The 276,585-nt window shown below is 45.2% G+C and overlaps 1 protein-coding gene across 1 annotated transcript; it reads left to right on the forward strand.

Annotated features, from left to right (window-relative positions):
• Window positions 1–90,106: 90,106 nt before the first annotated feature.
• Window positions 90,107–215,892, forward strand: EZR (ezrin). Its single transcript, XM_073575688.1, has 14 exons — window positions 90,107–90,216; window positions 91,834–91,908; window positions 144,750–144,833; window positions 157,602–157,697; window positions 179,592–179,866; window positions 180,290–180,373; window positions 190,845–190,991; window positions 194,374–194,470; window positions 194,796–194,959; window positions 209,079–209,209; window positions 209,983–210,143; window positions 212,454–212,546; window positions 213,483–213,731; window positions 215,115–215,892. Exons 2-14 carry the CDS (start codon window positions 91,897–91,899, stop codon window positions 215,277–215,279), a joined length of 1,758 nt encoding a protein of 585 aa, XP_073431789.1. The 5' UTR covers window positions 90,107–90,216; window positions 91,834–91,896; the 3' UTR covers window positions 215,280–215,892.
• The last annotated feature ends 60,693 nt before the right edge of the window (window positions 215,893–276,585 follow it).

Genomic DNA, 276,585 nt, shown 5'->3' on the forward strand with positions numbered 1-276,585 from the left:
CTTAGCCTGGTATGACGGCAAAGGAAAAAGACACCGCCCCCAGGGGGTGGAGAGAAGCTCCACGGCGGGAAAAGGAGCAAGGAAGAAGACACAGTACAAGGAGGCCATGATGGAGAGCAGCAGGAGGCCTGTGGAGCGTGGTGGAGAGATGTCAGCTTCTCCCGGCTCCATGGAATCAGATTCCAGCTCCTCAGCAGACCTCACCCTGTCGCAGCTGGAGAAGGAGGTGGAAGAGCTGCGCAGGTGATTTCAGCAGAAACAGGCTTTGCTGGAGCAAAAATGACAGGCTGCCCAGGAGGAGTCCGCCATCTTGGAATCCCCACCATCGGTACCTCCAGTCAGCCCTCAGGTACCCTCATCGGCGGTCCCCCCCTGCCTATCCCCAGTACCATCGTCATCAGTACCAGCTGTTCCACCAGTCTCCCGGTCACGGAGGCTGAAGATGAGGATCACAGCGGCCCTAAAGGAGCAGGTATGTCCGCCGCCCCTGGGACATGGGAGGCCCTGCTAGGCCCCATCGGAATGCCACCAACCCCGAATTCCGGTCAGGTCGTCCTAGATGTAGCCTGGGCTGGAAGATGGCGCCCAGGGAGGGTATCCTGGAACCTGCTCCCTTACCAAAGCCACCAACCACTGCGTGCAGCAGGCCGGCATTCCTCAGGGAACAAGTGGGGGAGTTGCGTCATCAATTCCAGGACGCTAAGCTGACTGCAATGGAGGAGTGGAAAATGTCCCTGCTGAAAGGAGTGAAGTTAGTGGAGCCGCGTCCCATCCGGCAAGCCCTGATCTCAGTGGAGGAGAAGGATGATAACAAGATGACACCACTGGCAGGTATGGCTGCAGCACCGACAGCCTGTTCATTAACCCCTTCGGTACTCACTACATTATCTACGGCTGCAGTTCAATGCAGACCCGAAGTGCGTGATCAAACCTTGGTAGCAGCGCCTGAGCAGCTGGTGGTTGCAGGTGTTACCATGCATCATGGATTTCCCCTGCCAGGGATTCACCAGCCCCACATGCCACCCTGGAAGCGACAAAAGCCAGATGCTTCCAGTCCATATTAAGCTATAGTAATCAGGAAAATTAAACAGAACTTGCACTAATGTACATAGTTTACCCAGGAGGGTATTTAATCACATTTTCCAGTTTTCAGTTTTCTAAATTAGGCACAAACTGCAGAGATCATGAACTCTCAGTGATCTGGACACTCTCATTGTAAATAGTTCAGCGCCTGTTTAGGTTCTTTCTCTTGGTTTTACTTGTGCCTTTTAGGAACATTAAGTCATTATCAATTCTCATCATTTCATCACAACAGTAGACCTGAAGAAAAACCCGTTGGGTGTCGCCGAAGGCAAGGTCTAGGGAGACCAGGGATGTCCTGCAGCCCACCCAAGACCACCGTTGGAGGTTTTGAGTGGGTCCTCCACAAAGTACAGGACACTTGAAGATACCCCAGCTGGGATAGTCATGTAGCATTGATTATTACAGTTTTTGTACTTAATAAAAATGTTAGTATGATTGTAATGTATGTTAAGTATAGAATGTTTTATACTAGTACACGCATATTGAATATTGATACATTTTGGTAACAGGTACCTTTTAATGTGTAATGTAACAGAGCAGTGAAGATCTTAAGGCACTTTTTGATAAATGGAATAGAAATGGTTAATTAGGGACCAAGAATGTTATAGCAGGTGACGAACCTTATATTGGCGGTTGTCACTAAAGAGTTTTGATACTGTGAAAATAAAAAAAAATATGAAGGAGAATAGCACTTTGACTGGTAATGAACCTTAGCAACGTTTACTATCAAAAACACTTAATAGGATAGTGAATGCATAGTTATTAGGTAAAATATTAGTTTAAAATAAAATTATGTTAAGCAACGTTCAAGTGATGAGTGCCTCCCAGATTGGGAAGTTGTATTTCTTGTTGTTTATCAGTTATCATGCATCAAAAATTTGTATGTTCTATTAATACCTTTGTCTTTCTCATTTGTTTACAGCCCGCAGACGTGCTGTGGTTAACGGGGGGTATGTGGCGCACTTGAGGGTTCAGTCGCCACAGAGGTACTGCACCTCATCCTGAGGTGTAGTGCCCCACTCCTCAGGTAATATGGGAACACCTGACCAGAATCCAGCACCTACACCCAGCACGGAAACCTTAGAACAGCAGAGCACCCTCTATGGCCCCTGCTTGGTTCATGAATGGTGCTGGGAGGTGGGTAAAGCTTAGATTGCACTAAAGAGTGGGAGAGCAGATAGGAAGTAGGTCAGATCCCCAGAGAGGGATGAAGTGAAAGGACGTTTATGCAGCAGCCTCCTGTGAGCTGGAGCTGCTGGCAAGGAAGGGAAAAGAAAGATTAGTTCTCAGAAGAAAGATAGAAAAGAACGGAATGTGAGGAGGAGATAACTGGGATTGGAGCTACAGCAAAGCCCTTTCCTAAGTTTAATGCGCCAAAGGCCGGGTGCCAGTATCCGAGGCTGTGTGTGATACTAATGATCCTACAGCAGAAACCGAAGGAATAGAAGTTGTGACCACTTTATTCCCACCTAAGACTCGACGACACAGCAGCCACGTGTGTGAGCCGGGACATGATTGCATGGAGTCCCCGAAGTAGGCTACAGCTGCCTGTCATGCGAGTGGAGTTCTGAGTAACAGCATGAAAGAGGAACTTGAGTGTAATTCATAACTACAAGTAATTCAGATTAGCCCTAGTAAGGAGACGTTCAGAAAAGGCAGAGGAAAGGGAGTGCTGGAAGGGTGTATTCCATCTGCCTGGGAGTTGTCTGAGCCCCTGACCAAGAGGACACAGCACTGAAGCGAGCACCTGTCTATGCCACAAAAACGTGAGTAACGCATTGGAACTGCATTCAGCTGTGTCATTGCCTTCTTCCTGCGTCAACCCCTTCAGCACTGTTACCTCTCTGTGCCTAACACTACACCATATACCTCAACATCTATTCTCATCTGCCCTGGGACTACAGCTCTGCCTGTGGAGAGCTAATACACCTCTGCTGCATCACACCATCTGTCCCAAAGGATCTGCACTGCAGCGCTGGTCCCTCTTCTGACCAGATACCACAGGTGGCGTCACGATTTTATTCATACATAAACTTTATTTATTTTTATCCACCTATTTTACATGGACACTCAGGGCCACAGACCGAGTCACTGCCACCGCGACACATCCCCTTAAGTCACCGGCCCGGTACCAAGTAAGTGAACACCCCACTTGCCCTGGGGGTGCTCCAGATGCAACTTACAGTTGTGGCCAAAAGTATTGACACCCCTGCAATTCTGTCAGATAATACTCAGTTTCTTCCTGAAAATGATTGCAAACACAAATTCTTTGGTATTATTATCTTCAATTAAATTGTCTTAAATGAAAAAACACAAAAGAGAATGACGCAAAAAGCAAAACATTGATCATTTCACACAAAACTCCAAAAATGGGCCAGACAAAAGTATTGGCACCCTCAGCCTAATGCTTGGTTGCACAACCTTTAGCCAAAATAACTGCAACCAACCGCTTCCAGTAACCATCAATGAGTTTCTTACAATGCTCTGCTGGAATTTTAGACCATTCTTCTTTGGCAAACTGCTCCAGGTCCCTGATATTAGAAGGGTGTTTCCTCCAAACTTCCATTTTTAGATCTCTCCACAGGTGTTCTATGGGATTCAGGTCTGGACTCATTGCTGGCCACCTTAGAAGTCTCCAGTGCTTTCTCTCAAACCATTTTCTAGTGCTTTTTGAAGTGTGTTTTGGGTCATTGTCCTGCTGGAAGACCCATGACCTTAGAGGGAGACCCAGCTTTCTCACACTGGGCCCTACATTATGCTGCAAAATTTGTTGGTAGTCTTCAGACTTCATAATGCCATGTACACGGTGAAGCAGTCCAGTACCAGAGGCAGCAAAGCAACCCCAAAGCATCAGGGAACCTCCGCTATGTTTGACTGTAGGGACCGTGTTCTTTTCTTTGAATGCCTCTTTTTTCTCCTGTAAACTCTATGTTGATGCCTTTGCTCAAAAAGCTCTACTTTTGTCTCATCTGACCAGAGAACATTCTTCCAAAACATTTTAGGCTTTTTCAGGTAAGTTTTGGTAAACTCGAGCCTGGCTTTTTTAAGTTTCGGTGTAAGAAGTGGGGTCTTCCTGGGTCTCCTACCATACAGTCTCTTTTCATTCAGATGCCGACGGATAGTACGGGTTGACACTGTTGCACCCTCGGACTGCAGGGCAGCTTGAACTTGTTTGGATGTTAGTCGAGGTTCTTTAGCCAATATCTGCACAATCTTGCGTTGAAATCTCTTGTCAATTTTTCTTTTCCGTCCACATCTAGGGAGGTTAGCCACAGTGCCATGGGCTTTAAACTTCTTGATGACACTGCGCACGGTAGACACAGGAACATTCTGGTCTTTGGAGATGGACTTGTAGCCTTGAGATTGCTCATGATTCCTCACAATTTGGTTTCTCAAGTCCTCAGACAGTTCTTTGGTCTTCTTTCTTTTCTCCATGCTCAATGTGGTACACACAAGGACACAGGACAGAGGTTGAGTCAACTTTAATCCATGTCAACTGGCTGCAAGTGTGATTTAGTTATAGCCAACACCTGTTAGGTGCCACAGGTAAGCTACAGGTGCTGTTAATTACACAAATTAGAGAAGCATCACATGATTTTTCAAACAGTGCCAATACTTTTGTCCACCCTCTTTTTTATGTTTGGTGTGGAATTATATCCAATTTGGCTTTAGGACAATTCTTTTTGTGTTTTTTCATTTAAGACAAATTAAATGAAGATAATAATACCAAAGAATTTGTGTTTGCAATCATTTTCAGGAAGAAACAGAGTATTATCTGACAGAATTGCAGGGGTGTCAATACTTTTGGCCACAACTGTAAATAATTCAACTTATAGCTAAATTATGAACTTTTTATCATTCAGGGAGGGGAGCATTACAAATGATGATGTGATGGAATTTATTTTACAATCTTTGCAGTGTTTCAAAATCTTTTAGATCTCACACTAATATCGGATGAAGTGACTATTTAGACTCTTACAATGTGAAATTTTAGCGACATATTGGTTTTAAGAAGTGTACAAAAGCAATCTCAAGAAGGATATTAAATACACTTCATTATTTAGTGAAGCCATGTTTGAACAAAAGGTGTGACCTATCACCAGGCAAAAATTGTTCTATTCCTTGAATATGAAAATGAGTCATGCAGGATCGTTTCCAAGTTCTGCAGAAGCACCTTCTGGCTTTTACCTCTAATTTTGCAATAAGCTCCAAGAATGACTGTGTACAACTCTAGACTGTAGTATGAAATAAAAGCATAAATGTTCAGATGACTAATTAGTCGAAACAAAGGAGGTATTACAGGTTAAATGAAATTTGTCTGTACCTGCCGACTTTCCTGGGACCATACGACCATTTGATGTGCATAGTGGCCTCCTCACTCTCCCTGATAGATGAAGGGGTAAAGAATGATCGGGCAGTTGAAATTGTATAAATAATAATTGAGTTTATTAGCACATTTTATTAATTCTGTCTTGGTTGCATTGACATTTGCTGGTTACTCTGTAGGATTTGCTACTAGAGTTGAGCGAAACGGGTCGAACAATTTCAAAAGTCGCCGACTTTTGGCAAAGTCGGGTTTCATGAAACGAAACCCGACCCTAGGATGAGGTCGGCCACGAGGTCGGTGACTTACACGCCAAAGTCGCGTTTCAAAAGTTTGTTTAGCGCTCTTTTTCAGCCAATCAGGATCCACGGACACTGTGGGACAGGTTGCTGATTCTGTAGGGAGAGCGTTAGGCAGGGAAGAAGACAAAAAAACTGCTTCTGCTGCTAGCGATTTTGCCTGTACAACACACCAGTCACTGTGTGTGCAGTGCAAGGGGAGGCTATATTGTGGTGGATCAGCGGTGTTGGTTGTTAGGCTGCCTTCTAAGGCTTCCTGACAGCTGCATTGCTGTTTCCCCACTGCTCTGCAAACTGCTTTTTTAAAAGCAATCCCAATTTTTTTTGTCCTGCTAAGGTACTGAGCGTGCATTTATTCACACCATACAGCGGTGTACGCTCCTCACACAGTACCGTGTAACGGCTGTTATCACAGCCACAGTGAAGCTATCTGTGTGCCACTGTGGAAGGATAAGTGGAGGACTTGTTCCGTTCTTACAGACCTACACTCTAGGGAGATTCCTATTCTGCCCAATTCTACAATTCACTTTTTTCACACCTGTGCCATCGAGCCTGTGACATAGCGCTCTGATATTCAGTGGGCCTCACACAATCCAAAAGTGTCCAGTGTCCACAAGTGTCTGCAGAAATTCAAAATCTCCCTTATCCTGTAGTCACTTTTTTCACACCTGCTGCATCGAGCCTGTGATATAGCGCTCTGATATTCATTGGGCCTCACACAATCCAAAAGTGTCCAGTGTCTGCAGAAATTCAAAATCTCCCTTATCCTGTAGTCACTTTTTTCACACCTGCTGCATCGAGCCTGTGACATAGCGCTCTGATATTCATTGGGCCTCACACAATCCAAAAGTGTCCAGTGTCCACAAGTGTCTGCAGAAATTCAAAATCTCCCTTATCCTGTAGTCACTTTTTTCACACCTGTGCCATCGAGCCTGTGACATAGCGCTGTGATATTCAGTGGGCCTCACACAATCCAAGTGTCCAGTGTCCACAAGTGTCTGCAGAAAATCTAAATCTCCCCTGTCCTATAGACACCTTGTACCTTGTTTTACATTACTATACAGTTTGTAGGATTTTGTCTACATTTCTACCAAAAATGAGGAAGGCTGGTAGAAGAGGCCATGGAATTGGGCGGGGGTTGGCAGCTGGTAATGATGGTGTTGGTGGTGGATCTGATGGTAGTGGCAAAAGCAAAATAGGACCGAATGCAGGAGGTGTTGAGCCTGCGTCATCGTCTGGCTCCATAAGGCTTCGAAGGCTTAGTTTTCTAGGAGTTGGCAAACCGCTTTTAACGCCAGAGCATCAGGAAAAAGTTTTGTCTTACATTGCTGACTCAGCCTCCAGCTCTATCGCCTCCTCTTCTGAAGTTGTAAAAAGTAAAAGCACTGAGTCGTCATTGGAGACTCATGTTCATGAACCACACCTTTCCTTGTGTCCTTCACCACAACCAAGATTGAAGGATGACGCAGGCCATACTACTGATTACTCCATGGAGCTGTTTTCACATACCATGCCTGGATTATCAAGTGAAATGGTGAATTACCCAGGCCAAGATGAATCTGACATGGAGTGCACTGATGCACAGCCGCTGATAGATGATTCTGCTGGTACATTCACTCAGAGCACTACATTGTCCTCGCAGTGTACAGAGCCAGATTCTGACCCTGATGAGACTCAGGTGCCCCTTCCCGCACACTATACCACCATACACGGTGACACAGAGGAAGGTGCACATGACATTGAAGAGGAGGTGATGGATGACCCAGTTGTTAACCCAGATTGGCATCCATTGGGGGAAGAGGGTGCTGCTTCCAATAGCTCAGATGAGGAGCATCCACAGCAGACATCAACATCGCAACAGCTGTTATCTGGCAGGTCCGGAGCACTCCAAAGACAGGTTCCAAAAATCAAAAGAGTTGCTGGACAGCTTGTCCAGAGGGTAAAAACATCACAGCCTGCTAGGCCGCAAAATGTCTGCCAAAGTAGGAAGAGTGCAGTGTGGCACTTTTTTGAACAAAATCCTCATGATCAGGCCAAGGTTATCTGTAAGAAGTGCGCAAAGACCTTTAGCTGAGAGAAAAATCTGAAAAATTTGAATACCAGTTGCATGCTTAGACATTTAACCAGCATGCACTTGCAAGCGTGGACACAACACCAAATCTCAAGTGCCACATGTGCAACTGATCACAAAGAAGGTAGTCAGCAACGCTACATTGTTTCCCCCACTGTAAGCCCACCGGTTAGCACAGCAGCAAATGTTGAGGTGTCGTTGCAAGGCCACAGCAGTCAGGGAATCCCACTGTTATATCAACGAAATACTGAATCTAGGCCATCAGAAAGAACACCAACTCCATCACCATCATCAACCCTCTCTCAGTCCGCCCTGTCCACCGCTACTTCCACCATATGCAGCTCTCAAGTCCAGCTCACCCTCCCAGACACTATGAGTAGGTCAAGAAAGTACTCAGTCTCTCATCCGCGTACACTGGGTTTGAACGCCCACATTGCCAAACTAATCTCGTTTGAGATGATGCCCTATCGGTTGGTGGAAAGTGCAGCTTTCCACGAACTCATGGCCTATGCAGTACCACGCTATGACCTACCCAGTCGCCACTTCTTCTCTCGCAAAGCCATCCCAGCCCTCCACCATCATGTGAAAGACCGCATTGTCCATGCACTCAAGCAGTCAGTGAGTGGAAAGGTGCACCTCACAACTGATGCATGGTCCAGTCGGCATGGCCAGGGCCGTTACGTGTCCATCACTGCGCACTGGGTTAATGTGGTGGATGCAGGGTCCACAGGGGACAGCGGTGGTGGGACAGTGCTGCCTAGCCCACGGCATAGGAAACAGTTGGCTGTAGGCGTTCCACCCTCCTCCTCCTCCAGAAGCGAAAGCTCGTCCACAGAGCGCAGTCGTACGAGCACTCCATCTGCAGCTGCCACTGTTGCACACGAGGTGTCCCCCTATCGAGCAGCTAGTGGAAAGCGTCAGCAGGCTGTGTTGCAGATGATGTGTTTGGGCGACAGACACACCGCCGAGGTGCTGGCCGAGTACTTGAAGCGACAAACTGAGTCATAGCTGGGCAGTGTACATCTTGAGGCAGGCAAGGTAGTTAGTGATAACGGCCGTAATTTTGTGGCAGCCATAGCCCTTTCAAAACTCAGCCACATACCTTGCTTGGCTCACACCTTGAACCTGGTGGTGCAGTGCTTCCTCAAAAATTATCCGGAGTTAACAGCCCTGCTCCATAAGGTGCGAAGACTGTGCGCGCACATCCGCCGGTCGCCTGTACACTCCGTTCATATGCAGAAGCTGCAGCGATTGCTCCACCTTCCCAACCACCGCCTCATTATCGACATTGCAACAAGGTGGAACTCCACCCTGCACATGGTGGAGCGGCTGTGCGAGCAGAGGCAGGCCATAATGCATTTGTGGGAGGATACACAGCCAGGCACTTTGAGAGCAGACATGGAGTTGACAGGTGTGCAGTGGTCGAAGCTGAAAGACCTCTGTAAAGTCCTTCAGTGTTTTGAGGAATGCACACGGCTGGTAAGCGCAGACGATGCCATCCTAAGCATGAGCATCCCACTTATGCGTCTGCTCATGCAAACTTTGACGCACCTTAAGGAGCAGGCGTCTGCAGCCAATGTTGACGAGGAGGAAGAGGTGGAGGGAATCCTTGATGACATTCAGCCATTGTCTGCTCAGGGACCTCTCCTGGACGAGTTGGAGGAAGAAGAGGAGGAGGAGGATGATGATGGGGATGATTACTTAGGGGAGGAGGATGCATCTCGTGGGGCAAGTGAAAATGTTGGCGTGGCAAGGTCTGGTACAGGGTTTGTGCGTGACTGGAGGGATGTGGATTTGCCAGAAAGTGCTCCTCCAACCAGCACTCGCAGTGCATCATTGACACCGGGAACATTGGCCCACATGTCAGATTATGCCTTGCGGATCCTAAAAAGGGACCCCCGCAATGCCAAAATGATGAACGATGACGACTACTGGTTGGCCAGCATCTTGGATCCACGCTATAAAGGCAAATTGCAAAACAGCATGCCACAGGAGAACCTTGACCTAATATTGGCTAATAAACAAGCAACTCTGGTAAATCGGTTGCTTGAGGCATTCCCAGCACACAGCAGCGGTGATGGTTCTCACACGAGCCGTACGGGCCGGGGGCAGCTTGGCAGAGGTGTTCATGGTGCACACAGCAGAAGTGGCGTTGGAGACAGGGGTTTCATGACAATGTTGTGGACTGATTATTCAAGTACCGCTCACACAACTGGTAATACAGCATCGATGGAAAGTGACAGGAGACAGCAGTTGTCAACTATGGTTACAAACTACTTTTCCTCCCATATCGATGTTCTCCCACACAGGTCATTCCCCTTTGACTATTGGGCTGCTAAACTGGACACCTGGCCTGAATTGGCACAATATGCCTTACAGGAGCTCGCTTGCCCAGCTGCAAGTGTGCTATCGGAAAGAGTCTTCAGTGCAGCTGGATCAATCCTGACAGAAAAAAGGACCCGTCTGTCAACCCAAAATGTGGATGATCTAACCTTCATTAAAATGAACCATGCATGGGTTTCCAAGGATTTTGTCCCACCTTCCCCTGATGACACATAGGGTGACAGAAAAATGGCTTGCTTTGGTCCACCTCTTCCTGGGACTTGACCTATTTCGCCTTTTGCATCAGCTGAATGTCCAACATCAACATATGCCACTTTCTAAAACTCCCTAACTGTGCTGCCTCCCCCCCCCCATGGCCGGGGTCACCACCTAGCGCACGACACCGTGCGAGTGTCGTTGCCCTGGACAGGTGGGTAGGCCGACTCTTGGGCGTGGGCACTGGCACAGGGTCCCTCATAGTGCAATCAAGTGTCTCTGACGGTGGTGGTGCACACCCGCCGTCAGACACACCGCCGTACTATGAGGGGCCCAGTGCCAGTACCGACGCCCACGAGTGGGCCCCCCTTGCTTGGGCAGGGCCCCAGCATTTGCAATCTTTACCACTCCCTGCTCCTCCGCTGTGTAGTCTGGGCCGTCAAATCCATACTGTGCCTGACACCGTCTGAGCCTGCCTCCTGATGTATAGACATATCTTTTGAATGTGTACGCTATCCATACATGTTATCCGGAGATACGGTACCCTTTCTCACCTTTGTGCAATCACTTGCAAGCCATACTGGGCCTAACACCGTCTGAGCCTGCCTCCTGATGTATAGACATATCTTTTGAATGTGTACGCTATCCATACATGTTATCCGGGGATACGGTACCCTTTCTCACCTTTGTGCAATCACTTGCAAGCCATACTGGGCCTTACACGTCTGAGCCTGCCTCCTGATGTATAGACATATCTTTTGAATGTGTACGCTATCCATACATGTTATCCGGGGATACGGTACAGTTTCTCACCTTTGTGCAATCACGTGTAACCCATACTGGGCGTGAGAACGGCTGGCGAGCTGTTAAGCAAGCTACAGCACCTGTGGTTTGCACACGTAAGTTTTTCATTTTTTTCAGGAATGACGGTTAGGCCTAATTCCGGAACTGCGGTTGACCTGCACTTACTGGGAAATCATCGTTCGCGAGTAATAATTGTAATCAGTGATCCCCATCACTAACGTTGTTCAGCGGGTTATCTGCACCTGTAAGCGACAAACGCTGGCCTTTTCAGTGTAGCGCACATGCAGCCACGGACATGTAAGGGCATGACACACCAGTTATTGGCCAATCTCATGTGCCAGAGCCTCACATGTCCCTCTAGTAAGCCGGACTCGGACCGCGGGGCATGACAGAGTCTCGTTCGTTAACGGAATTAAGCTTGCAATGTGTGCATCTGTTCTGTAGCTGGCATGGTTGAGGTTGCCCGTGTTGAGTCAAATTACGCCGTAGGCTCCACTCCTGGTGGTGCCCTTCTGGACATTCCTTTAAGGTTCAGCTTTGCAACCATACTGCCCACGTAAAACACTTTGCCTTCATGAACTCTGTTTGGAGGGTCATGACTCGTGGGAATAACGCCGCCCAATCAGTTAACCTGCTAGAGAGATCCTTCGTTGCTCCCAAGCATGACATCACACTCCCTAGGAGGAAGGTAATGCCACTGTGGCGACCGTACTCCTGGGGGCGACACAAGTGCACTGATGTCCAGCCACTGCTCGATGAATCTGCTGGTACATTGACCCAGACCACTACATTCCCCTCGCACGCTACACGGCCTGAATCTGACCCTGATGAAACTCAGGTTACCCTTCCCATATACAGTTCCATCTTACACGGTGACAAAGAGGAAGCTGCAGATGAAAGTGCAGGTTCGGCCCACCCGCCATCAGACACACCACCGTACTATCAGGGGCCCTGTGCCAGTGCCGTCGCCAACGAGTGGGCCCCCCCTGCTTGCTCAGGATCACAGCACTTGCAAGGTTGAAATACTGTGCAGTGAGATGGAAGATGGGGACGACGAGGAGTCCAGACTAGTACAGGGATTCCCTAGCGAGGAGACTTATTTGATTGTTTTCAATGTTGGGACAGCAATTTTTGGGGAGCACTATACTCTGGAGAATGATAGATGGGGCCCACCATACACTGGAACATTCCAAAGGTGGACATCAGACACTGGAGCAGCATTTACAGGGCCCATTATACACTAGAGCATTAGAAATGGGGCCCATTATGTTTGGAGCATTATTTGGGCCCATAAGACAGTGGAGCTTCATCCATGGGGACCAACATATACTGTAGCATTATGTGGAGCTCATCATATAGTGTTTCAAACATTATATGGGACCAATGATTCTGTATGGAGAAATAGATGGGCCTCGTCATGAGATGTAAAAAGTGAAGTATTTTTCATTGTACTATACCGCTATTTCTCTGCCGTATCGGAGCATGATGAGTTGTGGTATTATGTGTTAAAGGGGCGCTCTGTCGCCCAGGGCACATGAAAACCTGGAGCCAGCACTACCCCCCCCCACAACTTTAGCCAAATAACCCCCATTTTTCAGTGCGTAACTTGTATTATGAAGTTAATTAAGGTTGACCAGCTTAAGTAAGAAGAATTGATGCTTTTGGCATTCAAATGAGCACTGTAGGTGTGTTTCCTGTCCTCCTCTCACTGCCGACTTTTATTCCCCATTGACTTACATTGGGTTTCGTGTTTCGGGACGACGCCGACTTTTCCCTATAATCGGCCGATCTTGCTCGACCCGACTTTTGGAAAAGTCGGGTTTCACGAAACGAAACTCGACCATAAAAAAACAAAAGTCGCTCAACTCTGTTTGCTACCTTTCAGAATGACTGTTTGTCATGACTCTGTTGCCGGGTGTCCAGGGACCAGGGGCTCATGGCTCTAATGCTAGGGGTGCCTAGCTCAACCTGTTCCCCAGATTACTTCTGATGGTGAAGATGTTGGGGCAAAGTACCTTGCCTTAGCATAATCTGGGTGCCCACCCTTGCAAGTAGGGTGCTGAAGCAGTGTCTTTGACAATGCTCACTCCACTTTACTATCTCCCAAATCTGCCAATCTACCAAAGGTTTGTGCACAGTGAGCCAAAGAATTCCAAGAACCACAGGAGAGGGAAGACCCTCTAGCATATAACAGTCAATACCTTCTGAGTGCATGGCCCCTACCTGTAGACATAACCCTTGGACAGCTTGAATAAAATACCCCTATCTCAAGGGTACGATGGCAATTATGGGTATAGGTCTGGACAGTGTATGGATTTTGAGGCCCAGGACCTGGACAAATCTAGCATTGATCAAGTTAAACCCTGCCCCACTGTCCAGAAAGGCAGAAATAACAAACTTATTTTTGCCCATATGGATTTCAGCAGGCTTAAAAAACTGTAACCTACCCACGGAGGAGATATACACCCAGGTTGCTAACTTCCTCACAACCCGGGCTCCTTAGTTTTCTGGTGGCTGTTTACAGTGAGATAGGGAAGGACACATGCCCACGAAATGGCCCTTTCTACCGCAGTAAAAATATATTACCTCTTTGTGCCGAACAACAGACTGCATTCCAGAACGAATTGCCCCACCCAACTGCATGGGTTCGTCGGATGACTTAAACCAGGTTTCCCTTGTCCTCGGACCTCCTTCACATTGGGATATCTCTTTATGTCTCTGGCAAAGATGACGATCCAACCGGATAGCCAGAGACATGGCAGCCCCAAGGGAAACTGAAGTCTCACATAGGTCTAAGGCATCCTTCACCCTGACTGATAGCCCTTCACAGAACTGGCTAAGGAGTACGGGGTCATTCCACTTAGTGTCAGTGGACAGCTCCGAAATTCTGAGCAATACTCCACTGGCCGGTCTCCTTGCTGAAGCTCACGTAGTGTGGACTCAGCCAGGGAAATGCAGTCCGGGTTGTCGTATGTATGACCCAATGCCAGAAAAAATTCCTCCACTGTCTGGAGCGACTGCGAGTGAGATGGGAGAGAGAATGCCTATGTTTAGGGGTCACCCTGAAGGAGAGAGATTATTATCCCCTTCCATTGCTCCTCGGTTCCTCAGGAACAAGGACAAAACCTGAAGTATAGATTACAAGCCTCCCTGAAAACAACAAACTTGTCACACTCCCCAGACAACTTGTCAGGCAAAGCGTTCTTGGGTTCCACTAAATGTTGCCTGGGAGTCAAGGTCCCCAAACCTGATGTGTTAGGGTGCTGCAAAATGACAGTGCATAGATCTGACACCTCCAGGCTGAGCTGCTGCAGTTGTCCTGCCAGAGCAGTGATAGGATCCATAATGGCTTAAAAAAATGGATTTGGTCAGAGCTAATGTCATGACTCTGTTGCCAGCGCCCTGGCTCACCTTGTTCCTCGGATTACTTCTGATGGTGAAGACGCTGGGGCTTGCCTTAGCTCCTGAATCCATCCTCAGCCTGTATTCATTTGTGTACATATATTCCCTTAAAAAACTTTTATTGATAATTTGAATAAAAAACACCAATTCCCGTGTAATCCACAAAGACAAAACAGCCCTAATCAAAGACTACAATAACCTAACTGGACACCTTCCTAGCCGTGGAGGTTGGCACCCTAGAAGAAATCGATTGTTTGGCGCCCCCACTCGGACGTCGTCTGTCCCTATCTCCCCTAACTCACCCTGGATGCAAAGGTGAGAAAACAATCAATGAAAGGAATGAGATGAAGGAAGGGAAAAAAGGTCATATGTAGAATGAATATTGATGGGCAAGAAACATATTATATCATATTAGGAGTGACCCTAAAAAAGGTACTAATCTCTAAAAGAGACCAACAATAAACCACATACAGCAATGTTATTGCACCCTAAATACAGGTGCTGATAAAGCAAAATATGGATATAAAATCCAAAGATACATCACAATGCGGTTCCTAAACAATAGAAAAAAGTCAAAACACATGGCCCACATATATAATGCTCATATGAGATAACATATGGATATAATTTATCCCAAAAAAATGAAAAAAGCATGCATGACCATGCAGTTACTTATCAGAGAGAGTAGAAAATCGCCTCGACGCGTTTCCCCGTTGTTGCGGTTCCTCAGGAGGCCTACAACTTTAGTACCATCGATGCTGGATATGTTTCATGATGCCCCAGATACCATGATGAAAAAGGCCTTTATATCCAGGGTGAGTTAGGGACAGACGAGGTCCGAGTGGGGGCGCCAAACAATCGATTTCTTCTAGGGTGCCAACCTCCACGGCTAGGAAGGTGTCCAGTTAGGTTATTGTAGTCTTTGATTAGGGCTGTTTTGTCTTTGTGGATTACACGGGATTTGGTGTTTTTTATTCAAATTATCAATAAAAGTTTTTTAAGGGAATATATGTAGACAAATGAATATGGATTTATTCCTTTGCTCATCCAATAAGTTTGTTATCCTCAGCCTGTACCCTTTCCTCACCCAGGGGAGTAGTAGAACAGTAGTACAGATGTCATGGTCTGAATGTGAATTCTGGTTTAGTGCTGCAGGGGTTAAAGCTTTTGGCCTCTCTCTGGTTCTGGGAGGGCTTTAAATAGCCTCATTTGGGCTCTGTCCATTGTCAGTGATACTTTTAACCTTGGCTTAGTTCCTGACCCCTGTGTATCTGTGGATACTGTCTGCCTGTGTATGTTTGCTCATGTATGACCTGGTCCGTTCCTGTTTCTGATATTGCTGTCTGCCTCAGTACTTGCTTTGCCTCTTTGTTATGACCTTTGCCTGTCCCTGACCTTCTGTTCCATTGCTCCTGCCTGTACCTCGCTGCTATGTCAGGTTTCCAGACTCTGTTTTCTGACTGACCACGTCCCTGTTTTGCCCCTTCTGTACTGTGCCAACTCCTGGCTTAGACCCACACCTGCCTGACTACTCTCTAGGCATCTCTAGCCCAAGCGCCGGTCTCAGAGTGCTGGGGGTTGTTTCCACCCCCAGACAGTACCCCAGCAGTCACATGCTTCAGGTCCTGTTTACCTGAAGCACGCATCTCCATCGCTGCCACCCCTCTCCAAAGGTATCTTTGAGCATAGTTTGTTCAACTCAGAACACATGCACTGGCTCATTGAGCAAGTGCAGTGCGGTGTTCCTGACAACAGGGTGGGCCATTTATATGGATAAACTAATGTGCCACAAACAGGAAGTTGATATCACCAACCATTCCCAGGTGTATCCACATAAATGGTCCACCTTGTATACTGTAGTACACCAACCAGACAAACAAGGTAATACGAGCAGGGGTAACGCAAAATACCAAACATACAAATATGCTCATACATATAACAGAGGAATGCACCTGGAAGTGGAGGATGGAGTTAAACCAAAGTAGGAGAAGAAAGGGAATTATCACACACTCAAAACCTAGCAACAGTCTCAGATAAATCCACCAACTGCTTTCTCCTATAATAACCAACAACAACCTCCAGCCATGTAGCATAAGCTAACTCTGTCAATGAGTGATAGCCAGGGCCTAGTTTATGTAGGAGATGGGAGTGGCTAACAGTGTAACAGAGCAAATTAACCCCTGCACTGTTAAAAGAAATTTTCATGGTTTAATAAGAAGGTGAAGTGTTTCTAATCAGTGCAGGAGTAGTAGAACTCAGATGCTGCAGTCTTCTACCTCCTCTCCGTCGCAGAAAACCTGTGACACCATTCATGTGAAATGCCACTGCAGGGAAAATTCCTTTCCTCCCCAAGTAGGTAACCACTCTATGTGAAACTGTCAGCAGGTGTAATATGAGGATGGCATGATGCAGGGGTTAAGACACTGAATTTAGCGATGTGTCACTTATCAAGCTGTGTGCTGTTTACTTACAATGAACATTTTATCACCAGGTGATTATTATTGCTGTGTCTCACACGCTTGATAGACGTACCTCGCCCCTCCTTTGATAAACAATGTTCCCATTGTCAATAGACAATGTACATAGAGAGTCTGGTGTGGGCGGAGTTATATTTCTCAAGAGTTCTTAGATGCGGTACACAGCAGAGCTGCGTCACAACTGTTGCACCCAGTACACCTGGAATTAGGGTCTCTTTTCCTACATTATGCTGCTCTCAGATGAGGTAACAAAAACCTGATGACAGATTCCCTTTAAGTACAAACAGTACATGCTTAGAGGGCCTCATTAAATTATACATAGACATAAAGCTGCAAATTATTGAGGATAATCCCATAAATTCCATCTAAAACTATAATCACTAACATAATATCATAGACCCATCTATCAGGGTGTCCTACAGTGGGAGACACAGTATACTGGAGCTGATATCCAAATATTTTGTCAGAATTCTTAAAATCACAGTTGTAATGCAAAGAAACGATGAAAGAAAAAATTATTGAACATATACAGTAGATGTCACTTATTTTGCTTTTAAGAAGAAAGTTTAATTTGATATGCAAATGAGGACTCCTTAGTAGAGATGAGCGAATTTGTTCAGATTTTGTCACCGAATCTGATTTTGACATATTCGGGCCGTATTCACACAATATTTGTGCCGAATTTATGTCTTATGATCGGTTACGAACATATTCGGTAATTGTTACTCCAATTGACTCTAATGATGTTCGGCTGTGTTTGATGGATATTGAAAGAACAATATTTTTCGTATTCGGAACCAAATCCAAACAAATTCGCTCATCTTTACTCCTAAGCAGAGGCGTAGCTAGGGTTTTGGTTCAGGTGGGTCGAAACTTCTGAGTGGGCCCCTAACTAGGTAACTTTGATTACAACTTGGTGACGCCCCCTAATAGTGGATGTAGGAGATGACTGCGCTGTTACTGAAAATAATCCCTATATAAAGACCAATATTGATATTACCGCCATATGGTCAGTGGTAAATACCAGTCCTACAGAACATATGTGATTACTGCACAGTTATAGTTGGTGAATTACCGCTGATGTTCTTTCTGATGGAATCGTTCACTTTTCGCGTCTTTACCATCCGACCCAGACCGACATGACAACTACTCCAGCCACGACTCTGCTACAGAGAATACAGCAACAACACATTTCACTTCTCATATTCCCGCCCCATCACCATGTATCCCCAACCTGCACAAACCTCTCATCCTGCTGATACCCCAATGCTGAGCCACTGCTGCCATGTGTGTCCCTATTCCTGCACTTAATACCCCAATGCTGAGCCACTGCTGCCGTATGTGTCCCTAATACTGCACCTGATACCCCAGTGCTGAGCCGCTGCTGCCATATGTATCTCTATTACTGCACCTGATACCCCAATGCTGAGCCACTGCTGCCGTATGTGTCCTTATTACTGCACCTGATACCCCAATGCTGAGCTGCTGCTGCCGTATGTGCCCCTATTACTGCACCTGATATCCCAATGCTGAGCCTCTGCTGCCGTATGTGTCCCTATTACTACACCTGATATCCCAATGCTGATCCACTGCTGCCATATGTGTCCCTATTACTGCACCTGATACCCCAATGCTGAGCCACTGCAGCCGTATGTGTCCCTATTACTGCACCTGATACCCCCTATACATACACAGCTCTGCTCCGCACCCCCTATACACACACGGCACCGCTCCGTAGACATTGTACACACGCGGCTCTGATCCGTACACCTTGTACACATGTGCCTCTGCTATGTACACCTCGAACATGCGTGGCTCCGCTCCGTACACCTTGTACATGGGTCGCTTTCCCAGGGCTGTGGGGTACTCGGCAACTCAGGGATTCTCTCAGCAGATGGGCTGTGCAGTCTCCTTCCTAGCACTTATTTGAGGGAAGTACTCCTAGTACTGAGTTACAATGAAGTTCCTCCTGACAGATGTTCCCAAGAACTCTAATTGTACGGCAGACAGCTGTAGCCTGTTTCGGGGACTCCCTTCTCCTAAGTCCCGGCTCACTATCAATGTTGCTTTTGTGCCCTCAAGTCTTAGATGGGAGTAGTGCATTTACAGCCTCCTACTCCTCTGGTGTCTGTTGCAGGACCATTAGTATCCATACAACCGTGGAGACCAGGCTCCAGTTCATTAGCTCTCACTGGAGATGAGCCTTTCCTCTCTGCTCGATCTCCGCGCTTCTCCACGTCTGCACACTTCACCGTCCGCAGACTAACTGACCACTCCTTCCTCTTGGCCCTCAGAGAGCACTCCTCCCCTTAATTCCAGTTCAGAGTCCCCCCAGCTGGCCTGGAGTGGAACTGTGTTGCATGTATAGGTTAACTGCGAGAGAGACCAGTCATTGCTCCCAAGCCTGGCATTACCCTCCCTGGGGAAGGCAAAGCCACTGTGGCGGCCATACTCCTGTGGGCGCCACATACACACCTGGCTCTGCTCCGTGCACTTGTACACATGCGGCTCTGCTCCGTACACCCCGTACACACGCGGCTCTGCTCCGTACACGCTGTACACACACGGCTCGGCTCCATACACCTTGTACACACCTGGCTCCGCTCTGTACACCTTGTACACACGCAGCTCTGCTCCTCTGTACACCTCATACATGCATATCTCTGCTCCCTACACCTTCTACACACACGTCTCCGCTCTGTACACCTCATACACACACAGCTCTGCTACATCCACCCTGTAAACTCCTCCTGACCACACACAGAAACTTACTTCACCTCATCCAGCACCATGACAACCAGCACAGCAGAGTCCTGACCTGCAGCCACTGAAGCCCCTGATCATGTGACCACTGACTCCGCCCCTCCTGTGACCTCATCACAGGTCCTGTGCACACAGTATATCCCAGGACGACATTGCTGGCTGTGAGGTGGGGGGCCCACTGCTGGCACCGGGGCCCCCCACCGCCTTCTCAGGGGCCCATAGCGGCTGGGCGGCAGAGTAGGGAGATCGATTCTCCCTGCTCTGCCGCAGAATGTAACTATATTGGCGCGCTGTGCACGCCGATACAGTTACAGTAGCGAAGCTCGGTGGGCCCCCTCAGAGCACGGGGCCCGGGGCCACCGCCCCCTCTGCCCCCCTCCGGTAGCTACGCAACTGCTCCTCAGTACACCCTTGGTGTGTTCAAGGGCTCAGTTCATGGTTTCACAATCCTCAATCACAATGCTACATTCCTCCCCTTAAAGGAGTTCTCCAAAAAAAGTAATAAAATAAATAAAACAAAAGACATTTAAATATTAAAGATTTTTCTAAATGTCTTTATTTAGCAAAAATATATGCTTTATCTATTGCATGCTGTCAGGATTTCAGAGATGGCAACTGACATATATCATTGTGCAGCCCCATTCCAGGTTTCACAGGACACTCAATAGGAAGGGCTGCTTTAAGAACATATGTGAGACAGAGCAGCATCTGGTCAGTCACCATGAACGCACATTCCTCTGTTCAGTCAACCTGTCAGAACACTGAATGTGGTTGGAGTAAAGGAGAAGATAGACTCCTTTCTTTAGGTGACTGAGCATGAACTTTCATCTCAGTCAGCCAGACAGTTTTAGTGTATCTGTCTGGTGCTTCACACAGCCTGTCTTACTGTGTGTCTTCTAAAATCAAGAATGGGCTGCACAATCACATATAGTAGTTGCTGTCTTTGAAATCCTGACAGAGTGCAATAGATAAACCATATCATTTTATAGGCTTTCAGCAAAGGAGAGGCATGTTAGGTTAGGGCCCATCCAAGACGCACTCCCCTTGGCACTCCCCTTGAGAAAGCACATCCGCGAAACGCACATCGGGGTGTATGTGGTACTGTGGATGGGCATTTATACTACATTATTGGTAAGCCTTAACTTACATATTTCATGGTTGTCTTGAACGGCTATTAAGATTTTCACTACAGTATAAAATTGTTGCTACCCCTCATTTAATGACAGAACAACCCACAATGGTCACAGAAATAACTTGAATCTGACAAAAGTAATACTAAATCAAAAGTCTCTGAAAATGAACAAATGAAAGTCAGACATTGTTTTTCAACCATGCTTCCACAGAATTTTTAAAAAAATAAAACTCATGAAATAGGACTGGACAGAAATTATGGTACCCCTGAAAATAATGTGACAAAAGGGACATGTTAAATCAAGGTGTGTCCACTAATTAGCATCACAGGTGTCTACAATCTTGGAATCAGTGAGTGGCCCTGAGGGCTACAGATACTCACTGTGTTGTTTGGTGTCAGGGTGTGTATTACACTCAACATGGACCAGAAGAGGCGAAGGAAAGAGTTGTCTCAGGAGATTAGAAAGAAAATTACAGAAAAACATGTTAAAGGTAAAAGTTATAAGACCATCTCCAAGCAGCTTGATGTTCCTGTGACTACAGTTGCACTTATTATTCAGAAATTTAAGCTCCATGGGACTGTAGCCAACCTCCCTGGACATGGCCGCAGGAAGAAAATAGATGACAAATCAAAGAGACGGATAATATGAATGGTAACAAAAGAGCCCAGAATAACTTCTAAACAGATTAAAGGTGAATTTCAAGCTCAAGGAACATCAGTGTCCAACTGTCCATCAGTGACCAACCGTCATTGTGTGAGCCAAAGTGAACTTCATGGGAGACGACCAAGGAGGACACCATTGTTGAAAAAATATAAAAAAAGCCAGACTTGAATTTGCCAAACTACAGTTAGGTCCATATATATTTGGACAGAGGCAACATTATTCTAATTTTGGTTCTAGACATTACCACAATGAATTTTAAACAAAACAATTCAGATGCAGTTGAACTTCAGACTTTCAGCTTTCATTTGAGGGTATCCACATTAAAATTGGATGAAGGGTTTAGGAGTTTCAGCTCCTTAACATGTGCCACCCTGTTTTTAAAGGGACCAAAAGTAATTGGACAATTGACACCAAGGCTATTTCATGGACAGGTGTGGGCAATCCCTTCATTATGTCATTCTCAATTAAGCAGATAAAAGGCCTGGAGTTAATTTGAGGTGTGGTGCTTGCATTTGGAAGGTTTTGCTGTGAAGGAAACATGCGGTCAAAGGAGCTCTCCATGCAGGTCAAACAAGCCATCCTTAAGCAGCAAAAACAGAAAAAACCCATCTGAGAAATTGCTACAACATTAGGAGTGGCAAAATCTACAGTTTGGTACATCCTGAGAAAGAAAGCACTGGTGAACTCATCAATGCAAAAAGACCTGGGCGCCCATGGAAGACAACAGTGGTGGATAGAGATGAGCAAAACGGGTCGAAAAATTTCGCGCCAAAGTCGCGTTTCAAAAGTTTGTTTTGCGCTCTTTTTCAGCCAATCAGGATCCACGGACACTGTGGGCAATGTGATGACATAGGCAGGGGTCACCACCATCTTTCAGAAGGGCATGCAAGTGATTGGCTTGCTTTGGTGGGCGTCACAGGGGTTATAAAAGGGCGTGCACGCCGACCGCCATCTTACTTCTGCCGATCTTAGCATAGGGAGAGGTTGCTGATTCTGTAGGGAGAGCGTTAGGCAGGGAAGAATAAAAAAAACTGCTTCTGCTGCTAGCGATTTTGCCTGTACAACACACCAGTTACTGTGTGTGCAGTGCAAGGGGAGGCTATATTGTGGTGGATCAGCGGTGTTGGTTTTTAGGCTGCCTTCTAAGGCTTCCTGACAGCTGCATTGCTGTTTACCCACTGCTCTGCAAACTGTTTTTTTAAAAGCAATCCCAATTTTTTTTTTGTCCTGCTGAGGTACTGAGCGTGCATTTTTTCACACCATACAGCGTCAGTGGGCCTCACACAATCCAAAAGTGTCCAGTGTCCACTAGTGTCTGCAGAAATTCAAAATCTCCCTTATCCTGTAGTCACTTTTTTCACACCTGTGCCATCGAGCCTGTGACATAGCGCTCTGATATTCAGTGGGCCTCACACAATCCAAAAGTGTCCAGTGTCCACTAGTGTGTGCAGAAATTCAAAATCTCCCTTATCCTGTAGTCACTTTTTTCACACCTGTGCCATCGAGCCTGTGACATAGCGCTCTGATATTCAGTGGGCCTCACACAATCCAAAAGTGTCCACTAGTGTCTGCAGAAATTCAAAATCTCCCTTATCCTGTAGTCACTTTTTTCACACCTGTGCCATCGAGCCTGTGACATAGCGCTCTGATATTCAGTGGGCCTCACACAATCCAAAAGTGTCCAGTGTCCACTAGTGTGTGCAGAAATTCAAAATCTCCCTTATCCTGTAGTCACTTTTTTCACACCTGTGCCATCGAGCCTGTGACATAGCGCTCTGATATTCAGTGGGCCTCACACAATCCAAAAGTGTCCAGTGTCCACTAGTGTCTGCAGAAATTCAAAATCTCCCTTATCCTGTAGTCACTTTTTTCACACCTGTGCCATCGAGCCTGTGACATAGCGTTCTGATATTCAGTGGGCCTCACACAATCCAAAAGTGTCCAGTGTCCACTAGTGTCTGCAGAAATTCAAAATCTCCCTTATCCTGTAGTCACTTTTTTCACACCTGTGCCATCGAGCCTGTGACATAGCGCTCTGATATTCAGTGGGCCTCACACAATCCAAAAGTGTCCAGTGTCCACTAGTGTCTGCAGAAATTCAAAATCTCCCTTATCCTGTAGTCACTTTTTTCACACCTGTGCCATCGAGCCTGTGACATAGCGCTTTGATATTCAGTGGGCCTCACACAATCCAAAAGTGTCCACTAGTGTCTGCAGAAATTCAAAATCTCCCTTATCCTGTAGTCACTTTTTTCACACCTGTGCCATCGAGCCTGTGACATAGCGCTCTGATATTCAGTGGGCCTCACACAATCCAAAAGTGTCCAGTGTCCACTAGTGTGTGCAGAAATTCAAAATCTCCCTTATCCTGTAGTCACTTTTTTCACACCTGTGCCATCGAGCCTGTGACATAGCGCTCTGATATTCAGTGGGCCTCACACAATCCAAAAGTGTCCAGTGTCCACTAGTGTCTGCAGAAATTCAAAATCTCCCTTATCCTGTAGTCACTTTTTTCACACCTGTGCCATCGAGCCTGTGACATAGCGTTCTGATATTCAGTGGGCCTCACACAATCCAAAAGTGTCCAGTGTCCACTAGTGTCTGCAGAAATTCAAAATCTCCCTTATCCTGTAGTCACTTTTTTCACACCTGTGCCATCGAGCCTGTGACATAGCGCTCTGATATTCAGTGGGCCTCACACAATCCAAAAGTGTCCAGTGTCCACTAGTGTCTGCAGAAATTCAAAATCTCCCTTATCCTGTAGTCACTTTTTTCACACCTGTGCCATCGAGCCTGTGACATAGCGCTCTGATATTCAGTGGGCCTCACACAATCCAAAAGTGTCCAGTGTCCACTAGTGTCTGCAGAAATTCAAAATCTCCCTTATCCTGTAGTCACTTTTTTGACACCTGTGCCATCGAGCCTGTGACATAGCGCTCTGATATTCAGTGGGCCTCACACAATCCAAAAGTGTCCAGTGTCCACTAGTGTCTGCAGAAATTCAAAATCTCCCTTATCCTGTAGTCACTTTTTTCACACCTGTGCCATCGAGCCTGTGACATAGCGCTCTGATATTCAGTGGGCCTCACACAATCCAAAAGTGTCCAGTGTCCACTAGTGTCTGCAGAAATTCAAAATCTCCCTTATCCTGTAGTCACTTTTTTCACACCTGTGCCATCGAGCCTGTGACATAGCGCTCTGATATTCAGTGGGCCTCACACAATCCAAAAGTGTCCAGTGTCCACTAGTGTCTGAAGAAATTCAAAATCTCCCTTATCCTGTAGTCACTTTTTTCACACCTGTGCCATCGAGCCTGTGACATAGCGCTCTGATATTCAGTGAGCCTCACACAATCCAAAAGTGTCCAGTGTTCACTAGTGTCTGCAGAAATTCAAAATCTCCCTTATCCTGTAGTCACTTTTTTCACACCTGTGCCATCGAGCCTGTGACAAAGCGCTCTGATATTCAGTGGGCCTCACACAATCCAAAAGTGTCCAGTGTCCACTAGTGTCTGCAGAAATTCAAAATCTCCCTTATCCTGTAGTCACTTTTTTCACACCTGTGCCATCGAGCCTGTGACATAGTGCTCTGATATTCAGTGGGCCTCACACAATCCAAAAGTGTCCAGTGTCCACAAGTGTCTGCAGAAATTCAAAATCTCCCCTGTCCTATAGACACCTTGTACCTTGTTTTACATTACTATATAGTTTGTTGGATTTTGTCTACATTTCTACCAAAAATGAGGAAGGCTGGTAGAAGAGGCCGTGGAATTGGGCGGGGGTTGGCAGCTGGTAATGATGGTGTTGGTGGTGGATCTGATGGTAGTGGCAAAAGCAAAATAGGACCGAATGCAGGAGGTGTTGAGCCTGCGTCATCGTCTGGCTCCACAAGGCCTCGAAGGCTTAGTTTTCTAGGAGTTGGCAAACCGCTTTTAAAGCCAGAGCTTCAGGAAAAAGTTTTGTCTTACATTGCTGACTCAGCCTCCAGCTCTATCGCCTCCTCTTCTGAAGTTGTAAAAAATAAAAGCACTGAGTCGTCATTGGAGGCTCATGTTCATGAACCACACCTTTCCTTGTGTCCTTCACCCCAACCAAGATTGAAGGATGACGCAGGCCATACTACTGATTACTCCATGGAGCTGTTTTCACATACCATGCCTGGATTATCAAGTGAAATGGTGAATTACCCAGGCCAAGATGAATCTGACATGGAGTGCACTGATGCACAGCCGCTGATAGATGATTCTGCTGGTACATTCACTCAGAGCACTACATTGTCCTCGCAGTGTACAGAGCCAGATTCTGACCCTGATGAGACTCAGGTGCCCCTTCCCGCACACTATACCACCATACACGGTGACACAGAGGAAGGTGCACATGACATTGAAGAGGAGGTGATGGATGACCCAGTTGTTGACCCAGATTGGCATCCATTGGGGGAAGAGGGTGCTGCTTCCAATAGCTCAGATGAGGAGGCGCATCCACAGCAGACATCGACATCGCAACAGCTGTTATCTGGCAGGCCCGGAGCACTCCAAAGACAGGTTCCAAAAATCAAAAGAGTTGCTGGACAGCTTGTCCAGACGGTCAAAAGATCACAGCGTGCTAGGCCGCAAAATGTCTGCCAAAGCAGGAAGAGTGCAGTGTGGCACTTTTTTGAACAAAATCCTCATGATCAGGCCAAGGTTATCTGTAAGAAGTGCGCAAAGACCTTTAGCTGAGAGAAAAATCTGAAAAATTTGAATACCAGTTGCATGCTTAGACATTTAACCAGCATGCACTTGCAAGCGTGGACACAACACCAAACCTCAAGTGCCACATGTGCAACTGATCACAAAGAAGGTAGTCAACAACACTACATTGTTTCCCCCACTGTAAGCCCACCGGTTAGCACAGCAGCAAATGTTGAGGTGTCGTTGCAAGGCCACAGCAGTCAGGGAATCCCACTGTTATATCAACGAAATACTGAATCTAGGCCATCAGAAAGAACACCAACTCCATCACCATCATCAACCCTCTCTCAGTCCGCCCTGTCCACCGCTACTTCCACCATATGCAGCTCTCAAGTCCAGCTCACCCTCCCAGACACTATGAGTAGGTCAAGAAAGTACTCAGTCTCTCATCCGCGTACACTGGGTTTGAACGCCCACATTGCCAAACTAATCTCGTTTGAGATGATGCCCGATCGGTTGGTGGAAAGCGCAGCTTTCCGCGAACTCATGGCCTATGCAGTACCACGCTATGACCTACCCAGTCGCCACTTCTTCTCTCGCAAAGCCATCCCAGCCCTCCACCATCATGTAAAAGACCGCATTGTCCATGCACTCAAGCAGTCAGTGAGTGGAAAGGTGCACCTCACAACTGATGCATGGTCCAGTCGGCATGGCCAGGGCCGTTACATGTCCATCACTGCGCACTGGGTTAATGTGGTGGATGCAGGGTCCACAGGGGACAGCGGTGGTGGGACAGTGCTGCCTAGCCCACGGTATAGGAAACAGTTGGCTGTAGGCGTTCGACCCTCCTCCTCCTCCAGAAGTGAAAGCTCGTCCACAGAGCGCAGTCGTACGAGCACTCCATCTGCAGCTGCCACTGTGGCACACGAGGTGTCCCCCTATCGAGCAGCTAGTGGAAAGCGTCAGCAGGCTGTGTTGCAGATGATGTGTTTGGGCGACAGACACACCGCCGAGGTGCTGGCCGAGTACTTGAAGCGACAAACTGAGTCATGGCTGGGCAGTGTACATCTTGAGGCAGGCAAGGTAGTTAGTGATAACGGCCGTAATTTTGTGGCAGCCATAGCCCTTTCAAAACTCAGCCACATACCTTGCTTGGCTCACACCTTGAACCTGGTGGTGCAGTGCTTCCTCAAAAATTATCCGGAGTTAACAGCCCTGCTCCAGAAGGCGCGAAGACTGTGCACGCACATCCGCCGGTCGCCTGTACACTCCGTATGCAGAAGCTGCAGCGATTGGTCCACCTTCCCAACCACCGCCTCATTATCGACATTGCAACAAGGTGGAACTCCACCCTGCACATGGTGGAGCGGCTGTGCGAGCAGAGGCAGGCCATAATGCATTTGTGGGAGGATACACGGCCAGGCACTTTGAGAGCAGACATGGAGTTGACAGGTGTGCAGTGGTCGAAGCTGAAAGACCTCTGTAAAGTCCTTCAGTGTTTTGAGGAATGCACACGGCTGGTAAGCGCAGACGACGCCATCCTAAGCATGAGCATCCCACTTATGCGTCTGCTCATGCAAACTTTGACGCACCTTAAGGTGCAGGCGTCTGCAGCCAATGTTGATGAGGAGGAGGGAATCCTTGATGACATTCAGCCATTGTCTGCTCAGGGACCTCTCCTGGACGTGGTGGAGGAAGAAGAGGAGGAGGAGGATGATGATGGGGATGATTACTTAGGGGAGGAGGATGCATCTCGTGGGGCAAGTGAAAATGTTGGCGTGGCAAGGTCTGGTACAGGGTTTGTGCGTGACTGGAGGGATGTGGATTTGCCAGAAAGTGCTCCTCCACCCAGCACTCGCAGTGCATCATTGACACCGGGAACATTGGCCCACATGTCAGATTATGCCTTGCAGATCCTAAAAAGGGACCCCCGCATTGCCAAAATGATGAACGATGACGACTACTGGTTGGCCATCATCCTGGATCCACGCTATAAAGGCAAATTACAAAACATCATGCCACAGGAGAACCTTGACCTAATATTGGCTAATAAACAAGCAACTCTGGTAAATCGGTTGCTTGAGGCATTCCCAGCACACAGCAGCGGTGATGGTTCTCACACGAGCCGTACGGGCCGGGGGCAGCTTGGCAGAGGTGTTCATGGTGCACACAGCAGAAGTGGCGTTGGAGACAGGGGTTTCATGACAATGTTGTGGACTGATTTTTCAAGTACCGCTCACACAACTGGTAATACTGCATCGATGGAAAGTGACAGGAGACAGCAGTTGTCAACTATGGTTACAAACTACTTTTCCTCCCATATCGATGTTCTCCCACACGGGTCATTCCCCTTTGACTATTGGGCCGCTAAACTGGACACCTGGCCTGAATTGGCACAATATGCCTTACAGGAGCTCGCTTGCCCAGCTGCAAGTGTGCTATCGGAAAGAGTCTTCAGTGCAGCTGGATCAATCCTGACAGAAAAAAGGACCCGTCTGTCAACCCAAAATGTGGATGATCTAACCTTCATTAAAATGAACCATGCATGGGTTTCCAAGGATTTTGTCCCACCTTCCCCTGATGACACATAGGGTGACAGAAAAATGGCTTGCTTTGGTCCACCTCTTCCTGGGACTTGACCGATTTCGCCTTTTGCATCAGCTGAATGTCCAACATCAACGTATGCCACTTTCTAAAACTCCCTAACTGTGCTGCCTCCCCCCCCCCCATGGCCGGGGTCACCAGCTAGCGCACGACACCGTGCGAGTGCCGTTGCCCTGGACAGGTGGGTAGGCCGACTCTTGGGCGCGGGCACTGGCACAGGGTCCCTCATAGTGCAATCAAGTGTCTCTGACGGTGGTGGTGCACACCCGCCATCAGACACACCGCCGTACTATGAGGGGCCCAGTGCCAGTACCGACGCCCACGAGTGGGCCCCCCTTGCTTGGGCAGGGCCCCAGCATTTGCAATCTTTACCTCTCCCTGCTCCTCCGCTGTGTAGTCTGGGCCGTCAAAGCCATACTGTGCCTGACACCGTCTGAGCCTGCCTCCTGATGTATAGACATATATTTTGAATGTGTACGCTATCCATACATGTTATCCGGGGATACGGTACCCTTTCTCACCTTTGTGCAATCACGTGCAATCCATACTGGGCCTAACACCGTCTGAGCCTGCCTCCTGATGTATAGACACATATTTTGAATGTGTACGCTATCCATACATGTTATCCGGGGATACGGTACCCTTTCTCACCTTTGTGCAATCACGTGCAAGCCATACTGGGCCTAACACCGTCTGAGCCTGCCTCCTGATGTATTGACATATATTTTGAATGTGTACGCTATCCATACATGTTATCCGGGGATACGGTACCCTTTCTCACCTTTGTGCAATCACGTGTAATCCATACTGGGCGTGAGAACGGCTGGCGAGCTGTTAAGCAAGCTACAGCACCTGTGGTTTGCACACGTAAGTTTTTCATTTTTTCAGGAATGACGGTTAGGCTTAATTCCGGAACTGAGGTTGACCTGCACTTACTGGGAAATCATCGTTCGCGGGTAATAATTGTAATCAGTGATCCCCATCACTAACGTTGTTCAGCGGGTTATCTGCACCTGTAAGCGACAAACGCTGGCCTTTTCAGTGTAGCGCACATGCAGCCACGGACATGTAAGGGCATGACACACCAGTTATTGGCCAATCTCATGTGCCAGAGCCTCACGTGTCCCTCTAGTAAGCCGAAATCGGACCGCGGGGCATGACGGAGTCTCGTCGTTAACGGAATTAAGCTTGCAATGTGTGCATCTGTTCTGTAGCTGGCATGGTTGAAGTTTCCCAGGTGGAGTCGAATTTAACCGTAGGCTCCACTCCTGGTGGTGCCCTTCTGGACATTCCTTTAAGGTTCAGCTTTGCAACCATACTGCCCACGTAAAACAAACACTTTGCCTTCATGAACGCTGTTTGGAGGGTCATGACTCGTGGGAATAACGCCGCCCAATCAGTTAACCTGCTAGAGAGATCCTTCGTTGCTCCCAAGCATGACATCACACTCCCTAGGAGGAAGGTAATGCCACTGTGGCGACCGTACTTCTGGGGGCGACACAAGTGCACTGATGCCCAGCCACTGCTCGATGAATCTGCTGGTACATTGACCCAGACCACTACATTCCCCTCGCACGCTACACGGCCTGAATCTGACCCTGATGAAACTCAGGTTACCCTTCCCATATACAGTTCCATCTTACACGGTGACAAAGAGGAAGCTGCAGATGAAAGTGCAGGTTCGGCCCACCCGCCATCAGACACACCACCGTACTATCAGGGGCCCTGTGCCAGTGCCGTCGCCAACGAGTGGGCCCCCCCTGCTTGCTCAGGATCACAGCACTTGCAAGGTTGAAATACTGTGCAGTGAGATGGAAGATGGGGACGACGAGGAGTCCAGACTAGTACAGGGATTCCCTAGCGAGGAGACTTATTTGATTGTTTTCAATGTTGGGACAGCAATTTTTGGGGAGCACTATACTCTGGAGAATGATAGATGGGACCCACCATACACTGGAACATTCCAAAGGTGGACATCAGACACTGGAGCAGCATTTACAGGGCCCATTATACACTAGAGCATTAGAAATGGGGCCCATTATGTTTGGAGCATTATTTGGGCCCATAAGACAGTGGAGCTTCATCCATGGGGACCAACATATACTGTAGCATTATGTGGAGCTCATCATGTACTGTTTCAAACATTATATGGGACCAATGATTCTGTATGGAGAAATAGATGGGCCTCGTCATGAGATGTAAAAAGTGAAGTATTTTTCATTGTACTATACCGCTATTTCTCTGCCGTATCGGAGCATGATGAGTTGTGGTATGTGTTAAAGGGGCGCTCTGTCGCCCAGGGCACATGAAAACCTGGAGCCAGCCCTACCCCCCCACAACTTTAGCCAAATAACCCCCATTTTTCAGTGCGTAACTTGTATTATGAAGTTAATTAAGGTTGACAAGCTTAAGTAAGAAGAATTGATGCTTTTGGCATTCAAATGGGCACTGTAGGTGTGTTTCCTGTCCTCCTCTCACTGCCGACTTTTATTCCCCATTGACTTACATTGGGTTTCGTGTTTCGGGACGACCCCGACTTTTCCCTATAATCGGCCGATCTTGCTTGACCCGACTTTTGGAAAAGTCGGGTTTCACGAAACGAAACTCGACCGTAAAAAAACAAAAGTCGCTCAACTCTAGTGGTGGATGATCGCAGAATAATAATAATAATAATAATCTTTATTTTTATATAGCGCTAACATATTCCGCAGCGCTTTACAGTTTGCACACATTTTCATCACTGTCCCCGATGGGGCTCACAATCTAAATTCCCTATCAGTATGTCTTTGGAGTGTGGGAGGAAACCGGAGGAAACCCACGCAAACACGGGGAGAACATACAAACTCCTTGCAGATGTTGTCCTTGGTGGGATTCGAACCCAGGACCCCAGGCTAACCACTGAGCCACCGTGCTGGTAATCTTCATGGTGAAGAGAAACCCCTTCACAACAGCCAACCAAGTGAACTGTTAGGCGTCGGACTCCTGTAGCTACACAACAGGAGTCCAGAGCCTCACATACTGCATTGCAGCAAGTCACTCCTGAGGCTAAGTCCCGCTGCATGCTCATGAGATGATCTCCCATTGGAGCTCGGGAGTCCCGTGCTCAGGTCCTTCCCCTGATCTGGTTGGTCCATCTCAGAGATCTGGAAGGTCCCGGCAGCGCACGGCTTTAAAAGGACCGCATGGCCCTTTGGCCATGCGCTAGTATAGATGGGTCACCCTCCCAGGGCTGTGGGGTACTCGGTACCGGGCCGGTGTCAGGGGGATGTGTCACAGCGGCGGTGAATGGTTTGTGACGCCACCTGTGGTGTTCAGCAAGTGAGGTGTTAAGCCGACGCTGCAAACAGATCCTCCGGGCAGATGGTGTGGTGCAGCAATGATGGTATAGCCCTCCACAGGCAGGGCTGTTGTCCCAGGGCAGTGTAGATGGGGGGGACACTTAGGTGGTGTAGTGTCCGGCGCAGGGGATGCAGCAGTGTCAGGCAGACGGACGCAGGAAGGAATGGAGGACACCAGGTCATGTAGTTCCAACGCTTTACTCACAGTCAGTAGTGCCCGCTTCTGTGCCGTGTCCTCCGGGTCAGGGACTCAGTCAACCTCCAGGCAAGATGGAAAGCTCCCCTCTAACACTCCGCCAACTTATGTGCCTTTCCTGAATGTCTCCTCTATAGCGCCTTTAAGTGTGAATATCTCCAGTACCGTGGTACGCTGAAGTTCCTCCTGAAAGATGTTCCCAAGAACCCTACTTGTACGGCAGACAGCTGTAGCCTGCTTCGGGGACTCCCTTCTCCTGAGTCCCGGCTCTCTATCCAATTGCTGTTGTGTCCCAAGTTTTAGATGGGAGTAGTTCATTTACAGCCAACTACTCCACCAGTGTCTGCTGCAGAACCATAAGTGTCCATACAACCTTGGGGACCGGGCCCCGGCCTTGCGCTGAGAACCTATAGGCAGGGTTCCTCTTCTAACCCACGTCCTCTCTGTTCTCTCTACTCCTTCGTTCCGTACTTGTCTTTCTTTCTTATGGAAGCTTAGGTTTCAGTTCTACGTCTTTCTTCTTTTCCTTTCCTGTGCCAGCTGGCTCAGATCACTGAGGCAGCTGCAGCACTCCTTCCTCCATCCCTTCTTCCAGGGATCCTCACTCCTGTCTGAGTGACTTCCTACCCGGCTGACCTTCTGTCAGACTGAACCTGTCATCCTACACTTTCCCACTCTTTTATGTATCTTAACTCCACCCACCTCCCAGCACATCCAGTGTTCCAAGCAGGGAACCACCAAAGGTGCTCTGCTACTCTCTAAGCACTGAGCCGCAATGTGGTTGTGCACAACTACCCTGTTGTGTGGGGTGCGAGTGTTGGAGTGTGGAAAGGGGTTCCCACCTTACCTGGATGGTGGGGCACTACACCTTAGGAGAAGGTGCAGTACCTCTGTGACGACCGAGCCTCAGGGGTGCCACATACCCCCCCATTAAACACAGCACGTCCGTGGGCTGCAAGGCAAACAAAGTTGACAGTACAGGAACATACAAAATTTTGTAATGCTGCATAAACATTTCTTATACTAAAACTTCCTAATATAAGAGGCATTGTTTCTTGAACGTTGCAAACAATTCTTAACTAACTATCTAAACTTCAAGTCAAAAGTGCAGTTTTTCATACTCTATGTAATTCTAAGTGCTATCATCTGTGACTCACTATCACTTCAGTATTCTTCATCTTTCCTTCTCTAGTACACATTTATTCTTCTCTTTCTAGTGCACATTTTCTGCTTTCTTTCAAGTGACAACTGTGATACCTGGTTCACCATTTACATTTTAACTCTTTTTTCAAATCTCTCATTCCTGTATCAAAACATTTCTCATTCTATATAAAAGCCATTTCCTAGTTACTAATATTCTCATAAGATACATCATTATCAAAATACTTTGCATTAAAACTTTCAACAATTATTCTTGTAAGTGCTGGACACCGCTCCCAGCCGGGATCTCTTGCAGTGTCCTTTGAGGTAAACATCATCTTCGAAAACTGTCCTTATATAAAACCAAGAGAGGGCACCTAAAGAGGTGCAACTATTTACAGGTAAAAGTTTTTGGATCACTCCAAGTTCATGATCGCTAGTTCAAATTGGAAGGCTACCAATAAACAGGGCAACTCTGGGAAAAAAACAAATTAACCATGATGGTCAAAAATAAACAAAAGGCACAATGGTGCAAACAAACCCTCCTGGGTAACGAGAGTTACTGTAAATCACTAGTGTCAGTCCCCTCCTAGGGTTCTGGAAGGTGATTGGGAACTGCTACCAGATGTGGTATCTTCATCTTGATTCTGGTGCTGGTTGCCCGTTATAGGGCACTGAAGCTGTGGTAAAGGGAACCCATGATGCATCTCAATGCCCATCAACTGCTCCTCCTCAATAGGTGATTCCACTGCTCTGGTACGAGGCCTAGCACCGAGGGATTCCACAGCTTGTCGGCGCTGATAAGCAAGTATACGAGGGTTCGGCCTCCAAGGGATCCCGAGGTCACTATCCCAAAGCGACACTGAGACTCATCCAATCCCCGAAGATGTCGAATTGTGCGTGACTGTTCCAGCCGTACCCTTCTCATTAGGGACCTCCTCCACTGCCCTATCTCTGACTGACTAGCGCCCCCAGCAGACTCTTCCAACTGCCCCATTTTGAGTTGTCGCAAACCCGCCTCAGACAACGTGAATTCGGAGGTCAACCCATTAGGAGGGCCGGGGTATATACCTGGCGCCTCCTGGCGGTGTGGCCTCCGCTCCGGTACAGGCATGGTGGCAACTGGCGCTGCCCGGTGAGACACCGGGGATGGCGGTGGAGCCAATGGCTGCTCCGGCTCCGCGAGGGGTCGCTGGCGGGACCTGCGCAGCCGCGTCAGGTCCGGGCAGGGGCTTGTCTTCCTCCGCTTCAGCTCCCTGGGCTGTGTATAACTCCTCCAATAGAAGCGGCAGAGAGGGAACAGGGCCCGCTGCTGCTGACATGGCAACGGTCGCAGGCTCCACAGGGTCTGCCGGGAAAAGGTCCGGTGCAGCAGCGGCTGGTACCGGTATCGCGGGTACCGCAGGTGTAGACCCCTCCTGGGCGCGCTGCAGATTTAAAGTCCATAGTGCCTCCTGCCTCAGTTGCAGGCGGCGCGTCAGCTGGGCAATTTCGTCCTCCTGTTGCTGGCGGTTCATCTCAGAGACGGGGTCGGAGCCTTCAGCCATGGCGCTGGGGAGATCCAACTTAACCTCCGCGCGCTCTACAGGCCTCCTTCCCTCTCTCTCCAAAATGGCGTTCTGGCGTTCTTCTCCCCGCCTCGGCCCCTTTCCCGCCACTGGCTTCTTCTGCCCCTCCTTCCAGGGGCAGCGTCTTCTTCCAGTGCCTCCATACCAAGCCAGTATACAAACCCCTCTAGGGTTGGGCCATGTTGCTGTTACATAGTAATTCAGGCAGGGGAGGCCCAAGACTCTTCGTGGTCTTTTACTAGGACCTCCTATCTCTTCACGCCCTTCTTCTCCGCGCCAGCGGCCATCTTTAATATTCATGTCACAGTCTATTAAATTGGGTCTTCTGCACATTTTCAAAGGTTCAATGTCCAACAAATCTTAGGCACACAGAACCCGATGGCATGGGGTCTAGTCATCCTGTTCGTGATGCCAAATTGGGGTATTCGGTACCGGGCCGGTGTCAGGGGGATGTGTCACAGTGGCGGTGACCCGGTCCGTGGCCCTGGGTGCCCAAGTAATCAAAGGGAGTTTGTAATGTAGTTTAAGTGGAATGGTTCGTGACGCCATCTGTGGTGTTCGGCAAGGGAGGTGTTAAGCCAACGCTGCAAAGAGATCCTCCGGGACAGATGGTGTGGTGCAGCAATGATGGTATAGCCTTCCACAGGCAGTGCTGTTGTCCCAGGGCAGTGTAGATGGGGGGGACACTTAGGTGGTGTAGTGTCCGGCGCAGGGGATGTAGCAGTGTCAGGCAGACGGATGCAGGAAGGAATGGAGGACACCAGGACATGTAATTCCAATGCTTTACTCACAGTCAGCAGTGCCCGGTTCTGTGCCGTGTCCTCCGGGTCAGGGACCCAGTCAACCTCCAGGCAAGATGGAAAGCTCCCCTCCAACGCTCCGCCAACTTATGTGCCTTTCCTGAACGTCTCCTCTATAGCGCCTTTAAGTGTGAAGATCTCCAGTACCGTGGTACGCTGAAGTTCCTCCTGAAAGATGTTCCCAAGAACCCTACTTGTACGGCAGACAGCTGTAGCTTGCTTCGGGGACTCCCTTCTCCTGAGTCCCGGCGCTCTATCCAATTGCTGTTGTGCCCCAAGTCTTAGATGGGAGTAGTGCATTTACAGCCAACTACTCCACCGGTGTCTGCTGCAGAACCATAAGTGTCCATACAACCTCGGGGACCGGTCCCCGACCTTGCGCTGAGAACCTATAGGCAGGGTTCCTCTTCTAACCCACGTCCTCTCTGTTCTCTCTACTCCTTCGTTCCGTACTTGTCTTTCTTTCTTATGAAAGCTTAGGTTTCAGTTCTACGTCTTTCTTCTTTTCCTTTCCTGTGCCAGCTGGCTCAGATCACTGAGGCAGCTGCAGCACTCCTTCCTCCATCCCTTCTTTCAGGGATCCTCACTCCTGTCTGAGTGACTTCCTACCCGGCTGACCTTCTGTCAGGCTGAACCTGTCATCCTACACTTTCCCACTCTTTTATGTATCTTAACTCCACCCACCTCCCAGCACATCCAGTGTTCCAAGCAGGGAACCACCAAAGGTGCTCTGCTACTCTCTAAGCACTGAGCCGCAATGTAGTTGTGCAGAACTACCCTGTTGTGTGGGGTGCGAGTGTTGGAGTGTGGAAAGGGGTTCACACCTTACCTGGATGGAGGGGCACTACACCTTAGGAGAAGGTGCAGTACCTCTGTGGCGACCGAGCCTCAGGGGCACCACATAGACATTACTTGCTAGATGTGTGAATGGTGACGGATGTATGATTCTGGTGACTGACTCATTTGAAATCCCTTCCCTATGATATTACGCATGTGGATAGGGAATTAGTTTAGCAGTCAGCGCCAGTCAGTGGCAAGCCTTAGGCCACTGTGCACACCGCGCCTCTACACTAGCATCCGATCGTGCTACTCCACATGGCACTATCGTCTCGCGGCAGTGTCCTACGCGGCGCTGCAGTTGCAGCTCTCTTTTGCGTCCGCAGTAGCGATGCCGCACACACGGTATCTCTGTGATTAAACAGTGATTGCTCTGCGCACCTGGGTGACGGTTAACCCCGTGCGCATTATGCCACCATATAGCACGTCTGCCATTACTCAGCAGCAGTTATAACACCCTCTGCACGGTGGACCCCGAGCAGCGAACGCACTTTATTATTTATTTTATTTAGTGCGTTCCGTCGTTCCTAACATTATACTAACGCCAGGGTCTGGCTGGTAATGGCAGAACATTAATTACTACAGTACATTCAGCAGCTGGAGGGCCGGTTGGCTACTCTTGAGAGTGCTATCTCTGCTGCAAAGTCCACTGAGACTGCTGTTCAGGCAATTGCAGAGGCGGTTTCACATGTGTCCACGTCCTCCCCTGCACCGACAGTTTCCCTCCTCCCGTTGCCCGATAAATTTTCTGGCGATAGCACCTCCTGTAGGGGTTTCGTGAGCCAGTGCTCTATCCAGCTCTATCCAGCTGGAGTTACTGGCTGCGCGATTCCCTACGGAACGGGCTAAGGTGGGGTTTATTGTTTCCCTTCTGTTGGGCAGGGCGTTGGAGTTGGCCACACCGCTTTGGGAGCGTGGCAACCCAGAGGTTCGGACCGCTGCTCAGTTCCTAAGAGCTATCAAGCAGGTCTTCCTGGGACCACGAGTCACGCACAACACGTCTCTTCAGCTATTGGCATTAACTCAAGGGTGGCTCTCAGACAGTATGCCGTACGTTTTAGGACTCTGGCTTCCGAGCTGGAGTGGTCTGATAGAGCTCTCATCCCTGTGTTTTGGAGAGGTCCTAACATGAACAACACTCTCCAGGAGGTAGGCATATCAATATCCAAATCTACCATAAAGAGAAGACTGCATGAAAGTAAATACAGAGGGTTCACTGCACGGTGCAAGCCACTCTCATAAGCATCAAGAATCAAAAGGCTAGACTGGACTTTGCTAAAAAAACATCTAAAAAAGCCAGCACAGTTCTGGAAGAACATTCTTTGGACAGATGAAACCAAGATCATCCTCTACCAGAATGATGGAAAGAGAAATGTATGGTGAAGTCGTGGTACAGCTCATGATCCAAAGCATACCACATCATCTGTAAAACACGGCAGAGGCAGTGTGATGGCTTGGGAATGCATGGCTGCCAGTGGCACTGGGTCACTAGTGTTTATTGATGATGTGACGCAGGACAGAAGCAGCCGAATGAATTCTGAGGTATTCAGAGCCATACTGTGTGCTCAGATCCAGCCAAATGCAGCCAAACTGATTGGTCATTGTTTCATACTACAGATGGACAATGGCCCAAAACATAAAGCCAAAGCAACCCAAGAGTTTATTAAAGCAAAGAAGTGGAATATTCTTGAATGGCCAAGTCAGTCACCTGATCTCAGCCCAATTGAGAATGCATTTCACTTGTTAAAGACTAAACTTCAGACAGAAAGGCCCACAAGTAGTGTTGAGCGATACCACCCGATACTGAAAAATATCGTATCGGAATGGATCGGCCGATCTAAAAAAGTATCAGGTATCGCCGATTCCGATCCCGGAAGTCCCATTCAAGTCAATGGAACAGAAATATCGGAATTAAAAAAACCCTTTCTTTCCCTGTTGGTTAATTCTACATGGAGAAAAACAACTAATAATAATGTAGAATGTATTGTGGGAGGTGTAGGAGACATTAAAGCCAAAGAGCTTTAGCCCAATCAAATGGAATAGCAGGATTCTTTTTTTAAAGACGTTCGTAGTTACAAAGATATTGACTATGTTAAAGTCTTTAATTTTTTGTCAGATATGTATGTTTCACTACTTCCATGCTCTTCACCTTCTTTTTTACTTCTCCCACACTTTCTCCTTCATCATCTTCAGCAGCAGCAGTATCTTCTTATTATTATTATTCTTATTCTTCTTCTTTTATTCTTCTTCTTTTCTTCTTCTTCATATTCTACTTCTTCATCTTCTTCCTATTCTTCTTCATCATATTCTTATTTGTGTCAGGCATTCCTGTAGTTGTTATCTATAAAAGTTTGAAGATTACACCTTCCGTTCAACCTGTCACAAAAGATTTACAACAGGATTTGTCCGCGTTCAGTTTGGTCTGCAGCAGCAGGCCTTTTCCAGGGGCACCACGAGGAGGAACGGACTCACCCCCATACACTGCTTAGTCTTCTTCTGCTTATAAATTAGATAATATCATTTGCTCTGATTTTTAGTCTTATGCTTCATGTTCTTCAGCTTTTGTTTTTTATGCTTCTTGGTCTTCTGTCTCTTGTTGTTCTGCATCTTGATGGTTGTCTTCCTGTTCTTTGTCCTCTTGGTCATCTTCTTCAGGGTCATTTTTAGGTATTCTTTTGTGTGGTCTTCAGGGTCGTCATCTTCAGGGTCATTGTCAGGGAGATCCAGAGTGAGAATCAAAAACCATTTCCACAAGCTTGAACTTGGAAAAGTAGCAGAAGGTACAAGAAGGCGGAGGAACTGACGAGAACCAGCTGGCGGTACTGGAATCCGGAGGGGCAGCAGAATGAACAAGAGCCAATGGCACAACCGTGGACCAGCTGACGTTGCTGGAACACGGTTACTAAGCAGGAGGTACCTGTGCTCCAAAGCACTACCAAGGACCAGCTGGAACTCGGATACCAAGAAGGAGGCACCTAGACCAAAGGCACTGCCGAGAACCAGCTGACGGTGCTGGAACCCAGATGGGTAGCAGAAGCTGCAAGAGCAAATGACACTAGCGAGGACCAGCTGACGGTGCTGGAACCCGGTGGGGCAGCAGAAGGAACAAGAGCCAATGGGAGAACCGTGGACCAGCTGACGGTGCTGTAACACGGTTTCTAAGCAGGAGGTACCTGTGCTACAAAGCACTACCAAGGACCAGGAGACGTTGCTGGAACTCGGATACCAAGAAGGAGGCACCTAGGCCAAAGGCTCTGCCGAGAAACAGCTGACGGTGCTGGAACCCGGATGGGTAGCAGAAGGTACCCAGGAAAAAAACAAAGTTGCAAGGCCGTGAGCCGGCCGCAGTTACCGAAACCCACAGTCCTACAGGGGGTGCTTGTTGCTTGTCCTATTGGCACTACGGAACCAGCCTTTATTACCAGAACCCGCAGCCCACATAGGAAGCACCGAAACTGCAGGCACCATAGACTCGGTTAACCCAACCGCAACACGACAGGACAACGTATTGGTGGCAAAGTGACATTGACACTACCCGGAAACAGCAGGCATGCTGGAACCAGGCTGGGCAGGAGGGAGTGCCCGTGCCAAAGACACTTCCGAGAACCAGCTGACGGTACTGGAACCCGGAGGGGCAGCAGAATGAACAAGAGCCAATGGCACAACCGTGGACCAGCTGAAGTTGCTGGAACACGGTTACTAAGCAGGAGGTACCTGTGCTCCAAAGCACTACCAAGGACCAGCAGACATTGCTGGAACTCGGATACCAAGAAGGAGGCACCTAGGCCAAAGGCACTGCCGAGAACCAGCTGACGGTGCTGGAACCTGGATGCGTAGCAGAAGCTGCAAGAGCAAATGACACTAACTAGGACCAGCTGACGGTGCTGGAACCCGGTGGGGCAGCAGAAGGAACAAGAGCCAATGGGAGAACCGTGGACCAGCTGACGGTGCTGTAACACGGTTTCTAAGCAGGAGGTACCTGTGCTACAAAGCACTACCAAGGACCAGGAGACGTTGCTGGAACTCGGATACCAAGAAGGAGGCACCTAGGCCAAAGGCTCTGCCGAGAAACAGCTGACGGTGCTGGAACCCGGATGGGTAGCAGAAGGTACCCATGAAAAACAAAGTTGCAAGGCCGCAAACCTGCCGCTGTTACCGAAACCCACAGTCCTACAGGGATTGCTTGTCCTATTGGCACTATGGAACCAGCCTTTGTTACCAGAACCCGCAGCCCACATAGGAAGCACTGAAACTGCAGGCACCATAGACTGGACATGGACCAGCTAATGGTGCTGGAATACGGTTTCTAAGCAGGAGGTACCTGTGCTAAAAAGCACTACCAAGGACCAGCAGACGTTGCTGGAACTCGGATACCAAGAAGGAGGCACCTAGGCCAAAGGCTCTGCCGAGAAACAGCTGACGGTGCTGGAACCCAGCTGGGCAGGAGGGAGTACCCGTGGCAAACACACTTCTGAGCAGCAACATGTGATGTTGAAGCCCAGGGGTCAATCATGCAGCAGGCTGAGGCCAACTTGGAGCGAGTTTTATATTGGTTGTACACAACTACTGATTGTAACCGTGCTCCACTTTGGCCTCTGGCTCTACTGTCTCTAGTATTTCCCCTGGCCTCCAACCATGGCAGTTGCTGCTCTGCAGAGTTGTCTGCACAATCCACACTTGTTCCTGAGTTACTGGGGCTCAGTCACGTCAGTTGATCCCCTGATGTGTGTCCGGCAAGGTGTCCTGTTCTGTCCACATTCCCACAACTATTAATGGGAATGGGGACAGAGCAGGAGACATTGCCGGACACACATCAGGGGATCAACTGACGTGTCTGAGCCCCAGTAACACAGGAACAAGTGTGGATTGTGCAGACGGCACATCAGAGCAGCGACTGGCGGGGTTGGAGGCCAGGGGAAATACTAGAGACAGTACAGCCAGAGGCCTAAGTGGACCACGGTTTAAAGTCAGTAGTAGTGTGATATTGGAGGCAGCAGGAGACTTTGCCATCCGCACAGCAGGGGAACAGCTGGCGTTAGTGAACCCCACAGACACAGGAGCGAGTGTTTCTATCTGTGCGGACGGCACTTCCAAGCTACAACTGGCTGTGTTGAAGCCCAGGATCAATGCTCCGAGCAGGCTGAAGCCTACTTGGAGCAAGTGGAAAATAACATGTAATGTGATGTTGGAGGCAGCAGGAGACTTTGCCATCCGCACAGCAGGGGAACAGCTGGCGTTACTGAACCCCACAGACACAGGAGCGCGTGTTTCTATCTGTGCGGACGGCACTTCCAAGCTATAACTGGCTGTGTTGAAGCCCAGGATCAATGCTCCGAGCAGGCTGAGGCCTACTTGGAGCAAGTGGAAAATAACATGTAGTGTGATGTTGGAGGCAGCAGGAGACTTTGCCATCCGCACAGCAGGGGAACAACTGGCGTTAGTGAACCCCACAGACACAGGAGTGAGTGTTTCTATCTGTGCGGACGGCACTTCCAAGCTACAACTGGCTGTGTTGAAGCCCAGGATCAATGCTCCGAGCAGGCTGAAGCCTACTTGGAGCAAGTGGAAAATAACATGTAGTGTGATGTTGGAGGCAGCAGGAGACTTTGCCATCCGCACAGCAGGGGAACAGCTGGCGTTACTGAACCCCACAGACACAGGAGCGCGTGTTTCTATCTGTGCGGACGGCACTTCCAAGCTATAACTGGCTGTGTTGAAGCCCAGGATCAATGCTCCGAGCAGGCTGAGGCCTACTTGGAGCAAGTGGAAAATAACATGTAGTGTGATGTTGGAGGCAGCAGGAGACTTTGCCATCCGCACAGCAGGGGAACAGCTGGCATTACTGAACCCCACTAACACAGGAGCTAGTGTGTGTTTCTCTGTTAAGACGGCACTTCTGAACACCAACTGGCATTGTTGGAGCCCAGGATGAGGCATGGAGTTGGCTGATGCCAACTTGCAGCATGTTTTATAGAGGTTGTAGACTACTACTGATTGTAACTTAGGCCTCTGGCTCCACTGTCTCTAGTATTTCCCCTGACCTCCAACCCCGCCAGTGACAGCTCTGAAGTGGCATCAGCACAATCCACACTTGTTCCTGTGTTACTTGGCCTTAGTCCCGTCAGTTGATCCCCCGATGTGTGTCCGGCAAGGTCTCCTGCTCTGTCCTCATTCACACTACTAATGTGGACAGAGCAGGAGACCTTTACGGACACACATCAGGGGATCAACTGATGTGACTGAGGCCAAGTAACACAGGAACAAGTGTGGATTGTGCAGACGCCACTTCAGAGCTGTCACTGGTGGGGTTGGAGGCCAGGGGAAATACTAGAGACAGTGGAGCCAGAGTCCTAAGTGGAGCAGGGCTAAAAATCATTAGTAGTTTGAATGTGGATGGAGCAGGAGACTTTGCCGTCCACACAGCAGGGGAGCAGCTGGCATTACTGAACCCCACTAACACAGGAGCGAGTGTTTATATCTGTGCGGATGGCACTTCCAGGCTACAACTGGCTGTGTTGTAGCCCAGGATCAATGCTCCGAGCAGGCTGAGGCCTACTTGGAGCGAGGAGAAAAAGCGTTGTAGTGTGAGTTTGGAGGCAGCAGGAGACTTTGCCGTCCACACAGCAGGGGAACAGCTGGCGTTACTGAACCCCACAGACACAGGAGCGAATGTTTATATCTGTGCGGACGGCACTTCCAGGCTCCAACTGGCTGTGTTGTAGCCCAGGATGAAGCATGCAGCAGGCGGAGGACAACTTGCAGCTGGTTTTATAGAGGTTGTAGACTACTACTGATAGTCACTGTGCTCCACTATGGCCTCCGGCTCCACTGTCTCTAGTATTTCCCCTGGCCAACAACCCCGCCAGTTACAGCTCTGAAGTGGCGTCTGCACAATCCACACTTGTTCCTGTGTAACTGTGGCTCAGTCCCGTCTGTTGATCCCCTGATGTGTGTCTGGCAAGCTCTCCTGCTCAGTCCTCATTCACACTACTAGTAATGTGAATGTGGACAGAGCAGGAGACCTTGCCGGACACACATCAGGGGATCAACTGACGGGACTGAGCCACAGTAACTCAGGAACAAGTGTGGATTGTGCAGACGCCACTTCACAGCTGTAACTGGCATGGTTGTTGGCCAGGGGAAATACTAGAGACAGTGGAGCCAGAGGCATAAGTTGACCAAAGTTACAAATCTGTAGTAGTTTGCATGTGGATGGAGCAGGAGACATTGCCGTCTACACAGCAGGGGAACAGCTGGCATTACTGAACCCCACAGACACAGTAGCGAGTGTGTTTTTCTCTGTGAAGACGGCACTTCTGAACACCAACTGGCATTGTTGGAGCTCAGGATGAGGCATGGAGCAGGCTGAGGCCTGATGGTGTTGGCATGTGGAGGCAGCAGAAGACTTTGCCGTCTACACAGCAGGGGAACAGCTGGCATTACTGAACTCCACAGACACAGTAGCGAGTGTGTTTTTCTCTGTGAAGACGGCACTTCTGAACACCAACTGGCGTTGTTGGAGCCCAGGATGAGGCATGGAGCAGGCTGAGGCCTGATGGTGTTGGCATGTGGAGGCAGCAGGAGACTTTGCCGTCTACACAGCAGGGGAACAGCTGGCATTACTGAACCCCACTGACACAGGAGCTAGTGTATTTTTCTCTGTGAAGACGGCTCTTCTGAACACCAACTGGCGTTGTTGGAGCCCAGGATGAGGCATGGAGCAGGCTGAGGCCTGATGGTGTTGGCATGTGGAGGCAGCAGGAGACTTTGCCGTCTACTCAGCAGGGGAACAGCTGGCATTACTGAACCCCACAGACACAGTAGCAAGTGTGTTTTTCTCTGTGAAGACGGCACTTCTGAACACCAACTGGCGTTGTTGGAGCCCAGGATGAGGCATGGAGCAGGCTGAGGCCTGATGGTGTTGGCATGTGGAGGCAGCACTAGACTTTGCCGTCTACACAGCAGGGGAACAGCTGGCAATACTGAACCCCACTAACACAGTAGCTAGTGTGTGTTTCTCTGCGAAGACGGCACTTCTGAACACCAACTGACGTTGTTGGAGCCCAGGATGAGGCATGGAGCTGGCTGAGGCCAACTTGCAGCACGTTTTATAGAGGTAGTAGACTACAACTGATTGTAACCATGCTCCACTATGGCCTCCGGCTCCACTGTCTCTAGTATTTCCCCTGGCCTCCAACCCCGCCAGTGACAGCTCTGAAGTGGCGTCAGCACAATCCACACTTGTTCCTGTGTTACTTGGGCTCAGTCCCATCAGTTGATCCCCTGATGTGTGTCCGGCAAGGTCTCCTGCTCTGTCCTCATTCACACTACTAGTAATGGGAATGTGGACAGAGCAGGAGACCTTGCCGGACACACATCAGGGGATCAACTGACGTGACTGAGGCCAAGTAACACTGGAACAAGTGTGGATTATGCAGGCGCCAGTTTAGAGCTGTCGCTGGCGGGGTTGGAGGCCAGGGGAAATACTAGAGACAGTGGAGCCAGAGGCCTAAGTGGAGCAGGGTTAAAAATCATTAGTAGTTTGAATGTGGATGGAGCAGGAGACTTTGCCGTCCACACAGCAGGGGAGCAGCTGGCGTTACTGAACCCCACTAACACAGGAGCTAGTGTTTTTCTCTGTGCAGACGACACATCTGAGCGACAACTGGCTGTGTTGAAGCCCAGGGATTATAGTTCAGGTGGTAGAAACATGAACACAACAGGAGACCTGGATAGAGTTGCCAACCAATTATTTAGTCGGGAAGAGGACTGGCAAAATCTGGGGAGATCCAGGCCTTGTTCATTTTCAGAAAAGTAAGCCGGTCGATGTTATCGGAAGAAAGTCGCGTGCGACGGTCTTTTAGTACACCACCTGCGGCACTAAAGACGCGTTCCGGTAATACACTGGCAGCAGGGCAAGCCAGCACCTCCAATGCATACTGGCTAAGCTCTGGCCATGTATCCAGCTTAGAGACCCAAAACTTGAAGGGGGAAGAGCCATGTGGGAGTACACTCACAGGGCAAGACATGTAGTCTGTCACCATCTGACGGAAACGTTGCCTCCTGCTGACTGGATCCGTCAGTGATGGTGTAGACAATTGTGGCGGACACACAAAACTTTGCCACATTTGGGCCATAGTGGTCTTGCCTTGTGCTGAGGCGCTGCCTCTGCTCCCTCTTTGTGCCGAGTTTCCTCCACTGGCTCGACGCACAGAGGTGCTTTGTAAAGCACTAGCACCACTGCTGTCGGGTGGAATGGAAAACATGATGGACTGCACCAGTGTGTCTTGGTACTCCCGCAGTTTACGCTCCCGGTTCAACGTTGGTATGAGGGTTTGCCAGTTGTCCTGGTAGCGAGGATCTAGGAGGGTGTACACCCAATAATCAGCCATGTAGAGAATGTGGGCGATGCAGCGGTCGTTTCTCAGGCACTGCAGCATGAAGTCAACCATGTGCTGCAGACTCCCAACTGCCAAAAAACTGCTGTCCCCTGCTTGAGGCATGATCTCTGCCTGCTGTGCATCACCCCACCCTCGCTGTATATACTGACTACAGCTTTGTGTACCTCCCTCCTGTGGAGAGATGTCTTCCTCCTCCATCGACTCCTCCTCATCCTCCTCACAAAGTGTCCCCTGCCTAGGCCTTTGTGAGGAAGCACGTAGCGCAGACTGTCCAGAAGCAGATGGCATTTGGGACTCCTCATCCTCCACCTCTTCCAAAACCTCATCCCTTAGTGCTTGCAGTGTTTTTTGAAGCATGCAGATAAGGGGGACAGTCATGCTGACTAGTGCATCATCTGCACTCGCCATCCACGTGGAATCATCGAAGGCACGCAAAACGAAGCAGATGTCCTTCATAGAGGCCCACTCAGTGGTGCTGAAGTGTGACCGGCGCACATTGCGACTTGTTTGCGCCTGATGCAGCTGGTACTCCAGGACTGCTGCCTGCTGCTCACACAACCGCTCCAACATATGTAACGTTGAATTCCACCTGGTGGGTAGGTCACATATGATGCGATGTTCCGGAAGGCGTAATCGGCGCTGCAGAGCAGCAAGGCGCGATCTTGCCGTGCTGGAACGACTCAAGTGAGCGCACTCTATGCGGACCTTGTGCAGCAGTGCATCAAGATCCGGATAGTCCCTCAGAAAGCTCTGCACGACCAAGTTGAGCACATGTGCCAGACATGGGATGTGAGTGAGGTTGCCTAGGCCAAGAGCTGCCACCAGTTTTCGGCCATTGTCACACACTACCAAGCCCGGCTGGAGATTCGCTGGCACAAACCACACGTCGCTCTCCTGCTTGATGGCATTCCAGAGCTCCTGCGCTGTGTGGCTTTGATTCCCCAATGAAATTAATTTCAGTACGGCCTGTTGACGTTTGGCCACGGCTGTGCTCATATCGGTCATAACAGGCTCCTGCTGTGCTGTTTCAGAGGAACTTGAGTAGGAGGCGGAGTCAATATGTACAGACTGGATTCCTGCAATCCGTGGAGTTGGCAGAACACGTAGAGCGCCACTCTCCAGATCTGTACCCGGCTCCACAACATTGACCCAATGGGCAGTGAGGGAAAGGTATCGTCCCTGTCCATGGTTACTGGTCCACGCATCAGTGGTCAGGTGGACCTTGCTACTGACAGCGTTTAGTAGCGCACGTTTTATGTTTGCCTCGACATGTTTCTCAGGGCAGGGACGGCTTGCCTGCTGAAATAAAAGCGGCTGGGCACGGTGTATTGTGGGACTGCCAATGCCATGAAGTCCCGGAAGGTGTCAGTCTCCACCAGCCTGAATGACAGCATTTCAAGGGCCAGTAGTTTGGCAATGCCAGCATTCAGAGCCTGTGCTCGGGGATGGTTTGCCGAGTATGGCCGCCTTTTCTCCCATGTCTGTGCTACCGATGGCTGCCGAGTGGCCTGGGAGTGTGAGGATGACTTGGAACGTGGTGCTGAGGGTGGAATGTGACAGGGTCTCCGGGCAACAGTGCCAGAGGTTCTTCCTTGGCGATCCTGTGAGGAAGCCGAACCAGCTGTGTGTGAGCTGGAGGAAGAGACCCCAACACAATCTGAAGAGGTGGTAGGTGGTGCTGTACGTTGGCCTACGTCTTCAGTGTGTCTGTGTAACTCCACCTCGTGCTTGGTCCGCACATGTTTCCACATATTAGTGGTATTGAGGTTGCTGACATTTTTCCCTCTTTTTACTCTCTGATGACACAGCTTGCATTTGACAAAGCAAATGTCATCAGCAACTGTGTCAAAAAAGGACCACGCACTGCAAGTCTTGGGAGCGCCCGTTTTGCCTTTTGAAAGTAGAATGTTCCTAACAGGTGCCGAAGTGGAGGCTACAGGCAACCAAGTCTGCCCCCTCCCTCTCCCTCCGGTTTTGGCTGTTCGGGGAATCTCTTCCTCAGAGCTGCTCCCACCACCTTCCTGTTCCTCACGCCATGATGGGTCAAGGACCTCATCATCTACACTCCCCTCTTCAAACACCTGCTTCTCCTGGGTTGTCTCGCCAGCACCGTACGCACCAGAAAGTGGTAACTGAGTCTCGTCATCATCTGATGCGTACTGAGGTGTGCTGACCATAGGCACTGGCCCACCCGCCTCTTCAGATTCAGAGGGACAAAGAAGTTGCGCATCACTGCATACTCCCTCTTCTTCACATTCTGGAATGCTGCTTGGCTGGCCCCCTCTTTCCAAACCAACAGATTCCGAGAACAGAAGTAGAGACTGTGCAGGGCTCTCTGACTGCCTGGGCACTTTGGCAGGTGGTGAAGAGACAGATGGTTGCTCTTCGGTGCTCTGGCCCTGAGAGGATGTGGAAGTAATTGAAGTCGATGTGTTAGCTGCCATCCATCCGACAACGGCTTCAATTTGTTCCTCCAGCAGCAGTGGGGTAGGGTGAGGTCCTACAAAGCTGTGCATAAAGGACTGTTGCCTGCTAAAACTGGGGGATGCTGACTCACTGGTGCCAACAGCAGGCACAGAATCCCCATGTCCTCTCCCTGCAGAATCCCCACGTCCTCTCCCTGCAGAATCCCCACGTCCTCTCCCTGCTGAAACTCCACGCCCACGGCCACGTGCCTTACTCCCTGCCTTCTTCATCTTGCTAGACTGAGAAAGATAGGCAGAAAAGTACAAAGGGGGGCCTTAGTGTGCTTATTCCTGAACAGCTGGTTACAGGTATAAGAAACACTAATTTTATGACAACACTTTAATGGGAGCTAATGTGGCCTACACAACTTTCAAATGTAGTGTTTGGTGAACTTTGTTGTTTTTTTGGGGGGGGGAAAAACTAAAAGGATTTGACCAAAGATTTGAAAGTCAGAGTATCACCAACTTTCTGGAGCTATTACAATGCAGGCAGGTAACCTACAATGCAAAAGATGAGGCTCCAAAAAAATTGGGTAATACTAATCTGGCTGCAGCTGAAGGGCATAAGCCAGAAAAAAGGCTCCTCTATCTACTCCTATATAATGTTTGCAACCAACCAATGTAGATGGATATGGATGGATGCACACTAATAGGAGAAAAAATGAGCTGCAATAAAATAAAAATGTGTGAGGCAGTGACATGCTGAGCGGCCTACAACCAGACGTAGCTGCAGGACACACTACTCAGCGCGAGCTGCACTCACACAGTCAGAGACCTCTCAGACAGCCGTGAACAGTGCAGCTAAGTGGGCACTAGCACTAAAAGGCTGCAGAAAGGCTCCGCTGTCTACTACTAGTGTTTGCAACCAACGTATATGGATATGGATGGAAGCACACTAGATAGAATTTAAGAAAAATAAGCAGCTCAAAAAGAAAAATATGTATGAGGCAGCAGTGATGCACGCTGGGCGTCCTACAACCAGACGTGGCTGAAGGACCCACTCCACAGCGTGAGCTGCACTCACACAGCCCTTGCAGACAGCTGTGAACACTGCTGCTAGGGAAAAGCAAGCTATAGTGGTGGTTTATGTAGCCTGGGTTAAGCACTATATGTTTTGTGGAATCGCTAATTCTAACTGTCCCTCACAGTCTTCAACAGCAGCCTGTCCCTATCTGAATTCACAGCAGAGTGACCAGAAATGGCGGCAGCGGTGGCTTTTATAGTGCATTATGACATCATTTCAGCAGCCAATCACAGCCATGCCAATAGTTAACATGCCTACATGCCTAACAGGATGTGCCCACACTTCTGAGGATTCCCATTGGCTGAATCAAAGCGAGCGGACTGATAGCATTATGGGAACTTTCGATTCCGGTATCCGATATGAAAAAAGTATCGGAAGTGAGTATCTAAATTCTGATACAGCTAATATCGGCCGATACCTGATACTTGCGGTATCGGAAAGCTCAACACTAGTGATAACATTGTGAACCAATAATTTTAAAAAGATTTTTGAGGGTATTTAAAAAGACCATTCCAATCTACATCCTGAAGGTTATGTTTGGCATTCAACAAGCACATTCAAAAGTCTAGTGACTATGATACTGATAAGGGCTTACAAATGACATGCTATTTTGATGGCATAATAACTGAATCACTAACACATCAGCACTGTTAGCACTATTCGAAATATGAATTAAGTACAGTTTGTTATGACATAGGAACATCCATGGGTGCACTCACCATACTTCGCTTGCTTGGATGGGGAATATGTTGACCAACCACTTTGTGCAAACAATGCTGCTGCTACTGCATGCCATCCACGCTCTATATTCAGCCAGTCGTGGTATCCCTCCATACGAGTGTCCCAAAATTCTGGGTGTTGTTCTGTAAGGGTTGGCCAGGACCGTAGTCGTGGCCGAGGACTCTGGGGCAACAGTGTCCTGGCCTCCCCTCACATAGACATGACAGCTTTCTGTCAGCATACCTGCTGCTCCATTTTTCTCCCCCAGGCTTTCTCCAGGTGGCAGTATATTTTTTTCAGGCGATGTGGTACAAACAGAGTCACAGTCCCTCTCAACTTTAACAATAACAGCTTTACTCCTTTTTGTACACAGGACATCCATTTTATTTACAGCGGTTACCTCAGATTCCGCAGTACACAATTTTGTCATGTTCCCTAGTTTCTTACTGTCTTCTTCCAGAACATTCCTGGAACGTCCCATCCCGTTCAGCATCACAGCATCCTCCCTGTCCAGCTCTACCATTTTTGGGATTTCCCCTGTCTGTTTTGTCCCAGACAAAAGGGCGTCTGCCCACGTAGCAAGCTGCCTCATAATGAGCAATCTGTGCTGCCGTACCGCTGTCAACTGTCTCACTACCGTGTTCATCCGTGTGCACGTGTGCTGTCCCTATTGCGGTACGTGCTGCTGGAAGAAAACGGACATGTCTACGTGTTTTGCACATGAACACACAGTCCATGTGAAAACATGCACATGTGCACAGACACATAGATTATAATGGGTGTACGTGTGTACATGTCACCGGTATGTGTGAAAACTGTCACCACACGTACCGGAGACACGGACATGTGAAAGAGGCCTTAAAGGGAAAATGTCCAGAAAATAAATGTCCAGAAAATCCTTTCCTAAAATAAGCACCACTAGATCTGCACAGCCACTGGATCTGATACATACAAATGTATGTGGTCCAATGAGTGTTCAAACTCCTAGCAAGAAGAGATATTTTCTCACATTTATTGATGACACCAGATATACAGTCGCCTATCTGCTTCACAGTAAGGATGAAGATCCACAAAAAAATTGAAGAATATCTTGATGCAATGTTTAACAAATTTAGAAGAATGCCAAAAGCCCTGCGTGCAGATAATGGAACCGAATATACAAGTGGTAAGGTGCAAACCATTTTGAAAGAGGATGGAATTATGTTCCAGACTACCATTCCATACAACCCAGAACAAAATGGCATTACCTACCTATCTACAACGTATTGGGGAAAAGCCATCATGACAGCTTGCTATCTTCAAAACTGAGCGCCAGGTAAAGCCACAATCAAAACTCCATATGCGCTATGGAACTGCGAGAAGCCTAACCTGAAGCACCTCAGGATATTTTGAAGCAAAACATTTGTGTATGTTCACAAAGAAAAACATTCCAAGTTGGAATCTGTGGTGTAGTGACCACTGTGTCCACTAGGGGGCGCTGTATGGATGTCCCAGGAGAGTGGATGAATGGCAAGATACTGAATGACCGTCATGTATCTCAAGGTGGGTGGCCTTGAGATGGAGATTTATGTGTGTGTTAATCAGCAGTGATACTGCTGAGGTGCTGGTTTAATGTGTCCAGGGACTAGTTACCTACAAACCCACCCAGGGGATGTGTTTAATAACGCTATTGTAAAGTGTATATGTGGGGTGTGAAGGACCTGTGATGAGGTCATAGTCATGTGACCCAGTGGGCGTGGCTATGGACCATATAATGTGGCCAGGGTAGGTCACATATGGTGAATGCTGGGACCTGGTTGGTCCAGTGTGGAAGGCACTGTCTGAGAGAGAGATGGGGGCTGCCTTCTGACAGCAAGTGAATGCTGTGTTAATGGCTGCAGGTGCCTGGTAATTCCCTGGAGGGAATGGACGTCTGCCGCATGATGGTGAAGGAACCATGAGTGACCATGACGAGGGTGAGATAACGCTGAGGCTGAAGAGCCTGTGTAATGGACATGTGCTTGACCTGTGTGATATAAGGTTAACTAGAGCGAATCTATAATGGACGCTATGCTGTATATGAACTTTATGTTGCTTCTATGAGTTTATGCTGCTGAATAAACCGCATGTACTATGTTATGTTGTATGGAAAACACGGTGCCGAATGTGTTTTGTTCGCTGCCTAGCGAGGATCCTCTAACTGAATGACAGCGCTTCCTCACAAATCACATGCAAAACAAGGAGTCATTGTGGGCTATAGCAAAACTCAAAAGGGATACAGAATCCTGCACTGAATGATCAACACAGTAACAATCAGCAGAGATGTAGTGATTGATGAAAACTCTGTATCGCTCAAATTCCATGAAGTTACACCAGTTATTCAACCTAAGAGGCAAGAACAAGAATCTCAATCACCAAACCCAGCTGCCGAAAAGGAAAACACTGAAGTGTGGATAAGCTCTGAAGCCACTAAGGAAGACACAGAAGAACCAAGTCAACCTCCAGTCAGGAGATCAGAAAGGCCAAACAAAGATATCCCAGCTAGACGCCTTTCTTATATGGAAAAGGGAGGGACGAATCCAAAAACAACAACCAATGGTCATAGTATAAAATTGCTTTATTACGTGGTAGGGCAAAGAACAAAATACAATACATGCTACAGTGCTGATTAGTCATTACCAAAAATAGGGACACGGTAGACCATGTTGCCAGTAGTATAGAAATATTGCCATAAGTCACACGAGAAAAATCTCTGATCAGGATCCAATCAGCAAGAAAGTAACACAATGCAAGTACCTATAGGGCCATCTCTATCCACAAGCTGAAAGATATAAAATCCAATAGAGATCAAATAGATTAGCACATATATTGTATATTACCTGAGAAATGCAAGTGCAGGCAAACAGAGGGTCCCCATGCCCGCCCCAATGCGCGTTTCGGAACACACCTTCGTTAGGGAGCGCACTATTTAGCACAGTTTAAAAAGGGCACGAAATCGGAAGGACCGCAATTGACGCGACCGGAAGAGGTCATCCGTTCCCATGGCAATACCCACGCCATCAGTCACAGCAATTGCGCAAAGAGCGTGAGCAGATGTGATCATCTGTTACCTGGGTGATGCCCAAGCCGTCCCAACACAGCAAGCGAGGAGGTGTGACGCCCATTGTATGCCTTTCTTATATGGTCAGAATACTTCCTGAACCAGAGCCATAGTCATGGCAAGAAATGCAAAAACTGCTTGTTCACAAGAAGCAGAAGTGGGTAAATGCCACTAATGAAGAGATGGAGTCCCTTCTCCAACTCCAAACATGGGAGCTTACTGAGCTACCACAAGGAAAAAGAGCTATCGGATGTACAGTAAGTGGGTCTTCAAAAACAAATATGACTCAGAAGGTAAAGTTCACAGGTTTAAGGCAAGCTTGGTCGCAAAAGGATAAAAAGGATACTCGCAAAAGTATGGTGAAGATTATGATGTTACATTTTCTACAGTTGCGAAGCAAACCACATTCAGAACTTTAATGTCCATAGCTGCAGTTCAACAGATGACAGTGAGACATTTTGACAAAGCCATTATCAAGAGCCAAGTTTGTGGACTTCAGACCCGCAATGGGACTAACAGGATAAGTAGTTGTTGAGTGGGGGTGTTGTAATATGTTTGGTGCTGCCCTCCTGCTTGTTTCATCGCTCCCCGGCATCGCGCTCCTGTGCAGGTGTACTTTTCTGCCCTGTTGAAGGCAGAGCAAAGTACTGCAGTGCTCAGGCGCCGTTAAAGGTCAGAGAGGCCCAGCACCTGCGCACTGCTGGAATTTGCTCTGCCCTCAACAGAGCAAATTCAAAACAGGTGACAGGTTCCCTTTAAGGTCTAGTGTGAAGTTTCCACAATCAGTGATGGTTTGGGGAGCTATGTCATCTGCTTTTATAGGTACACTGTTTTTTCAAGACCAAAATCAGCGCGGCCGTCTACCAGGAAATTTTAGAGCACTTCATGCTTCCCTCTGCTGACAAGCTTTTTGGACATGGAAATTTCATTCTCCAGCTGGACTTGGCACCTGTCCACACTGACAAAAGAACCAATACCTGGCTTAAAAACAACAGTATCACTGTGCTTGATTGGCCAGCAAACTCGCCTGACCTTAACCCCAGAGAGAATCTATGGAGCATTGTAAAGTGGAAGATGAGAGATACCAAATCCAACAATGCAGAAGAGCTGAAGGCTGCTATGAAAGCAACCTGGGTTTCCATAACACCTCACCAGTGCCACAGACTGATTGCCTCCATGCCATGCCGCATTGATGCCGTAACTGATGCCAAAGGAGCCCCAACCAAGTATTGAGTGCATTTACTGAATATACATTTCAGTAGGCCAACATTTCAGATTTTAAAATCATTTTTTCTTTTCAAATAATTTTATTGGTTTTCAGTAATTAAACAAGATAAGGGAAGGAAGGTAGGAAGGGAGGAAAGGGAATGGGAAGTAAAGAACCTTGTACAGGTACGGAAAAAAATTTAAACTAGAGAACCCACAAATAGGCATTAAATAGCATATAGCAAATAACAACATAAAAAGAAAAGAAAATCGCCAATCCTTATTATGGGGTAACATTCTTGGAAGGAGATACAACATCCCGGTACTACAACGGCCATGTTTAGGCCTCAAAATATAATACTTCTTAATAGTTCTATTTGATATGGAATTTGTTGTTCCAAGTCTTCCATTTTTTTGCATATTTGTGGATGTGATTGTTGTTAATCGCAAATCTGAGTTCTATATCACTATGTTGACCTGTCTTATCAAGTATGTCCGAAAACTTAGGAACCTCGACTTTCTTCCACCATTGTGCTAACATGGTCTTAGTCACTAAGAGGATGTGGATGATAATATGTCTTACCGAATCATCAAATTGTTCCATGTCTAATGAAAGAAGTGCTCTTTCGGGCGTAATTGTGAAGTCCTTGGCAATGAGGTTAATGTGCTGTGTGACCTGGAACCAGAGGTTTTTGATCTTTGAACAACCCCAAAAAATATTGTAGAGGTTCCCTTGATGTCCACAGCCTCTCCAGGACAAGGAAGATAATTCTGTGTTAAAATGTGATAACCTTGTCGGGGTATAGTACCACCTATTTAACAGTTTAAAATAACCCTCGTGAAGACCCATTGATATGTTGGAATTGTAAGTGAATTTGATGGCATCGTTCCAATTCTCGAGACGGATATCAGCACCTAAATCGGACTCCCATCTCTTCATGTATATGTTTTTGTGGCTCGTTAGGTCCTTGACGACAGATCTATACAAATTACGCAGACTCCAGAGGTTTTTATTTTTAAGGTTGCACAACAGTGAAGTTAGCATTTCATAATTTAAAGTCTTCCCTTTTATGATTTTCAAAATTCTGTCTTTCAACATGGTGTAAAAGACCAGCTCAGATGATGGTAGATTATATTTAGCCTTGATCATACTGAATTTCAAGAACTCCACTCCACTAAAAACATCCCCCACCTTTTCGATTCCAGATTTCCCCCCATACCTCCGGCATCGGGAGATCATCCATCAGTGCAAATGAAGATAGGGGTAGTTTTAAGATTTGCTCTGCTTTTTTGATATTTTTAGTTGGCTTAATGAGTTCCCTCCAGGCTGAGATTATCGACCGAAATATAGGATGCGATGAGTTTGCACTGTGCTTTTGCAGAAGTAACTAAAAGAAAAGCTTTCGCGTGGAACCTCTATCACTAGCATCTCTCTCCAAGCCATACCAAGCCGGATGTGTCATGTTTTCCATAAACCAGTGCCAGCTCTGTTTAATAAGTGAGGCCTGATAATAAGAGTATATGTTGGGCAGTCCTGCGCCCCCATGTTTTTTATTTTTATAAAGTAAGTCTGCAGATATTCTTGCTTTCTTACCTTTCCAAATAAATAGTCGGATGAGCTCTTGAATTTTATCAATGGATTGGCGTGGAAAGCTAACTGGCAAAGTCCTAAATATGTATAAAATTTTGAGAAGGATAAAGGCTTTGACTGCCAGTATCTTCCCAAAAATGGAAGTCTCTAACTGAGCCAAAAAGGATAGATTGCCTGTAATAGTCTTTATAATGCTGTCTAAATTGGCCCTAACTGTGGCTTGGATTGATCCTGCTATTCTAATCCCTAGATAGACAATCTCTTTCTCCTCCCAAATGAACTGGGTTTGAGTCTTTATTTAGTTAATTTCGGATTGTTTCATGTTTAGAGTTATAAATTTGGATTTGTGTGGGTTTATCTTAAAATAGGATGCTCTAGAGAATTTTTCTAGTTCATCTGAAAGGGCTTTAAATGGAATTTGCGGGATCAAGAAATGTCAGGAAGAGATCATCTGCGAATAACCCGATTTTAAAATTTCGTGATGGCAGTTCAAAGCCTTTAATATCATTGTTTAATCTAATTTTTTCGGCTAGGAGCTCTATGGCAAGCACAAATAGAAGGGGAGACAGGGGGCACCCCTGTCTTGTGCCATTAGTAATGTCGAACGAGTCAGAAAGGAAGTTGTTTGCATAGATCCTGGCACTAGGACCCGAGTATAGGGTGAAGACTGTAGATAGAAACTTTTCGTCAAAGCCAAATCTAGCGAGAGTTGTTTTTAAATATAGCCAGATTAGTCTATCGAACGCCTTCTCGGCGTCCAGTGTCAAAAAAGCAGTTTCGGTTTTCGAATTGTTAGCTAAATTTATCAGGTTCAACACCCTTCTAGTCCCATCTGAGGCCTGCCGGCCCTCTGTGAACCCTATTTAAACATCCACCAACAGACGTGGAAGGATGTTTTTTAGTCGGTTTGCGATTATCTTTGAGTAGATTTTAACATCGCTATTTATGAGCGAGATTGGCCTATAGTTCTGTATCCTCTCTGGGTCTCCCCCCCCCTTTGGAATAATGCCAATTGTTGCCTCTAATATCTCCTTTGGGAAGGAACCCCGAGAGGATGCCAGACCAAAAACGGAAGCCAACTGTGAAGCCAGAATTTTTTAAAAGGATTTATAGTATTCCCCAGAGAAGCCATCCGGCCCTGGTGATTTTTGGGACTGCAGTTTCTTGATAACGTCAACTATTTCACTCTCTGTAAAAGGGATATTGACATAATTCAAGTCCAGCTCATCAACTCTTGGTAAATCGATACTCTGTAGAAAAGAATCCACAAAATTCGAGTTAACCACCGGTGTTTGGGGGTCATCTTTCAGGCTATAAAGATTTTTAAAGAAATCTGCAAACGAGTTGACAATGTCCCTAGGGTGAATTTTGGGATCACCCGAGGGAGATACAATCTTAATTATCCTTTTTTCAGTCTTTCTCTTTTTACTTTCCTCATCATAAACTTGGTAGGCTTGTTGAGAGATGTATACGATTTATACCTAGATGCTTTGATGGCTGCATCGTATTCCTGGTAGATTTCAGATCCCAGACTCTGTCTGAGTCTCAAAATCTCAGCCTGGATGGTTTGGGAAGGAACTTTCAAGTTGGCTTGTTTTTTTTCTAGATCATTAATTTGGGCTTGTAGGTTTGTAATTTTTTCCCTATTTCTCTTCTTATGTTTAGAGAGGATCTGCATAAGGCATCCCCTCAGAACCGCCTTATGGCCATTCCAGACCGTGAACTGATCTACTTCACCAGATACATTTTCCTTGAAGTAGTTTAAGAGAACATTTTTGTGACGAGTGTCAGTTAACGCTGAGTCTTTTTTCTTGAATGCGTGGACCCTCTGGACCATGGCACCCACCCACCTAGGGCGAGCTGACCTAGTGAAGAGCCACCCCCTATACAGGGAGTGTCAGGGGCAAGACCAAGGGGGTGAGCCACCACGGCAGCTGGACCAGACAGCCGGCTCAGGGAAACAAGACAAGACGTTAATTCAAAGTAACATCATTAAGGAACACTTCAGGGTAATAACAGGTGCGAAACGTAAATACACAGGGAACACATAGCAAAGTGCGTGTAAGGGCACGCCAAGGTCCAAAGCATGGTAAGTGCAAGATGGTAGGCAGGGGCACGATGACAATGGACTCAGGACAGCAGGCAACGATCAACCAGGACATCAGATTCTGTAGCTCTATAGGCAATTGGCAGGATCCGGACATCCGGTAAGCAAACCAGTGTTCCATGCAAGGAGACAAGACAAAGTTAGCAACAGGTTGCGTGTCAAGGAACACGCTGGAGTCCAAGACAGAGTGCGTGCCCGAAGACACGCCAGGATCCAAGATAGGGTACGGTGGCATCGGAATCCGGGGGGCTGGCATCGACCGACAGGATCCAGGAATCAGACTGCGGAAATCAGCTCCGGACATCAGGCCGCAGTCATCAGGGTCCGGACCTCTGGTAGCGGTCGGCAGGTTACGGAATCTGGCAGGCAAGACAGGGTAAAAAGCAGAGCAAAGTAAGCAAAAGACTCTGTGCAAGAGTAGCACGAAAACGCACAGTGTAAGAACCAGCGTGAGTGCAAGGGAGCACGGAAACCTTGGCTGGGGCACCGGCAGACGGTACCGACGGTAGCACAGGCAGGCGGGCATGACTAGAGGCGGCACAGCTGAGGCACACACAGGCGATAACCACTATAGCACTGGACGGCGTGCACGGCTGAGGCACACAGGCGAGCACGACTAGAGGCGGCACGACTGAGGCACAACAGGCAGGCACAGGGTGACCAGGCACATGCACGAGGGCACGGAGCCACAGGGCAGGGTTAGGCAAAGGTACAGGACAGAGACGTGTGCGAAACAGCATGGAAATACGAAAAGTGCAAGGGCGCACGAAACATCAAAGACAAGGCATAGGGTCAGATACAGAGTCCTGCGCATGCAGAGGGCATGCCAGGGGCAAAGTACAAGACAAGGCCTGCGCGTGTGGAGAGACACGCCAGGGACAGAGTCTAGCAGCGGAGCATAGGCCGAATTCCAGAGCCGGGCCAAGGGAGAGCCTTGGGACTAGACAGAGTACAGAGCGGAGGCCTGCACGTGTAGAGAGGCACGCCAGGGACAAGGTACAGAACGGAGGCCTGCACGTGTAGAGAGACACGTCAGGGACAGGGTACAGAGCGGAGGCCTGCACGTGTAGAGAGACACGTCAGGGACAGTGTACCGAACGGTGGCCTGCACGTGTAGAGAGACATGTCAGGGACAGGGTACAAAGGGGAGGCCTGCACGTGTAGAGAGACACGTCAGGGACAGGGTATAGAGCATAGCATAACAAGGAAGCATAGTGAGGACCAACAAAGCACGAAGGACAGCACGAGACAAGAGACGGAATACGAGCACGGAGCGTGTGCAGACACACGACAGAGCAAAGTGCAAGGGCACAGAATAGAGGGAGCGACCCAGCAGACCAAGCAGCCAGGCAGGGAAGCAACACAATACTCTCGCCCCTCCCTATGGTCGGGGCGGTCTGATATAGGGCATAGGCACCTCCACTTCCGGGTCAGGACCAGGGCAGAACTTCCGGTTCAGTCCTCAGGATAACAGAGAGCAGTCACATGATCAGGATTCCAAACATGCAGAGATGATTGCAGAACCAGTGCTGAAACCTAGGCAGGTCACATGATCAGAGTTCCAAACATGCAGAGATGATTGTAGAACCAGTGCTGAAACCTAGGCAGGTCACATGATCAGAGTTCCAGACATGCAGAGATGATTGCAGAACCAGTGCTGAAACCTAGGCAGGTCACATGATCAGAGTTCCAGACATGCAGAGATGAATACAGAACCAGCCTCTGCTCGAACATAGGAAGGACACATGATCAGGGGTTCTAGACATGACGAGATGATCACAGAAGGCAGAGCAGAAACGCAGGCATCCCGCAGCTCAACAGTCATGAGGTGAGTGTGCACACTGCTCTAGGGAACATGCAGGATAGCAGACACGAGATGCGCGTGCACACCGCTCCTAGGGACATAAGGCAAAACAGACATGGCGGACATGACAGACATGGCTGACATGACAGTTTTCTATCTCTTGCTTGTACTCTGGTATATATAACAAGGCTGGGTTAAGTCTCAAGCGGAATGGCTTATCAGAGGGAGGACCCACGAGGAACTCAGCAAGAACAGGGGTATGATCCGAGATGGTCTTTTGCATGAACCGTATATCTTTAATTTTGGTTAAAGTAAATATATTAGTAAGTAGTAGATCGATTCTAGATGTTGTCTTATGTACATCTGAAAAGTGAGAATACTCACGAGACAATGTGTTCAAGCAACGAAAAGCATCATAAAGCTCATTTTGAATTAACCAGTTTTTCAAAGCTGGAACCTTATGGCTAACTAATGAGGATGAATCCATGCTACTATCTGGGACAATATTAAAATCGCCTAGTAAGATCAGATCACCTGTTTTGACTTTGTCTATTTTTTGATTAGCTTGTTCAAGAAACGAATGTGTCCCTTGTTAGGTGCGTATACATTCACTATTGTGCATGGCTTTTCATGGAGTAAGCATATGAGTATATGAAACCTGCCCAACGAGTCTGGTATCTTTTTGATGAGCTGAAAAGGAATGGTGCCACCTACCAGTGTAATGACCCCAGCTTTTTTCTTTGTGGACAGTGACTTGTACATGTGTGGAAAGTTCTTGTGCTGGAAGATCGGGTGTTGATCGGAGGCCAGTTTAACCTCCTGCAGGCATACCAATTCGGCACGGGTTCGGTTGATCTCCTTCAATACCGCATACCTCTTATTCGGACTGTTGAGCCCCCTAACATTGTATGGTAAGATTTTCATCGTTAGAGTGCAATATCAAAACAGAAAGATGGAAACAAGCAAAACAGGGAAATACAGAAAAAAAAAATTAGGAACTTGAGCGTTCTCCTGGAGGACTCCAAACCGGTTGGTGTCTCACCTTAGTGTGGGGGAAAAAGTGAGAAAAAATTAAGTGGCAAGTTCCCACAGTGACATCAATAAACCGTAAATACGGGTCATAAGATATTCATATTCATGAAAAGGAAATTAATAGTATACACCATGTAAATTCGAACATAAGATAAAAATCAGTCCTAATCCCTATCCCTAAATGCTGGGTCATCCATCAGAAATTTAAGGAACTTCTGACCCCCATGTGGAGTGTAGATGGGGTAGTTTTTGTAATTATACCAGACAAATAGCTTGGTAGGGAAACCCCATCTATATGACACTCTGAGCTCTCTAAGTTTAGAGGTCAAATCTCTGAAGGACCTTCTTGCGTCCATTGTCTCTTTGGAGAAGTCTTGGAAAATCTTTAAATTTTTATATGGCTCTGGAGGTGAACCTCTCTCTCTCAGAGATTTTAGAACCTTCTCCTTTGTTTCAAAAAAATGGACTCTGAGGATAGTGTCCCTATGCTTTTCCTGTGGGACCCCTTTTGGACGTGGGAGGTGGTGTATACGATCAATATTTACTGCTAATTCTGTCAATTTTGGCGATAATTTTTTTAATAAATTTTTAGTGTAATCTGCAAGATCTGCCTGGGAGACCGACTCAGGAATACCTCGTATTTTTAAGTTGTTTCTCCTGCTTCGGTCCTCCAGATCAGTTAATTTGTTTTTAAGGGAAATAACCTCAGTTTTGAGGACAGAATTTTCCTTTGAGAGGTAGACTATGTTCCTCTCCGCCTGTACCATCTTTACCTCATATTTCTTAACCTTTTGGCTAAGCTTCCTGCAAATTTCCTGTAGGGCCTTAGCCTGAGTCTCAAACCCTATTTTTAGGGCATCACTGAAGGACAGGAAGAGATCCGCCATGAATCCTTCAGTGGCTTGTTTATTGGACCCCTTGTATTCCCCCAGGTTGATGGATGGAGGAGGAACCTCAAACGAAGGAAATGGACCTCCAGTGTCCCTTCTAGGCTTCTGCCTTTCAGGGCTTGTGTTTGGGGTAAAGTCAGCTGAGACACTGTCGGAGTTCTCAGAAGAAAGACTCACGGTGTTTTCCTGATCATCTCGGCCCTTCCTTTTGTTTGATTTGGAAGTGTCCATTTCCTCCATGAGGAGCTGATTTGGAGGAGGAGTTTTAATGTGTCCCCCCAAATTTTTCTTTTTTTGAAGTGTTTCAAGTTGTGTTTTAGGCAGTGCTTTGGTCAATGGGCTATTGATACCTGATCCCCCTTTTGCAGCTTTGACAGGTGCAGGGTTATGGGATTGTTTTATATAAGGCGTTTTGGGCTCACCTCTTTTCAAAGGTGACCTAGATTTTGTGGGGCTTAACACATTAGGGATATCCTCATAAAATTTTGAATATGCCCCCAAATTGTGCCTCGTCACCCTGTGTGAGCTATTATTAATTCTGAACCTGCCTGACTGCATCTTAATTTGCCACGCAGCCTTCCCTGGCCTCAGATCTATGACCCTTTTAGCTTGATCAATCAGACAAGTTAAGTAAAATGGTCTAAAAACAAGTTTCAGAAAAGGAGTCAACTGAGAAACCCTCAGTAAGAGCGCCAAAAGTCACACAATTCCTCAATAATAATGCAAGCAGTCCACTGTAGCTCTGATCCTTGCTTGAAGAGTGGATAATCCTCTATTATGGTGCACTGCACAGATGAGTATAGGGCACCGGGGCCACCAGCCAGAAACTGCGGTCACTATTGTGTTTGCGCTGCTGGTAAGTGCAGAATAGTCAGTATTCCTTTATTGTGTGGGGATAGTGAGGGCCCTCCCCGCAATCTATATCCTTCTCCTCAGTACTCTTGGGGATGACTACCTGCTGCGCCGCACAGTTCTGGGGTATAGCTGAGCCTGTAGTACCGGGAGCCACTTGCTGTGTGCTGCGGGGCCTGTGATGTCAGGTTTCTGCAATGCTGACAGGCTGGACACAGCTGGAACTATTTCCTATTGAGTTCTACATTATTGCGGCTGTGATCAGTGTGCAGCGTCCGGTTCTAGTGACCGGATTTCAGTTGTGCCTCACCTCAGCTGTTTTTAGTGGCTCCCCCGGTGCTAGTCGCCTCTGATCCGGTCCTTTATGAGGCTGTATAGTGCTGTTCTTGGCCGATTCCGGGATCTGGTCCTAAAAGTCCTGTGGTATCCCTCCGCCCTTCAGCTCCTTGGCAAAGAAAGAGTCCCCGCCAGTGTCTTTGCTTTCCTCTTCAGCGTGCCACGCTAGAATATGTCCAGGGAAGCTCCTCTGTACCCGCTGACCTCACCCCGATGTTACAGCAGTCAGAATTCAGCGGCACTCAGGTGTAATCAGCAAGGATGAAGATGCAGGAGTCTGTATCCCTCCGCCACAGCCACACTGTTATCCTCCACACACCACAGACAGAAAGCCGTGCAGACAGCTGGATTTATGTTGTACCTTACTGGGGGGGGTCCAAATAAAGTCCTCAGTACCAATAATGATCCTCCAGATCAATCCTGGCTTCAGTAAAGCCTGCGCTGGCACTCCGGTCTCTTCACAGGAGGGCAGATGATGTGGGGTGATGTCCCTCAGCTTCTGCTGCACCGCAGCCATCCAGACTTGTAAAAGCTTATTTCTTCAGTCCTCTTTGGACCAGAGTCCTGCTTTTTGTCTCAAAATGGGCACCCAAACTTCATAAATAAAATAGGGTCCAACAAGGTTATTTTGGTTAACCCTATGCACGCTTATTTTGTAGCTTTAGAATGTGACTGTGGGAGCTTAGAGCTCTTGCTGCCTACATGCTCAGAGCCCAGGCCACGCCCCCTAAAATCATTTTTTCAAGCTGGTGTTATAAAGTATTCTAATTTACTGAGATAATGACTTTTGGGTTTTCATTGGCTGTAAGCCATAATCATCAACATTAACAGAAATAAACACTTGAAATGCATCACTCTGTTCACTTTGTTTGTAGTAACGCTATATAATATAAGAGGTTCACTTTTTGTATTGAAGAACTGAAATATATTAACTTTTTGATCATATTCTAATTTTGTGAGATGCACCTGTATATTGTAATCACTTATATGCTCCATAGGACTGGTATCTACCACTGACCATAATGCGATAATAGCAAACTTGGGCTTTGTATAGAGATTATTTTCAGCAAAAGCTCGGTCGTTGGTTGAAGTTCTCCTATATCCACTATAAGGGTATGTGCACAATAGTAGAGATAGGGAGGGCACCACCAACAATAAACACGGGGATACACCAATAGTCAGTATAAGAAACTGGAAAAATAGAAATAAGAGAGAGCTACTGACCAAAAACTGGGATCACCACAATAGATCACAAAACATCAAACATTTTTATTTAATGTCAAATTAGACCAAAGCACAATTAAAAACTTAATTAAAGATCCACTTAGACTCTCGTTTCAATAACTCTAAGGACATATTTCCTCCACGGATATCTGATGAAATAGATTCAAGACCCATAACTCGTATAACAGAACTACAACTGTTATGCTCACGTAAAAAATGTAAAGTCACTGAGCTTAGGGTTTTACCTTTCTCTTTGTCGGACCTGGCCGTGTTGATGTTAGAGAGATGTTGCTGAATTCTTTTACGAAGTTCCTGCGTGGTTTGGCCGATGTAAATCTTAGGACAGCGACAGACCAAAGCATATACCAAATTCCTAGACCTGCAGTTAAAGTATGTTTTAGAAAAAATTGGCGATGTTAAAGTAGGGAGGACAACCCCCTCTCTGCCTACCATCAGGTGACAGATATTGCACCCACCACAAGCAAAAGTGCCCTCCAGGCGAGTGCCCCTATTAAGTCTGTGTGTGGGCCTCCTAAAATGACTATGGCAGAGGGAGTCCTTAAGGGAAGATGCCCTCCTAGCTATCAACGTAGGCCTTGATTCAATATGGGGTGCTAATCTAGGATCATTCGTTAACATATCCCAATATTTGGACAGAATACCACGAATATTGCGCCATTGGTTGTTATAAGTGGTAACTAACCCTATGGGTTTAGTAGCATTCCTCGTTCTGGGTTGCAATAATTGTCTCCGATCGCTATTCATGGCCGACTGAAAAGCTCTAGAGATTACTTTCTTGGGGTAACCCCTGTTCCTAAAGCGGTCTGTCAAATCCCGTGCCTGCATGGAAAAGTCATGTTGTTCAGAGCAGTTTCTCCTTACCCTGTAAAATTGGCCTTTCGGGATGCCATTTCTCAAATGGTCAGGGTGAAAACTCGAGTAGTGTAAGATCCTGTTAGTGGAAGTGGGTTTCCGCTATAGAGAGGTCTTCACAGTGCCATCTTCGATCTTCAAATTGAGATCAAGAAATTCTGCCACTGAATCCACAAAATTTGCTGTAAGATGGATGTTAAAAAGATTGTCATTAAGCAGAAGGATAAATTTTTGGCACTCCTCCATTGAACCAGTCCAGAGAAGTAGCACATCATCTATGTACCGGAACCATTTAAAAACATGATTTTTGAAATCCACCAAGTTGTACACAAAATTAACCTCCCACCACCCCAAAAATAAATTGGCACACGACGGCGCACACCGTGCCCCCATCGCAGTCCCTGATACCTGCCTGTAGAAGGAGCGATCAAAGACAAAATAATTTTTGTCCAGAATGAAGTGCAGTAAATCGATGATAAAGGAATCATGTTGTCGGTCTCCAGTGGTATGTTGCTCCAAAAAGAAAGATACCGCCCGGTTTCCCAAGTCATGCTGTATGTTGGTATATAATGCTTCGACATCAAGAGTTACGATCAAGGTATTTGGGGGGATTTGTAAGTCACTGAGTACAACCAAGAGATGTGATGTATCCTTAATAAAGGAAACAAGAGTGGTTACTAATGGTTGCAAGAAAAAATCAACATAGATACACGGTTTCTCGAAGATCCCCCCTATCCCAGAGACAATCGGCCTACCTGGTGGCTCTTGGATAGATTTGTGCACCTTAGGCAGCATATAAAAGGTAGGGACCCTCGGGTGGTGGGTGGTAAGAAAATCTTTTTCTTTTTGATTGATAACATTATGTGCCATTGCCATAGAGAGTAGTTTGTCTAATTTTGAGTTAAACACCACAGTGGGATCAGATGGAAGTAGCTGGTAAAACAAGGAATTATTAAGTTGTCTTTTTGCTTCCTTTACATATAATTCAACAGGCCAGATAACAATATTACCCCCTTTATCTGCCTCCCTGATTATAAGATCTTTATTATTGCCAAGTTCACGTATGGCCTTCCTTTCAGATTGGTTAACGTTATTCAAATAGTTAGGTCTATCATCAAGTAACCGTATGTCTCTACTCACCGCATCAAAAAAGATCTGTATCACCGGGAAAAGTGAGAAACTGGGGGTGGCCTGAGACAGTAGTCGTCCCTTAAAATGATTACTCATCACTGGATGCTCATGTTTCTCCAATAGTGAGATAAGGTCCCTCAGGGCTTGTCTCTCCTCCATCGGCAAGCCGTCAATGATGGATGGTTGGTGGTACATTAATTTAAAGGTCAATTTCAGTCTCAGATAGTTCATAAGATGACAAATTAATAATTGACAGCTTACCCTGATTAAATTCGGATCCTGTTGAGGGGGGGAAAGTGAGAGACATTGGGGTGCTCAATACTTCCGCCTCTGCCTGGTTTCCTTCCGATATTTGGGGGACCATTGTCTGTACCCTCTGGTTTTCTTTCTTTGATCTTTTACCATGTCTACCCCTCCTGCAGCGACTTCTGTATCGCTCTGCTCTGAAGATAAAAAATCACTTGACTGGGTTTCCACCGCTGTAGAGTTATCCTTATTAAGCGTATTCTCGGGGAACGTCTTTTGTTTCCCTTATGTACCCACTTGTAGGCTTTCCCATTATTGAAATCCTTTTGGTCACGTTTAAATTTACGTTTTTTTCCACTGATTATGTCCTTCTCATACTGTTCAATGGTGTTCTTTAAACGCGTCTGAAAAGGTTCCACCATAGTTTTTACATCATACCCAGACAATTTGGACTCACAAGTTTTAATTTGTTCCTTTATATTAGAAAGTGATGATCGATCATGTTCTATAAGTAGATTCATAAGAATAGTGGAGCATTGAAACAACCCACTTTCCCACGTTTTTTGAAATGTTCACTCTGCCTCCCAGGCTGGAAAGATCTGAACCCTCAAGCCTCGAGGAACAAGACCATATCTTTTGTATTCCTCGAGACTCTTTATGTTCCACCATGTTTTGGTTAAAGATTTGTGTAAATTGACCAGATCTCTGGAGATGCTGTTAAAATCAGAATGATTAGAGCCATGAATAAGGGGAGAGGGTGTCATGGTAACATCCTCAAAAATCCCCTGAACCTGATTACTCCATGCCGACTCTCTAGCAGCCAAATCTATATTAACAATAGGAACCAACGTATGCCAACACTCCCTCAAAGAAACATGGCTTATAAGGCCATACAAAATTCAACCACAATAGTAGAGATAGGGAGGGCACCACCAACAATAAACACGGGGATACACCAATAGTCAGTATAAGAAACTGGAAAAATAGAAATGAGAGCTACTGACCAAAAACTGGGATCACCACAATAGATCACAAAATATCAACATTTTTTGTTTAATGTCAAATTAGACCAAAACACAATTAAAAACATTAAAAAGTCACTAAATGACAATATACCTATAAGGTTAATGAAATAACCCTAAGAAGGTTCCCCTATGACTTAAGGTACAGATATAATGCAGACAAATAATTGGTCCATGGAATCAAAAATCACATAATATTATGCCACACAACATGTGATACAGATGAATAAATAGAGTCCAAATGGACACAATTGAAAACCAATGACAATAGACTGCTAAATAGTATAAGATGAAACCTTAATCTACCCGCTCCTTAGTGTGAGCAAAGGATATAATCTAGAGGAGGAAAAAATGTTTTTTTTCTCTCAATGTTGCAGCTGAGCCCTGCAGGAATATATTCAGAGCCAGATGACCATCCTCCAGAGTAGCGCATAACCTGTGCGCTTAAAAATAAAGCAGCGGTACCATACCAAAGTTAGGGGGAGCCTGTGGATGCCCAACGCGTGTCGCTACCACACAGGCAGCTTCATCAGGGGCTGAGAGACTGGTCTGACCGACATACAATATATATGATCCTAATAATACATGATAAGCGATAAGCCACAGCTGCGGTATGTACCTGCATGGTAGCGTGTAGAGAGGCGGAGCCTAGTAATCAATCATACACAGGTCTGCACCTGGATATCACATCCGACGGAAGAGGGTCACCCAGGCCAACACGTCACAAATAGATTAGTGCGCTTGCGCATCAGACACACCAGGCGTCCCTTCCGGCGGAAGAAGGTCACTCTGGCCGCCGTGTCCAAAATTGAATAATGCGCTTGCGCAAAAGACACTCCATCCTGGGATCCCCACCAGGCGTCCCTTCCGGCGGAAGGTCACTCTTGCCACCGTGTCCAAAATTGAATAATGCGCTTGCGCAACAGACACTCCATACTAGGATCCCCAGTACTAGCAAAACGGAGAAATCATTATAAAAAAGATCTGCGCACACGACCAAATCATAGCGTGTGCGTGTTGCTCCTATAAAGTGTCTAAGGGAAAAAGGCATTTCTCACCCTATATATAAACATGGAAAAAGGCTTAGTATATAATTCAAAAAGCCGCATATTGTGTCAGTTGAAACAGTGTATATGGTTTGCATAGATAAATAAATAACCCCGGACCACATATATTACATTGCCGCATCTGGACCCAAATAGGAGGTAAAAAATTTCACATGCCAAATAATTATAGAAAGATCCGCGCACCCGACCAAATTATAGCGTACGCGTCTTGCTCATATAAAGTGTCTTAGAGAAAAAGGCATTTCTCACATTATATATACATGGAAAAAAAGAGGGTGGTATATACTTCAAGAAGCCGCATATTGCATCAGTTGGAACAGTGTATATAATTTGTATAAAATAACTACAGACCGCATATAGCAGGTACCGGTGTTAAATCCATGTACATATACTTAATAAATTATAGCGCATGCAAATATGCTGGAATTTTAATAACTCTTGGTAAGACCATGGGCTACACTTATGTGGAAGTAATATAAAACATAAGAAGCACTGAGTAATCCAGGCTGTAATTTTTGAATTTACATGGACAAAGATCTAGGGCAAAATAATGGTCAGTCCAGAAAAATAATCACTATGGCCTACCATAAATATCCAGCAATAAATATAAAAGATAAATACTAGTAAATTTGAATAAATCCCTACACTACACCAAGATGAATAGAAGTTACTGCCAGAGTGATCCCGGACACCGTAAGGTTCCAGGTCATTATCATAATTCTGGACAGTGGACACCATAAGGTTCCAGGTTATTGTCATGATCCACAGACTCCTCCAAAGATGTTGTATTAGGAGACAGTGGGCATGATAGATGTCCACTGAAACCCCCACCTGGTACAGAAATGGGAAAAAAGAGGGGGGGGAAGGGGGGGAGTGTGCTGAGAAAATCAATGGTCGGAGTCAACAAAACCAGACCCCCCACACAAAGATGTGGGAGAGACCAAATTTCACCGACACCGACGATAAGGTCCCACCAACGGGGTGTGTTCCGATACATCAGGCTGCATCGTCCGATGCAATCCAATGCATTCAGACACCACCCAAATGGTGAAAGTATCCAGACTGAATTAGAAAAGTAGCATATCTGCCCCACCATGGTGTCAGGATTCGTACCGGGGTCTAGTCTGGGTTCCACAGCAAGTTTTGCTGCCTTACTGGCTGTGCCACACAGCCAGTCGGAATATTCAGTTTCTGATCAACTAGTTCTTTTTCGTTCATCATTCTTCCCCGTTCTGGTGATTGGCTGCTTCACTGTTTCCTGTTCGTATGTCCCGCCTTCTTCCTATTTAGCACTCCTCAGGGCTTTCACTCCTTGCTGGTGATTCTTTTGTGGTACGGATTCCTGCCTTCTCCACTGCGCTGCCCGGTACAACCTCTGACAGCCTCCCGGTCTCTCTTTCGTCTGAGTACCTCTGGACTCTAGCTTTCCGCTTTGTCTTTGCTGAAAGTTTAGTACTGTTTGGTGTGTTAGTTTTGGGTTTCGTGGATTAACCCTTCAGGTTCGTTCTCTCTTTAGTATCACTCTTGTAGTCCTCCTTGCTGCTGCTTGTCTCCCTTAGGTTGTCCAGCATTAATTCCACCCTCGGTTTACCCTCACTGTAGCTCCCTGCATTTACGCCGAGGAAGGGACCGCCGCCCAGTTGTCGCCCACCGGCTAGGGTGGGACCGGCAAGTAGGTAGGGTCAGCGGGGGGGTGGAGCTCAGTGGCACCTTCTTTCCCCGCCGTGTGGTGGAATCATAACATATGGGGAAAGATCAATCTACTTCCCAACATGGGGAGAGAAAAAACTCCAAGCTATCTCAGACCCACGAAATTCCGTGGACGGAGATAAAAATCTATAAGGGTATGTGCACACGTAGTTTTTAGGTGCTGAGGATTTCTCCCTGCGGATTTTGTAAAATCCGCTGGTAAATTTCAGGTCAAAAGACCTGCAGTTTACCTGCGGATTAGGCTGCGGTTTTGCCCTGAGGTTTATCACCTCTACAATGGATGAGATGGTAAACCGCAGCAGAATCTGCATAAAAGAAGTGACATGTCATTTCTTTTTGTGGATTTGAAACCGCAGCAAAACCATGCGGAAATTTCCGCAGCATGTGCTGTTATGATTGAGTCACCGTAGGAGGCAAAAACAGAAATGCTAGCTAAGTCCAGAAAACCAGAGAGGTTGGCAGCTATCGGATTGCAGACCCCTGATCCTATCCACAACAACTAACAGTAGCCGTGGGGGGTTCCTACGATGCCCTAGACCCCTCGATCTCAGCCGGAGAATTAAATAGGCCTAAAGAAAGAAAGGGGAAATCTAAACTGCCCCAGAGCAGACCCCAAAGCAATAGGCAGCCCCCAACATATAATGACGGTGAAGCAAGATGGAAACACTAACACAGACAGAAAGATAGACTGAGCAAAGACGGGGCCCAAGCTAACTAGATAGGAAAGGACAGGAAGGCTGCTGTCTGCAATCCGTGAAAAACCCTATGAAAATAAGAGCCAACAGACTGACAGTGAAAAAGGCCCTGAAGACGCTAGGCTTCAAAAAAGCTTTGTCAGTACTCAGGAATATTCTGAAGACAGAGCAACCGGCAAAAGGAGATTCAGCTCACCCAGCAGGGAATGGCAGAATCCAGAAAAGCAAGGAAAACAAAAACAAAACACAAATGCTAACAGGCAAAGCAGAAAACTTAGCTTTAGAGGAGCAGGAATCAGACTGGTGTCCTAGAAGTCCACAGAGAAATCACCCGCAGGGCAGAAGGGCGTCGGCAGCCTTATATCCAGTCCGTGACTCCACTCAGCCAGTCATCCTCATTAGGCTCAGGTGCCTGATAATCAGACTCATTACCTTCCTTTACCAGAATAGGGAGTTCACCAGACCTCAGTGACGAAGGGGAAAATGAACTCACAACAATGTGCACAGCGGTTTCCATTTTACATAGAGTAAAATGGTACTGTACAACACAGCAGATTCTGCTGCGGACCTGCAGGGCCAGAAACGCTGCGAATCCGCAGCAAAATCCGCAGCGTGTGCACAAACCCTTAGGGTGCATCACTCAGTTGTATTCAAGGTTACCTGGTTAGGGGCCCACTCAGAAATTTTGTCCCCCTGAGCCAAAACCCTAGCTACACCTCTGCCTTATGGGGTGTAGTTTCCAAGATGGGGTCATTTGTGGGTGTTTCCTTCTGTTTATGCACATCAGGGGCTCTCCAAACGCAACATGGTGCCCGCTCTTGATTCAATCCAATTTTGTGGTCAAAAAGTGAAACGGTGCTCCTTCCCTTCCCAACCCTGCTGTAAGCCCAAACAGTATTTTTCCCCCACATATGGTGTATCGGCATGCTCAGGAGAAATTGCACTACATATTTTGGGGTCTATTTTTTCCTGTTACCCTTGTGAAAATAAAAAAAATTGGATCTAAAGTAAAATTTTTGTGAAAAAAATTCACATTTTCATTTTTTCCTTTCACATTCCATTAATTCCTGTGAAGCATCTGAAGGGTTAATAAACTTCTAGAGTGTGGTTTTGACCACTTTTTGAGGTACAGTTTTTATAATGGTATCACTTTTGGGTATTTTCTGTCATATAGAACCCTCAAAGTCACTTCAAATGTAATGTGATACATAAAAAAATGGTTTTGTGAATTTTACTGGAAAAATTATAAATTGCTGATTAATTTTTGGCCCTTCTAACTTCCTAATGAAAGAAAATATGTTTCAAAAATTGTGCTTATGAAAGTAGACACGTGGGAAATGTTATTTATTAACTATTTTGTATGAAATAACTTGGGTTTAAGCAGGTGTGGGATTCAAATTTTTAGCAACGGGTTCTGTTTTTATGTGTAGGAAAACCACACCCATTTAAGCCACACCCATTTACACACACCTTTTTCTCAAACATATACAAGTAGGGGCGCAGTCAAACAGTTGAAAAAAAATAAATTGGAATTAGATCAGAACAGTGCAGATTCTGGCCAGTGGCTCTCCTGACCCGAGTGTGACAGCTGCATATATTTCTGTGCAGCTGTCTCACTTGACTGACCGGCTGGCCAGGTTGTGCACTACATTCTAATATTAACAGTTCCCATCAAACACCAGATCACACATATAACCAGCAGCTTTTGTTCTGGCCAAAATAATTTTTAAGCTGATACCACGACACTGGAGACTCTTTCAGGTGGGCCCTACTCTACTCTAAACTATTAAAAATAAATATATATTTATGCATTTTTCTTTAAGGGAATGCGTCACATACATTTACTTTTTTTTTAAACAACCATTAATACCACATACAAGGGACAAATATCGTCAGACCATGACCAGACCACATATTACCACCACATAGTCACCGAATAATACCACATACAAGGAACAAATACCGCCACACCATGACCAGACCACATATTACCACCACAGAGTGACTGAATACTACAATACTGATCATTAATTAAAAGCACAATACTAAGTGCAATTGTATACAAGAACTCTGTATTTACTGTCAGTGTACAGGTAACACACTGACTCACCAGTGACATCTCTAGCTAAAGTCCTTCATCTTTGCTTTTCTTTTTCATCCAGCACAAACTGCCATCAATTCTTCCAGCCAGGACTCGTCTCTGCATGAAATAACTCAGTTACCTAGAGCACGGCTTCCAGAGCACATTCCCCACTTTTTCCCCTTTCTTCTGCACTACACATCTGAATACAGACATTCACCCACCATTAATATATACTTGGTTATTATGCAACCCACCATTCCAAATATAGATTATAATCCACCACTGTGCACCCACTAACTATAAATGCCACTTTCCCCATTTAACATATAAATTAGCACCTGTACTCTTTCCCCCAATTCATTACCAGGCACTTCAACCTCAACAACCCCCCCACTATGTACCTCCCACTCTAAAGGGGGTTTTACACATAGCGATATTGCTAGCAATATCGCTAAAACGTCACTGGTTTTGTGACGTTATAGCGATATTGCTAGCGATATCGCTATGTGTGATACTTACCTATGACCGGCTCCCCTGCTGTCCATCGCTGATCGCGCGAGATTGGGCGGCTCCATTTCTCGTCGTCTGCTTCCTGCTGTGTGAGACGAGCGACGCTGGAGGCGGGCGGGAGGACGCCAGGATCGCTGTGTGTGAAAGGTGAGTATCGTGCGCTGCGTCGCTGCTGCATCGCTGTGAGATCTTTCTGTGTGAAAGCTCACTAGCGATCATTTAGCGATGCACCAGCGATCCTGACCGGGTCAGATCGCCGGTGCATCGCTAAATGTAAAAGGGCCTTAACCCTAACCCGATTCATTATATTTACATGCCCCTCCAGCCTCAATTCATTGTCATGTCTTTCTCTCCCACCCTCTATTAATTATCAACTGCTCTACCCCACATTCAATACATCACTTACTCCCCCACACTCAAAATTCTTTATTTGTTCTCCAGATAGATCATTTGCTCTCCTCGCCCCCCACCTTCAATTCATCATTTGCTCTCCTCAACCCCCACCTTGAATTAAATTGCTGTGCCCCATCACTCACACTGAATTCATCATTTGCAGTCCCCTGTCCTCTCCCCCACATCATAATTTGCAGTCCCCCCACCTTAATTTGAAGTCCCCTTACTTCATCCGTTGCAGTTCCCTATCACCCCTCACTTCATCTGCAGTGCCCCTTCATCATTTGCAGCCCCCTATCCCCCTTCGAATTTCATCATGTGCAGTCCCCCTTACCCCCCATTTCATCATGTGCAGTCTCCCTTACCCCCAATTCATCATGTGCCGCCCCACTCCCCCATCATCATGTGCAGTCACTCTTACCCCCACATCATGTGCAGTCCCCTTTACCCAATTCATGTGCAGTCCGCCTTACCCCCCACTTCATCCTGTGCAGTCCCCCTTACCCCCACTTCATCATGTGCAGTCCACCTTACCCCCACTTCATCATGTGCAGTCCCCCTTCATCATGTGCAATCCCCCTTACCCCCCATTATCAAGTGTAGCCGCACTCCATCATGTACAGCCCCACTCACCCTTCATCATGTGCAGCCCCACTCCATCATGTACAGCCCCACTCCCCCTTCATCATGTGCAGCCCCACTAACCCAATTCCATCATGTACAGCCCCACTCGCCCTACTCCCCCTTCATCATGTGCAGCCCCACTCCCCCCACTCCATCATGTACAGCCCCACTCCATCATGTACAGCCCCACTCCCCCTTCATCATGTGCAGCTCCACTCCCCCCACTCCATCATGTACAGCCCCATTCACCCCCCCTCCATCATGTGCAGCTTCATTCACTAACCTCCATCATGTGCAGCCCCATTCTCCCTCCTCCATCATGTGCAGCCCCATTCATCCCCTCCATCATGTACAGCCCCATTCACCCCCCTCCATCATGTACAGCTCCATTCACCCCCCTCCATCATGTGCAGCCCCATTCACCCCCCTCCATCATGTACAGCCCCCGCACCCCCCTCCATCATATGCAGCCCCATTCACCCCCCCTCCATCATGTGCAGCCATATTCACCCTCTCTATCATGTACAGCCCCAATCACCCCCTCCATCATGTGCAGCTCCATTAACCCTCTTCCATCATGTACAGCCCCCACACCCCCCTCCATCATGTGCAGCTCCATTCACCCTCTTCGATCATGTACAGCCCCCACACCCCCTCCATCATGTGCAGCCCCATTCACCCTCCTCCATCATGTACAGCCCCCGCACCCCCCTCCATCATGTGCATCCCCATTCACCCTCCTCATGTACAGCCCCCGCACCCCCCTCCATCATATGCAGCCCCATTCACCCCCCTCCATCATATACAGCCCCCGCACCCCCCTCCATCATGTGCAGCCCCTTTCACCCTCCTCCATCATGTACAGGCTCAGCTCCCGCACCCCCTCCATCATATGCAGCCCCATTCACCCCCCTCCATCATATGCAGCCCCATTCACCCCCCTCCATCATGTACAGCCCCCGCACCCCCTCCATCATGTGCAGCCCCTTTCACCCTCCTCCATCATGTACAGGCTCAGCTCCCGCACCCCCTCCATCATATGCAGCCCCATTCACCCCCCTCCATCATGTACAGCCCCCGCACCCCCTCCATCATGTGCAGCCCCATTCACCCTCCTCCATCATGTACAGCCCCCGCACCCCCCTCCATCATATGCAGCCCCATTCACCCCCCCTCCATCATATACAGCCCCCGCACCCCCCTCCATCATGTGCAGCCCCATTCACTCTCCTCCATCATGTACAGGCTCAGTCCCCGCACCCCCTCCATCATATGCAGACCCTTTCCCCCCTCCATTATGTGCAGCCCCATTCACCCTCCTCCATCATGTACAGCCCCTGCACCCCCCTGCATCATATGCAGCCCCATTCACCCCCTCCATCATGTGCAGCCCCATTCACCCTCCTCCATCATGTGCAGCCCCATTCACCCTCCTCCATCATGTACAGCCCCCGCACCCCCCTCCATCATATGCAGCCCCGTTCACCCCCCCTCCATCATATGCAGCCCCGTTCACCCCCCCTCCATCATATGCAGCCCCGTTCACCCCCCCTCCATCATATGCAGCCCCCGCACCCCCCTCCATCATGTGCAGCCCCATTCACCCTCCTCCATCATGTACAGGCTCAGTCCCCGCACCCCCTCCATCATATGCAGACCCTTTCCCCCCTCCATTATGTACAGCCCCCGCACCCCCTCCATCATGTGCAGCCCCATTCACCCTCCTCCATCATGTACAGCCCCTGCACCCCCCTGCATCATATGCAGCCCCATTCACCCCCTCCATCATATGCAGCCCCATTCACCCCCCCTCCATCATGTACAGCCCCCGCACCCCCCTCCATCATGTGCAGCCCCATTCACCCTCCTCCATCATGTACAGCCCCCGCACCCCCCCTCCATCATATGCAGCCCCGTTCACCCCCCCTCCATCATATGCAGCCCCGTTCACCCCCCCTCCATCATATGCAGCCCCGTTCACCCCCCCTCCATCATATGCAGCCCCCGCACCCCCCTCCATCATGTGCAGCCCCATTCACCCTCCTCCATCATGTACAGGCTCAGTTCCCGCACCCCCTCCATCATATGCAGACCCTTTCCCCCGTCCATTATGTACAGCCCCCGCACCCCCTCCATCATGTGCAGCCCCATTCACCCTCCTCCATCATGTACAGCCCCTGCACCTCCCTGCATCATATGCAGCCCCATTCACCCCCCTCCATCATTTGCAGCCATACTCACCCCCTCCATCATGTACAGCTGCCCCATTCACCCTCCTCCATCATGTGCTGCTCCCTCACCCACTGAATTCATTTAAAAAAAAAAAAGTTTCCATACTTACCTCACAGCCGCTCCCCAGCAGAGCCTCTCTGCAGCCAGCGTCCAGGTACATGTCGGCGTGTGCGCGATGATGTCATCGCGCAGGCCCGACACCTGACCCGGAAGTAGTGAGGGGGCTGGGCAGCTGTCAAGGTGATGGCCGTGCACAGCTCCCTGCCCGATACACTGTGACGCGGGCGGCTGTGTCTGCTGCCGGCTGCGTCACAGAACAGAGGGCACGGCCGCACACAGTACCGGATTGTGGTTGTGAATCTCCCTGGTTCGGGGAACCGGCTGCTTTTTTAGCAACCGATTCCACCGAACCGGGGAGAACTGGCTGAATCCCCCCCTGGGTTTAAGGGCATAAAAATTAAAAGTTTGAAAATTGTGAAATTTTCGCCAAATTTCTGATTATTTACACAAACAAATGCAAGACATGTCAAACAAATGTTACCATTATCACGAAGTACAATATGTTACAAAACAACAGTCTCAGAATCAGTGGGATCCGTTGAAGCGTGTCGAGAGTTATTGCCATGTAAAGTGACACTGTTCAGAATTGTAAAATTTGGCTTGGTCATTAAGATCATTAAGATCAAAATTGGATCCGTTACTATTGTAATAATCAGTAAATTGCAAAATTGCTTGTATTTACAAGCACAATCCAACAATATGAAGATGGGAATATCACTCTAAGGAAATTAAAGGGAACGTGACGGGAGATTCACACTGCCAAAACCAGGGGCAGCATGAATTAGTGACAGGCTACTTTATTTCACAACCTATTGCACAAGTTCTTACTTTTCCATATGCCTTCGAGGCTACTGTAATAACGCCCTCAGCCCATATGTCCACCTTGACCTTCGACTTTGAGAATCTGCCGCACCAGGAGAGCCTAACAGGTTCCTCTTAAAGGATCTAGTGCAAACGTCTTTGTGCCAGTTACCACAGGACACCTTCAAAGTTCTTTTGTAGTTCTTGGGTAGCCGGTGCTTTGATGGGTATGCACACCTGTTCTGGAGGCATAAAGTAGACTTTCACAATATTTTTTTTAATGTTCTGGCTAATTGGGGTGCATACTTGCAAATTGAAACCATTTTAGTCATCAGATACTATTTTACGCATTTTTGTGCAGTTGATGCAAAAGATAAGAAGAACCTAAAAGTCAACATGTATCAGCTTGTTAAATGAAATTGGGGGTTTCATCCTTCTACAATATTTTAGAATGTCAGTGAGCCTTGCAATAAGTGAAGAGCTGCGTAGGAACAAGTCTGCTCTTATTGACACACCCTGATTTCTAAATCCAATAACTAGTACTCTAAGTTATGACAACACCTCTTTGATGTGTCCTACACTGCTCTGCGGATTTCTTCCATTATGCCACCTCTGATGTTGTAGATTATAATTTGATCTGTGTTAGTCCGTACAGTGAATTGCAAATTCCTTCAATTTATTTTTTTTATTTTCAGTATAAACAGTTTATGTGTATGTGCCCACGTCATATGCAATGTCATTTGCAGCAGGCAGATGTTACGCTAGTCTCCGCAAGAGAAATTACACATCAATAAAAATGTATTGAATACGGAAAATCCGCATGGTTCAGTGAACACACACAGATTCAATAGACGGCAGCGCTTTTGACACAGCAAACATATGCTGCATCCAAAGTGCTGCTACTTTTTGTCACTTGAAATAAAGCTAATTGAAAGTTGGCTTCTGGGATGGGAAAAACGTGATTTCCTGTTTGCACATATATGAAATAAAGCTAATTGAAAGTTGGCTTCTGGGAAGGGAAAAAAGTGATTTCCTGTTTGCAGATATATAGGGGTATGTTCCCATGGTCAGTAAACGCTGCGGCTTGGATGCTGCGTACATCCGCAATGTCAAACCTGCAGCTTCCAGCTGTTAGAGCATAGTGGATGGCATTTCAAGAAATCCCATGCCCACTAAGAGTGCACCGATGCCCGTGGCTCACCCGCAAAGGTGGACATGAGGTGCGTCTTTCCAGACCGCAGCATGTCAATTTACAGTATGTAGCTGTGTAAATTACCCATTCGCTATCATTAGATGCGAAAAAAACGCATTATCTTCCTAATCACATGCGTATTAAGTGCGGGAACGTAGCTTACTACTCATGTGTGCTAATTTAAATAATGGTGACTCTTGTGACACAGACAGTAGTACACGACACAGGAAGTGGAGGAAAGCACAGAGAGGTCCCCTCCTTTTTAATAAATAATAATTTTAAAAAATTGAGTAGGGTCCCCCTATATTTGTTAACCAGCCAGAGTACAGCAGACTACTGCAACTGGTATTTCAGGCTGGTAAGGATCCAATATCCATGAACCTTACCAGCCTGATAATACCAGGCCATAGCAGTCTGCTTACCTTGGATGGTTAGCAAAAATAGTGGGATCCCCTCTATAAAAAAAAATGTGGGACCCCCCTATTTTTGTTAACCAGCTAAGGAAAAAGTAGACAGCTGTGGCCTGGTATTCTCAGACTGGCGAGGCCCATGGATTTTGGCCCTCACCAGCCTAAAAGTAGTAGCCCGCAACCACCCCATAATTGATGAATCCAAAGATGCGCCAATTGTGGCACTTTACCCGGCTCTTTCCACTTTACCTATAGTGGTGGCAAGTGGGTTAACATTTGTGGGGTTGATGTCACTTTTGTATTGTCAGGTGACATCAAGCCCACAGGTTAATAATAGAGAAGCGTCTATAAGGGTATGTTTCCATGGTCAGTATTGGCAGCGCTTTGGATGCAGCTCTGTCCAAAGCGCTGCAGGCTTTTGTACGCGTGGTGATTCCGCATGTATTCCTTGAACCATGCGGAATCACGGTATCCTATACATAGACTGTGATATTTGTTTTGCGGAGACTGAGCATCTCCGTAAGATAAATAGACATACTGTGGTCTAGAAAAATGCGCCGCATATCCGGATAAGCAGGGAAGCCGGAGGTGTCCTTGCACGCATAGTGGAGATGGGATTTCATAATATCCCCTCCACTATGCTGTAACATCTGTGCTGCAGTTGTACGCAGTGTCCAATCCGCAGCGTTTACTGACAGTGGAAACATACAGTTAGACACCTATCCATTACTAATCCAATAGTTATATGGTAAATAAAGATACAGCCAGAATAAAGTCCTTTATTTGAAATAATGACACAGACTCCTTTAATAGATCTTAATTAAACCATACTTACTGCATCGCCTATTCCACTGATGCCCTCGTTCTTCTGTAAGAAAATTAAAATAAAAAATCAACAATATACCATACCTGTCCACCGTGAAGCTATAGATACTGTCCCACGACGAGTCACTGACAGACGCTAGTGTATGGTATGGTAGCTTAGTGGCGCATAGCTAGCCACTACCTGGCGCTGACTAAACCAACACTCTGTCACCATTCATAATATCCGAGGGTAGGGGGTATCAAATAAGTCAGTCACCAGACACATGCATCCATCACCATTCACACATAGCATAATAAGTATACACTAGCGCATGGTCGAGCCGCCAAGCGGGCTTTTTATAGCCATGCGCTTCCAGCACCTTCCAGTACTTTGGGAAGGACCAATCAGATCCAACGCAGGACCTGAGCATGTGACCCCTGCTCTCCACTGAGAGGTCATCTTGCGGGCATGCCCAGTAGCACGGCGAGAGGACTTAGCCTCTGGAGCGGTTCCCTGCAAAGCAGGTTGCGATACCTTTGCTGCACCAGAGGTGGCAGCAACATCCACACTCACAGAGCGGATCTGAGCAGGATGCCTGGATCACCGAGATTGCTGAGCAGAACCCTGAGTGGTTGGAGGGGAATGGGAGACCGCTGGGTGTATGGCTCTGGATTCCTGCTGTGCAGAGTCAAGAATCCGATGCTTAACAGGAGCTTTAAGCTGACGATCGCTGATGATTGGAGATAACTTGGTCCCTGGCAGTCACGTGCACTGCAGTTCTCACTGTCAGCTAATCGTGAGAACTTGACACATGCATGGCAGTTCTTGCTATCAGCTCATCGCAAAAACTGCAGTGTATGCAAACTTCTGGCTGAAACAAAGTAAGACATTATTTAAATTAGTACACATGCATAGTAAGCTGCGTTCCCACACTTAATACCCGTGTGACTAAGAAGATAATGTGATTTTGCAGCATCTAATGATAGTGAATTGGTAATTTATGTAGCGGAGGTGGAGCATCTCCGCTACATAAATTGATATGCTGCGGTCTGGAAAGACGCCTCGCATGTCCGTCTCCGCAGGGAAGCCGGAGGCATCTCAGGACACATAGTGGAGATGGGATTTCATGAAATCCCATCCACTATGCTGTAACATCTGACCGCTTCGTCCAACCCACAGCGTTTACTGACCGTGGGAACATACCCTAAGAGACTCCTGCACTGAGCAGTGGGGTTGGACATGATGACCCTGAAGGTCCCTTCCAACTCTAAAGGCCCCGTCTCACATAACGAGATCACTGGCGAGATCGCTGTAACGTCACCGATTTTGTGACGCAACAGCGATCTCGCCTGGGATCTCGACACATAGTGGCGACCGCCGCCCCCCCCCCTGCTGGATATCGTTGATCGTGCCTGAATGTCCCAGGCCATTTAATTAGCGTCCTGCTGGCCAGCATACATCGCTGTGTTTGACACCGACGAGCGACCTAGTTGGCGACGCAGAACTCAGGGACGTAGGCGTGAGTCGTCAGAATAGCTGCTGTGTGATAAGGTGCCGAGGTCGTTATATGGATCGCCAGATCATTGCTGCATCATTGAGTAGATCTGTCTGTTTGACAGCTTACTAGCGACCATTTAGCGACGCACCAGCGATCCTTACCAGGTCGCATCGTTGTCGGGATCGTTGGTGCGTCGCTTAGTGTAATGTTACCCTTACATTCTGTGATCAGTGTCCCCTAATTGGCTGCAACTGTCACGTGATGTGACACTTTGTTTATGTCACAGGCTGGAGGATGGGGGACTTATGGCTCAGAACAGACGAGCTACGTCAGTCCAGGCGTTCAAGGGGTTGCCTGGTGAAAGCAAGTTATTATTTATACATGGGATAGGAGATAATGTAAGGAGGGTAAGATATGATGTTTTTCATGATCCCCTTCCCTCTGATTGTCTTCCAGTTCTAAATGTTTACAGATGTGTTTTATGATAATTGCCTGCGGTACTGCTACTTGTATAATTATGTATTACCACTCACTGCTTATGGTATTGCCACTTGAATGTGTTACCATTGTATAGAAAACTGTATATATTCCCTTGCATTCCTGTTTTATAATATTGCCTATGTATTATGTGTTCTTTGTATATGTACAGTTACGGAAAGTTAGTGTATCCTCCTTCGGACATTAGAGGAGGGCACTCTTAGTGTATAGTTTCCCCATAGGCTGGGTAGTTGTAATTATGTTGCGGGGCACTAGGTGGGGGTATACTAGTGGGGCCTGGTAGTAGGTTCTTAGAGGGTTAATTGTAGGAGGGGCTGCCGAGAATAAGGTGAGTGAGGAAAAGTGGTTTAGTCAGACGGGGCCAGGGAGCCCAAGTGTCCATATGGGCTATAGGCCTGGACAGCTTGGCAGTCATGTAACATTAAGTCATTATTGCCCAGGTTACCCGGGGCCACTGCATGCTTTAGCAGTGGGTCAGAACAGGAAAATGAAGATGTGGCATCTTACCGCCTGGGTCAATGCTTTTAGGGCAGAAGTTGGCTGGACTAGAGAGATGAAAGGAGTTGGAGCTTTGACGAAACCAGTACAGACAGGCCGGATACTTCACCAGGGGGCATCACCAAACGTAGTGATTGATGAATTCATGTCTGGGGTGAAACAGGCTGAAGGAAATGTCATTATAGTGAGGTCAAGCCTGGAAGGAACTGGGAAGCAGTCTAGTGCGGTACGGTCCGGGCGTGTACTGCACAGATGTGACAATTAGCAAGGGAAAGATCAGGAAGCAAGCAAATGTTATAATGTATCAACTGTGGATGTAACATGCGAAATCCTAAGTAAAGAAAGTGTTAAAGTTGTTCTCGGACTGTGTCTCCATTGATGGGGGTCGCCTAGAAGAGGGACCGTTATGGCCTGGGAAGTGCCCGGGTGAAGATGACTCTAGAGATGCAGGTATGCCAAGGAGCATAGTATTGTTTCATGCAGAGGAAGGACTGGACACAGCTGCCACCTGAATACAGGTCACAACTACGGTCTTGTTCCTCCCCTACAGGGCCGCCATCAGAGAATTACTGGCCTGACCTGCGTATGGGGGGCCCGCATCGGGCCCTGTCTCATCTGCTCACCGGGACCCTACCGGCATGTAAACCAGGCCCTTAGCGGCGCTGCGGCAGCTGAACGCAAATTTGTGACAATTTATTTTGTCCCATAGACTTTAATTGTCGCCGCATTGTGCCAGATTGTTATGCGTCGCATCCGGTTTCTGCCGGACAGGGCAATAAATAGCCGTCCGGAGTCTGCAGAAAACGGTCCCTGCAACGTGTTTTTCCCAGCACCGGACCGGCTTTTGGTACAGCGCATACCCGGAGACTGTGAATTTAACCCTACAAGTGGCGAATGAAAGGAAAATAATTCTCTCTCTCTCGGGGGCAGAAGGCAGACACGGGGGCAGAATGCAAGACATGGGGCAGAATGCAGACATGGGGCAGATTGCAGACATGGGGGCAGATTGCAGACATGGGGCAGATTGCAGACATGGGGCAGATTGCAGACATGGGGCAGAATGCTGGACATGATGGGGGCAGAATGCTGGACATGATGGGGGCAGAATGCTGGACATGATGGGGGCAGAATGCTGGACATGATGGGGGCAGAATGCTGGACATAATGGGGGCAGAATGCAAGACATGATGGGGGCAGAATGCAGTCATGGGGGCAGAATGCAGTCATGGGGGCAGATTGCAGACATGGGGGCAGATTGCAGACATGGGGGCAGATTGCTGGACATGGGGGCAGAATGCTGGATATGATGGGGGCAGAATGCGAGACATGATGGGGGCAGAATGCGAGACATGATGGGGGCAGAATGCGAGACATAATGGGGGCAGAATGCGAGACATTATGGGGGCAGAATGCGAGACATAATGGGGCAGAATGCGAGACATGGGGCAGAATGTGACAGTGAGACACAGAAGGGGGCAGAATGTGAGACACGGGGGCGGAATGTGACAGTGAGACACAGGAGGTGGCAGAATGTGAGACACAGGAAGGGGGCAGGATGGGAGACACATGGTGCAGGATCATGGGGCAGGATCATGGGGCAGGATGGATACGATGGAGACAGATGGGGAGATCATATGGGGCATAATGGATACTCATGATGGCGGGATGGGAGAATATATAGCTGAAGCCAGAAATGAGACACACGGGGGCCAGGATGAGGGATATTATTACCATAGGGGCTAATTAAGGGATATTATTACTGCAGTGATATATTTATTTTATTTCTTGAGTATATGGTTTTACTGTAAATGGGGGGGCGGTCCTGTTACTGTGCAGAGTGATACTACGTTGCCTTTTTTCTTCATGTGATGTAATGTAGAAATTGGGAAAAAATAAGTAATGTGTTCTGTAAGTGGAGTTCTAGATAACTGTGTTATTTCCTGCAGAGACGAGCCCTGGCTGGAAGAACTGTTGGCGGTCTGTGCTGGATGAAAGATGAAAAGCAAGGATGAAGGACTTCACCTAGAGACGTCACTGGTGAGTTAGTGTGTTTCCTATACACTGACACTATACACTTTATACTATATATAGAGGTCCTGTGTATAATATCACCAGTGATCACTGTATTACCTGTACACTATATACAGAGCTCCTGTGTATATTGTCATTGATCACTGTATTACCTGTACACAGACACTGCATACTAAGTACAGATCTCCTGTGTATAATGGCACTTATGGTGATAGTATTGTGTTTTTTTTTATTACTGATCAGTATTGTAGTATTCAGCCACTATGTGGTGGTAATATGTGGTCTGGACATAGTGTTGCGGTATTTGTCCCTTGTATGTGCTATTATTTGGTCAGTTTGTGGCGGTAATATGTGGTCTGGTCATGGTGCGGTGGTATTTGTTCCTTGTATGGGATATTATTCGGTCACTGTGGTAGTAATATGTGGTCTGGTAATGGTGTGGCAGTATTTGTTCCTTGTATGTGGTATTATATGTCACTATGTGGTGGTAATATGTGGTCTGGACATGGTGCGGTGGTATTTGTCCCTTGTATGTGATATTATTGGTCATTTTAAAAATTGAAAAATAAATAAAAATATACTGTACCTAAATTGTATTGTATATTTTAACAAATATTTAATAGGTTAGCGTAGAGTAGAGCTTGGCCAAAAGTGTCTACAGTGTTGTGATGGCGGTTTAAAAAATCTTTTGGCCAAAACAAAAGCTGCCGGCTATATGTGTGATCTGGTGATGGGGACTGTTAATGTGTGATTGGTGAGAAGGCGGTGGGACTGTGGACAATTTGAGGGGTGGAGCCTGGGCGGAGTCTAAGGGGGGCTCTGAAAATTTTGCCAGTATGGGTCCCCGAAATTCCTAGTGGCAGCCCTGCTCCCCTACACTAACATACTGATCAGTGTGGGTCTTACTGCTTGGACCTGCAAAGTTTGTCAGAACTGTGAGTTATTATCCCAAATGGGGGACATTTGTCATCATTACAATATGGAGCAATAGATAGGATGATCAAACACCTTTCCATTCATTCACTATGGTGTTCACGTTAGAAGTCAAGCACAGCGCTCTACCGCCTCATAGGGAATGAATGGTTGGGTGGTCTAGCATGGTCACTGCTGCTCCATTGTAACAGGGATAAAGGTGATCCGTACTGCTAATCAGTGACTATCACAGGATTCGGACCCTCACTGAGCTATACATTATCATCTATCCTGTGGCTGGGTGATAAGGGGATTTTGTGGTGAAAACAAGTTAAGAATACATTTTTTTAACTTTATACAGCACTCTAGGATCATTCATAAGGGTTCTACAGCAGTAGACAACCCCTTTAAATATTATATTAGGGAATTGTGCTATGCAAAAGATAAACTTCCCTATAGGCCACGTTCACACGTTCAGTATTTGGTCAGTATTTTTTTTACATTAGTGTTTGTAAGTCAAAACCAGGAGTGGTGACGTGATGTGTTTCTATTCTAGCTGTCAGTGCCAGGCGCTGCCAGGTGCTGCAGATCAGCTCTTAGTCCTTGCAGCACCTGGCAGCGGCCACGCAATGGTGCACAGCGCCGCGGTGTTGCATTCTGTGCTCGGCTTAGGCTATGTGCACACGGTGTGGATTCACCCGTGGAATTTTCTGTGTGGATCTTGCAAAATCCGCAGGTAAATCCGCAGGTCAAAAGACCTGCGGTTTACCTGCGGATTAGCCTGCGGTTTGTCACCTCCACAATGGAGGAGATGGCAAACCTCAGCGGAATCCGCAGAAGAGAATGACATGTCAATTCTTTCTGCGGATTTGAAACCGCAGCAAAAACCGCACAGAAAAATCTGCACCATCTGCACAGCGGTTTCAATTTTCCATAGGCTAGAATGGTACTGTACATCACCTGCAGTTCTGCTGCGGATCCGCAGGGCCAAATCCGCTGCGGATTCGCAGCAGAATCCGCACCGTGTGCACATAGCCTTACATCTGGCCACAACTGGAGATTCCCGGAAAAGGTGTTATCCGAGTGACTTACGTTTGAGTCCCAGCGGATGTCGACAGCCGCATGATATGCAGGGATGGCCTGTTTGTTAGGCACTAGAGGTGATGATGGGGGTACTTGGTGGCACTAGAGGTGATGATGGGGGTACTTGGTGGCACTAGAGGTGATGATGGGGTACTTGGTGGCACTAGAGGTGATGATGGGGGTACTTGGTGGCACTAGAGGTGATGATGGGGTACTTGGTGGCACTAGAGGTGATGATGGGGTACTTGGTGGCACTAGAGGTGATGATGGGGGTACTTGGTGGCACTAGAGGTGATGATGGGGGTACTTGGTGGCACTAGAGGTGATGATGGGGTACTTGGTGGCAGTAGAGGTGATGATGGGGGTACTTGGTGGCACTAGAGGTGATGATGGGGTACTTGGTGGCACTAGAGGTGATGATGGGGTACTTGGTGGCACTAGAGGTGATGATGGGCGTACTTGGTGGCACTAGAGGTGATGATGGGGGTACTTGGTGGCACTAGAGGTGATGATGGGGTACTTGGTGGCACTAGAGGTGATGATGGGGGTACTTGGTGGCACTAGAGGTGATGATGGGGTACTTGGTGGCACTAGAGGTGATGATGGGGTACTTGGTGGCACTAGAGGTGATGATGGGGGTACTTGGTGGCACTAGAGGTGATGATGGGGTACTTGGTGGCACTAGAGGTGATGATGGGGGTACTTGGTGGCACTAGAGGTGATAATGGGGTACTTCGTGGCACTAGAGGTGATGATGGGGGTACTTGGTGGCACTAGAGGTGATGATGGGGTACTTGGTGGCAGTAGAGGTGATGATGGGGGTACTTGGTGGCACTAGAGGTGATGATGGGGTACTTGGTGGCAGTAGAGGTGATGATGGGGGTACTTGATGGCACTAGAGGTGATGATGGGGTACTTGGTGGCAGTAGAGGTGATGATGGGGGTACTTGGTGGCACTAGAGGTGATGATGGGGGTACTTGGTGGCAATAGAGGTGATGATGGGGGTACTTGGTGGCACTAGAGGTGATGATGGGGGTACTTGGTGGCACTAGAGGTGATGATGGGGTACTTGGTGGCAGTAGAGGTGATGATGGGGGTACTTGGTGGCACTAGAGGTGATGATGGGGTACTTGGTGGCAGTAGAGGTGATGATGGGGTACTTGGTGGCACTAGAGGTGATGATGGGGGTACTTAGTGGCACTAGAGGTGATGATGGGGTACTTGGTGGCACTAGAGGTGATGATGGGGGTACTTGGTGGCACTAGAGGTGATGATGCGGGTACTTGGTGGCACTAGAGGTGATGATGGGGTACTTGGTGGCACTAGAGGTGATGATGGGGTACTTGGTGGCACTAGAGGTGATGATGGGGTACTTGGTGGCACTAGAGGTGATGATGGGGGTACTTGGTGGCACTAGAGGTGATGATGGGGTACTTGGTGGCACTAGAGGTGATGATGGGGGTACTTGGTGGCACTAGAGGTGATGATGGGGGTACTTGGTGGCACTAGAGGTGATGATGGGGTACTTGGTGGCACTAGAGGTGATGATGGGGGTACTTGGTGGCACTAGAGGTGATGATGGGGTACTTGGTGGCACTAGAGGTGATGATGGGGTACTTGGTGGCACTAGAGGTGATGATGGGGGTACTTGGTGGCACTAGAGATGATGATGGGGGTACTTGGTGGCACTAGAGGTGATGATGGGGTACTTGGTGGCACTAGAGGTGATGATGGGGGTACTTGGTGGCACTAGAGGTGATGATGGGGTACTTGGTGGCACTAGAGATGATGATGGGGGTACTTGGTCGCACTAGAGGTGATGATGGGGTACTTGGTGGCACTAGAGGTGATGATGGGGTACTTGGTGACACTAGAGGTGATGATGGGGTACTTGGTGACACTAGAGGTGATGATGGGGTACTTGGTGGCACTAGAGGAGATGATGGGGTACTTGGCACTAGAGGAGATGATGGGGTACTTGGTGGCACTAGAGGTGATGATGGGGTACTTGGTGACACTAGAGGTGATGATGGGGTACTTGGTGGCACTAGAGGAGATGATGGGGGTACTTGGTGTTGGACAGCCCCCTATGGATAGGTTATCAATATGTGTGGCATGCGTACAGCTACGGACGTGTACACATTAACCGTGCTGTCTGTGAACTGTGTGATTACTCGCAATCATCTTCACAAGTTTCTTCAGCTTCAACATATTTTTACAGATGCTAGAAAAATGAAAAAAAAAAAAAAATTGTGCCCTATTTTTGCGGACTGTCCCGGAATCCCTGGTTCTTAGCTGCGTCTAAGGCTATGTGCACACGTTGCGGATTCTGCTGCGGATCCACAGTGGATTTGGCCCTGCGGACCCGCAGCGGTGTACAGTACCATGTTAGCCTATGCAAAACAAAAACCGCTGTGCAGATGCTGTGGATTTTTCAGCGCGGTTTTGCCACCGGTTACAATCCGCAGCATGTCAATTGGTGCTGAATCCGCTGCGTTTTCACACCTTATCCTTATGAGGTGTGAAACCGCAGAGCAAAACCGCAGGCTAATCCACAGATAATCTGCAGGACTTTACCTGCGGATTTCACCAAATCCGCACGGAAAAATCCGCAGATCAATCCGCAGCGTGTGCACATAGCGTTAGGCTGTGTGCACACGCTGCAGATTAGGTGCGGATTCATCCGTGCGGATTTTGTAAAATCTGCAGGTGAAACCGCAGGTCAAAATACCTGCGGTTTTATCTGCGGATTGCTCTGCGGTCTTGCCCTGCGGTTTTTCATCTCCTCAATGGAGGAGATGGCAAACCGCAGCAGAATCCGCAGAAAGAATTGACTTGTCAATTCTTTCTGCGGATTGAAAACCGCAGATAATCCGCGCAGAAAATTCCGCACCGTCTGCACTGCGGTTTTTGATTCCCATAGGGAATCATGGTACTGTACACCGCAGCAAAATCCGCAGCGTGTGCACACAGCCTTACTGTGGCAGTGTGCCAGTCCTATAAGAGCATGGCTCAGGCTGGTACAGTGCCAGTCTCCTGGGTCATAATGGTGGGTTACGTGGCAGCATTGTGCAGAAGGTCCTGCCCGCAGTAGGGTATGGGTGTCACACCTGGGTCTGTGCCCCGTCACCCACCTGTGGCAGAGCCACTGGGTGCTACGCCATAGGGATACACTGCCGGCCACTTCTGACGGCAGGTTTCCTCGGCGCTTCTCCTATGGTGACGTGCGGCTCTGGAGGGAGAGGCAGCCAGGTAGTGACACCAGGTCGCAGCCGAGGGAGTGGCGGCCCGGAGGGCGGAGGGAGGGACCTGCCGCACTAAGTTTGCCACTCAGCAGCCATATTGCAGTAGGAGCACCCGGGGAGAGCAGGGCACCTCGGGCAGTGACTGGCATTGGGGTGAGTGTCTGTGCTGCAATATTTCTCCCGTGTACCCTCAGTAAGGAGAACCCGGTGGCGGCGGGTGGCACCAGGATGGCGGACCTTTAGTGCCAGCAGCCTCAGGGGCACAGTTCTCCTTATGCGCTGGAGCTGGTAGGGGACGCACCTGTTGTGGTGAGCCCACCAGCATGAGGACCCCTGAGAATAGTCACCCTGTATGGAGTCACTCTGTGGGGGGAATATGACCCTGTGTGGGGGAAGTATGACCCTGTGTGGAGCCTACTGACCCCGTGCGGAGGGCACAGACGCTATGTGGAGGGTACTGACCCCGTTCGGAGGGTACTGACCCTGAGTGGAGGGCACTGATCTTGTAGGGAGGGTACTAACTCTAACCATGTGTGGGGAATACTACTGATCCTGTATGGATGGTAATGCTCCATATGGAGGACTGACCCTGTGCCAGGAATACTGACGCTCTGTGGGGAGCACTGACCCTATGTGAACAGTACTGACCCAGCGTGAGGAATACTGAATCTCTGTGGTACTGACGCTGTATGAGGACCACTGACCCTCTGTGGGGTACTGATGCTGTGTGGGAAGTGCTGACCCTGTGTGAGGAGTACTGATTCTGTATGGAGAGTACTGACCCTGTGGTAGGTAACACCCTTGTGGTGGGTAGAACTGACTGTGTGAATAATACTGACCCTGTGGTGGGTAGCACTGACCCTCTGTGGGGTACTGACCCTGTGTGAGGAGTACTGTGCATGGCAGTGTGACTCCTGTAACTGGCGTGTGTGCCGAGGTGCCATGCTTGTCTGGCATAGTGCATAACCCAGGTAGCACGTCCTCTGTGTGCGCAGAGCATGGCAAGCGTCTGAGCCCATTTTATCCACTGCACAGGTAGAAAGTGGCAGAACAAGTTACTTGTCAGACAGGTAGAGGTGGGGCTGCCGAGTGCCTCCGAGTGCCTGCTTCACTTCTACCACAGAGCATTGCCTCCCGCTGAACTCTGCCTAAATAAGGGGTCATTCACCTGGTAGCCACAGTGTATTTGTGAGAAACACATGGCAGTCAGTAAGGCCAAGTGCCCGCACATGGCATCCACCTAGAAGGTTGTTATATGATAGACTGAGAAAATGGGGAGTTCTTCCTTCCCACATGTCCCCATATCTAGTACTGCTACTGTGGAAACATTTGGGTGTCAGATAAGTGGAGAGTGGCGATTAGGGCGGTATCTTGCTGTTGATACGAGGCAGGTTGGCACCAATGTGACCTGGAGCTCTGCCTCCCCTATGTGCCAGGGGTCCGCTGGGTGCTAATTAATAAGGAGCATAGTAAGATTCCTAACTGAAGAGCTCGCCCTCAGCACATGCTCAATGGGTATGTGGAAAGCGGCCACCCTGAGTATGTTCAGCATTATGGGTGTGGTGGAAATGACCTTTTAAAGGTTGTAATTGGACTTTCTGCCGCTGGGTGAGGCACGCTCCTTCATAGTGACTTGTCCAACTTATGATTCATAGACCTTACCTCAAAACCTTAAATGAGCTGCTTCCCATAATAATCCTCACATCCTGTAAACGCGTGTCATAAAGACACTTACAAATCTAAGTTTAGTCCCTTTGTTTTTGTTTCCAGGTGAAATATTGGTCCAGGAATCTAGAATTTTCGAATTGGCAAGACTTTGAGAAAGAACCAACCATGCCAAAACCGGTAAGTGTGCAGGATGCCATCTCATTTCTTGTTTGGTATTATGTTTTGTTATGTCGGACACTTATACCGTATCAAAGGCGTTCTCCAAGTGGTCAGCTGCTTCCATTGCTTGACTGTAGGTAAACTACACAGCCTACATTAGGGCTGCAGAGATTGCATTGGTTTCTTTGTAAATGAAGGAGGGTCTCCGTCATCTGCTATCTCTTATTTTTGTTCTATTTTTTAGTCCGTGCTAATTTTCGGGCGGATATGGAATACTTAGTATTGCAGTGGTGCTTAGCTCTGCCTCAAGCCACAGTCGTTCTGTGTTGCAAATTGACGCTGTCAAAAACAAATTAGGAAGATTAAAACAATCGGATCGTCATGAAATCAATTTTTGTATGGAATGATCCTTTTAACTTTTATGACACCTGGAAGAATGTGGAAGTGAGGGCGACTCGTGATTGGCTGCGATGGGCTCAGGTGCCACCTTCACTTCCTCATTCTCTATGTCATTGATGGACGGACAGCTCTTCACCAGGATGACAGCTGGATTTACCATTCCTTTATGCTGTAGAAAAGCTTTTGGACTTGGTATAATATTACATATACTGTTTTTAAAGCTTCATTTACATTACCTTCCTTGGAGTGACATACACAATACACAATTGTGCGCGAGATCGGTGTGAAGCTTTTCAGGGAGGCTAGTTGTCACCGAAAGGGTTGTCATTCTCATCAGACTTTGGTCACAGTTTGATCAGAGTGATATCAGTTTTGATGTGGAGAGAAAAAAAAAAGTTTCTCCATTCTGGCAGTCCGTGAAAATTGTACCACACTTGGGTCTGATTTTTATCACAAACACTCGGATCAATATCGGACACGTCTCCGATTTTGTTCCACAGACCACTCAGTCCTAGGAAAAATTGGACAAGTGCTTAGCCCTGTAAAATATCATGGGTATGAGTGCTATTGACGAAAACCACGGACAGCACCCATCACAGACAATCGGTTATGTGCATGAGCCCAGAGTGACTTATCTCCAGTTTCTGGTGACTCTCACATACTCTCTGTATTTGCAACATGTTCGGCCTGTACGTCGGAAGGTATAAATAGGCATTATTCCCCAACATGTCCAATGTATCCTATATGTGCCACCCAATAGCTTTCAATTAGCAAACATTTTTGCACTGACCCTTTTTCCCCGACTAGCTTCCTATACAGTAAAAAAATAGGTGTGTCAATGCAAGGAAGGTGGCAAAAAGGACTCTTCTGCCCTTCGCTGGGTAAATGGGAGCTACTATGTTCAAAATTAGTGTTTGGCTTGATTTTTCGCTAATGTATATAGCCACCTCACAGTTAGACTGAAAGATAATTGTGAATAAGCGTTTTTAAGAATGCCCATTTCAGAATTCTCTTGCCATGTAAACAGGCTACTAATCACCCGATGAGCAACCAAAATGCTCGTTCATCAGGTGAAATGATCTCTCTAGCTCACATTTTCGTCCATTAGAAATGTATAGTGAAAAACTGCTGTTCACTTTTGATGATTTTTCTTTTAGTCCCTTTAGTATGTGCTCATAATGTTCCTTCAGAGGGCATCACCTACACACAATGAGTGCTGAGATATAATTCATTTTCTCAACAATAGATGTAACTGGTGGCCTGAATGTTATCAGGATTTGGAAGCTCACACAATGCACCTGTCATCAAAATAAGAGTTACGATTGCCTGCTGACCAATGTAGAATTTGTGTTTGTGTGGGTAACTAAAGGCTTTTAGACAATGACAGATCTGCAATTACATTTGGTCACAAGACTTAGCAATAAAAAGTCATGTTCCAGTACTGGCTCTGAATCTAGTAACAACAGAACCGAGGACGTTGTGCCAAGTGGCCCATTGTCTGATGGCCACACTCTAAGCAAGACTTAATATTAAAGTATATATATATGTATACACACACGCTAATAATAAAACTACACTGGGCAGAGCTGTGAAGTGCATGGGAACTGATCTGCAGTACCTGAGAGCGGCCACTGCACATTTGTGGTACCCCGGCTCCAAACTTCGATCTGCTGCAAGACCTGCAAGCAGCTATTAGCATTACCGGTTTCTGGATCACCACTGAACTAATAGGTCAAAAATATCTAAAAAATAGGTTATCAATATCAAAGTCCTGGACAACTGATTTAAGGATTTATTGCGTGATCACTTGAAAGATTGATCGCAGGAACGTTTTGTCCCGATTAGTGATGAGCGAGTATGCTCGTTGCTCTGGTTTTCCCGAGCATGCTCGGGTGTCCTCCGAGTATTTTGGCATGCTCGGTGATTTAGTTTTCATTGTCTCAGCTGCATGATTTACGACTGCTAGACAGCCTGAATACGTGTGGAATGCCTGTTTGTTAGGGAATTCCCACATGTATTCAGCCTGAAACGAGCAAAACTAAATCTCCGAGCACCCCAAAATACTCCGAGATCACCCGAGCAACGATGCTACTCACCCATCACTAGTCCCGATCATTGCCCAGTGATTAAGGCCTGGGCCACTCTGATTTTAACTATTAAGTAACAGCTGCAGCCCTCCCAATTGCATACAACTCAATGTATTGCTGCCAACAGTGGTTCAAACTGTAAGAAGAACCTCACTATTGATTGTTCGTACTAAACCCTCACGATGGTTGCAACATGTAAAGATTTGAGGTGAGCAAATTTGTTCGGATTCGCTTCTGAATATGATCGGCATCAACTATCGTTTTTGCAGTATTCGTCGAAAACAGTGAACATCATTAGAGTCAATGGGAGTGGAAATTAACGAATATGTTCGGAACCGATCATAAGAAATATATTCGGCACGAATATTGTTCGAATATGGCCCGAGTATGTAAAAATCAGATTCAGGGACAAAATCTGAACAACTTCGCTCATCTCTAGTAAAGATATTAAACAGGTGCCTAGAGACTTGCTATAGCCTCCATCAGCATCAATGACAATTTATTTATCAAGTTCCGACTTCCAGTTTTCATTTTTTTTTTCTGAATGAATAGGTGCGGCTCGGAGTTCACAATTTGCCAAAATTCTCTCTTTTCATTTTGTTTCTTTTTTAAGGTATTCGTTTTGTGTCTCTGGATCGCTTGTCATGAATGTGTAAGGCCGGTTTCACATTTGCGCTTCAGGGCGCAGCGACGGCCTGTGCACGGCCTCCGCTAAGCCCCGCCCCTGCCGCGCCTCCATCGGTAGCTCCGCCTCCGGGCGCATGACACTGCATGCATCCCCTATCTTTATCACTGAGGACGGAGGCCGTGCGCAGTATGCGTTTGGCGGCGCCTGCGTCCTTTTGACGGTGCGCCAAGCACAACCTAAATGCACCATTCTGTATATCATTTGTTGCTATGTTGATGTCTTTACCTCTTTTTAAGCACAGTTGCCTTTTTGCAAACTTAGCAGAGAGGGGGAATAAGAAATCTAGAGATGCATTTTCTGGTGAGACCAAAGAAGATATTTAGAAACTTTCAAAAGCTAGCAGGTCGCTTTATGTAGAAATGAGAGGCTGCATTTTCTAATGTCAGATTTTCCAGGCTACATCCTAACAAAACAGCTTACTGCTAACAAAGGGATACATGTTTTGATCTTAGGAGAGACAGTTGTTAATAGGATTAAGCATGGTTGCTAGGGGCTTGACAGAATGCAGTCAAAGGCTGGTCTCTGTCTGAGTGGTGTTTTAATACCCGTGTTGTCAGGTCTGATCAGCAGTAGTGATGAGCGAACATAACAATAATCTTTATTTATATAGCACCAACATATTCCGCAGCGCTTTTCAGTATAACAGTTTCATTTCAAACACAACAGTTGTAAGTAACGTTAACAATAATACAATAATTAAAGCAAAATAAAACAACCCTGCTCGTGAGAGCTTACAATCTACAATGAGGTGGGGGAGATGCAAAGTACAGGTGTGTATTTACAATGATGTATTTACAGTGATGGTCGAGACATCTTGAGGGAGTGAGGGATAGATGGAGCTGGTGAATGGGCTACACACGCACACTTACACATAAAATGACTTTGATTAGTGAACGTGATAGGCTGCTCTGAACAAATGAGTTTTGAGGGAGCGCCTGAAGCTATGCAAATTGTGGCTGCTCATAATTTCTTGGGGTAGAGCATTCCGGAGGATTGGCGCAGCACAGGAGAAGTCTTGGAGTCAGGAGTGGGAGGTGCGGATTAGTGCAGAGGTTAGTCGAAAGTCTTTTGCAGAGCACAGCGGTCGGTTAGGCCGATAGACAGAAATGAGGGAGGAGATGTAGGGGGTGCTGCACTGTGGAGAGCTTTGTGGGTGAGAACAAGTACTTTGAATTGGATCCTATAATGAATGGGCAGCCAATGTAAGGACTGGCGAAGAGCGGACGCATCCGAGTACCGATTAGCCAGATGGATAAGGTGTTATCCATGCATGCTTGTGTGCTAACCGAGTGTCTTTAGTGTGCTAGAATAATATGTTCAAGTCCCTGCAGCTGTATGTCTCGCAGCTGTTAGACAGCCACAACTCAGGCGAGGATTGCCTAACAAACAGGCAACCCCCACATGTGTGTTCGGCTGTCAAACAGCAGAGAGACATACAGACGCTGCGACTCAAAACATATTTTTCGAACACGTCGAAGATACTCGGTTAGCACACGAGCGTGATCGCATAATGCTTGCTGTGAAGATGTTCATTCATCACTAATCAGCAGGACATAGAAGTCTAATTAATGCACTGGGTTGAGGCTGGTATATTTACCGTACTTTACAACTTAAAACTGTGTACTCCTGAAGCAAGAGCTGAAGGCAGGGAACTGTTCAAAAAGAATCACACTGCCATTGAGATATGATTTTCAAAGTAAGAACACTGGTCTCATCAGGTTTATGAGATCTTTTTAATAATGTACCATATTCCTTTTTTATTGTGAAGTCCGGTGACTTATCCGCTTTAAGGATCATTTGTTATTCTAATTTTTAATATGGTAATTGCATTCTTGATTCAAACTTTTGTATCCTGTGTTTTGTTTTTTTTTTTGTTTGTTTTTTTTAAGGCTAGGCAATGAAATCTTTCATAGAAATAAATAGATAACGACCTTAGAAGTCTGATGTAAAAAAAAAAAAAAAATTCAAGTTACATTGGATTCCTGGCTTGTGGGATATGTCAAGCCCTTCGCTAGTCATAGATATAACAGCAAATGTGGCCAAAGTTTATTTTGCATAACAACCGCTAATAATGGCTCATGTATAGTACGTATAATAATTGCCTTACCACAAATAGTGTTGTTCCAGTGTGTAAGAATATCTGCATTCAATAACTATCATAATAAGCGAAGGGATGATGTTACCCACTCATGTACCTGTACGGGGCAGAAGGAAGCAAGAATGGCCCATCCTTATGGATCACAGTAGTAAACATCGGAATCATTTAAAAAATTAATTTAACAATGATGAAACCAGTAAATTATAAACGGCATCTAGATTGAAGCATATTATATAGTTGTTTACAGCACCTCATGTAAAAGATCTAACAAACAAGAAAAGGTTTAGCAGCAAATACAAGTAAAGACTGGAATGAGATGTGACATTGTGCTGGTCAGTGTGTGTCTGTATTGAAATGGCGGCTTTCCCATCTGTTATATAGACAACCCTAAACATCTGTATATACAGTAGGTTGTGGTCATCCTAAAAGACATCTTACTACCAATATGGGAATTCTGTCTCCTTTGTTACAGGAACATACTGTATGTGGAAGAAGAAAGATGAATGGGAGTCAACAATAGTTTTATACTTGTAGCTGACTGCATATGTACTTTTAGTTGTCTTTATTGTATTAATATATACATGATGCCATTTGTATTACGTATATACATGCTGATATTGTATATATTACGTAAAGCTAGGGTTAGGCTTGTAGTGATGAGTGAGTATACTCTCGGGTGGTCTCCGAGTATTTTGGCGTGCTCGGAGATTTAGTTTTCCTCCTCTCAGCTACATGATTTGCGACTGCTAGACATCTTGAATACATGTGTGGAGTGCCTGTTTGTTAGGCAATTCCCACATGTATTCAGGCTGCCTACAAGTCGCAAATCATGCAGATGAGACAAGGAAAACTAAATCTCCGAGCATGCCAAAATATTCGGAGGACACCCGAGCATGCTCGGGAAAACTCGGGCAATGAGTATACTCGCTCATCACTATAGGCTTGTATTCCACCAAATGTACTTTTGTTAAATAATGGTTAAGTATTATTTGGTAAAAAATAACCCAGACTTAACATTTTTGTCTCTTTGAAGACAAAGTGCTATTTTCATGTAAGTATGTAAATAAGCACAATATTATAAACTAGGCCTACTAAGTCTTTGGGGTAGCCACTGATTGCTGCCGATTCTTAATTGTGCTGCTCTGAGTTTTCATAATGTTCTTGTAATTTAATTTCTACCGGGACTGTAGTCTCTTACAACAGAGGATTAGGTTCTACTTAAAAAAAAAAATTACTAGAGGGACATAATTCTGTAAGCATGACACTTCAATTATTTATATAACAACCCATTTTCCAAAGTATGATACTCTCACCCAGGAACAGAAGAGATGTATAGATTAATATAAAATACAATAAGTTTATTAATCAAAATATTAAAAAAATAAATAAAAATAAGTGTATAATAGGGGGTGCCTCAGAAAAGGGCCGCACAATACACCTGGCATAAAATCTGAAGGGATCCAATAGGTGCATGGCATAATGTGAAATTAATAGATGAAATCATTCCAAATCCACCGTCTACTAATAAAGTACTATGATTCCCCTTCTAAGACACCTGCCAGGACCTTAGATCACTCTCCACATCCGTTCCCAAAGACGTCCCCGGTAGAAGCGAAGCAAAACGCGCCTCGGGGTGAAGGGACTCAACACCCTGTATTTCTTGGCTCTGGTGACCATTGCACTATTAGGTAATTATGCCAATTTGTATATGTTTGACACTTAGGGAACGGCTGTGGAGGGTGATCTAAGGTCCTGGCAGGTGTCTTAGAAGGGGAATCCTAGTGCTTTTCTAATAAACACTGGATTTGGATTTATGTCATCTATTAATTTGCCGTTAATCTACAGTATGTACCTACTGGATCACTTCGTATTTTATGCAGGGTGTGTGTCCTTTTCTGAGGCATTCCATAGTATCTACTTATTTTTATTCAATGGTTTTTTAATATTTTTATAATAAACTTATTGTATTTTATATTAATTTATGGATCTCATCTGTTCCAAGAAGAGATCCATAAATTGAGAGTATCCGTATGAGCGTTTCACACATTGGAAAATTAAATTAATTGAAGTGCCATGTTTTGACACTCATACGGGCATTTTTGGTTACTAATTCTGCAAGTGTGAACTCCATAAAAAAGGACTCAATTTTGAGAGAATCATTGCTCATCTATCAGGTCCCCTTGAGTTTGTATACTCTGATTTACTGGCCATGATAAACCGACATGGAACTCTAGTGCCCAAGATTTAACTGCAATTAGTGATGAGCGAGTATACTCGTTGCTCTTCCCGAGCATGCTCGTGTGATCTCCGAGTATTTTGGCGTGCTCGGAGATTTAGGTTTCGTCGTCTCAGCTGCATGATTTGTGGCTGCTGGACAGGCTGAATACATATGGGAATTCCCAAGCAAACAGGCATTCCACACATGTATGCAGCCTGTCTAGAAGTCGCCAATCATGTAGCTGAGGCGACGATATCTACATTTCCGAGCATGCCAAAATACTCGGAGACCACCCGAGCATGCTCGGGAAAACCAGAGCAACGACTATACTCGCTATCATTAGCTGCAACGCTATTCTAGTTTTCGTTTCACTTTTCACTGTAAATGTGTCCCTGTAAAACATAGATTTCAATAGAATAGAAGCTCTGAGATGAAAATAGCAGCTGCAATAATCCAGGGATACAGCGATTATAACAGTAACCAACACACCGATGTCACACTGCATTTCATCACCGAGGTCCCATAAATACCTTCCATATCTTTCCAAACATCACGGTCTCATCAGGTGTTGTAGTAGTGGACAGGATTCCAAGACGGGGCTTGTTGCTTGGTAGCAAATCAGTTTCTGATTGGGGAAGAATGACGCAGATAAACATGAAAGTGACTACATTTATGGATTGTACTTAGTGCATGATTCAGTGGGAGTATCGGGATGTGTCCAGCTATGTGTATTGTACTGCATTGATCTCACGCCCTAGGTACACAGGAACCAAGTTACCGAAGAATGTGAGGGCAATGTTCAGGGAATGCCAATGGTAAAGTTAATCATAGACTATTTCTGCTTGCGGTATGTGTATATGTAGCTATGTGCGCATAATATATATTGCTGCAGACTTTAAGAGTTTTTTAGACCATATGTATAAGCCAATATATTACTTGAAATCACAAATAAATATTTGAAGTACCCAATGATCAATAACCTACGGTATACATTTGTTTAGACTTAACAAAGCCCCTAATAGGCTGCGTTTCCAAAATTATGCTCTTCGTATTTATAGAGTATTGCAATACTGTTAGATTTAGTAGTGCATTGCCACACTGTGTCAATGTCCAGCTGCCTGTCATCATGTCAGCCTACATCAAGATAGCTAGAGGGGCATAAAGAGAATTGCAAAACTCCAAATCTCTTTGCTAAAAAGAGCACATTTATTCTGATGTCTACTTTTGATAGAACGGATCGATATTTACATGAAACAGTTAGAGAATTTTTTTTTTGTATGGACCATTTATGTAAAGGTTATTCATATTCCTCTCCATAGACGTGGTTGTTTAATAGCCCGATTATACGAGCTGAATGCATTTCCCATGCACACAGAATGATCGGTAGTAGATCAATGTTCTCGGCAGCACATCTTGCTTACACAGGATGATGTGCTGCCCGAGAACAATTTAAGATGATACATACCGTATTTTTCGCTTTATAAGACGCACTTTTGTTCCCCCAAATTTTGGGGGAAAGTAGGGGGTGCGTCTTATAATCCGAATATACGGGGGAGGGGGTGTATATATATATGTACTGCAGGGTCCAGGGGAGGTGGGGGCAGCTTTGGAGCGGTGCTGTGAGCTGGTAAAAGCTGCCGAAGGGAGCCTTTGATCTCCTGCTCCCGCTCATATAATATGCACTGCCGCTGTCCATCACCATGGTGCTGAAACCGCACCACGGTGACTGGCTGGGGGAGCGGTGCATATTCTAGCTGCCTTCGCCCTCCTTTGATCGCACATGATCCCCTGTGTTAGATATCGCCCCCATGCTGCTTCCCATAGTAAAATAAAAAACTCTTTCCTTACCTCCTCCAGCGCTGATCTCCCGGTGTCTCTGCTGCTGCTGTCATCAGCACTCTGCTGTGCTAATCACATGACCGGCTCTGAGAACCAGGAAGTGGAGGAGGAGCTCAACCACACTGAGGGAGACATGAGGAGGGACAGCGCTGAGAAGGTAAGGAAAGAGTTTATTTTACTAAAAGCAGCAGCATGGAGGCGATATCTAACACAGGGTGATGTGTGCCAGCCACAGGGGCCAGTGTGCCAGCCACAGGGTGATGTGTGCCAGCCACAGGGGGCCCGTGTGCCAGCACAAGGGGGCTATATTCAATATAAGGTGGCCATATCCAGATTAAGGGGGCTAATTTTAGGGTGGGGGGGCTATGAGGGACATATACCCTATATGATTTGTTAGACGGACACTGGCATTATAAGACAGACCCCATTTATTAAAAAATTCTCTATTCCTTCACCACATTTGGGGGTGCGTCTTATAATCAGGTGCGTCTTATAAAGCAAAAAATACGGTATATAGTTTTGGCATTCTCTATTACACACATATCTACAGTGGGGAAAAAAAGTATTTAGTCAGTCAGCAATAGTGCAAGTTCCACCACTTAAAAAGATGAGAGGCGTCTGTAATTTACATCATAGGTAGACCTCAACTATGGGAGACAAACTGAGAAAAAAAAATCCAGAAAATCACATTGTCTGTTTTTTTTTTCATTTTATTTGCATATTATGGTGGAAAATAAGTATTTGGTCAGAAACAAAATTTCATCTCAATACTTTGTGATATATCCTTTGTTGGCAATGACAGAGGTCAAACGTTTTCTGTAAGTCTTCACAAGGTTGCCACACACTGTTGTTGGTATGTTGGCCCATTCCTCCATGCAGATCTCCTCTAGAGCAGTGATGTTTTTGGCTTTTCGCTTGGCAACACGGACTTTCAACTCCCTCCAAAGGTTTTCTATAGGGTTGAGATCTGGAGACTGGCTAGGCCACTCCAGGACCTTGAAATGCTTCTTACGAAGCCACTCCTTCGTTGCCCTGGCGGTGTGCTTTGGATCATTGTCATGTTGAAAGACCCAGCCACGTTTCATCTTCAATGCCCTTGCTGATGGAAGGAGGTTTGCACTCAAATTCTCACGATACATGGCCCCATTCATTCTTTCATGTACCCGGATCAGTCGTCCTGGCCCCTTTGCAGAGAAACAGCCCCAAAGCATGATGTTTCCACCACCATGCTTTACAGTAGGTATGGTGTTTGATGGATGCAACTCAGTATTCTTTTTCCTCCAAACACGACAAGTTGTGTTTCTACCAAACAGTTCCAGTTTGGTTTCATCAGACCATAGGACATTCTCCCAAAACTCCTCTGGATCATCCAAATGCTCTCTAGCAAACTTCAGACGGGCCCGGACATGTACAGGCTTAAGCAGTGGGACACGTCTGGCACTGCAGGATCTGAGTCCATGGTGGCGTAGTGTGTTACTTATGGTAGGCCTTGTTACATTGGTCCCAGCTCTCTGCAGTTCATTCACTAGGTCCCCCCGCGTGGTTCTGGGATTTTTGCTCACCGTTCTTGTGATCATTCTGACCCCACGGGGTGGGATTTTGCGTGCAGCACCAGATCGAGGGAGATTATCAGTGGTCTTGTATGTCTTCCATTTTCTAATTATTGCTCCCACAGTTGATTTCTTCACTCCAAGCTGGTTGGCTATTGCAGATTCAGTCTTCCCAGCCTGGTGCAGGGCTACAATTTTGTTTCTGGTGTCCTTTGACAGCTCTTTGGTCTTCACCATAGTGGAGTTTGGAGTCAGACTGTTTGAGGGTGTGCACAGGTGTCTTTTTATACTGATAACAAGTTTAAACAGGTGCCATTACTACAGGTAATGAGTGGAGCAAAGAGGAGACTCTTAAAGAAGAAGTTACAGGTCTGTGAGAGCCAGAAATCTTGATTGCTTGTTTCTGACCAAATACTTATTTTCCACCATAATATGCAAATAAAATGAAAAAAAAACAGACAATGTGATTTTCTGGATTTTTTTTTCTCAGTTTGTCTCCCATAGTTGAGGTCTACCTATGATGTAAATTACAGACGCCTCTCATCTTTTTAAGTGGTGGAACTTGCACTATTGCTGACTGACGAAATACTTTTTTTCCCCACTGTATATAAACAAGGCTACCCACTGAACTGGACAGACACAGGAATGTTATAGTTTAAGAATATATATTTTATTATTTTTACACAAAATATTTTTTGATATGTTGACAAAACCAATTATAATGATGCCTCTAGCCAAACAGTTCCCATTTGATTCCATCTCTCTATATAGGTATAAATCAAAGCTACACAATGTATTAAGGTTCATATACGGGCTAATCCATATAGATATAACAAAGTGTTAATACAGACATCCAATAAAGCAGTAATTAATACATATTTTGATATTGGTATTTGATTTTGATATTAAAAGTGCTATAGTGCCTAAATAAATTATTAGTATATAGCAGCAACAAAACTACCAACTGAATTAAATTAAGGTGCTAATGCTACAACATATTATCAAAATGCCACAGCATAATCAGATCATGATTTTATATAAATCAAAATAAAAAGCCTAGTGCCACATGTTCTATGAATCTTGTCTGCATAATAACTTTTAGTTTTTACATTTTTCTGTTTCAAAGGACCAAACCCAATACCCAAAATGCATGTGACTACTGTTAGCCTTTGCAATCAACTAAATGCCTATATAAAGATTCATTACCTGATTAGGGGAATCACCTGGATCTGCCACCCACCCCAACGTACGTTTCGATATATTCTTTGTTGTGAGTTCATTTTCCCCTTCATTACTGAGGCCCGAGGAACTCCCTCTTCTGGTAAAGAAAGGTAGTGAGCCTGATTATCAAACACCTGAGGCTGATGATGATGACTGTCTGAGTGGAGTTACGGACTGGATATAAGGCTGCCGACGCCCTTCTGCCCTGCGGGTGATTTCTCTGTGGGATCCTTGGAGACCAGTCTGAATTCCTGCTCCTCTAAAGCTAAGTTTGCTGCTCGGCCTTTTGCTTTTGTGCTTTGACTTTGTTTTTCTGGATTTCTGCCATTCCCTGCTGGGGTGTACTGAATTCATTTAGCTCTGTCTTCTGAAAATACCTGAGTGCTGATTTAGTTTTTGAAGCCTAGCTGCTTCAGGGCCTTTTTCATATCAGCTTGTTGGCTTATGTCTTTGATAGGGTTTTGGCAGATTGCAGACAGCAGCCTTCCTGTCCTTTCCTATCTAGATAGTTGCGGGCCCCGTCTTTGCTCAGTCTATCTTTCTGTCTGTGTTAGTATTTTCATCTTGCTTCACCGTCATTATATGTTGGGGGCTGCCTATTGCTTTGGGGTCTGCTCTGGGGCAGTTTAGATTTCCCCTTTCTTTCTTTAGGCCTATGTAATTCTCCGGCTGTGATCGAGGGGTCTAGGGCTTTGTAGGAACCCCCCACGGCTACTGCTAGTTGTGTTGATAGGTTCAGGGGTCTGCAATCTGATAGTTGCCAACTTCTCTGGTTTTCTGGACTTAGCTTGTATTTCTGCTTTTGCCTCCTACGGTGACTCATTCATAACAGAATCACCCGCCATACCGCAGATTCTAGGGTACTCAATAGCAGGAAAGAATTGTAAAAAAAAAAAAAAAAAAGTGTATATTTTTTCCTCTATATCTCTGAGGCCGTAGGGGGAATTTTTTTTTCTCTCAATGGAGATAAAGCAATTGTCCGTGTGGAGCAGCTCGCTGCGGAAGTGCGGGGAATTTCCGCCTACCTTGCTCATTCACATGCTGCTGAACCAAAGATTCCTACACCTGATGTATTTTTTGGGGATCGGTCTAAATTTTTGAATTTCAAAAATAATTGTAAATTATTTTTTGCCTTGAAGCCTAACTCGTCAGGGAGCTCCGCGCAGCAGGTTAAAATTGTCATCTCTTTGCTGCGTGGCAATCCCCAGGATTGGGCGTTTTCTTTGAAACCAGATGATCCTATTCTGACTAATGTGAACGCATTCTTTCAAGCTTTGGGGTTGTTGTATGACGAACCTAATGCCATTGATCAGGCTGAAAAGACCCTGCTGGCATTGAGCCAGGGTCGTGATTCTGCAGAATTGTACTGTCAAAAATTCCGAAAGTGGGCAGTACTTACTACCTGGAATGATAATGCCTTGGCTGCTCTCTTTCGGAAGGGGTTGTCAGAAGCCGTAAAAGATACTATGGTGGGATTTCCTGTTCCCTCTGGTCTGGACGATTCTATGTCACTAGCCATTCAGGTTGATTGGCGTTTGCGCGAACGCAAAGCTGCACGAAAGGTGTTGCCACCTGTTGAACAAATGTCTGAACCTATGCAATGTGATAGAGTTTTTTCCAGAGAGCAGCGTCAGGAGTTCAGAAGGCGTAATAAGTTGTGTTTTTTCTGTGGAGATGCCTCGCATATTATTTCTGTCTGTCCTAAACGAGAGAAACGCTTTGCACACACGCTTTCTGTTGGGGGTGTTCAACCTAAGTTTCTTCTGGCTATTACTCTGATCTGCTCCCTGTCCACATTTTCCGCCAAGGCTTTTGTGGATTCAGGAGCAGCCCTAAACCTAATGGACTTGGATTTTGCTAAACGTTGTGGATTTCCGATGACACCTCTGCAGACGCCTATCCCTTTGAGGGGGATTGATGCTACTCCTTTGGCTAAAAATACACCCCAGTTTTGGACCCAGGTGGTAATGCAGGTCGCCCCAGACCATCAAGAAAATTGCAGATTTTTGGTGTTGCATAATCTGCATGATACTATTGTTCTGGGGTTTCCCTGGTTACAGATTCATAATCCAGTTTTGGATTGGAAATCTGTGTCTGTGGTGAGTTGGGGTTGTCGGTGTGCCTTTAGTGAGGCTCCGGTGTTTTCCACCTCTCCTCAGTCGCATGATGTTCCTGATTATTTGGCGGACTTTTATGATGTATTTAGTGAGAATGAGTCTGCGTCCCTGCCTCCTCATAGGAGTTATGACTGTGCAATTGAACTGAGCCCTGGGTGTAAATTTCCCAAGGGTCGGCTCTTCAATTTATCTGTACCCGAACACGAGGCTATGCGATCCTATATTAAGGAGGCGTTGGAGAAGGGTCATATTAGACCATCCTCGTCACCCTTAGGTGCCGTTTTTTTTTTTGTAGCCAAAAAGGATGGATCATTAAGACCTTGTATTGATTATCGTGCCCTCAACAAAATTACTGTTAAATATCAGTATCCGTTACCCCTGATTTCTGATCTATTCTCCAGAGTTAAAGGTGCTTGCTGGTTTACCAAGCTTGACCTCAGGGGGGCGTATAATCTTATTCGCATTAAGCATGGGGATGAATGGAAGACGGCGTTTAATACTCCGGAGGGACATTTTGAGTACCTGGTGATGCCTTTTGGGCTCACTAGTGCCCCTTCTGTCTTCCAGTGCTTCATGAACGATATTTTCCGAGATTTTGTCGATAAATTTTTGATTATCTATCTGGATGATATTTTGATCTTCTCCAAGGATTGGGATTCTCATGTGGAACATATTCGGACTGTGTTCCGGATCTTGAGGGAGAATTCCCTGTATGTCAAAGGATCTAAATGCCTTTTTGGAGTACAGAGGATTTCTTTTTTGGGATTTATTTTGTCCCCGTCAACTATTCAAAGGGACCCGGCCAAGGTACAGGCCATTCACGATTGGGTTCAGCCCACTTCTTTGAAGGCCCTCCAGAAGTTTTTGGGTTTTGCTAATTTTTATCGGAAATTTATAGCAAAATTTTCTAGTATTGCCAAGCCATTGACTGATTTGACTAAAAAGGGTGCTGATGTGTTAAATTGGTCTCCGGAGGCTGTTTCTTCCTTTCAGGAGCTGAAGCGAAGATTCACCTCCGCCCCGGTTTTGCGGCAACCTGATGTCTCACTTCCATTCCAGGTAGAGGTGGATGCTTCTGAGATTGGTGCAGGAGCTGTTTTGTCCCAAAAGGATCCTGTAACATCTAAAATGAATCCCTGTGCTTTCTTTTCCCGAAAGTTCTCTCCATCTGAACGTAACTATGATGTGGGGAATAGGGAACTGTTGGCCATGAAATGGGCATTTGAGGAGTGGAGACATTGGTTGGAGGGAGCTAAGCATCAAGTCGTGGTCCTCACTGACCACAAGAATTTGATTTACCTAGAGTCGGCTAAGCGCTTGAACCCTAGACAGGCTAGGTGGGCCTTGTTTTTTACACGTTTTGATTTTGTGGTTTCTTTTCTTCCTGGAACAAAGAATGTCAAGGCAGATGCCCTCTCTAGGAGCTTCTTTGCTGATTCTCCTGTGGTGACCAAGCCTGCTACCATCTAAGGCGAAGGGGTAGTTCTTTCTGCCATCTCGCCCGATTTGAGACGTGCTCTGGAAGAGTTCCAGGAGGACAAACCTGAGCGATGTCCCAGTGGAAAGTTGTATGTTCCTGACCAGTGGAAGAAGAGAGTGATGTCTGAAGTTCATTGCTCTGCTTTGGCTGGTCATCCAGGTATTTTTGGTACTAGAGATCTGGTGAGTCGGTTTTTTTGGTGGCCCTCCTTGTCTCGTGATGTCAGGAATTTTGTGCAGTCCTGTGGAACGTGCTCCCGGTCTAAATCGTGTTCTCGCTCTAGTGGGTTGTTGATGCCTTTGCCTGTCCCCAAGAGGCCATGGACCCATATTTCAATGGATTTCATCTCTGATATGCCTGTCTCTCAGAGGATGACTGTTATTTGGGTGATTTGTGATAGGTTCTCTAAGATGGTTCATCTTGTACCACTCCCTAAGTTGCCATCTTCCTCTGAGTTGGTGCCCCTGTTTTTTACAACAGGTGGTTCGTTTGCACGGGATTCCTGAGAACATTGTATCTGACAGAGGAGTCCAGTTTGTGTCTAGATTTTGGAGAACTTTCTGTTCCAGGCTGGGAATTCAGTTGTCCTTCTCCTCTGCTTTTCACCCTCAGACCAATGGGCAGACAGAGAGAACAAACCAGACCTTGGAGTCATATTTGAGATGTTTTATTTCTGCTGATCAGGATGATTGGGTTTCATTTTTGCCCTTGGCCGAATTTGCTTTAAATAATAGAGCTAGTTCTGCCACTTTGATGTCACCTTTTTTTGTAACTTTGGGTTTTATCCTCGATTTTCTTCAGGGCAGGTGGAGCCCTCTGCCTGCCCAGGTGTTGACACTGTGGTGGAGAGAATGCACCAGATCTGGGACCAAGTGGTGGATAAGTTATCTCTCTCCCAGGAAAAGGCCCAGCGGTTTTCCAACCGACATAGGACCATTGGTCCCCAGTTTAAGGTTGGTGATATGGTGTGGTTATCATCAAAAAATATTGCTATGAAGGTGGCTTCTCCTAAGTTTAAGCCTAGATTTATTGGACCTTACAAGATTGTGGAGATTATTAATCCGGTCTCTTTTCGTTTGGCTCTTCCTGTCACATTTAAAATCCATAATGTGTTCCATAAATCTTTGTTGAAGAGGTTTGTTGAACCTGTTGTTCCGGGGGTGGCACCTCCAGACCCTGTATTGGTTGAAGGTAACATGGAATATGAGGTAGAGAAAGTACTGGATTCCCATCTGGCTAGACGGAGACTCCAGTATTTGGTTAAGTGGAAGGGTTATGGTCAGGAGGATAATTCCTGGGTCTCTGCCTCTGATATTCATGCCAAAAGATTGGTGCGTGCCTTTCATCGGGCTCACCCTGATCACCCTGGTGGCGTAGTTGAGGGTTCGGTGACCCCTCCTCAAGGGAGAGGTACTGTTGTGAGTTCATTTTCCCCTTCATTACTGAGGCCCGAGGAACTCCCTCTTCTGGTAAAGAAAGGTAGTGAGCCTGATTATCAAACACCTGAGGCTGATGATGATGACTGGCTGAGTGGAGTTACGGACTGGATATAAGGCTGCCGACGCCCTTCTGCCCTGCGGGTGATTTCTCTGTGGGATCCTTGGAGACCAGTCTGAATTCCTGCTCCTCTAAAGCTAAGTTTGCTGCTCGGCCTTTTGCTTTTGTGCTTTGACTTTGTTTTGCTTTGTTTTTCTGGATTTCTGCCATTCCCTGCTGGGGTTGCTGAATTCATTTAGCTCTGTCTTCTGAAAATACCTGAGTGCTGATTTAGTTTTTGAAGCCTAGCTGCTTCAGGGCCTTTTTCATATCAGCTTGTTGGCTTATGTCTTTGATAGGGTTTTGGCAGATTGCAGACAGCAGCCTTCCTGTCCTTTCCTATCTAGATAGTTGCGGGCCCCGTCTTTGCTCAGTCTATCTTTCTGTCTGTGTTAGTATTTTCATCTTGCTTCACCGTCATTATATGTTGGGGGCTGCCTATTGCTTTGGGGTCTGCTCTGGGGCAGTTTAGATTTCCCCTTTCTTTCTTTAGGCCTATGTAATTCTCCGGCTGTGATCGAGGGGTCTAGGGCTTCGTAGGAACCCCCCACGGCTACTGCTAGTTGTGTTGATAGGTTCAGGGGTCTGCAATCTGATAGTTGCCAACTTCTCTGGTTTTCTGGACTTAGCTTGTATTTCTGCTTTTGCCTCCTACGGTGACTCATTCATAACAATTCTTTCGCCCCCGTGAAATACATGCAAATACTTATCCATAATGCAATACTATCAGGGAGGCATCAGATTCCCTCAAAATTTATTCTACAGCAAGGCAATAACCCCAAACATACAGCCAAGGTTACTAAGAACTATTACAATTGGAAAAAATGAAAAAGGTTGCCAATTTATCAAAACTGTCTAAAAGACAAAATGTCCATGTTGCTCATTGCAACCAATCACAGATCAGCTTTGATTGTACCAGACCTGTTTAAGAAACTAAAGTTGAGCGTTGATTGTTTTTTATGGGCAGCAAAGACAGTTTTTCCTTTAGACAGTTTTGATAATTGAGGCCCCAAGGAGTTCTGGAAGTTATGATCTGGCCCCTACAGAGCCCTGATGTCAACATCACCAAGTCTATTTGGATTTACATGAAAAGACAGAAGGATTTGCACAAGACTATATCTACAGACGATGATGCTTCATTTGAGAATCCCAGTGCATCTTGTAATACTCAAATGAAGCGTCATCAGGGAGACAGAGGCTGTGGTCACCGTCACAGCCTCTGCCCACTCCCTGAAGAAAAGCATCATCAGTGATGCTCGTTTCAGGGGCCGGGCTAGTCTCTGCGCGATTTTATTGTGCAATGTGTGTTGCCAGTTCGATACAAGCAGGCAACACAGAGGAGAGCTTACTGTCAGTGTGCACGGTCAAAATATCTGGTGGTGTGCAGAGAACAGCGCCACCTCTGCAAGTGATGTCACTTACAGGGGCGGCGCTGGTCTCTGAACACTGGGTATCTTGACAAAGCGCACTAAGGGTGTGTGCACACGCTGCGGATTCTGCTGCGGTTCCGCAGCGGATTTGGCCGCTGCGGGTCCGCAGCAGTTTTTGCTGCGGTGTACAGTACCATTATTCCCAAGGGGAATAAAAAAACGCTGTGCAGACGGTGCGGATTTTTCCGCGCGGTTTTCCTGCGGTTTTGAAACCACAGGAAGAATTGACATGTCAATTCTTTCTGCGGATTCCGCAGCGGTTTGCCATCTCCTCCATTGAGGAGATGAAAAACCACAGGGCAAAACCGCAGAGCAATCCACAGGTAAAACCACAGGTCTTTTGACCTGCAGATTTACCTGCGGATTTTACAAAATCCGCGCGGCCAAATCCGCACTACAATCCGTAGCGTGTGCACATACCCTAACAGTGAGCTCTCTTCTGTGTTGCCAGCTCATTATTGAGTTGAGTTGTTTGAATATTCCAAGATGCACCGCGATTGTCAAAGGAAGCGTCAACATACAGGAAGTAGAGAAAAAACACAATTGCAATTAGCTAGTGTAGTTCGGGAACAGCAGTGAATTTTTAATGCAAGCATATTAGAAATTAGTTTAGATTACAGCACTAAATAGATAGGGATTTAGATTAAAATTTCTTTGACCTTCAAACCATCCCTTTCACTCCTATTTTTGACAGCATTCTTCCTGTCTAATACTTTTGCACCCATAGTTACATATGTTCATGAGAATGCTAGACTAGTACGTGAATTATGTGTTTATTCTTACATGTTGGTGTACTCAGTGCAGTTAATAGGAAGGAAAGTCCCATAAGACTTTTTTGGATTGGTTTGAGTGATTACAGTTTTGGTGAGAAAATGAATGTCCTAGTTAATCTAATCTGTTCTCACTGAAGCTGTTTGCATCTGGCTGACGCTTCTGTCTTTTGCATAGATTGGTGTCCATGCTACCCAGTGAGCCACCCACTCTATAGCGCATCGACATCAGGTTATAAAGCTACTGTAGCAATAAAAACATGGTGGAGGTTGGGGGCCCTGGAAAAACTGGTAGATTTCTACCGAACAGGGGAGAATAATGACAGCTGCGTTCAGCACCTGCCAGCGTGGAAAACACTGCTTACAGTAGCAATACTTCCCCGGTGGCTGTCCATGCACACGGAGGACAGTGTGCACTGTTCTCTGTTTGCACGTGTGCGACACGTTTTGCGACCCTAGTGTCTGGGTGAAAACGGACATGTCTGCGTGTTTTGCACACGGACAAACGGACGGTGAGAACATGCTGACATGTGCATAGACCCATTCTTTTGAATGGGTCTACGAATGTCAGGGTCTCCGGTACGTGAGAAAACTGTCGCCACACGTATTGGAGACACTGACGTGTGAAACTGGCTTAAAATAGAGAAAAAAACCTGTTTGGTATGTCTGTAATTGGACATTTTGTTCCCATTTCTCTGAACCTGATATGATAAAATGAATGTTGTTAATTAAAATTACAACTTAAAAAAATAAATAAATAATTAAACCCTCATCCAAAATTGGCCAAGGCAGTAAGGGTTAAAGAATAACAACTTTTTTTCCTTTTTAAACTAGATATGTGTTAGGGTATGTTCACGCGTATGCGTTTTTTGTGCGTTTTTTATTCTAATTTTAGCTGCGTTTTGCAGTACCAGCTATGTTTATGAGATTTCAGAAATCACGTGCATACAGCTTGTTTTTTTTGTCTTCAGTATTTTGTGCAAAACCTTGAGTTTTGCAGAATAGAGCATGTCACTTTTTTCAGTGTTTTTTCAGTGTTTTTCACACATAGAAATTAATGGGTGGTGAAGAAAAAAAAACGCTGAAAAACTCATGTAATCAGGTTTTGCTGTGTTTTTGTAGCAAAACCCTGATGACTGGAATCAGATTTGTTTTTGCCAATAAACTTTATCAACATGCACAAGAGACAAATGTACCAAGCAAAAACGCAGGAAAAAAATGCAGCAAAAAACAAGCAAAACCTGCTTTTTTGCAGCAGGTTTTGCTGGAGAAAACCACAGCAAAAACTCAACGTGTGAACATGGCTTATACAGTAAGTGTGATTTTCCAACTGTTCACGATACATTCTCCCTCTCTCTATGACCGCTGTATAGGAGAAAATAATAGCCTTTGTCCCAAGGGTCACAGACGGCCTGTCTGCTTTCCCCACAAGGGCTCTGGATCTGTGCATTTGTTAACCACTTTATCACCAGTTTTCTCCATGAAAGCAGCAATGTAGTGTAATAACCCTATTAATAACAGTTTTCAAATTACCAGTACATTTCGATATTAAAATTGAGAGGGAAAAAAAAAGTTTAGTTATTTTTTCACCCCTTTCCCATTGAAGCCTGTTTCAACCTTCCTGGACAGGCCAATTTTTTTTATATCTGACGTGTCACTTTACGTGGTAACAATGCTTTTTCCGTTCCTAGTGTTTCTGACACAGTGTTTCCATGATAAGTATTTGGGGAGTTTTTAATGTTGTGTAAGGGAGGACCATGACCTTAGTCGTGACCTGTACTCTGGTGGCAGCTGCGCCCAGCCCTTCCTGTACATGAAACAATACTATGCTCCTTGGCATACCTGCATCTCTAGTCATCTTCACCCGGGCACTTCCCAGGCCATAACGGTTCCTCTTCTAGGCGACCCCCATCAATGGAGACACAGTCCGAGACAACTTTAACGCTTTCTTTACTTAGGATTTCGCATGTTACATCCACAGTTGGTACATTATAACATTTGCTTGCTTCCTGATCTTTCCCTTGCTTGTCACTTCTGTGCAGTACACGTCCAGACCGTACCGCACTAGACTGCTTCCCAGTTCCTTCCAGGCCTGACCTCACTATAATGACATTTCCTTCAGCCTGTTTCGCCCCAGACGTGAATTCATCAATCACTACGTTTGGTGACCCCCAGTGAAGCATCCGGCCCGTCTGTACTGATCTCGTCGAAGCTCCAACTCCTTTCATCTCTTTAATACAGCCAACTTCTGCCCTGAAAGTATTGGACCAGGCGGTAAGATGCGGCATCTTCCTTTTCCTGTTCAGACCCACTGCTAAGACTCACAGTGACCATGGGCAATAACGACTTAAAGTTACGTGACTGCCAAGCTGTCCGGGCCTATAGCCCATGTGGACACTCTGGCGCCCATCTGACTAAACTACTCTTCATCACTAACCTTAACTCTCTGCAGCCCCTCCTACAATTAACCCTCTAAGAACCTACTACCAGGCCCCACTTGTATACCCCCACCTAGTGGCCCACAACATAATTACAACTACCCAGCCTATGGGGAAACTATATACAGTACTAAGAGTGCCCTCCTCTAATGTTCCAATAAAGGATGCATTAGCTTTCCCTACCTATACATATACAAATGACTCATAATATACACACACTATTATCATAGAAGAACATGAGGCAATATATACACTTATCCATACAATAGTAACACATTCAAGTGGCAATACCATAAATAATGAGCAGTAATACATAATTATACATGTAGCAGTACCGCAGGCAATTACCGTATCATAAAAACATGTTTGTAAACATAAAGGACTGGAAAACAATCAGTGGGAAGGGAGGCGTAAGAGACATCATATCCCACCCCCTTACATTTGCAACTTTTCTGCACCTATTAGATCAATTAGTTTAATTGCATATTAATTCATTGCAGTTTTAGTGCGTTTTTTATTGGGTATTTGTCTCTTTTTGGTGTGTTATGTTTTAAATAAAGTGGCTTTGATTTAGATTTTTCCTGCTATTTGGCTTTGACAAAACATTTGTTACAGTCATGCAAGAATTACATGCACTTTTAGTGTATTTTCGCTACGTGCATTAGATTTGTCAGTGTTACGGGATGTACACACATTAAAGAAGTTATTCACTACTTTTTCCTTAGAATAGATCATCAATGTCTGATCTGTCAGGGTCTGACACCTCACACCCCCGCTAATCAGCTGTTCAAGGCGTCCACGGCAGCTGCCACTGGCTTGGACTACTCGATTGTAGAGCTGCTCCGTCTTCTGGTAGTGGCCGCGGTAGGGTACTGCACATCTGCCCCCTATTGAAATCAATTGGGGCTTATGTGCAAGAGCTGCTGATCGGCAGATGTGTCGGACCCCGACCGATCAGGCATTGATGACCTATCCTAATACACCATCAATGGAAAAGTAGTGGACAATCTCTAAGTACTTGCGGTAGACATTTCTGAATCAAAAAGTGTCTCTTGGCAAAAAAAACGCAACATAAAAAATGTGCATTTTGCAATGCCTTTAGTACATTGTTTATCCATTTTATTAACGTACTTTTTCCCAGTCATTAGAATGGGTGAAAAACGCTGCAAAATCCTTGAAAGAATTAATATGCTACAGATATGAAACTGCTTCAAATCTGTAAGGATTTACTGTAAACTGCTATGTTTATTGCAGCAAAAATGCCCAGGAAATCTGACATGTGAACACACCCTTACCCTGTCAGGAGGCCTGATTTTTACATGCAAGTGGCAATGCCCTGTAATGGGAAGCTAGTCCGGCGACAGGTTCACCATGACAAGAATAGTGAGGATATGTGCACACGTTGCGGATTCTGCTGCGGATCTGCAGCGTTTCTGGCCCTGCGGGTCCGCAGCAGTTTCTGCTGCGTTGTACAGTACCATTGTTTTCAATGGTAATACCAAATACGCTGTGCACATGCTGCGGATTTTTCTGCGCGGATTTGCTGCGGGTTACAATCCGCAGCATGTCAATTCTTTGTTTGAATTCCGCTGCGGTTTCACACCTTCACCATTGTGAGGTGTGAAACCGCAGGGCTAATCCGCAGGTAAACCGCAGGTATTTTGACCTGCGGATTTTTCAAATTCCATGTGGAAAAATACGCAGGACTAAAATCTGCGTGTGCACATAGCCTTAAAATGTGACCAGTGCTATTCCAAAAACTACATGTAGTGTATATATATAAAAAATGGAACAATATAACATGAAGGGAAGAAGCAGCTGCTTAATGTGCTGTAATAAATACCAGTACTTGTCATGTGTTGGTGATAATGAGTGTATACATGTATGCTGCTTGCCACAGCAGAGTTTAGGCTGGAGTCACACACAACCATTAAAAAATGGTCCCATTTTAACGGTCCGAAATCGCACAAAGGTATCTTAACCATTGATCCGTTTTTGATGCGATTTTTCTTAATTGATGCGATTTTAATCACATGTAAGGATCCTTTTGACATCCGTCTGGCGAGATTTTCTCGCAGGGTAGCTAAATGGACATATAATGGAGCCCAATGACAGGTTTCCCCACACAAAGAATGAATAGATCTAGACACACATATATATATATATTTTTTATACATGTCATAGAGACACATTAATAAGTATATTACAAATTCATACAGTTCATCATAGCAGAATAGCCGCAGAAACATTTGCCGGCTTTTGTATAATTATTCTCCTGCCCGACATGAAATGACACATGGTTTACATATAGTTAACCATTTCATTTCATGTTTTTTTTGTTATGTCTATCACTATTAATTAGATGAGGGTTTGTGGGTAAAATTTTGGACTTGTAGGGGTTAATTTAAGGGGTTAATTCATTGTATGAAATTGCAGGGACTCCTGCTGACGTCACTGAGGCTGCAGGGAGTCCCCGTAATTTCATACAACAAATTAACCCCTTAAATTAACCCCTACATGTCCAAAATTTTAACCACAAGCCCTCATCTAATTAATAGTGATAGACATAACAAAAAAACATGAAATGAAATGGTTAACTATATGTAAACCATGTGTCATTTCATGTCGGGCAGGAGAATAATTATACAAAAGCCGGCAAATGTTTCTGCAGCTATTCTGCTATGATGAACTGTATGAATTTGTAATATATATATATTAATGTGTCTCTATCACATGTATAAAATATATATATGTGTCTAGATCTATTCATTCTTTATTTAACCGCTCTCTGTGATTTTACTGTATTGGAATAAAGAATTGCCGGCTTTTGCTAAAGGACACCTGGTGCGATTTTATCGCAAGTCACACTTGTGGTCCGTTTTTAGTCCCATTTTTTCTCGCCCCCATAGACTTGTATTGTCGAATCCGATCCAAAAATCGGTGACAATCGCATGCTGCGATTGTCTCGGTCCGAGGATCGGATCCGATCAAAAATCGCATGATGGGAGCTGCCCCATAGAATAACATTGGGACGAATGAAATGCGATTTTTTTATCGCATTGCATTCGTCCAATTTAATCGCCAGTGTGACCCCGACCTTAGAATGAAATTCTACTTACCATAACTTCTTACCAACCTTCGTCCAGCTATGAACTCACAAGCTGCTGTACAGGTAATGATTAGTGAGACATGCAAATATCAATGGCTGAAACATATCCTGTGAGCATATAGCTAAGGCCCTGCTGCTGTAGTCCAGAGACATACCCATGAGACAATCAGCAGTCAGACTGGGAGAAAAAAATGACATTGTAATCTCACCCTATTGATCCATTGACATTTTACTCGCCATGCAAATGTATCATACAGGACACCAATTAGATGGACTTTCCGGTTTCTGAAAAGCTCTGTCCCCAAGGGCATTTTGTCTTGCCATCCTCAGGTGTGGCGAAGAGTCTTCTCTTGCTCCTTTTTTCTGTAGTAGTCAATCTGTGAGCTTAGCAGCTCTGCTTGAGTAGTTGGCATCATGTCAGAACTCGCTGACGTGACACCTGGAGCAGCGGCAGAGACTGAGCCGTGGACATTAGTGATAGTAAGTAAAGTACGGTCTCAGCTGTGTTCTTACTCACCCTTCCGAGTCTCCGCCGCTGCTCCCACTATCACCTCTTGAGTTGAGACGCTCCTGCCAACAGCTCAAGCAGAGCTGCTGAGCTGGCGGATTGGGTGCAGTGATGTCAGCACTGCAGGCAATAACTCCCGGGAGCAGCAGTAGAGACAGCACTGGGGACAGGGGTTTTCTGAAACCTGACAACCTTCGTAAAGGGACTCTGCCATCAATCACGGAATAACTATTCAAACCAAGTACAGGCCTTTAGTGCATCATGACGTTACCAAACATTTATGTGCATCTTCCCACCTACTTGTTTTCCCTCTATCTCCACCACCACCTCTTCTTTGATTGACAGCTCTGGCTTCATAAAGATTATTTTCCATCTATCAGGTGGGAAGGTGCCCTGTTTGGCCACATCTTGGTGCGCATAGCGATTTTGCTGGATCTGACAGAGTCCCTTTAAGCCGGCATAGCTGAGACACTGGTTACAGCCGTGAATGCTGACTGCTACTGCAATGCCCACGTGACTGGCAGATAGTGACATGCTGTACTGTTATTTCATTTTGTCTCTGCCGATCAAACTGCTGATTTGGGGTATGATAAAAAAATGTTTTTTGTTACAGACTCTACCATCTAGGCATTACTTGAAGGCTATGTTCATACGACCATACTTTCGCTCCAAGTTCTGTTTTTTTACATGGACAGAATGTCTAAGTGAAAATAATTGTACTATGCACTATTCTCTTCCGTGTTTTGGATAAGTCTTAACCATACATGTGGACGAGGGCAGAAAAATGATCAGATCTCATATAACTCATCCGTATAGCATCTGTCTTTGGCCAGGATCACACATGCAAGAAACATGGCTGAGTCTCGCATGTTAATACCCGGTACTGCCGCCGACACTCGGGAGCGGACCGTGCGGCTCCATGTATTCCTATGCACACTCCGATCCGAGTGCCGGCGGCAGTGCCGGGTATTAACATGCGAGACTCGGCCATGTTTCTTGCATGTGTGATCCCAGCCTTTTACACATACATTGCAGTTCTTTAGTAGGATTATCCAAAGACAGCAGGGTGGCTCAGTGGTTAGCTCAGTGGTTAGCACTGTTACTTGCAATGCTGGGGACCCCCAAGGACCTCACCTCCCTCTCATTTACAGTAATCTCTGGAGGCAGATTCTCATACAGATCTGTGTCCGCCTCATAGCCGGAAGCAGCTCATTTACATAGAAGAGAAAAGTGGATTTACCTGAAATAAGACGTCAGATCGGAGATATCAAGGTATCACTTTATTCAGCTTCCTCTGACCTACATGTCCATACACAGTAGACGGTTTAGGAGGGTTAATCCTACTGACAAGATTCCCTTTAACCTTGGGAACTGTACTGTCTTCTAACACTTATTACCTTCTGATCTATAACAACAAAGGCCATAAGGATGTAAAAAAAATGACATACGGATTGCAGAAAAATGAAAAATTGTTCTGTTTTCTTGAGATAAAAATCAAATGTTTTTTTATATGCTCGTGTGAACTTACCAAGAAGTAAGAACTTTATAATTCGGCATACAGCTAATATGACAATTACATAATACATTAGCGTGGATAAAAATACATAAAAGTAATATCAGTGCTGTTTATGAAATGCTAGCTTGGGAAAATACACTGGGGCCGGTAAATGAAACCATCCTTACTGGTCGCTGACAACATCGGATGTATAGGGTTTCTGTGATGTTTATGAAATAATATATCTAAATGATGAGAAGTTGACAAAAAAGCATGAAAGTACAGTGTTGACTTGCAGCACCCTGATTTATAGTAGGGGATACAATATTCCTGAATCCACATCTTGGCTTCTGCAAAGCCTTCTCTCCCCACTATATGTCAGTAAGTGGATGACGCGGGAGAAGGAGTGTTCAGCTTAAAGGAGTTATCTAGACATATGTGATGACCTATGTACAGGATAGGTCATCAATAGCACATCTGTGAGGATCCACCAAGATCCATCTCTGCCACTGATTAGCTGTTTTCTTCCTCTGTTCTAATTGCAGCAGGCGCCGCTGTCCACTGCTGGGTTCTGCAGCACCGCTCCTATTGTTTTGCATAGAACCTGTGTTGCAGTAACCGGCTTTGGCCGCTACACTTTGCATGGAGATGTGCTCAAAGTTTTTATATTAAGCTGCCGATAGAGGTGTCTGCCGTTGGACCTCCACCGATCTGCCGTTGGTTACCTATACTGTAGATAGGCCATCGAATACCTATGGCCAGGAAGCCCCCTTCAAGCAACCATTCCCATAATATTTCTGCATCAGCATATGAGTTGAGCCTGATGCAATGAACGTGATGCATTGCCGGAGATTCCAGTGGACGTTGCATGGTATTTCTGACTGTCAGCAGCTTACACATCAGGGAGCACATGCGTTTATGTTTTTCAACTCCATAGCAATCTTACCATTTAATATATCATATATTTAAAATGCATCAATTAACTAATATGGTTATGGGTAAATAATACGTTTTTGGAACTTTGACACTCAATGTGTTGTCCGCGTGTGCAACAGACAGCAGACACTTATCACACTGACCATTGTTAGTCTATGTGCAAGTGGACACGAGGCTGTCATTGAGGAAAACATCACAACATAGACTCATCTTATTCTTATATTGGACTTCACCAGTGCGTGTAATAGGCCCCTCAACCTGTGTGCTGTGCGGACACGCATACGTCTGGGTATGTCTGAGCCATGCACAGCTCATTGTAAACTTACGCTTTCAATATTTTTTTTATTTCGGCTACTGGACCAGTCATGTGCATGAATGCTGGTAACCATTCCATGTACATTAGGGGTTGAATTCTGACATCAGCAGAAAGAGAAAAATCAATGGTTTTCTAGATGTAAGGGAGGTCTTAACTGAACACTTTTTTTAAAGTCCCCCATACACACAGTTGCCTAGCTTAGCCAAGAGTGCATTCAGTATTTGGTCAGTATTTTACCTCAGTATCTGTAAGCCAAAACCAGGAGTGGGACAGTCAGAGGAAAAGTAGAATAGAAACCCGTCACCACTTCTGTATTATCACCGCTCCTGGTTTTGGGCTTACAAATACTGAGGTAAAAAACTGGCCAAATGCTCAACATGTGAACACGGCCTAAAGGCACCACTCTAGCGGTAGAGTAAAAAGCCTGCTGGAGTGGTACTTTATATAACAACTACGCTTTACATTTTTTCAGAAATCAATAGTGCAAGTGAAGATAAGAAACATTGTTTTTTATCCTCTTAAAGAAATGTGCTCCTTTCCCTTCTTATCAGTCACTTCTTATCGTTCACCATTCACTCTCAAAAACTGTCTTCTACAAATCTGTTTTCAGGCTATAAATGTATGGAGAGAAGAGGAAAAGCTGGAGTAAGACAAAAGCAGACAGGCATAAGGAGAAGCTGCTCAGGCCGCTACTGGAGAGGAAAATTCTAATAAATATTTGGAATACAAATCCTGTCATGGCCAAAAATACTGTTATTCCTCATAAACACGGGCACTGATGTGACCACTTATTAACAAAAATCCCCTGAAAGTGCAGTAGTTACACTTTAAAGGGAATCTGTCACCCCATTTTAGCCCTATCAGCTGCGGCCACCGCCATCAGGGGCTTATCTACAGCATTCTGTAATGCTGAAGATAAGCCCCTGATGTAACCTGAAGGAGAAGAAAAGTGAGTTAGATTATACTCACCCGGGGGTCCGGTCCGATGGGTGTCGTGGTCCGGTCTGGTGCCTCCCATCTTCTAGCGATGACGTCCTCCTCCTTACTTCTGCCATGGCTCCTGGGCAGGCATACTATATCTGCCCTATTGAGAGTAGAGCAGAGTACTGCAGTGTGCAGGCGCCGGGAAAGGTCAGAGAGGTCCGGCGCCTGCGCACTGCAGTACTTTACTCTGCCCTCAATAGGCTGAAACACAGAGAAACACAGTACAACAAACGTGAAATAATACTCTGTTGTAAAAAAATATCTAACAATAAACAGCAAGTGCTAGTAAAAAGATGATATCAAAACAGGGTATTTAGTTTATGTTTTTTTGCAAAAAATGTATACTAAGCCGCTCTACCAAACGCCAAGGTATACCCATCAGAACAGTCCTAACCAATGTATTTAAAACCTGACCATGTGAACAGTACCTATATGAGCAGGATTCAGAAAGGTAATGTCTGATGTGAACACGCTGTGTAAGATGGCTTTATATGTGCATGGCCCACAAGAGAGGGGTGGAGACCTCCCAAAAACTTTGCAAAAGCAAGAAGCCAATTGAATACAAACGCATGGGCCATGCACAAACTGTGTGTGCATGGCCCATGCGTTTGTATTCTGCTCTCAATAGGGCAGAGAAAGTACGCCTGTGCAGGAGCCATGGCAGAAGTAAGGAGGATGTCATCACTAGAAGATGGGAGGCACCGGACCACGACACCCACCAGACCGCACCCCCCCAGGTGAGTATAATCTAACGTGTTTTTCTTATCTTTCAGATTTCATCGGGGGCTTATCTACAGCATTACAGAATGCGGTAGATAAGCCCCTGATGGTGGTGGCCACATCTCATAGGCCAAAAATGTGGTGACAGATTACCTTTAAGCAGGGCTGGCCCGAGAGATTACAGCGCCCTAGGCGAAACTATTTTGTTGCGCCCCTACTATTCTTGGCAGTAGATGAAAACTTGGGATATAAATTTAGGAGCAAAATAAACCACAACAACAATGATTAATTAACTCTCTCCTAACTCTTTAATCTTCTGAGAAGTTGTATAGGACAAATATATACAAAGTAATCAATAACACAAAACAAAAACGACCATAGGTAATTAAAATTTTTGTTTCCTTGCCTTTTTTTTTTAAAAGGATGACACTAAGTCACCGAGATTAATTTGTTTAGCAACTTCAGATTCTATCGAAATTGTTGCCAACCCAACCAACCTCTCTTGCGCCATATTTGCCCTTAAATATGTTATAATTAGCTTTAGTTTTGAGAAGCTTCTCTCTCCTGAGGCTTCGGACACAGGCAGAGTCAAAAGAATTCTTAGAGCCACCACCAGGTTGGGGACACTTTCTTTCAAGTCAGATTTAAGCAAAAGTTCAAGAACGTCTTTTGGTGATGAATCTTCTGGAACACGTCTTGACATTGCCTGCAGTTCACCACATAGCTCTTTGGCATCGATGTCTTTTACTTCGTTGTGTATAAGAGACTTTTCCAGAGCTTTACACTTATCCAGAACAAATTTGCTTGGTTTTCCCTCAAGTGAACGGATGTGGTACAAAAATCCAAATTTCAATTCCATTTCTTTCAGCTGAGTGAACCGCTCATCAACTGAATTTATAGCAGTATCTAAGATCGCAACGTAAAAGTTAATTTTGAAACTCTGTTTCTCATCTCTTATGGGCTCATCTTTCCCTTCATAAGAGAACGGTCTTGTTTTTTTCTTTAAACATTTTGGCGCAGAACTTGACTCAAAATTAGCTGGTATGCCAAGCTCTTCTGCGATTTCCCAACGGTTTTTCTTTTAAATTTATGGTAAAAATTTATGTACACTTTTCTTTCCATCCCTAAAACTTTTTACCTTTTGAAAAGATTTTTTATAATTTTTTCTATTTTTTTCTATTTTTTTCTCTGGCGCGCCCTAGGTGGCCGCCTAGTTCGCCTATACGTTCGGGCCGGCCCTGCCTTTAAGGCTATGGTCGGACTGCCATCAATTCTGATAACACTAATGACTCTAGGCTGAAACTCTTTCGGAGTCTGATCTGAGTGTCATCTGAGTGTGATCCTGTTCTTTAGCATGAGAGAATGACGGCACTGGTGAGGAGAAAATGGAGAACTTAATTTCTTCATTGCCTGAGTCCTGGGATGTCGGACATCCGAGTGCAGTAGACTTCTATGTGTGCGCATGGTCTGATTATCGGATGCACTCGCAGCATGCTGCGATTTGTTTATTTTTTCTCATGCCGAATTGGCATGAGAAAAAAAGCGCTAGTAGGCATTACCCCATAGTATAACAATGGGCCCGAGTGCTATCAGATAAAACATCAGAGAGCACTCGGCCATGTTATATGCTCCAGTGAGCGAGCCCTTACTCCTATGAGAACAAAGATTAAACACGTTGAAACTCGAGATGCTGAACCTTCTTTTCCCCAAAATCTGCCATTTACAAAACTACAGTAGATGTTGATTTTCTACCGCTGCTTCTTGTCAGCAATGTTCTTTCTACGGCTTTTGTTCCAAGCCTTCCCTCCATATTATAATATGCCTGCTCTTGGATGTTGCAAGCACTGATTGTGTGACAATAGAAAAGAAGGGCTGCGAGACATTCCCTAAGTGCAGGTCTTGAATTTCCTTAAACATTGGCATTTATTTGTATAACCTCACTTTTGACTCCCACCTGTCCCAAGCCTGACTTCATTCCTAGTAATAATTTTTATTACCTAAGTTAATAATTTTCTTGTTCTTCTAATCCAAAAAGTATGCAACAGCAGAAATTATAGCCCTCGCTCCTCAGTAGTATTTTAAGGGCATGCCTAAACTAATGTCTATACACGGTAGGTGCACTATATGCTGGAAAAAGACATAGAAGGCACATATCACATTGCATATACTATAGGCCAGGGGTCCTCAAACTTTTTAAACAGGGCCAGTTCACGGTCCCTCGGTCCATTGGAGGGCTGGAATATAGTTTAAAAAAAGCGATCAACAAATTCCTGTGCGCACTGCACATATCTTATTTTGAAGTAAAAAAACAAAACAGGAACAAATACAATATTTAAAATAAAGAACAAGTAAAGTTAAATCAACAAACTTACCGGTATTTCAATGGGAACTATTGGCCTGCTTTTGGCTAATGAGATGGTTAATATTCGGTTCCATATTTGTCACTGTTAGTCGTAACAAGTGCAGCAATTTTTCTCTTTTTTGATATCATTGTTTCCTAGGAATTCCAAATTGCTATTAGTAAAATACCGATATATATATATATATATATATATATATATATATATATATACAGCGCTACAAAAACAATATACCAGAAATAAAATTGCCCACACAGAGACATACAGACTGCACTGCCCATCAATGCAGTCTGATCAGTGCCCATTAATGCAGCCTTGCCAGTGCATATCATTTCGGCTTCACCAGTGCCCATATTGGTGGAACTCTGCTTTTACCTCAGGCTCAGACTGGTGTGGTGCAAGAGTCACCAGTAAGCAGGTAAATGTCCCCAATAGGCAGCATAGGTCCCCAATAGGCAGGTAAATGTCCCAATAGGCAGCATTGGTCCCAAATGGGGAAGGAAAATGTCCCAATAGGCAGCATTGGTTCCTAATAGGCAGTTAAATGTCCCACTAGGCAGCAAAGGTCCTCAATAGGCAGCATAGGTCCCCAATAGGCAGCATTGCAGGTATATATCCTAGTAGGCAGTATTGGTCCCCAATAGGCAGGTAAATGTCCCAATGGGCAACATAGGTCCCCAATAGGCAAAATAGGTCCCCAATAGTCAGCATTCGTCCCCAATAAGCAGGTAAATATCCTAATAGACAGCATTGGTCCCCAATAGGCAGCTTAGGTCCCCAATAGACAGGTAAATGTCCCCAATAGGCAACACAGGTCCCCAATAGGCAGGTAAATGTCTCCAATAGGCAGCACGGGTCCCCAATAGGCAGGTAAATGTCTCCAATAGGCAGCACGGGTCCCCAATAGGCAGGTAAATGTCCCCAAAAGGCAGGTAAATGTCCCTAATAGGCAGCACAAGTAAATGTCCCCAATGAGACCCGGCGTTAAAAAAAGACAACAAAAAATAAACAGTACTCACCATGTCCCCCGTGGCTCTGAAAAGGCGCCCGCTCGTCTCCGTCTTATGGCACAGGCGGCGTATTGTCATCAGGCCGCGCAGGCGGTGTGATCACGTCATCTGTGTGTGCTGCATACAGAGGGCTGCGCAATGCCTTTCCTCGGCGCCTCGTTGTTCCGCCCGCGATTACAGGGCCCGCCGGCATTGAACTGCCGTGATGTTCAATGTTGGCCGGGGCTGGATAAAAGTCCTCGGCGGGCCGTAGTTTGAGGAGCCCTGCTGTAGGTGAAGTAGGTTTTATTTTTAGACCCTTCAATCAAATAATTTTTTGAGCTAAAAGCCCAGTTAGGGATCAATGAACAATCCTAAAACAGCCGAGAAATGTTAACCCTTGGGGTGCACATGCTCTACTCAGAAGTTAACCCCAAACTGCATATTTACATCTCGCGTCACATGTTTTGGTGAAGCGCTGTCCTAACCTGGATCACAAATTACTTGGAGGCCTATAGTGAGATGCCAGTCATCTGGAGCAGCGCGGGTGAAGCTGGCCGGGACTGCATTGGACTAGTCAGGTCTCTCGCGGTCCCCAGCCGGCTTTTCAAACAATGTTTTCTCTGAAACACCGCACGATTTCAGAGTAAAACCCTGCCCAAATATCACAGCCAGGCATGACTAGTTCCAAAATCCACTTAAAAACATCTCTTAAAATAAAAAAGCAATACACAACACTCTTTGAAAATCTCTTTACTGTATTCAATGGGAAATCACACCTATAGTGCACGTTACTGTTTCTTAACCCCTCAAGGACCTTAGGGCACAGCTTTTTTTATTGTCACATTTCAGGAGCCATAGTATCTTTATTTTTTTCTGGGTAAGTTGTATTTGTCAGTGGCAGCATTGTGGAGCACATATTACTTATTACTAGAGGTGAGCGACTTTGCCTTTTTTAGGGTCGAGTCGGATTTCATGAAACCCGATTTTCTCAAAAGTCGAGTTGAACGAAATTTGGCCGACTATCGGGAAAAGTCGAAGGTCCGACTGAAACACGAAACCCAATGCAAGTCAATGGGGAAGCAAAGTCAGCAGGGAGTGGAGGACAGTAAGCACACTTACATGCCGGACCGCTTTTTTAAAGTGCGCGAAATCTCTCTCTCTCCCCGGACGCTGCACATGTCTCTCCCTCTCTCTCGACGCTGCGCATGTCATCTCGTTGCCCACAGTGTACGTCCTTGCTCAGTGGCTGAAAAAAGTCACGTGCAAGCATTCTGGGAAATCCGACTTTGGCGCTCGTTTTGCCGACCGCATGGCCGACTTCACGCTGTGGTCGGGTTTCGGCGACTTGATATAAGTCGGCGACTTATGAATCTGGCCAACCTGTTTTGCTCAACTCTACTTATTACCTAAAATTTTAAATTTTAAATTAATTTTAAACACTTTACGGGAAGAAATACGGTAGAAAAAACAGCAGTTCTGTTGCTGTTTTCTGATGTTTTAAATTTTCCCTATTCATGTGCTGCACAAAATAAAGTGTTACAATTATGCACGTGATGTGCCCAGAACAAGCGGTGGATACCGCGTTCACCACACTGCCTTCTATCCTGACCTTTTCCAGTAAGCAGGAATACTTACTCTGCGGGGCACTGTCCACTTTTTCTGTCCCCTTACCTGTGCAGTCGGTACACTGATGAAGGTTGTTTGAGACCAAAACGTTTGTACTCATTTATGGACTGCTATTAAAATCACGAAATTTGTTACAAAATTCCTTTGAATGCCAAGTTTTTGGTATATCTAGTTTTATGGACTGTTCAGACATTTCTGGACAGTGGGACAACCTGCCTCCAGTAAGGCTAAATAAGGATGTAAAAAGGGCAATAAGTAACAAGAACAAGGCATTTAAGTAGCTAAAACAAGAAGCCAATGAAGAAGCATTAAAAAGTTATAGAGAAAAAAATAAAATGTGTAAAAAAACAAATACATTTAGCAAAAGTGGAAACTGAGAGACTCATTGCTAAGGAAAGTAAAACAAACCGCAAACTATTCTTTAATTATATAAACTGTAAAATGATTAAAATTGATGGCCCTTTAAAGAACAATGAGGGTGAAATCATAGAGAGCGATGTGGGAAAAGCAAATGTTTTAAGTACTTTTTTCTCAACAGTGTTCACACAGGAAAATGATTTGCCAGGGGAAATGCAGAGTGATAATGTAAACTCCCCATTAAGTATTACCTGCCTAACCCAGGAAGAAGTGCAGAACCGCCTTAGTTAAATTAAAATTAACAAATCACGAAGCCCTGATGGCATTCACCCTCGGGTATTAAGGGAGTTAAGTAGTGTGATAGACAGGCCTCTATTCATTATATTTAAAGACTCTATAGAAACAGGGTCTGTTCCTTTTGATTGGCGGCAAGCAAATGTGGTACGAATATTCAAAAAGGGGTGTAAAAGGGAACCTGGAAACTATAGGCCGCTAAGCTTAACATCTGTTGTGGGTAAGATTTTTGAAGGGTTTCTAAGGGATACCATTATGGAATATCTCAATGTTAATAAATGTTTAACTCCATATCAACATGGATTTATGAAGGATCGCTCCTGTCAAACTAACCTGATCAGCTTCCATAAGGATATAAGCTCTCAAATGGACCAAGGAGAATCATTGGATGTTATTTATCTCAACTTCTCTAAAGCATTTGACACTGTCCCACATAAAAGATTGGTAAGTAAGATGAGAAAGCTTGGGCTAGGGGAAAATGTGTGTAGATGGGTAGGTAGCTGGCTTAGTGATAGAAAACAAAGAGTGGTTATTAACCCTCCGTCAGGAACAATATTCGCACTAACTCGTAATGGAACAATGTGCCTGTCAAGCGCAGGCTAGAAAAATGCCTAGAATATCTAATTTTCTCAATTTCAGTGATCTAAAAGTGATCAGAGACCTTCATAGGGATGTAATAAAAGAGACTACACATTATCAGGTGCAAAACAAACCCATTTACTCAACATAAAAGTAATAACTTTGATATACACAAATTTCAAAACTCCTGAGAAGTACACTTTCATTTGTAAGAAAATCTGCCTTATTTATATGAAATATCCACAAACCTTTCTCTGTCCATTCATAAAACAAGCTAAATAAACAATAGTAATGACTAAAAACATTACATACCAACCTTATAAAGTGTGATGTGTTCGGGACCAATGAGCCTGAGAAGCTAGCACAGCTATATCTTCCTTCCTGAAGCTCTGCAGACCAACTGTGGTATCAGGTTTCACACAGCAGCTAGAGCCAGGAGACTATCTAGAGGGAGGGGGTTTCCTGAAAATCTGGTGAGAAGGGAGAAATGAAAGTAGAAGAGCTGCGCCTGTCATCCATTGTTCCTGACGGAGGGTTAATGGTGCATACTCAGATTGGGCCAGGGTTACTAGTGGGGTACCACAGTGTTCTGTATTGGGCCCCCTACTATTTAATATATTTATTAATGATCTAGTGGATGGCTTACACAGTAAAATATCAGTATTTGCAGATGATACAAAACTATGTAAGGTAGTTAACACAAAGGAGGACAGTTTGCAACTACAGACAGATTTGAGTAAATTGGAGAATTGGGCTGAAAAATGGCAAATGAGGTTTAACACAGATAAGTGTAAGGTTATGCACATGGGAAGGAGAAACAGATGCTACAATTACTTACTAAATGGGAAACTGCTGGGGAAATCAGACATGGAAAAAGACTTAGGCATCTTAGTCAATAAGAAGCTAAATTGGAGTGCCCAGTGTCAGGCAGCTGCCACCAAAGCAAATAGGGTCATGGGATGCATTAGAAGAGGTCTGGGGACATGAGATGAAAACATAATTCTCCTTCTGTACAAATCACTCGTCAGACCATACTTGGAGTATTGTGTGCAATTTTGGACGCCGGTGCTCAAGAAAGACATTACTGAACTTGAAAGGGTTCAAAGGCGGGCTACTAAAATGATAAATGGAGTTGGTTCACTACAATACCCAGAAAGGTTATCAAAATTAGGTCTATTTACTCTAGAAAAGAGAAGACTTAGGGGAGACTTAATATATATGTACAAGTATATCAGAGGGCAATACAGAGATCTCTCCAATGAACTGTTTGTACGAAGGACTGTGACAAGAACAAGGGGGCATTCTCTTAGTTTGGAGGAAAGACAATTTCTGCACCAGCATAGAAGAGGGTTCTTCACGGTAAGAGCAGTGAGGCTCTGGAATTCTCTTCCTGAGGAAGTGGTGATGGCCAACTCACTGAATGAATTTAAGAAAGGAATGGATGTTTTTCTTGTAACAGTATAGAAGGTTACTAATAACAGAATATTATAGGTAGATGGTTGACCCAGCTTAGGGGAAGGAATTTTTTTCCCTATGGAGAAAATTGGCTTCTACTCTGTGGGTTTTTTGCCTTCCCCAGGATCAACAATGCAGAACAGCTGCACTAAAAATAGGCTGAACTAGATGGACATAAGGTCTTCCTTCAGCCTTCAAAACTATGTTACTATGTTACAATTGGTGCTGCTCAACTGATTTTGGAAAGGTTTCTTTTTCTTCTATTGCAAAGTTAAGCCCCCTCCACCTCAAGTAATAATGGTGTAAATTTTCCCTTCAACCAACTGGGCATATGCTGAAGTACCGTACTCCTTTGTGGGCTCGGCCATGTCTTGAGAAGCAGAAGAAAAATCAAGTGCCCTTATAGAAGTTCTGTTGTATATGGTCAGTTGTTGTAAGACAATTTATTTCCAATGTTCATAACTGTGGAATGGAGGGGCATGGGAAAAAAAACCTTCCAGACTCTGTGGCACAGTGGCAATTGGAGGAGGTACTCTGTTTTTAATTAAAAAGGAAAGATCACCCGTCACTGGATTTCTTAAGATATTTATTTGTAGTCAGTGTATAGAAAAACATTTTAGTTTACATCTCAAGGCTACATAAACAAATCTAGTCCTGGTACTACAACATTCGCCTTGTCCACCGCTTTCATAGAGAATGAATGGAGCAACAGTCAAGCATGTGCTATGCATACACTCAGTGTCGGACTGGGGTTCCATGGACCTGCCAATAACCAACTCCAGGGCCCCAGTTTTCAGCTATATGCAAATGAGACATTATCGTCAATCACAAAATCTTATAATGAACTGGGTAGATTGTTAAATGAATAGATGCTGCTTTTGTACATAGTGATTCAAGTATGTTGTGGCTAGAACTGCTCATATAAGAGGATGGTGACCTATTATTGCATAGGGGCCCACCGGAGCAGGGCTGTGGAGTCGGTAAGCCAAACCTGCGACTCCGACTCCTCAATTTCCCTTACACCGACTCCAACTCCGACTCCACGACTCCGACTCCGACTCCCACACATATTGCTTATATTTAAGTGAAAAATTTATTGTAGTACAATGTGAACCTCAGACATTTAATCATTTTTATGATCCAATAATCAAGATATTTAGATAGAACAGAATATATATTGGTGTACTACCCGGTTTTCATTCTTTTTGGTACAGATACGATATGGATAGACAGATATGGATAAATGGATAGATAGAGCAGATTTCTAATCTGCTTTTGCTATTGAAAACATTATCTATGAGCTCAAAAACCTTTCAGGTGATGCAGTTTTTTAAAAAGATGATCAGCTTTTGCAGCTGAAAAACGTATCCTCAAAAAACACAGGAAAAACGCTGTGTGTGAATGTAGCCTTAGATCAGGAATATAACAGCCATTTATAGGACATTTCATAACTTTCCCAAACTCCTATGAAAAAATATTCAGCACATCCTGCATTGAATTACTGTACCCAATTTATTATATTTTTTAGGAGTCGGAGTCGGTCCATTTTATACCGACTCCAACTCCGACTCCGACTCCACCAAAATGAGCACCGACTCCACGACTCCGACTCCGACTCCACAGCCCGGAGGATTCTCCGCTTCTCCTGTTGGCCAGTCCAAGTCGGCATACACTGCATTTTCCCAGTGGCGGTGTTTTTCCACTTTACTTGTAGGTATTCTATTCTTTAGGGCTTACCTACACAAACGTATAACTAGGACGAGTACAATCCACTGTTTTATCTGATAGCACTCAGAACAATGTTATATAATGGAGTAGCGCAGATCTGCATTTTTTCCATTGACTGGCCCTGTCTGTAGAAAAAAATGCAGCATACTGCAAGTGGCTCCGCAAATCGGATGACACGCACTCATTCAGGTGCGGATGCATGTAAAACATTTGGACTGCCCTCAGATTACACCCCATCTTCTCACCTGTGCTCACGGATCAGACTCTGACAGAGTGTCATTAGCATAATCGGCCCGATTCTATGGTCCTGTGAGCGAGCCCTCAGGCAGTTTATGGCATTTTTCTTTTTTTTTGTTGCCCTTTTTATATTGCTTTTTTCACATTACAAGCCATGTGACACAAACAAAGAAGAATCTATGATTCATATGACCTATGAATCTCGTGACTTGTAATGTTGAAAATGGAACCAAAAAGAACCATAAAACATATTTAAATACTTCTGCCAGACGATTTCTCTTTTCCTGGTAATCCTAAAACTGCAACTTTAACATGACAAACAAGAAAAATCCAAAAGTTAAAATTGGTGCTTGGGACATTTTTTCAGCTTTGTAGAATAAAAGCCAGCCTGTCCCAGCCTAGTAAAGGATATCCTGCACCCAGGATGTGGTCGCACACGGCACAATGGAAGCTTTGTTTGCGCTCCTTTTCTACGAATCCGTATTTGATGTAAATAGATCTTATGCAATCAGGGTAGTGATAACCGCCATTTATACATATGGACGCTGTACAGTGTCTGGGCCAGACCTCAAATACGTTTATACTACAAATAAGTAGGCAGGGAAATGTTTCACCCAAAACAAACTCTACAATACACAACTTGTACATATTCTATACAGTCCGGTGCTTAAAGGGGAACTTTCACTTGATTTTTAAATTTAATCTGAGCACCTACTCCATTGCCGCTGCTCCACTGATTCTGGAACAGCTTTTCTTTTTTTGTGCCCCTCTATCCGAAGTTATGCCTCCCTTCCTGGTAATAAAAATGACAATTTTCCTTTCCTTTATGAAATGTAAAGTGCTGCGGAATCTGAAATGTATAGTGCTGCGGAATATGTCGGCACTATAGAAATAAAATGTATTATTTCATACAAAAGGACGTATATACTATATACTGGGCTCTCTGTGGGCATTTGGTTTTTCCCCTTTATGACACAAATGCTGTGGTATGTGACACTTTGTTAAAGACAGAAATGTGTCATACCCATTGCAAAAGAAACTTTAGAATTAAAGTCCACTTAAAAGGCTTGTATGTTATGAGGAAAATTTGGTGGACAGCACAGGCGTAGCTATTATGGTTGCTGGGGATGCAGTTGTACTTGGATCCTGGGGCCTAAAGGAAACCAAAAGGTTGTTTTGGCCCATATGAGAAGACCAATACTATTAACGTCTTGTCATAGCCAGGATCCCTGGGTGATATTTTGCTTTGAGGCCAAGGAGCTTCTTTAAAATAAAAAGCAAAGCAATACTTTGTTCTGTTTATAGGGCTGTGATGTCTTGTCTACATCAGGAAGTGCTGAGGTTGGTGGCATGAAACCACTGACGCCATAGAAGCAGCAGCGGCCAGGTGTAGTGGACAGGATGCAGCCCTGTAAGCAAAGACTGATGGGGAGTAGTGGAGGGTTCCCACTGGAGTGGCAGGGGCTTCCACAGATATGTAATGCTTCTATGGTTATTTTAAAGCATTACATGACTGTCCAAAACGTTTCTGTTCTGCCTTCATACACGTTGACACGATGTGCAATCTAGCATACAGCACAAACCACCTTCTATCTTCCAAAATAAGCAGACCGTTCTCTGTAGTCTAACTTGTTTATTGGTGAAGAGTATAGAACATGCGGTAAAACTATAAAGAATACAAACGACATGGGTAAGTATTGGTCAGATGATCACACAGCTTACACAATTACAGGAAGTATACAGTGTGATGCAAACTTTACATGGAATACACAGGTGTCTAATTACATCTACTGAGCACTGCTGCTATAAAGTTAATAGCATCTCTGTACATCACTGCATTGCAACAAAAGATATCAATCTTATTGGATATGCTTTACCAGGATAGCGACTCAAGTAGGGGAGTTACTGGAGTACAAATAAGCAACATGTGTCCTATGAAATACACAGAAGAAAATGGCATCTCCCTCATCCCAGAATACATTGCTTCAATCCCACATGCAACACTCTCTGCTATTAAAGGCACAGGCTATAAATGCTATTAAAGACAGCTATAAATTCAGCTACCACTAGATGGTGCTATAGCTAAACCAGCTCATAATACAAACATATTTGCCCTATATTCAGAGGGCAGAACACTCCCCGCTTGGCATCAACTGATGCCACTCCATTTTCCAGGTTTGGAGCAGTAAAGGCGTGCTTGCAGTGGTGCCAACCTTTACAAGACTTCTGACTGGTGGGTGATGTTGACTTGTAAGACTGAGCCACATTAATTAAACAAGCAATAGCATGAACAAGCGAGTTCCAGGTTGAAAAACTGCTGAAATGGTGGGATTTGAGGCGATTGTCTGAAGTCACCATACTTAGAGCAGATACCTGAGGGTGGATTTCTTCCTCTGCATCTGGATCTACCAGTTCATAGGTGGCTGATTCGTCACTGTAAGGCTTGAATGGTGTGAGAATGCAGGGCCCGTAAACCAGGTTGTGTCCTTAAAGTATCTAGATCATTCAACAGATCTAGTTGCGTGGTCCGCAGGATTGTGGTATGTGGACACATAGCTCCACTGTTTAGGGCAAGTGGACCTCCTGATCCTTAGCACCCGATTGCTGATGTAAACATAAAAGCGTCGAGTTTCATTGCAAATGTACCCAAGCACTACTTTGCTGTCTGAGTAGAACTCAACATCCTTGATTTCCAGGTCAATTTCTGTCGAGATAAGTTCAGCTAACTCTACTTCTAGCACAGCCACACAGAGTTCCATTCTGTTTATTGTGTGTTCCTGGACTAGCTCTAGTTTTGTCCGGCTCATAACAAGCCTTACATGGCTTTGTTCCTTGATGTCAGTAGTTTTCAGATATGCTACTGCTGCAATCGCCTTGGTTGAGGCATCGCAGAAGATACAGAGCCTTTGCGTCTTGACTTCTGTTGATGGCACATAAGCGTATGGTTGTGCCACGTAAAAATCTGACAAGGCTTCTAAAGATTTCTTCCATCTTACCCACAAATCTCTCTTCTCCATGGGAAGCTGATCATCCCATTCAGACATCTCTTGGGTGAAGTCTCTCAACATCATTTTACCTTGGATAGTTACAGGGGTTACAAATCCTAGAGGATCGTACAGGCTGTTTATCATTGACAGGACGCCTCTACGTGTGAATGGTTTTTCTTCTTCGTTGATCTGAAAGGTAAATGCATCTCTCTTCAAATCCTAGAGCAAACCAAGGCTCCGTTGGATGGGATGGGAGTCTGTGTCTAAATCCAAGTCTTTTAGATCAGTTGAGTAATCTTGAGAGGGAAAAGCTGCCATCATTTTTTGGCTGTTGGAAGCAATTTTGTGCAGCCTCAAATTGGACAAAGCGAGCATTTCTTGTGTCCTCTTTAGCAGACTGACTGCCGATTCATTTGTGGGTGTGGATTTCAAGCAGTCGTCCACGTTGAAATCCTCCAAAACGATCTAACATCCGACCCGTACTTTTCTTCGCCCTCTCTGGCTGAATGTCTAAGGCTACTTTCACACTTGCGTTTTTTTTTTGCTGCGCGTTTTTTGTGCACACAAACGCATGAAAAAAAGCATCATGCGTTTGTGTGCGTTTTTTTGCGGGTTTTGGTGCGTTTTTAAAAAAACGCATGCTTTTTTTGCGCATACGTGCTCATTACAATGCGCAAGTATGCGCACCCATAGACTATAATGGGTGTTTTGCTGTAAAAAAAAGCATTGCGTGCGCATGCGTTTTTTGGGGGCAAGTCAGATGCACAAAAAATGCAACAGGATGCATTTTGTGCGCCCGAGCGCACATTACAAAAAACGCATGCGCATACAAACGCTTACATACGCATGTGTATGCACACCCATGTTAAAGTATAGGGGAAAAACGCATGCTTTTTTTGCTCTAAAAAACAGCGCAAAAAAACGCAAATGTGAAACCAGCCTAAGACCATAGATGTCGAGAGCAAGGGAAGGGCCGTTCCCGAAGGTGTGTACTTTCATGCGATACTCCACGATGTCTTTGTAGGGGTCATTATCACGGTACCAGAAAAACCTCAAATAGTTTCTATGTTCTTTTTTGACAAGGAAGCAATGAAACATTGTTGTATGTCAGCCATGAATGCCAATGCATCTTTGCGGAATCGAAGAAGTTCTCCTAGAAGTCTGTTGTTGAGGCCTGGGCAGGGCAAAAAGACATCCTTTAGCGAGACACCTTCATATCTGGCGTTTGAGTCAAATACTACTCTTATCTGACCAGGTTTCTTAGGATGATACATGCCAAAAATGGGTTGATACCAACATTCAAATACTCTTGAAGTACAGGTGCAATTTCTGCATGGCCATTCTGAAGTATTTTCTCCATGAAGGCAAAGAAGTGCTCTCTCATTTCAGCTGCCTTCTGAAATTTGCGTTTGAGGGAGACAAATCGACCGTAGACAGGTTCTCTTGTTGGGTAAGCATTGCCTCTGGGGTTTAAATGGTAGAGGGGCCATCCAACTCTTTGACTCATCTCTTACCATCTCTCGATCCATGAATGTCCAAAAACAGTCTGTCTTCTATGGATATTGCTACCTTGTTGTCCTCTCTTGTTCTGTGGAAAACTGCACCCTATGTGATCTTGGTCGCCGTCACATATGTGGTCTTCACAGGAAGGATCAGCTAATGGACAAGGTAGAGGAGCATTGTGTGGCAACTCTTTTACCAGGAAGCTACTCTTATATGGCTGGAAGAGAGACGGATGTCCATTTTCAAGTTTATTGGTAAGCATGCTGTTGACTAAGGCCGGCTTTTGTGCTCCTCCTAGGTAGACGTCTCTTATGATGACCCATCCAAGGTCGAGCCTCTGTGCGTACGGAGCATTCCTGGAGCCGTTTATACATTCTCTAGCCTTGTGGACCCGTAGTATATCTCTTCCCAGAAGTAGAGCTATTGGGGTTCCTGGATCCATCTCAGGTATCAGGTGGGCTATACGCTTTAGATGGGGGTGATGTGTCACCACCTCCCGTGAAGGTATTTCTGACCTGTTGTCAGGAATCTGGTTGCACTCCAGGATGGTCGGTAGCGATAGGCAGGTTTGGCCATCTATGGACTCCACCTTGTATCCGGTTGCTTTTCTCCCCGCCATCTCAACGGTGCCTGAACACGTCCTCAGGGTGTAGTGAGAACCAGGGCCTACAATGCTGAAGTTGTCAAAGAAGATGGACCTGGCTAGAGACATGTTACTTTGGTCATCCAGGATTGCGTATATCTTGAGGGCTTTGTCCTTGCGGCCTGCAGGATAGACTCGGACAAGGCAGATTTTTGAAAAGAACCTTCCTCCTGTGAGTCCTTTACAGATCTCCGTACATTTAGAGCTGACCTCAGGGGTATCTTCCTCGGTGTCTTTCTGCTTCTCATCGTGCTCCTCTGCTTGTGACAACACTCGTGGGGTTGATTCAGGGTGCATGGCTGTATTGTGATCCGTGCTAATGCATTATGCACATTTCATGCTTGCTTCACATTTCCTGGCGAAGTGAGAGGTTGTGGCATAACATTTGAAGCAGATGTTGTTCTCCTTGAGGAAACCTTTGCGATCCTCTAAAGACTTCTCCCTGAAGGCTCTGCATTTTAGTAGAGGATGTGGTTTCTTGTGTAGAGGACGTTTACTGACATTCTGAGGCTTGCTGTCGTCTGGAGGAGGTTTATTCACATTGTGAGGAGGGCGTGTGGAAACAATGTTAGTTTTGTGGACTGCACGGGTGTCCTACTGGGTTTGATTTCAGGGGCAGTGGAACATGACAGAGTAAAGTCAAAACTAGGATCATTTCTAATCCTAGATTGCTGGGTGACAAAATCAACAAGTACAATGAAAGGAGGGAATGATACATTATGATTTTGTTTATACCGTGAAACACATGTAATCCACTTTTCTTGTAGGTTGTAAAGAAGTTTCTGTACTATTGGATTGACACCCTTAGCGGTGTCTAAGTATGCCAATCCGGGAAAATCTCCTTCCTCCTCGGCAACCTGTAACTCTATCAATAAATCACTCAAATCTCTAAGCTTTTGATAACCTTTAGGGCCTATCTTAGGAAAATCATCAATTCTTTTATATAAAGCATTCTCTATGACTTCTACTGTCCCATAGCATTCATCAAGTCTTTCCCACACTTTACGTAGACCTGTGCGGGGATGCTTTACATTAATGTCTCTCAGTCTTTTGACTTGTTCGACCGACTCACTTTCGAGCCACTTTACTAAGAGATCTAACTCGCTACAAGAAAGGTCCAGACCATGAATGGCGTTCCGGAACGAGGTTCGCCATTACCTATAGTTCTCGGGTTTGTCAGTGAACTTTACAAGTCCTTTTGTAACCAGTTCTCGGCGGGCAAAGAACTTTGCAAAGTCCATGTTGGCTCCGTCAGTGCTGGCATGAGCCGGTGTGTTTTAGTCATGTTTAGTGTGTGGTGTATCCCCATACCTGTAAGACGCTTCTGACTCCGGATAGTGAGTGCAGTACCTTCTCGGTGAAGAAGGTGTCTCTTTAAGGCTTGATGGGAGCTGTACCTTCTTCTCAGTGGAACGGTAGCTTTGGTCGACATCTCTCTGCTGGACCTCTCCTCGCCTATGGTAGTGAGGTTCGGATTTGGATCACTGGTAATCGGCATGGGCTGATCGATATGATGCATCAGGGCTGTCATCCACGAGTGTTGAAGGACGTACTCTGCGACGCTCTGCGCTTGATCTTGCTGCTCTAGACATGGTCCGGGAATGCTGCTGCATCTCTCATAATCAGGATTCTTCACAGCTTCCAAATACTCAGCCTTAGCTATTGCAGCTGCTGTCTCTTTGTCTGCCGCAAGTCTTTCTAGCTCTGCCTGCAAACGTGCAGTTTCGGCCTCTCTCTCTGCCTGTAAACGTGCCGTTTCGGCTTGCAGGCATGAAGTTTCTGTCTCTCTCTCTGCCTGCAAACATGCGGTTTCGGCTTGCAGGCGTGCAGTTTCTGCATCTTGATCTGCTTGTCTCAGCTTTACATGCATCTCTCGTTCGGCGAAGGAGGATCTTGCTTTGACTGCTTCGGCCTTGGCACGAGCGACAGCAGCGAGCTCTGCTATTGATGACCTGCCCGAACTTGCTCGTGACCTTGTTTTGAGTGAGGATGTGCTGTTTCGAGACATTGTGTGCTTAGCTGCGTACTGCTGAGTATACTGGTGGGAAACAGCCTGTGCGTGGCGGCTTTCGCATGGTGGGAGTGATGAAGCGCTTGATGGCGAGCTGTACTCTCGGTACTTGTGACTGTATGGCGGCCACTGCAGTATCCGCACACAGTGCGATGTGGGTACAAGCGGCTCCTTAAGTCGTATTCGCTATCGCAGGCGTCTAGCATCTGTTTTACTGTTCTGCCTTCATACCCGTTGACACAGTGTGCTCTCTAGCATACAGCATAAACCACCTTCTATCTTCCAAAATAAGCAGACTGTTCTCTGTAGTCTAACTTGTTTATTGGTGAAGAGTATAGAACATGCGGTGAAACTATAAAGAATACAAACAACATGGGTAAGTATTGGGCAGATGATCACACAGTTAACACAATTACAGGAAGTATACACTGTGATGCAAACTTTACATGGAATACAAAGGTGTTTAATTACATCTGCTTTGCACTGCTGCCATACAGTTAATAACATCTCTGTACATCACTTCATTGCAAGAAAAGATATCAATCTTACCATATATGCTTTACCAGGATAGCGACTCAAGTAGGGGAGTTACAGGAGGACAAATAAACAACATGTGTCCTATGAAATACACAGAAGAAAATGGCATCTCCATCATCCCAGAATACATTGCTTCAATCCCACAATGCAACACTCTGCTATTAAAGGCACAGGCTATAAATGCTATTAAAGGCACAGCTATAAATTCAGCCATCACTAAATGGTGCTATAAGTAAGCCAGCACATAATACAAACATATTTGCCCTATATTCAGAGGGCAGAACAGTTTCCCTCAAACTAAACAACTCCTGTAGCCCACACACATACGTAAGAGCAAAGTCAGCTGGACCTGACGATTTTAGTGTGGTGGGTGTTTGGGATTCTCCTGATTCCCCCTCACGGATGATGGCCTTAGTATAGCAGTATGGCAGAGAAAGTGAATTTTGAATTTGGCCAAGACCACATTTGTTTTTGGGCATTCCCTAATGTCCACTCCTCTTGACTTGTGATGCTTTTTACACGTGTATGGCCACATCGACGTGTATGGTGGCTGAATTATGGATCCTTAGCATCACTGGTGGTTTTCTAGTATTTTTACGGCAACTATAAATAAAAGAAACAACAATTGTGTAAAGGTTTGTGCTCACAGAATTTTTTTGGCCGAGTCTTTTCATACATGTCTGCTCCAAAAGGGTTCAGAAAAATCACTAAAAAAAAAAACTTGAAAGACATTTCCATTTTATTTTTATTGTTAAACCACTTTGCTGTTCATATGTTCAGCTATCTGAGTGTTTTTCCTCCTTTTCAAGTTTTGAAAACCCTTATAGGGGAGAAAAGAAAGTGCATGTGACTTTTTTCCAAAGCGGCTCCTGATGGAAAATGCTCCAAACTAAGCACCATCCAATTAAATGGAAAATGCTTATGTTATATTAAAACAACGGTTATCAAGCAATTTCTAGTGAAATGCAAGTCACACTCAGTAGATGACTGTGGGCAGCAATCGGTGTTCGACGTCCAACAATAACACAGATAAACAGTATGCGATAAGTAACATCCAAACTGTTCAAATGATATTTCCTGTGAGAGCCCCATAGGCACCAGATTGTCAGTACCCCCTACTCCTATTACCAGGTTTTGCCCATTTAGATCTCGTCACCATCTCCTGACACATAGCTATAATGATCCAGCGCACAATACTTGCAATGTACAGGTGCTGATTACTAAGGCCAAGTTTCTTTTGTTTTGCAGCTTCATCTGTCAGTCTGCTCAGGGCTTCAATTTACCAGGTTTTAAAAGATTGCTTAGTGCGTAGGTGTTTTTAATCCCATCTGCTTTTTAATCCCACTTACCGTACCTTCAGCTTTAACTATAGTCACCACTGCAGCCAGCTCAATGCTTAGGCCAATTACAGTAACTCTTAGGATATGACTTTGTTTTATTTCAATATAAAACTGGAATTTTCTTCAGGTAATGTAATAGTTATTTATGTGTGCACTAAGTTTGACCTTATATTTTACACGGGGTCAAAATTGTTGGTACCCCTCGTTTAATGACAGAAAAACTCACAATGGTGACAGAAACGTGAATCTGACAAAAGTAATAATAAATCAAAAATCTATGAAAATGAACAGGTGAAAGTCAGACATTGCTTTTCACAGAATTTTAAAAAAAATGCATGTTAAAAAAACGCACACAAACGTTATAAAAAAAAGTAACTTAATTTCAATGATAGGTGTAGAAATTCTGCAACATCAAAAGCTCATCGTGGGAGCCTAGCCTAACATGTCAAGCAAGATGTGCCAAAATTGCAAAATGGCCCTAAGTTTTAAAGGGAATCTGTCACCGGAAGTTGGCGGGCTATTCAAGTGACCTGTGTCCGGTCCGATGGGCGGTGTTTCTTCTTTTTTTCTCTCCCCCATCCGTGGCCCCCGTCCACGATCTCTTCCGGAATTAGAGTTGTTCTCCTCTATAGTTTGCGCGTACACAAAGCAATCTTGCCTAGCGCACGCTGAAAATGATTACTGCACATGCGCTGTGTCCCGGAAGTATTTCGCTGTGTTCTGGCACATAGTGCACCGGCGCATGCGCAGTAATGATTTTTGGCTTTGCCCGCGAGGCAAGATTGCTTTGCGCACGCGCGAACCATGGAGGCGAACAACTCTAATTCCGGAAAAGATAGCGGACGGGGGCCACGGATGGAATGGAGAAAAAAAAGAAGAAACACCGCCCATAGGAGTCGTCGGGTAACGATAAGGTCAGCGTGGCGGCGGTCAGCCATATTCCAGAGCGGCTCCCTTTCTCTGAAGAGATCGATGAGGTGGTCCACATCGAGTCCTCCATCCTCACCGTCAGAGTCGGGAGCACGCTGTGAAGGCTGTTAAAGAAAAAGACAAAAATAACATAATTAGCCTCCACAAAAGAAATGAAATAAAAAGTGCAAAAAAACAAAGCAAAAATATTTATACTTACACGCTGGTGACCGCCGCGTTGCTGTCGCCGACGACCCTGGGAGGCACTGCGAGGACCTCTTGGCCGAGCACCAGATTGGGAAGTCTAGAGAAGAAAACAAAAAATGTTATGTCTTTGGATGTAGGCATTTGTTTGCTGTGTGTGGTCTGCAGAACATTGTTTTCTATGTGTTGTGTGTAGTGTGATGTTGTGTTTCTGCGTTTGATGCAAAAAACTTACCAATTGTGAGCCCACTCCAGGTGTCTGTCCACCCCTTCCTTCTTCTTCTAGGAGCTCCTCTTCATCTTGTGAATCCTGTTTTGAAATAAAAGGCAATGAATAGACATATATTACAGAGATGATGGATTTTGGAAATAAAAACTTACCGTCAAACGCTGACGATGCGAGGGAGGGCTCCCAGAAGATGATGTGCTGTCTTCCTGGTGGCCACACTCCATGCCTGTGGGTGGTGTTCCAGCTGCTGCCATTGCTGCTGCTGCTGCTGCTGCATCTATTGGGCGGCTGTTGAATAAAGAGAAACAAAGGGCCAATGAATATCTTGATATTCAATAGCCCTAGTTTGGAGGAATGGGGGATTTGATAATTACCGTCTCTCATCTGCTGCTGGCCTCCCCTCCTCAGCATGTTCCATTTGCTGCTCCATTTGGCGTGGTGGTGGTGGTGCTGATGGTGCTGCAGTGGTCTCCTGCCTTCTCCTGCTGCGCTTGGTTGCTTTCTTGGGTGGCATGTTGGGTGTGGCTGTGGGTCCCACTGTCTTGCTTTTATATATGTCTTGTGGGCAGAGCTACTGAGCATGCTCAGACCAAAAAAAACGGATCCGGCCACCGGATCCGGCTTTCGCCGGATCAGGCGCATTGCGGCGCTCATAGGCTTTCATTGTGTGAAAAAGACGGACGCGCCGGATCCGGCGTGTCCGGCTTTTTCGCCGGAGACAAAAAACGTTACAGTAGCCGTTTTTTCCAGACGCCGGATCGCGACACATTGCCGGATCCGGCGAAAACCGGATGAAACGCATGGCCATCTGGCGCGATCCGGCGCAAATGCAAGTCAATGGGGGGGGAAACCGGATCCGGCATTGCATTTCGCCGGATCCGGTTTCTGTCAAAAGCGCCGGATCGCGCCTGACGGCGAAAACCTGATGTGTGAAAGAGGCCTTAGGGTACCGTTACACTTAGCGATGCACCAGCGATCCCGACAACGATATGGATCGCTGGTGCATCGCTAAGTGGTCGCTAGTGAGCTGCCACACAGGCAGATCTCACCAGCGACATAGCAGCGGTCGGGGGTCGCTACTTACCTGTCAGACGCGGCGATCCTGACGTCCTCCCGCACTCGTCGCTCGTCGGCGCCACAGGAAGCCCAGCAGGAAGCGCCCGACGAGAAATGGTCCAGGACGTTCTCGCGCGACCAGCGATGAGCAGCGGGGGAGCCGGTCGGAGGTAAGTATCAGACATAGCGATATCGCTAGCAATATCACTGCTACGTCACAAAATCGGTGACGTTACAGCGATATTGCTAGCGATATCGCTATGTGTAATGGGGGCTTTAGACTATGTTCACATTACCTTTTATCTTATGTTTGAGACTTCAGAAGGGGTTTCCATCTGAAGCCCAGAAAAACGAGACTGGGAGCTTTTCAGTATAATAAGACAGATGTATTCTCCATTTGGCCTTCACTCTGGCAATGTCTACCCAGAGATTGCATAAGAAGGAGAAGAGTGTCTAACATGTCAAGAAATATATGCCAAAATTGCAAAATGGGCCTACATTTTGCCGAGATGCACCTAATCTGTCACACGGCGTGCACTGCAGTCATAAACTTGGTGTCTGCATGTGCTACTTTTAGGCTGTGTGCCCACGTTGCGTTTTTTGAAGAGTTTTTGAAGCGTTTGTGCCGGATCAGACGCTTCAGAAACGCTTAAAAGAAGCATCCCATTCATTTTAATGCATTTTGGCCTTTTTGTGCCAATTGATGAGTTTCTTTTCCGCATAGGAAACGCTTAGCGGCTAAAAACGCAGCATGTTCATTATTTTCCACATTAGTCCGCGTTTTTAGCTGTTTCCTATGAGTCCAGAAGACGCGCAGAAAAAACGCATCAAAAACGCGCGGTTTTTGTGCAAAAAACGCGCAAAAAAACACACGGAAAAAAGCGCACGTTTTCTGGGAAGGAGAAGCGTTTTGTATCAGGTTTAAACCGCTAACGTGGGCACATAGCCTTAAGCTCTTTACATTTTCACACATTAATACTAAATGTCATTTATTTTCTCCAGAATATTTTTATTTTTTTTCCACTGGGATGACAATCTGTACAATAACTTTTTAAGTAGAAAAATAAAATAGTAGACCAACAATACCGAGACAGAGGCCATGCAAAGCTCCGTCCGAATCCTTATATTTTTTTATAGATTTAGATGGTGCCCCTACCGAAGCCTCGTATGTGGTTTTAGACGTCATGTGAACCCAGTCTTAAATTAAGGCCGGGGTCACACTTTCGAGTGCAATGAGAGAAACTCGCACGAGAGTCTCGCTTCAATACCCAGCACTGCCGCCGGCACTCAGACCGGAGTGTGTGGCTGCATGTATTTCTACGCATCTGAGCACTCCGGTCCGAGTGGCGGCGGCAGTGCCGGATATTGAAGTGATAGACGCGCAAGTTTCTCCAATTGCACTCGCAACTGTGACCTCGGCCTAATAAAGGAAAAGGCGAAGAAAAGGAAAATGTTCATATAAATGTCAGACTAGTCTCTAAGCTGCATAAAGCATTCCTGGCAAAAAAATTTATAAAAATGCAAATCTAAGTGCTCACAAATTTGGTGACGATTACTTGGTATGACATGTTTCTAAATTTTAATTGCCACCAGTTCCAGGCTAGTATGAGAATCCATGATAATAAGATCAATAGTGTATTTGTCTAGTATGTATTCTGTATGAATGCATTGGTAAGACATTACAGTTTGCTAGAATTAGCTTTAAATGTAATATAATTCAGTGGATTTTTTTTTTGCCAAATGCTTTTTTCTAATTTGCCTTTTTCTTTTAGTTTTATTATTGTCTGTTGCAAATAATTAAAAGTGTAAAAATAACATGCTTCTGGTCGTATGTATGTACTCATGATATTTTACAATTTTTTTTTTATTTCAGGTAAATGTTCGGGTGACCACTATGGATGCGGAGCTGGAATTTGCCATACAGCCCAACACTACTGGCAAACAGCTTTTTGATCAGGTAAGCCTTGTGACCACCCAACGACATTGATCCAAGCTACATATTACTCTATGGTGATTTCTCAGAACATCATTACAGCAGCTACAAGACGATCGGGCAGCTACAAGACCAGGGAACCAGCTGTCAGAGATGGCCGGACCTGACATAGATAAGGCAGAGATTAATTATTACTATCTCTTCCTCCCTGTTCACTGTACGGACACTGAAGTGATTTTCCCTGTAATTGGCACTAATATGCCAGGGGAAATCAGAAAGAATACAAATATATTCATTCAAAGGTTGAAATGAACCCCCAAAAGGTGTTTTAAAGGGAATCTGTCACCCCATTTTAGCGCTATAAGCTGTGGCCACCGCCATCAGGGGCTTATCTACAGCATTCTGCAATGCTGTAGACAAGCCCCCAATGTAACCTGAAAGATAAGAAAAACATGTTAGATTATACTCAGCCGCAGGCGGGGTCAGGTGTGGTGGGTGTCGCGGTCCGGTGTCTCCCATCTTCATACGATGATGTCCTCCTCCTTGCTTCGCCAGGAAAGGTCAGAGAGGTTCGGCGCCTGCGCACTGCAGTACTCTGCTCTGCCCTCAACAGGGCAGATAAAGTACGCGTGCGCAGGAGCTGAGGGAGAAGCAAGTAGGAGGACATCATCTTATGAAGATGGGAGGCGCCGGACGGGACGGCGACACCGATCGGACCGGACTGAACGCCGGGGTGAGTATAATCTAACTCTTTTTTCTTATCTTTCAGGTTACATCAGGGGCTTATCTACAGCATTACAGAATGCTGCAGATAAGCCCCTGATGGCGGTGCCGGCAGCTGATAGGGCTAAAATGGGGTGACAGATCCCCTTTAATGACCTTAGAGAAAGAAAAATCTAGAAATAAAAATGGAATAAAAGAAAGCCACTGTCAGTCCAAATTATGTTTCTAGCCCTGTTTTCAACAAGAAACCACGCAAATTACACATTTATAAAAATTGTTATAGAACAGGGAACACAAAATATAAAATGTATTTCAGTGATCTTTTGTGACTGTGAAAAAAGCAAATATTATTATTATTATTTATTTATATAGCACCATTGGTTCTATGGTGCTGTACATGAGAAGGGGTTACATACAAATTACAGATATCACTTACAGTAAACGAGCTAACAATGACAGACTGATTCAGGGGAAAGATGACCCTGCCCTTTCGGGCTTACATTTTACAGGATGGTGGGGAAGGAGAAAGTAGGTTGGGGGGTTGCAGCAGTTCAGTTGTTGGTTGAGGCGATATCTCCAGTAGTGGTGAGGAGGTAGCGGGGTCATTGAAGGCTGTAAGCTTTCCTGAAGAGGTGGGTTTTCAGGTTCCGTCTGAAGGGTCCGAATGTGGTTGATAGTCGGACATGTTGGGGCAAAGAATTCCAGAGGATGGGGTCCTGGGTTCAAATCCCACCAAGGACAACATCTGCAAGGAGTTTGTATGTTCTCCCCGTGTTTGCGTGGGTTTCCTCTGGGCACTCCGGTTTCCTCCCACATTCCAAAGATATACTGATAGGGAATATAGATTGTGAGCCTTCAGGGACAGCGATGCTAATGTGTGCAAAACTGTAAAGCGCTGCGGAATTTGTTAGCGCTATATAAAAATAAAGGTTATTATATTCGGGAGAAGTCTTGGAGGTGGTTGGATGAGGAACAAATAAGTGTGGGGTAGAGAAGGAGGTCTTGGGAGGACCGGACATAACGTGAGGGAAGATATCGGGAGATTAGTTCAGAGACATATGGGGGAGACAGTTTATAGATGAGAAACAGGCACATGTTTCATTTTCTTCTTACCATTTCCATTTTTGCCCAGTATTTTATATACAAAACAATTAGGCCCCACATATATCAAAAAAAGAGGCAAAAGTGATATGAATGAACCGAGCAAGAATGCAATGTGGAGCTCTTAAAACTGCATTATGCGGAAAAAATGTGTCTAGTCATGTATAGGAAAAAATGCTACGGTCTTGAACAAGTTAAGCATTGCAGAGAAGTACTGTAGATGTGGATAATGCATAAAGAACAGTTTAGCCCAAGCCTCAAGGTATTGTGAGTGTAGTACAGGAGGTACCGTACCCTGTGTCAGAGGCAAAGCTCTAACCGCTGGTAACATATTCAAGGACACAGACTGCCTGGAATCTAAATCAGCTCTAACCAAGGGGAATAAATGAAGACAATTATTAATGTTTTATCACACATATTGGCATATATACATAATGTATATATGTACGTATGAGTGTGCTTGTGAAAGTTAATTTTTAAACTAGAAATTTAATTTTGATACCTTGTAATAGGGTTAATTACATTGTACAGTTCTCCACAAGTGCTCTTGGATCCTGACACCTGAGCAGCGCTGTCCCTATGACTGCAGCATGTTGTTCTCAATATACCCTTGTGTAGAAGACAACATACTACTGTCTTACTAGTCATCGGGGCCACAAACTGCCTGTCTACTGCCCCCACAAACGCTCTGGTATCCTCGCTCCTGCACATTGCTCTAGCAGTACATATGTTATACAGCAGGTGAAATAAGTATTGAACACATCACCGATTTTCCAAGTAAATATATTTCTAAAGGTGCTATTCGTATGAAATTCTAACCAGATGCCGTTCACAACCCATCCAATCCACACAGGCAAAGAAATCAAACCATAGGTGTCCATAAATTAAGTGTAATAAGGATAAATAATGCAGGGAAGAAGTGTGATTTTTTTTATTTTAAATACTGTGTACAAAACCTTTGTGGATGATGACAGCTTCAAGACGCCTCCTGGATGGAGAAACTAGTTGCATACATTGCTCAGGTGTGATTTCTTACACATAAGCACTCTTCAAATCCTGAAGGATCCATACATTTTCAATTGGATTCAGGTCCAGTGATTGGCTGGGCCATGCTAGCAGTTTTTTTTCTGACATCAATTGAGAGTGTCCTTAGCTGTGTGTTTGGGATCATTGTCTTGCTGAAACGCCCACCCTCATTTCTTCTTTCATCATCTTGGTAGATGGCGGCAGATTTTTAACAAGAATGTCTCGGTACATTTGTCCATTCATCCTTACTTCAATTATATGAAGGTTGCCAGTGCCATATGCTGAAAAATAGTCACACACCATGATGTTCCCACCTCCAAACTTCACTGTTGGTATGGTGTTTTTGGGGTGTTATTCAGTGCCTTCTGGCCTCCAAACATGATGTGTATTATGGCATCCAAAAGAGTTCAATTTTGGTCTCATTTGAGCAGACTATATTCTCCCAGTATTTCACAACCTTGTCTAAATGTTGAGCAAACTTTAAACACGCTTGAACATGATTTTTATTCAGCAATGATGTCTTGCATGGTTAGCATGCATACAGTCCATGGAGGTTCAGTTCATTACTTATAGTTTTATTTGAAACAATTGTACCTGCTGATTCCAGGTCTTTCTGTAGCTCTCCACTGATGGCCCTTGGCTGTTGGACAACTCTTTTGATAATTCTTTTCACTCGTCTGTTTTAAATCTTGCAGGGAGCACTTGATCGTGGCTGGTTTATGGTGAAATGGTGTTCTATCCACTTCCTGATTATGGCTATAGCCGTACTCACTGGAGCCTTCAGTAGTTTATAAATGCTTCTGTATCCAATGCCATCAGTATATTCTTTAACAATAAGGTTGCTAAAGTGTTGCGACAGCTTAATGGTTTTACCCATCATGAGATTTCTCTAGTGTGGCACCTTGGTAATGAGACACCTTTTTATAGGCCATCAGTTGAACCAGCTGATATTATTTTTCACTAAGTGGCATTATTGCTTTCCAATTACTGATAGAGTGCAGCTGGTATCTTGACTCTCCATGATGCGTTCAATACTTTTTGCCTCATTATTACACATAACCTAATTTAAAGAATTATAGAAAATTGGTGACGTGTTCAATACTTATTTCACCGACTATATATGTGTGTATATATATATATATATATATATATATATATATATATATATATATATATATATATATATATATATAGTGTGTGTATATATATATATATATATATATATATATATATATATATATATATATATATACACTGCTCAAAAAATGAAGGGAACACTTAAACAACAGAATATAAAACTTCTGTCAAATCAAACTGTCCACTTAGGAAGCAACACTGATTGACAGTCAATTTCACATGCTGTTGTGCAAATGGAATAGACAACATATGGAAATTATTGGCAATTATGAAGACACCCTCAATAAAGGAGTGGTTCTGCAGGTGGGGACCACAGACCACATCTCAGTACCAATGCTTTCTGGCTGATGATTTGGTCACGTTTGAATGTTGGTTGTGTTTTCACACTCGTGGTAGCATGAGACGGACTCTGCAACCCACACAAGTGGCTCAGGTAGTGCAGCTCATCCAGGATGGCACATCAGTGCGAGCTGTGGCAAGAAGGTTTGCTGTGTCTGTCAGTGTAGTGTCCAGAGCCTGGAGACGCCACCAGGAGACAGGCCAGTACACCAGGAGATGTATAGGGGGTCATAGAGGGCAACAACCCAGCAGTAGGACCGCTACATCAGCCTTTGTGCAAGGAGAAACAGGAGGAGCACTGCCAGAGCCCTGCAAAATAACCTCCAGCAGGCCACAAATGTGCATGTGTCTGCTCACAGCCCATCACCGTGCAGCCCTCTAAAGAAATGCCACCCCACACCATTACTGACCCACTGCTAAACCAGTCATGCTGAAGAATGTTGCAGGTAGCAGATCGCTCTCCACGGCATCTCCAGACTCTGTCACGTTTGTCACATGTGCTCAGTGTGAACCTGCTTTCATCTCTGAAGAGCACAGGGCGCCAGTGGCAAATTTGCCAATCCTGGTGTTCTGTGGCAAATACCAATAATTTCCATCTGTTGTCTCTATTGCATTTGCACAACAGCATGTGAAATTGATTGTCAAACAGTGTTGCTTCCTAAGTGGACAGTTTGATTTCACAGTTTGACTTACTTGGAGTTATATTCTGTTGTTTAAGTGTTCCCTTATTTTTTTGAGCAGTGTGCTTCCGAGCCCAATATAGCTAGGGAATCTGCTGAGAACTCTTGTAAATGGCCAGTATTAGGGCTGAAGGATTTGGGCTGTAATATGGATACTTTAATTAACCCAAAAGCATGGGCAGTGTGTAAACCTGAACTCGGGTCAGCCTATGATCTTCTGTGGAGAACATGTGAATATGTCATTAAAAATCCCTGCTCATTTCTTCTTTCATCACCCTCTGGTGCTTTTCATGAAATAACTACGTATTGTGTATGGCTAATGAGCCTCGCACCAGAAACAATAGCCTGCTGAGTGCTCATTTGCAAGGAATCTCTGTGCTCCAGAAGTAATTGTTTTAAGTTTTTGGCTTGACTTTCTTCATAGACCTTACTTTAATTTATGCCTGTTTGCAATTCCAGCCTCCAATAATTCAGCTGTCCTAATTTTACCAAACCCTGGAAAGCTTTTGGCAAATTGAGTAAATTATTTTTTAACAAATATAAATAGTTCCTTTCTGGCTATATAGTATGCATAAGGTTATTTTCCGTTGCCATGATGACAATGATAACATCTGACTGAAGAATCATGTATAGCAATCACATTTTCCTGTTGAAAGCATTGCTAATAATATTGAAGGGCTAAAAGGGCATATTTCTGTTCAATGTGAAATATTTTAGTTTGCCCTGGGATCCTGGTTGTTGCAGACTGCTCCATTTGACAGTCAATGACCTGTCATTCTAGTGGACACCAGTAGCAGGTTAATCAAGGTCATATTGTTCAGTTTAATACTTTTTTGATTAATTTTACTTAACTATTCTAAAAAGGTTTCCTAAAATGATAATAAATGCATGTTACAGCAAGGTTAGGTTATTTGCCTTGGGTCATATTGAAGTTTTGCATGGTACGGTATGATTGAGAGTGCTAGTGTTAGGAACAGCGGAACGCACTAAATAAAAATGATAATAAAGTGCGTTCGCCGCTCGGGGTCCACCGTGCAGTAGGTGTTACAACCGCTGCTGAGTGATGGCAGGAGCAATATGGCGGTATAATGCGCACAGGTTCAACTTCACCCATAGTGCGCAGAGCGAGCTCTGTTCACACACAGAGACGCCGCAACACAAAAACACAAAGAACACTGAACCTGTTAGTGTCACAGAGTTCAGTTAAAATGCACACACGGTATCTGGTCACAGGAGCAGGCCCTAAGACAGAGGGCTACTGTGAGCGCCAAGGGGGGGCTGCAACTGCAGCACGGCGTAGGACACTGCCGCTCGACGACAAGGCTGGAAGGCAAGCGCGGTGTCGGACGCTAGCGTAGCGGTGCGGTGAGCACAGTGGCTTAAGGCTTGCCACTGACTGGCGCTGACTACTAAACTAATTCCCTATCTCCATGCGTAATATCAGAGGGAAGGGGTTTCAAATGAGTCAGTCACCAGAGTCATACATCCATCACCATTCACACATAGCAGTATAGTCTATACTATCGCATGGCGGAACGGCCATGCACGCTGTTTATAGCCGTGCGGGACCTTCCAGATCTCCGAGATGGACCAATGAGATCTGGAACAGGACCTGGGCACATGATTCCCGATCTCCAATGGGAGACCGTCTCGTGAGCATGCCTAGTAGGGGCACAGAGGGACTTAGTCTCTGGAGCGGTCTGCTGCAAAGTAATCTCTGTAGTAGAAAGACAGCAGGAGACCGCAGAATGTGAGGCTCTAGATTCCTGCAGAGCAGACACAGAAACCTGACGCCTAACATTACCCCCCCTCCTAGGGCCCCCTCCTCTCTAAGCCTTCCAATCCACCACCCTGTGCCCATCAGAGGCATAGGCCTCAGACTCGTCCAAAGGCAAGTCTGATGTCCCGGTAGGTGACACGGAAAACCGGGACACGTGGAAGGTATCAGAGGCGGCAAGATCGCCAGGTTTAAAAAGGGACACTTGGGAGACAACGGGCGCGGCAAAACCACCCGGAGCATAAGTTGAAATGGAACGCCGCGGTGTGTCGGCGGACGTCTCCACTCTCTGTTTAACGAGGCTTACCCAAGAACACGAGGCGCATGCCTGAATATATTTCTTAATGTCCCGAACCCTGTGCGGCCACCAATACGACCCCGCCAGGAGTTTTGTGGTCTGCATGTAGCCACAGTGACCACCCGTCCTGGACGCGTGTGCCCACGTGAGGACCTTCGGCCGAAGGTGGGGAGGGACAAAGATTTTGCCCAGCGGCACAGAGTTTGGCCATTGCGGGACACTGTTGTTCTGAGAAACAGCACATTGACAATGGTAACCGCAAATGGAGTTTTGCGCCAGACACGCCTCGAGAACGACGCGAGACACCTCCATGGGCTCTGGGAGTGGAATCTCTTGCTCGGGTGGTTCGAGAGGTTCAAAGAGGTTGGGAGCCGGAGTAAACCTCCGTCTGGATTGAGCACGCTCCAGACCGTGCTCCGAAAAACGGAGATCAATACGGGTGGCAATGGCAATCAGCTCCTCCAGATTTGCAGGAACCTCTCTGGTAGAAAGAGCATCCTTAACATGCTCAGCTAAACCTCTCCAAAACATAGGGATGAGGGCTTTGTCAGACCACTCCAGCTCGGAAGCCAGTGTCCGAAAACGAACGGCATACTGACTAACCGAGAGGGATCCCTGAGTCAAAGCCAGTAGCTGTAGAGAGGTGTCGTGCGTGACCCGTGGTCCCAAGAAGACCTGCTTAATAGCTGTTAAAAACTGAGCAGCGGTTCGAACCTCTGGGTCACCACGCTCCCAAAGTGGCGTATCCCACTCCAACGCCTTGCCCGACAGAAGGGAAACAATAAACCCCACTTTGGCCCGTTCCGTAGGGAATCGCGCAGCCAGTAACTCCAGCTGGATAGAGCACTGGCTGACGAAACCCCTACAGGAGGCGCTATCGCCAGAAAATGTATCGGGCAACGGGAGGCAGGTAACTGTCGGCGCGTGGGAGGACGTGGACATACGGGAAACCGCCTCGGCGATCGCCTGTACAGCAGCCGCTGCGATGACACTCTCAAGAGTAGCCAACCGGCCCACTAGCTGGCGAATGCACTGAAGGAGTTGCTGCTGATCTGCCATCACTAGCCAGACCCTGGCGCTAGTATAATGTTAGGAACGGCGGAACGCACTAAATAAAAATGATAATAAAGTGCGTTCGCCGCTCGGGGTCCACAGTGCAGTAGGTGTTACAACCGCTGCTGAGTGATGGCAAGAGCAATATGGCGGTATAATGCGCACGGATTCAACTTCACCCGTAGTGCACAGAGCGAGCTCTGTTCACACACAGAGATGCCGCAACACAAAAACACAAAGAACACTGAACCTGTTAGTGTCACAGAGTTCAGTTAAAATGCACACACGGTATCTGGTCACAGGAACAGGCCCTAAGACAGAGGAGCTGCGTCCTTCTAGACCTACCGTGTGTGCGGCGTTGCTACTGCGAGCGCCAAGGGGGGGCTGCAACTGCAGCGCGGCGTAGGACACTGCCGCTCGACGACAAGGCTGGAAGGCAGGCGCGATGTCGGACGCTAGCGTAGCGGTGCGGTGAGCACAGTGGCTTAAGGCTTGCCACTGACTGGCGCTGACTACTAAACTAATTCCCTATCACCATGCTTAATATCAGAGGGAAGGGGGTTTCAAATGAGTCAGTCACCAGAGTCATACATCCATCACCATTCACACATAGCAGTATAGTCTATACTTTCGCATGGTGGAACGGCCATGCGCGCTTTTTATAGCCGTGCGGGACCTTCCAGATCTCCGAGATGGACCAATGAGATCTGGAACAGGACCTGGGCACATGATTCCCGATCTCCAATGGGAGATCGTCTCGTGAGCAATATTTATGTTTCTCCCTCTCCCATAATCATAATTCTGCTTCACGTCACTTGTCTCATCTATTGCATTTTTTCTGTGCTGTATTGTGCATAAATATGTGACCCTTCAGATTTTGTATTAGTCTATGCCTGATGAAGAGACCTGAGTAGTCTCGAAAGCTTGCAATGTGTTAATATCTTTTCAGTTAGCCATTAAAAGGTATCAACCACTGAGGACTCTCAATTCTGAATATTTTTCTATCTACTGGCTAACACGGTACAAAGATATACATCTTTCCTGTATCATTCATTTGTAGAGATTTCTGACCACCACTTCACTGACAACAGAGCAAATCAGGAACCTGTTCTCAAGATAGACTTGGGTACCACTGATGGCACCTGCATGGATATGCCAAAAGTGTAGCAGATCGGAATCCTCTTTAAATTATGCAAAGTATTTCTATATGCCATAATATAGTTTTACGTAAAACAGAAATAATGCTCAACTTCTCTACTCGACATATCATGAGATTTGTACAGTGTGGGCGAGAGAGAATCAGTTTGCCTTGCTGATTTGATGACCTGTGTAATATCAAATTGTAAAATAACTTTAATTAGCAAATAACAAATGCTTTGTCTATGGAAGTAATCACTATAGAATTAAAATGGCCTCTGTGTTCTCTCACTGACAGAAACCTCTCCTAGGATGTTAGGAAAGGTGCCTGTGAGTATGTGCAATAGGAAGCGCCGCTGCTGTGACATGTAGATAACATGTCAGAATATCATCAAAAAGTGAATTTATTTCAGTACTTCAATAAAAAAAAGTGAACACCTATATATTATATAGAGTCATTACAAACAGAGTGATGTATTTCAAGTGTTTATTTCTGTTAGTGTTGATGAGTATGACTTACAGCCAATGAAAACCCAAAAGTCATTATCTTAGTAAATTAGAATAATTAACAAAAACACCTGCAAAGGCTTCCTAAGTGTTTAAAAAGGTGACTTAGTCTCCACAATCATGGAGAAGACTGCTGACTTGACAGATGTCCAGAAGGCAGACACTGACAAACTCCACAAGGAGGGTAAACCACAAAAGGTCATTGCTAAAGAAGCTGGGTGTTCACAGAGTGCTGTATGCAAGCATATTAATGGAAAGTTGAGTGGAAGGAAAAAGTGTGGTAGTAAAAGGTGCACAAGCAACCAGGATAACCACAGCCTTGAAAGGATTGTTAAGAAAAGGCAATTCAAAAATTTGGGATAGTGTCACAAGGAGTGGACTGCTGCTGGAGTCATTGCTTCAAGAGCCACCACACACAGACGTAACTAGGACATGGGCTACAAATGTCGCATTGCTTCTGTCAAGCCACTCATGACCAATAGACAATGCCAGAAGCGTTTTACTTGGGCCAAGGAGAAAACTAGACTGTTGCTCAGTGGTCCGAGGTGTTGTTTTCAGATGAAAGTACATTTTGCATTTCAAGGTCCCAGTGTCTGGAGGAAGAGTGGAGAGGCACACAATCCAAGCTGCTTGAGGTCTGGTGTGAGGTTTCCACAATCAGTGATGGCTTGGGGAGCCATGTCATCTGCTGGTATAGGTCCACTGTGTTTTATCAAGACCAATGTCAGCACAGTTGTCTACCAGGATATTTTAGAGCATTTCATGCTGCACTCAGCTGACAAGCTTTTTGGAGATGGATATTTCATTCTCCAGCAGTACTTGGCACCTATCCTGTACCAATATCTGGTTTAACAACAACAGTATCACTGTGCTTGATTGGCCACCAAACTCGACTGACCTTAACCCCATAGAGAATCTATGGAGTATTGTCAAGAGGAAGATGAGAGACCCCAAACCCAACAATGCAGACGAGCTGAAGGCTACTATCAAAGCAGTCTGGGCTTCCATAACACCTCAGCAGTGCCACAGGCTGATCACCTCCATGCCACGCCGCATTGATGCAGTAATTGATGCAACAGGAGCCCTAACCAAGTATTGAGTGGATTTACTGAACATACATGTCAGTAGGCCAACATTTCGGATTTTAAAATCTTTTTTCAAGCTGGTGTTATGAAGTATTCAAAGTTACTGAGATTCACTTTTTTGTATTGAAGAACTGAAATAAATTAACTTTTTGATGATATTCTAATTTAGTGAGAATCACTTGTATATCATGTATTTTAATTCAGGAAGGCATAGTGGACAGCAGTGACCGCCTCTCATTATATCAGCACCCATGGTATCCCCAGTATTAGATCAGATAAACATGATGGATAGCAGTGTGAGCAGCCTTTGCTTACCTCAGCAACCCTGGCATCTCCAGTATTAGATCAGATAAACATGTTGGACACTAGTGTGAGCAGCCTCTTCGTACCTTATCACCCACGGTACCTTTAGTATTAGATCAGAAAAGCATGGTGGACAGCAGTGTGAGCAGATTCTTCTTACCTCAACACTGCTGGTATCACCAGCATTAGATCAGATGGACATAGTGGACAGCAGTGTGAGCAGCTTTGTCTTACCTCATAACCATGGTACCTCCAGTATTAGATTGGGTAGACAGGGTGTACAGCAGTGTGAGCAGCCTTTTCTTACATCAGCACCTTAGATATCTCCAGTATTAGATCAGAAAAGGTGGACAACATTGTGTGCAATCTCTCACCTCACCACTTCTGGTATCTCCAGGATTAGATCAGAACATACACTGGGAGCATCTTCCCATACATAAAGGGAAGTTGAAGGAGCTTCTACTGTCCAAGGTCACAGGCATATGTCCTAACATTCTAGGGCGAGTTTCAGTCAGTGTTATAGGATAGCATCTGCAATAATGTCATTAACTTAGAGGGGTATTTCCAACTCCAGTATTCTACCCCAATATATAGTAGGTGTAATAATAATAATATTAGCAAATACCTCCAATTAGAAATGTAGTATAGTTTTTCTGATTCGCTACAACTCTTTCCTCATGTGCAATGTCAAGGTGATCTCATTGAACGGGTCCTTATTCTAACTGCCTAGTGTGAACTAACCTCTGGCTAATAACATGGTAAAGCCTGTATTTATAGGAAGATAGGAACCAAAATGTGATTGGATGTAATTAAAATCACAGCATGGTGAAGGGCGGAGTGCTCAGTCAGAAAGCTAGCATACAAATGACAAAAAACTGACGGCACAACTAGAACTAGTCTGAATATGTGCATACCAAAAAACAGCTTACATATCAAAATAAGGAAATGGTTGCACTCAATTGCATTAAGGCATATCAAATATGAAATATATGAAGTACGAATAGCATAATGGCTTTTGTAATTTAGAAAAAACATATGAGATACTTAGCACAAAATTTGGCCAAAAGATGTGAGCCCATTCACCAACGTCAAGGTGATCTCATTGAACGGGTCCCTATTCTAACTGCCTAGTGTGAACTAACCTCTGACTAATAACATGGTAAAGCCTGTATTTATAGGAAGATAGGAACCAAAATGTGATTGGATGTAATTAAAATCACAGCATGATACTTCATAGAGACTTGTCCAACGTTTTCAATCAGTGGTGGTCCAAGCGCATAGACTCCAACAGAACAAAGAGGGCAGAATCGCTCAGTTTTATGCTGTGCCCTTTTTCTTGACTGACCTTGCGCACTCATCTATTTTTTTTATAAATCGAGGCACCAGGAACAACGCCGTTTGAATCTTTTTTGATATATCATAAGTTTTGTAACATGGTGCCACAGTGGATGTAACACTAGCTGCTATAGATTACGGCTGATCACTTGGAGTGACAGCAGTTGGGCAGCCCACCTTCTTACTATAAGATACGGTCCATAGCAGACAACGCTGGTAATGCTATTCTAACTGAGCATACTTTTAGCTATACATGAGCTTGGGTCTTTAACAAGTTTTCTGTTGCTCCAGGTGGTGAAGACTGTGGGCCTTCGTGAAGTGTGGTACTTCGGATTGCAGTACACAGATAATAAGGGATTCCCAACTTGGCTGAAGCTCGATAAAAAGGTAGGCTTGTCTATCAGTCACTGAGTTCAGAAGTCCATACTAAGTGAATTCCTGAGATGTTGTTGATCCTTCAGCTGTCATCATACAGTAACTGTTTAACCAGTACAGAACTTGTTACACAAATGTCAGTAACTAAGAGAGACTTGGATTGTAGGAAGATATGGATCTAACGTAAAACTCCGGGGAAATTATCACAGTTTCTAAGATAGAACCACTAGTGTTGTTGAACAGCCTGAATAAATACATGCATTTTAATCCCGTTTCCTTATTTCTTGGGAAATGTAATATCATGTCTCTATGGAAACCTGGCCATTTGCACACCTTGTGGAAAATTTCTGCTGAAGAATCCACTGAGTCCGCATTCCTTACTTGCAAAGCCGCCTTGCTCAATGCAGATAAATAGTGTGAGCCCGAAAACAGTCTAGTCGGAATGTGCCCAGGAGTGTGCAAATTGCAGTGTTCATGATGTGAGGATTCACAAGTCTGCAGTCACATATCACATTGAGTGACTGCAGACTTCTAGTTTAAGACTACACAACCCCTTTAACAATGTATTTTTACTAATGTAGATTATGGCCAGTCTTGAATTCTGTGGCTGTCATCCTCAGACTGACACCTAGTCCGGTCATTTGAAATAGGCATTTAAACCAGTCCTCGGTGGCAGCCGCAACAGGGCAGTATTCACTGCTTTGGCTGCTATCTGGTCACCTTTGGCGTTTACTAGGTCCAAAGACGTCATGACATCGTATGAGACCTAGTTATTTGACTTCACGCAACATCATAAAATTCAAAGCCTAGTAACTGCAAAATGCGCCCAGAATGCCAGTCCAAAAATGACAGTTACAGAAGTGGAAACTGTGCAAATCTTTTTGCCTAACTCAAATTTTGATATATTAAGTGGAACCACCAATACTCACTAAACATTAGTAGACATATACAGTCAAATATAATGCCACAGTGAATTACTATTTCGGAGAGCTTGACTGGATGCCGAACAAGGGCAGCTCACTTCTTTTTATATTTTTTTAATATCTTGTCTGTTGTATATACCCTCCTCAATATTAAAATTGCAAAAGTAACAAGGAAATGTTAAGGCATTATGAAGATCACAGAATTTTGTAGGAGCTAAATGCACTTGGGCACACAAATCATCAAGATCTGCTGGCAGCTTCCTTTGCAGTTGCTGACCAATAATGTCCCAGATGTGCTCAACGGAAGATAAGCCTGGAGACGCTGCAGACCATGATAGCATTTTTAGATTATGAAAACTGCTCATATTAGCACAAGAAATATGTGGCCTTGCATTGTCGTGTTGACAAATGGCTGCTGTGACACTTTGGAGAAATGGCCGGATGATTTTCATAATTCCACGACTTGTTCTTCTTGGTGTTGCTAGTTCAATGCTGAGGAGTGTAATGTATTCTACCTTTCGGGATGACATTTATTTTTTATGTGCTTTGACTGCAGGATAGATACAGGCTGATATTCATTGTGACTAAGGGTGCTGTTACACATAGTGACGCTCCAGCAATCCCGACAACGATATGACCTGGTAAGGATCGCTGGTACGTCGCTACATGGTCGCTAGTAAGCTGTCAAACAAGCAGATCTACTCAACGAAGCAGCAACGATACAGCGATCCGTATAACGACCTCGTCGGTCGTTGGGACCTTGTCACACAGCAGCTATTCTGACGACTCAGACCTCGATAGGCGTGCTTCAATGAGGTCGCTCGTCATTGTTATGGCGTCAAATGCAGTGATGCATGCTGGCCAGCGGGACGCCAACGGTCAAAAAATGGCCTAGGACATTCGAGCACAATCAGCGATATCCAGCAGAGGGGCCGGTCGCCGCTATGTGTCACACGTAGCGAGATCGCTGGCAAGGTCGCTGTTGCGTCACAAAACCTGTGACGTTTCAGCGATCCCACTAACGATCCCGCTATGTGTGACGGGGCCTTAAGGCTAGTTCACAGTATTCAAGTAGTCTATACAGGCTGTCGATCCTGGGGCAAACAAGCAAAACGCTCATTCGTTGAGTAAAATTATTTTCTTTTTGCTTGCTCTAAAGCTCATCATACTCAGCAGCACATCTGCTTACACAGGACCTGCACTGCCAAGAATAAGGGGAGCCTATGCACACTTAAGGCCACGTCACACACAGCGAGATCGCTGATTTTGTGACGCAACAGCGATCTCGCCAGCGATCTCGCTGTGTGTGACACACATCAGCGACCGGCCCCCCTGCCGGGTATCGCTGATCGTGCAGCAATGTTCTGGGCCATTTTTTGATTGTTGGTCTCCCGCTGGCAAGCGCGCATCGCTGCGTGTGGCAGCGGGAGACCGACGATCAGCGCGCTCCCAGCGCTGTAAGCAGACGCTGGGAGCTGGTATCTAAGGTAAATATCGGGTAACTAAGGCTAGTTTCACACTAGCGTTACTGGGTGCAGCGCACGGCCGCCACTAAGCTCCGCCCCTGGCCGCGCCCCCTCCGGTAAGCTCCTCCTCTGATTGCATGACGTTGCATGTGATCAGCGTACCCTATATTTAGCGTTGGGTACGCTGATAGTGCGCTGTTACCCTTTTGCCGGCGCTTGCGCCCTTTTGGCGCTGTGCCTAGCGCACAAAAATGCAACACAGTGCGTTTTTGTGCACTAAGCGCAGCGCCAAAAGGGCGCAAGCGCCGGCAAAAGTGTACCAGCGCACGACCAGCATACCCAACGCTAAATATAGGGTACGCTGATCGCATGCAGCGTCATGTGCGATCAGAGGAGGAGCTGACCGGAGGGGGTGCGGCCGGGGGCGGAGCTTAGCGGCAGCCGTGCACTGCGCCCGGTAACGCTAGTGTGAAACTAGCCTAAGCGCGCACATCACTTAGTTACCCACTGTGTACCTTAGATACCTGCGTGCTCGTGCTGGGAGCTGGTATCCAAGGTACACAGCGGGAAACTAAGTGACACGCGCGCTTAGTTACCCGATATTTACCTTAGATACCAGCGTCCTAGCACGAGCACGCAGGTATCTAAGGTACACAGCGCGTAACTAAGTGACGCGCACGCTTAGTTACCCGGTATTTACCTTAGATACCAGCGTCCTAGCTGGTCCTGGTGGCTGGTGAAGCTGCCTGTTTGGCAGCTCACTAGCGATCATGTAGCGAGGCACCAGCGATCCTGACAAGGTCGTATCGTTGTTGGGATCGCTGGTGCATTGTTTAGTGTGACTGGGCCTTTAGTAATCTATTATAGATCATTCAGTGCACATCTGAAGGTAAGACTGTAGAAACAGGCTCATAAACAATCGCCAACTTGTAAATGTGCGCATCACTCAGTGTAGATGAACCCTTAGGGGTACTTCACTCACAGCGAGATCGCTAGCGAGATCGCTGATGCGTCACCGATTTTGTGACGCATCAGCGATCTCGCTCTGTGTGGTGTGGGGAGGTTGAACTGATGGACAGGTCTGCCTGTGGAGAGAGGCAGAGGGATAGCGCAATGTAGGCTGAGATACAGAGAAAGAGGTGTCATGTGGTAGTTTGACCATTAGAGGGCCGTGGGAAGTGTAGGAGAGAGTGACTGTGTAACTGCTATGGGTCAAAGTAACTGCCACTGGTCAAGGTAACTGTCAGGTGATAGTGGGCGGAGCTACCAGGACTGGGAGTATAAAGGCTGAGGGAAGGTTCTGGAAGGTCCAGTCAGCCAGGGGAGCTCACTAGAGAGGAGGATCCGCCGTAGAGAGAAAGACGGTAAAAACCTTTAGAGAGTAACTGACGGTTGAGACGGTCACGGGGGGTGGCCTAAAGGACAGTAGCCGCAGAAGGAAACGGTCTGGGGGTGTACTTTGATTGGTGAAGCGCTGTGGTGGATGTGCCTAGGACAGCCACAGTGAGGAGAGCCACAGAGGACACCACGGCGGTGAAACTAAGAAGTGAAGGTACCCAGGTCTGTGAGCCATAGGACTGTGAAATTCCTGTGAAGAATTGCATCGGTCGTCAGAGAGGTGGCCAATAAAAACGGACCTGTTGAATATTACTCCTGTCTCAGTCTCGTGTCTGTCGGCGGCAAGAAGTGGGTCACCCCCCATTCCTGTTGGATCAGCACCTCCCCTCGCCTATCCTACATTTGGCGTAGTCGACAGGATCACTTGCCACAAATGCAACACCTTCAGTGGCAAGCCTGCTCCCAAGTACCACTGGCCCCCCAAGCTGTGCGGGGTGAATAATTTTATTTTTTTTTTTTCTCCTTCTTTTCCTGTGGATTACAATTTGCACCTGCACTTCGGATTGCTGGATGCCAATAAGTAAAACTGGAGCAGAAAAGTGTACTGTTAAAATGGCTGTGGCATTTCAGCGTCAGGGAAAGACACAAGAGTTTGCAGCTGTAACGGACAATCTGGGACTGCGTCGCATCTGCCCCTGGGGGGAGCGGCTTACATCAGGAGACAGCCGCACTCCCATGCTGGACCTTGGAAAATGGGTGGAGGGGCCGACCAACGCCCCACCCCCAAGCGGGAGTGGCCCTGGTGAAGAGACAGCGTGTGGCTGCTTGGCGCCATTTAGTCTCGGGAACTAGGGCGATATGCGACGCTGCAGCTGCCGTGGCCTCGGACGCCTGGAGTGGAAATGGCGTCAGGAAGTTGAAACCCGCCGGGAGACCTGCCCCTGGGAGCCATTCTCGGTGCCCCGTACCCCGATGCAACCGCCGGTGGAAGAAGCTGGAAAAGTATCTCCCGCAGAGCCATCGGGCCTGGAGGCCGACCCTGCCGGATGGCAGAGTAAAGATCCATGGCAATTGGAGGAGAAGCAGGAAAGCCTGCTGGGAGCCGTGACGCCGGAGAAGGTGAGCGTTCCCCTGGCCCAGCTGGCGGCACTACAGACAGATCCCGCCCCCATGCACAGTGCACCAGACAGGTCCCCGGGCCCTGACGCCAGCCATCGGCCCCCTCGGCCGACCTCCCACTCTCCCGCAACTACGGCCCTGGATGACGTTACTCCGCATGACCAACATCCCGAGCCGCCCCACCTCGCGATGCCGGTGCGGAGCCAACCTGCGGCTGCCCCTGCCGTGATCTGTCTTCCGACCGCGGCCTGTTCACCGGAGCCTGCTGTCCCTTCAGGCCCGCCGCAGGTCACCGCGGCCTACTTACCGACTCCCGTGGCCACCGCTGTCCCATCTGCGGCCATGGCTGCGGCCTACTCATCGGAGCCCGCGGCCGCCTTGATTCCGGCTGCGGCTGACTACACAGCCTACCCGATAACACCTGTGGCCGTTTCTGCCCCGTCCGTTACTCCGGTTGCGGCCTGCTCCCCATTGTCTGCGGCCGCCTCTTCTCCACTCACGGCTGCGGCCCACCCACCGGACTCTGCGGCCTATACCGGACCCTCTGCTTGGGTTGCGGAAATTATTGAAAAGAATTAGGACAAAGAACGGGAGGGGTGGGCGTTACTTCATGAGAAGGGAGAGACCGCCATGTCTGTTCCACGGTCACACGGACGGCTGATATATATGGACACTGGCAAGGGCTACGGCTTTATTAGAGACACCACCGGCTACAAAGTATATCTGAACGTGGCCTCAATTAAGCACGGCCGCGTTCCATGAGAGGGAGACCTAGTCTCCGATTATAAAGAATATTGCCCCCGCGGCTTTTATGCTGTGGCTGTCATCGCCTACCCTGAGGGGTACAAGCCTCCATAAAGAAGCGAGGACTCCTGGGTCTCGAGCATCAGGGACACTCGAGGCACAGAGATACTGCTGGCATTCCAGAGACTTTACGGCTGTGGAGTCCCCTGTTTTAGCGAAACATCGGCCGCCAGGAGGTGGCCTGGAGCACCTGTACAATGGACTGCCGGGACTGCAGTGCACCGTTGCACAATGAGGGGACTGTTCCGCGTCCCCATGGGAAGCATATCCTCCTGGTGCATCAGGGATGCCTAATGAGAGTGTTTTTCTTAAAGGAAGAGGGAGCACCCCTGTCATCAGTTGGTTAATATTTTTTTTTTTGTTTGTTTGTTTGGAGTGTATTGTTTTTGTTTAAAAAAAAAAGTAAAAGTCTAAAAAAAAAAAGTGTGTTCAACAGGTCCCGGGTACTTGGAGTATGCCGACCATGACGTATTCAAGTTGACAGGACAACGAGACAAGAAGAAGGTAGACAGACAGTGGTCCGTGAGTCAGGCCCCCAGTACAACGACACCCCAGAAAGGTTAGGAGGACGCTGACGATGACCTGGTAGGTCAGGGCCTCACTCATGACGTTAAGAGGGTGACAGAAGTGGAGAGCAGTGGGAGGTACACATCCGTAGAGTAGTCCGGATGGACCTAACCCAACCTGAAGGAATTGTCATGGTGGCGTACGCGCTGGTAAGTAAGCCGTGAGCTACTCGGAGCATGATTGCTCCTGGTTTGGTTCAGCCCCCGCGTATCGCGGGCCTGGCCCAACAACCGGTCCGACAAAAGAAGGTGGGAAAGTTTCAGAACGGAAAGGAAGGAGACAAGATTGTCGAGGACGAGAATGAATAAAGGAAGGGGGAATGTGGGGAGGTTGGACTGACGGACAGGTCTGCCTGGGGAGAGAGGCAGAGGGATAGCGCAGTGTAGGCTGAGATACAGAGAAAGGGGTGTCATGTGGTAGTTTGACCATTAGAGGGTGGTGGGAAGTGTAGGAGAGAGTGACTGTGTAACTGCTATGGGTCAAAGTAACTGCCATTGCTCAAGGTAACTGTCAGGTGATAGTGGGCGGAGCTACCAGGACTGGGAGTATAAAGGCTGAGGAAAGGTTCTGGAAGGTCCAGTCAGCCAGGGGAGCTCACTAGAGAGGAGGACCTGCCGTAGAGAGAAAGACGGTAAAAGCCTTCAGAAAGTAACTGACGGTTGAGACGGTCACGGGGGGTGACCCAAAGGACAGTAGCCGCAGACAGAGACGGTCTGGGGGTGCCAAGTGGACGGTGTACTTTGATTGGTGAAGCGCTGTGGTGGATGTGCCTAGGGCAGCCACAGTGAGGAGAGCCACAGAGGACACCACAGCGGTGAAACTAAGAAGTGAAGGTACCCGGGTCTGTGAGCCATAGGACTGTGAAATTCCTGTGAAGAATTGCATCGGTCGTCAGAGAGGCGGCCAATAAAAACGGACCTGTTGAATATTACTCCTGTCTCAGTCTCGTGTCTGTCGGCGGCAAGAAGTGGGTCACCCCCCATTCCTGTTGGATCAGCACCTCCCCTCGCCTATCCTACAGTGGCACGCATCAGCGATTGGCCCCCCCGCCGGGTATCGCTGATCGTGCAGGAATGTCCTGAGCCATGTTTTGATTGTTGGTTTCCCGCTGGCCAGCACGCATCGTGTGGCAGTGGGAGACCAATGATCAGCGAGCTCCCAGCGCTGTAAGCAGATGCTGGGAGCTGTTATCCAAGGTAAACAGCGGGTAACTAAGCGACGCGCACCCTTAGTTACCCGCTAATTACCCTGGATACCAGCGTCCTCGCTGGTACTGATCGCTGGTGAGTCTGCCTGATTGAGAGCTCACCAGCGATCATATAGCGACGCACCAGCGATCCTGACCAGGTCGTATCGTTGTCGGGATCGATGGTGCGTCGTTTAGTGTAACGGGACCATTAATGTAAACATGGCCTCAGCAAAGCCCATTGAAAGCAGGGTCTGTAGTTTTCAAAGCATCTGGAGTGAATAAATCAGTAGCATCTGAGATGGAAAGTTTCTCATTAGCACATAGGAAGTTATTGGATACCAGATAAGTTTTTATTAGGAATAGTAATAGTATTTGTCTGAAGGTAATTTTATAGTAGCCAATGGAGGTCGTTAAATGAAGGCTTATGTTTGCTGAACGGCTGTAAATTAATAGCCAGTTTAAACAGGCTGACCTCATTGCCCATGCACACATAACTATTGGTTATAGCTTGTTCTGCGCAGGGCTGTGGAGTCGGAGTCGTGGAGTCGGAGTTAGTTTTGGTTGGAGTCGGAGTCGGTAGAAATATACCGACTCCGACTCCAGCTTTTAAAAAAATGTATTAATATTTCATAATTGAACTTTCATATGAATTTTATAAATGTTACTCAAATATATATGTTCTATCAAACTATGAACAACAGTGATAAGCAGTTCTGCTGGAGATAGAGACATTTCTTACTGCTTGTGTGTCACTGTTCTCCACTGCCCTTATCTAATCTTATACTTGGTTAACCTCATGCTGCCCCAACCCCCCTACTTACAATGTATGAAACTGAAAGTGAAAATGTGTTGCAAATTCTTAGTAGTAAAGCTCCTCCTCTAGACTAGATCATACTAGGTGTGCGTCTTCCAAGCATCTCACAGCTGCCTGCTACTCAGAAGAGGAAGACTGTAAGAAGTATTATCCTTTCAACAAACTTTGCATCAGTTAACTGTGAGTACATGAGGAATAATAACAGTATTACTGACCACTATATCAGTTGTACGACCTGGCAATAATTTTGTACAATTGTTTTTAGGAAAAACAATTGTCATTTGGATTGTGAATGCAGAATTAAAAACCTGAGAATGTCAAAGAAGCATCACATTAAATCAGCTGTATTTGAACATTTCACCATCACTCAAGATAGAAAACATTATGTCTGTCAGTGTATGACAAATGATCCAGATGAAAACAAATTGCTGTGAAGCCAAGATGAGTGCATATTCAGGCAAAGATCAAAATGCTCCTACCAGAGCTTCTAATCTAAAGAGACATTTACAGCGCTTTCATCCAGAAGTACTGAAAGCAGTGGATGAGAAAGACTGCATCCAAACCAATGAACCAGTGCCCAGCTCTTCCAGCCAAACAAAGGAGCAGAGAACTTTGCAGCCATCAGTTGCAAGATATTTTGTCAGTGACAAAGTTACTGTGACAATGACAGTAGATACATTTAAAAAACAGATCATAGAGCTTGTTGTAAAGGATAGTGTGCCTATTTCATTATTTTCATGACCAGCTTTTATGTGTCTGAATGGGGAAATGGCCCGCAAGCTTGGTGTTTCTCTGGAGAGAGAGAGTATTAGAAAATTAGTAATCGAAGAAGCTTTTAAACAAAAGGAAGAACTTAAAAAAACTCTCAAGGGACGCTTTCTGTTTCTTAAAATGGATGCCTGCACACGTCACAGAGTGAACTATTTTGCCATCAATGTCCGATTTGTTTGTGACAAAAATGAAATAGTTACCAAGACATTGGCAGTAAAAGACACCAAAGCTCATCACACCAGTGAGTTTCTCCAGGTCTTGGTGGAAAAGGTTCTGCAAGACTATGAACTTAAAAAAGAGCAAGTTCTTTCTGTCGTAACCGACAATGCTTCAAATATGATAAGTACTATTAACCCCTTCATGACCCAGCCTATTTTGACCTTAATGACCTGGCCATTTTTTGCAATTCTGACCAGTGTCCCTTTATGAGGTAATAACTCTGGAACGCTTCAACGCATCCTAGCGATTCTGAGATTGTTTTTTCATGACATATTGGGCTTCATGTTAGTGGTAAATTTAGGTCGATAATTTTTGCGTTTATTTGTGAAAAAATCAGAAATTTGGCAAAAATTTTGAAAATTTCGCAATTTTCAAATTTTGAATTTTTATTCTGTTAAACTAGAGAGTTATGTGACACAAAATAGTTACTAAATAACATTTCCCACATGTCTACTTTACATCAGCACAATTTTGGAAGCAAAATATTTTTTTGTTAGGAAGTTATAAGGGTTAAAAGTTGACCAGCGATTTCTCATTTTTACAACAAAATTTACAAAACCATTTTTTTTAGGGACCACCTCACATTTGAAGTCACTTTGAGGGGTCTATATGGCAGAAAATACCCAAAAGTGACACCATTCTAAAAACTGCACCCCTCAAGCTACTCAAAACCACATTCAAGAAGATTATTAACCCTTCAGGTGTTTCACAACAGCTAAGGAAATGTGGAAGGAAAAAATGGACATTTTAATTTTTCCAACACAAATTTCCTTTCAGCATCACTTTTTTCATTTTCACATGGGCAACAGGATAAAATGGATCCTAAAATTTGTTGGGCAATTTCCCCTGAGTACACCGATACCTCATATGTGGTCATAAACCACTGTTTGGGCGTACGGCAGGGCTCAGAAGGGAAGGAGCACCATTTGACTTTTTGAATGGAAAATATGCTGGAATATTTAGCGGTTGCCATGTCGCGTTTGGAGAGTCGCTGTGTGCCTAAACACTGGAGCTCCCCCACAAGTGACCCCATTTTGGAAACTAGACCCCCCAAGGAACTTATCTAGATGCATAGTGATCACTTTGAACCCCCAGGTGCTTCTCAAATTGATCTGTAAAAAAAAAAAGTACTTTTTTTTCACAAAAATTATCTTTTAGCCTCAGTTTTTTCATTTTCACATGGGCAACAGGATAAAATGGATCCTAAAATTTGTTGGGCAATTTCTCCTGAGCACACCAATACCTCATATGTGGTCATAAACCACTGTTTGGGTGCAGGGCAGGGCCCGGAAGGGAAGGAGCGCCATTTGACTTTTTGAATGGAAAATTAGCTCCAATCGTTATCGGACACCATGTCGCGTTTGGAGAGCCCCTGTGTGTCTAAACATTGGAGCTCCCCCACAAGTGACACCATTTTGGTAACTAGAACCCTTAAGGAACTTATGTAGATGTGTAGTGAGCACTTTGAACCCCCAAGTGCCTCACAAAAGTTTATAACATAGAGCAGTGAAAATAAAAAATCATTTTTTTTTCCTCAAAAATGATTTTTTAGCATGCTATTTTTTATTTTCACAAGGGTAACAGGAGAAATTGGACCACAAAAGTTGTTGTCCAGATTGTCCTGAGTACGCTGGTACCCCATATGTGGGGGGGGCACTGTTTGGGTGCACGGCAGGGCGCAGAAGGGAATGAGCGCCATTTGACTTTTTGAAATGAAAATTGGCTCCAATCGTTAGCAGACACCATGTCGTGTTTGGAGATCCCCTGTGTGCCTAAACTTTGGAGCTCCCCCACAAATGACCCCATTTTGGAAACTAGACCCCCTAAGGAACTTATCTAGATGCATAGTGAGCACTTTGAACCCCCAGGTGATTCACAGAAGTTTATAATGCAGAGCAGTGAAAATAAAAAATCTTTTTTTTTTCCTAAAAAAAAATTTTTTAGTCTGCAATTTTTTATTTTCACAAGGGTACCAGGATAAATTGGACCCCAAAAGTTGTTTTCCAGTTTGTCCTGAGTACGCTGGTACCCCATATGTGGGGGGAGACCACTGTTTGGGCACACGTCGGGGCTCGGAAGGGAAGTAGTGACATTTTGAAATGCTGACTTTGATGGAATAGTCTGCGGGCATCATGTTATATTTGCTGAGCCCCTGTGTGCCTAAACAGTAGAAACCCCCCACAAGGGACCCCATTTTGGAAACAAGACCCCCCAAGGAACTTATCTAGATGTGTGGTGAGCACCTTGAACCCCCAAGTGCTTCACAGAAGATTGTAACGCAGAGCCGTGAAAATAAAAAATCATTTTTTTCCCTCAAAAAAAATGATTTTTAGCCCGCAATTTTTTTTTCACAAGGGTAACAGGAGAAATTGGACCCCAAAAGTTGTTGTCTAGTTTGTTCTGAGTATGCTGATACCCCATATGTGGGGGATGACCACTGTATGGGCACACGTCAGGGCTCGGAAGGGAAGTAGTGACGTTTTGGTATGCTGACTTTGATGGAATGGTCTGCGGGCATCATGTTACATTTGCAGAGCCCTTGATGTTCCTAAACTGTGGAAACCCCCCACAAGTGACCCCATTTTGGAAACTAGACCCCATAAGGAACTTGCCTAGATGTGTGGTGAGCACCTTGAATCCCGAAGTGCTTCACAGAAGATTGTAACGCAAAGCCATGAAAATAAAAAATCTTTTTTTTTCCTCAAAAAATGAATTTTTAGCTCGCAATTTTTTATTTTCACAAGGGTCACAGGAGGAATTGGACCCCAAAAGTTGTTTTCCAGTTTGTCCTGAGTACGCTGGTACCCCATATGTGGGGGGAGACCACTGTTTGGGCACACGTCGGGGCTCGGAAGGGAAGTAGTGACATTTTGAAATGCTGACTTTGATGGAATAGTCTGCGGGCATCATGTTATATTTGCTGAGCCCCTGTGTGCCTAAACAGTAGAAACCCCCCACAAGGGACCCCATTTTGGAAACAAGACCCCCCAAGGAACTTATCTAGATGTGTGGTGAGCACCTTGAACCCCCAAGTGCTTCACAGAAGATTGTAACGCAGAGCCGTGAAAATAAAAAATCATTTTTTTCCCTCAAAAAAAATGATTTTTAGCCCGCAATTTTTTTTCACAAGGGTAACAGGAGAAATTGGACCCCAAAAGTTGTTGTCTAGTTTGTTCTGAGTATGCTGATACCCCATATGTGGGGGATGACCACTGTATGGGCACACGTCAGGGCTCGGAAGGGAAGTAGTGACGTTTTGGTATGCTGACTTTGATGGAATGGTCTGCGGGCATCATGTTACATTTGCAGAGCCCTTGATGTTCCTAAACTGTGGAAACCCCCCACAAGTGACCCCATTTTGGAAACTAGACCCCATAAGGAACTTGCCTAGATGTGTGGTGAGCACCTTGAATCCCGAAGTGCTTCACAGAAGATTGTAACGCAAAGCCATGAAAATAAAAAATCTTTTTTTTTCCTCAAAAAATGAATTTTTAGCTCGCAATTTTTTATTTTCACAAGGGTCACAGGAGGAATTGGACCCCAAAAGTTGTTTTCCAGTTTGTCCTGAGTACGCTGGTACCCCATATGTGGGGGGAGACCACTGTTTGGGCACACGTCGGGGCTCGGAAGGGAAGTAGTGACATTTTGAAATGCTGACTTTGATGGAATAGTCTGCGGGCGTCATGTTACATTTGCTGAGCCCCTGTGTGCCTAAACAGTAGAAACCTCCCACAAGTGACCCCATTTTGGAAACTAGACCCCCCAGGGAACTTATCTAGATGTATGGTGAGCACCTTGAACCCCCAAGTGCTTCACAGAAGTTTATAACGCAGAGCCGTGAAAATAAAAAATAATTTTTTTCCCTCAAAAAAAATGATTTTTAGCCCGCAATTTTTTTTTTCACAAGGGTAACAGGATAAATTGGACCCCAAAAGTTGTTGTCCAGTTTGTCCTGAGTACGCTGATACCCCATATGTGTGGGGGAACCATTGTTTGGGCACATGTCAGGGCTCGGAATGGAAGTAGTGACGTTTTGAAATGCAGACTTTGATGGAATAGTCTGCAGTCGTCATTACGTTTGCAGAGCCCCTGATGTGCTGAAACAGTGGAAACCCCCCACAAGTGACCCCATTTTGGAAACTAGACCTTCCAAGGAACTTATGTAGATGTATGGTGAGCACTTTCAACCCCCAAGTGCTTCTCAGAAGTTTATAATGCAGAGACATGAAAATGAAAAAAACATTTTTTTTCCACAAAGTGATCAAAATGAAATAATGGAATCTGCAGCCGGCAGATTCGGGCGGGGGCACTGCGCATGCGCCCGCCATTTTCTAAGATGGCGGCGCCCATGAACTGGACCCGCCGGACACCGGGAGCGACGGGGGGACTTGGAAGGTGCCGGGGGCGGTGAGAGTGGGTGAGGGGGGATCGGAAGCTGGTGGGGAGCGGAGGGAATGGGAGGGGGGGCAGATGATGACAGCGGCGGCAGATCGCCGCTGTCATTCAGTGGCAGGGGGGGGCGATCGCCGGTGGGGGGGTCAAATCGGTGTCTCCAGCCATGTCTGATGCTACTGCAGCATCGGCCATGGCTGGATTGTAATATTTCATCAATTTTCATTGATGAAATATTACTATCGCTCTGATTGGCTGTTTCACTTTTAACAGCCAATCAGAGCGATCGTAGCCACGTGGGGGCGAAGCCACGCCCCCTGTGGTGAATTACAAAGCCCCCTGTATCTGCGGGTCAGGTGACCTTTCATTGACCCCGGTCACCCGACCCGCAGGGGGGCTTTGAATTCATGACACAGGGTATGCGTCATAGGTCGGATTGGCACCGACTTTCATGACGCATACGCTGTGTCACAGGTCGGGAAGGGGTTAAGCTAATGAATGAGAGTAATGATGGTGACCAGCAGCTAGAAGAACATTCTGGGTCCACAGACACAGAAATGTTTGAAATAGAGGAACACAGTATTGTAACTGAGGAGCAAACTGAAGTTGCTTCAGATGAACAGCAACATGATAGTTTAGATGATCTTGTTGAAACTGTGTCAATATGTTCTTTCATTCATCACATGCGCTGTGTTGTGCATACGCTACAGCTGGCTATAAGAGACAGTCTGCAAGAAGGACATGCTGCTGCACTGATTGGCAAGGTGAGGAAATTGTCTACTGTTGCCAGAACCCCTAAAGTTGACTCAATTTTGAAGAGACGTGCTGGAAAAGGGGCAATTATTGATCAAGCCACACGATGGGGCAGTACTTACTTAATGATTCAGCGCTTGGTTGAACTGAAAACCTTTCTTGTAGACATGGCTAACCCTCAACTGACGCTAAATGAAAGTCAGTGGAATCAGGTGACTGGGCTGGAAAAATTGCTAGAGCACCCATTTACAGTGACTAAAAAATTACAAGCAGAGGACTTAACTCCAGGTATTTTCTTAAAGGAGTGGAAGAACCTGATGTTTCGCCTGTCCCAAAGAGGAGGGTTAATTGCAAGTGGCATTGCTACATCAATGAAACGGAGAGAGGAGCTACTATTACAAAATAACATTCTTTTGGCAGCTGTTTATGTAGACCCAATGCATCGGATTCTTCTAGATGATCAACAGCTAAGTAAAGGAAAAGAAGCTCTGTTTGAAATAGCAGTAAGGATGAAAGGGTTGCAGAACAGTCAGGAGGAACAAGAAGAATTTGGTCGTCCTGCCACATCTTCACCCTCATCATCAACTGATGAAGAATTTAATTTCGAAAAATATTTGGATCACAAGGACCGTGCAAAGCACGGACGAAGAAGAAGAGAAGAAGAAGTCATCCCCATAGAAGAAGAGTCATCCCCATCAAGGAACACAGCCAGTACATTTCAGCAGAATTTTTCATGTGCACTAAAAGAAATTGAGAAATTTGACCGTTCATCAAAAATAACAGTGCAACAAGCGATTCCTCTGTTTCCTGACATTGTCAGAGATGTTGCCCGAGTGGTTACTGCTTTGCCACCAACACAAGTTAGTGTAGAGAGGTTGTTCTCTGCTCTCAAAATAATTAGATCAGATTTGAGGGCATCCATGAAGGAGGATCTGACAGAGGCAATACTTTTTCTGAGGACAAATTTATAGATTTCTTCTTATTAACTGCATAAAAGTGTTTATTGCATATTTACTTACAGTTTAGAAAAGTTTATAAAAGTTATTTGCTATATTCTAATTGTATTCTAATAAATGTAGTTTTTGCTCTAAGTGGTCTGATTACTTATTTGATGGTGAGAAACTGAATAAGCACGATGTTAATATTTTACAACAGTAAATTTGTTGTTATGAATTAGCCATTTATGAAGGAGTCGGAGCCGGAGTCGGAGTCATAGCCTGATAAAATCCAGGAGTCGGAGTCGCAACTGTGGCTTACCGACTCCACAGCCCTGGTTCTGCGCACATACACTGCCATTACCCTTGGCAGCACATAATTTGTTTAGACAGGATGATACGCTGCCGAGAAAAATTTTTTTAAACTAAGCTTACAATCATTTCACTCAACAAACAAGCGTTTTGCTCATTCTTCGGTGATTGCCTATATACACTGGCTAATTATCGGAAATCAAGCATTCATAGGAGCTCTCTCTCACAATAGTTTGCCAATGTAAGGCTGTGTGCAGACGCTGCAGAATCAGCTTTGGATTCATCCGCGCGGATTTTGCAAAAACCGCAGATAAAACTGCAGGTCAAAAGACCTGCAGTTTAGCCTGCAGTTTTGCCCTGCGGTTTCACCATCTCCACAATGGTGGAGATAGGAAACCGCTGCGGATTCATTGACATTGACAAGAAGTGACATGTCAATTCTTTCTGCGGTTTCAAAACCGCAGCTAAACCGCGCTGAAAAATCCGCACCGTCTACACAGCGGTTTTTGTTTCCCATTCAATTGAATGGTACTGTACACCGCAGCTAAAACTGCTGCGGGTACGCAGTGGCCAAAACCGCTGCGGAACCGCAGCGGAATCCGCAGCGTGTGCACATACCCTAAATGCCTCCTGGGGTTACAAGGGCATGTTGACATGCCCGATTTTTGGGGGCTAACCAAATGTATACCTTAAAAATGAGACATATCTGGTTTGATCCCCTATTCAAATGAATGGGTCCATCAAAAAAAAAAAAACGAATAGCAACTGAATTCTATCAGATTCAATCTGATCATTTTTTCCCCATGTAATGACTAGGAGAAGCTTAGATTTTTTATTTTATTCTTCTTTTGTACACAAGAATAATGGATGCTACAGTGGTGGTAAAAAAATGGTGAAAATCGGATCCAGTACCCTGACTGAAGACAATCTGCTTTTTTTCCAACGCAAAAAAAAAAATATCTGAATGAGGCTTAATTTAGCATAAGCGATAAGTAAAGTTGAACAAAATGGTTTGCAAACTCGTTTGTAGTCTATGATCACTGGAGCAAAACTCTGCAAACCTCCTACTTACCTGTGACATTCCTGGCATCACTTCTGATTAGTAGGACACAAAGTAGTGACATTGTAGTGGCCTATTAATCAGACGTGCTGGAGATGGTGCAGATAGTAGTAGGTTCACAGTGCTCTGGTCCAGCAGAAACGGAAAGGCGGTGTGGCTGCTGGGCCAGGGTCCTGCAAATATTTCTAAGAATAGAAATTATACGGCACAGGCATCCTTATCTACTGGGGCAGATTGGGAATGTTCAAAGAGACTGTTTTATTTAATATTTATATAATACAGGGAGATTACACTGATCAGCCATAAAATTAAAACCAATGACCAGTAACATGAATAACAATTATTATCTTACTAGATGGTGGCTCGATTCTAACGCATCGGGTATTCTAGAATATATATGCAGTTTATTTTTGAAGATTTAATAATAATGCACCCTCCAATAATAATGCACCCTCCAATCCTGATATGTATGGTTCTCTCACCCCCAATCCTGATGTGTATGGTTCTCTCACCCCCAATCCTGATATGCATGCTACCCCTCAACCCCCTATCCTGGTATGCATGGTCCCCTGACCCCCCAATCCTGGAATGCATGGTCCTCTTACCCTCCAATCCTGGTATGCATGATCCTCTCACCTCTCTTTCCTGGTATGCATGGTCTTCTTACTCCCCTTTTGGGGTATGCATGGTCTCCTCACCCCCCTTTCTTGGTATGCATGGTCCTTTCACACCCCAATCCTGGTATGTATGCTCACCATCACCCCCCTTTCCTGGTATGTCTAGTCCCCTCACCCCCCAATCCTGGTATGCATGGTATCCTCACGCCCCTTTCCTGGTATGCATGGTCCCCTCACCCCCCTTTCCTGATATGCATGGTCCCCTCACCCCCCAATCCTGGTATGCATGGTCCTCTTACCCCCCTTTTGGAGTATGCATGGTCCCCTCACCCCCCAGTCCTGGTATGCATGGTCCCATCACCCCCAATCCTGATAATCATGGTATCCTCACCCCCCTTTCCTGGTATGCATGGTCCCCTCACCCCCCTTTTTTGGTATGCATGGTCCCCTCACCCCCCTTTCGTGGTATGCATGGTCCCCTCACCCCCCTATCCTGGTATGCATGGTCCCTTCACCCCCCCCTTTCTTCGTATGCATGGTCCCCTCACCCCCCAATCCTGGTATGCATGGTCCCCTCAACCCCCTATCCTGGTATGCATGGTCCTCTCACCCCCCAATCCTGGTATGCATGGTCCTCTCACCCCTCTTTCCTGGTATGCATGGTCCTCTTACCCCCCTTTCGGGGTATGCATGGTCCCCTCATCCCCCTTTCTTGGTATGCATGGTCCTCTCACACCCCAATCCTGGTATGTATGCTCACCGTCACCCCCCTTTCCTGGTATGTATGGTCCCCTCACCCCCCAATCCTGGTATGCATGGTATCCTCACCCCCCTTTCCTGGTATGCATGGTCCCCTCACTCCCCAATCCTGGTATGCATGGTCCCCTCACCCCCCAATCCTGGTATGCATGGTCCTCTTACCCCCTTTTGGGGTATGCATGGTCCTCTCACCCCCCAATCCTGGTATGCATGGTCCCCTCACCCCCAATCCTGATATACATGGTCTCCTCATCCCCCTTTCCTGGTATGCATGGTCCCCTCACCCCCCTTTTTTGGTATGCTTGGTCCGCTCACCGCCCTTTCGTGGTATGCATGGTCCCCTCACCCCCCTTTCTTGGTATGCATGGTCCCCTCACCCCCCAATCCTGGTATGCATGGTCCCCTCAACCCCCTATCCTGGTATGCATGGTCCCCTCACCCCCGTTTCCGTGTAGCCGCGACCGATCAGCAACGCGGCCCTGTAGCCGCGACCAATCACTGCTGCGGCCCTGTACAAAAATAATATTAAAAAATAAAAAAAGTTATTCTCACCTTCCGACGGGCCTCCTGTCTTCTTTCCACGCACCCGGCCTCGTGTTCCCAATAATGCTTTGCAGCTAGACCGCTGATGACTTCGGTCTTCTTTCTCGCTCTCGCGAGAGTGACGTCATCAGCAGTCTAAGCCAGAAAGCATTACTGGGAACGCGAGGCTGGGCATGTGGAAAGAAGACAGGAGGCCGTCGGAAGGTGAGAATAACTTTTTTTTATTTTCATTCACTTTTTTACAGATTAAGGCCTGCGCCTGCCGCTGATTGGTCGCGGCACAGCTGCGCCTGTCGCTGATTGGTTGCGGCCTGGCGGGGGCCTGGCGGCCGCGACCAATCAGCGGCCCGCGATTTCGGTTACAGACAGACACGATAAGGCGTTTATATATATATAGATTGTAATGGCACCTCTCATAGGGTGGGGTTTATTTCCTAGAGTTGGAAGTAAGAAAAATGGGAATGCATAAGTATCTGATGTACTTCGAGAAGCCAAATTGTGATGTCTAGGTGACTGAATCAGGGCATCTCTAAAATATGCTTCCTTGTGGGATGTTCCTGGTGTGCCGTGGTTATTTCTCACCAAGAGTCCAATTATAGACAGTCAGAAAGCTGGCAACATGGAGAAAGCTCATTTCTGTTTATTAGGAGAGGATAGTTTAGTTTGGAGAATCAGGTCCCCCACAGAAGAGCCGCTGCATCACAAGTTTCTGAAACCGTTTATTCTTGATGTGACAGGGAGATGTCGGAGTGTCCATGTTGACCCCTGTTCACTGCCAAAAGCACCTACTGTGGACATGTGAGCATCAGAACTGGGTGATGCAGGAGTGAAGAAACGTGGCCTGATCTGACTAATCATAATTTCTCCACATCATTGGGATGGATATGTATATGTGGCTTACCCCGGGTAGTGGTGGCACCAGGATTCATTTTGGGAAGAACCCAAGATTGTGGAGGCATTGTGATGGACGGAACAATGTTCTGTTGGAAAGCTTTGGGTATTCATGTGAAGATTGGCAGATAGGGCAATTCCTCTCTAAATATTGTTACAGGCCAAGTACTTCACTTTATGACTACTTTATTCCCTAAGATCAGTGGCATTTTTCAGCAGGATTTATCGATGTCACTCTGCCAACATTGTTCAGGAATGGTTTGAGGAACTTGTCACAGAGATCAAAGTGTTCACTTGGCCCCACTTTGCAACTTAGGAGACTAAAAGGATCTGTTACTAGTGGATTCCAAACCTTGGTAGGTTATTTTGGTGGAGCATGAAGGACCTAGAGAATACTAAACATGTGTTTTTTTATATAACCCTTGGTGTACCTTGGTCTACAACTATCAGGACTAGCAGTTCAGCTGCCGACTTGCTGGTTTATGCTGTAAAACCAGGTACAGTGACATCACACACCGCACCTTTGAATATACTATAAATCACACCTTCCAAGAATAGTTGTGACTAGAACAAACAGTTGAGTCATTGCCGCAGCATTACAGCTGATGGTACAACAACGTAATGACCAACTTCCCAACCACTAGGCTACATGGTCACATACATAGCATATTGCTTTGTAAAGCCTACAATGCTAATGTAGATCTGAAAAGCAAGAAAAGTTGTATTTGCAGTTGTTGCATGTATAGCAAAACACAAAAAAGAAAGCGGTGGCCGTATAAAGCAGGTCGTGCACACCGAAGAATTAATATGGTTTATTAGGCAAATCAGTAGAAATAATCCATGTGGAAAAAGTCTATCAACCCCTTCCCACCGCAGCCAATTTTAATTTTTATGTTTTCGTTTTTTCCTCCCCTTTCTTCCAAAAGTCATAACTTTTATTCCTCGATCCTCATATCCCCATAGCTGTATGAGGGCTTGCTTTTTGCGGGACGACTTGTATTTTTGATTGACACCATCCATTTTACTAGATATTCCAGATGTGGTGAAATTGTGAAGAAAAACACAATTCTGATGTTTGTTTTTTAATTTTGTTATTCTGGTGTACATTGTGTGGTAAAAATGACCTGGCATCATGATTTTCCTCGTCTACTTAATTATGGCGATACTCAATTTGCCCAGCTTTTTTTATTATTTTAGTGGTGAAAAAAATTGGAAATTCATAAAAGTATTTTTTTTGTATCACCATGATGTTTTATTTATACAATTTTGGGATATATATCATATTTTCATCCTTTATTTCATTTTTGTAGCATTTCTTGTATAAAAAAACAACACAATTTTAATGTTTTGAATTTTTTTCTGTTCACGGTGTTTACCTGTTAGATTAATTCAATTTATATTTTGATAGATCGGACTTTTATGGATGCTGGGATAACAAATATGTGTATTATTATTATTAATACTTTTAGTTTTCATTCAAAATGTTATGGAATTTTTTTACTTTTTACAGTATTTGTTAGTACCGTCGGGGAACTTGAACCTGCAATCGTGTGATCACCTATACTATATATACAGCAATGCACAACCGAACCCTGTGGTGGCAGACAAAAGAGTCTTCATCAGACCCCCAGCTGCCTTAGCAGCCCATTGGTGCCCTGCAATCGCTTTGTGGCAGGACGATATGTGCGTTGTACCTCCATGCTGGAGCACTGTAATTGTTTCTTGTTGCAGATTGACAGCGGCATTTAACCAGTTAACAGCTCCACCCTTGGCAATTAGAGGCAGATCCTGGCTGTGTGTCACAGTCATTTTCTGCCAGGTATATGTAGACTCCGATTCTGAGCTTGCTACATATACCACTTCCAACTTTCACAGCACATGTACGCGGAAATTGGGAATGGGATAAAACCAATTAAAAAGTGCATAACAGAACAAAGCTAAATACAAAAACTACCAAAAACATAAGTGTTTAAGATGGCAAACCTGCTACTAGTCACTGTGTATAGTGCCAAGAGCAAACAGTGTTTTTCCAATGTAGTTGTATGGTAATACCATTGCTACTGTTGTGCTGCAGGCTTTACATTTCTGTTCTGAGTGATGTATTACTTCCTCTGAGGTTGTAATAAGGGCTCATTCAAACGTCCAATTTTCACGTGCAAGTGCTATCTATGTTCATGCACACCACTCGTGCATTGAGTAAGCTATGGGGCCATTCAAATGTCCGATTTTTTTCTTTATATCTGAGACATGTCCAATTTTGATTCGAGGGTCGGATCAAATGAAGTGTGAATGTCAGAAAGGAGAAGGTGGAGATTTTTTATAATCTGTCCGATTTTCTCGTACCTGAAAAAAATCGTACATCTGAATGAGCCCTAATAGGGGAATATATGATGTAGGTTTATGGTATTGATTATGACCACTTACTATTGGGCAGGTATCTGCACAAGAAGTGAGAAAAGAGAACCCTCTTCAGTTCAAGTTCCGTGCCAAGTTTTTCCCTGAGGATGTGTCCGAGGAGCTAATTCAGGACATCACTCAGAAACTATTTTTCCTGCAAGTCAAAGAAGGTATCCTGAGTGACGAAGTGTACTGCCCTCCTGAGACGGCTGTCCTCCTCGGTTCTTATGCCGTACAAGCCAAGTTTGGAGACTACAGTCGGGATACACACAAGTCTGGATACCTGAGCTCAGAACGTCTTCTGCCACAAAGGTGAGCTCTTCTTACATTTCACCATCAGAGGCATATGGCAAAGAAATAATAATCTGTAATAAGTCAACTGATTTTTCAATGAGGAGTTGTCGTTAATTTGTTTGAATCGTATTAGTAGCACTAAATTCTGCGTGTTATGACCCTCATATAATCTCAGCTATTATTCAATAACCATAGAGTTGCATTATCTGCATCCTTGTAAAATATCCTAGCTTCAAACATTGCTATAAGGGCAGAAATCACAATAAAAATAGGATGGGTTTATCAAGCTTAAATTTTGCATGTACTGAACATTTCTTGACAGTTTTGCATTCAAAAGATTTTTATTTATTTATTCATCCTGGTGTCCGCTTTATAAATGTCCATGAATTTACCATGTATTAATGAGTGACAGTCTAAATTTTGTCCATTTCCCGTTTCTAGAGTGCTGGATCAACACAAGCTTTCCCGAGATCAGTGGGAGGAGAGGATTGAGGTTTGGCACTCAGAACATCGTGGCATGCTCAAGTAAGTTTTCTGCAGTCGGTATGGCCTGCTTCTTTACAGAATGCATCCCTTATTATACATGGCAATCCATTGTCATATGGAGAGTACTCAGGCTGCAGCGCCATATTGGGGGCAGTATACAGAGAAATAGAAATATGTTCAGGTTAAACTGACCTTATTTTAGCTTGGGATCTATAACTTGGGAGATCAGGAAGCTTTAGCAATGTTTTTACTTCGTATTTCCCATACTCTCCTGCTTCAATTTGAATCAACATTCAGTGCCATTAAAAATTTACTTGGGGGAGCAATGTATTAGCATGCATGTTCAGCTGTACAAAAGAAATTGTTAGGGATCTTTATTGATCCTGATAATCAAGGGAACACAGATTTGCTTTGCTAAGTTTTTCCCTGCCCAGTGGCAATTCAACGACTGAACGGGGCTATATTGCAGTTCCCAAATTTCAAAAAACTGACCGTCACTTCCAAGCATAAACAGTGTGAACAGGTGCTTAACCTAGAGTCACCAACTCATATAGATTCAAACAATGTACAATGCACAATGAGTGGCTGAGTGAAGGAATGGTGAAAGGGGTGGGGCACTATAACAGTGATGGTGAACCTTTTAGAGACTGAGTGCCCAAACTGCAACCCAAAACCTACTTATTGCAAAGTGTCAATACGGCAATTTAACTTGAATACTGAGGTTTTAGTTCAGAAAAACAACTCGTAAAGAGAAGAGGCAGGGGCAACAGAGAGCAGGCAGGCGTATCAGAGAACAGGCGGGGCAAAAAAGAGCAGACAGAGGTAAGAAAGAGCAGGCAGGGATATTAGAAAAAGTAGGGGCAAGAAAGAGCAGGCAAGGATATCAGAAAAGCCAGGGGCAAAAGAGAGCAGGCAGGGACCACAGAGAGCATGTAGGGATATCAGAAAAGGTAGGAGAAGGAGACAACAGACAGGGGCAAGAAAGGTCAGGCGGGGATATCAGAAAAGGTAGGGGCAAGAGAGAGAAGGCAAGGATATCAGAAAAGGTAGGTGCAGGAGATAGCAGGCATGAGCAAGAAAGACAATTCAATTCAAAGAAAGCCCAGATGAACGGCACCAAGGCTCTAATCCACCAGCAACAAGTCGAGGATCAATCACAGGCACACAGTGTGTAAAACACTGCTGGGAATAACGGTGCTCAGCATCAGAAGAAACATGCTAAATTTGTTAAAGAAGGAAAAAGATGCAGTACTCACCCAGATTTGCAGTGCAGTGTTTCTTTATTCAACCATTAAAGGTCACACAATAAAGGATGGGCAGATAACATGAGGCATGCGGGGAAAAAGACGGACAACAGCCGTTTCACGTACACAGACGCTTCAACAGGTCCAGGTGTCAATGAGCATGAAAGAGCAGACAGGGGCAAGAGAGCAGGCAGCAACAAGAAAGAGCAGTCAGGGACAACAGAGAGCAGGCAGGGATATCAGACCAGGTAGGGGCAACAAAGTGTAGTCAAATACAGGAGCAGGGGTGCCAGACTGCAGATTTAAATAAGCAGTAAAGTGGAGGCAGCATCCTATCGGCATAGGAGAGACAGTGGTAAATTTCAGGATTAGGAAAGAGCAGAGATAGCAGGAGGAAATACATAGCAGAAATCGAGACGAGCAGAGGGGTAAAAGGCAGAACCCAGTGTCAGGCAGGGGATGTATCTACCTGGCACCTGCTGTTCTTCTTGGCCTAGGTGGGTGCCCCATCCTCCTCGTAGGTCCCGTTCCTTGGTCCGCAGCGCACCTCAGAGTGCCTGGCCGCCTGCCCCACAGTCTGCTCCTCCGCATGTGTGAAGCTGGTGCGGGCTCTGGCTGTGGCTACTGCTTTGTGTGCAGGCTCGGTGTGGCCTGGCGGGGTACCGGGTAAATGCCTGGTGGGCCCCGAGGGTCGCGGGGGCCCTTTAAAATTGCTGCCTCTTTAATGATGATGGCCCTTTAAGAGCTTCAGCATCACGCCGCGCACGTGCAAAAACCTTAGCGCGCGGCGCAGTCGGGCAGCGACCCCCTGGCTGGCTCCGGCCGCCGGCGGCTCCTGGCTGTGATGACTCATCCGCTCACCAGCGCCGCTGCGTGACCTTCAGTTGCCTGCCCTTGATGGGTGGTGACAACCACCCCTCGCGACTGAGTTCCCGTTCTGTAGCTGGCTGCTGCTGCCTGGCTAATAGCAGCGCCAGCACACAGACAAGAGGAGGAGGCCGCCGCGCTCTGCAGTGCACTGTGCTCACCCTGCTGCTCCCGCTCCCTCTGCGCCTCAGTGTGTGTGTAAACACTGCCCTCCGGGTCCGGTGAGTAGTAGAGGCCTGATTATACCCCTGGGCCCTGTATAAGGATCTAGTGATGCAGTGTAGACTGTTATCAGCATTGCTGAGCCTGTTTCTTCAGATTGTCAGCTCTTGTGATCAGGCCCCGGCTCTGCGCTCCAGTCTCTCCTGTACAGTGAGGCCTCATTATACCCCTGGGCCCTGTATAAGGATCTAGTGACGCAGTGTAGACTGTTATCAGCATTGCCATTTCCTCAGATTGTCAGCTCTTGTGATCAGGCCCCGGCTCCTCTCTCCGGTCTCTCCTGTACAGTGAGGCCTCATTATACCCCTGTATAAGGATCTAGTGACGCAGTAGAGACTGTTATTCAGCATTGCTCCTTCCTCAGATTGTCAGCTCTTGTGATCAGGCCCCGGCTCCTCGCTCCGGTCACTCCTGTACATTGAGGCCTTATTACACCCCTGGGCCCTGTATAAGGATCTAGTGACGCAGTGTAGACTGTTATCAGCATTGCCGTTTCCTCAGATTGTCAGCTCTTGTGATCAGGCTCCTCGCTCCGGTCTCTCCTGTACAGTGAGGCCTCATTATACCCCTGTATAAGGATCTAGTGATGCAGTGTAGACTGTTATTCAGCATTGCTGTTTCCTCAGATTGTCAGCTCTTGTGATCAGGCCCCTGCTCCTCGCTCCGGTCTCTCCTGTACAGTGAGGCCTCATTATACCCCTGTATAAGGATCTAGTGACGCAGTGTAGACTGTTATTCAGCATTGTATTTCCTCAGATTGTCAGCCCTTGTGATCAGGCCCCGACTCCTCGCTACGGTCTCTCCTGTACAGTGAGGCCTCATTATACACCGGTAAAAGGATCTAGTGACGCAGTGTAGACTGTTATTCAGCATTGCTGTTTCCTCAGATTGTCAGCTCTTGTGATCAGGCCCCTGCTCCTCGCTCCGGTCGCTCCTGTACAGTGCGGCCTCATTATACCCCTGGGCCCTGTATAAGGATCTAGTGACGCAGTGTAGACTGTTATCAGCATTGCCGTTTCCTCAGATTGTCAGCTCTTGTGATCAGGCCCCTGCTCCTCGCTCCGGTCTCTCCTGTACATTGCGGCCTCATTATACCCCTGGGCCCTGTATAAGGATCTAGTGTCGCAGTGTAGACTGTTATCAGCATTGCCGTTTCCTAAGATTGTCAGCTCTTGTGATCAGGCCCCGGCTCCTTGCTCCGGTCTCTCCTGTACAGTGAGGCCTCATTATACACCTGTATAAGGATCTAGTGACGCAGTGTAGACTGTTATTCAGCATTGCTGTTTCCTCAGATTGTCAGCTCTTGTGATCAGGCCCCTGCTCCTCACTCCGGTCTCTCCTGTACAGTGAGGCCTCATTATACCCCTGTATAAGGATCTAGTTACTCAGTGTATACTATGTGGGGCTGTGCTGTATACCATGGTGCTGTGCTGTATACCATGTGAGGCTGTGCTGTATTCCATGTGGTGCTGTGCTATATACCGTGTGGTGCTGCTGTGTTATATACCGTGTGGTGCTGTGTTATATACTATGTGGCCTGTGGTATATACTATGTGGCTGTGTTATATGCCATGGGGGGGTACATTATACATTATATTCTATGGGGGAGGCTGTGTTATATAATATGGGGGGGCTACGTTATATTCTATGGGGAGGTGGGCTGTATTATATTCTATTCGTGGTTACATTATATTCTATGGGGGGCTGTATTATCTTTATTATATTCTATGGGGGGTGATCGCATCATACTCTATGAAGGGGCTACATTGTACTATATGAGGAGGCTACATTGTATTCTATGGGGGGCTGCTTTATATTGTATGGGGACTTTATTATACTTTTTGAGGGGGCTACATTATATTCTATTTGGGCTGCATTATACTATGAGGAGGGCTACATTGTATTCTATTGAGGGGCTACATTATACTATATAAAGGGCTCCCATATATTCTATGGAGGGGCTGCATTATACTATATGAGGGGGGCTGCATTATATTCTATGGGGGGTTACATTATATTCTGTGGGGTGGCTACATTATGCTCTAAGGGGTGGCTGCATTATACTATAAGAGGGGGGCTGCACTATATTCTATGGGGGTTACATTATATTGTATGGCGGGGCTGCATTATACTCTGTGGAGTGGCTGCATTATGCTCTATGAGGTGGCTGCATTATACTGTATCGAGGACTATGGGGAATACATTATACTATATGAAGAAATATGGGGTGCATTATACTATGGGAAGTGAATTGTACTGCATGGATGACTGGCGGTGTATTATACTATATGGAGCACTATGAGGAGTGTATTTTAATATATGGAGGAGTGTATTATATTCTATGGAGGACTGAGTGTATTTTAATATATGGAGGGCTATGAGGAGTGTATTATACTATATGGAGGACTATGGGGAGGGTATTACACTCCCCATAGTCCTCCATATAGTATAATACACTCCTCAGTCCTCCATATAGTATAATACACTCCCCATAGTCCTCCATATAGTATATTATACTATATGGAGGACTGAGTGAGTGTATTATACTATATGGAGGACTATGGGGCACATTATATTATATTGAGGACTATGGGGTGTAAACTGTATATGTGCTGCTGATAACATGATACTGTATGGGGACAGATTGATCCATTAGTGATTGTTCTGTCTCCATCATTCTTTCTCAGACGGTGGAAAGAGGCCGGGAAACAAGTGCTGAACGACTTCAATATTGTCGATCACACTCATTCAGCGCATGTGAATACAATCGAAATGCTTCTGTGTGATGTGCACTATGTTAGCATTTGGGGCCCCATTTTAAACTTGGCCTAGGGCCCCACTTTGCCTAAAACCGGCCCTGCTCATACACATGACATGCAGCATCACAGATCACAATCTCTGCCAGTGCCTCCTATATAAGATACACACACACCACACTCTTATATGGCCTAATATGTCATATGAGGCCTGTATACCGACTGTACAGACCGCACTATCATCCTCCTGTATGCCGTACCTAGGCAGAGAGAGCGGTCTGTACAGTATCTAAGAGGCCATTACTCTGTATGTCTTATAGGGGGCCTAATAGGAGACCGACACTTAGTATGTCCTATAGGAGGCCGACAGTCTGTATGCCTTATAGGGGGCCTAATAGTAGGCCGACAGTCTGTATGTCTTATGGGAGGCCTAATGGGAGGCCGAGTCTGTATGTCTCATAGAAAGCCTAATAGAAGGCCGACAGCCTGTATGTCATATACGAGGCCAGTATGCCTTATATACCACAATATCGGCATCCTATATACTGTACATACCACATTCTCAGCCTCTTATAGAAAGTATCTGTTATAGGAGACCAAGAGTGCGGTCTGTATGTGATATAGGAAGCCAAGAGTGCAGTCTGTACGATATATAGGAGGCTGAGAGTGCGGTCTGTACGATATATAGGAGGCTGAGAGTGCGGTCTGTACGATATATAGGAGGCTGAGAGTGCGGTCTGTACGATATATAGGAGGCTGAGAGTGCGGTCTGTACGATATATAGGAGGCTGAAAGTGCGGTCTGTGCGATATATAGGAGGCTGAGAGCGCGGTCTGTACGATATATAGGAGGCTGAGAGCGCGGTCTGTACGATATATAGGAGGCTGAGAGCGCGATCTGTACGATATATAGGAGGCTGAGAGTGCGGTCTGTACGATATATAGGAGGCTGAGAGTGCGGTCTGTGCGGTATATAGGAGGCTGAGAGTGCGGTCTGTACGGTATATAGGAGGCTGAGAGTGCGGTCTGTATGATATATAGGAGGCTGAGAGTGCGGTCTGTATGATATATAGGAGGCTGAGAGCGCGGTCTGTACGATATATAGGAGGCTGAGAGTGCGGTCTGTACGATATATAGGAGGCTGAGAATGTGGTCTGTATGATATATAGGAGGCTGAGAATGTGGTCTGTATGATATATAGGAGGCTGAGAGTGCGGTCTGTACAATATATAGGAGGCTGAGAGTGCGGTCTGTACGATATATAGGAGGCTGAGAGTGCGGTCTGTATGATATATAGGAGGCTGAGAGTGCGGTCTGTACGATATATAGGAGGCTGAGAGTGCGGTCTGTACGATATATAGGAGGCTGAGAGTGCGGTCTGTACGATATATAGGAGGCTGAGAGTGTGGTCTGTATGATATATAGGAGGCTGAGAGTGCGGTCTGTACGATATATAGGAGGCTGAGAGCGCGGTTTGTATGATATATAGGATGCTGAGAGTGCGGTCTGTACGATATATAGGAGGCTGAGAGTGGAGGCTGAGAGTGCGGTCTGTACGATATATAGGAGGCTGAGAGTGTGGTCTGTATGATATATAGGAGGCTGAGAATGTGGTCTGTACGATATATAGGAGGCTGAGAGTGCGGTCTGTACGATATATAGGAGGCTGAGAGTGCGGTCTGTATGATATATAGGATGCTGAGAGTGCGGTCTGTACGATATAGGAGGCTGAGAGTGCGGTCTGTATGATATATAGGAGGCTGAAAGTGCGGTCTGTACGATATATAGGAGGCTGAGAGTGCGGTCTGTACGATATATAGGAGGCTGAGAGTGCGGTCTGTACGATATATAGGAGGCTAAGAGTGCGGTCTGTACGATATATAGGAGGCTGAGAGTGCGGTCTGTACGATATATAGGAGGCTGAGAGTGCGGTCTGTACGATATATAGGAGGCTGAGAATGAGGTCTGTACGATATATAGGAGGCTGAGAGTGCGGTCTGTACGATATATAGGAGGCTGAGAGTGCGGTCTGTACGATATATAGGATGCTGAGAGTGCGGTCTCTACGATATATAGGAGGCTGAGAGTGCGGTCTGTACGATATATAGGAGGCTGAGAGTGCGGTCTGTACGATATATAGGAGGCTGAGAGTGCGGTCTGTACGATATATAGGAGGCTGAGAGTGCGGTCTGTACGATATATAGGAGGCTCAGAGTGCGGTCTGTACGATATATAGGAGGCTGAGAGTGCGGTCTGTACGATATATAGGAGGCTGAGAGTGCGGTCTGTACGATATATAGGAGGCTGAGAGTGCGGTCTGTACGATATATAGGAGGCTGAGAGTGCGGTCTGTATGATATATAGGAGGCTGAGAGTGCGGTCTGTATGATATATAGGAGGCTGAGAGTGCGGTCTGTATGATATATAGGAGGCTGAGAGAGTGCGGTCTGTACGATATATAGGAGGCTGAGAGTGCGGTCTGTACGATATATAGGAGGCTGAGAGTGCGGTCTGTACGATATATAGGAGGCTGAGAGTGCGGTCTGTACGATATATAGGAGGCTGAGAGTGCGGTCTGTACGATATATAGGAGGCTGAGAGTGCGGTCTGTACGATATATAGGAGGCTGAGAGTGCGGTCTGTACGATATATAGGAGGCTGAGAGTGCGGTCTGTACGATATATAGGAGGCTGAGAGTGCGGTCTGTACGATATATAGGAGGCTGAGAGTGCGGTCTGTACGATATATAGGAGGCTGAGAGTGCAGTCTGTACGATATAGGAGGCTGAGAGTGCGGTCTGTACGATATATAGGAGGCTGAGAGTGCGGTCTGTACGATATATAGGAGGCTGAGAGTGCGGTCTGTATGGTATAGAGTGCGGTCTGTACGATATATAGGAGGCTGAGAGTGCGGTCTGTACGATATATAGGAGGCTGAGAGTGCGGTCTGTACGATATATAGGAGGCTGAGAGTGCGGTCTGTACGATATATAGGAGGCTGAGAGTGCGGTCTGTACGATATAGGAGGCTGAGAGTGCGGTCTGTACGATATATAGGAGGCTGAGAGTGCGGTCTGTACGATATATAGGAGGCTGAGAGTGCGGTCTGTATGATATATAGGAGGCTGAGAGTGCGGTCTGTACGATATATAGGAGGCTGAGAGTGCGGTCTGTACGATATATAGGAGGCTGAGAGTGCGGTCTGTACGATATATAGGAGGCTGAGAGTGCGGTCTGTACGATATATAGGAGGCTCAGAGTGCGGTCTGTACGATATATAGGAGGCTGAGAGTGCGGTCTGTACGATATATAGGAGGCTGAGAGTGCGGTCTGTACGATATATAGGAGGCTGAGAGTGCGGTCTGTACGATATATAGGAGGCTGAGAGTGCGGTCTGTATGATATATAGGAGGCTGAGAGTGCGGTCTGTATGATATATAGGAGGCTGAGAGTGCGGTCTGTATGATATATAGGAGGCTGAGAGAGTGCGGTCTGTACGATATATAGGAGGCTGAGAGTGCGGTCTGTACGATATATAGGAGGCTGAGAGTGCGGTCTGTACGATATATAGGAGGCTGAGAGTGCGGTCTGTACGATATATAGGAGGCTGAGAGTGCGGTCTGTACGATATATAGGAGGCTGAGAGTGCGGTCTGTACGATATATAGGAGGCTGAGAGTGCGGTCTGTACGATATATAGGAGGCTGAGAGTGCGGTCTGTACGATATATAGGAGGCTGAGAGTGCGGTCTGTACGATATATAGGAGGCTGAGAGTGCGGTCTGTACGATATATAGGAGGCTGAGAGTGCAGTCTGTACGATATAGGAGGCTGAGAGTGCGGTCTGTACGATATATAGGAGGCTGAGAGTGCGGTCTGTACGATATATAGGAGGCTGAGAGTGCGGTCTGTACGATATATAGGAGGCTGAGAGTGCGGTCTGTACGATATATAGGAGGCTGAGAGTGCGGTCTGTATGGTATAGAGTGCGGTCTGTACGATATATAGGAGGCTGAGAGTGCGGTCTGTACGATATATAGGAGGCTGAGAGTGCGGTCTGTACGATATATAGGAGGCTGAGAGTGCGGTCTGTACGATATATAGGAGGCTGAGAGTGCGGTCTGTACGATATAGGAGGCTGAGAGTGCGGTCTGTACGATATATAGGAGGCTGAGAGTGCGGTCTGTACGATATATAGGAGGCTGAGAGTGCGGTCTGTATGATATATAGGAGGCTGAGAGTGCGGTCTGTACGATATATAGGAGGCTGAGAGTGCGGTCTGTACGATATATAGGAGGCTGAGAGTGCGGTCTGTACGATATATAGGAGGCTGAGAGTGCGGTCTGTACGATATATAGGAGGCTGAGAGCACGTTTTAGTGGGAGAGGCCAAAAAATGAACATGTAATAAAACCGTTTATGGTAGCCATAGGGTGGACCTCTAGAGTCAATTCCCCTGGTAGGCCCTAGGCACCCCAGTCCGACCCTGTTTGTGTGTGCCCGGCTAGAGAGGGAATCATGCGGGGTGTACACTTTGCGTTGAACTGCGCTGCTACCCCAACTCCTGCGCAGTGATCCATTTGCTTAGACTGGAAATAGGCATGTTAGTCTGGAAGAAGCCTCAGGCTGTTTAATGTTCTTTCTTAGTCTCCAGTGCTTTTCATGCCAAGACTAGCAAAGTCTGTAAAACTCATCAGGGAGCCTAGACTATAGTAGATAGAAAAATTTACCTGTGATCTCCTGGTTGCTACTAATATTAGATGTTAGGTGCTGAGTTTGTGGGTTTAATGCCAATATAGATGCTTCCATCTTTTAATTTTTACTTGGCTCAACATAAGCTACCATGACTAGTACAAAATGATGAACTTTGTAAATAAAAAAAAAAGAATTCTGTGGAACATTGTGAGAAACATAAAAGTTTTTTTCATAAATCAGGGCTATCTGGTGAAAATAAATGATCACTTATCCACAGAATAGGATGATACCTCGTAGATCAATGGGTGGTCAACCACTGAGAAATCCACCAATCTGCAGAATGGGGCACTTTTAGCTGCCTTAGAATGATGTGGCAGTGTGCATGCTCAACTTCGGCATTGTTAATTTTCTATGAGATCACTAAGACCTGCACTCGACTTTTTCTAGCAGTCAGCATAGAGGATGAATGGAGCAGTGGGTGACATTCACACTGCTACTCCACTCCAAGTGGGATAAAAGTGCTTCATGCTGAGGACCTTTGGGGGTCCCATATACTGTAAATGTTTGCCCCTATCCTGAAGACAGGTGATAACTTCCTTTTATCAGACAACCCCTTTAAAGCTGGTCACCTAATGTCACTCACATTGGGATATGTGGATCCAAGAGGAAAGATAAGGAGGAACATGTCTGTACTACTATATACTGATGCACACAAATATTCTTGATTTGCAGAGAGGATGCAATGCTGGAATATCTGAAGATTGCTCAAGACTTGGAGATGTATGGTATTAACTACTTTGAAATTAAGAATAAAAAGGGCACTGACCTTTGGCTTGGTGTTGACTCTTTGGGCTTAAATATTTATGAGCACGATGACAAGTGAGTAATTCATTGGAAATATTGTTTTCAAAATAATATTTTTAACTCTTGCACATCTATTATTTAAAGGGCCTCCCTCATAAAGATATTTTCCACCTTTCCCCAGTATAAGAGATAAATAGCTGACATCACATGTTCCACTTAAACTCCTCAGGACATGCAGTGAGGAGAACTGAATGGTTAGCGTCCCAGTTATTGAGGACCCAGTGATTCACAGCCTGTGGGTGGATGATATAGATACATTTAACTTGATCACCTATCCACCTATATATACAGTATATATCAGTGAGTAATTCTTGTGCTATGCTCACCATACAATAGCGGCCAAGCAGCTGAGCTTGACAGCAGATTGGATTCATATAGCTGTGCCTTGTGACGTAGAGCGGTAATTATCATGCCAGGAGCAAGGATTCCAGGGGTGCACGGTGCCTGGATGTCTGCACCACTTGGTGAATACTGTTGTCAGATTACAGAGACCTGGTGCCAGACTGTTTTATGTAATGAGATGTTCAGGGTAATGATTAAGAATATTGTCCTTCTGTGCTGTGGCAGTGTACGTCTTACTATCGGACTAGGTAATTACATATATACAAGCTAGGGGAGAGATTTGATATTATGCTGTATACTCCAGTGCAATACTGCATGTAAAGATAGGGGTCTGTATGCGTCTCCATCCAGTGGCTCAGTGCAAGGTGTGGTCAGCCCCCTGCCCTGTCTGAAGAAATAGAAAGGAGTACATGAAGTCATTCTTTCACAAGCTGCCAGCATTACAGATTCCACCCTGTGGAGAAACAAGGAGTGCCTGTCTGGGTTACGTAATAGAAACTGCCAGGACTTTTTTTTTTCATTATTTGAAATACGGGATACCTACAGAGTCACTATGGAGACACAAACAGGTTCTACGAGCTGCGGGGAGCTGCAAAGTACAAGACAGAGCAGAAAAACATACCTTAGATCACATCAGAAACTCCAAATATGTGGCCAAAGCATTTGTTCTTGCCTTTGACTCAGTTCTTAATTGACTCATTTTAAACCTGATTTCCCAGAGCTTGTGGCTAGCAGAGCCTTATAAATCCAAATATGTTGGTCCAGTTTTTAGATTTGACTGCCTAATTAGATTTGTCTTATCTATCTATCTATCTATCTATCTATCTCATATCTATCTACCTATCTATCTATCTATCTCATATCTATCTATCTATCTCATATCTATCTATCTACCTACCTACCATATGGTTTATATTCCTTTCAGGAGCAAGTCGGTAGCAGATTGTCTAATAACTTGGCAGTGTGCTTTCAGGAGAGTTTTATATCCTTTGTTTTATTCATTGTGTACGTTGCCAAGTACTTTTGTGGCTATGTGCCAGGTTTCACCTGTAAAGTACTCGTGATAAGTTTTATATCAAGATGTCTGTGACTGCATATTTAGCACATCATGTACTTTGTATGTTAGGTATTCCCTGAAGTTTTGTCTCACCTGACAAAAAATTCTTTAACTTTGCCATACACAAGAACTTATTAGAAAACGGGTTTGCTTTCTTCCAGAAATATTTCCACTTCTGTCCATGGTTTGCGAATAACTCCATTTTCAGACCATGGACAAGAATGGCATTAGTTCTAGAAAAAAGAAGCAAACATGTTTTCTTAAAGGGGCCTGTGTGACTGCAGACTTGTGAATTCTCCCAGGGCATACAATGTGCGCTGCAATCATTCATCATTGTCTGTCCCAGGAATGGCAGTCAATGCATGCTCCTGGGCAGAACTTGTCTAGTAGGCGCAGCCTCGCTCAATACAAGTGTGCTGAGCGAGTCTGTGCCCATTAGATGGGTTCTGCTCAGGAGAATGCACATCGCATACTTGACTGCCATTCCTGGGACAGACAACGCGAATGCTCGCAAAGCATAGTGTATGTGCTGAGAGGATTCACAAGTCAGCAGTCATTCAGAGTAACTACAGACTTTTCATTTTTGACTAGACCACCGCTTTAATTCTAGCCAACCATAATAAGATTACATTTATGTAATACATGCAGAGCCTAGAGCTGAATTCAACATTTTTTTATGCATTGAATCTACTCAGCACATAACACCATGTGTGAATATGGCCTTTAAGTGGCTCTCCATCACTTACTTTTTTTGGCTATATTGTACAACATAGTCCAATATTAAATAATAACGTGCAGACTCTTTTTTTTTTTTCTTTTCTACTATACAGGTCTTTTTTATGCCTTCATAATGCACAGACTTTTATTTATGATTCTATAATGGCCATGCTCTTTTTCTATGCATTTATAAAGTACAAACCCTTTTTTATGTCTTCATAAAGTATAAGCATTTTTTATGCCTTTATAATGTATGGGCTCTTTTTCTATGCCTTTATAATGTACATGATTTTTTCTATGCTTTTATTATGACTGTTTTAGTTGATGTGCCATATCTGGGTTTTCTACCATGTAGATTCTTCCTTTCCCGCCTCCTGCTTGTGATAGGCGGAAGATGCATCTCATGTTATAGACTGCACATTTTTCAATGATACTACTTAAGTGACATATAATGTAACAAGGAGGCTCAAGCTGTATAAAAAAGAGGAGCTATCAGAGAACCACCAGAAGGGATGTGATATGTGATGATCATAGAACGTTAACAGGAAGTCAGACTGGCCTCCTGTCTACATAGGAGACAACATACTTTACTGGCGGTTTGCCTGCAGATCACATGACACTAAGATTCTATGAAGTTTTCCAGCAATTATTGTATTACTGATTAGGCTCTCAGAGGTTAAAACTAACAAAAAGTGGTTTACTCACCCACCCAGCGCTAGTTCTTCACATCTGGCACTGGTCTTTGTTGACAGGATCCAGAAATGACGTCCTATGTGCCTGTTGCAGCCAATAAGTGGGCTCACGTGTGATGGATGCCAAAGTGGTCATCACATGACACCACTGGGTTACTAGTTTACTAGAGTGGTCATGTGTGTTGCAGTTGTGACGTCACTGCTGTAGTCTGTCAAAGACGATGGGTGTGGACAGCTGCGAAGAGTTGGTGCTTGGGCAGTGGTGGGTGATTAAAACTATGTTTTTTTAAAGCCTCTGAAATCTTATCGCTATAGAAAAAAAAAATATTGATGGACCCTGTTAAGTAGACAATTGCACATGCCACTGTATATTATGATACTTATAATAAATTGTATGTGCTAGAGATCATACAGGTAAGTATTCCACATGAAAGCATGCACCTAAACTCCAGTGCTGTCCTCTCTGCACCATCTTCTTCTACCTTGTATCATGTACTATTCCTAATTGCCATCTGTTTTATGCTCTAGTACCGTGCACAAGTACTGTAATCAATATATTTCTAACTTTATCGCCTTTACATTCTTATAGATTGACCCCAAAGATTGGTTTCCCATGGAGTGAAATCAGGAATATCTCCTTCAATGACAAGAAGTTCATCATTAAACCAATTGACAAAAAGGCACCTGTAAGTGTGATCTTCATAAAAAGTTAACATAAAATATGGATTTTTCTCCCCAAATTGATCTAGATGTATGGAAAACAATTGCTAGTTCATAATTGGTTCACTTTTCACAAGTTATAGTTGGGCATAAATACAACTAGATTCCAGGTGTACAAATTCCATTGTTTTTTTGCCAATAAGATTAGCAAGCATTTGTCATTCTGATATTGTAATTTAGACCACATCCAGTACTTTAAGCAACCTACAACCTCAAAAATGGTAACCTCAGTTATCAGTGCATTTAACTATGTATTGTCTGGGTATAATCCATTTTCTTTTGTAATGACAGGACTTTGTCTTTTATGCTCCACGCCTGAGAATTAACAAGAGAATCTTGCAGCTTTGCATGGGTAATCATGAACTGTATATGCGCCGCAGGAAGCCAGACACTATTGAAGTACAGCAGATGAAAGCTCAGGCCAAGGAGGAGAAGACTCAAAAGCAACTGGAGCGGTGAGTAGACCAGTACATGACTTTTATTTGTGTAGCAAACACAGTCACAGCTATTGTGTCCGATGTAGCTGGTACTGTATGGAGCTATAATACTCTGTTACTTGGAAAAAATATTGGTTATGATTAGAGATTAGAGTTGAGCGAAACGGGTCGAAAAAATTCAAAAGTCGCCGACTTTTGGCAAAGTCGGGTTTCATGAAACGAAACCCGACCCTAGGATGAGGTCGGCCACGAGGTCGGCGACTTACGCGCCAAAGTCGCGTTTCAAAAGTTTGTTTTGCGCTCTTTTTCAGCCAATCAGGATCCACGGACACTGTGGGCAACGTGATGACATAGGCACGGGTCACCACCATCTTTCAGAAGGGCATGCAAGTGATTGGCTTGCTTTGGTGGGCGTCACAGGGGGTATAAAAGGGCGTGCACGCCGACCGCCATCTTACTTCTGCCGATCTTAGTATAGGGAGAGGTTGCTGCTGATTCTGTAGGGAGAGCGTTAGGCAGGGAAGAAGACAAAAGAACTGCTTCTGCTGCTAGCGATTTGGCCTGCACAACACACAAGTCACTGTGTGTGCAGTGCAAGGGGAGGCTATATTGTGGTGTATCAGTGGTGTTGGTTGTTGGGCTGCCTTCTAAGGCTTCCTGACACGCTGGCATTGCTGTTTACCCACTGCTCCGCAAACTGCTTTTTTAAAAGCAATCCAATCTCCCTTATCCTCTAGTCACTTTTGTCACAGCTGTGCCATCGAGCGTGTCACATAGCGCTCAGATACCAGTGGGCCTCACACAATCTACAAGTGTCCAGTGTCCAAAAGTGTACGCAGAGATTCAAAATCTCCATTATCCTCTCGTCACTTTGGTCACAGGCAGCTGTGCCATCGAGCGTGTCACATAGCGCTCAGATATCAGTGGGCCTCACACAATCTACAAGTGTCCAGTGTCCAAAAGTGTACGCAGAGATTCAAAATCTCCATTATCCTCTCGTCACTTTGATCACAGGCAGCTGTGCCATCGAGCGTGTCACATAGCGCTCAGATATCAGTGGGCCTCACACAATCTACAAGTGTCCAGTGTCCAAAAGTGTACGCAGAGATTCAAAATCTCCATTATCCTCTCGTCACTTTGGTCACAGGCAGCTGTGCCATCGAGCGTGTCACATAGCGCTCAGATATCAGTAGGCCTCACACAATCTACAAGTGTCCAGTGTCCAAAAGTGTACGCAGAGATTCAAAATCTCCATTATCCTCTCGTCACTTTGGTCACAGGCAGCTGTGCCATCGAGCGTGTCACATAGCGCTCAGATATCAGTAGGCCTCACACAATCTACAAGTGTCCAGTGTCCAAAAGTGTACGCAGAGATTCAAAATCTCCATTATCCTCTCGTCACTTTGGTCACAGGCAGCTGTGCCATCGAGCATGTCACATAGCGCTCAGATATCAGTAGGCCTCACACAATCTACAAGTGTCCAGTGTCCAAAAGTTTTCGCAGAGATTCAAAATCTCCATTATCCTCTCGTCACTTTGGTCACAGGCAGCTGTGCCATCGAGCGTGTCACATAGCGCTCAGATATCAGTAGGCCTCACACAATCTACAAGTGTCCAGTGTCCAAAAGTGTACGCAGAGATTCAAAATCTCCATTATCCTCTCGTCACTTTGGTCACAGGCAGCTGTGCCATCGAGCGTGTCACATAGCGCTCAGATATCAGTAGGCCTCACACAATCTACAAGTGTCCAGTGTCCAAAAGTGTACGCAGAGATTCAAAATCTCCATTATCCTCTCGTCACTTTGGTCACAGGCAGCTGTGCCATCGAGCGTGTCACATAGCGCTCAGATATCAGTAGGCCTCACACAATCTACAAGTGTCCAGTGTCCAAAAGTGTACGCAGAGATTCAAAATCTCCATTATCCTCTCGTCACTTTGGTCACAGGCAGCTGTGCCATCGAGCGTGTCACATAGCGCTCAGATATCAGTAGGCCTCACACAATCTACAAGTGTCCAGTGTCCAAAAGTGTACGCAGAGATTCAAAATCTCCATTATCCTCTCGTCACTTTGGTCACAGGCAGCTGTGCCATCGAGCGTGTCACATAGCGCTCAGATATCAGTAGGCCTCACACAATCTACAAGTGTCCAGTGTCCAAAAGTGTACGCAGAGAATCAAAATCTCCATTATCCTCTCGTCACTTTGGTCACAGGCAGCTGTGCCATCGAGCGTGTCACATAGCGCTCAGATATCAGTGGGCCTCACACAATCCACAAGTGTCCAGTGTCCAAAAGTGTACGCAGAGATTCAAAATCTCCATTATCCTCTCGTCACTTTGGTCACAGGCAGCTGTGCCATCGAGCGTGTCACATAGCGCTCAGATATCAGTGGGCCTCACACAATCTACAAGTGTCCAGTGTCCAAAAGTGTACGCAGAGATTCAAAATCTCCATTATCCTCTCGTCACTTTGGTCACAGGCAGCTGTGCCATCGAGCGTGTCACATAGCGCTCAGATATCAGTGGGCCTCACACAATCTACAAGTGTCCAGTGTCCAAAAGTGTACGCAGAGATTCAAAATCTCCATTATCCTCTCGTCACTTTGGTCACAGGCAGCTGTGCCATCGAGCGTGTCACATAGCGCTCAGATATCAGTGGGCCTCACACAATCTACAAGTGTCCAGTGTCCAAAAGTGTACGCAGAGATTCAAAATCTCCATTATCCTCTCGTCACTTTGGTCACAGGCAGCTGTGCCATCGAGCGTGTCACATAGCGCTCAGATATCAGTGGGCTTCACACAATCTACAAGTGTCCAGTGTCCAAAAGTGTACGCAGAGAATCAAAATCTCCATTATCCTCTCGTCACTTTGGTCACAGGCAGCTGTGCCATCGAGCGTGTCACATAGCGCTCAGATATCAGTGGGCCTCACACAATCCACAAGTGTCCAGTGTCCAAAAGTGTACGCAGAGATTCAAAATCTCCATTATCCTCTCGTCACTTTGGTCACAGGCAGCTGTGCCATCGAGCGTGTCACATAGCGCTCAGATATCAGTAGGCCTCACACAATCTACAAGTGTCCAGTGTCCAAAAGTGTACGCAGAGATTCAAAATCTCCATTATCCTCTCGTCACTTTGGTCACAGGCAGCTGTGCCATCGAGCGTGTCACATAGCGCTCAGGTATCAGTGGGCCTCACACAATCCAAAAGTGTCCACTGTCCACAAGTGTGTGCAGAAATTCTAAATCTCCCCTGTCCTATAGACACCTTTTACCTTGTTTTACATTACTATATAGTTTGTTGGATTTTGTCTACATTTCTACCAAAAATGAGGAAGGCTGGTGGAAGAGGCCGTGGAATTGGGCGGGGGTTGGCAGCTGGTAATGATGGTGTTGGTGGTGGATCTGATGGTAGTGGCAAGAGCAAAATAGGACCGAATGCAGGAGGTGCTGACCTTGCGTCATCGTCTGGCTACATAAGGCCTCGAACGCTTAGTTTTCTAGGAGTTGGCAAACCGCTTTTAAAGCCAGAGCATCAGGAAAAAGTTTTGTCTTACATTGCTGACTCAGCCTCCAGCTCTATCGCCTCCTCTTCTTCAGTTGTAAAAAGTAAAAGCACTGAGTCGTCATTGGAGGCTCATGTTCATGAACCACACCTTTCCTTGTGTCCTTCACCCCAACCAAGATTGAAGGATGACGCAGGCCATCCTACTGATTACTCCATGGAGCTGTTTTCACATACCATGCCTGGATTATCAAGTCAAATGGTGAATTACCCAGGCCAAGATGAATCTGACATGGAGTGCACTGATGCACAGCCGCTGATGGATGATTCTGCTGGTACATTCACTCAGAGCACTACATTGTCCTCGCAGTGTACAGAGCCAGATTTTGACCCTGATGAGACTCAGGTGCCCCTTCCCGCACACTATACCACCATACACGGTGACACAGAGGAAGGTGCACATGACATAGAAGAGGAGGTGATGCATGACCCAGTTGTTGACCCAGATTGGCATCCATTGGGGGAAGAGGGTGCTGCTTCCAATAGCTCAGATGAGGAGCATCCACAGCGGACATCGACATCGCAACAGCTGTTATCTGGCAGGCCCGGAGCACTCCAAAGACAGGTTCCAAACATCAAAAGAGTTGCTGGACAGCTTGTCCAGAGGGTCAAAAGATCACAGCGTGCTAGGCCGCAAAATGTCTGCCAAAGTAGGAAGAGTGCAGTGTGGCACTTTTTTGAACAAAATCCTCATGATCAAGCCAAGGTTATCTGTAAGAAGTGCGCAAAGACCTTTAGCCGAGGGAAAAATCTGAAAAATTTGAATACCAGTTGCATGCTTAGACATTTAACCAGCATGCACTTGCAAGCGTGGACACAACACCAAACCTCAAGTGCCACATGTGCAACTGATCACAACGAAGGTAGTCAGCAACGCTACATTGTTTCCCCCACTGTAAGCCCACCGGTTAGCACAGCAGCAAATGTTGAGGTGTCGTTGCAAGGCCACAGCAGTCAGGGAATCCCACTGTTATATCAACGAAAGACTGATTCAAGGCCATCAGAAAGAACACCAACTCCATCACCATCATCAACCCTCTCTCAGTCCGCCCTGTCCACCGCTACTTCCACCATATGCAGCTCTCAAGTCCAGCTCACCCTCCCAGACACTATGAGTAGGTCAAGAAAGTACTCAGTCTCTCATCCGCGTACACTGGGTTTGAACGCCCACATTGCCAAACTAATCTCGTTTGAGATGATGCCCTTTCGGTTGGTGGAAAGCACAGCTTTCCGCGAACTCATGGCCTATGCAGTACCACGCTATGACCTACCCAGTCGCCACTTCTTCTCTCGCAAAGCCATCCCAGCCCTCCACCATCATGTGAAAGACCGCATTGTCCATGCACTCAAGCAGTCAGTGAGCGGAAAGGTGCACCTCACAACTGATGCATGGTCCAGTCGGCATGGCCAGGGCCGTTACGTGTCCATCACTGCGCACTGGGTTAATGTGGTGGATGCAGGGTCCACAGGGGACAGCGGTGGTGGGACAGTGCTGCCTATCCCACGGTATAGGAAACAGTTGGCTGTAGGCGTTCGACCCTCCTCCTCCTCCTCCAGAAGCGAAAGCTCATCCACAGAGCGCAGTCGTACGAGCACTCCATCTGTAGCTGCCACTGTTGCACACGAGGTGTCCCCCTATCGAGCAGCTAGTGGAAAGCGTCAGCAGGCTGTGTTGCAGATGATGTGTTTGGGCGACAGACACACCGCCGAGGTGCTGGCCGAGTACTTGAAGCGACAAACTGAGTCATGGCTGGGCAGTGTACATCTTGAGGCAGGCAAGGTAGTTAGTGATAACGGCCGTAATTTTGTGGCAGCCATAGCCCTTTCAAAACTCAGCCACATACCTTGCTTGGCTCACACCTTGAACCTGGTGGTGCAGTGCTTCCTCAAAAATTATCCGGAGTTAACAGCCCTGCTCCAGAAGGTGCGAAGACTGTGCGCGCACATCCGCCGGTCGCCTGTACACTCCGTTCGTATGCAGAAGCTGCAGCGATTGCTCCACCTTCCCAACCACCGCCTCATTATCGACATTGCAACAAGGTGGAACTCCACCCTGCACATGGTGGAGCGGCTGTGCGAGCAGAGGCAGGCCATAATGCATTTGTGGGAGGATACACGGCCAGGCACTTTGAGAGCAGACATGGAGTTGACAGGCGTGCAGTGGTCGAAGCTGAAAGACCTTTGTAAAGTCCTTCAGTGTTTTGAGGAATGCACACGGCTGGTAAGCGCAGACGACGCCATCCTAAGCATGAGCATCCCACTTATGCGTCTGCTCATGCAAACTTTGACGCACCTTAAGGAGCAGGCGTCTGCAACCAATGTTGATGAGGAGGAAGAGGAGGAGGGAATCCTTGATGACATTCAGCCATTGTCTGCTCAGGGACCTCTCCTGGACGAAGTGGAGGAAGAAGAGGAGGAGGAGGAGGAGGATGATGGGGATGATTACTTAGGGGAGGAGGATGCATCTCGTGGGGCAAGTGAAAATGTTGGCGTGGCAAGGTCTGGTACAGGGTTTGTGCGTGACTGGAGGGATGTGGATTTGCCAGAAAGTGCTCCTCCACCCAGCACTCGCAGTGCATCATTGACACCGGGAACATTGGCCCACATGTCAGATTATGCCTTGCGGATCCTAAAAAGGGACCCCCGCATTGCCAAAATGATGAACGATGACGACTACTGGTTGGCCAGCATCCTGGATCCACGCTATAAAGGCAAATTACAAAACATCATGCCACAGGAGAACCTTGACCTAATATTGGCTAATAAACAAGCAACTCTGGTAAATCGGTTGCGTGAGGCATTCCCAGCACACAGCAGCGGTGATGGTTCTCACACGAGCCGTACGGGCCGGGGGCAGCTTGGCAGAGGTGTTCGTGGTGCACACAGCAGAAGTGGCGTTGGAGACGGGTTTCATGACAATGTTGTGGACTGATTTTTCAAATACCGCTCACACAACTGGTAATACTGCATCGATGGAAAGTGACAGGAGACAGCAGTTGTCAACTATGGTTACAAACTACTTTTCCTCCCATATCGATGTTCTCCCACACAGGTCATTCCCCTTTGACTATTGGGCTGCTAAACTGGACACCTGGCCTGAATTGGCCCAATATGCCTTACAGGAGCTCGCTTGCCCAGCTGCAAGTGTGCTATCGGAAAGAGTCTTCAGTGCAGCTGGATCAATCCTGACAGAAAAAAGGACCCGTCTGTCAACCCAAAATGTGGATGATCTAACCTTCATTAAAATGAACCACGCATGGGTTTCCAAGGATTTTGTCCCACCTTCCCCTGATGACACATAGGGTGACAGAAAAATGGCTTGCTTTGGTCCACCTCTTCCTGGTACTTCACCTATTTCGCCTTTTGCTTCAGCTGAATGTCCAACATCAACATATGCCACTTTCTAAAACTCCCTAACTGTGCTGCCTCCCCCCCATGGCCGGGGTCACCACCTACCGCACGACACCGTGCGAGTGCCGTTGCCCTGGACAGGTGGGTAGGCCGACTCTTGGGCGCGGGCACTGGCACAGGGTCCCTCATAGTGCAATCAAGTGTCTCTGACGGCGGTGGTGCACACCCGCCGTCAGACACACCGCTGTACTATGAGGGGCCCAGTGCCAGTACCGACGCCCACGAGTGGGCCCCCCTTTCTTGGGCAGGGCCCCAGCATTTGCAATCTTTACCTCTCCCTGCTCCTCCTCTGTGTAATCTGGGCCGTCAAATCCATACTGTGCCTGACACCGTCTGAGCCTGCCTCCTGAGACATATATTTTGAATGTGTACGCTATCCATACATGTTATCCGGGGATACGGTACCCTTTCTAATTTTTGTGCAATGACGTGCAATCCATACTGGGCCTAACACCGTCTGAGCCTGCCTCATGCTGTATAGACATATATTTTGAATGTGTACGCTATCCATACATGTTATCCGGGGATACGGTACCCTTTCTAACCTTTGTGCAATGACGTGCAATCCATACTGGGCCTAACACCGTCTGAGCCTGCCTCATGCTGTATAGACATATATTTTGAATGTGTACGCTATCCATACATGTTATCCGGGGATACGGTACCCTTTCTAACCTTTGTGCAATGACGTGCAATCCATACTGGGCCTAACACCGTCTGAGCCTGCCTCATGCTGTATAGACATATATTTTGAATGTGTACGCTATCCATACATGTTATCCGGGGATACGGTACCCTTTCTAACCTTTGTGCAATGACGTGCAATCCATACTGGGCCTAACACCGTCTGAGCCTGCCTCATGCTGTATAGACATATATTTTGAATGTGTACGCTATCCATACATGTTATCCGGGGATACGGTACCCTTTCTAACCTTTGTGCAATCATGTGCAATCCATACTGTGCCTGACACCGTCTGAGCCTGCCTCCTGAGACATATATTTTGAATGTGTACGCTATCCATACATGTTATCCAGGGATACGGTACCCTTTCTAACCTTTGTGCAATGACGTGCAATCCATACTGGGCCTAACACCGTCTGAGCCTGCCTCATGCTGTATAGACATATATTTTGAATGTGTACGCTATCCATACATGTTATCCGGGGATACGGTACCCTTTCTAACCTTTGTGCAATGACGTGCAATCCATACTGGGCCTAACACCGTCTGAGCCTGCCTCATGCTGTATAGACATATATTTTGAATGTGTACGCTATCCATACATGTTATCCGGGGATACGGTACCCTTTCTAACCTTTGTGCAATGACGTGCAATCCATACTGGGCCTAACACCGTCTGAGCCTGCCTCATGCTGTATAGACATATATTTTGAATGTGTACGCTATCCATACATGTTATCCGGGGATACGGTACCCTTTCTAACCTTTGTGCAATCATGTGCAATCCATACTGTGCCTGACACCGTCTGAGCCTGCCTCCTGAGACATATATTTTGAATGTGTACGCTATCCATACATGTTATCCAGGGATACGGTACCCTTTCTAACCTTTGTGCAATGACGTGCAATCCATACTGGGCCTAACACCGTCTGAGCCTGCCTCATGCTGTATAGACATATATTTTGAATGTGTACGCTATCCATACATGTTATCCGGGGATACGGTACCCTTTCTAACCTTTGTGCAATGACGTGCAATCCATACTGGGCCTAACACCGTCTGAGCCTGCCTCATGCTGTATAGACATATATTTTGAATGTGTACGCTATCCATACGTGTTATCCGGGGATACGGTACCCTTTCTAACCTTTGTGCAATGACGTGCAATCCATACTGGGCCTAACACCGTCTGAGCCTGCCTCATGCTGTATAGACATATATTTTGAATGTGTACGCTATCCATACATGTTATCCGGGGATACGCTACCCTTTCTAACCTTTGTGCAATCATGTGCAATCCATACTGTGCCTGACACCGTCTGAGCCTGCCTCCTGAGACATATATTTTGAATGTGTACGCTATCCATACATGTTATCCAGGGATACGGTACCCTTTCTAACCTTTGTGCAATCACGTGCAATCCATACTGGGCCTGACACCGTCTGAGCCTGCCTCCTGAGACATATATTTTGAATGTGTACGCTATCCATACATGTTATCCAGGGATACGGTACCCTTTCTAACCTTTGTGCAATCACGTGCAATCCATACTGGGCGTGAGAACGGCTGGCGAGCTGTTAAGCAAGCTACAGCACCTGTCCAGACAAGTACAGGGATTCCCTAGCGAGGAGACTTATTTGATTGTTTTCAATGTTGGGACAGCAATTTTTGGGGAGCACTATACTCTGGAGAATGATAGATGGGGCCCACCATACACTGGAACATTCCAAAGGTGGACATCAGACACTGGAGCAGCATTTACAGGGCCCATTATACACTAGAGCATTAGAAATGGGGCCCATTATGTTTGGAGCATTATTTGGGCCCTTAAGACAGTGGAGCTTCATCCATGGGGACCAACATATACTGTAGCATTATGTGGAGCTCATCATATACTGTTTCAAACATTATATGGGACCAATGATTCTGTATGGAGAAATAGATGGGCCTCGTCATGAGATGTAAAAAGTGAGGTATTTTTCATTGTACTATACCGCTATTTCTCTGCCGTATCGGAGCATGATGAGTTGTGGTATGTGTTAAAGGGGCGCTCTTTCGCCCAGGGCACATGAAAACCTGGAGCCAGCCCTCCCCCCCCCACAGTTTGTAGCCAAATAACCCCCATTTTTCAGTGCGTAACTTGTAATATGAAGTTAATTAAGGTTGACAAGCTTAAGAAAGAAGAATTGATGCTTTTGGCATTCAAATGGGCACTGTAGGTGTGTTTCCTGTCCTCCTCTCACTGCCGACTTTTATTCCCCATTGACTTACATTGGGTTTCGTGTTTCGGGACGACCCCGACTTTTCCCTATAATCGGACGATCTTGCTCGACCCGACTTTTGGAAAAGTCGGGTTTCACGAAACGAAAAGCGACCCTAAAAAACCAAAAGTCGCTCAACTCTATTAGAGATGAGAGAATCGACTCATGGGTCCATCGGCCAGGTCTGTAATCTGTGACCACTGGACGGGACTCCTGCAAATCTCCCTACCTTCTGGCATTCCTGGCTCTTCTAATGAATAGCTAGACCCGACATGACATCATCATTGCGGTATGACCCCCCACATGACGTTGTGTTAAGGCCGTTAATCAAAAGAAGATCTAGGAATGCCAGGAATAAAGGCCCCGTCACACTAAACGATGTCCCAGCGATCCCACCAATGATCCGACATGATGGATCGCTGGGACATCGTTAGGCTGATCGCTGGTGAGCTGTCACATAGACAGCCCCAGCGATCAGGACCAGCGATGCTGGTATCTAATGTAAACGTCGGGTATCCAGGAGCCGCGCGACTCCTGAATACCCACTGTTTACCTTGGAAACCGGCGTACACGCTGGTTTCCAAGGTAAACATTGGGTATCTAGGAGCCGCGCGACTCCTGGATACCTGACGTTTACATTAGCAACCAGCGTCGCTGATCTCGCTGCCATAAGCAGCGATGCGCGCTTTGCAGCGGGAGACCAGCAATCGAAAAACAGCCCAGGCCGCTCGAGCACGATCAGCGATAACTGGCAGGGGGGCCAGTCGCTGATCCCCGTCACACACAGCGATATCGCTGATGTGTCACAAAATCAGCGATCTCACTAGCAAGATCGCTTAGTGTGACGGGGCCTTTAGAGATGTACAGGCCACCTGTTCAGCTGCCGAGAGATTACTGTCCTGACTGAAGGACCTGAGTTCGTTGAATCGATTCTCCCATCTCTAGACAGGATGATTAGTCAAAAAGCTTGTTTTAATAACAACAAAATTAAATCAAGTGGTAAAACTGAAGAAACAAAAAAGCACAAATAGGGTCTTATCTGGTTACCAGTTGGTATAAAATATTATAGGTACGCTCATCTGATGGGGTTGTCACAGTCACAACTCCTATACAAGCATGTAAATTGAAAGCAACATCCCTTGTGAGCGCTTCAGAAACTACAGCTGGGCATCTAATCCAGTCTCCCCATTGTTTACCAAATTTACCGAAACCTCCCCTGTTAATATACTGTAAACCTTTTTTTCCATTAAGATTCTATTACTGAACCACTTCATCCACGGAAGGTGGTCCACATGCCAACCAATGTTTGGCAACAGACTTCCTAGTTTGATGAAATATTTTAGCAATGGCCAACTGCACTTGGGAAGATCTGTCACCCACAAGGCCTAACACACAGGATTTTGAGCCAAGTGGGATTTGGATATTATACACCTCCATAGCAAAACTGCCAATACTTTCTCATCAAGAGCATGTCCAAAACTGTGCATTAAATCCTAACCCTCCTCTCTACAATGTGGACAACAGTCATCCGTCCTAAGGCTCATTCTATATAATACTTTTGGAGTTCTATACTCTGTTTAACCCCTTCCTTACTGATGACGGAATAGTACGTCATCTGTAAGTATGCCCTAATTTGAGGTGGGCACCGTCGGTGAGACCACCTCAAAGCCGCGACATGTCAGCTGTTATGAACAGCTGACATGTGCCCGCAATAGGCGCGAGCGGAATTGCCATCCGCCCGCGCCTATTAACTAGTTAAATCCCGCTGTCAAAGCTGACAGTGAGCTCATCGCTGACCCCCGTCACGTAATCGGGGGTCGGCGACACGTTGCCCTGACAACCAGAGGTCTCATAGAGACCTCTATGGTTGTTGCAGGCAGATCGCTTTGAGCACCGCCCGGCACAGCAGTAAATCTGATACATATGGGCGATCTGCTCATCGCCCATATGTAGCAGAGCCGATCGAGTTGTGCATGCTTCAAGTCTCCTATGGAGGCTATTGAAGCATGCCAAAAGTAAAAAAAAATGTTTAAAAATAAAAAAAACCTAAAAGTTGAAATCACCCCCCTTTCGCCCCAATCAAAATACAACAATAAAAAAAATCACACATACACATATTAGGTATCGCCGCTTTCAGAATCCCCCAATCTATCAATAAAAAAAGCATTAACCCGATCACTGAACGGCGTAGCGAGAAAAAAATTAAAAACGCCAGAATTACGTTTTTTTGGTTGCCGCGACATTGCAATAACGGGCAATCAAAAGAACATGTTTGCCCAAAAGTGGTATCATTAAAAACGTCAGCCCAGCACGAAAATAATAAGCCCTCACCTGACCCCAGATCACAAAAAATGGAGACACTACGGGTCTCAGAAAATTGCGCAATTTTTTTTTTTTTTTTAGCAAACTTTGGAATTTTTTTTCGCCACTTAGGTAAAAGAGAACATAGACATGTTTGGTGTCTATGAACTCGTAATGACCTGGAGAATCATAATTGCAGGTTAGATTTAGCAATAAGTGAGTCTAGTAAAAAAGCCAAGCAAGAAACAAGTGTGGGATTGCACTTTTTTTGCAATTTCACCAAACTTGGATTTTTTCTCCCGTTATGTAGTACACAACATGGTAAAACCAATGGTGTTGTTTAAAAGTACAACTCGTCCCACAAAAAATAAGCGCTCACATGGCCATATTGACGGAAAAATAAAAAAGTTATGGCTCTGGAAAGAAGGGGAGCGAAAAAGGAAAATGAAAAATCGAAAAAAGCTCCAGGAGTGAAGGGGTTAAGAAACAATTGGGACCTTCTCTGCGCCATATTTATTGAGACCAGTTCTGTTGATTCATGCACGTCCTCCACCTTTAAGTGGAAAAGCTGCCCACGTTTCTCTCCCACTTGGCCCTGACCAATGCCATAGAATCACAGAGCAAGTTCGGTAATAAAAAAAAATAGTGCGTACCACAAAATCTAACAACCGATTAGAAGAAACAGAAAGATCAGAGATGGCTTCTTTAGCCCTTATTGCATGTCTTTATTGCAAGTACTAAAAAAATTCAGATTGCAAAAGCTAATTTCCTGCTTCAAGTGGTCAAAAGAACAAAAATGGCCATAAGAGAACAACTGATAAATTTCAGCCCCTGATATCTCCATTCTCCAAATCCCTCCAAATGCTACAGTTCCCTCAAATTAGGATTATTCCAAAAGGGAGTATACTTCAAGCAGTTTTTTACATGTCCACCAAATTTTAAGAACTAGGGAGAGGGTGGGTAGCATCCCAAGTTTCCCTTGAATTTGTGAGATTCTTTCAAAGGCACTAATTTATCCCCCTCCCCTCCAAAATCTTTTATTATCAACCCTGCCTCCTGAATTCCCTCCAACGTCCATCCTCTAAAATGTTGAAATTGGTGAAATTGGGAAGCTAAGTAATACCCAGATATGAGGCAAAGCTAATCCTCCGTGATTTTTAGGAAGCTGCAGCTTTTCCAATAATATTCTGGGGACCCTTCTTTTCCACACTATATCTCTGAATATATGATACATTTTCCTGAATTAAATGGGGGGGAGTTATGCAGCACATACGGCATACATGGATTAAGGCACATTTTAATTAGGTTCGTTCTACCCAAAACACACAGGGTAGTTTTCCCCAGGCGCTCACTTTATTCCTCATCTTGATTACCAGAGGACTGAGATTTAAAGGGCTATACCATATTTTTCCGACTTTAAAGCACACTTTTTTCCCAAAAAATTTTGACAGAAAATGGGGGAATGGCATTACATCTTACAGTCCAAATGTAGCTTACCGGGGGAGAGGTGGCAGCAGTGGAACAGGATCACAGGAGGCAGGGTAGCTGCAACAGGAAGATGGCGGTGGCCAGAGAGGGGCTATGTTGCGGATGTTTAAATTTCTATATCACAGGAATATTTGACAAATCCTCCCAGAGATTTATGTCCATAGTACCTAAAAGAAGCAATGCGGACTTTGACCAATTTATAATCAAGCATGAAAAAATCCCAAATCTTTCAATTGTATCTATTATATTTCAGAGGTAGATGTTTGAATTATTACCAGTACATCGGCGTATAAGGAAATCTTTTCCTCTTTGTTCCCAGACTTACAGCAAATCTCGCCATCTTGGAATGCCTTCTAATGATGCATGCAAACGGTTCCCTTTAATAAGAGGAGTTAAACATTTTCCCTTTCCTATTGTTTCCAATACAGACAACAGCTTGAAAATGAGAAGAAGAAGAGGGAAGCCATTGAGAAAGAGAAGGAATTGATGATAAGGGAAAAGGAGGAACTCATGCTCAGGTTGCATGACTATGAAGAGAAGACAAAGAGGGCAGAACGAGGTAAGATGCGGAAGTGACCAGGAATATGCATGGAAAAGTGCAAGCTTTTCTCTGTATCGACTAAGCAATAACTAGACTATTTACAGCACCCGTCCAGCATTTTTTTTTTTTCTCCAGCGCTGGATGGATATTTTAAATGTAAGCTCCCTGCCCCCGTGACATGCTCGCCCTCCAGCATCTTCACCATTTTTCGGCACCACTCCAGTCCCATGGCACCATCTTGTAACAGTAGCTTCTGATTGGTCGTAAGTCAGAAGCTACGTCACAAGCTTTCAATACAAGTCTATGAGAGCCAAAACGACGCTCTCATAGACTTGTATTGAAAAGTGACCTCCTTGCAGGTCCATGAAACACTGGTGCTGCAGGCCGGTTATTTTCCGCCAGAGATTGGCCATAGCGGTGTCGAAAACAAATGAAAATGCCGGAAGGGACTTACATTTAAAGCACCACTCCAGCAGTGTAATAAAAAAAAACTGGAGTGGTACTTTAAGAGTTCTATAGAAAAATTAAGTGCCTGAATGAAGGCTAGCTTTCTTGTATTTATCTCTGTGTGCAACTGCAACTTTTACATAGAGTTTACACATAGAGATTTTTTGTCAAATCAGTCCTTTTGCAGTAATATTTTCTCTGTGTGTATGGGATTATCTTTTTGGAAATTTGGTTACATTGGAACAGAAAATATTTTTTATCATTCAAATGTAAATGTACAGAAGCTTTTGAAAAATCATATTTTTGAGTTTTGCCTTAGATTCATTATTTCTGTTCCTAAACAGAATTATCAGACCAGATCAGAAAAGCCCGTGAGTTGGAGGAAGAGAGACAAAGAGCTCAGCTTGAAGCAGAAAGACTGGAGGCTGAACGCATAGCTGCCCTCCGTGCCAAAGAAGAGTTGGAAAGACAAGCTGTTGACCAAATGAAGAGTCAAGAACAGCTGGTATGACACAAATCCATCCTTTACTTTTATCAGACATTCTCCTAAATCATCTGTGAGAAAAAGTTGCCACTCTTTTTTGCCAAAATGAGAGGTGTGGTTTGAGGATGAAGGTTCACACTGAGTGTAACCTACTTAAATATAGGACTCATTCATGGAGTATCTGGTCAGATGTTTATTTACTTTTGATAGGATGTCAGTTCCTAATTGTTATATTTAGCCTTGACATCTTAACTTATTTTTTATATGAGGATACAAAAAGGTAATCAGCAATCTTGAAATATTCGCTCAATAAGGAAGACATGGAAGATTAAAGAATGGGGGTGTTTATACATTCAGAGCTAGAGGGGAATGGGAAGGGGGGAGCCATGTGGAGCTCCCAACTGACCCCCAACTCGGTAGCCCAACAGGCCAGAGAAGAAAAAATAATAACTAGCATGCCATGAGCATTTTTATTCAATGGAATCTTGATATATAAACCCAGTATTGTCACAAAAAGCATTCACCAAAGTTTCTAATTTGAGGACATTCTAACTTAAATTTCTGTCCTGTCATGGAAAATCTCAGACTACTGCTTCTTCACAGTGATAAAATGGACACTCCCTTCACTGTGTTGACACCTAAAATTTACAGTAGTGTAAATGAAAAATGTGGATGCAACCAGTGTTAGCAAACACCAGGATCTGTCACAGATTACTGACCTCATGACACCTAACTGCCTGAGAGCAATATAACTGTGATGTATACCTACTGTAATTCTATTAGTAGAGAGCTAATAGATACATTAACGGGGTTCTCCAAGAATGTAATAAAATAGTCCCATCTAAGAAAAAACAGTCCTCCCAAGACCTGTGTCTAAACTGGCAGAGGAGATGTACAGTAAGCACACAAACTTCTAAGCTCTGAGAAGAAGTATGTGACAGGATAAATAAATATTGTTCTTGCTGACTGAGTTCAAGAGATTTTTATTCTTCATCCTCAGTCCTTCATACTTAGTCAGCCAAAGAGATTTTTTCTTCTCGTGTCTCAGCCTTAGGGCCCCGTCACACATAGCGATCTCGCTAGCGAGATCGCTGCTGCGTCACAAGTTTTGTGACGCAACAGCGATCTCACCAGCGAGATCGCTGTGTGTGACAGCGATCAGCGACCGGCCCCCCTGCCGGTATCGCTGATCGCTCTTGGAAAGCCCTGGACATTTCTTTGATCGCTGGTCTTCCGCTGGCCCTCACGCATCGCTGCGTGTGACAGGCGGGAGACCAGCGATCAGCTGGTAACTAAGGTAAACGCAGGGTTTCCAAGCACCGTGCGGTGACTAGAAACCCTCTGTGTACCTTAGTTACCAGCGCACTGATTCAGGGAGCTGGTAACTAAGGTACACATCGGGTTTCTAAGTGACGCACGTCCCTTAGAAACCCTCTGTGTACCTTAGTTACCAGCTTACTGCATCAGCGCGCTGGTAACTAAAGTACACAGCGACGCCGGGCGCTCGGCGTTGCTGGTGCTGATCGCTGGTGAAGCTGTCTGTTTGACAGCTCACCAGCGATCACATAGCGACTCACCAGCGATCCTTACACGTTGATATCATTGTCGAGATCGCTGGTGAGTCTCTATGTGTGACGGTACCCTTAGTCTGGCAACTCTGGTATGTGTGTTTACAATAATAATCTGACATTTGAGACACAGGTCTCAGGAGCAGTGTTTCTTCAGACTGCAGTCCATCTTGACACGTGACTAGGATGGACTGCTATTTGAATTACACAAGGCCATTTTTTTACTTTCTTGGAGATCCCCTTTAAGTATCACTCTTTGCTGTATGTGCAGTTTCTGTCAAAATTCAAGCAAATTGTGACTAGTAATTGTTACTAAACCACCATTAAGTTAACCAAACACATCATGCAATTCGCCTAAAAATTCACCCAGTCCACTTACTTTGCTTTGAGTTTTGTTACTCTAATAGCCCAGAAACAATATACCAGTAGAGTCCAGTTTTCAAGTGAGGTCACCTAATATATTAACTAGGACCCAAGTAAGAGAGCTCTCACAAAGCAAGTGGTTTACAGGGGTAAAAAATGAACAGGCAGTTCATAGGCAGGATCAAAAGAGGAGAGAGAAGTCCAAAAGTTTAATTGATGAATTCTGATCGACCGGGCAAGCGTCACTCTCTGATTATAAAGAAATAGGACATTTTCTAACTCTTTTTGCTATTGTATTGTATGCATTTGTGTTTACTGTTATCTATTCCATTACATTATTTTCACTATAACAAATTAATGATAATCATGCAGTTGGGTACAATCTTTCATTTTACTTTAGGCTTCAGAGCTAGCAGAGTATACAGCCAGGATTTCCCTTCTAGAAGAAGCAAAGAGAGCTAAAGAAGATGAAGTTGGTGAATGGCAATTGCGGGTAAGTATTTTTAGTAGGCATTATTTATACTTTGCATAGTCACAATATACCAGTTTCACACAAACTGCTCAGCATTGCTCAAAAGTGAAAACAAAATCAGCCAGTTTTTACTGTACATCTCTGTATTAGAAAATCTATTCTGATGTATTTTGTCCTGACTGAAGCAAAAAGGATGCTCTTTAGGACTGAATGTAACCCTATGGATGTGTTTAGCATACCTGTGAGGAGATTTTCCCACCATATATGCCAACTTGGCTCTAAATGGTATGTAAACATATACTTAATGGATTAGGATTTCGGATAAGAATTGCAAAACAAGGATATGTCGTCTAGGAGAATTAATCAAGCATGAAGGCAACTGTGCACCATAGAAAAGCTAAACTGCTCCTCACCCTTGGGTAACAAAATGGATAGCAGACTGTTATGGGTTCCGCAATGAGTAAATCCTGCTCAATTGAATGTAGAGTGGCCATGTAAGTTGTTAGACCCCATCAAGCTGACAAGTCTGACTTGTTATAACAGTATAAGGGGAGCCCTTTTCATTAAACATTAGAACTGTTGTTGTTATTATTACCATATATTGTTTTTTAGTCCATCTGCTTTATAGGCCCATAGCTTTTAAAGAAAAAATTCTTGTTAATGGAGCGCCTGCCATCTGCCACTTTTTAAATCCATTTATGTGTGGACTCAATGGGGCTGATTTATGAAACTGTCTGCCTTGCCCATTACAACTAATACAAAAAGTTTTGGACAGTTTTACAAATCAGCCACTATTTTTGACAAGTGAATTTTACAATTTTTAAGAGCTGACAAGTCTTGATGTGGCACCATTTACACATCAAAATGTATTTTAGCCTTAGCTTTAATCCCAAAATGTATATCATTCATGTATTTTTCACTATTGTAGTGTTAAGTTTATTTTTACCTGGTTAACAGGCAAAGGAAGCCCAAAGCGATCTTCTTAGGACAAAGGAGGAGCTGCACATGGTCATGAGTGCTCCCCCACTTCCACCTCCACCAGTATATGAGCCTCCACCAGTCAGGGAGTACGTCAACGAGCACTTGCCGGATGACGGAGTAGAATACAGTGCAGAATTCAACTGTGAGGATTTCCATGATGACCGCAAAGAGGAGTCGCGCACTACTGAGGTAGAGAAGAATGAGCGTGTACAGAGGCAGCTAATGGTGAGTGCAGATTTATTTGGCCTTTTAAAATATGAAATAAGTGGCAGATTTATAAAGCATAACCTCTCAATCATTTACACATAATTAATTGGTTAAATAATTATAGCCTTATCCCCTTTTGTTATTAGATAGGCATCTAGTTTTTTTTAGCACCTTGGCAACATCTGATCCAATAATCCTATTTTCACAAAAACAAAAAACATGAAAAGATGAACAATACCTCCATAACTGTTATAACGTTTATCACACACAGAAAACAAAGAAAATCGAAATGGCAAACTCGCATATTTTTGGTCTCCTCTCTTCCCCAAGCAAAATGTAATAAAAGTTGTATGTATCCTAAAATAGTACCCATGAAAAGTACAGCTTGTCCCTCCCTTCATCATACTACTCTTATTGACATACAAAAGCTATTTTTTTTTTTTTTTTACATAAAGTATTTTTCTGGAACTGGGTTTTTTTCTATGGAGCTAAGAACTTAGTGGCTGGTAGTTTCTAACTGTCTACCTGTTGTACCCAGCGACGGTCGTTGCCAGTTCAGATCGGTCACGGACCGCTATTGCCAGCAATTGTTAAGCTTCCGGCGACGTCACTTCAACAGAGCAGCTTATTGTTTTACGCTCTACTGTATCGATGTACCTCAGGGACCCAGCTGTCAACCTGCATGACATCGGCAGTGACGTTCTGTCTACAAAGTAGACCAGAAGACGAAGTGCTGTTCTGTTGATGTGAGCATCGGAGTCACCACCTGAGCCAGCAGAGATCATCGCAGGGCAGAACATGCAGGCATAGTTAGTAACTACCTGTTTGTAATTTTTTAGTCTCATAGGTGAAAAATAACCAAAGTCCCGGATATTCTCTTTAAAATGTTTTTCATATTTTTCTACTTAATAAAAAATAAATAAAAAAACTACATAAATTTGCTATCACTATAACCATAGAACAAAGTTACCAGGTATTTTTTTACTGCAAAGAGAACATTGTAAAAACAAAACTCCAAACAAAATGATGGCTTAAATTGCAGTTTTTCTTTTCATTTCTACCCCACTTGGAATATATTTCCTGGTTTTCAGTTCATTATATGTCACAAAGAAACAAGCCCTCAAAAGGGTATGTTCAGGGATACATAAAAAAGTGATGGCTCTTGAGAGGCGAGGAGAAAGAAACAAGAGTGAAAAATTGACTGAGTCTCCAAAGGGCTAAATGTATCAATTTCCAAAATTAAAAATATCTTTTTTAATTCATTTCTAGTCATTTTTACCTTACTATGTAGATTAGAAAACAAAGCAACCTTTATAGCAGAGATTTATTTTTGCTATGCTGTTATTTTTATGACTCCATAATCAAAAGTTTTGATAAACTTTTCTTAAATTTCTCTACCAGGCTTTGACAAGTGAGCTTTCTCAAGCTCGCGATGACACCAAGAAGACACACAATGATGTCTTACATACAGAAAACGTACGAAAGGGCCGTGACAAGTACAAGACCCTGAGACAAATCCGGCAGGGCAACACCAAACAGAGGATCGATGAATTTGAAGCAATGTAATGGACTTTGTCACCAGACACAGTCATATCTCCATTAAGGATGGATGTACTGAAAGGTCCATGTGTGATAACATTGTATAGTTGACTCATAATAGCTACAAAAGGAAACAATGTTTTTTTTTCTCCACTTTCTACTTTTTTAGACAGCTGGCAGGTCTTTATAGCTACTCGGGGCCAAAATGCATTACGGCTGCCGTATGCAACCGCAGCACATTTTTGCACCAATTATTTAAGATTATAAGTTTATTAGAAATTTATGTTTAACAAGTTACAAGTAATTAATGTTAATATTATGGTGCCAAAAGGCTTGCTGTCTTTGTGGAGAATTAAAAAAAAAAAAAAAAAATTTTGTAAGCCTTGATTCAAATTTTGATCTGGTTCGCAGTTTGGCACCTGATTATCACACTAGATGCCAATGGGTCATTTGTTTATATTATATTTTTTTCACTGTAAATTGCATTGGTGTAATTAAAGATTTCTGGGTGAATATTGTGCCATACTTTCGATCTGTGTAATTTTCACCACCACAAATCTGTATTTACTCCTGGAAACATTTATCTGAGATCAAAGTTTTGAGTGTTAACAACTGAAAATAAAAGTAAAACTATGTCAAATATTTTATTTTCTTGACCATGTGGGTGAATTTAGGTTTGCATTTAGAAACATATCTTTTACAATTAATAAGATGGCTAAAATTTAAGAATTCAAACTATCAATCCCATCATGCCTCAGGATTGATCCCAGATTTTTGCTTTGCAAAGTAGTTTTCTGGTGCTCCTTTTTCCCTTTTACTAAGTAGTACATTCCCTATGACTTGTAGAAAGGAGAATGCAAACAGTGACAACTGCATTGCACATATTTGTGGCTCACAACAGGGGTTGTCATTTCTAAAGGGGTTGTTCACTACTAGGACAACCCCTTTTTAAACTAAATGTTTGGCCCTGATTAAATAATAAAGCCTATACTCACCTCCTATGCCGGATTAGTTCCTGCCGTGTTGGCACTCGCTCTTCATAGGACTGTGATGTGGTGGTATGACGCTGGCGCCCAAATAGCGCTGGCGTCACTGTCTCCGCCTTCTGACAAACTGAGCTAGAATTGGAAGCCATAGATCAGCTGCAGCCTGGACTTCCTCTTCATGTTTAGTTTGTTCAAAGGCGGGGACAGTGACACCAGCTCTGATTGGGCACCAGTGTCACGTGTCACAACACTGCATCACAGCCCCGGGACCGTGAGTGCCGACACCGCTGGAACGGAGCCAGCACACGAAGTGAGTATAGGCTTTATTAAATGCAGAACATTTAGTTTAAGAAGGAGTTGTCCTAGTAGTGGAAAACCCCTTAATATCTATTGAGCTATTAGTAAATCTGCTGAATTAATTAGCAGTGGTTATTATAAAACAGAATCACCTAGAAAATAAACTGAAGAATAATTTTCAGATCTGATAACATGTCCCAGGGTCATTAGAAGAAATATTTTTGATTTTAGCATATAAACCCTATTCATTACAGCAAAGTATGGACCTAGGCCTTTTTTCAACCTATAATAACTATGTAATTATGGTATAAAGAAAAGTTAATAAACTTTATATAGAATTTTCTAATAGTTTCCAATATGTTTCATGTCATTACATGGGAAAAGAGACATTGTTTGCCTGAAACTGGAAGGTCAAATACATATATTTTCATTTTACTCTTTTAGCCAAGTAACAGATAGTTGCAGTAAAATTATAAGTAAAGTTAGTAGTCAAGCATAATAAAATGTGCTCTTCCCCAGGGCCATATTAGGTGTAATTGGAGCCTCTGATCTATTAAGAAGGAGAAACAGTATTTTAAACAAGTCCTTATGGAGGTCACCAAGAAGCATTATAATATATATAGTAATAGTGATTACTGGGATGATAAACAAAGATAAATACATTATTTCAGGTCTGTCTATTAGGATACCTCATATTTTTGGTATTAATTTGTATAGCACAAAAATCTCGTCCACAACAGTAACTAGTATTATGCAGGCAGAAGAAACTGTCCTAGGGTTTATTTAGACATCTATATTACAGCTCAATGTGAGAGCAGAATATACAAAGGCATTTTAGACGTTAATGATTTTGAGAATCTGTCCTTTAGTGGGAGCTGAGGTGTCTGGAAATGGCCACTACACAATGTATGAAGGTGATCAGCTCTGTTCACTAGCACATCCGGCCGCTGATCTCTGTAAGTGTTCATTGTCTGAATCTCATCAGTCGGATATAGATGACCTCTCCTAAGGATGTCAACAAAATCTTAAGCATGGAAAACCCTTTTAACACCTATAATTGGATCAGATCTTGTCTTAGTAATGATGGAAAACAGTTTTCATGAAGGCTTTGAACACCTGATTAAGCCCTTAAGATTTGTATCCACGCTCTTATTATGGCACCATATCATTTGTGCAGCGCTGTAATGTGGCAGAAATGTTATTTATGGGGATTTGGATGAACATGTTTTGTATACACTCTATGTGTGGTTGAAAAAAAAATGATGCCATGTTCCATAGCATTGTTTATGATGCGGGACAGCACCCTTCGGCACTCTGGCAGTTATAAAACAACTTCCAGCATGTGGCGGTCAGGACATTTGAGGATTTGTTTTTTCATTACAGCCACAGTGCCAAAGTTAAGTTAGAGCCATAGTCCTTGAAAACTGCACCCTTGGAACGTTATCCATGTAAAAGCTTTTTCACAGACTTTCACTGTTTTCTTCTTTAAACTTTTGGCAAAGAGAACATGCATTATGCAGAGCACTAAATGCAACTTAAAGCAGGGCTGTTGAGTCGGTAAGCCAAATCTCCGACTCCACCAAAATGGGCTCCAACTCAGACTCCATGACTCAGACTCCACATCCCTGCTTTAAAGGTGGTACATGGAACTCATATGGTACCTGAATGGAACACCTTATGGAAACATTGGTGAAAAAATGGACACATACAAAGTAGGTTGTGCTTTTAGACATAATGCCAGTTGAAACATGTTATAGTGTGTAAGAGACTTTTGACTAATGTTGTCAACCTCATGGTAAAATAGTGCACTTACTTGGCACCAGTATATGCCTTCTTGGCACTTTCATAAAGGTCTAAATAGCGAGATGTGTCTCACACAACATCAGCGGACTCCATCGGAAGTTTAATCACAGCAGAATTATTGTAGCATGCAGTGCTTTGTTTTTAAGGCTACATAATCCCAATGATTCAAGTCCCTAAATGGGGTGCACAAGAACATGCACCAAATGTGCACATAAGCCTGAATCCTCCCAGACAAGGTATCAAAGAGGTTGTTCCCTTTCAGATAGTCTTTGGCCCCAGATTCAGTTTGTTAAAACATAACAAACCCCACTGTACTCACCTTTCCTGATCCCCTGGCAAGTGTCCACCACTGCTCCTGGTGTCTGACCTTGGCTTCAAGTGACAGTGCAGCAGCTAATCAGTAAGCTCAGCGGCTCTGCCAATATAGATGTAATGCCCCCTTCAAAGCCGCTGTGCCACATATTGGCTGCCCAGCTGTTGTGACATCAGAACTATTGACAATGTCAGATGCCAGAAGAAGTGGCGGAGACTCTCCAGGGGAAGTTGGGAACCTGACGACAGTATGGTTTGTTGTGTTTATGGGGCTGAACATTAGCTAAAACAAAAACAACCACTTTACGCTTCTACTTTAGGCTTGGTTTACACAGGCCACATTTAATGCACATTTGTTTAAGTGGCTTCAATAAGAAACAAGGGTTTTTTGCTACATCATGTATGATCCTAGGATGCAATAACATGCATATTGGCTTCCCTTCTTAATTTTATTCCAAAAATAATAAATATACCCCAATTTCTAAAATTAAAAATTATTACTTTACATCTCCCCAGATTATTCTACACCTTCTTGCCTATTACAGCATACAGCTGTTCTATACACAATAGTAGTTCAAGCCGTGGGCCTGAGAGCTTCAAGTTGGCATCATTTCTTATATTGTGGCACAATTTAAGAATATAATTGATATATCTAAAGAGGACTTTAGCAGTTACATTGTGATCAGACTTGCAGTTATTAGTATTTTATTATATAAAGTGTTTTATGTATTAGAGAAAAGGGAAATAAGTTTGCATTGTATATTTCAAAAATAAAATGCTGTTTAATTTTCTATATATAAGTACTAACGGAAAATATTTTTCTTCTCGTACAATATTAGAGGGATCGGAATTTGATTTTTTTTTTATTTTTTGCTGCTCGACAGTTTAATTTTAATGCTTTTGTTTCTGTTTTCAACAATGGATTGTTTTTATACTTATATACATTATCTACCACTAAGATCATTACTAAAATTTGCCAGCAAAGCACAATATATTGAGCATTGTGCTTAAAATGTGTTTTGTTTTTTGCTGCTATGATACAAAATAAAGCTTTTAAACAGAATTTTTGTTAATTTTATACACACAGGTTTTATGAGTCCACTTTAGCTAGTGCTTCACATGATTTAGTGAAAATGGTACATTAATCATCCTTATTCTGTGAGTGATTGTATGCAAAAAATATATATATATATATATATACAGTACAGACCAAAAGTTTGGACACACCTTCTCATTCAAAGAGTTTTCTTTATTGTCATGACTATAAAAATTGTAGATTCACTCTGAAGGCATCAAAACTATGAATTCACACATGTGGAATTATATAATTAACAAAAAAGTGTGAAACAACTGAAAATATGTCTCATTGTCTAAGTTCTTCAAAGTAGCCACTTTTTGCTTTGATTACTGCTTTGCACACTCTTGGCATTCTCTTGATGACATAATTGTATCACGACGCATCTGCAGGCCACTATAGAAGATAGAAGAGGAGAAAGGCTGCGGTGCCTGGTATCCGCATTGGGCAAATATAATCTTTATTCTTTTTTTTCATATTATTGTACTGTGGGCACCTTTCATACTGCATATAAGGGAGTCTGTGGGGGACTGTCATACTGTGAATAAAGGGAGGCTGTGGGGGCCTCTCATACTGCATATAAGGGAAGCTATGGGTTCCCTTATTCTATGTAAAAGGGAGGCTGTAAGGACCCTTATACTACGTATAAGGAGGCTGTGGAAACCATCATGTATGTTGGGGTTCACCTCAATGTATATTGTTGCTGTAAGGGACAGTCGCACTGCGTATAAGGGAGGCTCTAGGTGTCTCATACTGCATATAAGAAAGGCTTTGGACACTCGTACTACATAACCTCCGGCTTTGTGGGCCTCTACCATTTTTATTTTCGGAGAGCTGCTTAGAAGAACCCATGACTGCTTTTTTTTTGGCAAAAGATTGGGTTTTTATAAAGCTGGGAAATTTGCATCACCTGACCTTTCCTAATGATGATAGTGAACAAGTCATAACCCTAGCAGGCTAATGAAGGTCTGATACCTTGGCCAAAGTTATTTGAACACACAAGCACCACATGAAGCCCCCCCCAGGCCTGCCACGAAGCATGAGCATATCATTAACTCAAAACTGAAAATAAAGATTAAACAACAACTACAAGATGGATTTCATCAACCCAGGTATCATTTTAACCAGTATAATTGCGCCGACCTGACAGTGTCTGTAGGTTATTCAGCATAATCCTGCTGACAGGTTCCCTTTAAAAGTTTGAGGCTAAAACAACATTTTTGTGGCAAAAATGTATTGTTTCATTTTCTCGGCTCAATGTTATAACATTTTGTGAAGCACCTGGGGGTTCAAGGGGTTCACCACACCTCAAGATAAGTTATTTGAAGGGTGTACAGTAGTTTCCACAATGGCATCACTTGAGGAGGTTTCCTATGTTTACGCCCATCAGGGACTCTGCAAACGAGACATGGTGTCTGCTATTCCAGCCAGTTTTGCACTCCAAAAGACAAACCCCTTCAGAGCTCAAATATTAATTTTCCTCCACATATGGGGCATCGTCATACTTAGCAGAAATAGCACATCAATTTTTGCGGTCCATTATTTCCTGTTACCCTTGTGAAAATGACACATTTTTGTGGAAAAAATAAAAATGTATTTCTTCCACGTCACTTTAACTCCTGTAAAGCATCTAAAGGACTAGTAAACTTCTTGAATGTGATTTTGAGTGTTTTGAGGAATGCTGTTTTTAAAATGGTGTCACTTTTGGGAATTTTCTGTCACAAAAACCCCTCAAAGTTACTTCAGATGTGAAGTGGTTCCCTAAAAAAGTGTTTTAAGTTCATAAAAGGGCATACAAATTAAAGTTCAAAAAAGAGAGAATTTTTCAAAATTTTCATCAAGTCTTCAATGTTTTTCAGAAATAAACAAATCATATCTACCTACTAGTGATGGGCGAGCACTAAAATGCTCGGGTTCTCGTTGCTCGGGTCGAGCAAATTGGAATGCTCAGGAGCTGGACCCGAGCAACGAGCCCAATGTAAGTCTATGGGAAAAGCGAGCATTTTTCCGGCGGCCCCCCAGTGGTCAGCAGAGGGTCCAGAAATTGTGAAAATCGATGGGAATAGTGATCAAATGACATGGGAACAGCATAGGGAAGACCCCTGGAAGCATTTCTGACTCCCAGGTCACTGCTGTGAACAATGTTGTCAGAGTCTTTCGCCACTTTTGCAGGCTCGTAATAAAATATACAAAAACAAAACCAAAATGGATTTAACTGGGAAATATGTTAAGGAACATCCTTTCCAGGGTAATGACTTGTTTATAAGGCAAAATAAATAACCAAAAACAAAAATGCTCCTCCACACCTTGGGCTATGTTCATACATAGCGTTTTTGATGCGTTTTTGAACTTTAGCATTGCTTTCAATCAAGACAAATGCATTCAATGGGAAATGTCATTTTAACATTTTACAACCTTATCTGGCCGTGTGGTGTGTGACACATCATCAGACATATCCTGTTTCATTTATGACTCTGAAAGCCACAAAGCTATTTTTTATAGGGCGAACAGGCCGCCTGTACTACTCTTAAAGGACCAGCAGTCGGCCAACACTTTTCTTAAAGAGCCATCAGCCGGCTATGTTTTGTTCAAATTATTAAACAGTGGGTCTCCTATACTGTTATTGCGTATGCAGTGAGTGGCAGGACTGCCCAAAATTTGGACGCACCCCAATATCCCTTTGAAGAGACGTACAGGAGGGCCTCCTGAAAACAATGTTCCCATTATTAGCAAGTGGGTCTCCCATAATGTTTGCCTATGCAGTGAATGCAAGGGCTGCCAAAAATTTGGAGGCACTCCAATGCCCCTTTGAAGAGACGTGGAGGAGGGCCTCATAAAAAAAGTTCCCATTAGAAAGAAATGGGTCTCCTATACTTGTAAAGCCCATACACTAAGTGTATGGGCTGACAAACATTTACCCCTGTGGGGTATACATAAACATACTGTATAACAAATTTTATCACAGGCCTCATAAACACCCTTTCAAAAAATTATCTGGGTTTTGCATCACAGACCACGATCACCCTGGTGATATGTTAGTGGAGGATAAGGAGGAGGACAACAGCAAATAGCCAAAATTAGGAAGCGTATACCCATGTGTGGGTGTGAAGAGGTGCATGGGAATAGACCTCCCAAAAAAAGACGCTGGATTTGAGTTTATGTTACGCTGCTATCATTCGGTGGTGTTAAGAAGTTTGGCCCAATCCAGCCCTTGTTCGTTTTTATAAGAGTCAGCCGGTTAGCATTTTTAGTTGACAGGCGGATGCGCTTATCAGTTATAATTCCACCAGCGGCACGAAAAACCCACCCTGACAAAACGCTAGTGGCAGGGCAGGCCAGGACCTCCAAGGTGTAGAAAGCCAGTTCATGCCACGTATCCAGCTTGGATATCCAATAATTACCGTATTTTTCGGACTATAAGACGCACCGGACCATAAGACGCACCCCAAATTTTCAGAAGGAAAATAGGGAAAAAAATTAATGTGTCAAATGGGGGTCCGTCTTACAGTCTGAATTTATCTTACTCAGGGGATCAGCAGCGCTTGTGGAGCGGGGTCACAGAAGATGTTCAGTGGTCCGGCGATATGTCTCTCCCAGGCTGGTGTTGCAGGTTCGACGGTGGTGCTCGGGGCTCCGCTGGTATCTTGTGAAAGCCCAGAGGCCCCGCATATCCATTGATGCATGCAGTGGCCTCTGGGAAATCCCATCCCAGGCTGGTGTGGCAGGTTCGGCGGTGGTGCCCTGTGGTGCGGGTTGCTCTACCATCTTATGAGCGGCAGCAGGAGTCGGGCGTTTCCCGGAACGACACAGCCAGGCAATGATCACACTCCCTTCCCTGGCTGGTGCAGCAGGTTCAGTGGTGGTGCTCTGTGGTGCAGGGGGGCTCCGCCAGCATTTTGTGAAAGCCCGGAGGCCCCACATATCCATTGCTGTGATGCGGTGGCCTCCAGTAAAATGGCAGCCAGGGGAGGCGCAGGCTCAGATTGAGATCTAGGCAATGAGATCTCATCCTGAGATTTCAGGAGACGAGATCTTGGGACGAGATCTCGTTGCTGAGATCTCAATCTGAGCATATGCCGCCACTGGCGACCATTTTCCCGGACGCCACCGCATCGCAGCAGATTGAGATCTCGGTGACGAGATCTCAGGAGACGAGCTCTCGTTGCCGAGATCTCAATCTGAGCATGTGCCGACCCCCGGTGGCCATTTTTCCAGAGGCCACCTCATTGAAGCAATGGATGTGCAGGGCCTCCGGGCTTTCACATAATGCCGGAGGAGCCCCCCTGCACCACAAAGCACCACCGCCGATCCTGCCGCACCAGCCTGGGATCATTGACTGGCAGCGTCGGACCTGGATTGCCACAGAATTGCCCGACTCCTGCTGCCACCACAGTATTTGTAAGTATATTCCGACTATAAGACACACCCCCATTTTCCCCAAAAATTTATAGTCTGAAAAATACAGTAAAACTCACAGAAGAATCACGAACGACATTGGTACGGTCAGCAAGGTACTCCCTCAGCATCTTCCCAAACATTGCACTCCTTGTGAGAGTACCCCGCGCCTCAGGGCCTTTGCGATGGGAGGGTCTGAGAAAACTTTCCCAGAACTTTGACAGTGTTCCCCTGCCTCTGCTGGATTGGAGTTGTGCTCCTTGGTTGTCCAATGAACTGTGACCTCTGCCGCCAGTATTTTCAGATGGGAATTTTTTTTAAATATTCCGCAGCAAGGGCCTTCTGGTACTGCCCCATTTTAGTAGACCGATCCACCTCAGGAATAAAAGATAGAAAGTTCTCCTTGTAGCGTGGGTCTAGAAGTGTCACCAACCAGTAATGACTGTCACCCAAAATTTTGAGAACGCAAGAGTCACGGGAAAGGCAGCGTAACATAAACTTAGTCATGCGTGCCAGACTGCTAACAGGCAAGACTTCCATGTCCACACCAAGAGGACAACTGCCCATGCACTCCTCCCTGTCCTCAGGTGTTGTGAGTTCATTTTTCCCTTCACCAGTGAGGTCTGATGAACTCCCTCTTCTGGCGAAGGAAGGTAGTGAGGCTGATTACCAAACAGCTGAGCAGGTAGATGATGACTGGGTCACAGGAACTGATGACTGGATATAAGGCAACCGACGCCCTGCTGACTTGCCGGTGATTTTCCTGCTGGATTCTTGGAGACCAGTCTGATTTCTGCTTCTCAAAGCTAAGTTTTGCTCTGCCTTTTGTACACTTTAGTTCTGGTTTTGTTTGCCTTGTTTTTTGGAGTTCAGCCATCCCCGGCCGGGGGTGAGCTGAATTCCATTTTTGTCTCTGATCTGTTGATCTCTGGCTCTGTCTTCAGAATATACCTGAGTGCTGATATAGTCTTTTTGAAGCCTAGCGACTTCAGGGCCTGTTTTTCCTATCAGTCTGTTGGTTCATTTTTGGATAGGGTTTTTGCGGATTGCAGACAGCAGCTTTTCTATCCTGTCCTATTTAGTTAGCTTGGGCCCCATCATTTGCTCAACCTATCTTTCTATCTGTTAGTGTTTTTTCATCTTGCTTCACAGTCATTATATGTTGGGGGCTGCCTATTGCTTTGGGGTCTGCTCTGCGGCAGTTTAGATTTCCCCTTTCCGGCTGTGATCGAGGGGTCTAGGGCACCGTAGGAACCCCCCACGGCTACTGCTAGTTGTTGTGGATAGGTTCAGGGGTCTGCAATCTGATAGCTTCCAACTTCTCTGGTTTTCTGGACTTAGCTATTATTTTTGTTTTTTCCTCCTTCGGTGACTCATCCATAACAGAATCACCGGCCATACCGCAGATCCTAGGGTACTCAATAGCTGGAAAGAATTTAAGAAAAAAAAAAAAAAGGTGTCAGAATTTCTTTGTGTATATTTTTTCCTCTATATCTCTGAGGCCGTAGGGGGAATTTTTTTTTCTCTCAATGGAGATGAAGCAATTGTCTGATCGTGTGGAGCAGCTCGCTGCGGAAGTGCGGGGAATCTCCGCCTATCTTACTCATTCACATGCTGCTGAACCAAAGATCCCCACTCCTGATGTGTTTTTTGGGAATCGGTCTAAATTTTTGAATTTCAAGAATAATTGTAAATTTTTTTTGCCTTGAATTCTAACTCGTCGGGGAGCTCCGCGCAGCGGGTTAAAATTGTCATCTCTTTGCTGCGCGGCGATCCCCAGGATTGGGCATTTTCTTTGAAACCTGATGATCCTATTCTAAATAATGTGGATGCATTTTTTCAAACCTTGGGGTTGTTGTATGATGAACCTAATGCTATTGATCAGGCTGAAAAGGCCCTGTTGGCATTGAGCCAGGGTCGGGATTCTGCAGAGTTGTACTGTCAAAAATTCCAAAAGTGGGGGGTCCTTACTACCTGGAATGATGATGCCTTGGCAACTCTCTTTCGGAAAGGTTTGTCATAAACCGTAAAAGATACTATGGTGGGATTTCCTGTTCCCTCTGGTTTTGACGATTCTATGTCATTAGCCATTCAGGTTGATCGGCGTTTGCGTGAACGCAAGACCGCACGAGAGGTGTTGCCACCTGTTGAACAAATGTCTGAACCTATGCAATGTGATAGAGTTTTGTCCAGGGCGCAACGTCAGGAGTTCAGAAGGCATAATAAGCTGTGTTTTTTTTGTGGAGATGCCTCGCATATTATTTCTGTCTGCCCTAAACGAGAGAAACATTGTGCTCACACGTTTTCTGTGGGTGGTGTTCAACCTAAGTTTCTTTTGGCAATTACTCTGATCTGCTCCCTGTCCACATTTTCCGCCAAGGCTTTTGTGGATTCGGGAGCAGCTCTGAACCTGATGGACTTGGATTTTGCTAAACGTTGTGGATTTCCTATGACGCCTTTGCGGACGCCTATCCCTTTGAGGGGTATTGATGCGATTCCTTTGGCGAAAAATAAACCTCAGTTTTGGACCCAGGTGGTAATGCGGGTCGCCCCAGACCATCAGGAAAATTGCAGATTTTTGGTGTTGCATAATTTGCATGATACCATTGTTCTGGGGTTTCCCTGGTTGCAAATCCATAATCCAGTATTGGATTGGAAATCTGTGTCTGTGGTGAGTTGGGGTTTTCGGTGTGCCCTTAGTGATGCTCTTGTTTTCTCCACCTCTCCCCAGTCGCATGATGTTCCTGACTATTTGGCTGACTTTTATGATGTATTTAGTGAGAATGAGTCTGCGTCTTTGCCTCCTCATAGGAGTTATGACTGTGCAATTGAGCTGAGCCCGGGGTGTAAATTTCCCAAGGGTCGGCTTTTCAATTTATCTGTCCCGAGCACGAGGCTATGCGATCCTATATTAAGGAGTCGTTGGAGAAGGGTCATATTAGACCATCCTCTTCACCCTTAGGTGCTGGGTTTTTTTTGTGGCTAAAAAAGATGGTTCATTAAGGCCTTGTATTGACTATCGTGCCCTCAACAAAATTACTGTTAAATATCAGTATCCGTTACCCCTGATTTCTGATCTATTCTCCAGAGTTAAAGGTGCTTGCTGGTTTACCAAGCTTGACCTCAGGGGGGCGTATAATCTTATTCGCATTAAGCATGGGGATGAATGGAAGACGGCATTTAATAATCCGGAGGGACATTTTGAGTACCTGGTGATGCCTTTTGGGCTTACTAATGCCCCTTCTGTCTTCCAATCCTTCATGAACAATATTTTCCGAGACTTTGTGGATAAATTTTTGATTATCTATCTGGATGATATTTTGATCTTTTCCAAGGATTGGGACTCTCATGTGGAACATGTTCGGACTGTGTTCCGGATTTTGAGGGAGAATTCCCTGTGTGTCAAGGGATCGAAATGCCTTTTTGGGGTACAGAGGATTTCATTTTTGGGATTCATTTTGTCTCCGTCAACTATTGAAATGGACCCGGCCAAGGTACAGGCCATTTATGATTGGGTTCAGCCCACTTCTTTGAAGGCCCTCCAGAAGTTTTTGGGTTTTGCTAATTTTTATAGGAAATTTATAGCTAATTTTTCTAGTATTGCCAAGCCATTGACTGATTTGACTAAGAAGGGTGCTGATGTGCTGAATTGGTCTCCGGAGGCTGTTTCTTCCTTTCAGGAGCTGAAGCGAAGATTCACTTCTGCTCCGGTTCTGCGGCAACCTGATGTCTCACTCCCGTTTCAGGTAGAGGTGGACGCCTCTGAGATTGGTGCAGGAGCTGTTTTGTCCCAGAAAGATCCTGTGACATCTAAAATGAATCCCTGTGCTTTCTTTTCCCGAAAGTTCTCTCCATCCGAACGTAACTATGATGTGGGGAATTGGGAACTGTTGGCCATGAAATGGGCATTTGAGGAGTGGAGACATTGGTTGGAGGGAGCTAAACACCAGGTCGTGGTCCTTACTGACCACAAGAATTTAATTTACCTGGAGTCGGCCAAACGCTTGAATCCTAGACAGGTTAGGTGGGCCTTGTTTTTCATACGTTTTGATTTTGTGGTCTCTTTTCTTCCTGGCACTAAGAATGTCAAGGCAGACGCCCTCTCTAGGAGTTTCTTTGCTGATTCTCCTGTTGTGACCAAGCCTGCTACCATCTTAGGCGAGGGGGTAGTTCTTTCTGCCATCTCGCCCGATTTGAGACGTGCTCTGGAAGAGTTTCAGGAGGACAAACCTGAGCGTTGTCCCAGTGGAAAGTTGTATGTTCCTGACCAGTGGAGGAAGAGAGTGATGTCTGAAGTTCATTGCTCTGCATTGGCTGGTCATCCAGGTATTTTTGGTACTAGAGATCTGGTGAGTCGGTCTTTTTGGTGGCCCGCCTTGTCTCATGATGTCAGGAATTTTGTGCAGTCCTGTGGGACTTGCTCTCGGTCTAAACCTTGTTCTCGCTCTAGTGGGTTGTTGATGCCTTTGCCGGTGCCCAAGAGGCCAAGGACCCATATTTCAATGGATTTTATCTCTGATATGCCTGTCTCTCAGAGAATGACCGTTATTTGGGTGATTTGTGATAGATTCTCTAAGATGGTCCATCTTGTACCACTCCCTAAGTTGCCATCTTCCTCTGAGTTGGTGCCCTTGTTTTTGCAACAGGTAGTTCGCTTGCACGGGATTCCTGAGAACATTGTGTCTGACAGAGGAGTTCAGTTTGTGTCTAGATTTTGGAGGACTTTCTGTTCCAAGCTGGGAATTCAGTTGTCCTTCTCCTCTGCGTTTCACCCTCAGACCAACGGGCAGACGGAGAGAACAAACCATACTTTGGAGTTGTATTTGAGATGTTTTATTTCGGCTGATCAGGATGATTGGGTTTCATTTTTGCCCTTGGCCAAATTTGCTTTAAATAATAGAGCTAGTTCTGCCACTTTGATGTCACCTTTTTTTTGTAACTTTGGGTTTCATCCTCGATTTTCTTCAGGGCAGGTGGAGCCTTCTGCCTGCCCAGGTGTTGACACTGTGGTGGAGAGAATGCACCAGATCTGGGACCAAGTGGTGGATAAGTTGTCTCTCTCCCAGGAAAAGGCCCAGCGGTTTTCCAACCGGCACAGGACCATTGGTCCCCAGTTTAAGGTGGGTGATATGGTTTGGTTGTCATCAAAAAATATCGCTATGAAGGTGGCTTCTCCTAAGTTTAAGCCTAGATTTATTGGACCTTACAAGATTTTGGAGATTATTAATCCGGTCTCTTTTCGGTTGGCTCTTCCTGTCACGTTTAAGATTCATAATGTGTTCCATAAGTGCTTGTTGAAGAGGTTTGTTGAACCTGTAGTTCCTGGGGTGGCACCTCCTGACCTTGTATTGGTTGAAGGTAACATGGAGTATGAGGTGGAGAAGATACTGGATTCCCGTCTGGCTAGACGGAGACTCCAGTATTTGGTTAAGTGGAAGGGTTATGGTCAGGAGGATAATTCCTGGGTCTCTGCCTCTGATATTCATGCCAAAACATTGGTGCGTGCCTTTCATCGGGCTCACCCTGATCGCCCTGGTGGCATGGATGAGGGTTCGGTGACCCCTCCTCAAGGGGGAGGTACTGTTGTGAGTTCATTTTTCCCTTCACCAGTGAGGTCTGATGAACTCCCTCTTCTGGCGAAGGAAGGAAGTGAGGCTGATTACCACACAGCTGAGCAGGTAGATGATGACTGGGTCACAGGAACTGATGACTAGATATAAGGCAGCCGATGCCCTGCTGCCTTGCCGGTGATTTTCTTGCTGGATTCTTGGAGACCAGTCTGATTTCTGCTTCTCAAAGCTAAGTTTTGCTCTGCCTTTTGTACACTTTAGTTCTGGTTTTGTTTGCCTTGTTTTTTGGAGTTCAGCCATCCCCGGCCGGGGGTGAGCTGAATTCCATTTTTGTCTCTGATCTGTTGATCTCTGGCTTTGTCTTCAGAATATACCTGAGTGCTGATATAGTCTTTTTGAAGCCTAGCGACTTCAGGGCCTGTTTTTCCTATCAGTCTGTTGGTTCATTTTTGGATAGGGTTTTTGCAGATTGCAGACAGCAGCTTTTCTATCCTGTCCTATTTAGTTAGCTTGGGCCCCATCATTTGCTCAACCTATCTTTCTATCTGTGTTAGTGTTTTTTCATCTTGCTTCACAGTCATTATATGTTGGGGGCTGCCTATTGCTTTGGGGTCTGCTCTGCGGCAGTTTAGATTTCCCCTTTCTGTCTTTAGGCTAATTTAGTTCTCTGGCTGTGATCGAGGGGTCTAGGGAACCGTAGGAACCCCCCACGGCTACTGCTAGTTGTTGTGGATAGGTTCAGGGGTCTGCAATCCGATAGCTTCCAACTTCTCTGGTTTTCTGGACTTAGCTATTATTTTTGTTTTTTCCTCCTTCGGTGACTCATCCATAACACTCAGGCCATCGACGCTGAACAGACGGTATGACAGTTGTGCAGGTACTACCATCTATAGCGCATGAAATTAGCTGCTGTTCTGCCTTCTCTTCTTCATTGTCACATAATGATGGTACATATGTTTGACATCCATGTCTACTCCTGAGGTCTTATGATGCTATACCGTCAATAGCGCATGAAACTAGCTCCTGTTCTTCTGTCTCCTCCTCTTCTTCATTGTCACATAATGATGGTACATATGCCTGACATCCATGTCCACTCCTGAGGTCTTATGTGTGGAGTCTGAACTGAATATAGATGGCCTTGTTGATTCTGGTAGTCAACAACTGCACTCTTCTGCTCACAAATCCTTCCCAACATCTGCAGTGTAGAGTTCCAATGCATAGGGACATCACACACCAGTCGGTGAACCAGAAGCTGTAAACGCTGCTGAAGCACGGCAAGAGTGGCAGAAACTGTAGCTGACTTTCAAAAATAGGTACACAGGTGGCATACTTTGATAAACAGATCCTGCAGCTCTGGTTAGGTTTTGAGAAACCGCTGAACCACGAGGTTAAGCACATGGGCCAGGCATGGTATGTGTGTGAGCTCACCTCGCCTCGGCCGCCTCCAGGTCCCAGACATTGTCACACACAACCATGCCTGGCTGTAGGTTCAGCGGTGTCAGCCACAGATATACCTGCTCTTTCAGAGCTGTCATCAACTCTTCAGTATTGTGCGATTTGTCTCCTTAGCATATTATCTTCAGCACAGTCTGTTGCCGCTTGGCTGAGGCAGTACTGCAGTGCTTCCAGCTTGTGACAGATGTGGTCATTTTGGAGATGGAGGCTGAAGAGGAGGATTACATAGTGACATAGTTATTAAGGTTGAAGGGAGACTTTAAGTCCATCTAGTTCAACCCACATTCTGTCCTAACCTGCCCTAACATGTTGATCCAGAGGAAGGTAAAAGAAACCCATGTGGCAAACAGTAAGCTTCACATTGGGGAAAAAAATTCCTTCCCGACTCCACATACGGCAATCAGACTAGCTCCCTGGATCAACGCAATATTAAGGAAACTAGTGTATATACCCTGTAATATTATACTTTTCAAGAAAGGCATCCAGTCCCTTCTTAAATTTTAGTAGGGAATCACTCATTACAACATCATATGGCAGAGAGTTCCACAGTCTCACTGCTCTTACAGTAAAGAATCCGCATCTGTGAGTATGCTTAAACCTTCTTTCCTCCAGACGTAGAGGATGCCCCCTTGTCCCCTTCACAGGTCTAAGAGTAAAAAGATCATTAGAAAGGTCTTTGTACTGTCCCCGCATATATTTATACATTGTAATAAGATCACCCCTAAAGGTACTGTCACACTTAGCGATGTACCAGCGATCCCGACCAGCGATATGACGCGGTCAGGATCGCTGGTACATCGCTAAGTGGTCGCTAGTGAGCTGCCACACAGGCAGATCTCACTAGCGACATCGCTGGGGACGGGGATCGCTACTTACCTGTCACATCAGGCGATCCTGCGTCCTCCCGCCCGCGTCCACGCGTCGCTCATCTTCACAGCAGGAAGCGCCGCAGGAAGCAGACGACGAGAAACAGTCCTGAACGTTCTCGCGCGATCAGCGATAACCAGCGGGGGAGCCGGTCGTAGGTATCAGACACAGCGATATCGCTAGCAATATCGCTATAACGTCACCAGTTATAGCGATATTGCTAGCGATATCTCTTAGTGTGACATGCCCTTTAGCCTTCGATTCTCCAAACTAAATAACCCCAATTGTAATAACCTGTCTTGGTATTGCAGACCCCCTAGTTCCCTAATAACCTTGGTCGCTCTTCTCTGCACCCGCTCCAGTTCAGCTATGTCTTTCTTATACACCGGAGACCAGAACTGTACGCAGTATTCTAAGTGTGGTCGCACTAGTGACTTATATAGAGGTAAAATTATGTTCTCCTCATGAGCATCTATGCCTCTTTTAATGCATCCCATTATTTTATTTGCCTTTACAGCAGCTGCCTGACACTGGCCACTAAATGTGAGTTTGTCGTCTACCCATACACCCAGGTCTTTTTCAGTGACAGTTTTGCCCAGTGTTTTACAATTAAGCACATAATTATACATCTTATTCGTTCTACCCAAGTGCATGACCTTACATTTATCCCCATTAAAGCTCATTTGCCATTTATCAGCCCAAGCTTCTAGTTTACATAAATCCTCCTGTAATATAAAATTGTCCTCTGTATTGATTACCCTGCAGAGTTTAGTGTCATCTGCAAATATTGAAATTCTACTCTCTATGCCCCCTACAAGGTCATTAATAAATATGTTAAAAAGAAGCAGGCCCAAAACTGACCCCTGTGGTACCCCATTGCTAACCGTGACCCAGTCCGAGTGTGCTCCATTAATAACCACCCTTTGTTTCCTATCCCTGAGCCAGCTCTTAACCCACTTACACATATTTTCCCCTATCCCCACTGTTCTCATTTTATGTATCAACCTTTTGTGTGGCACCGTATCAAAAGCTTTTGAAAAGTCCATGTACACCACGTCCACTGCATTCCCTTGGTCCAGTCCGGAACTTACCTCTTCATAAAAGCTTATCAGATTAGTCTGACAGGAACGGTCCCTTGTAAACCCATGTTGATATTGGGTCATGAGGTTATTCTTCTCCAGATACTCCAGTATAGTATCTCTTAGAAAACCCTCCAGGATTTTATCCACAGTTGAGGTTAAACTTACTGGCCTATAATTTCTGAGTTCAGTTTTTGTCCCCTTTTTGAATATTGGCACCAAATTTGCTACATGCCTGTCCTGTGGTACAGACCCTGTTATTATGGAATCTTTAAAGATTAAAAATAATGGTCTATCTATGACTGTGCTTAATTCCTGCAGTACTCGGGGGTGTATCCCATCCTGGCCCGGGGATTTGTCAATTTTAGTGATTTTTAGACGTCACCGTACTTCCTGCTGGGTTAAGCAGGTGGATTAGGAGGATGAGGTGCAGGAGCTGCAGACTATGGGGGCAACCCTGATTGACCTAGGGTCCGCAATCTTCAGCGTCAGGAGGACGTGTTCCATCCCAAGGTGCGACTGGGTCCCGGCTTCCACTTTGTTGACCCAGTGTGCCGTCAGCGAGATGTACAGTCCCTGCCCACATGCTCTTGTCCACATGTCTGTGGTTAGGTGGACTTTCCCAGTAACTGCATTGTTGAAGGCACGGTTAATGTCGTGGGACACGTGCTTGTGTAATGCAGGGATGGCACACCGGGAGAAATAGTGGTTGTTGGGGACCGAGTACAGTGGGACGGCTGCCACCATCAAGTTGCAGAAAGTTTCCGTCTCCACGAGTGTTACAAGCGCTTCGGAGGTGACAGGCTATAATCAGGCCTCAGAAGGTCTGAGCGCCTGTCCATACAGACTGCTCCCTGAACCATCTGCCTCTAGGACCCAGCGTCGACCTCCTTCTTCCCTGAGAAGTTTGGATCTATTTAGTTAGTGGCTCAGCTGTGACCCAGTCTGGGTAATAGCTTCATTTCCACTTCTGCTTGATGAGTGTTGGACCTTTCCAGAGTGCTCCAGTTTGGTGTCTGGATTCCCTCTTCTGGTATCCGTATCTGGCGATTTAGCTAAGTGTTCCCCTGTTTGTCTCACATTACCGTCTTCAGTTTAGAAGAGACTGCCTAGCGTGCATCTCCTCCCGTTCCCTATTCAGGACTAGGCCCCAGGGAAATTCAGGGAACCAGGTTCCGGCTCGGCAATTGATGAGGAACCAATATAGGGACTCGGTAGAAGTTCTAGGGAGAGATTAGATTCAGCCTAGGGGTCTCTGTAATGATAAGTGAGATATGACTTCGCTGGAACATTCCAGAATCTTCCATTCTCTAAACTACAGATGAGACTGCTTGTCACATAGCTGCGACCCCTCCTTCTTCCCCCCACACACACACTCTCTGTGGCTGTGTCTGTAACAGGACACCAGACACTTCCTGTGCCAGCATTTCTCCTCTCCAGCTAAGGAATGTTAATTAAGCTAAGGGAAAAGAATGTCTTTGTTTGAAGCACCATGCAGCTGGATATAAGTATGGGTAATATGAAAGAGGCCAAATCTCGAAAACCATACGTGGCAGAGATATGAAAATCACATTTCTGCAAAATGCACGAAACCAGCGTTCTGGCCCATAATTTTCATGTTTCCAGCACCCACAGAAGCCGAGAACTGGATTTCTCCTAAACGGTGGGAAATAATTACTGCATGTTTGGTCTTTAATTATTGTCTGTGACAGGCTAAAGAAAATGATACCATGTGCGTGTTTATACGAGGTATTCTGCGAGATCTAGTCATTATAAATTTTGTAATCAGAATTGTAACTCCTAGAGCAGGGGGAGGAACATCCCTAGACCGCCCCTTTTGTGATGTCACAAACCCAAAGCTATAAGGCATTCCCTCCCTAAAATTGTTCATTCGAGCTGGAGGTTTCATGCCAACAGGGCCCCAGATGCAGGGAGACGTGTGGCTCCGCCTTCCCACATAGTTAGACTACAGACCATCTAAGCAACTGTAAGTGTTGATCTCTATGTTAATCCCATTTATTTTATATTTGCATTGTACATACCTAATGTCTCAACTTTGTAACATCTTTTATCTGTGTAATCACTGCCTCCCTTTTGGGGAATAAATTATAACTTTATTAGTCTGTCTTCATGCTCTAAAAATGAACACGTGCCTTTAAGATAATTGCTACTGAATTGGGTTGGCTTTGAACCCCTCTATTAAGTTTATAACTTAATCAGAGAAACCCTGGAGCTGGTGGCAGCAAAGTGTGATCTGTGCCCCGGGCACTGCTGAGAGTGACGGAAGGGATTTTATAAGTTAATTGGGTGCGGCCAGAGCATTTTATAATTCCTTCACTGCAGCGTGCCGGGTGGCCAGACCTCATTGAAGCAGTCGGCCGGTGACCAATTATCCCAGGTGTAGTTCCCTGACTGACCTGAGGGTAAGGGGGCACCGGAGAGCTGCGAGTTCCAAAGTGAAACTGAAAAGTGGGATATACATAAATCCCCGCAGTTCGTGGAAGATTGTTAACAGTGGTGGGACATCCAAAATAACCCCCCTGTGATAAATTGTTAGGGCAAGGCTAGCTTGCTGTTTTTATTACATGGTGCCAGCGGTTTGATAGCTAAGATAAGCCCCCCTGTGCCTGTGATAGCCGTGTGTCGGCAGTGCGTCGCATCCCTCTGTCCGTGACATACCGGGATCGTGACAGTCTCAGAATCCATTCCTTAGTGTTTGGGCCCTCTTCCCCATTTCCCTTTATGTTACAATTGGTTTTCTCTCACCATGCTTGACAACGAGCCTAAAAGGCAACATTTTGAGTGCAAGCAGTAATGAAATGTGTGATTTTATTAGTGTGGCCTGTGGGGCTTTGGCTACGTATTTGCGCTTGCGTTCCAGGGACTGGGGCATGGACAACTGAACGCTGCGCTGGGACAAGGACGTGCTTGCTGATGGTGCTAGTTGAGTGTGTGCAATGACAGGTGCAGGGCAGGAGGCATCTTCGCATGCACCATGGTCAGGGGATTGGCTTCCACGCACAACATCGGAAGAAGCAGAGGTGTCACCCGCAGACACTGTTCCTGGACCCTGGGGTTCGGCCCACAAAATCTGGTGCTTTGCTGCCATGTGCCTGATCATGCTGGTGGTGGTCAGGCTGCTAGTTATACTACCCCTGCTGATGCTGGCCAGGCAGGTGGTGCAAAAATGGCATTTTTGGTGTTATCAGCAGAGTCTTTAAAAAACAACCAGACTCAGGAAGACCTAAGTTGTACTGACAACACCCGTCATGTTGGTGTTACAGGGAACAGTTGCCCACCTTCTGTCTGTGGCCACCTCATTGCTTCTTCCTGTTGGGGTGCTACGCCTCCCTCCCCCTGTGTGCTGCTGTCCTCGCTCTGTATGTCCTCCTGCCAGGTTGGGTCAGTTACTATATCATCCACCTCCTTGTCTTCGACTTCCACACCCGGGTCCTCCTCCTGACTTTCTGGCAATTGTGTCTCATCATCGTCCACCTCTTGTGACACTTTCCCACCATCTCCTTTGTGTGACTGTGGTTGCTCAAATATTTGGGCATCACAACATGTGATCTCCTCTTCCTCCCACCATGCGTGAGGCCCGGCATGGTGGGAGGAAAGAGGATCAGGGTGAGGAATATGCGGTCCAGAATGACGACTACTGAGACTTGACCGTGTGGAAGACAGGGTGGTGGTGGTGGTGGCAAAGTGACTGGAAGTATTATCCGCTATCCAACCAACAACCTTTTGACACTGCTCTGGGTTCAGTAGTGGTGTGCTGTGGTAACCTAGTAATTGGGACAGGAAGGTCAGGCGAGAAGATGTGGGTGTTTGTTGTGGCACAATTTCAGCTTGCCCACGGCCACGGCCTCTGCATGCACCATCACTATCACGTCCAGTTCCCCATCCCTTGCCACGCGCCTTGCCCATTTTCCATGGAGTAGTTATAAATAGAAATCTTTTTTTGACACCTTGGACATGACAAATGTTAAAAACTCTTCAAAAACTTATATAAGAACATGGCAAATGAACCACACCCCTAAGAGTAGAATTATATGGGACATAAACAGCAATAAACCAAATGAACCAAGCAATGAAAAATGCATATGCTACAAATGAGCCGCAAGATATCCACAATATAACATACAGAGCGGAACATGCACGTTCACAAAAAGGGCATAATAAAGATTAGAAAACATGTAAATGACATAAATGGTATATAGACTGGGACATTAGGCTCCCAATAATATTATACTCAAGCTGCAACACATCCTCTAAGCATATGTGTACTGGGATATAATCAATAGAATTGTACCCAAACCACAAGGTGTATACGTGAGGAACCAAGATGTCTCCAGGTCTGAAAATGAGCCTGGTTAGACATAGATAATAGTGAGAAATCCCATAGAATAGGACCAAAAAGGTGTGATGTATACAACCGTATGGTATGCAACCTGAGGGTACAGCAAAATGTAAAAGAGATTGGTGGTTGACTGAGTAGTGATATCACCGCCTAGTCGGTTCGAAAGAGGCTCATATGGGAAGCCAAAGTAGGTACGCAGTCCCGGTAAGGAAGCGGTGTGGGGGAGGCCCCACGCTTATTGCTGCTGCAAGCAGCTTCCTCAGGGGAAGTTGTCAAAGGTGCCAATGTCAGGATATAAATAGGATAATCAGGGAGAACACCATGTTACCGGTGTGAAGAGCTGGTCCGTTAGGATGGGTGGAGGGACTCTCTTAAATCTGCCTGAGCGAGTGTGAACAAGCTGAGTGTGACCGGAGTGTAAGTGCTAACTGTGGTAAGTGTGTGACTTGTGATTCAGTGACTTTGGATTCAGGGAGTTTCCAAGGGAGGTATTACTGAATTACTGTTATATTTTATTTATACTTTTTATTTATTTTTACTTATCTTTTCTGTCTGGTATAATCCCCATTAGGATGTGCTCCACTATTGCCAATGCCATCCAGTGTACGTCTTGCCGCATGTATGAAATCCTTGAACAACCGGTCGAGGGTGCATATTGCTGTGTGAGATGTGAGCATGTTGTGCATTTGGAAGCCCAGATACTGGATCTAAATGTGCAGCTGGCAACACTGAGATCCATAGACAATACGGAAAGGAGTCTTCTGCTTACTGAGCAGATGCTCAATGGGGTAGATGAGGGGGGGAATGCTAGGTTGGAGCTGCAGGACAGTGAAGCGGCTAGCTGGGTGACAGTTAGAAGGTGGGGTAGAGGGAAGAGTGCCAGGGAGGCTAGTCCTGATCTGGCACACCCCAATAAGTTTGCTAAGTTGGCAGATGAGGGGAGTGTCAGTGCAGGAGTAGCACTGCTGCAGCAAGGCATGTTCTCTGAAAGCCGGAGGAGTGTCTGCTCCAGTAAGGGGGGAAAAAGGAGAGCAGGGCAGGCCAGACAGGTGCTAGTAGTGTGGGACTCAATTATTAGGGGAACAGATTGGGCAATCTGTTACAAAGACAGGGATCGTCGAACGGTGTGCTGCCTACCAGGTGCTCGAGTTCGACACCGCTGATCGGGTTGACAGATTACTGGGAGGGGCTGGTGAGGATCCAGCGGTCATGGTGCACATTGGCACAAATGACAAAGTTAGAGGTAGGTGGAAGGTCCTTAAAGATGATTTCAGGGAATTAGGCTTCAAGCTTAAAGCAAGGACCTCCAAGGTGGTATTTTCGGAAATACTTCCTGTACCACGTGCCACACCAGAGAGGCAACGGGAGGTTAGGGAGGTTAATAAGAGGCTCAGGAATTGGTGTAGGAAGGAGGGGTTTGAGTTCCTGGAGAACTGGGCCGACTCCTCAGTTGGCTGCAGGTTCTACTCTAGGGACGAGCTGCACCTCAATGGAGAGGGTGCAGCTGTGCTGGGGAAGAAAATGGCTAGAAGGTTGGAAGAGTGTTTAAACTAGGGACTGGGAGGGAGGGTATTCCTTTTATAGGAAGGGAAGACAGTGCAGATAGAGACCTGGGCACAAATAATGAAATTGGGGGTGGGGGTGGCATGGGGGTGGGGTTAGAACAGTTAATAAGTTAAGAAAGAATATAGGTACAGAGAGGTACATAAAGTGCATGTATACTAATGCCAGAAGCCTTGCCAACAAAATGGAGGAATTAGAGTTAATTTTGTTGGAACATAATTATGACGGTGGGGATATCTGAGACATGGCTGGACGAGAGCCATGACTGGGCAGTTAATTTACAGGGATATAGTCTGTTCAGAAATTACCGAACAAATAAGCGAGGGGGAGGCGTGTGTTTATATGTAAAATCATCCTTAAAACCCATCCTGCGTGATAATATATATGAATCTAATGAAAATCTAGAGTCCCTGTGGGTGGAGATAAGGGGAGGGGGAAAAATAATAAATTACTGATAGGAGTTTGTTATAAAGGTACTGTCACACTGAGCGATGTACCAGCGATCCCGACCAGCGATATGACGCGGTCAGGATCGCTGGTATATCGCTAAGTGGTCGCTAGTGAGCTGCCACACAGGCAGATCTCACTAGCGAAATCGCAGGGGTCGGGGGTCGCTACTTACCTGTCACACTAGGCGATCCTGCGTCCTCACGCCCGGCTCCACGCGTCGCTTGTCGTCACAGCAGGAAGCGCCGCAGTAGGCTGACGACGAGAAACGGTCCAGGACGTTCTCGCGCAATCAGCGATAATCAGTGGGGGAGCGGGTCGGAGGTAAGTATCAGACACAGCGATATCGCTAGCAATATCGCTATAACGTCACAAGTTATAGCGATATTGCTAGCGATATCGCTTAGTGTGACAGGCCCTTAAGTCTCCAAAAATAATGGAAGCAACAGAGAATATCCTCATAAAGCAAATAGATGAAGCTGCGACTCAAGGAGAAGTCATTATTATGAGGGACTTCAACTACCCTGAAATACATTGGGGAACCGAAACCTGCAGTTCCAGCAAAGGTAATAGGTTTTTGACAACTATGAGAGACAATTACCTTTCACAACTGGTTCAGGACCTAACAAGAGGGGGTGCACTGCTAGACCTAATATTAACCAACAGGCCAGACCGCATATCAAATATAAGGGCTGAGGGTCACTTGGGTAATAGTGATCACAAAATAAAAGTTTTCATGTATCCTTAAATAAGATGTGTAGTAGAGGGGTTACAAGGACACTAAACTTCAGAAAGGCAAATTTCCAACGGATGAGAGATAATCTTGTTGCAATTAACTGGGACGATATCCTGAGACATAAAAATACACAAAGAAAATGGGAGACGTTTATTAGCATCCTGAATAGGACCTGTGCACAATATATACCGTATGGGAATAGACATGCTAGAAATAGGAGGAAACCACTATGGCTAAATAGAGCTAGAAGGGGCGCAACAAGTGACAAAAAGAAAGCATTTAAAGAATTAAAACAAGCAGGTAGTGATGAGGCATTAAATAAATACAGAAGATTAAATAAATTCTGTATAAAGCAAATCAAGACAGCTAAGATTGAGACAGAGAGACTCATTGCCAGAGAAAGTAAAAATAATCCCAAAGCAATCTTTAACTACCTAAATAGTAAGAAACTAGAAAATGATAGTGTTGGCCCCCTTAAAAATAGTCTGGGTGAAACGGTGGATGAGGATGAGGAAAAAGCCAATATGCTAAATGACTTTTTTTCAACTGTATTTACACAAGAAAATCCCTTGACGGATAACATGATCAGAGATAAAAATTCTCCATTAAATGTCACCTGCTTAACCCAGCAGGAAGTACGGTGGCATCTAAAAATCACTAAAATTGACAAATCCCCGAGCCCGGATGGGATACACCCCCGAGTACTGCAGGATTTAAGTACAGTCATAGATAGACCATTATTTTTAATCTTTAAAGATTCCATAATAACAGGGTCTGTACCACAGGACTGGCGTATGGCAAGTTATAGGCCAGTGAGCTTAACCTCTACTGTGGGTAAAATCCTGGAGGGCTTTCTAAGAGATACTATACTGGAGTATCTGAAGAATAACCTCATGACCCAATATCAACATGGGTTTACAAGGGACCGTTCCTGTCAGACTAATCTGTGTAAGTGGGTTAAGAGTTAAGAGCTGGCTCAGGCAAAGGAAACAAAGGGTGGTTATTAATGGAGCCACTCGGACTGGGTCACGGTTAGCAGTGGGGTACCACAAGGGTCTGTTTAATATATTTATTAATGACCTTGTAGAGGGCATAGAGAGTAGAATTTCAATATTTGCAGATGACACTAAACTCTGCAGGGTAATCAATACAGAGGAGGACAATTTTATATTACAGGAGGATTTATGTAAATTAGAAGCTTGGGCTGATAAATGGCAAATGAGCTTTAATGGGGATAAATGTAAGGTCATGCAATTGGGTAGAACAAACAATATGTATAATTAAGTGCTTAATTGTAAAACACTGGGCAAAACTGTCACTGAAAAAGACCTGGGTGTATGGGTGGACAACAAACTCACATTTAGTGGCCAGTGCCAGGCAGCTTCTGCAAAGGCAAAAAAAATAATGGGATGCATTAAAAGAGGCATAGATGCTCATGAGGAGAACATAATTTTACCTCTATATAAGTCACTAGTGCGACCACACTTAGAATACTGCGTACAGTTCTGGTCTCCGGTGTATAAGAAAGACACAGCTGAACTGGAGCAGGTGCAGAGAAGAGCGACCAAGGTTATTAGGGAACTGGGGGGTCTGCAATACCAAGACAGGTTATTACAATTGGGGTTATTTAGTTTGGAAAATCAAATGCTTAGGGTGATCTTATTACAATGTATAAATATATGCAGGGACAGTACAAAGATCTTTCTAATGATCTTTTTACTCTTAGACCTGTGACGGGGACAAGGGGGCATCCTCTACGTCTGGCGGAAAGAAGGTTTAAGCATACTCACAGACACGGATTCTTTCCTGTAAGAGCAGTGAGACTATGGAACTCTCTGCCATATAATGCTGTAATGAGTGATTCCCTACTAAAATTTAAGAAGGGACTGGATGCCTTTCTTGAAAAGTATAATATTACAGGGTATATACACTAGTTTCCTTAATATTGCATTGATCTAGGGAGCTAGTCTGATTGCTGTATGTGGAGTCAGGAAGGAATTTTTTTCCCCAATGTGAAGCTTACTGTTTGCCACATGGGTTTATTTTTACCTTCCTCTCAATCAACATGCTAGGGCAAGTTAGGATATGGGTCGAACTAGATAGTTAGGCATCGGGTTCCTGCAGCTGCACAGCGGAAATCCAGAGTCTTGCATTCAGCGGTCTCCCATTCTCCATCGACTGCAGAGGAGCCTGCTCAGCAGTCCTGTCATTCCTGTCGCTCTGCTCAGACCTGATCTGTGGGTCTGGCTGTTGCTACCACCTCTGGGCCAGCAATAGCACTGCAGGCTGCTCAGCAGCAAGCTACTCCAGAGGCTAAGTCCTTCCGTCGCTCCACTGAGCATGCTCATGAGACAATCTCCCATTGGAGATCGGGAGTCACATGCACAGGTCCTTCTCCAGATCTGATTGGTCCATCTCGGGGATCTGGAAGCTTCCAGAAGGTCCCGGCTATAAAAGGTTTGCATGGCCGCTCGGCCATGCGCTAGTATAGACTCTAGTTGCTACTTGTGTGAATGATGACAGATGCATGGACTTGCAAATGACTCATTAAGATTTCCCTCCCTCTGATATTACGTGTGTGGATAGGGAACTAGTGATTGAGTCAGCGCCAGTCAGTGGCAAGCTACAGGCCACAGTGCATATCATCCACGGTACTAGCGTCCAACAGTGTGCCTGCTACCGGGCATTGTCGTACAGCGGCAGTGTCTGTCGCCGCACTGCAGTCAGCAGTACTTATTGGCGTCCGCGGTTGCGGCGCCGCACGTACGGTAGGTCTAGAAGGACGCTGACCCTGTGTCTTGGGCCCGGGTCCTGTGACCATATACCGTGCATGCATTCCGCTGAGTTCTGTGACTTCAACAGGCTTGGTCTTTGTATTTAACGCTTCGGCGTCTCTATGAAGTAACAGAATCTGCCCAGCGCACACGGGGTGACGTTCAACCCCTGTGTGTTATATCGCCATATTGTACGTCTGCCATTACGTAGCAGCAGCGTTACACCTCTGCATGGTGGACCCCAGGCGGCGAACGCACTTACTATTATTTATTATTTAGTGCGTTCCGCCGTCCCTAACATAGATGGACTTAAAGTCTTCCTTCAACCTTAATAACTATGTTACTACATTACTATGTTTGTACTGTGCAGGTGCGATGACACATGACAGCTGTAAATGAAACAAGTAAGAAACAGGTTGTAGTGCTCAAGCACGAAAATGGATAAGCAAAAATCAAAAAGCACATGTGCTGGTACCATCAAAGGCGAAGAGGCAAAAAAGAACAGAAATCATTAGTGCGCCTGCACAAAACCTAGGAGCAAAGATACAGGTTAAATGATCGTCTGCAAGAAGGGATGACACGCATATCAGTGCTTCAAAGAGGAAGAGATATACTGTATAACCGATGTGTATTATAATAAACGTATCTGAGACATAGGGATACGGACCCTGTGTTATTGTATAAATGATGGTTGAAAGGAGAGGGACATATGATGAATGCCAGGTAGATGCAATAAAATAGACATACCGTATTTTTTGCTTTATAAGACGCTCCGGATTATAAGACGCACCCCAAATTTTGAGGAGAAAAATAGGAAAAAACTTTTTTTAATAAAATGGTGGTGCTTCTTATAATCCAGGCGTCTTATTGCTTACCGCTCTGTCCCCTGGTGCTGTCGCCCACTCTGTCCCCTGGTGCTGTCGCCCACTCTGTCCCTGGGGGTGCTGTCGCCCACTCTGTCCCCGGGGTGCTGTCGCCCACTCTGTTCCTGGTGCTGCCGCCACCGCACTGGGTCCCCCGGGTGTTGCCGCCACGCTGCGTCCCTCGGGTGCTGCCGCCACCACACTGTGTCCCCCGGTGCCTGCCACCGCCGCCGGGCTCTGTCCCGTGCTGCGTGGGGGGCTCTGCCGTTCCATCCATGCCTGTGCGGTGGATTGCTTCCTGGAAAATGGCCGACGCGCAAGTGCAGATGGAGATCTCAGCACTGTAATCTCGGGAGATGAGATTTCAGCGCTGAAATCTCATCTCCCGAGATTTCAATGCCGAGATCTCCATCTGCGCTTGCGCGGTGGCCATTTTCCAGGAAGCAATCCACCGCACAGGCATGAATGGAATGGCAGAGCCCCCCGACGCAGCACGGGACAGAGCCCTGTGGCGGCAAGCACCGGGGGACAGAGCGCGGCGGTGGCAGCACCCGAGGGACCCAGCGCGGTGGCACAATAAAAGGTACATTTGCATTGTAAGACGCACCCCTATTTTCCCCCAAAATCTTGGGGAAAAAAAGTGCGTTTTACAAAGCGAAAAATACGGTATATAGATGGAACAAGTGGTGGTTAAAAAGGCATGTACTAGCATATGCCTAAATGATTGAGAAAGGGACAAAAGCACTATAGAAAGTGTGTAGAGGGATGGGCAGTTGTAGATCAGGCAAGCGAAGGACAATTAGTCTGCGCCAACATATGACTGAATGTCATGATGATTTGGATATAAATATTTTACATAAGGTGCCCAAAATCAGGTGACAAGAGTATTTCAAATAGAATCAAAATCCCAATTGGTTGGGATGAATAAGGGTGTACATTATCATATGAATGAAAATAAAACAAGAACGGTGTTCCTGTGAGTGTGTGAAAATCCTTTGAAAGATTCACTATAACATCATGAAAGACACATATAAAGTGTACTGCTCAAAAAATAAAGGAAACACACTAAACAATATATATATGCCAATATTTTATTATATGCAAAGCAGTGATGAAGTCACCAAAATTGGGAGCATGAAGCTGGAAAAGGGATTTCTTCAGAGGTTCTGAGTAGATGTGTCCAGGTGTTAAAGCAGTTCAAGTCCATGGGCAAAGGGATAGCACCCGGATTCATAAAGAGTCCCACATGGTGGCTTCCAAAATTATTTGAAGAATAGGTCTTATGCAATGAGGTAGATAGAGTGATCATTACAATGCAATAGTGAAGAGACAGCCAGATATAACAACATGAGACGGAGCAATGGGTCCCAAGCGAGAACGTCGTCAAACAATGACCATAGATGTCTATGCACTTGGAGACGACATAGCGGTCCAAATGTGTATTCGGTGGCAGCAGGCAGAAAACGTTGCTTCGATGAATTGAGTAATGTAAATTGAGACGATGCGGAATGGAACTGGATGAAATATCAAGCATGGAAATAGATGTTGGCATGAGCATGTGAAGATGACAGCGTGACATGGTTTCTGCCAAAGCTACCTGATATGGAGAGAACAAAAGAAAGGAAAAAAGAAAAAAAGGGAAAATAATGATTACATTTTCCTGATTTACACAAGTAAAGCCACTATTGTGTACCCAATCAGCCTAAAAAACTGGTGAAAAGAAGCTCTTCATTGAGCCCAGTTGGTGCCACAGACTGAAGCTCAAAAATCCACCTACAAGTGGGTACGGAAAGTATTCAGACCCCTTTAAATTTTTCACTCTTTGCTTCATTGCAGCAATTGGTACATTTTAAAAAGTTCATTTTTTTTCTCATTAATGTACTCTCTGCACCCATCTTGACTGAGAAAAAACAGAAATGTAGAATTTCTTGCAGATTTATTAAAAACAAAAACTGAAATATCACATGGTCATAAGTATTCAGACCCTATGCTTAGTATTGCACCAGCAGCCAGGGCTGTGGAGTCGGAGTCAGAGAGTCGGAGTCGGTGCTCATTTTGGTGAAGTCGGTATAAAATGGTCCGACTCCGACTCCTAAAATATATAATAAATTGGGTACAGTAATTCAATGCAGAATGTGCTGAATATTTTTTCATAGGAATTTGGGAAAGTTATGAAATGTCCTATAAATGGCTGTTCTAATCCTGATCTAAGGCTACATTCACACACAGCATTTTTCCTGTGTTGTTTGAGGATACGTTTTTCAGCTGCAAAAGCTGATCATCTTTTTAAAAAACTGCATCACCTGAAAGGTTTTTGAGCTCATAGATAATGTTTTCAATAGCAAAAGCAGATTAGAAATCTGCTCTATCCATCTATCTATCCATCTATCCATTTCTGTCTATCCATATCTTATCTGTACCAAAAAGAATGAAAGCCGGGTAGCACAGACTAACACTCCTTTTTTTAGCACCAGTCAGATACTCCCAAAAGGACGCCCAGGACAGGCATTGCTCGTCTTCAGTAACACATCAACATCAATTGATAGTTGGAATAAATAGACTGCATTCATCACCACATCTTCTTAAGGTGCAGGCTTTATTTTCAAATGTAGGGGTGTGCAGTATGAGGTTCTGCAGCAGCTGAGGTGTGCAGTATGAGATTCTGCGGAACAGTATGAGGTTCTGCCCCCCCCTAGGTTTGATCCTGGCTTCGCCCATGGTGTGAATGTAGCCTGAGGATCTAGGCTTTGTCTTAGCTGAGATAAGTCATAGTGTTATATATATATATACTGTACATATATATACACACACACGCACACACAGATATATACACACAGTACAGACCAAAAGTTTGGGCTGGGCACACCTCATTCAAAGAGTTTTCTTTATTTTCATGACTATGAAAATTGTAGATTCACTCTGGAGGCATCAAAACTATGAATTAACACATGTGGAATTATATAATTAGCAAAAAAGTGTGAAACAACTGAAAATACTGTATGTCTTATATTCTAGGTTCTTCAAAGTAGCCACCTCTTGCCTTAATTACTGCTTTGCACACTCTTGGCATTCTCTTGATGAGCTTCAAGTGGTAGTCACCGGAAATGGTTTTCACTTCACAGGTGTGCCCTGTCAGGTTTAATAAGTTGGATTTCTTGCCTTATAAATGGGGTTGGGACCATCAGTTGTGTTGTGCAGAAGTCTGGTGGATACACAGGTGATAGTCCTACTGAATAGACTGTTAAAATTAGTGTTATGGCAAGAAAAAAGCAGCTAAGTAAAGAAAAACAAGTGGCCATCATTGCTTTAAGAAATGAAGGTCAGTCAGTCTGAAAATTTGGGAAAGCTTTGAAAGTGTCCCCAAGTACAGTGGCAAAAACCATCAAGCGCTACAAAGAAACTGGCTCACATGAGGACCGCCCCAGGAAAGGAAGACCAAGAGTCACCTCTGCTGTGGAGAAGTTCATCCGAGTTGCCAGCCTTAGAAATCGCAGGTTAAAAAGCAGCTCAGATTAGAGACCAGGTCAATGCCACACAGTGTTCTAGCAGCAGACACATCTCTACAACAACTGTTAAGAGGAGACTTTGTGCAGCAGGCCTTCATGGTAAAATAGCTGCTAGGAAACCACTGCTAAGGACAGGCAACAAGCAGAAGAGACTTGTTTGGGCTAAACAACACAAGGAATGGACATTAGACCAGTGGAAATCTGTGCTTTGGTCTGATGAGTCCAAAGTTGAGATCTTTGGTTCCAACCACCATGTCTTTGTGCGATGCAGAAAAGGTGAACGGATGGACTCTACATGCCTGGTTCCCACCGTGAAGCATGGAGGAGGAGGTGAGATGGTGTGGGGGTGCTTTGCTGGTGACACTGTTGGGGATTTATTCAAAATTGAAGGCATACTGAACCAGCATGGCTACCACAGCATCTTACAGCGGCATGCTATTCCATCCGGTTTGCGTTTAGTTGGACCATCATTTATTTTTCAACAGGACAATGACCCCAAACACGCCTCCAGGCTGTTTAAGGGCTATTTGATCAAGAAGGAGAGTGATGGGGTGCTACGCCAGATGACCTGGCCTCCGCAGTCACTAGACCTGAACCCAATCGAGATGGTTTGGGGTGATCTGGACCGCAGAGTGAAGGCAAAAGGGCCAACAAGTGCTAAGCATCTCTGGGAACTCCTTCAAGACTGTTGGAAGACAATTTCTGGTGACTACCTCTTGAAGCTCATCAAGAGAATGCCAAGAGTGTGCAAAGCAGTAATCAAAGCAAAAGGTGGCTACTTTGAAGAACCTAGAATATAAGACATATTTTCAGTTGTATCACACTTTTTTGTTAATTATATAATTCCACATGTGTTAATTCATAGTTTTGATGCGAATCTACAATTTTCAGTCATGAAAATAAAAAAAACCCTTTGAATGAGGTGTGTCCAAACTTTTGATCTGTACTGTATATATGTAATCGATATTACATAGTGTATGACATATTTACGTTTTATTAGTTTTTTGTGTTCTAAAGTTGTATTCCAATAAACATATATTATGTTCTATCTAAGTATCTTGATTATTGTATCATAAAAAAGATTAAATGTCTGATGTTCACATTGTACTACAATACATTTTTCACTTAAATATAAGCAATATATGTGGGAGTCAGAGTCGTGGAGTCGGTGTAAGGGAAATTGAGGAGTCGGAGTCGCAGGTTTGGCTTACCGACTCCACAGCCCTGCAGCAGCAGCACCCTTTTGAGCTAGTACAGCCATGATTCTTCTTGGGAATGATGCAACAAGTTTTTCACACCTGGATTTGGGGATCCTCTGCCATTCTTCCTTGCAGATCCTCTCCAGTTCCATCAGGTTTGATGGTGAATGTTGCTGGACAGCCATTTTCAGGTCTCCCTAGAGATGCTCAAGTGGGTTTAGGTCAGGGATCTGGCTGGGCTAGTCATGAATGGTCACAGAGTTCTTCTGATGCCACTCCTTTGCTATTTTAGCTGTGTGCTTAGGGTCATTGTCTTGTTGGAAGGTGAACCTTCGGCCAAGTCTGAGGTCTAGAGCACTCCGGAAGAGGTTTTCATCCAGGATATCTCTGTACTTGGCCGCATTCATGTTTCCTTCAATTGCTACTAGTCATCCTGTCCCTGCAGCTGAAAAACACCCCATAGCATGATGCTGCTACCATCATGTTTCACTGTTGGGATTGCATTGGGCAGGTGATGAGCAGTGCCTGGTTTTCTCCACACATACCGCTTAGAACTGTTTGATGATAATTCCTTCTTCGTCTCATCAGACCAGAGAATCTTATTTCTCATAGTCTGGGAGTCCTTCGTGTGTTTTTTAGCAAACTCTATGTGGGCTTTCATATGTCTGACACTGAGGAGATGCTTCCGTAAGGCCACTCTGCCATAAAGGCCCGACTGGTGGAGCTTTGTGGAACTTTCTCCCATCTCCCTACTGCATCCGTGGAGCTCAACCAGTAATCTTGAGGTTCTTTATCTCTTTCACCAAGGCTCTTCTCCCATGATTGCTCAGTTTGGCTGGACAGCCAGGTCTTGGAAGACTTCTGGTGGTCCCAAGCTTCTTCCATTTAAGGATTATGGAGGCCACTGTGCTCTTCGGAACCTTGAGTACCGCAGAAATTATTTTGTAACCTTGGCCAGATGTGTGCTTTGCCAAAATTCTGTCCCTCAGCTCCTTGGCCAGTTCCTTTGAGCTCACGATTCTCATTTGGTCTGACATGCACTGTGAGCTGTGAGGTGTTATATAGACAGGTGTGTGCCTTTACAAATCAAGTCCTATCAGTTTAAACACAGCTGGACTCCAATGAAGGAGTAGAACCATCTCAAGGAAGATCACAAAGTAATGGACAGCATGTGACTTGAATAAGAGTGTCTTAGCAAAGGGTCTGAATACTTATGACTATGTGATATTTCAGTTTTTCTTTTTTAATACATTTGCAAAAATGTCTACATATGTTTTTTTACAGTCAAGATGGGGTGCAGAGTGTATCTTCTTAATGAGAAAAAAATGAACTTTTTTTAAATTTACCAAATGGCTGCAATGACCCAAAGAGTGAAATCTTTAAAGGGGTCTGAATGCTTTCCATACCCACTGTAGGTTAAAGCTTCTTCCATTCCTTCACATCCTTAATGTCTTCCATAAATCCGTTAAAGGGGTTTGTCCCTTTGATTTTGTCTCCCCCATCCCCGCCTCCTTGTTTCTGTCAGTAACAGTTTAGAATACGAGGTACAAAAAATTGTGGCTTGCCTACCAGTATTTCATTCATTCACAGTCATTCATATGGATATGGACCAGAGCAAAGATCTTGGTTTCCAGCCCAAGATGTGAAGGCCGATAGCATGGTCAGGGCATTCCAAAATCTGTGGGTCCACTGGATCAGCTACAAGAGAGGGTACTTTCACGATTCAGCCACTCACGGTGTCCTTGTCACGCTGTGAATGACAGTTCAGCTACTCTATGGATAGCAAGGGCATATCATCATGCTGCCAGTGCTGTGACAGCTCAGTCTCCCTATGAATAGCAGGGGCGTGTCGGACATTCAGTGTGGTGTTTAAGATTCCTGCAGGTGTTTACCTTTCTGGATAATTACCAGGTTACTTAGCTGGCTGACAATGTCAGATCAGTGCCAATTGTAACTTCAAGTTCAGTGATATCTTAAATATGTGCTCAGAATTTTGTTATTCTGATCTATTGTTACCTGATCTAGGATTTGTCTTTCGACTAGCCATTTGTATAACCCGTTTGCCTTTGAGGTATTCTGACTTTAGTTACCAGACCCCGGAGTTTTCCCCAGTCCTGTTTGTCATGAACCTTTCTGTCTTTTGACCTTGGATCTCTTGACCACTCTGCCTCACGGTTTGTCTATGAGTAGTGACTAGCATCACAGGATGGAAGAAAGTGAAGTGCTGATGGGCCCTAACCTTATTGGAGTTTCTGTTTTATTTAGTGTAATGGGTTTACCATCTAGGCCTACAACTTCAAGTAATACTGTGGCCTTCTTGGTAAGGGTGTCACTTTTTTTAGGTTACTGTGGGGTGCTTCAGTATCCAACAGACATTCTATTGTGTTAAAGGGCATATCAGACAGGGTAAAGTGAATAAAGGCATCTCCCCCCCCCTAGTTTCAGAGATGATTTGCAGAACAGGAAGCCCGTCAGGTCAGTTGCTTTCCTGCCCTTTTTTCTTTGGGGCCTTATATTTGCTTCTTAAAGTGGCCCAGATCATAACTGTAGCACCTCAATTTACTGAGGTCCAACCTTCCAGGGAACACTTTTTTTTGCCTGATCTTTTCCCTTGTGGGTTTATAGACATTTTAACCACCATTACCTTGTGGAATTTGTTTTCCTTCACCTCTTGAACATTCCTTTGAATTGAATCAGCCAAACTCAGTGCTGGGACTGACTTCTCATGCCAATCAGCCTGAGCGAAAACTAATGAGCCTCTTATTCAATTCAGACACAAAGATGAACATTTTTCACATTCCTTGGTCGTTCAGGCTCCCTACTGTCTCCTCAACTGTCTCCTTAAATCTCTCAAAGTAATCCTCAACTGGTTGCTTATCCCTTTGTTGAATATTTGTCACCTTTACCCAGGACTGGGGAGCAAAAAACTCTCCAATTTTGCTTTGGATTTGGGTGACATATTCCAATGCTTTTTGAGGGGAGTTCTCTCGCTCAGTTGGGTTATATGGCAGAATGAGTCTTGTGCAGATAGCAGTAGCATCAATCTGTCCAACTACTGTTTTACTTATCTGTAACAAGTCTCTCCATGTGGGGTTGTAACTTACTAATGTTATACAGCTCATGTGCAAACCCATATGGATTGGTGATCGATGAGAGAATTCTCTTCAATTTCCCAGGTGTCCACGGGGCATGTTGGGTGATTCTTTTATCTGGCTGACCATTTATACCAGGCATATATTGTTCTCTGACAGGATAGGCAGAGGCCTGAGGTGACATTTGTGGTTCAGTCATTCTGTCTATCTCTTTTTGTAGTGATCAAAAGATTTTCTTCCACTCCACAATACTCTTCCTTCCCCAGGAATATATATCTTTCCCCATATACCAGGGGTAGGAAGGGAAGAATATAATTCAGAGACGATGGACTTAATGTTTTTTTTTACAAGCAGGCCAAAAAAGTGCCCTATTTTTAAGGGCATACAAGTGTCATTATTGGGCCCCCTTAAGACTGCGCCCAGGCTTCACCCTAGTTCCACCTCCACCCCTTGAACTTTCCACAGTCATAATACCCACTCTTGGAAAAACTCAATTTCTGCATCATGTCCTCACAAATCACACATTAACAGTTCCCAATGAACACCATATCATATACATAACATCAGCTTTTGTTTTGACCATATTTTAAACCTGCCACCATGACAAAGACGATAGATTCTTTTGGCAGGCTCTAGCCTACGCTACTCTACAAAACATATCTTAAGAATATACGGTACCTAAAAAGAGTATTGGATATTTTATTTATTTTTCTTTAAGGGAATGTGTCGCATACATTTTTTTTAAAACTAATTGAAACTAGATTGTGATTTTTTTTAATAATCTTTTTTATTGCTAATTATTGTATTGTTTTCTGTACATTTATGAAAGCTGCTCTCTTGCATGTTATGAGATATGGACATTGGACAATTTTCAAACGTTTAATTTTTATTTCCTTAAATCAGAGTTATATCACACAAAATAGTTAATAAATAACATTTCACACATGTCTACTTTATATCAGCAGAATTTTTTTAACATTTTTTTATGAGGAAGTTATAAGGGTTAAAAGTTGACCAGCGAATCACATTTAAAGTGGCTTTGAGGGACCTATATGAAAGAAAATACCCAAGAGACACCATTCTAAAAACTGCATCCCTCAAGGCGTTCAAAACCATATTCAAGAAGTTTATTACCCCTTCAGGTGCTTCACAGGAATTAATGGAATGTGGAAGGAAAAATTAACATTTTACTTTTTTCATAAAATTTTACTTTAGACCCATTTTTTATATTTTTGAAAGGGTAACAGGAAAAAATGGAGCCCAAAATTTGCTGTGCAATTTATCCAGAGTATGCCGATACTCCTTATGTGGGAGAAAGCCACTGTTTGGGTACACTGCAGAGCTTGGAAGGGAAGGAGCGCCATTTTTTCTTTTTCCCTGACGAAAGAATCAGTGCATTCCGTAACGTGTAGGACAGCTTTTTGGCCCCCTGTGCCTTCCTTAACCGTGACGTCACGCAAGGTCCTGCAGCATCTCTGCACCTTGCCGGCATTATTCTGAACGCGGAGCTTGGACTGTACACAAGCGGGCGCTGGTATCTTACATCATGGGCGTCTGTCACCGGCCGGGACAGCGTCCTATTTGTATCTCCTGCAGCACTTCACCATCTGGAGAGTTTAACTGTGAACGGAGGTATTGAGCTTTTTTCATATAAAGCAGGATCACCCAGCTTTTCTCACAGGACCTTCCTTAAAAGGCAACCACTTTTCCTTTTATCTCTGAAAAGAGGACCATCCAGCTTTGCCTATAGGACCTTCCTTTAAAGGCTACCACTCATCTATTCAGTCTCAGAACTCACATTAAGATAACCCTTTATTTGCAGGATCACCCAGCTATTTCTCACAGGACCTTCCTTAAAAGGCAACCACCTTTCTTTTTAGCTCTGAGAAGAGGACTATCCAGCTTTCCCTATAGGATCTTCCTTTAAAGGCTACCACTCATCCATTCAGTCTCAGAACTCACATTAAGATACCCCTTTATTGGCAGGATCACCCAGCTTTTCCTACAGGACCTTCCTTAAAAGGTAACCACCTTTCTTTTTAGCTCTGAAAAGAGGATCATCCAGCTTTCCCTATAGGACCTTCCTCTAAAGGCTACTACTCATCCATTCAGTTTCAGAACTCATATCAAGGTAACCCTTTATTGGCACTTATTTTTATTACTAAGCTTTTTATTACTAAGCCTTTTATTACTATATAGCTGATAGTATTTATCTATTTATTATTTTAGGGTGCATTCATAGCGCAAGTTCTAAACTACAGTTGTGGCCAAAAGTATTGACCCCCCTGCAATTTTGTCAGATAATACTCAGTTTCTTCCTGAAAATGATTGCAATCACAAATTCTTTGGTATTATTATCTTCATTTAATTTGTCTTAAAGGGGATCTGTCACCCTTTTTATTCCCTATTAGCTGCCGGCATAGACATCGGGGGCTTGTCTACAGCATTCTGTAATGATGTAGATAAGCCCCCGATGTAACCTGAAAGAGAAGAAAAACACGTTATATTATTCTCAACGAGGTGGGCGGTCCGGTCCGATGGATGTTGCGGTCCGGCGCCTCCCTTCTTCATGCGATGACGTCCTCTTCTCCTGTCCTGAAATGGCTCCGGCGCATTGCTCTGCCCTGTTGAGGGCAGAGCAGAATTCTGCAGTGCGCAGGCGCCAGACCTCTCCTGATGCCTGCGCACTGCAGGACTCTGCTCTGCCCTCAACAGGGCAGAGCAATGCGCCTGCGCCAGAGCCATTACAGGATAGAAGAGGACGTCATCGCATGAAGAAGGGAGGCGCCAAACGGGACGGCGACACCCATCGGACCGGACCGCCCACCTCGGTGAGTATAATATAACGTTTTTCTTCTCTTTCAGGTTACATCGGAGGCTTATCTACAGCATTACAGAATGCTGTAGATAAGCCCCAGATGTCTACGCCAGCAGCTGCAAAGCCAAAAAAAGGGTGACAGATTCCCTTTAAATGAAAAAACACAAAAGAGAAAAGCAAAACATTGATCATTTCACACAAAACTCCAAAAATGGGCCAGACAAAAGTATTGGCACCCTCAGCCTAATACTTGGTTGCACAACCTTTAGCCAAAATAACTGCGACCAACCGCTTCCGGTAACCATCAATGAGTTTCTTACAATGCTCTGCTGGAATTTTAGAACATTCTTCTTTGGCAAACTGCTTCAGGTCCCTGATATTAGAAGGGTGCCTTCTCCAAACTGCCATTTTTAGATCTCTCCACAGGTGTTCTATGGGATTCAGGTCTGGACTCATTGCTCGCCACCTTAGATGTCTCCAGTGCTTTTTCTCAAACCATTTTCTAGTGCTTTTTGAAGTGTGTTTTGGGTCATTGTCCTGCTGGAAGACCCATGACCTCTGAGGGAGACCCAGCTTTCTCACACTGCGCCCTACATTATGCTGCAAAATTTGTTGGCAGTCTTCAGACTTCATAATGCCATGCACACGATCAAGCAGTCCAGTGCCAGAGGCAGCAAAGCAACCCCAAAACATCAGGGAACCTCCGCCATGTTTGACTGTAGGGACCATGTTTTTTTCTTTGAATGCCTCTTTTTTTCTCCTGTAAACTCTATGTTGATGCCTTTGCCCAAAAAGCTCTACTTTTGTCTCATCTGACCAGAGAACATTCTTCCAAAACGTTTTAGGCTTTTTCAGGTAAGTTTTGGCAAACTCCAGCCTGGCTTTTTTATGTCTCGGGGTAAGAAGTGGGGTCTTCCTGGGTCTCCTACCATATAGTCCCTCTTCATTCAGACGCCGACGGATAGCACGGGTTGACACTGTTGCACCCTCGGACTACAGGGCAGCTTGAACTTGTTTGGATGTTAGTCGAGGTTCTTTATCCAACATCCGCACAATCTTGCATTGAAATCTCTTGTCAATTTTTCTTTTCCGTCCACATCTAGGGAGGTTAGCCACAGTGCCATGGGCTTTAAACTTCTTGATGACACTGCGCACGGTAGACACAGGAACATTCAGGTCTTTGGAGATGGACTTGTAGCCTTGAGATTGCTCATGCTTCCTCACAATTTGGTTTCTCAAGTCCTCAGACAGTTCTTTGGTCTTCTTTCTTTTCTCCATGCTCAATGTGGTACACACAAGGACACAGGACAGAGGTTGAGTCAACGTTAATCCATGTCAACTGGCTGCAAGTGAAGATGGCTTTAAGGTGCAATGATACACTGCGCTGCTGTAGGTATAATTCAAGGAAATATATTGGTGCCTACGCGTTTCCTGAGCTGTCCCAGCTCACTTCATCAGGGAGTTTATATACAATCCAAAGTGGGGAAAAAAAAAAAAAAGGGGGCAGGACAAGTAACTGCCACATCAGCAAGGCAATGGTATAAAACACATTAAAATAATTGTATTTTAATAGAATATATTAAAACAGCATATAATAAGAATACATACTCAAGAACAATAAAAAAGAAAATGTATATATTTCTTTTGAAATAGACACAGGGATCACGGGGTCCAATAAAAAAGTAGTTAAAACCATCCTTAAGGAGTCTAGAACACAGTTCCAAAGTTGAGAGTGCATGGTGTTTTAATCCACATGACCATGGTGACTAGTGAGGAATGGGGTATGATTTTTCAGATCAATGTTAAGATCAATCTATTCACTTCCAGAATAAAGAGTAAATCCAAAGAGATGTACCCTGAATAACGGATTGAAAAAAAAAATTGATTAAGGGCACTTATATAAAAAAAAAATATCGATTGTAAAAAAGAAAAAAATTTTGAAATAAAGTGCAGTAGTGTTTTAATATTAAATATATTAAATCATAAAAACATGGTAACAATGTAAAAAAAGGGGGGTTGTAGTATTATAAAGAGACACTAGATGGCGCTAACACGAGCTTCAAGGAAGTGTCAGAAGCTTGAAGAGAATACTATAGTTAAAAGAGAGAGCTTTCTGTGTGAAACAAATGTGTGGAATGGAAGGATAAAACAAGATGGTCAGGCTAAGCATCCCAATTGAGGGTTCAGTATGCATGGGAGGCAGGGACAAAAATCTCCAAAAAACAAAATTGACTTTTAATAAAAGACATCAGAAACAATATTTAGTCCAAAGGGTTCCAGAGATTTTAATTTGTAAATCCAGTACACCTCTTTCCTATTAAGTGTCTGGATTCGGTTTGGTGTATTGTCTGGTATCTGTTCAATGGGGTAAATAGTTAGTTTCTTGATGTCACGACCAAGTATAAGGTCAAAGTGATGTGACAGACCATGCTTCTGAAAGCCAATTTTAATATTATGTCGGTGGGAATTTAGCCGACAATGAAGTGCCTGGGTGGTACGTCCAACGTAGATTTTGGGACAAGTGCATGTAATGATATAGATGACGTGTGAGGACAGACAAGTGAGGTGGTATTTGATGGGGAATTTTTCTTGAGTGATGGGATGTGAGAAAGTGATAGTCTGATGTGCAATGTTGTGACAGCAACTACATTTAGTGATGACATTTATAGATGCCAGGGGATAAGGAATTGTTCTGCTTGTGAGATGGAATAGTGAGCCTGCTGGGTGCCAATGTGTTTTTTAAGGATTTAGCCATCCTGAAGGTTATAGCAGGTTTCTCAGGAATGATTTTGTTTAAAATGGGGTCTCTTTTGACAATATGCCACAGACCCTCCATGATGTTCCTGACAGATTTGTGTTGTGAACTGTAGGTGGTGAAAAAGTTGGTACAGAATTTATCACCTGAGGGTTTGGGAGTGGGCTTTCTGGACAGTAAAAGATCTTGACTAGAATTTTTAAAAACATTCTCACATGTGGAAGAAACTAATTTTCTAGGATATTTCTGACTTAAAAACCTCTCCTTTAAAATGTTAGCCTGGCTTGTAAAATCATCATCACTAGTACAGTTCTTGCGGATCCTTTGGAACTGGTTGTGAGGGATATTAACCCCTTCCTGCCATCCGACGTACTATCCCGTCCACGGTACCCGGGCCCGTATGACCGGGGACGGGATAGTACGTCGGCGCGATCAGCGGCGCCCACGTGGTGAGCGCCGCTGATCGCGGCCGGGTGTCAGCTGATTATCACAGCTGACACCCGGCACAATGTGTCAGGGGCGGTCACGGACCACCCCCGACACGTTAACCCCTTGCACACCGCGATCAAACACGATCGCGGTGTACCGGGGGTTAAAGGGAAGCATCGGCAGGGAGGGGGCTCCCTCCGTGCTTCCCTGAGCCCCCCACGGCAGCGCAATGTGCAGCGCTGCGGGGGACTCCCTTCCTCCAGGCCCCCGAATCCAAGATGGCGACGGGGGCCTTCGGAAGCTGGCTTCCTCAGTGCCTGCAAAGCGCAGGCATGAGGAAGCCTTCTGCAGTGCCTGTGTCAGATCGCTGATCTGTCACAGTGATCTGTGATGTGACAGATCAGCGATCTGTCACAGGACAGTGATGTCCCACCTGGGACTATTTAATAAAGTAAAAAAAAAAATAAAAATAAGTGTAAAAATAATTTAAAAAAAATCGCCAAATAAATTAGAAAAAAAAAAAAAATATTCCCCCAATAAATCCATTTTTTGGAAATAATAAAAAAAAACAAACAATAAAAGTACACATATTAGGTATCGCCGCATCTGTAACGACCCGCCCTATAAAACTGTCCCATTAGTTAACCCCTTTAGCGAACCCCTTAAAAAATAAAAATAAAAAACGAAGCAAAAAATAATGATTTATTATCATACCGCCAAACAAAAAGTGTAATAACGCGCGATCAAAAAGACGCATATAAATAGCCATGGTACCGCTGAAAACGTCATCTTGTCCCACAAAAAACGAGCCACCACACAGCATAATCAGCGAAAAAATAAAAAAGTTATAGCTCGCTGAATAAAGCGATGCAAAAATAATTATTTTTTATATAAAGTAGTTTTCATTGCATAAAACCGACAAAAACATAAAAAACGACCTAAATGAGGTATCGCTGTAACCGTACTGACCCGAAGAATAAAACCGCTTTATCAATTTTACCGCACGCGGAACGGTGTAAACGAACCCCCCCCAAAAGAAATTCATGAAACGCTGGTTTTTGTTCATTCTGCGTCCCAAAAATCGGAATAAAAAGTGATCAAAAAATTTCACGTGCCCGAAAATGGTACCAATAAAAACGTCACCTTGTCCCGCAAAAAATAAGACCTCACATGACTCGGTGCGTCAAAATACGGAAAAATTATAGCTCTCAATATGTGGTGATGCAAAAACTATTTTTACAATAAAAAGCGTCTTTTAGCGTGCGACAGCCATAAATAGTAAATCAATCCCCCCGTTATCACCCCCTTAGTTAGGGAAAAATAATAAAATTAAAAAAATGTATTTATTTCCATTTTTCCATTAGGGTTAGGGCTAGGGGTGTGTTGGGGTAGGGTTAGGGTTAGGGTAGGGTTAGGGCTAGGGTTAGGGTTAGGGCTAGGGTTAGGGGCGTGTTGGGGTTCGGGTTGGAGTTAGAATTGGGGGTTTCCACTGTTTGGGCACATCAGGGGCTCTCCAAATGCAACATGGTGTCTGATCTCAATTCCAGCCAATTCTGAGTTGAAAAAGTCAAATGGTGCTCCTTCCCTTCCAAGCTCTGCTATGCGCCCAAACAGTGTTTTACCCCCACATGTAGGGTATCAGCCTACTCAGGACAAATTGGACAACAACTTTTGGTGTCCAATTTCTCCTGGTACCCTTGGGAAATTATAAAAATGGTGACTAAAAGATCATGTTTGTGGAAAAAATACGAATTTTTTTATTTTCACGCCCGGGCGTTGTAAACTTCTGTGAAGCACTGGGGGGTTCAAAGTGCTCACCACACATCTAGATAAGTTCCGTGGGGGGTCTAGTGTCCAAAATGGGGTCACTTGTGGGGAGTTTCAATAGTTTAGGTACATCAGGGGCTCTCCAAACGCACATGACACCCGCAGACCATTCCATCATAGTCTGCATTCCAAAACGTCACTGCTTCCCTTCCGAGCCCCGACGTGTGTCCATACAGTAGTTTTCTCCCACATATGGGGTGTCAGCGTACTCAGGACAAATTGGACAACAACTTTTGGGGTCCAATTTCTCCTGTTACCCTTGGGAAAATGAAAAAATTGGGGACTAATTGATCATGTTTGTGGAAAAAATACGATTTTTTTATTTTCATGCCCTGGCATTATAAACTTCTGTGAAGCCCTTGGGGGTTCAAAGTGCTCACCTCACATCTAGATACGTTCCTTAGTGGGTCTAGTTTTCAAAATGGGGTCATTTGTGGGGGGTTTCCACTGTTTAGGTACATTAGGGGCTCTCCAAAGGCAACATGACACCCGCAGACCATTCCATCAAAGTCTGCATTCCAAAACATCACTACTTCCCTTCCGAGCCCCGACGTGTGCCCATACAGTAGTTTTCTCCCACATATGGGGTATCAGCATACTCAGGACAAATTCGCCAACAACTTTTGGGGTCCAATTTCTCCTGGTACCCTTGGGAAAATATAAAAATGGTGACTAAAAGATCATGTTTGTGGAAAAAATACGAATTTTTTTATTTTCACGCCCGGGCGTTGTAAACTTCTGTGAAGCACTGGGGGGTTCAAAGTGCTCACCACACATCTAGATAAGTTCCTTGGGGGGTCTAGTATACAAAATGGTGTCATTTGTGGGGGGTTTCCACTGTTTAGGTACATTAGGGGCTCTCCAAAGGCAACATGACACCCGCAGATCATTCCATCAAAGTCTGCATTCCAAAACGTCACTACTTCCCTTCCGAGCCCCGACGTGTGCCCATACAGTAGTTTTCTCCCACATATGGGGTATCAGCATACTCAGGACAAATTGGACAACTTTTGGGGTCCAATTTCTCCTGGTACCCTTGGGAAAATAAAAAAATGGTGATTAAAAGATCATGTTTGTGGAAAAAATACGAATTTTTTATTTTCACGCCCGGGTGTTATAAACTTCTGTGAAGCACTGGGGGGGTCAAAGTGCTCACCACACATCTAGATAAGTTCCTTAGGGGGTCTAGTTTCCAAAATGGTGTCATTTGTGGGGGGGTTCCACTGTTTTGGTACATCAGGAGTTTTCCAAACGCGACATGGTGTCCGATCTCAATTCCAGCCCAAAACGTCAAATGGCGCTGCTTCCCTTCCGAGCTCTGCCATGCGCCCAAATAGTGGTTTACCCCCACATGTGGGGTATCAGCGTACTCAGGACAAATTGCACAATAACTTTTAGGGTCCTGTTACCCTTGGAAAAATAAGAATTGAGGGTGAAAAGATCATTTTTGTGGAAAAAATATGATTTTTTAATTGTATGGCTTTATGTTATAAACTTCTGTGAAGCCCATGGGGGTTCAAAGTTCTCACCACACATCTAGATAAGTTCCTTAGGGGGTCTAGTATCCAAAATGGTGTCATTTGTGGGGGGTTTCCACTGTTTTGGTACATCAGGGGTTTTCCAAACGTGACATCGTGTCCGATCTCAATTCCAGCCAAAAACGTCAAATGGCGCTACTTCCCTTCCGAGCTCTGCCATGCGCCCAAATAGTGGTTTACCCCCACATGTGGGGTATCAGCGTACTCAGGACAAATTGCACAATAACTTTTAGGGTCCTGTTACCCTTGGGAAAATAAAAATTGGGGTGAAAAGATCATTTTTGTGGAAAAAATATGATTTTTTAATTTTATCGCTGTACGTTATAAACTTCTGTAAAGCCCTTGTGGGTTCAAAGTTCTCACCACATATCTAGATAAGTTCCTTGGGGGGTCTAGTTTCCAAAATGGGGTCACTTGTAGGGGGTTTCCACTGTTTAGGTACATCAGGGACTCTCCAAACGTGACATGGCGTCCAATCTGAATTCCAGCCAATTTTGCATTGAAAAAGTCAAACGGCGCTCCTTCCATTCTGAGCTCTGCCATGCGCCGAAACAGTCGTTCCCCCCCACATATCAGGTATCTGCGTACTCAGGACAAATTGCACAATAACTTTTGCAGTTCAATTTCTCCTGTTACCCTTGGTAAAATAAAAAAAATTGAACCTGAAGTATTTTTTTTATGAAAAAAAGTTAGATGTTCATTTTTTTTTAAATATTCAAAAAAATTCCTGTGACGCACCTAAAGGGTTAATAAACTTCTTGAATGTGGTTTTGAGCACCTTAAGGGGTGCAGTTTTTGGAATGGTGTCACTTTTGGGTATTTTCTATCATATAGACCCCTCAAAGTGGCTTCAAATGTGATGTGGTCCTAAAAATAAAATGGTGTTGTAAAAATGAGAAATCGCTGGTCAACTTTTAACCCTTATAACTTCCTAACAAAAAAAAATTTTGGTTCCAAAATTGTGCTGATGTAAAGTAAACATGTGGGAAATGTTAGTTATCAAGTTTTTTGTGTGCCGTATCTCTGTGATTTAAGGGCATAAAAATTCAAAGTTGGAAAATCGCGAAATTTTCGAAATTTTCGCCAAATTTCCATTTTTCTCAAATAAACGCAAGTTATTTGAATGAAATTTTACCACTAACATGAAGTACAATATGTCACGAGAAAACAATGTCAGAATCACCAGGATCCATGGAAGCGTTCCAGAGTTATGACCTCATAAAGGTACCGTGGTCAGAATTGTAAAAATTGGCCCGGTCATGAACGTGCAAACCACCCTTGGGGGTGAAGGGGTTAAAAAGCCATTTCTGGTAGTGGCTACTACTAAAATGGACATAGCTATTTGTATCTACCTGTTTAAAATAAGTCTTGGTGCAAATTTAACTATTCTTGACATAAAAAGTAATGTCTAGAAAGTTCATGGCTTGGTTACTGATGTGAGGGGTGTATTCTAGTCCCGTTATTATTCTGTATGGTGGAAATGAACTGATCATTCTTTGGAACTGTGTTCTAGACTCCTTGAGGATGGTTTTAACTACTTTTTTATTGGACCCCGTGATCCCTGTGTCTATTTCAAAAGAAATATATACATTTTCTTTTTTATTGTTCTTGAGTATGTATTCTTATTATATGCTGTTTTAATATATTCTATTAAAATACAATTATTTTAATGTGTTTTATACCATTGCCTTGCTGATGTGGCAGTTACTTGTCCTGCCCCCCTTTTTTTTTTTTTCCCCACTTTGGATTGTATATAAACTCCTGCATTGCATGCTTGTATCATGCCCTGATGAAGTGAGCTGGGACAGCTCAGGAAACGCGTAGGCACCAATATATTTCCTTGAATTATACCTACAGCAGCGCAGTGTATCATTGCACCTTAAAGCCATCTTCACTTACAAGTCCTTGGACCCTGTGCAGACTGCAGCAGCTGTTTCATGCATTTGTAGGTGTTGTGACCAAAGTTTCACAACCCTATCAGGTGAGTCTCTCCTTGCCTCACCATTACAATTGTGTTTTAAAGGTTTCACACAGTGGATGCGCCCTGTTTTGTTTCTTTTATATACATCTGGCTGCAAGTGTGATTTAGTTATTGCCAACACCTGTTAGGTGCCACAGGTAAGTTACAGGTGCTGTTAATTACACAAATTAGAGAAGCATCACATGATTTTTCGAACAGTGCCAATACTTTTGTCCACCCTCTTTTTTATGTTTGTGTGGAATTATATCCAATTTGGCTTTAGGACAATTCTTTTTGTGTTTTTTCATTTAAGACAAATTAAATGAAGATAATAATAACAAAGAATTTGTGTTTGCAATAATTTTCAGGAAGAAACGGAGTATTATCTGACAAAATTGCAGGGGTGTCAATACTTTTGGCCACAACTGTATACTTTTTTAATTGTTTTTATTGGACAAACTAGGTGGTTTTGTCTTGTAACCTGCAACTTTGTACCTTTAATTGCGCTTAGTGCCCTTGACTCTTTATTTTAATATCCTTCAGGGAACTTACCTAGGTTTGTGTCGAGCACAATGAACCCCCAGGTGCTTCACAGACGTTCAGAAGTGAAAAGAAAAAAAAAATCCCGTTTTTCACATAAAAATGTTTTTTAGCCCCAAATATTGCATTTTCACAATGGTAACAGGAGAAATTACACCATACCATTTGTTGTGCAAATTCTCCTGAGTACGCAGATAAGCCAAATGTGGGGGAAAACTACTGTTTTGGTGCATGGCAGGGCTCAAAGGGGAATGAGCGTCATATGACTTTTTGAATGCAAAATTTGTGGGAACATTAGCGGACACTGTGTCGCATTTGTTGAGCCCCTGATGTACCTAAACAGTGGAAACAACCACAAGTTACACGATTTTGAAAACTAGACCCCTTATGGAACTTATCTAGATGTGTGGTGAGCACCCTGAACTCCCAGGTGCTTCACAGAAAGTTATGTTGTTGAGCCAGGAAAATAAAAAAAATCTAATTTTTCACACATAAAAGACCTACCTCAAAATTTGTTGTGTAATTTCTTTTGAGTACGCAGATACCCCATATGTGGGAGGAAACTACTGTTTGGGCTCATTGCAGGCCTCAGAAAGGATGGAGTGATATTTTTAAATACAGATTTTTATAGAATGTTCTGCAGGTGTCATGTCATGTTTGGAGAGCATCTGATATGCCTAAACAGTGGAAACCTCCCCCCCCCCACAGACACAAGTGACCCCATTTTGAAAACAAGACTCCTCAAAGAATTTATCTAGATGTGTGGAGAGCAGCTTGAACACCTTGGTGCTTCACAGAAGTTAATAACGTTGAGCCATAAAAAAAAGGAAAAAAATGTGTGTTTATTTATTTAATTAACCCCTTCATGACCAAGCCTATTTTGACCTTAATGACCCGGCCATTTTTTGCAATTCTGACCAGTGACCCTTTATGAGCTAATAACTCAGGAACGCTTCAACGGATCCTAGCGATTCTGAGATTGTTTTTTCGTGACATATTGGGCTTCATGTTAGTGGAAAATTTAGGTCGATAATTTTTGCGTTTACGTGAGGTTCATTTGTGTGGTGTAGTATACACCACACACACACCAACCTGACGTACACTACGCCACACACACCAACCTGACGTAAACGACGCCACACACACCAACCTGACACACTACGTCAGGTTGGTGTGTGTGGTGTAGTGTATGTCAGGTTGTTGTGTGGAATGGTGTAGGTCATGTTGGTGTGTGTGGTGTAAAGTAGTATACACCACCAGGGCTGTGGAGTCGGTAAGCCAAACCTGCGACTCAGACTCCTCAATTTCCCTTACTCCGACTCCGACTCCAACTCCGACTCCGACTCCACGACTCCCACATATATTGCTTATATTTAAGTGAAAAATTTATTGTAGTACAATGTGAACATCAGACATTTAATCATTTCTATGATCCAATAATCAAGATATTTAGATAAAACATAATATCTATTTATTGGACTACAACTTTAGAACACAAAAAAACTAATAAATTGTAAATATGTAATACACTGTATACATGTACATGTATACGGTACAGACCAAAGTTTGGACACACCTTCTCATTCAAAGAGTTTTCTTTATTTTCATGACTATGAAAATTGTAGATTCATTCTGAAGGCATCAAAACAATGAATTAACACATGTGGAATTATATAATTAAAGTGTGAAACAACTGAAAATATGTCTTATATTCTAGATTCTTCAAAGTAGCCACCTTTTGCTTTGATTGCTGCTTTGCACACTCTTGGCATTCTCTTGATGAGCTTCAAGTGGTAGTCACCGGAAATGGTCTTCCAACGGTCTTGAAGGAGTTCCCAGAGATGTTTAGCACTTGTTGGCCCTTTTGCCTTCACTCTGCGGTCCAGCTCACCCCAAACCATCTCGATTGGGTTCAGGTCTGGTGACTGTGGAGGCCAGGTCATCTGGCGTAGCACCCCATCACTCTCCTTCTTGGTCAAATAGCCCTTACACAGTCTGGAGGTGTGTTTGAGGCCATTGTCCTGTTGAAAAATAAATGATGGTCCAACTAAACACAAACCGGATGGAATAGCATGCCGCTGCAAGATGCTGTGGTAGTCATGCTGGTTCAGTATGCCTTCAATTTTGAATAAATCCCCAACAGTGTCACCAGCAAAGCACCCCCACACCATCACACCTCCTCCTCCATGCTTCACGGTGGGAAACAGGCATGTAGAGTCCATCCGTTCACCTTTTCTGCGTCGCACAAAGACATGGTGGTTGGAACCAAAGATCTCAAATTTGGACTCATCAGACCAAAGCACAGATTTCCACTGGTCTAATGTCCATTCCTTGTGTTCTCTAGCCCAAACAAGTCTCTTCTGCTTGTTGCCTGTCCTTAGCAGTGGTTTCCTAGCAGCTATTTTACCATGGAGGCCTGCTGCACAAAGTCTCCTCTTAACAGTTGTTGTAGAGATGTGTCTGCTGCTAGAACTCTGTGTGGCAATAACCTGGTCTCTATTCTGTGCTGCTGTTAACCTGCGATTTATGAGGCTGGTGACTAGGATGAACTTATCCTCGGCAGCAGAGGTGACTCTTGGTCTTCCTTTCCTGGGGCGGTCCTCATGTGAGCCAGTTTCTTTGTAGCGCTTGATGGTTTTTGCCAATGCACTTGGGGACACTTTCAAAGTTTTCCCAATTTTTCGGACTGACTAACCTTCATTTCTTAAAGTAATGATGGCCACTCGTTTTTCTTTACTCAGCTGCTTTTTTCTTGCCATAATACAAATTCTAACAGTCTATTCAGTAGGACTATCACCTGTGTATCCACCAGACTTCTGCACAACACAACTGATGGTCCCAACCTCATTTATAAGGCAAGAAATCCTACTTATTAAACCTGACAGGGCACACCTGTGAAGTGAAAACCATTTCCGGTGACTACCTCTTGAAGCTCATCAAGAGAATGCCAAGAGTGTGCAAAGCAGAAATCAAAGCAAAAGGTGGCTACTTTGAAGAACCTAGAATATAAGACATACAGTATTTTCAGTTGTTTCACACTTTTTTGTTAATTATATAATTCCACATGTTAATTCATAGTTTTGTTGCCTTCAGAGTGAATCTACAATTTTCATAGTCATGAAAATAAAGAAAACGCTTTGATTGACAAGCTGTGTCCAAACTTTTGTTCTGTACAGTGTGTATATATATATATATATATACATACATACACACACACTATGACTTATCTCGGCTAAGATAAAGCCTAGATCCTCAGGCTACATTCACACTATGGGCGTAGACAGGATCAAACCTGGGGGGGGGCAGAATCTCATACTGTTCCGCAGAATTTCATACTGCACACCTCAGCTGCTGCAGAACCTCATACTTCACACCCCTACACTTGAAAATAAAGCATGCACCTTAAGAAGATGTGGTGATGAATGCAGTCTATTTATTCCAACTATCAGTTGATGTTGATGTTACTGAAGACGAGCAATGCATGTCCTGGGCGTCCTTTTGGGCAGCTATGAGGTGTACCTGACTGGTGCTAAAAAAAAGGAGTGTTAGTCTGTGTGCTATCCGGCTTTCATTCTTTTTGGTACAGATATGATATGGATAGACAGATATGGATAAATGGATATATAGATAGATAGAGCAGATTTCTAATCTGCTTTTGCTATTGAAAACATTATCTATGAGCTCAAAAACCTTTCAGGTGATGCGGTTTTTAAAAAGCTGATCTGCTTTTGCAACTGAAAAACGTATCCTCAAAAAACGCAGGAAAAACGCTGTGTGAATGTAGCCTTAGATCAGGAACAGAACAGTCATTTATAGGACATTTCATAACTTTCCCAAATTCCTATGAAAAAATATTCAGCATATTCTGCATTGAACTACTGTACCCAATTTATTATATATTTTAGGAGTCGGTCCATTTTATACCGACTCCGACTCCACCAAAATGAGCACTGACTCCACGACTCCGACTCCACAGCCCTGTACACCACACACTCACCAACCTGACGTACACTACGCCACACACACCAACCTGACACACTACGTCAGGTTGGTGTGTGTGGTGTAGTGTATGTCAGGTTGGTGTTTGTGGTGTAGTATGCACCACACACACACACACCAACCTGACGTACACTACAACACACACACCAACCTGACGTACACTACACCACACACACCAACCTGACACACTACGTCAGGTTGGTGTGTGTGGTGTTGTGTATGTCAGGCTGGTGTGGGCGAGTTCTGTAGGGGAATGTCAGGATGTGTTTAGTCCCCGGACGTGTGATGAATTCTGAAGCATTCATTCAAACACAGTCCGGGTTTGTCAGGACACGTTTGACATTGGAAACGAGTTGTTTTTCTTGTCCCCCTTTTATAACACACCTGGCACCTTTTTCTTGTTATTCCCTCACTGGGAAAATGTTGCCCTGGTACCATACGGCAAACTTGAGTTCCAGGGGTGCTGGGGCGCGCTCCGTCCTCCTCTCCAAAAATCATGGACTTTATCACCGCCTCCTGGAACTGAAGGAAGGAGTGGGTCTGGCCTGCACATCATGATAGCACGCATGCGTTATACAGTGCCATTTGTACGATGTGCACTGCCAGTTTTTTGTACTACACCTTCGCCTTCCGCATGGCACTATAGGGCTGGAGGACTTGATCAGAAAGATCAACCCCCCCATGTGATGGTTGTACTCCAGGACACAGTCCGGTTTGTGGACCGGTGCTGGAGTACCTCGAACAGTGGTGGCCGTGGTGCTGGGACCATGGATTGTTGTCAAGAGAAAGACTTCTCTTTTGTCTTTGAACTTGACCACAAGCATGTTGCCGCTACATTGGGCTTGGCTCTCACCCTTTGGGAGAACCTGCTCAATTAGCGACAAAGGGAGACCCCTCTGGTTTCTGCGCACGGTACCGCAAGCGACGGTAGCTCTGGCAGAGAGGGATTGAAAGAGTGGGATGTTTGTATAAAAATTATCAACGTACAGATGGTAACCTTTATCGAGCAGAGGGTGGACCAAATCCCACACTATTTTCCCACTCACCCCCAGAGCAGGTGGATATTCTGGGGGCTGGATCTTGGTGTCCTTTCCTTGGTAAACTCTAAAGCTGAGAGTGTACCCTGAGGTACTCTCACACAGCTTGTAGAGTTTTATCCCGTACCTCGCCCTTTTGCTGGGCAGGTACTGACGGAACTGAAGCCTCCCTTTGAAGTGGATGAGGGATTCATCCACATGAATTTCCCTTTCGGGAATGTACACTTCAGCAAACTTGCTGAAGTGTTCGATGTCCGGCCGAATTTTGAACAGTCTATCAAAATTCGGGTCATCGCGGGGAAGGCTTTCAGTGTTGTCCCTGAAATGGAGAAATTTATGAATCACCTCAAAATGTCTGCGACTCATAACCATGCCAAATACTGGAGTTTGATATAAAATATTGGTACTCCAGTATTGGCGAATTTCCGGTTTCTTCACAATCCCCATGTGAAGGACCAGTCCCCAATATTTAATCATTTCTACAGAGTCCACGGGACTCCAAGTAGAGAATGAAGAAATTGGTTGTTCGGCCAAAAATTGCTGGGCATACAAGTTAGTTTGCTCCAAAATGAGACTGACAAGTGACTCCGTGAAAAAAGACTGAAAAAGTCTATTTCCTTGAAGTTGGCAGTCTCAAACTGGATTCCTGATTGGGGAATGAAATCAGGAATCCGTGGAGCAAAATTTTCAGGGACGGGGGTCCAGGAATGAGAACTAGTGCTAGGTTGGACGTGACTAGCACTAGGTTGGGGGAAACTCACACTTGGCTGTGGGACTTCCTCCAAGGGCTCCGAATCTTCCTCGTCCTGCGACATCTTGGTGGCAGTAAGTCTGTGTCGCTGGAGGAAGAGTGGGAAGAATAAGGAAAGGTGGGGTCCTCTTTCTCACTATCAGTTTCGGAGGCAATAATGTTACATGCCTCCTCAACTGAGTAGACCCTTTGGGACTGGGATGACTGGGAAGAGCGGGATATTGTGCGTGTGGTGTGTGTGCGCGTGTGTGTGTGTAAAAAATCGAAACTGTATTATAGTGTACGTGTGTATGTGCGAGTGTTTGGTGAAACTTTCTACTGTGGGGGGCTGTCAGGCGCGGAGCAGAGGAGGAGATGCAGATGGAGCCGGCAGCAAGTGATCAGGGGGAAACGGGGTGATCAGGAGAGCAGGGGGTGATTGGGGTGATCACTGGAGGGAGTGATCAACAGGGGAGGATGGGGCTGGCTATCAGGCGTGGGGGGGCAGGAGGGGAGCAGAGGAAGAGCTGCAGATGTAGGAGGCAGCAGCAGCGGGTGATCAGGGGGTGATCAAAGGGTGATCACTGGGGGGTGATCAACAGGGGAGGATGGGGCTATCAGGTGTGGGGGGGGCAGGAGGGGAGCAGAGGAAGAGGTATAGATGGAGGCGGCGGCAGTGGCGGGTGATCACAGGGGGTGATCACGGGGGGGTGATCAGGGGGTGATCACGGGGGGGTGATCAAAAGGGGAGGATAGGGCTATCAGGCGCGGGGGGGCAGGAGGGGAGCAGAGAAAGAGGTGCAGATGGAGGCGGCAGCAGCAGGTGATCAGCGAGTGATCAGGGGGTGATCACGGGGGGGTGATCAGGGGGTGATCACTGGGGGGTGAACAGGGGGTGATCAACAGAGGAGGATGGGGATATCAGGTGCGGGGTGACTGGAGGGGTGCAGAGGAAGAGCTGCAGATGGAGGCTGCAGCAGCAGCAGGTGATCAGGGGGGCAGGGGGTGATCACTGGGGGGTGATCACCAGGGGAGGATGGGGATGTCAGGTGCGGGGGGGGCAGGAGGGGAGAAAATAGAGCCGGCAGCAGCAGGTGATCAGGGGGGCAGGGGGAGATCAGAGAGGCTGGGTAGTGATCAGGGGGGCTAGGTAGTAATCAGGGGGGCTAGGTAGTAATCAGGGGGGCTGGGTAGTGATCAGAGGGGCTGGGTAGTGATCAGGGGGGCTGGGTAGTGATTAGGGGGGCTGGGTAGTGATCAGGGGGGCTGGGTAGTGATCAGGGGGCTGGGAAGTGATCAGGGGGGCTTGGGGTGATCACTGGGGGGGTGATCAGCAGGGGAGAAGGGAGCTGTCAAGCGCGGGGGAAGAGGGCAGGAGGAGAGACAATAGAGCCAGCAGAAGCAGGTGATGAGAGGGGGCAGGAGGAGATCGCCGGAGCTGGGAGTGATCACGGAGGCTGGGGGGAGGGAGCGGAAGTCGGGAAGAGTGGAGGGCAGCAGAGGGGAGTACTGGGTATGGTCCTGTCCTCAGCGGCAGCAACAGGGGCGACGGCAGCAGGGGTGGCGGCAGCAGCAGCGGCGATCGCGGTCTCTGTGGGGCAGGTCAGCTGTAGGCACCTCGCTCCTCAGCTTCCACAAACGGGATGAAGCTGAAGAGCGAGGCAGCCATTGTTTTTCCCCTCCCCTCCACATCTGATTGGAGGGCTAGTGTCACATGGACGCTAGCTTCAATCAGATCTGAGGGGGGGATGACAAAAAGGTCTCTAGGAGTGATCGTATCCACGGGGGGGGCGAAGCCTCCCCCCTGGGGTCAAGTATAGGTCCCCCTGAGTGATCGTATCACCGGGGGGGCGAAGCCACCCCCCCTGGGGTCAAGTATAGGTCCCCCTGTACCTGCAAGTCAGGTGACCTTTCATTGAACCCGGTCATCCAACCCGCAGGAGGGAGATCTATTCATCACACAGGGTATGCGTCACTGGTCGAATTGGCACCGACTTTCATGACGCATACGCTGTCACTGGTCGTGAAGGGGTTAAAAGTCTTTTTTCTTAATGTGTTTTTTAACCCCTTTCTGACTAGTGGATAAATAATGGATAGGTGTCTTATTGACACCTCTCCATTTTTAACCAGGCTTAATGTCACCTTACAATAGCAAGGTGACATTAACCCCTTATTACCCCATATGCCACTCGCTACAGGGCAATGGGAAGAGAGCGGGTAAGTGCCGGAATTGGCGCATCTTACAGATGGGCCTTTTCTGGGGTGGCTGGGGGCAGATTTTTTTAGTCGGGGGGCCCCAAAAACAATGGTCCCTCTCTTGGCTGTTAATATCTGCCCTCAGTCACTGGCTTGCCCTCTCTGGCGGAGAAAATTGGGTGGAAGCACACACCAGTTTTTTCCGTGAATTAATCCTTTAATTTAACACCTACAGCTCCAAAGTGTACACACACACACACACACACTACTAACATTATTAGCAAGAGACATATAAAAAAATAACGGATATGCAATGGTCTACTATATGTAAACCATGTCTCATATCCTGTCTGGTTCTGTAATGATTTTACAGATGCCGACAATTGTCACTGCTACTCACTGAGCCTGCGCCTGCTGCTTCCATTCATTCCCCAATAGTTTACAGTCGGAGCGGTCGCATTAGCAGTGCTCCGGCTGTAAACTGATTAACCCCCCCGAGATGAATTTACGCCATGGGACGTGACTGAGCGCCGGACAGGTAATGTATATTGTTGGTTTGTTACTTTTTGATTTTTTTAAAGGAGAACAATGGCTTCACTATGGGATTAAGAGTATAATAAAGATTTAAAAACAGTGTAGTGTATTCTTTCATTAAAATACTTTGTTCTGATTGTTTATTTAACCCTTGAATAAAGGGCCTGTCACACTAAGCGATATCGCTATAACTTGAGACGTTATAGCAATATTGCTAGCAATATCGATATGTCTGATACTTACTTACCTCCGACCGCTCCCCCGCTGGTTATCGCTGATCCCGTGAGAACGTCCTGGACTGTTTCTCTGTTTCCTGCGGCGCTTCCTGTGGAGAGACGAGCGACGAGCGTGGAGCCGGGCGGGAGGACGTCAGGATCGCCTAGTGTGACAGGTAAATAGCGACCCCCGACCCCTGCGATGTCGCTGGTGAGATCTGCCTGTGTGGCAGCTCACTAGCGACCACTTAGCGATGCACCAGCGATCCTGACCGTGTCATATCGCTGGTCGGGATCGCTGGTGCATCGCTAAGTGTGACAGTACCTTAACTCTAAGATTAGTAATGGATAGGTGTCTTATTGACACCTCTCCACTACTAAGCCGGGCTTAATGTCATATTACAATAGCAAGGTGACATTAGAATCATAGAATCATAGAATCGTAGAGTTGGAAGGGACCTCCTGGGCCATCTGGTCCAACCCCCTGCTCAAAGCAGGATTCGCTAAATCATCCCAGTTAGATGTCTGTCCAGCCTCTGTTTGAAGACTTCCATTGAAGGAGAACTCACCACTTCTCGTGGCAGCCTGTTCCACTCATTGATCACTCTAACTGTCAAAAAGTTTTTTCTAATATCTAATCTGTGTCTCCTCCCATTCAGCTTCATCCCATTGCTTCTAGTCTTTCCTTGTGCAAATGAGAATAAAGTTGATCCTTCTACAATGTGACAGCCCTTTAGATATTTGTAGACAGCTATTAAGTCTCCTCTCAGTCTTCTCTTTTGCAAACTAAACATTCCCAAATCCTGCAACCTTTCCTCATAAGACAGGGTTTGCAGACCGGTCACCATTCTGGTCGCTCTTTTCTGAACTTGCTCCAGTTTGTTGATGTCTTTTTTAAAATGTGGTCCCCAAAATTGGACACAATATTCCAGATGAGGTCTGACCAAAAAGGAGTAGAGGGAAATAATGACTTCACGTTATCTAGACTGTATGCTTCTGTTAATACATCCTAGAATTGCATTTGCCTTTTTTGCTGCTGCATCACACTGTTGACTCATATTCAGTCTGTGATCTATTAGTATACCCAAGTCTTTTTCACATGTGCTGTCACTTAGCCCTATTCCTCCCATTCTATATATGCTTTTTTCATTTTTATTGCCCAGATGTAGTACTTTGCATTTCTCCCTGTTAAAAACCATTCTATTAGTTGCTGCCCACTTCTCCAGTTTATTTAAATCTTTTTGAATCCTCTCTCTCTCTTCTCTAGTATTAGCTATCCCTCCTAGCTTTGTGTCATCAGCAAATTTAATCAGTTTACCCTCAATTCCTTCATCTAAATCGTTGATAAAGATGTTGAACAATACAGGGCCCAGGACAGAGCCCTGTGGTACCCCACTTGAGACATTCTTCCAACTGGATGTGCAGCCATTTACGACCACTCTTTGGGTCCGATCACTAAGCCAGTTATGAATCCACCTAACAGTTGCCTTGTCCATTCCATACTTAGTCATTTTTTCAATAAGGATTGTATGAGAGACTTTGTCAAATGCTTTGCTGAAGTCAAGATATACTATATCTACAGCATTTCCTTGATCCACCCAATCAGTAATACCATCATAGAAGGAAATTAGTCTGACATGACTTATTAGTTACAAACCCATGCTGACTCTGTTTAATCACTTCATTCTTATCCAGGTATTGACATACATGTTGTTTAATAATTTGTTCAAAGATCTTTCCTGGTATAGAAGTCAGACTCACCGGCCTATAGTTGCCTGGGTCCACCTTCTTCCCCTTTTTGAAGATAGGAACAACATTTGCTCTTCTCCAGTCTTCTGGCACTTCTCCTGTTCTCCAAGAATTTTCAAAGATTATGGAGAGGGGTTCAAAAATTTCTTCTGCTATCTCCTTCAGTACTCTGGGGTGTAATTCATCTGGACCTGGAGACTTGAATACATTTAGGTTAGCTAAGTGTTTCCTCACTATCTTTCTGTTTATAGATATCCTGGATTCTTCTATTCCCTTAATAGGACAGTGAATAACAGTTGATGTTACATTTCCTTTCTGAGAGAAAACAGATGCAAAATAGGAATTTAAAAGTTCAGCCTTCTCAACATCCTGTCTTACCATTTCATCATTTTCATCCTGTAAAAATCCTATAGCATCTTTGACTTTTCTTTTACTTTTGACATATCCCCAAAATCCTTTATTATTGCTTTTGACATCTCTTGCAAGCCTCAATTCATTTTCAGCTTTAGGTAATCTGATTTGTGCCTTGCAGGTTCTGCAGACAGCATTATATTCTTCTTTAGATATGCCTCCTTCTTTCCATTTTATAAACATTTTTTGCTTCCTTTTTAGCATGTGCTTAAGTTCTGTGTTCATCCATCCTGGTTTCCTTAAATGCTTCCTATTCTTCCCTCTTTTCGGAATTGTTAACAACTGTGCTTTGAGAATTTCATTTTTCAAGATTTCCCATCCTTCCTGGACATTTTTGTCTTTAAGGATATCCAGCCATTGGATCCCTCCAATTCTCTTTCTGAATCCCTTAAAATCTGCCTTTCTGAAATCTAACCTTGACGTCTGAGTCTTCACAGGTCTTCCGCCTCTAGTTATCCAAAATTCTAAAATAGCATGGTCGCTACCTCCTAGGGTCCCAGCCACTTTTACCTCCTCAACCATTTCCTCCCTGTTTATAAGGATTAGATCCAAGGTAGCAGTTCCCCTTGTTTTCTCCTTTACCTTTTGGAAGATAAAGTTGTCAGCAAGAGAGGATAAGAATTTCCTTGACCTGTTAGTTTTGCCTGAGAGAGATTCCCAACAAATGTCTGGATAGTTGAAATCTCCCATGACAACTATGTCATATTTTTTGGAGAACTTGGCCATTTGATGCATAAAGAGTTCATCCATATCTTCAGCTTGCACAGGCGGCCTGTAGTAAATGCCTACAATGGTGTCCTTTCCATTGTTCTGTCTTTGTATTCTTACCCAAACAGTTTCCACAGAACTCCCAGTCTCTGAAGCTTCAATCTCTGTGCAGATATACGCATTTCTAACATACAATGCGACACCCCCTCCTCGTTTATCAAGTCTGTTTCTTGCAAATAAGTTGTATCCTTCTAGTCTTGTATTCCAATCATGTGTATTGTCCCACCAAGTTTCAGTGATTCCAATGACATCATATTTCTTTTCCTGTGTTAGTAGTTCCAATTCTCCTTGTTTGTTGCCCATGCTTTGTGCATTAGTATAGAAACATTTTAGTTTGTGATTGGTTTCTCTTTCTCCAATATTTTTTTTAATTAGATTCTTTCGTCTTTGTTCTTCCTTTCCACTTCTAATAGCAGAGTTCTCAGTAGCATTTGTCAGGTGTATGGCTTTTTCTGGTCTTTTGCTTCCCTTCCCATGTTGTTCTAGTTTAAAGCTCTCCTTACAAGTGTAGCAAGGCGACTTCCAAATACCTGCTTTCCAGTCTTCGTAAGGTGCACCCCATCTCTAGCAAGTAGTCCATCGTATAAGTAGTTCACTCCGTGATCCAGAAATCCAAATCGTTGCTGACGGCACCATCGACGTAGCCAGTTGTTCACCTGCAGAATCTTATTCCACCTCCTTGTTCCATGGCCATCCACTGGGAGGATGGAAGAGAAGACCACCTGCGCTCCCAGTTCTTTCACTTTCTTGCCTAAGTCTTCAAAGTCTCTGCAGATGGTTTCCAGGTCGTTTCTTGCGGTGTCATTTGTCCCCACATGTAGTAGCAGGAATGGGTAGTCATCTGTAGGTCTGAAGAGTCCTGATATCCTGTCAGACACATCTTTAATTTTTGCACCTGGAAGACAGCACATTTCTCTTGAAGTTATATCCGGTCTGCAGATAGCGGCCTCTGTTCCTCTCAACAGGGAATCCCCCATGACCACCACTCTCCGTTTCTTCTTCACAACATTTTTCTTTCTCCATCCAGGAGGACTCTGAAGGCGTACAAGGTTGCTGTTTGTTGGCAAAGTCTTATCCTGATGTATTTCTTCATCGTTTTCCTGCGTGAGAGCCTGGTACTGGTTTCTGAGCAGTATGGGTGCTGACTGCCTCCTGATCCTCCTGCTTCTCTGGGTCACATGTCTCCAATCCTCTGTTTCTTCAGGTGCACTTCGAATTTCTTCTCTTTCTGTAACATGAAGAGATAATTCTGCTCTGTCCAAGAACTCTTCACCTTCCTTAATGATCTTCAACGTAGCTAACCTCTCTTCGAGATTTTGCAACTTTTCCTCCAACAGGGTCACAAGCTTGCATTTGTGGCATGTGAAGTTTGGCTTTTCCACTGGTAAATCTGTGAACATGTAGCAAGAAATGCAGCTCACCAAATGGCTCCTGGCCTCTTCCATCTT

This window comes from Dendrobates tinctorius, unplaced genomic scaffold (assembly GCF_039654945.1).
Source record: "Dendrobates tinctorius isolate UK_male_01 unplaced genomic scaffold, ASM3965494v1 ptg000046l, whole genome shotgun sequence".
In the NCBI taxonomy this organism is placed as follows: Eukaryota; Metazoa; Chordata; class Amphibia; order Anura; family Dendrobatidae; genus Dendrobates; species Dendrobates tinctorius.

Excerpts from the sequence above, each read along its gene's own strand:
- EZR (XM_073575688.1), top strand. Across the intron at positions 194,471-194,795 it reads CAATTGACAAAAAGGCACCT|GACTTTGTCTTTTATGCTCC; the intron begins GTAAGTGTGATC and ends TTGTAATGACAG. Across the intron at positions 212,547-213,482 it reads TTGGTGAATGGCAATTGCGG|GCAAAGGAAGCCCAAAGCGA; the intron begins GTAAGTATTTTT and ends CCTGGTTAACAG.